The sequence below is a fragment of the Panthera tigris genome, chromosome B2, assembly GCF_018350195.1.
Source record: "Panthera tigris isolate Pti1 chromosome B2, P.tigris_Pti1_mat1.1, whole genome shotgun sequence".
NCBI classification, from domain to species: Eukaryota; Metazoa; Chordata; class Mammalia; order Carnivora; family Felidae; genus Panthera; species Panthera tigris.
Window position 1 is genome coordinate 117273096 of NC_056664.1, and position 288358 is coordinate 117561453.

Below are 288358 nucleotides of genomic sequence, written 5' to 3' on the forward strand. Positions count from 1 at the left end.
GGGATTCTTAACTATAGAGAACAAACTGAGGGTTGTTGGAGGGGAAGTGGTTGGGGGATGGGTATTAAGAATGTGTTATGAAATGAGGTGTTATATATGTCATGAATCGCTAAATTCTACTCCTGAAACTAATATTACACTATATGTTAACTAACTAGAATGTAAATTAAAACTTGAAACATTAAACAATAAATAAATTAATTAAATAAAGTAAAATCTCATACAAAAAATATGTAGTCACACAATTACCAAACATTAAAAAAAAAAACTGTTTTACATCAGAACAAAGAGAGATATGGGCCCGGAAAATACACTTTAAGAAATAGAACTGACACAAAGATCTGGTTTTCAGCTTTTCGATATGTATAAAGCTCTATGGTAATTACACAACAAAACACCTTGTAGTTGGCATGCCCCTAAGAGGTTTGCATTTTAATTTGGGGATTTGGGATCCTATCATACCAAATAAAATTTTCCTAACAAAATTCGCTTGACTTGAGCAAAATTTCTGATGTGCAACGGGAAAACAAGAACCTCAAACAGAAAGCAAATTGTCTTTGTGGATTTAATTGCTATTGACAGAAAAAGGCCATTTGGCTGGAAAGATAATCATCATTTAGCCAAAAGGCATAATATAGTCTAAAATTAATGGAAAAAATTCTATTAAAACAGCTGGAAAAAGAAATCTAATTAAGAAAATATTTAATTAAAAAAATTGCTAACAGTAAATCTTAAAAGTTCTCATCACACACACAAACTATGGTATAGTATAGTATAGTATACCTATAGTATAGGTATGATGATAGATATTAACTAGACCTATTGTGGGATCACTTCACAATATATACAAATATCGAATCATTATATTGCACACCTGAAACTAATATACCTCAATTAAAAACATATATACCATCTTTTGTATTTTTAAAGAAATCCTCTATAAATTTTCAACCTTTTGAGGGTGGGGCAGTGGAGAAGGGTTAATTGTGCTCCGCTTTCATAATTATAACTCTTATAACTGTGAACAAAACACACACACACACACACACACACACACACACCCCAATCTCCATCAACAAAGATTCTTCTAAACAAGAGGTCCTGGAGATTATCTGAGACAATAGCATCATTTTGCTGAGGAAACTGAGCTCACTAGACAGAGTATATAAAATAATTTCATGTCTCTATCAACTGGCTTTCAACGGGTGAATTTTGAAGACATGAAGGAAGTCCAAGTTGTAACAACTCTGTGCTTAATTTGTTTCTTGTCACATAAAGTCAGTTCAGTTCCAAACAGGGGCAGGTGCGCCACAACTCCAGGACCCATCATTCATATTGGAGCCTACAGTATGGCTCCTTCTGGACATATGCAGCACAGTCTGGGCAGGATTACTTAGTGGCCCATCATGAATATTCCTTTAGCTGTTAGTCTTGGGTTCAGTAAAAAGGATGCACTCATTTCCAGTGTTGATTTTAAAATGAACTGCTCTGGCTTCGTTCTCTCTGAAGTTGGTTAAATTATAAGTCTGAAACAAGTAAGAAGAGCTATTCAGAAGACACAGCCTCTATAGAGAAAGAAAAAAACCTTTTCTCTACCCTCCTAGGTTCTCAGCCTGGGGGCTTGGAATTAAACTGAAAAAACAAGAGAACAATGGCTTGTTAACATATGCAGTGCTCAAGCATGTGGGAGAATCTGGATGATGAGTAGCTCAAAGGGGTGGTTAGATCTTGGGGCTTACATGCTTCTTAACAAAGACCAACAAATTTGTAGAGAAGTGACAGACCAAGGAAAAGGGAAACGTTTAGGCTTTTAGGTGCAGCAACCTGAGAAGGCAAATATATCGGAGGAAACTAATGGAAAAGAAGGATTATTTTAATCAGGTTTGTTATGTAGATGCTTCTCAGCACTTCTCTGGCTGCCAAGCGTCTAGAGTTGTCTCTGGGGATTAGGAATCTAAGACTTCTCCTTCCTTTCTTGGTATGGGAGTGGGAGACACCATTACAAATGGAAATTTGTGCTCTCCTTTTAGGTAAATGGAAGGGGAGAGCAGAGAGCTCTTTTGGCAGTGCTGTTTCTCTATTGTCTCAAAATAATCCTTATGCCAAAGTGGCATATTTGGGGGTAGCATATTCTGATCCCCTATATTTTTTTCCCAGCTGAACTGCTAACATCCACTGTAGATAGGAGATCATGGACTCCATATTGCAGAAGTGATCTCCTCCTCTATTCCTACACCTGCAATCCTAATTCAGGCCATCATTACCCAAGTCTATTGCTACGGGCTCTTCATGATTGTACCTGGTTACCTCTCTAGCCTCATCTAGCACTCCTTGTCTTGCATTTGCCACTTCGTTAACTCTAAATTATAGTTCTCTACAACCACCTTCCTGTTTTGTGCCTCCGTGATTTTGCTCATATTGTTTCCTTTGCTTAGAACACCGTTGCCCTCCATCTTTTGGGATGAGCACTAGGTGTTGTATGGAAACCAATTTGACAATAAATTTCATATATTAAAAAATAAGAAGAAGAAAAAAATTTTAAAAAAAGAACACCGTTGCCCTCATTCTTCACCTGGCAACTCTATGCATCTTTTGACATTAAGATCAGATCTGACGCTTCAGAAAAATCTTCTCAGTCATCTTCTTCTCAATCCACCAGCTATGAAACGTGACCCCCTTTAAAGCAAAACACTCCATGCATTAAAGTTACTTGCCCCCTTACTAAATTGTAAGCTCCTTCACACCATAGTAAAAGGAGTTCTAGGAGATGAGCAAACAACATTATACTTTTAGAACCTGCTTCTGCTCAAGCTTCTCTGCCCAAGTAATTGGGAAGTTAATCCTCAGATAACATTACCATTGGCTGTAGTCACTGCCATGGAACATATCCAGGTAGGTTATAATTACATCATCTGACCACAGCTTATGGGCAATGAGTTGCATGTCATGATTCACTCCCTGATACCCCAAAAACTTTAGCCCTGAGATTCCAAGGCTAGGTAGGGAATTCATTTTGTCAGTGACTAGGTTAAATATATGAAGTACTCAGGAGTAAAGTTCGCCTTACTTATAGGTGTGATCAGCCATTATTTACCTATGGTGATTTGCATTGTGGTAAAGTCCCTGGAGACTGAAAGACCACCCTTAGAGAAAAATCCCTGACAGTTAATTTCAGTCATCCATGGTCAACTGATTCAAGGAGAATTGGCTCAGGCTGCTTCGATATTTACAAGTCTGATTGGTACCAGAAAGGAAGCATGTATTCCAGCCCACTGGTCTTGCATGGTTTCAAATGCTATTTATTTGGTGAGCCAGATCAATGATTGTTCTTAGATCATTCTTACACAGAAGGATACTCACTAACATGGATCTGTCATTCAGAGAAGTCTCTCCCATAGTCAGGTCTAAAGAAATAGTAAAAGTTTAGTGCTCATAACCAAAAGTTGTTTCTCATGGTTAAATTGAATGAACACTAGGGGTGCCTGGGTGGCTCAGTCAGTTAAGTGTCCGACTTTGGCTCAGGTCATGATCTCACAGTTTGTAAGTTCGAGCCCCACGTCGGGCTCTGTGCTGACAGCTCAGAGCCTGGATCCTGCTTTGGATTCTGTGCCTCCCTCTCTCTACCCCTCTACCATTCATGCTCTGTCTCTCTCTCCTTCAAAAATAAATAAACATTAAAAACATTGAATAAACTATGCAAAAACTACTTAGAAAACTTTAAAGCACTATATAATTATAATAATTAAATTGTTTCTTTTTCATCCTCCCCCTTTTAAGATTCTTCGTATGGTAGAAAAATTATCCATCTTCTTAATTTCTTTAACATATTAGTGATTAGCATAGAGCAGGCATTGAAAAAACATTTATGGAGTGAATGAATTAATGAAAAAGCAAGAAAGATATAAAGAGAAAGACTGACATAAGTAACACCGAGAAAGCAAACATCCTAACTCTTAATAACCTCATCTTTACTATAATGGGGTTGAACTAGATGATCTTAAAAGTTTGCTTCAAGGGTTTTGTGACAGCCTCTTCAATAAAGGGTGTTGGGAGAACTGGATGGCTACGTGCAAAAGAATGAAACTGGACCACTTTCTTATACCACACACAGAAATAAACTCAGAATGTATTAAAGACCTAAATGTGAGACCTGAAACTATAAAAATCCTAGAAGAGGTTATAGGCAATAATTTCTCTGATATTGGACTTAGCAGTCTTTTTCTAGATATGTCTACTGAGGCAAGGAAAACAAAAGCAAAAATCAACTATTGGGACCTCATCAAGATAAAAAGCTTCTGCACAGTGAAGGAAACAATCAACAAAATCAAAAGGCAACCTACAGAATGGGAAAAGATATTTGCAAATGACATATCTGATAAAGGGTTAGTATCCAAAATCTATAAAGAACTATCAAACTCAACACCCAAAAAACAAACAATCCAATTAAAAAAATGGGTAGAAGACATAAACAGACATTTCTCTAAAGAAGACATCCAGATAGCCAACTGACACATGAAAAGATGCTTAATATCACTCATCATCATGAAAATGCAAACCAAAACCACAATGAGATACCATCTCACACCTGTCAGAATGGCTAAAATCAAAAACACAAGAAACAACAAGTGTTGGAAAAGATGTGGAGAAATAAGAACCCTAGTGCACTATTGGTGGGGATGCAAACTGGTGTAGCCACTGTGGAAAACACAATGGAGTTTCCTCAAAAAGTTAAAAATGGAACTACCCTATGATCCAGTAATTGCACTACTGGGTATTTGCACACACACAAAAAAGACGCTAATGCAAAAGGATACACGCACCCCTATTTTTATTGCAGCATTAGCTACAATAGCCAAATCATGGAAGCAACCCAAGTGTCCATCAATAGATGAATGGACAAAGAAGATGTAGTGTGTGTGTGTGTGTGTGTGTGTGTGTGTATACATAACACATCATAAATATATATGTATATATATGTGTATATGTATATGTGTATTATGTATATGTATGCGTATATATGTGTGTACATATATATATGTACAGTGTATATAGTGTATAGTGATTCTATACATTACTCAGTGCTCATCATATGATCACTATACACTATAGAATTGTTGAATCACTATGTTGTACACCGGACATTAATAGAACACTATGTTAACTGTAGTGGGGGTTTTTTTTAATATTAAAAAAACATTTTTGTCAAATACATAACTACCTTGGAGTAGGCTTATAAAGTTTAAGAGTCCAACAACCCCAAGACTAACACTCAAATCACAGAGGACCATAAATTCTCTGCAAGGTCTCCTAATCTACCAGGATGATTAACCACGACCCTCATCCTTCCTACACATTACGTGTGCCGTGTACTAAACAGGATATGTGTATCTGAAGAATCTCAAAATACAGTCCTGATCTTGGATGACTTGATATTGTGCAGAATTCTTTATTTAGCCAAACTTCAGCTCTGAGGAAAGTCAGCAAGCCATGCATGACAAAGGTAAAGGATCCACATAGCTGTGGTCTGCAAAGAGAAAACATATCAAGAATATGCTGGAATGAGACAGAAATTGGCAATCAAGCTGGAGATCTGCTGATTCTGCAAGTACCAAAAGACTAAAATGCCTCAAAGCAACTTTTGCTTAGGGCATTCCACATGCCTAGGCCACTGTCAGTTGCTCTTCTAGGAGTTGTGAGTTTTTAAACTTCAACAGAATATCTGTAGACACCATGAAGTACTACAGGGGGCTTGTGTTATATTAACGTAATCCAATCTAAAGCTGAAAGTGATTAATCCTTACTAATCTTTCCAAAGGAAAACATTTGTCTTCTTACATTTGTAACATCAATATTTAATGCTTCACTTAAAAAAAAAATCCTATTTTGGAGGTGGAGGGGGCTTCCTGGGTGGCTCAGGTGCTTGAGCATTTGATTCTTGGTTTCAGCTCAGGTCATGATCCCAGGGTCATGGGATCGAGCCCCCATCAGACTCTGTGCTGGGCAGAGAAACTGCTTGGGATTCTCTCTGTTTCTCTCTCTCCCTTTGCCCCTCCTCCATGCTTGCACTCCTGTCTCTGTACACTCTCTCTCAAAAAAAAAATGTTTTTAAATCTTCTTATGGGGAAAATCCTTCTTATGGATTTGGCATACTATTGATGAAGACAGAGAACATACTTGGGCAGAGGTTAAAGAAAAGTGAGCGGAGAAAGAAAAATGTGTCAAATATTAAAGAACAGTATACCAGTTGGTCTTTTATAAAAGAGTCTAGCTTTGGTAATTGTACAGCTCCTTAACAACAGTTACAGCTGTATAACAGTCAAATCTCATTAGTCTGGAATTCAGCAAGTAGGAGAAATAAAATCAATTTTCAGCACTGGTGTGAATAATCCAGTGTATCATTTTCTCTGCACTATAACAAAGAGCCTAATAGGCCCTTCCTTCTTCAGCCAGGAAACCTTTGACTAAGGCAAGTTGATAGAAGAATTAAATTATTCCATTGTTTACTCTCCCCTCCTATTGGCAAAGCATGATCGTTATTCATCGATCTTTCTTTTTCTACTCATAGCACCTGATGCTATACTTATAAGAGCAGACAGAGCTAAATGTTTGTCATGAAGACAATCCAAATCCTTTCCTGTTGGCTGTGAAATGTTTTGGGCTTTGAAGGTGTTATTAAGCTCATCAAATATATGCAGTGAAGATGGTTTTTACCTCGAAAGAAACACAACTTTCTCTAAAGCAAATAAATATGGGAATAAGACAAATATTTTCAGGGTGAGGGACCAGGAGCAAAAGGGAGAATGAGAACTAGAAGGGGAGAAAGAAAGGAAGAATATAGTGTTATGCAAAAGTGAAAGTTATCAGGATGTAAACACCTGTTTTTATCAATCTTTCTAATTCACTTTACTCATATAAATGGTTGTCATGAACTTCCAAATACAACCGGATACAAGTAAAGGAAAACTCAGAAGGCACTCAGGTAATGTGGGGTAGCCTTATAAGCACTTTTAATCTGCTTACTCTTTGGGGGAAAGCGTTTTTCTGAAGCCAGAATATAAAATGTGGCACCAGACAACATAGAGTTTTAAATACTATTCCCAATTCTGTTCCTAATGGCCTGTCTGATCTTTAGTTCTTATTGATCTCTGTTTTCACAAGTATAATTGAGCTTTTGTGACAGCCTTGAACCCGCCTCCCTGACTCCCCTCTTGTCTCAGCTCCCAGTCATCCCCCGTGAGGCTGCCAGAGTCTTCTTTCCGTAACACATACCTGATCATGCTGCTACCATGATCAAAACATCTGCTGCCTCTTAAAATAGATAGGATACAATCTAGCTCCTGAGCAGGCCTAACAAGTGCTTGATAATCTAATCTAACACAACCAATCTTTCCATCCACCTTCATCTCTTACCCCTGCCCTTGTCCCACACTGTGTCTTCTCAGTTCCCTACGCACACCACCCTCTTGCCTTCATGCAGGCCATTCCCACTGCCTGGATCCCCTCCTTTCCCCCTCTCCCACGTCTCCATTACAACATCACAGCCACCTGATGCTCAAATTCCTTTCAAGCCCTGGATTTCCTCGGGGATGCTTTTTCCAAGCTTCCAGTCCAGTATAACCCCTTGTTCCAAAATGCAGGTTTATTATTATTCCGGCAAGGCCAACAGATTGGGAGATGATTGCCATTGAAAAGATAGTTTGTCCAACAAACCATAAGAGAACAAACTGAGGATTGATGGGGGGGAAAGTGAGGGGAGGAGAAAATGGGTGATGGGCATTGAGGCAGGCACTTGTTGGGATGAGCACTGGGCGTTGTATGTAAGCGATGAATCATGGGAATCTACTCCCGAAGCCAAGAGCACACTGTATACTCTGTATGTTAGCTAACTTGACAATGAATTATATTGACAGAAAGAAAGAAAGAAAGAAAGAAAGAAAGAAAGAAAGAAAGAAGAAAGAAGAAAGAAAGAAAGAAAGAAAGAAAGAAAGAAGAAAAAGAAAACATAGTTTGTTATTCACAGTTCCCAAGGGAAGGAGACAGGCAGTGCCACACAAGGGCCACATGGGGAAGCACCATGGTCAGTCTGGAGGCAGGGGGAGTAAGGAGAAAATGTGGGCAAAAGCCTCTACTGTGGTTTCTGCAGGAAAGGCAAGGCAAAGCAAGGCAAACCAGTTTAGGATTGGTTAGTTTGAATAATTTCAGCAGGCTCCTGGGTGCAGGGGCTGTCTTTGGTTGTCTGGTGTTTGGCCCTGGTCCAGTGATTAGGGCAGAGGAAAACCAGCCTCGAGTGTGATTGCCCAGTAGAGGAAGTGGTCAGGTGAGGTGTGCGGATTCTACATCACCTAGTTTGCTTGTGAAAAGTATGCTCCCTGGTGGGCAAGCTGTTTACTGTCTCTAGGAATTGGTTAGCTCTGGGAAGTGCCGTCTTCCCAAGGTCAGCAAGGGCTCAAGATGTCAAAGCATCAGAATTACAGAAAATAAAAAGGCTTGATTAATACACCTGTCCCTTGTGTAGCTTGTGTGATACTTTTATAACATTTTGTATTCAAATTGTTTGTTCTTCAAGAACAGAGAGCTCACCTCTGGAATTCGACTACACAAAGGTCTAAAATTAAAGAAGCAAAAAAAAAAAAAAAAAAAAAGACAAGAAAAGAAAAAAAAAAAATGAAGGCAGACCATACTGACAAAGAACCAGAGATGAGTATTTTAAATAATCTCCTAATGTTGAATTTCCCAGAGTTTTCAAGATCACAAAATTTAAACTTTGCACTGGGAATATTTACATATGAGGTCTACGCAGTCGGCCTTTGGAGGTCCAGTGCAGATCTGAGCAGCTCCTGCCTGATCCCAAGACCCAAATAAGCACTCCCAACGTTGTGAGTGCCTTTGGGACCTGTATGAGCTGAGCAGCACCTTATATTTATTCTATTTCTTTAATACAGATTAAACAGATCATGACAGCAAATAATATCATTCCCTTACATTGTCCATTCAGTCCCACAAATGAATATCTGTTAGCCTATGCTTGGTTTTAACAAGAATAATAAACCAAGAGACAGGGTGTGATGGATACTCTAATTTTTCTGTGAAGATATTTCCCCTTTAAGAAACCTAAAGGGGAAAATATGCAAAGTAGTTACAGAATACATCTTTCTTAATGTCCCTGATTGTCGCCCATTCACTAGAGAGCCCTAGAGAGCAGTGTGTGCCTCTGAGAAGGCCCAGATTGGAGAGCAGTGTACAAAAAGGAGGTCTGAGGACTTGGGGAAACAGCAGGTTACGGATACATGATGTTAACCAGATATAAGGAAGGATGGGGCCAAACAGATCAAGAAAATCCGCTAGGGAAGAGTAAACAGAATCAGGAGAGTAGATGGAAGAAAAGAAACACATGCACTAATGATTGAGGTCACTCATTTAAGACCAACTTTCATTCACTATGATTTGCACCTAGAAAACACAACAGGCACTAAGTGGAATTCATTACTGCCATCGACCGAAATCTATAATAAAAACAGCCAACTCACCCTTTCGGCCAAGTACAACATCCCCTTCTTTGCGTCAAACAGAACTACTTGGGATTGTTTTAAGTGAGACAATATATGTGAAAACATCTAACATACTGAAGAGCGAATGAGGCTATTCAATAAAGGTTAGTGTTCCATTTCCTTCCCTGCATGCAATTTGAGAAGGGCACCAAAGTCATCAAGTTCATGGTCAATGGACAAGTGAGACACTTTCAAATTTCATGGCTGGTGAGAAATGTAAGATTTCAGAGGAATTCGTTCACATAGGGACTCCATGTGTGATCCTTTTCTACTCTGACTCTGGCTTTTTCTGGCATTGACCTTGGCTCTTCCTGACAGCTGACAGCTTCTGCCTTTCTCTTTGCGGCCAGAGGCTAGTGGGTACATGTTCATCCATGTGGCAAATGTGGTGTCTCCTTTGTGTCTGAGTCAACCAAACCATGCCACTGATGGAAGACATCAAACAAAGATTTTTAATGTCCTGGCTCCTATCCCCTCACCCCTACCTTACTATGTGGGTCATGGGAGGGAAACTTTATTTACCTGATTTTCTACCTTTGAGCTTTTTTTCATAGGAGCAATCACGCAAATGAGATCGAGATGACCCTAGTGAATCCTGTTTAATTTCTCTCTCCGACGTAATTTCACAATTAGTACTCATGTGTCTTATACTCAGCAGAGGATATTAAATCTGTTTTTACCTCCTGGAAATATGCCAATTGTGCAGAAACAAACAGGTATCCTAAAAGTAAAGGGGTCATCACAGCCACTGTGCCAGATTGTACAAATTGTGCCCTGTAGGAGGAGTCCTGACTCGGGAGGTAAGTGGGGTTACAATCTAGCCCTTGTTCAGCCAAGCCACCATGCCCAGTAGAGGTACATTTTCCTAATTTATGCAAAAGCACCATATCAGACAGAGTGACTCTTCTCATGTCAACATTAATAGAAAGGGAGACTTGAGTAAACATATGAAATTGGTGTTATGTAGCCAAAGAGATATTACTAATAATAGTATCAATTAACATTTGCATTTTCTTCCACATTATCCCTATGGAAATTCAGTTTCCATCTAGTTTATTTATTGCTTAATTTGAAAATAATACTCTAACCTAATAAAGATTTCTGGATTTAAAAGCCGAAATGGTATAAATAGCAAAATTCATCAAAATCAAACAATTTTATTTCTGAAGTATAAATGCCCAAAGGTAGAAAGGCACTACCAAATTCTGCTCCCTAAAGGGAAAAATTAATTAAGTGTGAAAAAAAGATCAGAGATCTGAAATGAGTTCAAGCAAGCCCCACTATAAATAATGTAATACAAAATATGGGGTAATGTAATACGAACTTCCTCTCCCACCCAACTGACTTAGGGAGAATCTGAAAACATAACTTAACAGAATAGACTGTCAACAGAACAGAAAATATTTTTTGGCCACAGAACACTTTCCAACACTAAACTCCAGAATGGCCTATCCATATATACTAAAGCACAAAATGCACTACTTGGTAATGGGAAGAAAACATTAAAGAAACCAGCTCCTACCCTCCAGGGATTGTAGAAACAGACTTAAAACTCTAATGTTGCTGTCATCGAGGTATACATGGTGGGAAGGAAAAAGGAGGGGTCAGAAAAGGGTTTGGTGACATTTGAGCTGGGATATAAAGATGAGAGAGCCTAAATGAGAATTAAATTCTAAAGCTCAATGGCCTGCCAGTCAAAGCACACTCATGAAACGATGGCATTTGTGTGGCACTCTGGAGTAAACCGAGGATGCTGACTCCTACTGGAGCCAGGGCTCTGGCTAAGACTGGCTGTCCCCAGGGATAAAGAGATCTGTAACCCAGTACATCTGTGAGCCATTTTGGCCACACCAGGCTGCCATGGAACACACATTGGCAAGTTCTGTGGAGTGTTGAGAGTAAACTGGTAATTCTCAACCTCTGCAACCCATTATAATCACCTAAGAGCTTTTAAAAGAATATAGATGCCACTCCAATCAGAATTTCCAGGGAAATAGCCTACACATGGGTGTGTTTTAGGAGCTCTCAAATAAGCCTAATAGGAGATTAGTTGAAACCACTGGCCAAAACTTCCCCTCTCGTACCAAAGCAAAACTGGGTGACTCACACAGCAAATTTCATCAACATCAACATCATCAACATCAACATCATCAACATCATCATCATCATCAACAACAACCAGCAGATAATTGAATATTAAATAGTATCTATTTCTAACCATGAAGAAGTCACAGAATCCAGAATTACTATTCTCTTATAAAACAACTAGAAAACTCAATAAAACATACATACAGACACCAGGCAGTAGAGGACTGTGATCGTTAATAGTAGGGCAAAAAATAAGGTGATTCCTACCATAAATCAGGGTTTTTGACAATCTCTAGACTGTAGGGCAGAAAGGGGGAATACAAACAGCCTGAGAATCTTGCTGAGTTTAGGATTCAGAGACTGGAAACTGGGGAGGACAAGGCAGCTAGAATTTGTAGGGCAGAGTCCCCAACAGGGGGAAGCTAAGTAGAAAAATAATTCCAAAAACCTGCGTAGGGATCCCTTGAGTCCTTTGCCAAATACAAATCTGTGCATGAAAGATTGAAACCCTCAGAAACTAGGCAGAATAGCTTCCAAATAGAGAACAATTGCCACTCTTATTCAACACTGTACTAACTAAACGCTCTAAACAGTGCAATTAGGCAAGAGAAAGAAGTAACAAGCATGCAGATTGGAAAGGAAGAAATAAAACTTTATGTATACATGACACATAAAAACCCCTAAAGTATTTACCCCAAAATAAAAGCCCTTAAAATTTATAAACAAGCTTAGAAATGTCTCAAAATATAGAATCAATACACAAAAATTAATTGTATTTCTATATACTAGCAACAAACAATTCGAAATGAAAAAAAATTAAATTCCATTTATGATAGCATCCCAAACATAAAATACTTAGAAGTAAATGAAACAAAATATGTGCAAACCTGTACTCTGAAAACTACGGAAAACTACGGAAGATTCCTGAGAGACATTACAAAGGCCTAAATAAATGGAAACATAGGCCGTATTTATGAATTGGAAGATTCGATGCTATTAAGATTTGCACTTTCTCCACATTGATTCATAGATTCAACACAATCCCAATCAAAATCCTAACAGGCTTTTTTTTGGAAATCTGATTTTAAAGTTATTTGGAAAAGAAAAGGATTTTAAATAACCAAACAATTCAAAGTTGGATGATATACACTTTCTGATTTCAAAACCTACTATAAAGCTACAGTAATCAAGGGATGCCTGGGTGGTTCAGTCAGTTGAGCATCCGTGGAGACTTCAGCCGGGGTCATGCTCTCAAGTTTGGTGAGTTCCAGCCCTGCAGCGGGCATTGCCCTCAGCGCTGAGCTTGTAGGATCCTCCGTCCCGCCCCAGGCCTGCTCTCTGACCCTCCTCCGCTTGCGCATGCGCGCTCGATCTCTCTCAACTACAAACATTAAAAAAAAATTTTTTTTAAAGCTACAGTAATCAAGAGAATGTCATATTGGCAGAAGGAAAGACCCTACAAATCAATGCAACATAATAGAGAATTCAGAAATAGACCCACACATAGATAGCCAATTGATTTTCGATAAAAATTAAAATACCAATTTAATTCAATAGGGAAAAGAAAGTCTTTTGAAGAAATGTTGCTGGGGGACGAGCGCCTGGGTGGCTAAGTAGATCATGATCTCAAGGTGCGATGGTTGGATTCGTGAGCCCCCCCATTCCAGTTCTGTGCTGACAGCTCAGAGCCTGGAGCTTGCTTGGATCCTGTGTGTGTGTGTGTCTCTCTCTCTGCCCCTCCCCTGCTTGCACTCTATTTCTCTCTCTCTCTCTCTCTCTCTCTCTCTAAAATAAACATTCAAAAAAACATGTTGCTGGGGGAAGACAATGAACCTTGACCCTTACTTCAAGCAATACAATAATTTAACTCAAAATGGATCACAGACCTGAATGTAGTATTTAAAACTATTAACTTCTAAGAGAATATCTTCATGATCTTGGAGTAGGCAAAGATTTCTTCGATTAAACACAAAAGGCATGAACCATAAAAGAAAAAAAATTGATCACATCATCAAATTTTAAAACTTAAGCTCTTTGAAAGACATTTTTAAAAATGTTTTATTTATTTTTGAGAGAGAGAGAAAGAGAGAGAGAGAGAGAGCATTAGCAGGGTGAGAGGCAGAAAGAGAGGGAGACACGGAATCTGAAGTAGGCTCCAGGCTCTGAGCTGTCAGCACAGAGCGGGATGTGGGGCTGGAACTCACAGACCTTGAGATCATGACCTGCACTGGAGTCAGGCGCTTAATGGACTGAGCTGCCCAGATGCCCTGAGAGACATTTTTGAGAAAGTGAAAAGAAGATTAAATTTTCTCTTACGGATTGGGAGAAAATACTTACAATATGAATATCTCACAAAGAACTTAAATCAAAATTTTATTAATCAGTTAGAACTCAGTAAGAAGGCAGTGCAATTTTTTAATTTTGGTTTTGTTTGTTTTTGAGAGAGAGAGAGAGCTCGCAAGGGTGCAAGCAGGGGAGGGGCAGAGGGAGAGGGAGAGAGGGAATCTTAAGCAGGCTCCATGCCCAACTTAGTGGAGCCCAACTCAGTGTGGAGCCCAACTCGGGGCTCAATCTCACAACCATGGGGTTATGACCTGAGCCAAAATAATGGTAATTCATTACCAAAAATGGTGGCTACTGAGCCACCCAGCTACCTCAATACAATTTTTTTTTAAAAAAAGCAAAAAAACAAACAAACAAACTTGAACACTTTACAAAAGAAGCTATATGAATGAGCAGTACACACATGAAAAGATGTCCAACAGCATTAGTCATCAGGTGTATTCATCATGCCTTTTTATTCTACATTTTTGATGTTTTAATATTTTGGGTCCTGGGGCGCCTGGGTGGCTCAGTCGGTTAAGCGTCCGACTTCGGCTCAGGTCACGATCTCGCGGTCCGTGAGTTCAAGCCCCGCGTCAGGCTCTGGGCTGATGGCTCAGAGCCTGGAGCCTGCTTCCGATTCTGTGTCTCCCTCTCTCTCTGCCCCTCCCCCGTTCATGCTCTGTCTCTCTCTGTCTCAAAAATAAATAAACGTTAAAAAAAAAAAATTTAAAAAAAAAAAAAAAGCACATTATTAAAAAAAAAAAAAATATTTTGGGTCCTTGCTGACCCTTGTGGCAGTCATCTTTTGATCTGTTGACCTTGCCATACCTAGATAATAATAAAACCTTTATTTTAAAACACAGGGAAATTCAAATTAGATGCTCAGTGAACTACCACTACATGCCTACTGACATGGATAAAAATTTTAAAAGATGACAATACCAAGTGTTGGTGAGGATATGGAACAACTGGAATCCTCCTTAGCCATTGCTGGTAAGATTGTGAAATGGTACAATCATTTTGGAAGGCTGGTTGATAGTTTCTTATAAAGTTAAACATACATAGGGGCGCCTGGGTGGCTCAGTCAGTTGGCATCTGACTTCAGCTCAGGTCATGATCTCACGGTTGGTGGGTTCAATCCCGGCATCAGGCTCTGTGCTGATGGCTCAGAGCCTGGCGCCTGCTTCAAATTCTGTGTCTCCTTCTCACTCTCTGCCCCTCCCCCGCCCATGTGCGCGCCCACATGCTCTCTCTCTCTCTCTCTCTCTGTCTCTCAAAAATAAATAAGTGTTAAAAATGTTTTAAAAAAAAGTTAAACATACATTTACTATAAGACCCAGCAATTGTATTCCTAAGTTTCTACTCAAGAGAAATTAAAATAAATGTCCACACAAAGACTTACACATAAATGAATTCATAACAGCCAACAGCTGGAAATCAAATGTCCATTATCCACAGATGAATGGATAAACAAATCTATATCTATAATGATATGGAAGGATACGGTGTGAAATAGTACTCAACAATAAAAAGTAATTCATTACCAAAAAATGCAAAGGCATGGGTGAATTATGCTAAACAAAGAAGTTGGATGCAAAAGGGTACACACCATAAGCTTCTGTTTCTATGAAACTCAGGAAAAAAATCAATTTAATCTACACTGACAGGAAGAACATCAGAGGTTTCCTGGCGCTGAGGGTGGGAAGAATTGACTGGGAGGGGCACAAGGACAATTTGGGGGCTAGTAGGAATATTCTGTGTCTTGATTGTGGTGGGGATTATAGGAGTATATCAATATGTCAAAACACATTGAAATATAAACTTATATGGGTAGAATTTATTATATGTAAACTATACCTCAATGAAGTTGATTCTTTAAAAACAGTATCCTTGAAATTGAATCAATTTTATGTCTGTCCTATTCATGATTCTTTTATCCATAATGAGGTAATATGTCTGATTATTCTGAAAATATTATGAAAAGAAAAAATATATATTTGGAGGCAATTACTGAGACCAAATGGTTTCCTGTTCTTCTAGGAGTTAAGACAATATTAACAATATTGCTTTATATGTCTATAAAGAGCCTTATCTCTGTGTACTTTGTATTATTATGTATCTATAAACTACCACGCTGTAACAGTAGCTGTACTTTACAAATCTCTTTTTTACAAAGCTTAACTGTTAACTCTGATATATAGACTCTGTTATCTGTGCCCCTTCTCCCACCTCCTTAGCCAGTTCTGAAATCAGGAGGCTTTTGCCTTTCAACACCAACACAAAAACTGTGTGCCAGTTCAGGAATCCGCTGTCTGGACAGCTATCTACCCTGCATTCCCCAAAAGGAGGACTTGGAACGCTAAGCAGCTGGATGGATGCCCATGTCCCCATCTCTGCTTCTTTTTAGGGGCAGTGGGGGAAGATAAAATAGGACGGCCAGATGGCTACAACTCATTACTGCCTGGCAGCATTCAGGGTGAAATGAGAGTAAATTAATCAGCATTCAGGAGAAATGAATGGCAGGGGGCAATGTGTATGGATGCCATTTTAGCGCAAGTCAAATTAAACCTGTAGAACTGACAAGGTGCATTAATCTCCCCATTGACTCCGGTAGCCGTGCAAATGAGCTTCTAGTTTCCTTATACAAACAGCTGTTATTTTCCTGTTACTACCTTGGCAGAAAATTCTAGTAATGTCCTGGTAGCTTATGTGTAGTGATTAATACAGACTGGTGCATTATACTCACTCTGCTAATGAAAGAACTTAGCCTATATTGCAGCAACACATTTTTAAAGTGTAGCGCTCTGACAGAAAGCAGGGCTGTGCAAAAGCAACAGATTTGTCAGTCATCTGAAAACACTCGGGTTTAAATGACACTGTGGATGATGTACTGTTTGCATACTGCAGAAGTCATAAGGACTTTTTTCTAAAGGGAAATGGAAATAAAATTATGTGGTTTTTTTAAATAAAGAGAATTCTGACTCCTATTTCAAAGGTCAGCTATAAATCTGTGTAATGGCATTATGTTAGATTATCTTCTCTGTGACATAGATTTTGGAATAATACTATATAGCAGGAAAAGGTTGACTCCCAATTAAAGAAGAAAACCACAATCATACAATCGATTGATGACATCTGGGTAAATTTCATGTCTGCTAAAAGCTCCTCTCTGACATATCGAGGGTCTGTGGCATCACTCAATCCCCGCCCCCCACCCGCCACCCTACCCCCTGCCCTTTCATACTGAATACAGCCATCTTTGGTAATGCCCCTCTGGTGAGAGCCCATTAAGTCAGAAGTGCCTTCCAGAGCCTCCATATGGCCAGAAAGACCAATGAGAAGGGGTCATTATCATTTTTAAATTATGGCAAGAAGTGGAAATCAGAGAATTTAGAAATCACAAAGTGGTCTGCAAGGCTGTCTGGTACTTGTCTCAGGCTTTTCTCTTCTGGAACATTTCTATTCTTATCCAGCAGCAGATTCAGATTTTGTAGGTCTGAAGCTTTATATTTGGGGGGGGGGGGTTTCCTATTTCAGAGAAAAAAATACAAAGTTGCCAACACAAAATTCTGTATGACAGTGAATACCCACATAAACTGAGAAAAGAAATAACAAGTTACAAATTTTAAAAGCTAACTTATGGGGCACCTGGATGGCTCAGTCGGTTAAGCGTCCGACTTTGGCTCAGGTCATGATCTCATGGTCCATGAGTTCAAGCCCCGCATCAGGCTCTGTGCTGACAGCTCAGAGCCTGGAACCTGCTTCAGATTCTGTGTCTCCCTCTCTCTCTCTGACCCTCCCCTGTTCATGCTCTGTCTCTCTGTCTCAAAAATAAATAAACATTAAAAAAAATTAAAAAAAATAAAATAAAAGCTAATTTTTTTTTTTTTTTACATTCTTGGGCTTCTGTCAATCTTTCAGTTTTTGATTTTTGATTTTGGCCTCCACTAGGAAGTTTCCTTCTTATCATATTTGAATTTTGGTATAATCAATAATTTAAAAAAATAAAAAAACCTAATCTGAAATTAATGCATTCCAAGAGGAATTACATGTTTTTAATTGTCATTATATTATATTGTTCTATATAACCATATAATCAAATTTCTCTTACATACCTTGAACTTTCATAAATACATACACTTTGTTATCAGAACACAGGTTTCTTCAGGTGCATGCTCTGCCAGGTGGCAGTTCTGTGCGCTCTTTTGTCCAGAACTGCCACACTTAGTCAAGATAAGATCCACCATACACACTAAAACATAACCAAGTACTTGGGAATCTGTGAAATCGCACAAAGATACAATTACTGTTTGTGGTGCCATTGCTAACCATTGTCAACCTCAGACGCAGTTCTCACAAATTCTATCTTACCCAATTAACTCCAGAATGTGTGTTTAGAGTTGCGTATACACTGTAGGAGAGAACTTTCGTTTTGACTGATCACGAATGAGAATCAAATCTTCCCCTTCGAATTTTACATGTGTGACATTTGGAAGAGTTTTCCAGAGTTACTCTGGCTCGTATATTTCAAACATTATTTCTCCTCCAGTTCCCATATACTTCTGAAGTTGAGTACATAGGACATGTTGAGGTATGACCTTTTGCCCCTGAACCTTTAGGTCACATACTAAGAGTTACTGCACAGTGGGTGGTAGTATTCCCGAAGGCTTTTTTCACACACAACTAAATACGACTTAACTATGTACAGAAACGACTGCAAACCACATAAACATTCCACTATTGCAATTAGATGTGTCCCTGACTCATCTTCCCCTAGACCTCTCCCAAATATGTCCATGGCTGCTCCAACACTACCCAACACAAGCAACATGACAGAAAGGGAGTTGAGGTGGAAAGACACAGTCTTAATCAATTGCAGTTAATGTATTTCTTTTGTAAACTTTACAAACACTATGCCTGGGGCACCTGGGTGGTTCAGTCAGTTGAACCTCCAACTCTTGATTTTGGCTCAGGTCATGACCTCACGGTTTGTGGGTTCAAACCCCGGGTGGGACTCTGCATTGATGGCCCAGAGCCTGGCTGAGATTCTCTCTCTCTCCCTCTCTCTCTGCCCCGCCCCTGCTCATTCCTGCATGCTCGCTCTCTCATTTTCTTCCAAAAATAAATACACTAAAAAAAATTCAAACACTATGCCCATGTATGTATATTTTCAGTATCCTTCCCTGGGTCTGGAAGCGCCTATGCAAATGAGGGGTACTGGCATTTAAACTTTACTAACTTAAATCAGCATAAATCAGTCTCTGTTCTGATCTCTTATTTCAAAAACATATTGATTGATCAAAGCATAATGGGTGAAGGCGGTGGGGGTGGGAGGACTCAATCAGCAGGACTTCCACCTCTGATATTCTAAATTTTTCCAGGAACAAAAACTTTTTGGTGTGTCAAAATACCCTCGTGTCCTTGGCACCTGGGAGGGCACATACTCACTTTTATCCCAGAGAGCCACCTGCCCCTGTCACAGCTTATTGTTTATGCCCAGAAACATCTAATTTTTATGGCCACCCTAGCTAGGATTGGATTACAAAGAATCTGTGTTCAGGTGGGCATGTTCTAATGATCGTTTTCCAGTGAGCAAAATAAGCTTGCAAAGTGGAATGAGCTGCCAGTTGGAAAATTTCATGAATGAGACAAGGTTGATGCTTCTTGAATTGTTCGGGCCAGTTCATGCTAGTACAATTTACAAAAACAAAAGCAAACAAAAACAAAAATAAAACCAAAAAACACCCACCATCATAATTTCTCAGAATAATTTTTTCCTTATCCACTGTTCTCTACCTAAGAGTCTCAAACATGTATTTTGATACTTAGGGATAAACTTCATGTTCAGAGCAGTAGGATAAATCTCCCTACCCAGTAGCCCATACTCAAAAGCATGGTCTGGAGACCTTAATCCCCTGGGAATCTCCTGGCAAAAGGACTTGATGGTCTAAGTTTGGAAGAGACTCATGCAGTATTCCTCTCGGAATACCAAATTAAAACCTCTACAAAATCTTGCAATAAAGAAACCTACTTACCCCAGTATTCTCTATATTTAACCATTTTCCAAGCAATGTTTAATAAATTGTGGTAGAATTTTAGAGATTCGACTATGGGCACATCTTCTTGGCCTATTGTCATTGTTGTCAAGTTTCTGGATCAATATTTCTCAAAAGTGTGTTTTCTATCGCTTGGCCTCTTTCTCAGTGTGCTCTAGCCGCAATAGGCCTCCTTACATACCTTCAATCACCCCAGAAACACTTCCATTTCAGAAATTTCGTACCTCCTATCCCCTCTGCTTAGAACTCTATTCCTCCAACTGTGCACATGATTCCTTCTTTCACTTCATTCAGCACAAAAGTCAAGCTTTTCAGAGAAACTTCTGAATTGTGTCCCCTCCCAAAATTCATGTTGAAGCCCCAATCCCCAATGTGACTAGGGCCTTTAGGGAGGTACTTAAGGTATCATTGGTCATAAGGGTGGGACTCTAATCCAATACAACTTGTACACTTTTAAGAAGAGGAGGAGACACACCAGGAGCATCTGTGCACAGAGAAGAGGCCAAGTGAGGACACAGCAAGAAGGCAGTCATCTCTACAAGCCAAGGAGAAGGGTCTCAGCAGAAACCAACTCTACCCACATCTTTATCTTGGACTTCCAGCCTCCAGAACTCTGAGAAATACATGTCTGTTGTTTAAGCCACCCAGTCTGGGGTATTTTGTTATGGCAGCCTTAGCAGGCCAATACAACTTCCCTGTCCACCCCGCTTAAAATGAGCACTTCCTATTATTTTCCCGTCCTGCTTTAGTCTTTGCAGAGCACTTATCACTACTTAACATTGCATATGTGTATCTATCTCTAGGAGGTTGAGAAGCAGAAGAATAGAGTACTGTGGATAAGTGTTTGGGCTCTGGGTTCAAATCCTAGCTCTGCCATTTTCTAGTGGTGTAATCCTTGATGAGTTATAAAAACTTCAGGAGCTTTTCTGTCTGTAGAATGATGAAATGAAAAATAGTACTTATTTCATAGGCATTGATGTAAGATCATAATGAGATGTAACACATGAAATGCTTAGACTATTACCCAGAATAACATATGCATTTGATAAATGTTACCTACTATTGCTTATCGACAACTTACTCCACTGGAATGTAAGTTCTATATAGACAGGGACTTTACCTTATCCACAGATATGTACATAGTCCCCAAATCAGTGCCTGCAGGGCACGTGTTAACGCCTCAATAAATATTTGTTACCTGCAAGTATGAATAAATAAGAGCTGGTGGACCTTTTCTCAAAGTTTACAAAGAATTTAAATTCTTTATGTCTCTTCTGTGATCATCTTTTTTTATGGAATGAGCACCCTATAATGCATTACTGTTACATGGTTTCAGAGCACTGGTTTTCGTGTTGACTTTAGTATTTGTGCCATGTAATAAGACTTAGTTATGGGCCAAGCTAGGAGGGGCAGTTAATATGGGGCAGAAGCATATAGGCTTTTTCTTACTCAAAAGAGCTGTCAGTTCTACATTTACATTGTGGGCGAGGCTTCACTTTAGCAAAATGTCATGCACATGATGAAATCAAAGAACTTTATTTGATAGTCACTAGTTGTGTTTGTACTTAAGTTTTGGCATTGGTTTCATAGCTGTACATAATTTGGTATCCCAGCTATCAGTCAATGGCACTTTGGCACCTTCCACTGATGGACTTCAGAACTTTCATTGTCCTATGGCATGTCATTGGAATGAGTCATTCCTTATGGCTCAGTCAGACTAACATAGAATCCAAATCAGAGGCCTGGTGGGTTTGGTATTATCTATCATAGGTCACAATTACCTAAGGTAAGCTTTTGCCAATGTCATTAGAATGAGTCATTCTTTATGGCTCAGGCAAACTAATGCAGAATCCAAATCAGAAACATGGTGGGTTTGGTATTACCTTCAATAAGTCACATTTATCTAAGGAAGACTTTTGCCCAGCTGTCACCAAGAGTATAATAGGTGGTAAATGAGTAGTTCCCTAGTAATTTTATTCCCAAATCTCAACATCTGCAATCACTTGTTTCTTAAATAACCATGTAAATCAGCAATGGGAACATTCACTATTATGGAAATCAACAGGAGAGTGTAATCCCCAATGTATTATGTCCCTCAGTTTTCACAGATGTATATTTTCCAAAGGTATTAATGATTTTTCCTACGACATGGTAAGGAGCCAGGTAAAGAATTTGCTGTCGTTTGGGTCGGAAATTGCACGCTGCCCGTGGAATCCCACCCTGAATTCTGGTAAATCAAGTTGATTACCAGTGTTTCCAACATCCCCAGCCTTTATAACTAAAAGTTCCCAGTTCTAAAGGATGTTTTAATTAATTCTAATATTTAGTCTTCCAGAAGTTCCCAGTGGTGTGACATTTTTCATAATTGAAGAAAACCTTTAATACTAGCAATAATCACAAATCAAAACCTAAAAAGCAATACTCTGCAACAGCATAAAAAATATGAAATACTTACACATAAATCTGACTGAAAATGTTTAAGACTCACACACTGAAAACTACAAAACATTGTTGTGAAAAGTTAAAGAAGACCCAAATAGAGTGGAAACACATGTCATGTTCATGGGTCAGAAGACTCAATATTGTTAAAATATCAATTCTCTCTTCATATCGATTCTCTCCTCATTTACACATGCAATGCAATCTCCGTCAAAACCCCAGCAGAGCTTTTTATCGAAATTGGCAAGGTGATCCTAAAATTCGTATGGAAATGAAAATGACCTGTATTACTCAAACCAACTTTGAAGAAGAACAAAGTTGGAGGGCTAAGAGTTCCTGATTTCAAGACTTATTTTAAAGCTACAGTAATTGGGATGCCTGGGTGGCTCCGTTGGTTAAGTGCCCGACTTCGGCTCAGGTCATGATCTCCCGGTTCGTGAGTTTGAGCCCCGCGTCAGGCTCTGTGCTGATGCCTCGGAGCCTGGAGCCTGCTCCAGATTCTGCGTCTCCCTCTCTCTCTGCCCCTCCCCTGCTCATGCTCTGTCTCTGTCTCTAAAAAACAAATAAATGTTAAAAAAAAAATTAAAACCTCTATGTTTTCCAAGACATTGGTAACTGAACGAAAAGACAAAGCTAGAACAGGGGGGAAAAAATCCTTCCAAATCATATGTGTGATAATTGACTTGTATCTAGAATATATGAAGAAGTCTCAACACCCAATAAGAAAACAAATCCAATTTTTTTTAACATGCAAAAGTGTTGAACAGACACTTCAAATAAGATACATAGAATGGCAAATAGGCACATGAAAAGATGTTCAACATCTTTAGGGAAATGTATATTAAAACTGCAGTGAGATACCACTACATATCAGAATGGCCAAAATTTAAAACAAACAAACAAACAAACAAACAAAAACAAACAAACTAACCATACCAAGTGTCAGTGAGTATGTGAAGAAACTAAAATTCTTTTTTTTTTTAATTTTTTTAATGTTTATTTATTTTTGAGAGAGAGAGACAAAGAGACAGAGAGACAGAGCATAAGCGGGGGAAGGGCATAAAAAGAGGGAGATACAGAATCCGAAACAGGCTCCAGGCTCTGAGTTGTCAGCACAGAGCCAACTCAAGCCTTGAGCCCACCTACCGCAAGATCATGACCTCAGCTGAAGACTGATGCTCAACTGACTGAGCCACCCAGGTGCCCCAAAACTAAAATTCTTATTACACTGCTGGTGGAGATATAAATGGTATAACTTACTTTGGAAAACAGCTTGGAAATGTCTTAAGAAGTTAAACATACACTTACCATATGATCCAGCCATTCGGTTCCTAGGTGTCTACCCAAGAGAAATGAGAGCACATGTCCACATAAAGAATTATTGGGGGAGGGGTGCTTGGGTGGCTTCGTCAGTTAAGCATCTGACTTAGCTCAGGTCACGATCTCACAGTTCGTGGGTTAGAGCCCTGCATCCAGCTCTGTGCTGACGGCTTAGAGCCTGGAACCTGCTTCGGATTCTATGTCTCCTGCTCTCTGCCGTTCCCCTGCTCGTGCTCTGTCTCTCTCTCTCTGCCTCTCTCAAAAATAAATAAACATTAAAAAAAAAGAATTGTTCAGGAATGTTGATAGCAGCTTTATTTGTAGTAGTCTACGATGGAAAACAATCCAAATGGCCACCAAAAGGTAAATGGGTAAAAGGTGGATCTCTACACAATGCAATGGTGTTCAGCAACACAAAGCAATATTGATACACACAACAATATGGATCAATTCCAAAATAATTACACCAAGTGAAAGAAGCTAGAAAAAAAGAAGACATACTGTGCAATGCCATGTGTATAAAATTCTAAAAATGCAGACTAACGTAGAGGAACAGATAATAGATCAGTGGTTGACTAAGAATTGGGGGAGCAGGAGGGGTGGGAGCAGAGATAGGAAAGGAACACAAGAAAACTTTTGGGGTGAATGGGTTCATCATTTGATCATGACAATGAGCTCGCAGACATAGACACACACAGGTCAAAACCTATCGAGCTGTGCAGTTTATTGTGTGAATTATATCCCAAAAGAGGCTTTTTAAGAAAAAAGTAAAGCTTTACGTCCACTTCACAGATTGCACTCTCTTAGACATTTCCATGTGGATCAGAATTAGCTCAGAGCCAGTAACTGATACCACTGCTCACCCTCTCCTTCTTGGAAGTTTCGTTTGCTACCATTTCCTAACACTGCATCCTGTGGGCTCCTCTCCCACCCCACAGAGCCTTTTGGCTTTCTTCCCTGGTTCTCACCCTGCCTCCCATGTCTTAAGTCAGAGAGTTCTTTTTTTTTTTTTAACATAAGAAACAGAGAGAGACAGCATGTGAGCGGGGTAGGAGCAGAGAGAGAGGGAGGCACAGAATCTGAAGCAGGCTCCAGGCTCAAACGGTCAGCACAGAGCCCGACGCAGGGCTAGAGCCCATGAACTGTCAGATCATGACCTGAGCTGAAGTCAGATGCTTAACCCACAGAGCCACCTGGGGGGCCCCTAAGTGAGGGCATTCTTTAGGGGCTGCAACTGGTGTCTCTTTTATCCTCATGTGCACTCCTTCCTGAGCGCTCTCTCCATCCACTCACCCGCAGCCACCATCTACACTACAGAGGACTTGTCCTCTCTCTTGATCTCCAGATTTCCACAAGTTTCCCCTTGAATATCTCTGCATTACCACCAATTTAATGAGCGCCAAACTATAAATGTTCCCCCATCCAAATGTGCTGCCCGACCTGTGTTCAGGTCTCACTTTATAGCCCTGCCATCTCCCCAGCCACCCAAGCCTGGCATAGCATAGTGGATGAGAGCAGCGGTTCAGGATCAGAGTCCTGAATCTGTCACTCACTAAATATGTGTCTTGGGAAAGTTATTTAACCTCTCTGTGCCTCATTTCTTCATTTGTCAAATGAGTCTTCCTCATATGGTCACTCCGAGGATTAAATAAGATACACGTAGAGTGGTTATGAGGTGCTTGATACATAGTAAGTGCAAAGTGATTGGTAGCATCATGGGTGACATTTACTCTATCTACTTATTCACCAACGACTGTTCATGGGGTCCTTCCAGCCCCTTGTCTTCCTCTTTCCCTTCCCTTTGCCACCCCCATCTCAGACTCATTATATACTGACACCATGTTGAAACAGCCTACTTGCATCTTTCTCATTGGTCCATTTTTTTCAAGGGCTACCTAAGTGAACCCAGGTCAACTCATGTGCGTCCATGATCAAAGACCTTTCATTGGTTCCCTTTGTCCAAACAGCATAGTCCTTGGAAGCACGTTCAGGAGTCTATGCCTTGATGCCCCCCCACTACTTCTCCACCTTCATATCTCTGTTCTGAACCCCATATCATTTGGCTACTCTCATTTCTTCCCTGTCCTCCATAAACCCTGCTGTGCCCCCACCATCACGTATTTGTTTAAGGAGGTCATTCCACAGCTCTCCATCCCCAGGCTCAGCTCAAATACTATCCTTTTCATGAACTCGGCCCAATTCCCTAACTGGAATTAATCAGTCTCTCTTCAATGCTTCCATTGCGCTTTATATGTCAACCTGGGAGCTTATATTAATATCATTTATATTTTTGCCTGTTACTCTTACTTACCTTCTCTAGGCATTCAGCGAGGGCTTGAATGTTGAATGGAACAAAACGGAAAGAAAGAACATGACAACAGCTGCCTAACATCTCCCTGGTAATGTCACCTGCTCATGGAGCTTCTTGTAGACTGACACTTTACAAATTAGCATCCTGTTGAAGCTGAAAGAGCACCAGAGAGCCATCTCATTGGAAAGCACTCAAGAGAAAAAACAGCAGCACCACTCAAGGGTTTGTGGAGGGGGGAGAAGAGAAGCAAATAAAGTACGACAGATGCTGACTTAATCTTGGCTATTCTAAAGGACTCTTCCTGCAATTAAGATGTCTCTCTTCTGAGAGGAAGCTGTTTATTGTTCACTGCTTAAGAATGCCAGCCAAGCATCCCAGAGATGCTCCCTATTCTTATTATTTTATAAATTAGGGTGCCGAGTTTATAGGAGGATTAAGGCTGTGCGTGGCCATGAAGAACCCCTGGTGAAGGAATTCAAGAGGCACTCACAGCAGCATGTGCTTGATAGACTCTGCCAGCCACTCACCAAGGCAGCTGCCAAATGGGGACGGGGACAGGGCCAGAGCACGAGAAGAGACGTGAACCCAAGAAGGTGGCTCGTCAATTTCCCCTCCCAATTTCCCAAATTCTCCAGGGGATTCTTTCATTATAGAAATGATTCTTTCTATTGCCTTTAGTTTAGTAGACCAGTGGCAACTCAACTTAGTCAACAAGTCAGTGTCAACATAATTTTTTGCCCTTTCTTTTCCCAGAATCTTTGTAGTTACCACTCAAACCACAACACTATCATTCAGGGGCCACCTTCTACTGCTAATGGTGGGCCACAGAAATGTGTTAAGTGGAAGATAATTAGTAATACAAACTACTAATGCAGGAGGCAAAAGCTGATGCATTGAGGGACGAAGGAAAAGGGGCCATAATAGCATCTATCCCATCACTATCGCTCGGGGTCATTACCTCTTTCTGCGTCTGTTTCCACTCGGAGAAGGCAGGCGCCATGATTTACTATTCTTTGTACGTTCAGCGTCTAGCCAAGAGGTTGGGTTCCAGTGGAATTAAATATTTATTGAATAAATAAATACACCAAATGCACCTCCCAGAAAGTATTCAGAGCAGGACATACTAGGAAGAGTTTTTACCCATGGAAAGAATAGCGTTCCCCCTTCCTTGATATCATCAGTTGTATCAACTCCGCGTGAAGGAAAATTCACTTTTTCCAGACACAGGTTCATAGGCACATGGACGTGGCTGCGAAGCAACTTTCAACTCTGAAATTTAGAAAATGCAGGACAACTTCCTCCCATGTCTGGGCACATGTAAGTAGAAGATACGTAACAATGAGATTTGCTTGGAGTCAGGTATTATTCACTCCAGATAAACTGAATACAAAGATATCGAGGCCTCCTGGCGTCATTCCCCACCCCGCCAGATAAACGCTCCTCTCCGGAACGCTTCGGAAGAATCACGTTTCAATTCCTCCACACATCGTAGCTGAGTTACAGAGTAACCCGCTAGCAAGCCTCTCGGCGTCCCCGGGGCTGTTGAAATAGAGCAAAGTCCACAAAACTTCCACTGAGACTTGCTGAGCAAAAGCCGGAGCCCCAGAAGCAAACAAATACAGACTCTGAGCAAAGCTGCTGTCATCCCGAGTGCGGCCCGCTGGCCCCTCGGGGGGCCGGGTGCTTGGCAATGAGCCCCGTGCTGTCAGCGTTCCTGAGGGAGCTCCCCGGCTGGCTCCTGTTCGCTGGGGTCTTCCTGCCTGTGACTTTGCTGCTCCTCCTCCTCATCGCCTACTTCAGGACCAAACTGATGGAGGGTAAGTGGGAAGCCACACAGGGCAGGGGCTTGAAGGCCTTTCCCAGGACTCAGCTGCACAGGCCAGCGCGCAGTCCGTGTTTCCGGGGGGCCTCGGGAGACACCCGGCTGTGACTTACAGGCACTTCTCACCAAGTGCTCTGTCACCACCCGTTCACTGGTGGACGGGCAGTCTGACCCTTTCCGCAGCGTGGACGGCCCGCCGTGGGGACCCCTAACTGTAGCCTCTCACTGGAGAGCCCAACTATGAATCAGCAATTCCTACATGTGACTCTCTCTCTCTCTCTCTCTCTCTCTCTCAGGGAAAATATATTCCACAAACGTTAAAATGCATATCATGGACTGCCTTCTCTACGTGACACATAGGTGCATATGCCATGAGTGTGCACACACACAGGCTTCTTGCTCACCCACTGAGCTTCTATTAAGCAAATGTGCCGGGGCACCTGGGTGGTTCATCCAGTTGAGCATCTGATGCTTGATTTGGGGTCAGGTCATGATCCCAGTGTTGTGGGATGTCCGCGTTGGGCTCCCTGAGCTGGGCACGGAGCCTACTTGGGAGTCTCTCTCCCTCTCCCTCTGTCCCTCTCCTCAGGTCGCACTCCCTAAAATAAAAATAATAATAATTATTATTATTATTATTGTGCTGTCACAGTGTTTGGCAAATGTCAAGCCCTAATAGATAGCTGATGGCTTGGTATATGCTTTTCATGAAACTATAGTCTCTTTTTTTAATGTTTATTTATTTACTTTTTGAGAGAGAGAAGAGAGAGAGAGAGCTTGAGGCAGAGACAGACAGAGACAGAGAATCCCAAGCAGGCTTTGCACCGTCAGCACAGAGTCTGACGCAGGGCTTGAACCCACAGACAGTGAGATCATGACCCAAGCCGAAATCAAGAGTCGGACCCTTATGCGACTGAGCCACCCAGGCACCCCCATGAGACTATAGTCTCAAGGAGAAACAAAACAAAACTCAGGAAGCTCAAAGTAATTTGGACATAGACAATTGGGTCCTAGTTTGAGACTGGTTATTCTGCTATAATTAAATTAATGAAACTGAACTTTGACTTCATAGACTGTTATGAAGTCTATGGACTTCATAGAAACGCTAGATTAATATCACAAAGGTTAATAGTTATTTTAGCAATAGCAACAAAAACCAGTAATATTTAAAATGTTGGATGGTGTCAGGGGCATCTGGGTGGCTCAGTCGGTTGAGCGTCCGACTTCAGCTCAGGTCATCATCTCATGTTTCATGGGTTCAAATCCCACGTCAGGCTCTATGCTGACAGTTCAGAGGCTGGAGCCTGCTTCGGATTCTGTGTTTTCCCCTCTCTCTGCTCCTCCCTCTCTCTCTCTTTCTCTCTCTCACACAAAAAATAAAATAAAATAAAAAATAAAAAATTTTTAAATAAAATAAAATGTGAGATGCTGTCATATTAAAGCACTATTTAAAACAAATTTGAAAATTGTTCCTTCTCCACCGAAATTGGCCATGTCCCAGCAATGCCTTCATGGATTCCATTCTGAAAACAGATGTTCAGAATCTTGACTGAAGAATGCCATCACCTAGGCCTAAAGTCAAGTAGAAGTACAATTGGGGATATTTCTAAGGTGAGATTTAGAACCAAGAAATCCTAGAGGGCAGGGAGCTCATTAGAAAATCGCAAGTTTCCGATCCTAACATACTCAAACATAGCTTCGCCTTTCATTTCTTGGTCTCATTTTTATGACCAGCTCTCTTGTTGAATGACCCAGCTGTATGCTGTCTTGCCCTCCAGCATTCGTGTGGAGATCCTCATGAATCCTCTTCTTTATTAAGTTAGTTTATCCTCCACTGCCTCAAGACCAGTCTACTGGATGTTCTGCCACTCAGCCATTCATTAACAGTGGACCCTGGAAAAGAGCCTCTGAAAAAGGAAGAGAAAATTAGAACCCCCCAGGATCCTAACTACAGGAGTTTTAGTCTTCCAAACTGGTCTAATGTGCAGCCACTGCAAACACGTGCATTTTGAAAGTCTTTTAAAGGTGTTGCAATGGCCGCCTGTCACGCACCCGGTGACACTGAGCACCCTACGGAGAAGTAACAGGATGCTGACGTCACAGCCGGAGACTTGAATCGTTTATGTCATTCTCAAGTTTCATCTCTGCCTGCCTTTTCAGGTAGATAAAATGTTTAGTATCTCAAAAGCGTATCAACCATTAAATGACGCAAACAACACACCCAAATAGGCTCATGGATTCTCAAGTCTCTTTCTGGCCTCTACTTATCAGTTATTTTAGGTCAGATCATTCAGCAGGACACCTGGTGTTTGGGACAGATTCTTCAACAAAGGATGAATCTTGGTTTTATAGCTTTATTTATCCCTGGATGACATTTGGGGGAAAATATCTATAATCCGCAAAAATTAAAATTAAATGGGTCTACAGTATTTTGCCTAGATATTTAGATAATGTAGAGAATTATGAGGTATAGACATATCAATCTCATTCCTTCAGAAGGCCCTGGAAAAGGCAGCCTGCTTGAACGTGTGGCCTGGCATCACAGGGGGCTGAGGCAGGACAAAATGTCGGCAATGTCCTACACGCATGCCCGGCCCCAAGGACATGCTCAACGTGTGGGCTACGATCATTGCACAGTGACACCCTTCCTTCTTTGACACCTCCCTGTCCATGTGAGTTATCTAGAGATCAAAGCCTCTGATTTTTGCAACATGGCATTTAAACCAAAGGAAAGCAAGAAGGTTAGCCCTACACAATGAAGGCAAGCGCCCCCTGGGTAGAGGTCTTTCACCAACTTTGATGCGCACTCCAAACTTGCCCCATACTTCTGGGTAGGAAGAGTTCTCATTCATTCATTCAGCACATATTTGAGAATCTGTCATATACCAGGGATTGTCCTAGCTACTGACACAGATTTTTACTCTGAGATTTTAGAACTAAGAGAACAATCCCAGGTCTAGAAAACCACAAAAATCATCCCATAAAATTGGTAGAAGTTGAAGGAGAGACATTACAAATCTCTATTTTTCTGGCTCTGGCCTCATTAGATGTCTGGCTAATGGCCTTAAGAGTGACCTGCCCTTCTCCCTAAATCTTACCCCAAAGTTAGAGCAGAGCATTCCCACCAGAAGCAGAACCCTCTGAACAGCTCAGGGGCACCCACAGCGATGTAATGAGTCTCATTTTCAGTGGTTCTTCTCCATTGTCCCCTTTTGTTGGCTCTCACTGAAGTGTGCCTTGGAGCTTCCAGGCTACTGGTGAGGAGCCCAGGAAGGGTGAGTGAAGATATGGAAGGAGCCAGCAAAACTTTCTGCATCAATCACTTAATGCAGTAGGGGTCCCATTTGAGGCTTATTGTTGGAAAGAATACTAAGGACTGTTAGCACTCTGACACCGGTGGCCTTCCAAGGAACCATCTGCAGGACACCAAGGGAGGATTGCCTGGCTGATGGGGCCAAAGAAGGCTCCCTGTTGTCAGTTTTCATTCAGTTGAGACTGGGTCCCAAGTGCAGTGGGGTGAGGAGAGCGGGGGCCTTGGGCACCATCCCTTATAGGTACCTGGCCAGGGGTACCTATCCAGGGGTACCTGGCCAGGAGGGCAGCTGAGGGGCAGCCTGCACCACATCACTGTCTAGAGAATTTTCTATTCAAACCATGACTTGCTTATCTTTCCCTCTTCTCCCAAACGGGAACTGTGCATCCTTTTTTGGAATAATTCCTGATTATGTTGTCCAGTGTAAGCATATTTTCATTTTCATGCAGATCTGTTCCCCTGATCTTCCAAAATTTCCTTAAAAAAAAAAAAACTTCAAGAACATGTAGCCTTTTAAAAATGGAGCTGTTTTCCTAAGTGTAAGTAGTAATAATCTCTTCTATAGTTTGAGGGCAATTGAGCTCACTTGGCCCCAAATAAAATATCACCAGTTTATATCTCTATTTAGTAGTTCCCACTTAAAAACTGTAACCAGATGGTCAAATGTCATGTCATTAATCTTCCATCCGGGGTTATGGCAAGTGTAATCATTCCTATTTTGTTCCTGTAAAGAAAGAGACATTGACAGATTAACTAGTGTGTTCACAGAACCCCAGAGTCCTGCATTCCGAAACAGAAAATCAGCTTGCCTGCCCCATACATCCTAGTCCATCAGACAAGAGAGACATTTTAAGATGTGATAGAAAGCTTGTGCAGGTACTGTAATCCCTCAACGTTAATCCCTACACTTGAAGCCTTAGGAAGTAATGGCGCATGTAAATTTAATTAGTATGTAGAGCACATCAATTTTCTCACAAAGGAAGAAAGAAAATTCTCTAGCATCCTGCACTCTTCAATCTCTGTCAGGTGCCTTGAGGAGCAGCTCTTGAGGTGGAGGTCTGAATCTTGAACTTGCCATCTGCCAAACCTTTCATCAGCCATTACTATGAACATTTCATTCCTTCTAGAGTAGAAGTTTTGATTATCTTATCTCCCCAAGTCCCGAGATTCCTAAGCCTCTACTTTCAGTGCTGTTATTTCCCCTCAAAATACCATCACTCTGATCAAGAACAAAATGCTAAGTAGCCAACATTGCCAAAAATAATCATTATTTTTTTTAAAAGTGTCTATTGAATGCCTGAAAGTTTTCATATGGAGTTAGATCCAAAATAAGGTCGGGTAAGCGATCACATTCTGGCCTTCAGCAACTTACATTCTGAGACAACTCAAGTATTGAAAATGTGCAGGTGGCTAGACCTCGTTCACTGAACTTCATATATATGTTTTAATAGTCAGCAATCAAAAGGGGAAAAGATAAGTATTTGGAAAAATCAGAATAATTTAAGCGTTAGTAGGGTAAAATTGTTAAGAGCTCGGACTATGGGGTCAAACCAAATGGGGTTCAAATTCCAGATCTGTAACAATGGCCACCCAATCTTCTGAAGCTTCAGTTTTTCATCTGTAAAATAGAATGATAGCAGGAGGGGTGGCTGGGTGGCTCAGTCAATTGAGGGTCTGACTCTTGATTTCGGCTCAGGTCATGATCCCAGAATTGTGGGACTGAGCCCCACATCAGACTCCATGCTGACAGTGGAACCTGCTTAAGATTCTCTCTCTCTCTCTCTCTCTCTCTCTCTCTCCCCTCTGCCCCTCTCGCCCACCCTGGCATGCTCTCTCTCTCTCTCTCTCTCTCTCTCTCTCAAAAAATGAAATAAATAAGTAGAATAATAGCAGGAAGGAGCTATAAGATTGGTGTGGGGATTAAGTGAGGTCATACATACAAGTCTCTTAACAATGCCTGTTCTCAAAACTGTTAGTCATTATTACCCCTGCTAGCTTATAAATTCCAAGAAGCAGTGTTCATGTCATTATGATAGCTATTATTAAAATTACCATATAATAATTAAGTAAATAGCCCAAATCACTCACCTAGAAAGTGGTAGAGACAGGAATTGAACGCTGGCTGGCCAACTCCAGCGCTAGCCTTCTCAGCCAACACACGATTCCTGGAGTGTTGAACACAGATGACATGTTCAATAGATATCTGTTGAATGGATGAAACCTTTTGGACCAGGCAAATAAACTTACTACCAATATGGAGAGCAACTGTGGGAGAATTTTAAACGTGGCAAGAATTTTATAAAAGCTTTGAGAGGATTTGATCTGTTTATATAACAGGAGTGATTCTTCTTTTTTTTAATGTTTATTTTTGAGAGAGAGAGAGAGAGAGAGAGAGAGAGAGGCAGAGTGCAAGCAGGGGAGGGGCAGAGAGAGAGGGAGACACAGAATCTAAAGCAGGCTTCAGGCTCTGAGCTGTCAGCACAGAACCCCAATTGGGTCTCAAACCCACAAGCTGTGAGATCAGGCCCTGAGCCGAAATCAGATGCTCCCCCAGGAATAATTCTTTATGATGGTGATTCCTTAGCGTAAAGACTTAACGCTGAGGCAGGGAGGTTGCATTTCTTCACCTGTGGCCCAATAGGGAAAACTTCCGTTGCCTGCAGAATTTCCGCAATTAACAAAACACCCGCCTGCCAAGCTCATCTATCTAGCATCTCTCTGAACTTTCCTTAACAGACTAATTAAGTACAACAATGACCAGGTTGCAAGCTCTTTTAGAAGCGTAAATTATTGCTCTTGCTCTCTGGGTTGTGCCTTGCACCACACACTTTGTACTGGAGAGATAACTCCTTGCAGATTGATGAGCTTCCTCTTGGTCTCTCTATTCTAGTTCTCCACTCCTACAGGTACTCAGGTCACGCATTTTCAGTTCTACAATTTGTATCCGGGCTCCTCATTCAAAGCACTTGTGCACAGTCTTCGATAATTAGAAATAAGAAGGAAGGGGCATCTGACTCTTGATTTGGGCTCAGGTTATGATCTCACAGTTCACGAGATTGAGCCCTGAATCGGGCTCTGCACTCTGCACACAGGGCCTGATTGGGATTCTCTCTCTCTCTCTCTCTCTCTCTCTCTCTCTCTCTCTCTCTGTCTCTCTCAGTCCTCCCTCCCCCACCTCGAGGTAAATAAATAAACATTAAAAAATAATAATAGTAAAATAAAAAGGAAGAGAGGTGCACGGGTGGCTCAGTCAGTTGAGCATCTGACTCTTGATTTTGGCTCAAGTCATGATCCCAGGGTCATGGGATCGAACCCCGCGTCAGCCTCTACACTGAGTGTGGAGCATACTTGGGATTCACTCTCTCTCTCTCTACCTCTACCCCTCTCCCTCACTCGCTCATCCTCTCTAAAATGAAATTAAATTAAAAATAAAATTAAATAAAGTAAAAAGGAAGAAATTACTGACATTCCAGTGAGTTTATTATCTAAACCATGGGCCATCTCAAGCAACATCTTAGAACAAGCAATAATCTAGTGGAGAGGCCGTGTAACCAAGTAGTTGAGAATGTGGGCTCTGGAATCAGACTTCCTGGGATGGAATCCTGAGTCTATTCTTTTCTGGCATCTTAGGCAAGTGGCTTCCTCTTGATGTCTCCCTGCCTCAGTTTGCTCATCTGTAAAGTCAGACTACCAAGGGTGACTACAATATAATGCCATCAAGAGTTAAACACGATAAGACACGCAAAGGGCTTCACACACTGACACGTAACAAGTACTCAGCAAATCGTAGCTATTAAATATTGAGGCTCATGCAGCCTGTCTCTGCCTGGTGTACATGTAATGCCCCTCGACTATGACAACAAGCAGTCACAGAGACCTAGAAGAACCTGGCTCAGGGACAGTGCCTGTGTCCTGGGCTACAGGGCGTACAAAGTGCCCAGCGAGGGCTAAATTGCGTGGATTGGATATGGGAGCCAAAGGGAACATTTCCAGGCTCAAGTCTATAAACATGCACTCTGTCCCATAAGATTACAAGCGCCTGGTCTCTGGCTTTGGATGATCTGATTTATTATAATTCTGAAAATAAAACTTTTAAGAGCAAAAGCAGGCTCAGTTGTGGTGGTCAGGAAAAGAGATATATTTTTTTAATGTACCAGGAAGGTCCCAAGTGATACTTGTTGGGATCTCAAGAGAAATCTCAGAGCTACAGGTCCAATTTGTTATTGCCAGAGAGGTAATAGTTGAAGCTACGGGAGCAGAGAAGAGGACACAGAAGAGACGGTACATGATAAAAACCAAAGGGAGGAAAATAACTAGAGCACGGGAGGGCTTGTGTCAAATGCTACAGAGAAGGAAGCTGGGGATTGAAAAATGCCACTAGATCTAGTAATTAGGATATCAGTGCTGAGTTGTGTGTGTGTGTTTTTAAATTTTTTTCTTATTTTTGAGAGAAAGAGAGACAGAGAGAGGGAGAGAGAGAGAGCATGAGCAGGGCAGGAGCAGAGAGAGAGGGAAACACAGGATCTGAAGCAGGCTCCAGGCTCTGGGCTGTCAGCACAGAGCCTGATGCGGGGCTCGAACCCATGAACCGTGAGGTCCTGACCTGAGCTGAAGTCAGACGCTTAATGGACTGAGCCACCCAGGTGCCCCTCATGGATGATTTTTCATAGTTCAGTAGAGTAGCTTTAACGGAAGTTATATTTTAAGGGGTTAAGGAGTATGCGGGTGGTAAAAGTTGAAACTGTCAGTTTTCACTAAAGGATGACAAAAGGTAAAGGAGAGAAGACTAATCTGACATATCTAAAGATTATAAATGTGCAAACACATTATTTTGGGGGTGGGAGGAGGAGCAGGGATAGAAACTCTTATCTTACTCATTTCCACATCCCCAGCCCCTGGCCTACAGACATGCTGAATAAATGCCTATTGAATGAGGGAGTCGTAAGAAATTTAATCAACACTTAATCTGCTAAATATTAACAATACTTAGCATGTAACAATTATTACAGTGGTAATTTGTCCACCACAACCGGGACCATTTTTGCAAAATAAACATCTACATTTCTTCTGGAAGTGGTTGGGGAGGTAAGGGGAGCTCCTGCAGCAGGCCTTGCTGTGGGGACCCAGCCTTGGGGACCCGGCCTTGGGGACCTGGTAGAAATGCTGGCCAACAACCACTTATGAGTTGTACTTTGTCTCCAAAGTACTAACTGATAGTTTTCCTTCCAGTGAATGAAGAATTGTCCCAGACCACCAGTCATCACCAATACAAACGCAGGGCTGGCTCTTCCCAGTACCAGAGAACGAAACGAAGGTGACTCGGGGACCGGTCAATGGCTAAAACACAGTGAATTTCTACTGGTCAGCGGCTTAGCTAATAAAGTAAGTTAATAAACTCGAACAACAGCAAAAACAGAAAGAATACTAAGAGGCTTGTTCTTAACCACATTGAAAAGTGGCAGCTATTATCCAGGGGGACATCCACGAGACTCAGTCAATAGCAGTTCATCAGAGAGTACAAAGAATATGATTTGCTTGGATGTCGACTGGACATTTTGCAATTTTTTTACCTTTTATAGGACTAGGTCCACTCTGATGGGCACTCTTTTTCATTTTTTAAAATATTTTTGTTTATTTCTGAGACAGAGAGACAGAACACGAGTGTGGGAGGGGCAGAGAGAGAAGGAGACACGGAATCTGAAGCAGGTTCCAGGATCTGAACTGTCAGCACAGAGCCCGACACGGGGCCCGAATCCACAAACCGTGAGATCATGACCTGAGCTGAAGTCAGACGCTTAACCAACTGAACCACCCAGGCACCCGTGATGGGCACTAGTTTTAAAATAAAATTCTTTTGTAAAATATTTTACGTAAGTAATCTATGCTCAATGTGGGGCTCGAACTTACAACCCCAAGATCAAGAGTCACTTGCCCTACTGACTGAGCCAGCCAAACACACCTTGAAATAAAATTCTGAAGTATCCTTATTACATAATCCCATAGAAGCATACATTATTCTGACTTTACAGATGAAGAAATTCTGGTAGACAGCAAATGGATAGCAAAAGACGAGTGCCCGGAGAGCTCTGTGGATTCCCTTTGTGAGAGCACTCCCACTTCCTCCGTTTAGACCATGCGACAAGTCTTAAATGGTGTTCTTTCAGACAGCATTTCCGGCCCCGAGTCTGCTTCTCTCCCTTTCCCAGCTGCCTTCACAAATCACATCATCCTTGTCACAACCCACAAAATCAGCAGAGTCTCTCCATGCTTGGTATGGATCACCCATGAATGCGGATTTCAGCAAAAAATGACTTGGAGATACTGGCAACGTGCTGTTGGGAAACGGGAAGAACAGAACCTTCATGTAGCTCAGATGGAAAACCAAAACATCAAGGAACTATTTCTAAATGCAGAAAGAAGTCAACATTTCACTAGCAGAGTTCTTTTTTCGGGGGGAGCCCCAACGAGCCAATGCAGATAACTAAAAACAAAGTGGTGGTTAAAATAGATTGTGATTACTGTTGTGCTCTCTGCAGTTTTCTGGTTAACATCAACAAAAGATGCTTCCCGTGTCCTAAGTGTGGGTCCGGTTATATTCCAATCATCGCATGTGAATCTAACAGGCTATTAGGGTGACTCACTTTATAAAACGTAATGAGTTTGGCCACCTGGAAGAAATGCACCGGCTTGTGTGGCGACATACAATCTTACAGCAGATTGTGTGAATGACCAAAAGCAACAATACACGACTGGTCTGGTTTTCTTAGCTCCCCACCCCTCCCTGCTCCAAATTCCTCACACGCGTCCAAAGTCATTAGCCTCCATTTGCACTTCTTGTATAATGTGAAACTCAAGTGTTGGAAGACACTCATTTCTGTGTTTTATTGCATTTGATTACAATGGAGCTGTCTGCTGCGGCTTTCAGACTGTGGTAATTTAAAATAACAGTGTTCGTGCCATATGGAAGGAATAATAATATTCTATCCGTTCTGGGAGGGATCTCTTTTTAGCCCCTGATGGAAATCAGATTATGTAAAAATGCTTTCTTGAACAGAAGGCGTGAAGGGATGTAGCGTATTCCCAGCTGCCAGCCAAATCTGTGGTTCGGCCACCGGGGGTGGCTCCATCCTCTTCTGGAAACAGAGGGAAGGCTGGTTTTTGGTTCTGGTGGATGTCATAGTCCACCACCTCTGCCTTCCCAGGGAAAATCATTCCAGCTCCCGCAGTAACAGAGGAGCTCCAAACGTACATGTTTTCAGTGATCGGCATAACCAGGTAGTTTAAAGCAAGACCCATTTCTTTTGTTGCTGTTGAGAGCAATTTCCAATGAAATCCTGAGTAGCTTCATGTTTTTTATATGTAACGAGAAAGAGAAACATGTTATAGTTTTCTCATGGAAAGACCAAGTCCCAGGGTTTCCTATAATCTGCTTGAAGGCACTGCTACTCAATTTGTGAAATCCTGCATGGAACACGGCCAGCTGCGGTCATGCCCTTGCTCTCTAGACTGAGTCCAGAGTTTAAGGTCTTATTCGGTTTGGACTCCTGTGGTTCCTATGCATGGCTCCTGCCACCTAGACCAGGCTGCTTTCTCCTTAAATTATCCTATATTCTGTCCCCTCCTGTGCTCCAAAGCCTCTCACGAGGGGCCCCAAGTGCTTTCTCAATGGCTCCTACTCTTATTTCTAATGTTCCAGTACCTGAAAGAATTCCCAGTGATTTTCTCAACATAAGACCTTCAATAAAATAATACTCTGTTGTCATTCAATGAAAATTAACCAAAGAATTTTTTTTTTTTTTAAATAAAGCTGTGACTACTACCTTTCTACCTCTCTAACAGTGCAGGGAAACTGAAACCCATGAGTATTCCTCCCCATCCCGAACTTTTACAAACTGATAAAACAGAAAATTGGGCAAGGAAGGACACATACTACATTCCCTGAAATGTTATTTGCAACCTTTGAAAAGCAAACTTATAATTTATCTGACCAGGTAACAGCCTCTACTATTTTCCAGACTAACTTAGCAGCAATTAGAAAATCTAGAACACACTCCCATACACCAAAAATAACTCTTCCTTGAAAATCTTAAGTTCTTTGGCAACACTGTGTCTCCGAAATCAGAAATCATTACTATTTTTTTTTAAGTTTATTTTGAGGGGGGTGACAGGCAGAGAGAGAGAGAGAGAGAGAGAGAGAGAGAGAGAGAGAGAGAAAATCCCAAGCAGGTTCTGTGCTGCCAGCGCAGAGCCTGACGTGGGGCTTGAACTCACAAACTGTGAGATCATAACCTGAGCCGAGATCAAGAGTTGGATCCTTAACCGAATGAGCCACCCAGGCGCTCCCAGAATTTGTGACTGTTAAAACACAGTTTGGAAATTAATTATCTGACTTTAGAAACAGGATTTTTAGAGCAAATTCTTTTGAGATTTTTGCTGACTTTATAATTAGTGTGCTCACTGGAAGAGACGTCTGAGTTTATCAGAATTTACACAATGGTATTTGCTCTGGCAAATGAGTGAAAAAAGAACATAACAGAAAACATGCATTCAAAGTACTTTATTGATAATTAACACCAAACAGATTGGGAATTTAAAATATTCTTTCCACTGTTGTTTTTTTTAATGATTTAAACCCACATTCCCAAACTCAGATTATTAAGGGCAGAGGTTCCAAACTTTTATTTAGATAATAAAGCAGCCTTTTGAGAATTTGATGAAAGCCAGGAATTTATTCCCAAGAAACATGCATCTACTCACAATTTTGCATATATTTGGGGGGCAATTCAGCCCCTTGAAATCTGTCCAGGGATCTGTGGTTAGGAAGCCTGCCGCCAGAGTGTTCAAGGATCTGTGCTGCCTCTTACCCCAGCAACCCTAGCTGCCTCCACATGGTAGACAATGAGTAGACCATAAGAGATCCTTGACATTGTGGGGCTCTCAGGAAGCGAGGTCTACATATCTTCAAAGCCAAAACCTTCTCAACAGACTTGTCGACCCTATGATAAAACAGAATTCTAGGAAAAGCCCTCAGGACACAGCTCAGATTGGCATGATCTTCCATAAATTTGCCAGTAGTGGATTACCTCATGGTACTCTTATTATTCACAATGACTGCCATGTTTTGAGGGCAGTATTGATCTAGGAGCTCTATGGGGCATTGTATACATTTTGATTTCATCTAACCATCAGAATATCCCTGCACTGAGACTTATTAGTACCTTCACTTCAGAGACACTTAAGTGCCTTCATTAAAGTCACAAGGTTGTTACTGAGTAGGGGATTCAAAGGTCTATCTGCAGGATTCTGAGGCCTTGGTGTTAGAAGCAAAGTATCATTTTATATAACCTGCTATAAATCTAATATGGCACCATAACTATATACAGGGTCGTTGTGTTTGACCCCGTGGCTAAGGGTCAGGAGCGTGGCACCTAGGATTTGCCAGCTGGCCTGTACTCTTCTGGAGCCAATGCCACACAATAGCCTAATCCCAGTAAGAACATGAACGGGTGCTTGCAAGGATCCGTCCAAGTCCATTTTGACATCTGTAAAATTAACCAAGGAATATTCCCTGTTACTGTCTCAGCCGTAATGTTCACATGTCCTAGTCTCTCCTGCAAATGTGGAAGACAGGTGGAAACTTACCGGGACACCATACAATGAAGAACAATGCATTCTTCTCTAACAATACATGAAGAGAGAACTTTTTAAAAAAATTATGGGTCTTTAGGGGATTTTTTTTTCGACTTTTAACAGAATGATATTATAAACCCTTACTTACCAACACCTGCCTTTAGCAATTATCTACTCATGGGCAATCTGGTTTCATCTAAACCACAACTCACTCTTCCTACCTATAAATGTTCAATTAGGTGTTCAGATATCAAATAATTGTGTTCATAAATAAGTGGAAACACTTAATGAAGTCCGTGCGGGCAGTAGTTATGGCTACAGTTGGTTTCATTGCCGGAGCCCTGGTGTTAGTTATTCCATGAACTGTGGTCTATGCAGTGAGTACAACATCTCTTAAAGGAAAATAGGAGCTACTCTTGATAGTGAAATACCAAACATCTATCGACTCTACACATCTAAAATATAACCTTATTTTCTATCCAGCTGTGGCCTCTGGAAAATGCACTGCTGTTTGCTGCATTCCACACCGGATTGCTATAAGACTTATGTAAAATGGTACCAATAAAAAAACCCCACACAACTAAAAAGAATACTTACTATTCTAAAATTATATTGCTTTGAAGATAAACAATTAGCACCTGGACGTTTCACCTCAGTGAACCTTGCTGACCTGCTTTCTTATTCTATCATTCTAACATTCTTTCTATCTGGGGTTTTGAAAACTCAGTTTATGAACAAAATTATAATATCCTGAGAAGTATTTTCTAATATTAATGCAAAATATTAAGAACAACAGCCTTGCCGTTGCAACTACATGGCATTACTTATCAACACTGTTCCCAGCTACTTTTTGGGTTAAGCCCCACAGATGCTCTAGAAGTCTCTCTGGGACCCCAAACCCTGTCCTTCCAATCTCAGCTGAATAAAACTAAGCCTTGACTCAAACACTGCGTATCTTATTCACTGGAGCTGCTGTAGACACTTCCTATCTGTGCAATTATCACTGGAAGTATGGACAGATATGGTTCTCAGACTCTGGTAAATCCAACCTCTGCTTTGAATGTGAACATTATATATGCAAGCTTTCTGATGCGAAATATTTTCACAAAACCACATTTGGTTCCGTAATGTCTCGGAGGCTTGGCTTGCTGAGATCGGCTTCTCTAGAGAAGAGCTGTTTCTGTAATAATTCTGCAGAGGTGAGAAAGACCTTTCACAAGGTGAGAGGGAATTCAGTGGGAACAGATCCCAAAGAAGACGGTTATGCAAATTGTATTTAACACACTCGCTTCAAATGACTAGAGAGAGAAATTCTACATAATATTTTAAAACAGAATGTACCCTGTTGGTCATTTGCTGTAGAATGTCTTCAGTGTTTAGAAGAAAACTCAGCATTTGATGTGTCTCGGCAAAAGTTTCACGATGAGCCACCCCGATTTAACACAGACACAGCCCCTTGGCAAAACCCATATCCCGCCTGAGACATTAAAGCCCACTGGACAGGAGGAAAAAACACGAGGAGTCCGATGGTACAGCTAAAATATTTTCTAAAAACAAGAAATACACAAAGAAAAGAAGCAAAATTATCCCTTGGAGAATCTGTAAAAGCTAGGGTGGATCGTGTAAGCAGGCAGGAGGGATCTGGCACTCTAAACAATGGATTTCCAAACTTTTGATGCTGCTTTATTCATTTCAAATCAGTGATGCTGGCGGCAGCAGCAGATTGTAAAAGATCCGAGTGACAAAAGCGACATTTCATAACATAGTAGACTTTTGACTGAAAACAACACTCCAGTTTATTTTTTAAACCCTTATAAAAAGAGAAGTGACTGGGGTGCCTGGGTGGCTCAGTCGGTTAAACGTCCACCTTTGGCTCAGGTCATGATCTTGCAGTTTGTGAGTTCAAGCCCCACGTTGGGCTCTGTGCTGACAGCTCAGAGCCTGGAGCCTCTGAGCCTCTTCCCACTAATGCTCTCTCTCTCTCTCTCTCAAAAATAAAAACATTCAAAAAAATTTTTTTTGAAATGTTTTTTTTTTCCCAAAGAGAAGTGACAAGTTCAGAGAATAAACAAACTTTATTTTATAACAGTATTACAGAAAGCAAAATACCATTTAATACAACTTGAAGCTTCTATAAATCTAATCTGGCATCATAACTATACATAGGGTCAAAAGCAAAGGAAAAAACGTTCAATACAGTTAATAGGTCCCTATCAGGTCTCTGGTGTCTGCTGGTAAATGGTCTAGCTTCCTCACAACCATCAAAAAACCACCACAGCCCCTGCTTCTCTCCCCGGTGTCCTCAACCTCGTGTGAATCATCCAACTGTCTGAAAGAGACATACCTGCTCCATAACAAAAGGTCAGTTTTACAAGTAGACAAGGAGGTTTAATACAAAGCAAGTGTTCTACACAAGTGTGTTCAAATAATGGAAAGTACTGAAATTTGGACATGTTAAGAAAGAAAGCACTAAGGTTTTAAGCTGCCTGCATATTTTAGCAGAAGGGAAGCCACCATTTTCTCTTCTTCCTCCCTCCTGTTTCTGGAATGCTGCCAAAGAGCACGTGTCTGAGAAGCATTGGCACTGTGGTGCGACAGGGTCTCTCAACACAGTGCGTGGTCAGTGAATTTGTTGGTAATTCTCCAGTCTGGACATTCTCTGACTTTTTACTTTTCCGGCCCAAAGTCAGAGGACTGGAAAGTCAACAGGGTTCAATATAAAAAATATCCCCAGTGAAATTCTCAAACATTAGAAAATTTTCAAGATGTAAGAAATGCTTCTAATCTGTATTAATATTTCTTCGTACAGTATATTCACTGCATCTGAAAATCTGTAAATATTTCCTGTGAGAATTCAATGGGAAGAATCTGGAAGATAGGAAAGCCGCTATTGAAATTAGTCACTGAGTTTCCTTTCTGCACAACAGCACCTGTTCAAGTGAACGGCACCTTACCAGCTTGGACTGGCTTTGTTCACTATCATTTGATCAAAATGAGCGATTAAAAAGCAGGTAGTTGTACACAAAGCAAACGGGAAAACAAAAACAAAACTCCCTAATTAAGAGAAAAAAAAAAGAATATTTAGAAGTGGTTATAAAACAAAATAATGTATTAAAATGCGAGGGAACAGTATAGACCAGAGCTGTTAAGGTAAGGTTTGGTCGTTGGCATTTTAATTCTTCCGGCTCCTGGTCATGGTTACCAGTTGTAGTATAAATTCGCTGGAGTAGTGGTGTGGCATTAAGACTTGGAATGGTCAAAATTCTTCAGGTTCACAAAGTTGAATGTTGTTTAAAAAAATGCATTTCTAGGAGGAAAAAAAGGGACAAGGGTTAAATATTCCAAAGACAGAGACTTGAAAAAAAAAATTAACATTCCATCCAATTCCAAATTAAGTAACCAACAGTTACTACCTAATTCTACAATACACAGCATGTTTTCCAGAAGACCAGCACTAAGGACTTACTCCACCCTGAGGAGGCCTTACACTGTGTGGGGAACTGACTGCGCACCGAAAACAACCGGCAACTAAGAACACACACAAAAAGACTTAGTTATAAAACAGGTAATTCATACATTAAAAATCCATAAAGGAGAAACCCATGTAGACTTCAAAGCTAGATTCAAGGAAGGAGGAAAAACAAAGTCCATTCTGACTTCTTTGGAATGAACAGAAACAGTGCTTCAGGTGGGAGAACAGAATGGGGAAAGAGGTCAGGAAATGAGATGGTGTTCAGGGGGTATGCAGAGTAAGGGGGCAGAAGGGGTCGCGAGAATGAATGAGGAACAGGAGAGTGAGAAAATGGACATTACTGGGGATAAGTAATAATAAAGTAAGTAACGGCAGGTCCGGTAAAAAATATTAGGTCTAGTTTTTAATACCCGGCTGACAAGTACAAAATTGATTTGACAAAAAAAAAAAAAAAAAAAAAAAAAAAGAATGAATTCAGGAAGCGCGTTCAGACGAACGAACAGCTCTCAGTGTGCTGTGATGATCCAGAGTAGAGAGCAAGAGGCAGAAGACAGGTCAGAGAGCCAGGGGGTGAGTGGCGGGTCCACTCAGGGCAGGACAAGCCCAGGAGAGGAGGCGGCTGGTTTTGAGGAAGGCTTGAGATGGCCTGATTTTGGTTCTGACAACCTCGCTGAAGCTTCAGTGTGAGGGACAGGCTACAGGTGGGGAGGAGAGAGACAGGAAGGCCAGGTATGCCTGCTGGCTGATGGGGATGTGAGTGCCACAGAAACCAAGTGCAGAGCGGACTGGGAGGTACCCCCGCTGGAGTACAATCAGAGGGTGGTGTCTGGGAAGAAAGTACCAGAGAGCACCATCAGGTTTGGAGTCTGGGACCTCAAAAGCAGAGGGAGAATGAAAGGCGTAAGGCGCAGGTGAGGTCTTAGGACCACGGATGTGGATTTGCAGGTTGGCACAAAGGGTAAGTAAAACTGGCAGGTGAACTAGTCTTTGCAAATATAAGGAAAAATGAGAGACGAGTCCCGGGGAAGCCCATAATCAAAGGGGCGGGTAGAAGAGAGGACTAAAAAAGGAGTGGATAGGGAGATAGACAAAAAATAAGGATGGTGCATTAGCCCCAAGAGTGAAAAGCGTTTTGAGAAGGCAATTTTTCACTTTCTACTCCAGCTTGGTTGGAAGTTTTGGCAAAAGGTAGGTGATTACAGAGGACAGTGGAGAGTGGTAATTAAGGTCCTTTCCAAGAGATATGGCCTCAAAGTCAGTTAGAATGCACACCCCCTTGTCTTGGTAAAATTGTCTTGTTTTAATGGAAAAACTCCCCACTACTGAGATTTATCATATGTATTATTCTAGCCTCTTGATTACACAGGATAGATTAATCAAATTCACTGTCTCCCACCTGTTGTCTGCTTTTGGCTATTTCATTACTCATTAGGACTTTGCTCGATTCCAGGTTGGGCAGGGGAGGGGGGGCACATCAATGGACAAAACACAAAGTCATCCTTTTTTAGGTTAGTAATTATGAACAGAAACTTGAGGGCTGGTGAGAGGGAATAGATAAAACTACCAATCAAATTGGAACTGGGAGTTATCTGTGACCTTCAGTCACACTATCTGCCCTTGATCTTTGCGAGCTGGTTGCTCTGTTCTTCTTGCTTAGTGAATATGCATTGCTTCTTGAAGCCAGCTGCCGCTCCGCCCAGCTCAGGTTATAGAAAGTGAACCTCTCATGTCACCAGTGCCTGGAAACCTACAGAAAGAGTGAGGTTTAAGCTCCGATTCTCCATTTCCTCTACGTTCCATGTCATGTTACTCCACTGAATCTGTTTTCACCAAATATAAAAATTTCAATTTCGAAAAGAAAGCTAAAATTAAGCTTGTTTCAAAGTCATTAGCAGACAAGTAAACAGGAATCTAGGCGTATATAGGAATTGAATGAGAGATCTTGATTTCAAAGAGCTTCAATGTTTATTGAAATATATGTAGAGAAAAAGACATAGTTACTCATGTAAACTCAAATGTCATTTACTTTCATTTATTTGCAATCAAACCACTATAAAGTAAAACAAACCAATTTCCTCTTCTGGTAATAAGTATTACAAATGACAACCTCAACACACTCTTAGAATTCCAAACAGTTTTCAGAAGGATAGAAAATTACACTTATTGTAATTTTAATGTTAAATGCATTCTTTTCCCCATTCCTTAAGAAGCAGTAAATCAAATGGAACTCTGAGCTAATGAGATATTCAGTATTGCAGAACATCCCAGTTTCTCACTGTTCTGGGTGAATAGGGAGTGATTTATTGTATGAAGTTTATAATTGACACATCCACCTATCTTTTTCTGACTGCTTCCTGTACTTAAACATATATGGAAATAGATTCCCGCAAGTAGTAAACATCTAAGCTTTTGAACAAAGAAGGAGAAAAGGATGGAATCACCAACGCCACTGATATACAAGCATCAGACATTTAAATTTTTTTCTGTTCTTCTGGCATGTATCTGTGAGAGAGGAAAAAAAACCTTCATAGCTGACTTTTTAACAGACTACATTTTAGCTCTAAATGATTTATTACCCATCCCAATCAAACTGAAAACTAGGCCCTGGTTCTTCATACAAGGGCTTCCTACAAGAACTCTTTTTTTTTTTTTTTTTTTTTTAAAGCTTGAATTCTCTCTCTTTCACAATAGTCTGGATACCTTATTTTGTCAACAGATTGACAGGCATTACTCGCTGGCATTAATTATTATCTTTGCCCCTTTTGGCAATATCATAATGGTCACCTTGAGTTTGGATAGGATCAAAGCATTGAAGTATATGAATTATACATTATGTATTAGAGTTTTGGTCAAGTAAACAAAAACAGAAGCCCAAACCACTGTTTCCATGCTTTAGTTTCCCACCCCTAGACTATATACAACGTCAGTGAGCATTACTGACTACTACAGTGCAGTTCCCCTAGCCTCTGTCCCCCTCTTTGGGCCAGAGTGGGAACAGGTCAAGGTGGCTGCCTCATCTAATCACAGATCTAACTCTATATCCAAATGCTTCAAGGATATGTACCAGTTGCCTATTCCACCTTAAGTCCTCACAGAGGGTTCCAAACAGTCAAATTTATCTTAATGTGCCTGACGAACAGTGGGAAATCAGCCAAATTCAAGCACAGGGGTTTTATCGCTGCATCTGAAAAGCACAACCTCAGAGTTTCCAGAGACAGGGGCTCTCACACAGGGGTTTCAAACATGAGCGTGCTCTATTCCAGAAACAGATTCGGTAAACTGCAAATGTGCACTTGTGAAAGAGTATTTGACCCAAACCACTAGAAATACTGCCTGTAAGTGGTAAAGCACTCATCTGAAGGGGACTCTCAATAAACATGCAAAAATGTGGTTTTTATCCAAAATAATTAAAATAATGCAAGAAACCATAACATTTAGCTTCGGATTAAGATTCAATTACAATAGAGCAGTAGTACAGCCAGAGATCTTGAAAACATGAGTAAAATATTTATGTAAGAGATAATCCAACTCTTTCCTAAATAAAAATGTGGTCCATGCACCCAGGTGTAACGTTCAGCTTTAAATACAATAGTTTATGGATTTCAGTTATTACTGATGCTAAACCATCTTCCTTGGTCTTTAATTTGAATATTTGATTTTAATTTTTAAACCGAATTTTCATTCTAAGAGGGGTCCTAGAGCCAAAAAAGTAGGAGAAGTTCTATTCGGTTAACCCAGGGAACAGCCAATGCTCACAATGTTTATAGCACCACTATGATGCAGACCGACCAGTTCTCCAAGTCTGCAGATCCTGAGGGAGAGACGTTTTGGGGGGCGCGGGGGGCAGGGGGTAATGAAGTCAAAGCCATTTCATAATCACACTGAGCCATTAGTTGCCATTTCCGGGGAATGGACATTTTCACTGATAGTGACACAAGGGTGAGTGCCCCTGTTGGCATCATGACACACAGGTCAAAGCAGTGCCACCAAACTGTACCAAAGTCACTGTTTGTTACCACCGCGCACTCTCGGTGACATAGAAGCAAAGACGGTAAGGCGGCAGGCAGCTTCACTTAAGGATGTCCTTGATGAAACACAGAAAATAAAATTACTGTCTTACATCTCAACCGCCGAGTTCCTGTCTTTTTAACATTCTGTGGAATGAAATGGAAAATGGGCATAGAACACTCCTGCGGCATACAGATGGACGGTGGATGTCTAGAGAAAACAAGTCCTGCTTGGATTGTGAATTGAAGAGGCTGCTTTTTCATAACCACCTTTTTTATTTGAGAATTACTGGACGACAAACCATGTTATTCAATTTGGCAGGCATTTTCTTGAAAATGAGGTGAGCCTGTCTGTCATTTCAAGGAAAACAATGGACGATACTTGTGGCTGGTGATAAAATTCAAGCTTTGAGGTGAAACTGGGATTTTGGAAAACTAGTCCGGCCACCATGAGCTTGACAGCTTCCCAATATTTAAAGACTCTTATGAGATCAGTGGCCACCACTGTTTTTAGTGTCTCACTCATTGTGCCTCTTCCAGGATTTCATATCATTGGAACCACACACTACCTGTAGCCTTTCAGACACGCTTCTTTCACTATTTTTGAGCTATTTTAATAAATATTTTACATTTGTTCTGTTTAATTTGTAATGTGGTAAATTTCAATAATCTTGATTTTTACTAGGGTGAATTTTGGTAGATATACTTCACTTCGACAAAAGCTCTTTGGGTTCTTTGGTAATATTTAAGAGAGTAAAGTGTCTGAGGACCATTAACCTTAGAAATTGCTTGTGTAGCCTCTGCTGTCCCTAACCTATCACTGTTTCCTTCTCTCGTGGATATCTGTGTGCTTGCTGAATTTAGAAGGAAAAATTAAATCTACTGTTGTTGTTTGTGTTATTGTTGTTGTTTTTCCTTTTTGGTCAAATGGTCAACAGGTCAGCACCTGTTCAACAAACAGTTCAGGGAAATAACTTTGCTTCACCTGCTTTGCCTGAACATACTAATGCTGCTATGGTGCCCCTCACCTCAAGAGGCTCTCCAGTGGCCCCCGGGAGACTCTGGTCTCACCTTCAGGTCTTGGACCTGGTTGCCTTCCACCCCCATCTCTGTCTCCTCTGAGTGCCAACTATATTGCGCTCGATAACGTACACGCTAACACAACTTCACTTCAAAGACAAAAGTTCAGAGTTTGCTAAAATCACATCGATTTACTTAAGTATTTTTGCTTTCGAGAGTCAATTTTGAGATGCTTTCTCCAAATTTCCATTTGTTAAAAACAAAACAAAACAAAAACCCACGCCTGACTTTCGCGCACAACTCATTCCCGTTCCAGAGGGAGGTGTCAGGAAGAGCACCTTCTTTCCTTCCACACTGTAAATGGCCAAAGCTCTCTTTAGGCTTTGAGCCAATTACACTCCCTTACCTTTGAGGACAGGAAGGGAGTGATATTAGGGATGCCAGCAGGCCAGTTCATGGAGTTTTCTTTAAAGCTAACAGTAAATTTTTTTAATATTTATTTTTGAGAGGGAGGGAGGGAGGGAGGGAGGGAGCGAGCGTGAGCAGGAGAGGTAGCAGAGAGAGAGGGAGAGAGACAGAATCCCACGCAGGCTCTGCACTGTCAGCACAGAGCCTGACATGGGTCTCTAACTCCCAAACCATGAGATCATGACCTGACTTGAGAGCAAGAGTCAGATGCTTAAAACAACTGAGCCACCCAGGCGCCCCTAAAACCCACAGTAGTTTTTCTATTGGAATCTTTATACTTGACACATTCAAGTCCCTATTAAAGAATTACTACCACACAGCAATTTCAGAACATCCTGTCAAATGAAAACATCAATTTTACCTCATTTTTAAACACCGTTATTTTATAAAATATGGATTTACTTATTCACTTAGCTTTGTATCATAGCTGCAACCTCAAAGACCTTTTGCACAAAATTTTTCTAAAATGAATCATGTTTCAAGTACATTGGTGGGAGTCTGTTATTTGAAAGATTCCCGTCATGAAGCCTTCTGCAAAGCAGCATGTAGTGTGGATTCAGACTGACCGTGGGTCAGTCGAGCTCTGTCACTCACCATCTGTGTGACTTAGGTGAGAGACTTAACCTCTCTAGGCCTCCGTGTGTCCTCGTCGACACCTAAAATAGCCGTAAGAACTAGTTCTCAAACTAGTTGGCAAAGTTCTCAGACAAAGCGGGGCACAGAGCAGGCAACCAACGAATGTTAGCCAGTATTATTTTTACAGATTTTCATAGAGGAGACTTCAAATTTTGTTGGGTTTGCTTCCACCTTAAGTTCTGTTCCACTCTTGAAGACAGACACTGAAGACCGTGTCGGTTTCCCTGTTAATAATTGCTCGAACCGATGTAATGGTTCCCTTATAGGACGCTTCACCTAATCTAGCATGCTTTCAGTCAACCCCACACTCTCCTGAGGGATTTGACCTTCCTGAAGAACAGTGCCGAACATGCCCTTCCCCTACTCACGTACCCTGTGCAGATGACCTACACAGCAAAGTCTAATCTGAGGTCCTGACACGCAAGGTCAGGACCTTCCATCTGCAATTTGCCGTTGACAAGTCTTTCCAGGTCTGCGGAGACCTCAACGCACGCCCACGTGTAGGATTTGCTCTTCCTGATACCATCCCATTGCTTCTCCACACGCTCTTTCCTCTCTGCTTGCCTCCATCTGTTCGAATCCTCCCCAGCACTCTGCACAGAGTGGCTTCCCTGTTGCCTTTTCAGGGAGGTCTTCTCAGAAATGCCCATCAGAAACTCTCTTTCCTCCGGTCAACTTTCACAGCCCTTTATGAAGGCTACTCTTAAAACACTATTTTTTACTCTCTATATTATTAGCATTCGCGTTCCTATGCTTTTACCTCCTTGTCACAACAACTATCATAGTGCTTCGAACGTGGTCCTTTCACAATGGTACCCACTGATGAATCCACGAGTGAATGTAACAGGGACGGATCTGCAAGGCAAGCCTGAAGAGCAGGGGTTCGGGAGGGGGGGAAAACTGGTTTCCTTCTTCTGTTCTCTTTTGTTAAATAACTACACCTATAATATCTTGGGAGGACTCTGCCTTCTTTAAGAACCTGGCTTTCCTAAATCTTTGAAGCTCTGACAAAGATTTCTAAGAGTAGTATTTGGCCCGAAAGCTGGAATAAGATCTTCTGGTTCACTCTGCTAAGTTTAAATCTTGTGGGAACTTGATGTGAAAGCATTTTACAAAATCTTAAAGCTTCGTTTAAATTACAAGTGGACTAGAGAAAGGATATACTCAGTATCCGGTATTCTAGCTAGGCCTGTATCAATATTAGGTTCATTAAGACAAGGAGATGAGAAAACATTTCTCTGTGGCATCAAATAAAAGTTGCACTTAAAAAAATAGTATCAAAACCCCTTATATCTTTTAGGGAAAAAAAAAAAACTTTGAAAGCATATACGAACAGAACTTACTTACTAAGTATTTATTTTGCGTTTTCTTTAAACAGGAAGGTTAGTGGGAATGAAAAGAATTCATCTCTAGACCCAACTCTCTAGCTTACTATTAGTTTACATTTTCCCCCCACATCTTCAGAATCCAGTATGTTATTTTGTACTGACAGTACATCAAGTGGGAAGTATTTTTCATATTTTAAGTAGCCACATGTGAGTACTGGCTATCGTACCGGACAAATCGAGATTCCCACTTGCTCTAAGGCTAACGGAACTATTTTCATCCATAAGCGTTACATCAACATAGGGCCAATAAGTCACTGAATGTAATCCTCATGGGGTCAGGAGTATCTAAAACACACGCACGCACGCACTCACACTCATCGGTTACCATAGCAAAATTCTCTCCTAATGCCACCCACAAATTTACATTTTTAAAAAACAGTATCTGGGATGACTAACATGGGAGAAGTTATTCAGACAGACGAAACTATACTTAGCTCTACACATGGACGGCATTTAGGATTCCTGAGTAGAAATGACCTTTGCAAATTACTTTATTCTCTAGGATTCTAGTTCCTCATTTAAAAAGGAGGGGGGGTTGAGAGAAGATGATCTATAAGCAGTTTAAGATTGAATATTCTTTTAACTTTCATACTCTTCAATGAGCCCTTGTCTCGGGTATAATAAAGGCACAATGTCAGGCCCACCTCCTCAGAGGCCGGCAGCTGAGCACATCAGTAGCAAGACTGGGTACCAAGGGCCTCACCATGAAGAGCCGCTGGGGACCCAGAGCTCTCCCCTCATCTGAGGGGGGCAGCGCCTCCTCAGCCTTTGCCGCCATGACAGGCAGCAGAGTTTCTCATGTTTCTGAAGTTGTTCAAAGCCTTCCCATTTTAAGCACCATTAATCCAAGTTCTAAAAAAATACTGTTTGGGCCAAAAAACAAAACAAAACTTTGGGTATCACCTTCATGACTCTAATTTGCCAATTTTGCCTCAGCCTCCCCACCCCTTTGGGGCTATTTTTAATTCTCAATAATGAAAAACTGGAAAAAATATGCAGTATTTGTGACTAAGAGGTTAATAGCCTTAATAAATCTGTAAGAGATAATAAACACCTGAACAGAAAAAGGGGAAAAAACTGGCAACTCAAAGAAATGAAAATTGTGAGGTGTATGTGTATTTTAGCTTCACTAGCAATTAAAAAAAAAAAGAAATACATAATTAAAAAAAGGAGGGGGGGCAAATGCTCCTTCCTCACCAGATTGGCAAAGATTTCTTAAATGTTTTACAATCTTTAATGTCACAAAGGTGTAGGAAAACAGGTTGCTCATAAATTTAAGTGGGAGTCTAACTTGATAGAACCTTTCAGAACAGGCAGGCAATATGCCCAAAAGAAACCATTGTGGGGCGCCTGGGTGGCTCAGTCAGTTAAGTGTCTGACTTCGGATCAGGTCATGATCTAGTGGTTTGTGAATTCGAGCCCCGCGCTGAGCTCTGTGCTGACAGTTCAGAGCCTGGAGTCTGCTTTGGATTCTGTGTCTCCCTCTCTCTCTCTGCTCCTCCCCTGCTGATGCTCTGTCTCTCTCTCCCTCAATGTAAAACATTTTTAAAAATTAAAAAAAAAAAAAAAAAGAAAAGAAACGAAACCCTGGGTGGCACACCAACTCTAAGCAGAATTCTAAAAACATTTGCACTTAGAAAACAATGAAGTTCATGCCCCCAAAATGTACACACAAGTGTCATCTTTGCAGCTGTGTTTAACTGTGAAAACAGAGGAATAACCTAAATGCCCATCAACAGGTGTCACGTAAACCCCTCACGCATCCATTCAGTGGCTATTGAAAAACGAGGAGATAATGGCAAGGAAGGTTATCTGCAATGTACCATTAAGTGGAGGGGGGACAAACAGGCTATATAACAGAGTCAACAGTAGGAGCCTACACAAATAGAGGTGGGAATGTGTGACTGTGTACGTGTTCACACAGACACACTGTGAAAGGGAATTATCGACCTCCAGGAGCGGGGGAATTATGGGTCACTTGCATTTTCTGCTATCCCTCCTTTTTTAAAAACTTATAATTGCCTCTATTATTACCGGGAAAAAAAAAAACCAATAAAGATCATTTCATCTTCAAAAACAATAGTGAATAGTAATTCTGTCCAAGGGCAAACTCTGGGAAATTAGTGGCTACCAGGCTCTCATGAATGCACAACAGCAGTGGTGTCCAGTGCCTCTTCTGTTGGGCAGTTCAAGTCTATTGGAGCTGACTCCTTGATAGCACCTGCCAGCTTTAAATGTTAAACGCAACATTCCACAGCACTGCAAAGTGAAAACTGGCCGTGCCTGAAAGCCACGAAGTCCAAAATGGCTTTTGAAGTCTCTGTACAAATCTTCATGTTAGGTTTGATTAATCTACACTGAAAACTAATGCTAATTTTAGGTATGAGACTAGCACAAATGAGGCAAAGGGAATAAAATGAAAATGCAACACAGTTGATATGCTGGAAGAACTCCTGGCTCCTGAACTGGAAACAGTCATCTGGAAGTCAATGGGTTTGTGCTTCCCCTTTTAAAAACAGAGTGATGCCTATCAGGGCCCACATGTAATTAGCTAGAACTCAGTTTGGCTACCAGTTCAGCCGATGTGGCTCTTCTCTCCTGTCAAGTCAGTTAGATAATGAATGCTAATTTCCTGTTTGGCTTTCGAGTTCATTTTGAAATCCTGAATATCACCCTGACTCTGAAAGGTTAGCTTGGACGCAACATGATCTTATTTAGAAATCAGTATTCATGGATGCCCAACAGCACAGGAAGCAACAGCACTAACTTAGAGTTATTTAATGTGGGAGGGAGATTGGGACTCAAGGTCTACCTCAAAGGAAGGATGGATTTACCGGGTTTGGGGTAATCCCAGCGCTAGTTCTGGTGGCTCTGTGAAACCCGGTACAGTGCTCTCCATCTTCTTGGACAACAAGTGCACAGAAAAGCCAAAGGCCCGATCACTGTGTTGTCAGCTTCTTGAAAGCACTCTCCATGCGAAATCCCTATGTCCTCAACCTGTTACAGGGCTCCATTTCACTACCGGACTGAGGCAGCTGTGACAAATCCCCAGGCTGATTTCATACCAACGAGTGCAGAGGACATGTCCACTTAATTTCTTTGCCATATTTAATACTTACTCTCTCCTTCTTGGAGTTCTCTTCTGCAGCTTTCATGACACCCTTTTGTCCTCGTTGTCTTCCTACTTTCCCCTCTCCTCCTGTTACATCCCCTCTGACCCGGCTCAGGTCACTCAAACCAAAGGCTTCCTCACTAGAGCACACATTCACATGACCTTCAGGCCTCCCCCTCCTGCTCAAAGCCTGTTGTGATTTCTCTCAAAGCTCCTGGCAACTTCCTGGACCTCTCCACGTGCACGTAGACCTCTCACGTGCAGCTCAAACTCAACATGTCTGGGGTAGAATATTCCAACTTTTATTTTATTCCTAAGATCAAGAAGGGTTCAAAGCTGACTCTAAAGGCTACAAAAAGTTCTTACAACGTGCCTTGGAAGCAAACTCTTTTGTATATTCTATTACCATCCTCAGTTCACACGTGGCAGAACAGATACACAGAAAAGTGAAAGAGCCCACACAGGTCACACACCTAGGAGATAGATTTGAACCCAGAAGATCTGCTATGCTATATTTCCTCTTAACAAGCAGACCACCCGGTAAATTTCCAAATAACCCTGCTGTGGGCGTGTGTGTAAGACCGGGCCTTACAAATTCACTGCCAAACTCCCTCCAGAATGCCTAAGGCAGGTGCTCTCTCCTACAGTACCAAGAACAAAAAATACACCTTGCTTTAAGATAGCTAAGCCAAGGGGCGCCTGGGTGGCTCAGCCGGTTAAGTGACTGGCTTCGGCTCAGGTCACGTTTTTGCGGTTTGTGAGTTTGAGCCCCGAGTCGGGCTCTGTGCTGGCAGCTCAGAGCCTGGAGCCTGCTTCAGATTCTGTGTCTCCCCCTCTCTCTGCCCCTCCCCTGCTCACACTCTGTGTTTTCTGTGTCTCAATAATAAATAAATGTTAAAAAAAAAAATTAAAAAAAAAGACAGCTAGCCAAGAAGACTGGCCATACTGCACATGACATATGGAAATAACACACGTATCTCATGAATAAATGAAATTACAGGTACCACCATCAACTCATTGGCTCAAGCCAGAAACATGGGATTCTCCCCTGCTCAATCTTCCCAACTCACTAACCTCCATATCCCCGTGCAGTCACCAAGTCAGAAGCCTCTATCTCCTTACCATCTCTCAAATACATGAGGTACACCTTCTTCTCTGGATAAAGCTTAGCCTCTTTAGTGTGGCTCATAAGACCCCCTATGTTTGGGCCTCCTCCTCTCTGCACCCCCTCACCTTCCATCACTCTCCTTCCTACACGTGTCCTGCAACCCAGCTGTGCCTGATGGTGTATCCTTTGTAGAGGGTCAGGTTCACAGGACCAGATCTTGCCTGGAATGGCCTCTTCCATGCCTTTCTTCATCCAGCTATTCCGACTTTCTTGGAGGCTCAGGTGAGAAGCCCCATCCTCATGCACCGATTTTTGTTCCCGCCAAACTCAGCTCAGAACCTATCTTCAAACTAGAGACCCTCTTTTGCTATAATGATTTATTGTGAATGCGGAACTTGTTTGATTTCAAAGTCCATGGTACACATTCGGGGATACCCAAAGGGCGTTCCATAGATCTGGTGTAACAAACAAGAAAACAAGCGAGTAAAACGAATGAATGGACGAGAGGCTGCTCCTCCATCATTTCCTCCTCTGGCTGCTCACTGCTTTCAGAAGAGAAGGAGGCATTGTCTGCTTTTTATCCTACATGAGGGATTATTCCAGGAGCCACAGGGACTTGTTTGAAGTCTGGGCTGAGAGAGGTCATGGTGCCAGCTGAGGCAAAGTCACGAGCTCCCCCTCCTGGGGCTCATTCTTTTGAGGCCACACAGACCAAACCATCCAGTGGGACTCTTCCTCCTCATCAGGACAGTCAGGGAGCACCAGTCTAGTGGTGACAAGGCCATTAACATTTTGTGTCCATTTGAGGGCTTGGAAACATGCATTTAGGATAAAATGGCAGGAGGGAGTCGTCCTTAACACAACATAAAAATAAAAAGTTACAGAGAAGTAGTGAAGTCCCCCATGCGTTGCGTGTTTCCCTTCTTCCTGGACCGTGCTCACTCCTCTCTGCCTCACAGCCGCCCAACCTGCAGCCGAGTGCCGGCCTCGGGAGGTTCAGCCCTCTGCAGGTTCCTCTTTCACCATCTTCTGTTTGCTCTCCTCTCCCCTACTTTCAATGCTTGATCAAAAGCTCAGAGCTACTCTAAAGGAAGAGGTCGGGTCAGATCAGGAGGAGAGCTGCTCGCGTCTGAGAAAGGGAGATGGGGCAGATATACCATCAGTAGTTATTTCTTCTTTTCTGGTCCTGCTCTTTGCCTCTGCCCACCTGGCTGCCTCTGTGGGATCCTGGCAGGGCAGGTGGAGAGCAGCTGAAGGGGTTCAGACACACTCCTCCTCTCAGCCTCAACAGGCACCAGGCAAGGGACAGTGTTCAAGAACAAACTGCAGCCAGCGGGGGGGTGGGGATGCTTAGATGGCTGCAGACACAGGTAACTCCGATTTGTCCTTCAGATTTCACTCAAACTCGGTTTCTCAAGTAAAAGGTTAAATTTACAGTATTTGGCTCTCTCCTACTGCATTACTTCCTTAGAGCAGTGAGCACATCTGCAATTACATTTTGTTGGCTCATATTTGCACCTCCCTTCCTAGAGCGGATCCTTCCCGAGGAAGGGGACCATGTTTGTTTTGTTTACCAATTTGACAATTTGAATCCTCAGTGCCTAAGCTCTACCCTAGAACACTTTGGTACTCATTAAGGATTTTTTTGAATGGATGGATGAATCTTTCCAAATTTACCTAGTTTGCTCACCTTACACGTGAATTTACATTTTAACCTCCTAAATCTGTTTCACAAGGCTGCTTATAAAAGAGGTCCTCTGAGAGTCAAACTTCAAAGGCTGTGTGTGTGTGTGTGTGTGTACGCGCGTGTGCATGTGTGGACACGCACCCACTGAAAAAAAGGAGTAAAAGGTGCTAGGAATAACTGATATGACCAATTCACATTAAAACTTGTAAGACAAATATTGAAAAGTCAATTGTATCTTCCTAAACCAGCAACAGCTAGAGAAGATTCATAAGACCTCTTTTGGGTAAGAAAGTTACACAAGTTGGTTGGAAGACATCAAAGAACACCTATAAATGGAGAGAGATATTTTACGTTTGTGGGAAAGAAGATTTAATATCATAAAGATGTAATTCTCACCATACTGAGCTACAAAGTGGGTGCAGTTCCAATTAAAATACCATAGGACTATCTTAGAACTCAACAATCCGATTCTGAAATTTATATGGAACGCCAGGAGCCCAGAATAAAGACACTCGAAAAAACACAATTGGGAGACACATCCTACCAGATTTCAAGACTCATTTTAAAGCTATAATAATTGAGGCAGTATGGCATTGGAGCAGAGATAGACACAGGAAACAAGTACCAAGAAACATCCCCACGTATACAAGAAAACTGATACATGACCTGCAGATTAGAGAGGGAAAGGATGGGCTCTTCAATAAACAGGGCTGGAATGCTGGTACTTATAAAGGAAACAAACGATCACTGTTTCTTATCACACAGAAAAACCGATTTCTTATGGATTAAGGATTGATCTATGGAAGGCAACATTAACATGCTTTGATCAATAGTATCTTTAACACCTCAGGGTATGGAAAGAGCATAAGCCATAAAGAAAAGCATGGTAATTAAACTGTATTAACTCTATTAATAACTACATTCAAGGGGCGCCTGGGTGGCGCAGTCGGTTAAGCGTCCGACTTCAGCCAGGTCACGATCTCGCGGTCCGTGAGTTCGAGCCCTGCGTCAGGCTCCGGGCTGATGGCTCGGAGCCTGGAGCCTGTTTCCGATTCTGTGTCTCCCTCTCTCTGACCCTCCCCCGTTCATGCTCTGTCTCTCTCTGTGCCAAAAAAAATAAATAAAAAACGTTGAAAAAAAAAAATTAAAAAAAAAACAAAACTACATTCAATATACTAACTATATTGACCTCTACTTCAAATAAAAGACAAACCACAAACCCAAAGATACCTGCAACACATAAATCCGTAACAAAGGATTAGAATCCAGAATCCATCAAGATCAGTAAGAATGAGAAAGTTATAGGTCATTTTGTATTAGTTCAGTATAAACTAAAACATCAGAGGGGAGTTTGAGCAAGCATGGGAGCCATCACTTCTGTGTAAGACACCTGGCCTGACCACGAGGTGTATTCTGTGACCGGCATTCCTGTGAGGTATGTATCCATTAACCAATCAGTGTAAAAGCATTTTAAAAACAAAAAAGCAACTTGGTATATGTGCTATGCAAAAAACCTACCTTCTAAAACCCTAATACAAACGTAATTATGAACATTTACCCATTTCACTAAGAATTCTTTAGCACAACTTTTAGTGGCTATATTTTAGTCATCACACGGAAACAGCCTAAGATATAACCAATCCCTACTGTTGGCCATTTAGACTGTCCGTGTGACTGTGTGTGTTTGGATATATATATATGTGTGTGTGTGTGTGTGTGTGTGTGTATATATACACACACACAAATATATACATATATATACACATATATATACACATACACACACATGCACATATATATACATATATATGATAAATACTCTTGTAAGTAAATCTTTGTATACATCTCTGATTATTTAAGATAAATTCTTAGCAATGGTTTAAATGGTAGGTACCTTTAATGTGGGTTTTGCCAAATTGTTCTCTAGGAAATATTACTAATTTATAAAGCTGCACAGGACTATTATTTTTCCTCTCTTAACCTCCCCAACACTAGTTAAAAACAAAATTTGCCAGATTTATAAGTGAAAACTTGTACACTAAATTTTTAATTTGTATTGATTTAAATAGTGAGGCTGAACATTTTTTATTGTTCACTTAGTTTCTACGTGGTTTACTTAACTCTTTGCCCATTTTTCTACTTACATGCTTAATTTTTTGATGAGACCCAAGAGTTCATAATATATTCAGGATATGGACTCCTTCTCTGCCAGGCATATTGAACTTTGTCATTTATCTTCTACTTTGGTTTAAGTTTTAAATTTTTTATATAGCCAAAGCAATCTTTTCCTTTTTGGTTCATTCTCTAATATATAATTTTTCATGTATATTTAAAGGAATTAACTCATCTCCCTTTTGTGCCCCCTACAATAAAAACGCCTCATCTAAATGAAGGCAATAGCACCTTCTTCAAAGGGTCATTGTAAATGTCAATTAAGACAACCTATACTGATATACCTTGGTTTGGTTTTTTTATATCTACATATAAATTTTATTTTATTTTTTAATGTTTTTATTTATTTTTCAGAGAGAGAGAGACAAGAGAGACAGAGAGAGACAGTGGGTGGGGGAGACAGTGGGTGTGAGTGGGGGAGGGGCAGAGAGAGAGGGAGAGACAGACTCTGAAGCAGGCTCCAGGCTCTGAGCTGTCAGTACAGAGCCTGACGCAGGGCTTGAACTCATGAGCCGTGAGATCATTACCTGAGCTGAAATCGGACAACTAACCGCCTGAGCCACCCAAGTGCCCCTATACTGATATACTTTGCCAACAGTAAAACAATATAGAAATGTCAATTATTAGCAGCCCTCAGTACATGACAGTTATTAACATTACATGTCCATTGGACAGCAGAGTTAATAACTATATGCAGGTAACGTGAGTAGATATATTTGGGATAATAAAGTCTGAAAAAATCACATGGACCACAGGAGACAGACACCGTGAGGGAGTACATTTCACGTCCCTCGGCGGGTTGAGGAGCGCGAACGGTCACGACAGAAGCCCCAGAGGATACAGACGCTTACCTTACTTACTCTTCCCCTTCCTCCAACTCCGTCTCTTTGTGCACCACCACTCTCGTGACCGACATGTCGGGGTGCTGCTCTCTGGCTTCCCTGATGGCCTGGGCCAGCGCCTGCCAGAGTCAGGAGAGAGCACTGTGAGCACAGCAACGGGCTGCTTCCCAGGTTGGGAAGACAGACGTACGCTGATGAACTGGGATTCCATGGCAAGCAAAGATGGCTTTATTGCTTTCTTTGAGGGAGCAGGGATTTTAAGTGGGCTCATAATTCTTTTTAGAGAATGCTTCTCACTTCCCCAAATTTCCCATTTCCCCCCAGTCTTTTCAAATGATACATGTACAAGAGACATGCAGACTCTGAAGCCCAGCCCCGTACTCGCCACGAGACTTGGAGAAAACAGATCTTCTCTGATCTTCATATTCTCACCTGTAACCTGAGACTAACGCTAAGGTCGTGAGGATCATTTTGAGGTTCATTGTGCAGATTGGAGGAATGATGTAACAGCCTGTCTATTCACCCACGGGTACTTGCTGTCACACAGCTCAAATGCCAAGACACAGGACCAGACCAAACCAGACCAGATCACAAGCTACCCTTGTGGTTTCTCACTAGCTGTTTGAGGTAAGATGTTTGTTGAGCTGTTATGTTGCAGGAAAAAGATCTATAAACTTCTAGGGCACAGAACAATAAAAACGGCAGCAACACTGATAACATACAATTGCAAAGTGAAAGGACAGAGACAGACTACTCTTCAGCAAGTACAGGTCTCTATTTTACAGTCGAAAACACTGAAGGCACAAAGGTCAACAGGTCGTGCTTGAGGCCATCCTGCGGCTGGGCCACAGGGCAGGAGCAAGACTGGGACGCCACTCCACTGGCTCCTAGGCTCTTCCCAGACCGCACGGTGAGAAAACGAAGTTTCTTTGTATTTTATCAGAAAGCAAGCTGCATACAAGTGTTGTGACAAAGTGGAAAGATCCTATTTTTCTGAGGGTAAGGTGTTTAAAGATGTCTTGGGGAGAAAATAAAACACCATAAAACACCACTCAAAATCTAAGAAAGAATTCTGGAACAGAAAGGGAAGGCTTCAAGGATGGAAAGCACCATATCTCATATGGACACTATGCCTTTGAAAGAAGCAGCCCAAGTTTTCCTGTTTCTCTGTCATCTGCTGAAGGGCACAACCGCATTTGTTGTTTGTGGTACAGTTTCTGTCAGCTGAAAGGTTACTGAACAAAACCCCAAGCCTCATTCCACACACACAGAAAGGTAAAGCTGCAAAAAAAGAAATTGTTTTTATGCCAAAAATTTTTACACAGAAGCTTGGAAGACAGTTGAGGGTGCTCGAATTTCCACTAGGGAATAAACTCTGGTGACCCACCTGTGTCAGGGCAAGAGAGAACTCAACCAGGGGACTCTCCGATTTGAGCAGCCCAAGTGTTTGTCAGGTTGTGGGAGTCTGAGGGCCGGAAGGCAAGACGGGTGGGGAGAAGGGCAGCGGCTTATCTCAGAGGAGGTCAAAAATGTTTCCGTGTCTCTATGGCTGCGATGGGAAAGGGGATGGGAAACGGGGAACAGCAGAGTGGCTCCACATTTTTGTGTTCAGAGGGAAGTGAGAGATCAGAACAATCAAAACGGTCTACTCCATGTTGGTTTCTGGAATCCAATTTGGGAGAAGGACAGCTCTGATGGGAGCCAAACATAGCTACAGACAACCTGTCAGATACTTTTTAATTCATGTTCGTTACACAGGTCTGCCTACATTAAACTAGTACAAATGTGAAAGGGGAAATAGAAAATGATGCCCAAGGGAAGGGAGCACGTGTGAAACATGTTTCAATGAGCAGAAAAGTAGGGAAACCAAAAACTGCTTAATCGTCTTCAAGCACATTTGAAATCCGTTTACCATTAGTTCCATTCAGTCTGTAGTACCAGTGTATGAAATTAAATACTGTAAAATGGTAATTTATTAAAGCAACAGTAAAGATTGTAAGGGAACTATCTCACATCATCCTGCAAACTAAGAAGTTATTTTATTGGAAAGAAACACACTCTGGTGGGTAACTGCAGTGTCCTATGTCCCTGGTACACAGCGGGGCATCGGGACACACACAGGTGCACCAGCCGCAAAGCAAGTGTCCTAAATGCATGCCTCTTTAATCTGCCAACACAAAAGAGATTCCTTTTTTTTCTATCTTGCTCAGAGGAAGGGTTTCTTTCCACTATTAAAATTCTTTTAATGTACAGAAAGGAACCGAAAAATGGGTCAATGATATTCAAGTCACTATGTGATCAGTTTCAGTTTTTGGCAGGGAAGTGATTTCACTCTAATTTTAAATACTTGCATGGTCTCATTACAGGCTAAAAGGGAGAGGGAGCTTCATCAGCTTCTGGTGACAAGCATACCAGAAGCCACAATTAAATGTACTCTAACAAGTTTATGCATCTTAGAATTAAAACATGAAAACGTTACAAAAAAGTATCTGTTCTCTTCATATGGGGTATCTGACCTTGGGTTTAAAATGGGCTGAAGCACGACATCACACCGACAAGGTCATGTCCCTACTGTCACACGTAAAGCTGCAGGGTTTTTTCCTAATCTAAGAGTCAGGAATAGGTGTTATTTTGGTACTTAAATTTCAGACCATGTTTTTATTATTTGCTGTTCAGAAGCAGTATTATCTAGATTTGAGTTTTCAGGTCAAAGACAAAAGAATACACATGAAATAAAGCCTGAGAGTACCCTCGAAGGGAACACGTGACATCAGAAAGTCTGAAAGGGCACAAGGTCAGTGGAGAGACAGGGTAGGAGAGACTGCCCCAGTGAAGGGAAGAAATCCTTTGTCTGGGGAACTGGCAGCTTGGTTTCCACGGGGTCACTCATTTTCCCGTGGAGAACAGGCACAGGTATTGTCCTCTACTAGGAATCTCTATTACAAAGTCAAGGTTCAGGGGTCAGGACAGCCCTTGAACCACTGATAGCTCTCGAGTAATGAAGAAACACATTAGGAAATATGTAAGTAAAATCATGTTTACAGGGTTTTAAAAAATGTGATTTTGTTTTTAGGCATGGAAGAAAATCTCTCTTTGGTCACATAGAGTGAGCTTTTTTTAAATGAGAAGTTTTGTCCTCTAAAATCCTCTTTCCTGAAGTTGATATTGTGCTCAAAGCTGGGTAACTATCATCTGTTCCTACTCCCCGGCCAAGACGGTCAACTAAACATTCCTTTTCCTGCGAGTTGTTATTAAGAAAACAGCTTGGTTTCCTTTAAAGTGGAGTTAAAATCACTGAGAAAATGACAAAACAAAAAGCTCCCGTCACTTGGGGGCCGCAGCCCAAAACTGAAGCCACCCTCAAAGTATCCCACAGTTCCACGCATCACCTGGATTTTAAAGCCACGCATTCTGCTCAAGCTAACATTGGAAAGAAAGCACGATTCTTTTAAACATTTTTCTGAATCCGTGTAATCTTCCACTTCGGAAGAGACCTCAGATTTCCTTCCCCCACCCCTCGGTAATAGTAATGACTGGGGGAAACATCTAGTGGTAAAGAGTCCAACTTTCCTGAGGCTATAAGAAAAATACTGTATAAGTTCCTGAAAGTAGGCACAAGTCAAACTTGGTGGCTTTTCTTACTTAGCTTTGGAAAGCCAGTGTCACTGAACTGCCATTCATTCTTTAATCCATGATTTGACTTTAGGCCAGGCCCACATGAATACCTAATAGATGCCGGGAATCCTCTCCATTACTTTGACTCAAAAGTGCATGTAAAGCCAGTGTGAAATAAGCAGCAAAATCCATGTTCTATGCGGGTTCAGCATCAGGCAGGCTGAAAGGACAGGCTGTGTCTAGCGTGGGAAGCATCAGTGCCACGCTGAGGACGTAGATTCTTCCAGGAGGCACTGGGAGAAGGGGAATGACACAGGGACAGGATGTGACGGCACATGCCAAACTTGGAGACGTGGTCACTTTCAGAACCAGAACTTCAGGTCTTTACCTGGTCATGATCGATGTCCGCATCTCCCGTGATCACGATGCGTTTCTCAATTCTTGTTTCAGATATTCCACCTTTCACGGTCTAAAGGGGGGAGACGGCAATCATTAAAGCATGTTTATACATAATGAGGGGAAAGAGAACGGAGCACACTCAGACCTTCTGACCGTTAAGACAACGTGCACTGAGGGGAGAAGACTGATGTTCTGGAAACACCATTTTTAAGCTCGATAGAGATTCCTATTGTTAAAGTGGTAGCATCTGTAAGTATTCCTCAACTGAAAGCAACTTTAAAAATAATTTATCAAGATTCAGGTGAGATTAAGATAAGACAGATGCCATGAAATCCAAACAGTTCTGTTGGGACATTCCATTACAATTTCCCTGAATTTCTTTACTCCCAAGTGGCCCACTTGTTAAAGGAGGAAAGAAGAAATAATTCTTTGGTTTATGTAGAGTTACAAGGAATCCTAACAATTTAGGTACTTGATTTAGGTTTGAGAATTGCTTGACGTTATAGTTTTGACTGCTTGATTCTCATCATACAAATCCATTTGGTAATTCTGTTCATTTGGTTTAGTGCAGTAATAAAAAAAAAAAAAAGACTTGGATTTGGTTTAAGATACAGAAGGTACAGGAGGATGATATAAAGATATTCGCTCAATGTTGATTTGATTACAGATTCTGCATGTGGCTGTGTCTGCTAACAAAGTCTGTGTGAATGGACATGGGGCAGGGTCCTGTGTGAACTGCCACACAGTGACTGGCTTGGAACAAGCTGGCACAGCCTGGGACACGATAGAGGCTGAAGAGATCACGTGGCTGTGATGCTGAACTATGGACAAATACCGCACAGTCCTGAGAAAGCACACATCCAACCTCTGCAACTCTGTTAAGTTATACGCTAAGTCACAAGTCATAGCACTTTAATGTAAGAACCAAGGTAATCAGTAGCCTTGATAACTGGATACTTTTTTTTTTTTAAGCTTATTTTGAGGGGGAGAGAGAGAAAATCCCAAGCAGGCTCCGCACTGTCAGCCCAGAGCCCAACATGGGGCTCAAACTCACAAACCGTGAGATCATCACCTGAGTCGGAATCAAGAGTCAGACGTTTAACCGACTGAGCCACCAAGGTGCCCCTGGATACAGTTGAAAATGAGCATCAGTACCACCTTGCGTTTATGTGGCGTTTTTTAATTTACAAAGTTTCTGGTTGAAACACAGGGTGAGACCCGCATAAAAGATACATTTAAAAACCTTCAAGCGCTAATGAAACATGAGAGGTAGGAGCAGAGGGAAACATGGGAAAATAACGCTGGAGCTAGAAATCGGAGGACGGCAGCACGCATCACAATCACCTGGAGGGCTCCTACAACCACCGCCAGGGTTTCTGCAGATCTGGAGTGGGGCCACGGGATTCACACAGGAATGACTGCTGCTGCTAGTCCGGAGCCAGACTTTAAGAATCATTGGTCATCTGGTGTTAGAGACTGAGAGAATGATCTGGAAAAATGCTCCCTAGCCATGGTAGGAGCATCTTAAATCAATGAGGGGAAGATTCGATTACTTGAACAACTTGCTGAACATTTTGAATGACGGGTCTTCATTCACTTGCTTCAGTCAGGAGGGTTGATTTGTACTTGTCAAACGTACGCCTCCACTTGGACCACATTCTCTCTCTGCTCCTGTAGCTGTCTCATGTATAGTTATTCAGGACATATTTTTACCTCCTTGTACTTTACAGAACTACATTTGTCAATGGAGCCCAATTTCTCAGATACTTTAAATCCAAGCATTTTTACTCCACTGGCACTGTCTGCGTATTATTGTGAAGTGTGTATGGGAACAAAGAAACAATTCAGAAAAGATCCTGTTTGCAATGTACCACCACGGGCTGCTTTACCTTGGTGATGTGTGTTGTCGTCGTCGTCGACACGGACTCAGATGTGATGGTCTGTGCCGTCAGTAACGTCCCCGAGTCACCACCAGCCCGCCATCAATCTTTGGACAGTTAGGGGGAAAAATACAAAGTAATGCTTAATTTCCATTATGTCGTCAGAGAAGAGCTTCCCCCCTCGCCCATCGAATGTGCATCTTTTGAAATCTTCCAGATCAGCAGGAAATGTTATCTGCCACATTTTGTAGATTTACTGAGCAGGAGGCTGGCTGGCATTCAAACAGAGGAAACGCAAAGGCTAAACGCACGTGGAGAAGCAAAACCCTGGGAGGGAGAAAAAGGAAGAATCACATAGAAAATGGGGCTGAAAGCTACAAGGGAATCAGGAGAGAATTTGACTGAAGGCCTTTTGCAGAAGACAGAAAAAGAAACTAGAGAACCAGACAGAGAAGTTTCCACAGTGACCAGAAGTGCTGAGTTCATTGTTTTTTAAGCACAGGCAGTAAAAACAGATAAACGTTTTCTTATTTAAGAAGCAACAGAACCTGACTGGGATAGACTAAACCTACGTGATTTGGTTATTTGCTTATCTCTAGTAGATTGTTCTAAATGACATTGTTCCTGTAATCGTTTGTTATGAGCATATATAGGGGTATGTATGTTTTAACACGTATGCATTCATGTTCTCTATTTATATCATATATAAATCCCATGCATATATCTAAATAGGTTTTAACTTGTTTCCTTTGCTACTAAAAATGGTAGAAAGTTCTAGAGTTTACCAGGAAAAATATGAAACAAATGAATAGCCTATGAGTATATGTGATGACCACCATTCTGGTCTCCCTTCCTGACACTGACACAAGGAAATAACCAGAAAGCCCAGAGCCTTTCTAAGTTATGGGAAAATTTCTCTCACACTTGGGTCATGCACCTGTATTTACTAGGCCACTCACTATACTACAGACACACAAGTACATGCTCTCCTACCACACCCATTCATAAGAAACCTGTTTTTGCTTATATGGACCTATGCACATATGTGGATAACAGATCTAAAAATAATTTTGAGGAATATTTAAACACACTCAAATTAAACCTTTCAAAAAATATTTTGAGAGAGGGCAATAATCTGCCTTCCTCCCCCATGGTACAATCCGACCAAAGGACACCGAATTTCTCAGTCGAGAACGTAGTTGTACAAATTTAGAAACAGTTCCATTCTGATATGATGAACACTTTCCCCTTTTTTGTTACCATTATGGTTAGACATCTTAATGCTTATTTCAAGTCTTTACAGAATCAATTTCTAAATCGCTACCTAAAATTAAAAACACAAATCTGGTAATTATTTGGACACAGAGCATCATATTTACAGAAGATCAACAACATGTCTTCAGAAAATAACCCCATGTGAAGGAGAAGCTCAGATGTGTATGTGGACTTGGCAAGCAGGAATGGGATGACTGGATCCATCTTCACGGAGTGGGGGCGGGGGGGGAACCTAACTTCTACCAATCCACAAATTATATCAGATCCAATAAACTTTGTTAAGACTCCCAAAATGACTTATAATAATATGAACAAGACAGGTACTGCCTGTCCTAAAATAATCGTGTGGATGCTTCCCCCTGTAATTACTGGATCACCAACGTGACTACAGCTCTCGGTCTCAATCTAAGAAGCAATATAGCAAGTTAGGTAGTTGAAGCGCAGTTACGAGCCGGGGATACGGAAAGCTACATTGAAGTCAGAAACACGTAAACTGGAAGACAAATGAAAACAGAAACAAAGGAAAAAAGAAGTCAAAGAGTCCAAATCTAGAGTTTTTGTACCTGTGGAGACTCATATGTGATGGTTTTGGTCTCAGTTTGGACAATAGGGACTTCCTTGGTGGAGATTTCTGTCCTTTGTGAGGCATCAGAAATTGTTACCATCTCTGTTTTTACCACTGGTGGCTGAGGTGGAAAGGAAGGGAAAAGTAAATTCTAGAGGTAATGAAGTAAAAGTGTTTAATGGAGCCTTCAAAAATAATTGGAAAAAAATATCCAAGCACGCATTCATGCACAAGAGTATAGGTAAACAAAAGATACAAAAGAAAGACACTTTCCTTCAAACATCATAGTAGATGCATCCATGTGTGTGTGTGTGTGTGTGTGTATTCTTCATATATATATATATATATATATATGAAGAATATATATATATATATATATATATATATATATATATATGAAGAATAAGCTAACATAATGGCTCCCTAAATTATGGTATACTTCAAGTTACCATGGTCCCAATTACATGTCAAATGTGGCATGGAATATATACTTTAGCTCTGGGGCAAGTTACCATAAAATGGAACAGAAAGCAAAATGGAATGAACTATGTGAAGTGACAGGTCTCAATTTTTACTACGTTTTAAAGAACCACATGGTTTATGTGAAGGCTGTCTTTAATGGCCACATCAGCTAGGGAGATGAAGAGTTGCCCCTTCCCCCCCAAAAGGACTCTTCTATCCTACTGACACAGATATTCCACTTTCGGAAAGAATATCTTCAGGTATGATTTTTTTCAATCACACTTGTCTAAAACTCGCGGTGCTTCTTTTGTGTTACATAAGTTAAGACATTATATCTGGAGTTACTCCGCCAACATGGCATTAAGGCTCTGAACAATTAAAACATTAAAGAACAGGGTCACGGCCTATTAGCATTGTAGTCTGCAGAGCATGTATGTTTAATACAACACCAGACCATACTACTACCAAAATACTACAGTTCTTTTTCTGAGAGAAAATTCCCAGATGTAATTATTTAAAGAGGAACAACTGTATATTAAACGCAGAAAATAATAAGAGTGTTTGAAGGCTCTTGAAATGTCTTCTCTGAAGTGAAACAGGAGGTTGACAAGTAACGTAGTAAAAATCCAATTAATTACTTCAAGACAAAGTCACTTCACTATTTTCCAGCCCATCAAAGAAAGCAAATATGGATAATGCCTACATCGTGGGCATTTAATTTTAGAATCGAGAAAGTCTCATGGAAGCAAACCTTCCCTCAATGTAACTTCGACTCTCAATTCAGAGACACTGTACCTCATGACCAAGACTTAATCTACCAGGAGTGTGGAAAGTTCTCTTTCTTGAAGAGAAAATGTTAAAGACTCCTATCCAATGTAGATAATCGACAAAACAGATGATCAACCTGCAAATCATCCAGAATGGAGGACAGGACAGAATGAGGAGAGGATCCTCCTCTCGAACAGTCTAGCCTCTGGCTGCCCACAAGGAAAGAAAATGCTCTTCACCGATCCACACAATCCCAGGAATCTAAAACCAGCAATCACAGCGGTATTCGAGAAATGTTTTTTCATCACTGCCGGATGCTGAACTAAGAGCACCATGGTAATCAGAACCAGTTGCCATCGCTAAAAATCTAAAGTTGAAGGGAGAACGAGCCAGAAGGTCAAACCCAATCATGACAACAGCCGCACACACACTCACACCGACCGTTTGTCAACGATACAGGTACAATTTTCTCATTAAACCAACGAAAAAGGCATTTAGCACAAGGAAGCAGTGCAACTAAAGACAAACAGTTGAAAACATCCAAAACATGCAAAGAAAAATTTAAATGTGCAACGAGAAGGGGGTTGGGGGGGGGGGAATGGTGTGGCTGTTGGAGGCAAGTTTTACTCTGTCAGGTGCGTCCAGGTGCAGTAAAGAAGCCAGAAACCACGAACCGAGCTGGCAGAGAATCAACAAAGCAGTGCTTTCCCCCGTCCTCCCAGGAGAGACAAAGCCCGGAATCTCGCTGGAAACAGCCCGAGGAGGATTGGGAGGGCAGGAGAAGGAGGAAGGCAGGTGGTCTCCACCTGAGAAACAGCTCTAGAGTTTAGCTCCCCGCTCGGGGTCTCCCATTTACCTCGGAACAACAAATAATTTGTGGCAACACATCAATGTCAACATGAGACACCTCTCCGTTAACTTTATGCTGCTCGTCCTCTGTTTCTTCGCTCATGTCTTGCTTAATAGCGCCTTCGTTTACACTCTTCTCTGCAGATAGCTTTGGGGCCACTACCTTCTCCCGGATCACTGTTTCTACTGCGCTTACACTGGCACCTGCTTGTCTGCCTGGGCTGGCTTCTGGCACTGCTTCCTCCCTCTCTACTACCTTGGCTGCTCGGCCGGCTTCTTCCTCCACCTCTTCGTCATACTCCTCCTGCTCTTCCCTTATGGTGCCCTGGGTCACACGGTGGTGGGGCCGGTACTCGCCCACGTCTTCCTCCTCCTCGCTCTCGCTGCCGCTGCTGCTCTCAGAAGACAGGGAGGTGGAGTCTTTCTGCGTCAGAGGCTCCACCTTACGGGTCTCCCCAGGACCACTCCCAGGTGATAGCTCTTTACCGTTCATTTCTTCTGTGATTACTCTTTCGTCTTTCCCAACCTCTGCCTGCTGCTTCTCCTCCACTACATTCAGAGTCTCATGTGAACTCTGTACGGGGAAAAAAAAAACGGATGAGGGGAAACAAAAATATATGAATAAATAAGCACGACGGAAACCAAAGTTAGCTGATGGTAGGTTCATGGCATGGAGAGAAACAAAAGATGATTATGATGGCTGACTGAAAGGGAAGCGGGGAGAACGTGAGGGGAGTCGGAAACATCGGGCAATGGTGTTAACATGGAAAAGGGGAGAACCTTAGCAGCATCACTGGCTCCAGTGCAAGGCCCTTCTGACTCGGGAGCGCGTTTCTGCGGAACAAAAAGCAACCGAGGACACAAATCAATAAAGTTTTACACCGCAACACCCACCAAAACAAACATCTGACACCGCGAGGACAGAACAGCGAGAATCGACAGCTACAAAAACCTTTGCTCAAGGTCACGTGAAGGACAATCCACACAAATGCAAAAAGCTTACGAAAGGAAACGAAAGCACAAAATTGCCAGCGTCCTCCCAAAGAAATAAAATGCTTTTTATTATGGTTATACCTGTAAGCTCTACTTATTTAGTTGAAAAGGTAGAGAGGAAAACGGAATTGTACCAAAGCCCACTGATTACTTTAAAGTGGAAATTGTGAAACTTCTAAAACCTGTTCAATAAACAGTTTTGACTTTAATCTGACTATGAAGCCTGGCCTGAAACCCTGATTCCTAAATGAATATAGCACTAATGAGACGGCACCTTTATTTTTTGCTGGCTCCTTTAAAAAACAGCTATAATGGGCAAAATTATAGTGGGTCTCACATAGCTATTAACATAAAAATGTTGTCATTTCAGAAATGGTTATTAACCTCCCCAACTACATTATAGATTAGCAAAAGGGATATTTTAACATTAGGGTGGATGTCAATGATGGCTCCAAGTGTTTTCTTAGAATTCAACTTCTCCAACTAGCATCTTTGGAAACCAAAATGAACCAAGTTTATTATCGGAGATATTTATTCCTGTCCCCTGCAGACATCTACTTCTTGGGAGTAAATTTACTCTAATTAAGTAGTACAGTACCTAAATGTTTAATAAGTGCCTGTTGACCAAATACATTAGTGATATAAAGGTCTATAATCACCAGTGTAGAAACTCTTACAAAGGAGTTTTCAAAGCTTACAATTTTTCTGAAACTTATTTTAAAATGGGGGGGCGGGGGGCGCGGTGACAGCTACTCTGCATGGGCAAAAATGAAGCCTGGCTAGGCTTTTTAACATTCAGGTGACATGATAGCCTGTGATCTAACTTAAAAGTAATTCTGCTAGAGACAGTAGCCCTGCTTATTTAGATGGTATCTCCATGCTGAATGGAGCAGGGCAGTGCGCCTCTGAACCATCGGGGCAGACGTGAACCCCGTTCCAAAGCTACCAAGGTACTACTTGGATTGGAGCCGTTTCCTAGAACAGACAGCAGCATCCCAAATTTATCTGCACCAGGGATGTGGACAACAACCATGAGCAAAAGGCCCTAAAAAGGCACACTTCTGACAGCACCTATCAGGATATACTCACTCTCTCTGATCCGTGCTGTTATTCTTAGATGCATAGTAAGGAAATGTTTTCACTGCCCCAAATTAGTGCCATGTAAAAATTATGTTACTGACAGATAAAAAAAAAGATATCCTCCCAGCTTTATGGAAAACCCAGAGGTTTCAGATATTAAACTGGAACTCTCTGAAACTCTTTTGATAAATAACATTTAACTGTAACTATAAACTTCTTTATCAGTAAAGATATCCAGTGATCAGAACATTTCTAAAGCAGACATTCCATTATTGTGATGCCAGGTCAGTAAATTATTTATTATTTAACCCCAGACAGCCAGATGAGTTCTGCCCAAGTTCAGGGAATCTCTTAGGGTCATTCCAAAAAATGAAAATAATTATTTCACTGAGAATGGCAAACGTTTCATATTTGTGGACATAAGCAGAATGGTAAAAAATAATCAGCCATCAGAAGATGCCTGAAAGACATTTAGGCTTTAAAAACTTTTCTGCGGAACATACTTAGCTTCTACTAGATTGAGGGTTGCCTTTCACAAAACAACTCAGACTCTGTTCCTTAGTGGTTTTAAAGGATTCTCTGAATTTAGGCAGATTTTGGGGGTGGGCAGGGAACCAAAAGCCGCAGGAGAAACATCCAATCTGTACAGTTTTCCCACATGTCCAAATTCAGTCATTATTTCTTGAATGTTTCTCCCAGGAAGAGTTAATTTTACCAATGAAAGCACCGGAGAGAGGGGTTCCTAAATATTCAAAAAATAAAAATCACTTTTCATATGTGGCTTTCGAAAACAGGGGAAACAAAGTAAAATGCACCTCTGGCAACCGTGAGAAGGGCGAGGAGGAAAGCTTTTCAGAAGGCGCATTAGAGCTCACAACAGTGCCCTCTGCTGTCCAAGTGGTGGCTGAGGTGAAGGTGGCTTTCATGCTACCAGAAAAGCCCTTTTCACTAAACAAAATTGACATTATCTCCTCTTCTAGGCTCTAGAGAGGTCAGAAAAGGAAGAGCAAAGAATTAACAATAGAACAGACAGCAGTGACCTATTGAAAGAAAGGAAAGGTTACACAAGAAAGAATCACAGAACAGCACAAACTAAAAGAAAGGCGAGGGTTCTGCGAGATTCGAGCAGGCATATGTTGGCGTTTTGCCTAAATGCCAGCTTTCCACTCTGAGATTCTGATAGCTCTAACCTACGGGAAACAGCTCAAATGCCTTGGTTTATCACTGAAGCTTTATTTACAAACTGAGCACAACCGATCTACCCACACACCGAACACTTTCACATATTCCTGAAGTAGCTACTCGGCGTCAGCCTCTTTCTGTACAGAACGGTCTCCTCGGTGGCCCCTACTCTTGCAACACGAATTCCTGTGTAAGAGCTTGAATGACCCCCACCCTCCTGCCTCCCTGGGCCCTGCTAATTTTGTCATCTCTCTGAGGTCCACTTGACATTCCATCTTGTGCACGGCCTTCCCTGCCCATGCTAGCTCCCCCAGGGTGACGTACCATAGGAATGGTCTGTACAACGTGTGCTCTGACAGCAACCCACGGAAATCCCTAGACACGCTAAATATGCCATGGAATGAAGAAACAGTGCTTTGCTTTGTTCAGCAAGAACCAGGTAAAGAAAAAAATTCTCAACAGGAAGACAGACTCAGAGGCGGAAATTCAAGGGAGTGACGTGAAAATCACCTGTCCCTGAAAAACCACAAAGGCACATTTAATGTTCACACTGTGGTCCTTAAACAGGAGTCCCTAACCTGTGTGAGGGCACAACAGGAAAGCCTGGGACTGTCCCGGGTACCTGTAATGCCAACAGTAAAGAGTCACCATAAAGCGAACGTCAAAATTGTGTAAGAATGCTTCCTCAAAAACTTGAGTGCTCCGAGAGCTTAAAGATGAATGAATGAATGAATGAATGAATGGCATTTCTGAGATGCCACTTGAAACGGTACACTAAGAAGGGTGAGGAGTAGGGACAATGACATGAAGTGGGTGTGGTGCAGAAGCACTTGCAATATTCAGGAGAGAAAAAACATCTTCTAGGTTAATTCAGCTTAATTACAATCTCCGTAATTACACCATCCCTCTGGGTCGGGTGGGTAGAGAGTGTCCTTCCCAGTAAGAGAGCACTGGGGAGTTCAAATAAGTGCCATGCATTTAATTATTCAATAAAATATCTTCATAAGTACCTTAAAACTACAGTCTATGGAATCTCTACTGGACTCATGAGAATTTTTTATACAAGCATATAATTCTTACAGATGAGGATATATAATCGTTATTTACTAAATGCAAATGTATTACATTAAGTGACTCATGAGAATTTTTTATACAAGCATATAATTCTTACAGATGAGGATATATAATCGTTATTTACTAAATGCAAATGTATTACATTAAGTGATTTGGTTTCCAGCTTTCTCCCAAAATCATATTCAAATTGAAGTCATTTTGAAAACTTGCTGTATTTATTTTTAGACAAGAACTGTTTTTATTTTCATCTCTAAAATCCATATTCTAGAAATTTAGAAAATTTGGTCAAATTAAGGCTCTTCTGCATAACTTTTTATTTCACACTCATTAAGGATTACAATTTAAAGACAATCAAGAAACCCTACAAAATCAGTAGCAAAATGAAGATGTGGCAAAGACAAATTGAAAAGATATTCTGTTAAAAGTCCAAACACTCCAGTACACTTGACTCCTCACACACTTTCAACTAATGGTAGTGAAATGTTATTGGTGGGGGATGGGGGTTACAATGTAAGTGGCCAATAAATGTTGGGTGAATGGATGAATGGGTGGATGGATGACTGCAGTTACAACCATCCACATACATGTCAAATAAGAATATATTTTCCTGCACGTGCTAGAGAGGAAAAAAAAAACACACTTCAAGTATAAATAAACCATTTGGGAGTGGAAGAGGGTCAATTCCAGATTGAAATTTCACGTAAGATCATTTTAATGTAAGTTCTACAACAATTAGTGAATGATTTCTATTGCACGTGGTTTCTATTGTACAATACTAAAACCATGACAGCCAGGAAAACAGTAATTTTAAACATCTTCACCCAAATCCCAATGTTTCCTACTGCCAAAAGTACAAAGGACATCATTTTAAGTTGATCAGATGGTGCCATCTGACTCGCTTCTGGAGGATAAATTTTCAAAACTATGTAGTATTTCAAAGCATATGATATTAAAGTCATTTTTACATGAAGAGTCTGACAGGCTTTGGATTTCAGGTTAACCTTTCAAGTATATAAATATGCCACTTGGTTTAGCTTTATGAAATTATCTTTCTCATTTGCAGTGCTCTGGAAATATTTCATCTCAGCTACACCTCCAATGCCTTTAGGGCAAGACTTCATTTTCCATTTATTTTGCCTCCTCCCACTGTATGTCCTGATGAATGCTAAGGTCTACTGATTAACAAAATCAGACTTTGTGGAACAGGAACACATTTTCCTTTTCGCTGATTTCTGCTCTCACTCACACCCACCTATGACCCCATTCCTCATCCAGCACCAGAGAGATCTCTGTCCCGCAAGTGGGACTAGGTTATTGCCCAGCCCAAAGCTCTCCAGTGACCTCCCATCACTCCTACTCGAATTCCAAATTGGCAGCGTGGTCCTTAAGATCCAGAGTGACCTTCTGACCTCTGACTTTTCCTAAGCCCTTAGCCTTTGGCCTTTCAGTTCCTTAAACTAGCTCCTGTCTGGGGGCTATTGCGTTTGTTCTTCTTTACACATGAAAAGAATCTTCACATGTCTGTCCCCTTCTCATCGTTAAGGTCTCAACTCAAATGCCATCTCTTCCTGAGCACAAGAGCAAAGCAGCCTTCCCGATCACCTTCTAACACGACACTGTATTTCATCTTCTTAACACTCATTTCTTAGTACCCTAGAGTTTCTAATTCCTAATTAACAGATCTCCTATCTCCCCCACTGGACTCTAAGCACTACATTCCCAGCAAGGAGCAAGATGGCCAGCCAGCTAAGCAAAATTAGTAGAAACAGAAGATTAAGAATGTAAAAGCAATGGAAAGCTAACTTCCTTAAGTAGTATCAGATATTTCATATATGTAGGGAGCGCAGAGATCAGAGGGGCTGCACCAAAGACACCAAATCTTTTCTCCCGTTAAAAAGCTTAAAAATGAAAATCCACAAGGCTTCCAAGGGTCGTTAGTAAAACAGTAACCTACCTCACACGTAATGTGTTAGTTTAACACCACCGCAGCGTGCACAAGTGTTGTACTAACGGTGCATTTTCACACGAGATCATGGTTTCCCAACTGTCAGCCACATACATCAAAATCAGGGGTCATCTACCACCCAAACTGGTTGATATGTCTGCCTTTTAAGTTGTGGAATGTCCAAATAAAGTACTCCTGCAGGGCGCTGTTTCTCACTAGTGATCCCCTCTTTCTATGCACGGAAATGAAATTTTTTGAATGCTTGAAATTTTTTTTTCAAAAACATTTTCGGTTGATACATAAGAAAAAAGGAGTATCCCATGGCCGTGGACAGAAGTACGAGGAAAAGGGGAAAAAGCAAGCGGAGATCCAAGGATGCAAGGTGAACACCTTGTCTGCCTCCTGGACTTTTTCTTCAACTGTCCGTGTTGCCGCTCTCTGATGCTTCTCCTTCACGGATAAAATATCCTTGAAAAGATGGTCTCCTTTGCTCTATTGTTTTAAACAATAGACATAATCAACAGATAAGACAAGTACATTACATCTATAGCAACACAGACATAAAACAACCGTATGGCTCAGCAGGACAAACCAGATGAAGCGGCACATAAAGGGGGACAAAACCTTAGCATGTCATCAGACACGATTTCTCCAGAAAACACAACACTCTAGAGCTGACTGCTGACACATGGGCACTAATAGCTCCAGGAAATCTGAAAATAACAATTTAAGTTGTTGTATATACAACTTGATGAGCCTCTGGTGTTTTCAATCTTAATGTTGCCCTAAGTTGTTGTTTTTTGTTTTTGTTTTTTTTTTTCAGTTCAGCAATAGTTTCTGCTTCTGCTCTTGTAGAACTAGTTTCCTGTCATGGTCACAAACTTGGAAATTTAAAGCAACTAACAGCTTTGCCTTCTTAAGAAAAAGTGAGTAAAAATAGCATGAGACTAACGCAAATGCATACACATTGGGTAAAATTCAAGCCAGACTAGATAGATGATGAATTAAGGAGAAGAGAGGGCTGTAAGGAAAGGGGGAAAGATGAAATTGTCAGCTAACACCTTTATACGACTTTTTAAAATAGCATATTTAAAATAGTATAATCAGAATTTCCTCAAACATGATAAATGAGTCCATGAAAGTTTTTCGTTGGTAACAGATTTTGGAGCATTAGAAAATAAGAGATGTAGATAAAAACGAATGGAGAAATAAATTGAGACTATATTGTAAAGGCAATACTTATATTGGTGGTGGGGAGACATAAACCATGGAAAGAAAAAGAATGAGTGTGGAGAGACGTTACGGTTGAAAATCCTTTTAAAATACTAGTCTACATTTCATTACTAAGAAGCTTCAGTACTAAATCGTATTAACATTTTGCAAACTTTCAACAGAGCTCATCAGCTTTCAGAGCTAAGTTTAACACTTTACCCTCACAGTAAATACCTTGTAACATTCTAAATATGATCTATATTCCTGCACCCCTTTAATGATTAATTATTGTTTAGTAAACTCTTATTTCAGTCGTTCATAACAAAAAACCTTAATGCAACATAGTAATGCCAGTTTCTAAGTCACCAATATGACATGTCATTACTACTAATTTACTTGAGTAAAAATAGTGAAAGTACTTTGCAACTTTCAAAAAAATTTTAAAAATCATACAATGTACTAAGAACGAAGTCAATAAGTATTACATTGTTAATATTTAGTATTTAAAAAGTTGTTAGCAATTACATTAAAAAAAAAAAAAAAAAGAACATTTTCTAACTTCCTGAGAATCAACATAGTATATTAGCAACCTGAGTTTTACTGAAGAGCTGGAATGAGACATATAGCCAACAAAGAGCTAGTGACATACCCCTTGTGTCTGTAGGGACAGAGGTGTGATACGTCGTTTTTCCCATTCATTAGGGCGCGGCTCAGGTGTGGATTCCATAAAATTGCGCTTGAGTTCACTAATGCTAGCCTGATGTCTCAGTATGTCCTCCTGGGCCTTATCGAGGTCCTAGCAATATGTAACGTAATAAAGGGCGGAAATCCAAAAGGAAAAAAAAAAGAAGAAAAAGAAAAAGAAAAAGAAAAACCCAGCAGGACAAAAATAAAAAAAACCAAAAAATAAGACAGAGCAAACTTATGATTAAAAAAACATAGTAAAGCAAGAAAAATGCCAAGTCTCAAAAGCCATATTATCACCTATGAATATAAGGAGTTCATCAAAATTGGAAAATAAAGCCAATGTGTAATTTTTTTATGGTTCACATTTTAAAAGGTTCTAATTTCTTCTCTGTTTAGAATTTTTAAAGAAATAATTATTAACATTATCAGAAGGACGTCATAGAACTACTGGTACTCAAAAATGGCTAATGACCTTCTTCCTAAAAATTGGACTTAAAACGCAGCCTATGACTTTGTTCCTGCAAATTTACCTGTCTCATGAAGGCTATCACTACAGCTGCATTCTGTGAACATAGTAAATCAAGTAAAAAATAGAGAAAGGTACTCAGAAGCACATTTGGCTTGATGGGAAAGCCAGACCAAGATCATCAAAAAAAAAAAAAAAAAAAAAAAAAAAAAAGAGAGAGAGAGAGAGAGAGAGAGAAAGAGAAAACCAAGGGTTGACTTTTTTCAGGAAATCCTAGCAATGGCTTTTAACAGTTAAGGAATAAAAATAATGGCTTCCAAAGGCTGCTTCTGTTCAGCCTCTCTATAAGAGTGAGCCTCCCATACGGTTTCATGTGCTTGCCAAGCACAATTGTGAGGCCCAGTCACCCCACATACCAAATGGTCCTTATTCAGAAAGAGTTACAAGAAAAACTGCCAGGTCAATTTGCACTGGAGCAGGCCCTGACAAATGGTATTGGTGGGAAGTTTTAGGTTGGCCCCGATAAACTGTATTTGTGGGAACAAAAGGTAACTAGTGTCCAGGAAACAGTGTTAAGTGAATTTTAAATGTTTTCTTACATTTCAAAATCACAGGGCCGCCCATGGATTATAGCTTTCATCGCACTCCCAGAGGAACAGGTCATGCATCTGATAACATTAGATAGTCCACATTCATGCACAAGCATCACAGCTCATCTACGAGCTTCTGTAGCCATTTGCAAAAACTCACGATCATCTAAAACTCTTTGCATGGCATGGGAAAATGACTGTGGCTTGAGATCAGGCACATTTCTTGCATTTGTTCAAAGCAATGTTACATATTACAGTTCAGAGCATTTTAGTAAGTTAGGCAAAACACATTTCCAATAGTTATCAAAGCTGCCAGAAGCAACCAGATTAGTCAGACTACTGAGAATTGCAGTTCTCCAAATGAATACGTCGCCATTTTACTACCATAAAATAAGGGGGAAAACAGAAACACGTTCTCGTGTGACACGGGGAATATATTTTACATACCTAATTGGTTGCCTGGGTTTTCTTTTTTTTTGCCCCCCCCTTTCTTTCCCACTCTCTTTTTAATCAAAACAATCCATTAACATATTTTCCAAATGTAATACTTTAAGTGGACCACATTCCTAATTGCATGGATTTTAGCAACTCCCCCACTCCCCCAAATTGCGAATACAGATTTAAAGCCATTTAATGCCAGATCAACACATATCTGTTCTGGTGAATATATATTAAGGACGGGGTGTTACTTGGGATTCTATACCCCGGAGGTAACCCATTAGGGAGAGAACAGATTTACCTGCAGAACTTCAGGAAGAGTAATAGATAAAAAATTTTACTCATTTGATTACACAGAACTTTTTTTTCCCAGTTGTCACTTTGAGAACTTCTCGTAGATATACTCGTACCTAAGCCACTTTAAGGGAACAAAATCGGACTGGTAACATGCACTCCCGAGTTGAAGTGTCCCCCATGCATTCCATGCACCGTGCTTAAAGAAAGTTGCCAGCCAGCCTGTGCGTGACCTCCCGTCCACAGCAGCCTGGCAGCCATTAGGACAGAGTTGTTTTCTTAAATTATACAAACCTCCAACATTAAATTGCTATGTCTGACATAAATATTATCCCCTTCTACTCTCAAGGAATTCTTCTGTGAAATTAAATCACACACAGGGGGAAAAGGCAAATAAACATAAGTGTATCAGTCGACAAGCACCAAAAATGACCCAGAGTTGGCTAGTCCAAGACATTAACATAAAAGTGGAATAAAAAATCTTAAGAACCTAAAGTCACAACAAGCAAAACTCACAGATCATCCCCGAAGTGCATCACACACCCGCCCCCCCACCCCACACACACACACACACACACACACACACACACACACACACACACACACACCATAAGAATGGTGCACAGCAGCCACTAGGTATTTAATTCAGGGGGAATAAATATCCACCTCCTCCAGCTGTGTCTTCTCTTCTTTCCTCTTCACCTGAAAGTCATACAGCAAATGGCCAGAAAGAAGGGGGTGGGGGTAGTCGTAGCAACTCTACATTGGTACACAGAAGCTGTATTGGAACTGAAATGGTGAACTGATTACCAACCTTTACTGTTTGGCCCTCAGAAGATGCAGAACATTAAGCCACTTTGGTCTTTCTTCACCTACATTGTTGCACAAATGGTGGAACTAGGCCTTTTTGCAAAGATGGAATGGAAAATGGAAGCTTCACTCCTTCTCAGTCCCTAGATTATGTGCTCCTTTTGAATGTTTTTACTCAGAAATGAAAATATGAGAGTGTAAAAATGGCATAATTCCATCTGTCCTCATTGGAAAGGTCTAGAGCAACGAGTGATGAGGGCAAAGTATAATGATGTAAAAATTTCGTTTTCACTTTATATCGGGGACAAATATTCACCCTGTTATTGAGTTCTTTAACATAGATTTCTTTCCTTGGGAAGAAAACTGGCTTATTTTGCTACTTGCATGTTAAAATTGTACTTAAAAATACTCCTATTTTATAGCCACTTTTCTTTCATAAAATTCTTTAAATAAGAATACTTTTTAATGTTGGACACTTCTCAGTCTCTAGTGACCCAAGAGAAGGAAAAAAAAAAACCAAAAACCTGTAAATCTAAACTAACTCATGGAGATAAAAAGTACAGCATATGGAATCTAACTCATGGAGATAAAGCACAGCATAGGGAATATCATCGATAATACTCAAGTAATGTCATATGGTGACAGATGGGGACTAAGTAACATACAGAACTGTCAAATCATTATTATACACCTGAAACTAATGGAACACTGTATGTCAATACATAAATTAATGTATTAAATAAATAAAATTTTAAAAATTTAAATAAATAAATAAATAAATAAATAAATACAGAAATGACTACCGACTTCAAGGAAAGGCATAGCAAGAAACAAAAATAATGATTCGGAGACCGAAAGACAGCAGTTTAACCCTTACATGTTAATTACAGCAGGATCATATATATTCCTTCTCTTCCTAACTGGAATGATAGTGTCAAATCTGAGAGTTCAAAATGCTTTTTTTTTTTCTTCTCTTCAAACCATTCAAGTATCTTTGAGGTAAGCAGGGAGTCCAGAGGATCTTTTTATCCGAAGGGAAATAGAAGACAGAGCTACCCAACAACCTATTAAGGATCATCTTCCAATTCCTTCGTCAACATTTAATTCTCTACAATGCCAATCTGTGGCATTCTTCAGGTAACCTTTAAGAATAGTGGTTTCTCCCACTATGCCTAATCATAGCATTACCTTTACAGTCTTCTTCAAGTGTGCTCTAAATTTTTGTTGTCTACTCTGTGGACAGTACCCACAGGACATGAGACACTAAGTCTTCAGACCACATTTAGCAAAACAAAAACATACCGCACACGTTAGTACTAACCTAGTAGTGCAGTGGTAGCCCTATAAAGGGATAAAAATCCTCAAACCAGACACCTAATTTTAAATAAAAGGACGCTAAGAAGCCCAACCTTAAGGCTAATCGTCTGAATTTTCAAAGAGCTGTGTTTCATTCTTCATATGTATTTCTTCAAAAGAAACTAGTATCTTCCTTACAAATACTTGACAGTTGACCCTTTCATAGAACTACATGATTTAGTGTTAAAACAATGACCACGACAACAAAAACTAACCGAAATTCATCTGGTTCCCAAACGGTACAATAATAGGGAGACAGGGAATTTCTGAGATTAGGCCTATAAATGTCAGGAGTAAAAGGTTACAGATACATCCTCATAAATGCAAGAAGAACGAGCTTGGCTTTCTAAAGAGAAATAACAATGCTAAGGAGTTGTACTAAATAAAACACATCAGTGACAGTTATGTCCACTGTGTCCTAAGTTCTACATCAAAACAGCTTCCACCCTAAAGGAACAGCACTGATATCTGCAAAACAAACAGACCCCATTATGGATTGTTAAGGGGAACACAGGTTTCCTTCTTTTTTACATTTAAAACATTTTTTACAAAGACCGAGCATGGTCTAGATATTTACAAAATCATCCTATCATAACTTTGCTCTCAACTTAGAACGTGTGGACCTGGTCTATGGAAATCAGTGGAGGGCACGTGCTTATTTACATGTATTTCTCATGCACTAAAACACTGTATGTGAAAATGTGTGGCTCATACTACTTTGAGGGTAATCGGTGGTGAAATTTATGCACATGTTTACACTCTACATTATGAAGACATAAAATGAGGTGTAGTTTTGTTGGCCCCACAAACTCAAGCTTATGTAGGAGTGCCAGCAACTGCTTCCTCTTCCTCTGTTTTGTCATTCACGTCACAGTCATAAGAAACATTAAAGGAAGTGGCTTTAGCCTCCAGATAGCAGAGGGACAGAGCCAGAGGAAGGGAAAAGGTGAGAGAAAAAGGCACTGACTGAGAAGCAGAGAGAAGTAGTCCAAAGATAAGGATGAGGGAAGGAAGGAATGAAGGGGAGGTAATAGGAATGTAGTGCTGGACATCAGTGGGGAGGAAGGAGACCCAGACTTTGGGGAGGCTGGGGAAAGCAAGATAACCGTCTTCATCGAGAAGGGAGGGGAAGCTAGGCGGAAAGCACTTGCAGAACCTGAAGGAAAAGTACCCAAATTCAGAATCTCTGTGGTCAGCCTCTTTTAGAGGCTTCTCACGGGTGGGAGGACAGTCAGGCTGAGGGGGGGCTGCAACAGGAGCCAAGACAGAATCGAGGGTGGGCACTTCACAGTCCCCCTGCTCTGACGGTTCATCTGTGGAAGGGAGCTCTAAGCTGTCGAGTGTGACCTCATCGGCCTCCCCAAAGGGGTCTTCCTCCGAAATGTCTGAAAGCAAGTCCATTTCGGGGACTGGCAACAGGTTTGGGGAAAGAGATGAAACACAGCAAATGAGTGGTGAAGGTGGGCATATGGAAACAGGCTATTCTCAGGAGCAAACCCATGATGGAATTGAGAAATGAACACAATGGATATGTTCAAAGGAGAAACAGAGGCAAGAGAGAAAAAGAAGAAATGGGTAGTTAGTGAAAACTTGTACTCTGAATTAGGGATTGTTATCAACACAGCAGAGCTAGAACATGAATTACATGATCCACTTTTAAGAGAAAAACTGGACTACTTTTATCACATAAAATTTATAGGTATAGACCGATTTCATTATTATTCTCTGACTGGTTGCAAAGAGATCCAATGAAACTCAAATAACATTCTTACTTTTAAATCTGGTTGCATTTAAATCAATGCTTCAAAGCACTGGCAAAAAGACCAGCGCACCTTGTCATTTGTTGAACATAAGCAGAATTTCCTTTGGAATTTAAAGTAACTTTTTAAAAATAACTATGTGCATCAAATTAAGTAGGCAAAAGGGTACTGAGACTCTGAATCCTGAGCTCTTTGGTTTCAGATGTAAGCAGTCACTCTCCTGGGTGCCTCATTAGCATAATCCTAAAAGATTCCGACAACTTTACATTAGTTGAAGGATATTTTGTTGGTCAGAACTTGTTATTTTTAACTGAATGACTTTCAACCAAATAATTTTTTTGGTATGACAGTCACAAGTACTTTAACACAGGTATTCGGGGGACATGATGGCACGGTGCTCCTTGGGGGCATTAGGGCTCACATGGTCCCCGAACCCTGCTCTATGTAGACAGGTGGTCAGCGCAGGAATTCCTGAGCCACTGGCAGCTACTAGTAGGTTCTTTTTACATTTATGTTGCAGGTCATTAACATTTTCAAAAGTTAAAATTTAGAAAGCATTATAAAATCGATAGCAGAATTTCCTTTTCGTGTTCACTTCCAATGTTCTCTATAAAAAAGTTGCTTTGTGTAGACACAGAAAAGAGATCTGATGAACTCAAAGCCTCTTCAAATCAACCTCTAAGAGACTTCACGTGCCCAAGGGAAGAAGGGATCATAAAATAGTGACAAATTTGAAAACACAACACAGGCTACTTCTCCACTCCCTACGGAGTGTGCCCCAACACACCACTTTCTCATTCACTATTCACCAGTCACCCTTTGCTTAAGAATTTCTTCATCATCAGCTAGAGATGAATGAAAAATAACATTTTTCATAAAGACCTTCTTTGTTCATTTCAAAAAAAAAATTCAACTCAACATAATTAAAATACCCAACACAGGTTACGCTTTCAAATTTACAAACAAATATACATTTCAGATCACCACAGCTTTTATAATTTAGGGATTTAACTAAATAGGATGATTGTGAAGACAGTCACAAATACTAGGCCACTAAATTACTTGCTTGCACCAATATAAATTACATTGAGATATTTTGCTTTGAACAACAATCAGAAAAACGCTAGAGAGACTGTTCAGACCAGCAGGAGCCTACATGTGCCTGAAAATGGGGAACTTTTATCAGCAGAGAACATACATAGACTAATTTTAAACAACACCTGAGTTCTGAAACAACAAATGTAACAGCCTCTAGTCTAAGTACACATTTAAAATCACATGTTCTACTAATTTACCATACCTTTCCTTCAACGAATTGCACATGTGGGACTTTAGTCGGGCTCCTGAGGTCCCTTCTGCCATCCCCATCCTGTACCATGGCGGTGCTGACAGCTCCGGGGCCATATGCTGAAACCTCCCCAGCAGGGCCAGGAAAATCCTTCATAAGACTTTCATCAACAACACCAACTGGAGCTAGTGAAGAAAGACCATTTGGAATACTTTAGGACACTGAAATGCTCAAAGTTTATGGAATTGCCCCCTCTTACACAGATGAACAGGCAGCATGTAGACATTAACAGGAACAGGAACATTGCTTGAGCTCTGAAAATTCCAACATATCAAATTCATTTTTAAATTTTTACCAAATTCTAAACATATTCTGAATTTTTACCCATGAAACTACACCAGGCTCTCCAATCAGACTTTGGAAGGCTGGAGTCTGATCATGGAATTGGCCAGTAGGAGGAGCTCTAAGACCAGGTGAGACAGAGTTGGGCACTGTGTCAAAATCCCAAAGTGAGGAATATTTTAATTCTCTAAGGCCTCTTTGATCTTTCCTAAACTTATTTCTAAATCTATTTATTGCAACAAACAATTATCTAGAGATTGAAATGATTTGCTTCAAATTATGTTTTCAGAATTCTTCCATAAAGGAAGCGTTAATTTGTGTATCATTCAAAATTATGACAAGACAGCAAAAGTCCATTTTACAAATTAACTTCTGTGCTTATTTTTAATAGTTTTCATTTTTCTAACCTCCCTCCTGAATGCCTCAATTTGACCTACAATAAATCCAATCCAACCCCCTGCCTAAGCAAACCTGGCCCTCGTGTGCTTTTCCTTCATTCCTCCTGCACACGAGCAGGGACATATATTGTGCTGAAATTTCTGCCATATGGCAGGTCAACCCAAGACGGCATCACATTTCAACAAATGCAAGTGAGTAGCAGCGACAAAGCCTCTACCCATCTGTAGCTTTTTCCCCAAGCCCCACCCACTGAGGTTATTTCACCTGTATGAAAAGTGCTTCACTGACATGGTGAGGTTTGCATTGGTTCTATGCCCCAGAAAAGGGCAGTAAACATGAGGCCTTTAGGCTGCAAGCTCTTGGAGGGCAATGGGTGTGATCCACCATATTGAACTGGGGAGGCATCAAGCACCTGTAATCTGTGTATCACAAGAAATGTCTTGGCCCACACCCTTCATGTGCCCTGTCCAAACCTTGCACCTTCCCTAGCCTTGCCTTTTTCACCAGATACCACACTTATACTTGTACCCAGTTACCCAAGCCACAAACCTTGAAGTCTCTGCCTTTATCCCTTACGACCATCAAGTCCAGCTGAATTTAAATGTGGCCAGTTCTCCCTCCTCCTATTTTACTAACCAGGTCACTTTTAAGACTTTGACAGCCCTTAAGGACTCACACTTTTGAAAGCCCACACCAAATCTTACATTAAGTATAATTATTTTCTTTTTTTTAACTTTTCAAAAGACTTCAGTAATTTTCCCTCAGAAAATACAGGCTATGAGTAGCTCTTTTAACTTATGATTTCTAAGCACCCAATACACACACTCAGAAATTACTGCAAAATGGGAAACTGACCTAGAAATGGTTTTAGATGTAATGACATGGAAATTTTAATGAATATGAAAGTTACATAATGAAACTGGAAAAATATTTTGCATGCTTTTAAAGACATTAATTTCAGGGTGCCTGGGTGGCTCAGTTGGTTAAGCATCCGACTCATGATTTCAACTCAGGTCATGATCTCATGGTTCATGGGATGAGCCCTGTGTCAGGCTCCTTGCTAACAGCACGGAGCCTGCTTGGGATTCTCTCTCTCTCCTGCTCTCTCTGCCCTTCCTGTGCTCGCATACGGTCTCTCTCAAAATAAATTAAAACATTAAAAAAATAAAAGTTTATTAATTCCACTATGCAGGGGGGTGGGTTGTTTGTGTTGTTTTTTGCATTTTGAAGCAAAATAACTTTTTAGGTCTCAAACACTTGTAGAATCCTGAGGAGCCTGTAGGCCCCAGGCACTGAGCTTATGGTGCCAAATGGCTAAATGGCCTACTCTCACCCAAGACAAGATCACTAGTGCTCTCACCTGGAGTATTCCTAACCAGTCTGCCTCTTCCTCTCTTGTCCTATCAATCATTCTCGACATTGCACTAAGTGATTTTTTTTAAAGAGGTAACATCATGTGGTGGGGGGCAGGGGTAGGGAGTAACACGGCGCACTTACATGCCTGCAGAACTGCACACACATGTATGTAATGCACACACACACCCTTCAGTAGCACTAGAATCAAAACCATATTCTTCTCCATGGCCTGTGAGGCCTTGCATGAACTGTTTGCAGCCTCTCTCTCCCCTCATTTACTAAAGCTCTAACTAGCCTTCCTTCTGTTCCTGGACTGTATTAAGCTCTCCCTAATCTTATAACCTTCAGCCCTGATGCTCCTGCTACCTGGAATGCTTTACTGCTCTACTCCTGGCTAGCTCCCCCTCATCCTTCATGTCTCAACCCAAACGGGTCTTCGCCAGATGGGCCTTCTTCTCCCATGACCCAATCCAAGGTAGTGTCCTGCTTATTGTATTCCCCATTTTCAGGAAGTCGTTGTCTCCCTCACTCTCACATGCATCTTGGTTGTTCTCTTAAATGACTGACTTGCCTCCTTTTTGGCTTGATTTTCCAATCTCGGAATCACACTGTTCTAAAAAAGTTTTAGAGTTTTATTTTAATGCTTGACCTTAGACATCATGTTGATTTTTAGCTTGTATGTAATCACTGGACGATTTATTTCAATCTGTCAAAACTTCAAGTGAGAAATATTTATGTACCTAAACTAGTCTAGCCTGACTTAAAAACTAAGTAGGAAAAAGAAAATACAACGCAGGTCAACAACAGCAGATAAAAGGTGTACTGACGGGGAGTGGTGGCAAAAAGAAAGCTCAGTACCAGGTTACGGCCTAGCTTTGCTTTGGGAGGGAAAAGGGGAGACCAAAAGCCCTAACCAAATAGTTCACTGGCTCGTCATGTATTGGCATGAAAAGCCTTCTATTTTTCACAGTAACACAATAATCCTTTTGATCACTTGCCCATCTGATGAATGACAGTGTCCAAAACACAAAAGGAAAAATAATGGATCACTGTGCATGTTTGCTGCTCTTACTTGTACAAATCATTGTTTTCAGATACAGACCTACATAACCCTCTGCACTAACTGCTCACACAAGATGGTGGGCTTCCTTGAGCACAGTTTATAGATCTCACAACAGTGGTTCACTGCTCTTTCTTAACTCTAAAATCTGCAATATAAGAGTTATAAAGTCTCACAGTTTAAGACAAAGGCTGAAACAGACAGTATTCCAGAAAGGGGAATGACTTCTCTCAGGGCATTAACCAACACTGATTATAGGTTATTCAGCACTTATACAAATTCTCTGTGGCAAGGGGCAAGGCTTGTGAAATACTTCCACGAGCAGGCACGTTTGTCACATTTACTTGAAAAAAAGCGTTCAGTTGTTGACGAGCTAAAAGATACATGGACAGCTATCACACATCAAAATCTCAATAAATTTAAATCACTACATTTGGAAATACGGATAGTTATTTGAACCACAGTTTATGACCCCCTTGCCTATTTGTAGTCTTGAAACTATATGGGAGATTCTCCAGAATCAAGATTGAATAACTACATAGACAAATGCCCACCAACAAATCCTTGGAAGTATCTCCGTATGTCTGCTTGGATCTGTTCTCCAAGTTTATTCTGGGAAAAGTAGATCAAGGCCAAGGGGTGTCAATCCATTTAGGAGAGAGCATTTTTAGAACCAGACCTATAAATTCTGAGAATGGATGGCTGCCAGAGAGAAGTGGGTCAGGGGATGGGGAAAAAAGGGTGGAGGGGAGTGGGAGACACAGACAGGATTCCGGTTATAGAATGAGTAAGTCATGGTGATAAAAGGTACAGAATACAAAATACAGTCAATGATACTGTGATAGCTTTCTATAGTGACAGATAGTAGCTACATTCGTGGGGAATCACTATATTGTATATCTGAAATGTATACCTGAAATTGATGTGACATTGTTAGATCAACTAGATTAAAAACAAAACTTAGCAAGTATACATATGAAAAAGCATTTTTATCTATTAGCAGATCTGTTTCAGCTACTTAAAATAAAAGTTGCTCTAGTTCATGTCAGAAAAATGTAATAAGAAAGGTTTTCTATGATCAACAGCAGTAAAACACATTTCTTTTTAATGTTTATTTATTTTTGAGAGAGACAGAGAAAGAGAGAGAGAGAGAGAAAGAGAGAGTGGGGTAGGGGTAGAGAGAGAGGGAGACACAGAATCTGAAGCAGGCTCCAGGCTCCGAGCTGTCAACACAGGGCCTGATGTGGGGCTCGAACTCACAAACCGCCAGATCATGACCTGAGCCGAAGTTGGACTCTTAACCGACTGAACCACCCAGGCGCCCCAGTAATAAAACAAAATTTTAAATTTACTATTACTATTTTTACATAGGTTTTGAGATTAATCAACCAAAAAATGTTGGAAAACTACTTTCTGGGAGAAAGTCACCGACATCAATTGGTTTCTTCTAGGCAAAAAGTAAAATGAAGTTCTTTATAAAACATTCATCCTAACATAAAAGGGGCACCTGGGTGGCTCAGTCAGTTGAGCATCCATCTCTTGATTTCAGCTTGGGTCTTGATCTCACAGTTCATGGGTTCAAGCCCTGCATCGGGCTCCATGCTGGCAGCACGGGGCCTGCTTGGGACTCTCTCTGTCTCTTTCAGCTGTTTTATAGAAAACTGACTATTTACCCAAAATTAGGTTAATAGAATACATATATGAAGGGAAGGAATGTCAATTTATTTCCATACATAAAATATATAAAACTGCAAACCTGTAGCTAATAAGAATTCTAACAAAATATATACAAATTTATACATAACCTCCCCCCACTTCGCTGAAAGAACTAACAATTATACTGTATTTCCTTTCTTTTTTGTTAAAACACTACATTTAAATTAATCCTTGGAAGTGGTAGTTGCTTTCTCATATGCTAAGAAGTTTGGTAAGCTTTAGTGAGAGTTTTTAACTCATAAAATCAGAATATTTTAAAGTTCCTTTAAATAAGGTTCCTATGTTAGCATACCAAACCCTTTCAAATTCCACTTTTGCCATTAATTAACAAGTTCAAGAAATTAAGACACACATAACACATCATAATTAAGTCAGATCAGTAACCATGTATTTGTCCAACATCTTACCCATGATGATTCTTAATATTTGTGTGCACTGACAGTACAAAGAAAATTAGGTTCAGAATGACAGCTTGAAAACACTATAAAACTCTTCTTGTGAATATAAGAAATATTATTTTATTTACTCAGAGAAAATAGCTATCCTTCCAGGACATTTCTGAGGACCTCATTAACTAGATCAACACTTTCTGATCCCACTGGATCAGAGAAAGATTAACGGAATACAAACTATCACAAATGTGTTTACCTCCATCTAGACTCCTGGAGACCCGTTTGCTAGAGGTACGCTCAAAGTGTGGCGCTGGCCTGTCAATGAGGGTGCTTGCCTGGCGGGTCTGGGCTTGGGTGCGGCCACTGTAGCGGAATTTGGACCCCAGGGTCAGGAACTTGGCCTTTGGTGGCTGCTCTGGAGACACAAGCCTGTAGGGGGAAACAAAAGAAACAAAAAGGAGACTTTATGAATTTTCTTTTTTAAAAAGATGACAGAAGTTTACATTTTGTCTCATTTTACTAAGATTCCTCAATCTACACAACAAAAGGCTGCCTAAACTTTCTAATGAAAAAGAACATCATTTATAAACCCTCCTACATTACAGAGCTTTAGGATAGTGATTAAGATGACTAAATCCACATTCGTGTATTCATGAATAATGTATTTTCCTCAACCTGAGCAAAAGAGCAGCTGTTCTCAGTGTATATCAAAGGATATTTATTTGTATTAGCTTAAATCATTTATATAAACACATATGTCTGAATTCTTGCTCCGAGCTATAAGTGCCAAGAGGCGATCCATTACCATTAGTAATTCTCAATATTTATGTCTATTTCCCATGGGAAAGAACATCCAACTCAGGAATCCATTCCATCAAGTGATGCTTTCCCATGAAGAACATCACACACAGTAGATCTGTAGAAATGACTTATATCCTTTCTTACCAGCACAATTTCACTGTTTAAACCCTGGGTTTGTAACGAATGAAGTCAAATTTTCTTGATGTCAAATACTCCCAGACTTATGCAAAAGTACGTTTTTAGTAAATAAGTCAGTCTTGTCTGGCAGACAACTGGAATGGTCTCACTTTCATGGTCTAATCAAGAGTTGACAAAACGTCTTAAAAAAATAATCTTAGCACTCTTATACCATTTATTAAATGAGAAGACTTTAGTTGATAATTCCAGAATATGAGCTCCATAAAATTTTTCCTTTCATTCTCCAAAGAGTGATTTCTTAAATTTTTAAGATTTTTAAATACTTAAAAATACATTTCAAATATTTTTAGAACTTCTACGCAAAAAAAAAATTTTTTTAAGACATCATCTTCTGCTTAAAAGCAACAAAGAGAGATTCAAGCAAGGTAAAGCTACTTGTAATAACACAAGAGGCGATTCTCCATCAACACAGGATTCTCACTGACATTAACCCAGAAAAACTATACCTCAGAATTAAATTGAGAAGAGAAGAGCCAGGACACTCTGGCTGTCGTGGTGTTAATCTATTCACATAAGGTAGCAAATGAGTTTCTTAAAAACTTCCACCTTTGGCCAATAGATTTTCAAAGGAGACACCAATGCTGCTGCTAAGGATACACTCTGATGAGGGCCAGTGCCTCAACCTGTACTTTGGGAAAAGTTGTATATTCATAAATTAGAATTCTGAAATACTAGAAATATAGACCAGAATTCTTATTTGTGCTCTCTATTCTTTTTCTCTAACAGCTGAGGAATTAAATATCTCAGCCTCCTGATCATGAATCATAGAAGCAGGTGAGAAATGTGGTCACTTGCGATGCGCTATCTCCCGATGAGCTATGACAGGGTTTCCCTACCTAGCAATCCAGTTAAATAGGGATCGAAGAACACTCTGTAAGAAAGCAATGATCTATAGAAAAAAAGGGTCACTAGCAAGCTCATCACCACAGTAAGAAATATTCATCCTTGAAAAACAAGATGGCTAAATCACCTCTTTATCATTTATTCATGAAGTACACTCTATAGTTAATGGAAGAGCAACGAGAGGAAAAAAGCAGTATTTCTAAAGAATACTTCAAAGGGGAAATATGCATTGGTGACCCAAAAGAAACTACCCACCTCACCCCAATTTTTAAACTAAAGACAACAAGTATTGGCAAGGATGTGGAGAAACTGGGACCTTTGCACATTGTTGGTGGGAATGCAAAATGGGGCAGAAGTTATGAAACGTGAGATGGAAGTTCCTCAAAATTCTAAAAATAGAATTACCACATGACCCAACTAATCCTGCTTCTGGGTATTTATCAAAAATAACCTCAAATCAAGATTTTGAAGAGAAATTAGTAGTATTCCCATGTTCATTTCAGCACTATTCACAATAGCAAAGATGTGGTAAAAACCTAAATATCCACTGGCAGGTGAATGGGTAAGGAAAATGTGGTATCTACATAGAGGGGAATGCTATTCAGCCTTACGAAAGAAAAAAAAAAAAAAAAGGAAATTCTGCACACAATACACAACAACATGGATGGGCCTTGAGGACGTTATGCATAAGTGAAAAGGCCAGATACAGAAAGACAAGGACTGCATGATTCCACTTCCACCAGGTACCCAGAACAGCCAAATTCATAGATTCAGACTGGACTGGTGGCTACTGGGGGCTGCAAGGAGAGCGAAATGGGGAGTTACCAGTCACTGGGCATGAAGTTTCAGTGAAGATGAAAAAGCTCTAGAGATCTGCACAGCACTGTGCCCACAGTCAATAATCCATCGTACACGTGAAGGTGAAAAGGATAGATCTCATGTGAAGGTATCTTACCCAATGAAGTAGATTTAAAAAAAAAAAAAAAAAAAAAAAAAAAAGACAGGAGATAAAGAGAAGAGTGAGGCTGGAGGCATCTGGCACCCATCTGTAGGCTCACCTCAGTGAATGGCATCTCTCAACCAAAGGCCACATCTTCCTAGAATGAGGAGCCTCACACAGGGATTTACTGGGATCTCCCATTTCCAGTTCCAGTCACTGCTCCCCACCCCCAGCAGAGGTGACACCCCTTTAGGCCCAGTGGTGCTTATCAAACACTGTTAAACCCTTCTAAAATTAAAAAAAAAAAAAATTGAAACTAGAAACAGGATACCTGCTTGTGTGAATTATGAAAAATCGTACAGAATAAAGAGATTTTTTTTTTTAATAAAGAGATCTTTTTAAAGATTTCATTTTCCTCTCCTATAAAATTAACCGAACTCACAAAGAAAGAAGATCAAGAGACTTCAGTCTTCAGAAAACAATTTTAAAGAAAATTAAGAAAACTTCCATCAGTGTTTTCTGACTTTCTGGGTTATTAGTTTATTTTATATAACTTCACACAGGATCTGTGCTAGGTCCCATATAGAGCAGATGCTCAATAAATACAGACCAGATTACAAGACAGAATCCCACTGTCACCATTTCCTAGAGGGCACCTGAATTTAAGTAGCCAGAAAATCCAAAGACATGTCTGTCTATCCATTTTTCAGAATTCTCTTTCTTAGTATTACACAGTCACAGCATTTAAGAATAGCTTTTGAATTCTCTTATGCCAGGATATTGGAGGAGGGAAGTTGGGCTATAAGTTCTAGAACTTCTGACACACTGAGAGAACTACTGATTAATATTTCAGTCTTAGTTTCATAAACATAAAACAATCCCACTGCTACAAAAAATGCTTTGTAAAATGACATTGTTTTATTTTTTCCCCAGTTACGAAAGTGGGCTCTCATTTATATACACTAGGGGCGGCAGGGGGTGGGGGGTTGCTGGGTGGCTCAGTCAGTTAAACATCTAACTTTGGCTCAGGTCATAATTTTGCGGTTCATCAGTTCGAGCCCCTTGTCAGTGTGCTGACAGCTCGGAGCCTAGAGCTGCTTTGGATTCTGTGTCTCCCTCTCTCTCTGCCCCTCCCTCCCCCCACCCCCGTCTGTCTCTCTGTCTCTCTCTGTCTCTCTCTCTCTCTCTCTCGCTTTCTCTCAAAAATAAACATTAATTTTTTTTATATAGACTGGGATATGTTACCAGCTAAATATCTAAGTCCAGGTGAGGAGAATTCTATACAACTGTATTTCTTTCTTTGGTCTAATTTGTTTTTCTTTAAGGTAATAATAGATGATTGGTTCCCATTTAAATGCATATCAGAATAATTATCCACTTAACGCATTTTGTAAAAAAAATACTTAAAGAAATAATTCAAGAAATACAAGGCAAACATTTTAAAAACAGATATGTGTACCAATGTAAAATTAGGAAAGTCATTAACTAAAGTATTATTTTATTTATTTCAACTTGAGATAAAACACTTCCCTGCCCAAGTGGCACCGGTGACCAAATACACAAAGTATTAGCTTACAGATTAATTTTCTGATAACAAAGAAATCCTTAAGTAATGAAGCTGCAATTAAATAGAAACAAATATCAAGACAAAAAATGGACTGAACATAGACATTTACTAGCTTTTTCTAAAAGAACATTTTTGGTGACTTAAGTCAACGGCAATGCAAATAAATTTTCTACGGAAACGTAGGCCAAGCAAAATATTTCAAGATCGCTTAACAATTATTTCCTTTTGATATTACTTTTATTTACTACCTCAGACCCCACCTTCATAAAAATAACATCAAAAGGGAAGGGAAAACAAGATACAAACAGAGAGGGCGGCATACCATAAGAGACTCTTAAATACAAAGAACAGACTGTGGGTTACGGGAGGGGCGGTGGGTGGGGGGATGGGCTAAATGGGTGACAGGGATCAAGGAGGGCACTTGTTGGGATGAGCACTGGGCGTCATATGTTAACTAACTTGAATTTAAATAAATCACTATAAGACATCATTTCACTTGTGGGAATTTAAAAGCCATAAGCAAGGAACTAATTATCCTATAGCTTTAAAGGTCCTGAGCAAGATGACCTAATGACACATCACAAAAGAAATTAGCTTTCACATACTTTACTGCTCAAGAAGCATGGTAACAATTTTATAAAAAATCCCATTACAAGTCAGGTATTATTGGTTTTTTCACCCATGAAAAATAAAGGAAATTTTAAGACAAACCCACACACATCACTTAACTGAAGTCAATCATACCGTTAATAACAAAGCTCTCTATGAAGCGGCTGATGACACTAATTCACTTGGAATTAGTCTGGATCTACAATCCCAAGTTTAAATGAGAGTTTAATGCCAAGCTGCAAGAACCTCGTGTTAATCCTGTTTACACGCCGCCACCACCACCACCACCACCACCACCACAAAGCACTGAGGGGAAAAAAAAAAACAAAAAAACAAAACAAAAAAAAGAAGGAAACATGGGGCGCCTGGGTGGCGCAGTCGGTTAAGCGTCCGACTTCAGCCAGGTCACGATCTCGCGGTCCGTGAGTTCCAGCCCCTCGTCGGGCTCTGGGCTGATGGCTCGGAGCCTGGAGCCTGCTTCCGATTCTGTGTCTCCCTCTCTCTCTGCCCCTCCCCCGTTCATGCTCTGTCTCTCTCTGTCCCAAAAATAAATAAAAAAACGTTGGGAAAAAAAAAAATTAAAAAAAAAAAAAAAAAGAAGGAAACATGTCCACTGTAAACACAACCAGGAAGTACAGCAGAGTGGGAACACTTATGGGCACTGAGAGCCACAGGGCTTGGCTCGGACTTCCATCTCCACCCGTGACTGTCTACAGGGACACAGTCATGTTTCTTAACTTCTGTTTCTCAGCTTTTCTGAGTGTAAAGTGAAGATTACAACAATGCACATATTAAAAGAATTAATCTATGTAAAGCACTTAGAACAGAGACAGGCTCTATCAAACACTCAAGGAGGAATAGCGACTTTTTATCATGTTCTTGTGCTACTAACATTAGTCTGGCTGAGTGGCTATCAATCAATAGAAAGATCTGGCTTTTTTAATGGCTTCAATCTGAAGCCAGTTTAGTTTTGTAAAGAAATCATTGGCATCTTTTGTGATAAACTTAAACAGAACAAAATCCAGATTTGATTCGAGGCACTCTATAGGCAAATTATGATTTGCCCTGTTTTAGATACATTGCTTCCTATCATGTGTAAGCAAAGTTACATAAGTTTAAAGATATAAAAATGCTTTTGTCAACCATTATCTCCAAAGTCTGCAGGTGCAAACTGGTCTACTTTTAAACCAGAGTCGTGGTATGTTAGCAAAAATGGAGGGAGGGACCTGAGGCGCCGCACGGCTGACAGACACCTCAGAAACGCCTGCTGCAAGGATACCAGAGAGGGGGGAGCCTGGATGGCTCAAGTGGGTTAAGTGTCTGACTTTGAACCATGATCTCACAGTTCATGAGTTCGAGCCCCATGTTGGGCTCTCCACTGTCAGCCCAGAATCTGCTTCGGATCCTCTGTCCCCCTCCCTCTCGGCCCCTCCCTTGGGCACTCGTTCTCTCAAAAATAAACAAACATTTAACAAAATTAAAAATAAATAAAAAAGAAGAATACCAGAGGAAGGACCAGCATAGAGGTGACCAGTGTGGGCTCTAGAATCACAGAGCCAGGTCCCCAGCTCTGTGCAGGTGCTTGGCCCCATGCTCCTTACTGGGCACCCAGCTCTGAGCCACTTTCTCCCTGGGGGTGAGGAATAAATGACACAGTACAATGTAAAGCAAGTGGTTCTGTGTCTGACAACAATATTTGCTCAATGAACGCAGCACGTGTCGTTTCTGAGACAATTACTGTTTCCATTATCATTACCTGACAGGGAAGCCTGCTATGTGTCCTGCCTTGACTGTGTCATTTAGCTCATTAATATCATCTACTAGTTTTATTTGAGGCAGACTCCGGTTGTCTGGAGTAGAAATGTGCCATGGCTACCAGGAGGAACTTACAAGCTTTTCAAAGATTTATGTGACCAGTGTAACTGTGTCAGATGGATTCAAGTATATTTTAGGAGTTACATTTCTCTAAAACGAGTCTGTTTGACAACATATCTGTTGTCAACACTGCTCTATTTAACCGGAAAGAGTTACTTGTACCACCTAATAATTCACCTTAAAAACAGCACACTGTGGTACCAAACCAAAAATAAGGATGATAATGATGGGGATGATGATGATAAACGTTATTACATACCGGAAGTAGTTCTACATGTGTTCCATGTATGTTTTCTCACAGGCTTTTCAAAGCAACCCTATAAGGTAGGGACTATCATTACCAGCACACAGATGATGAAAGGGAGACTCAGAAAGGTGGTAACTTACCCACAGTCACACACCCAGTATGTGGTAGCAAAGCAAGAGCCCAAAGCAAAAACTGTAAAGATGAAGGGTCTAGACACGTAGCTCTATAGACTGCAGGAACAGGACGGAGGAAATGGGGAAAAAATGATCAACAAAGTGCTCCTTGCTAAGAAGAGTAACATAGAGGGGCGCCTGGGTGACTCAGTCAGTTAAGTGTCAGACTTCGGCTCAGGTCATGATCTCACGGTTCGTGAGTTTGAGCCCCGTGTCAAGCTCTCTGCTGTCAGTGCAGAGCCTTCATCAGATCCTCTGTTCGCCCCTCTCTGTCCCTTCCCTGCTTATGCACTCTCAAAAATAAACATTAAAAAAAAAAAAGAAGAAGAAGAGTAATGTAGAAATACGCCCTTGAAGAAGTACAAAGGAGATGGGACCCAAGCTAAAGACAGTTAGGGGGTCTAAGGAGATCTGGTTTTCTCACTTGTCCGTTTGTGTTGGTTTTTAAAGGAACACGATGTGGACACGTTTGCCAGCCAAAGAGGAAGTCAAAGGCATTCGTACCTTTGACATACATAACATACAAAGCACGATCCTATGTGAGGAATCAAATGAAGGATCAAGACTTCCATAGGGAATGACTATTTTTTCCCTTGAGACAGAACAGGAAGGGAAGAATGAACAAGAAGAAGAGGGGAATGCTACATAATCTGGGGCTGAAGAGTTTTGAAAAACGGTACAGGAAACCGAGAATGCTCATGACTACAGCTTCTACAATCAGTGCCCCACCCAGCAGAGGGCATCTGAGCAGAGAGGCTGGGATTCCCAGGGGCTCCAGAAGACCAGGAATATTTTAACAGGAAAGGAGGTAAAAGCACTGCCTGGTAGCTCTGAGGGTCCGGCTGACACAAGAAATAATCTATCCGTAAAGGCACTAATCTGGAGTTGTGCAATTTTCCCTTACAAAAAGCGAGCGCGTCCACCGGGACAGCTGTGCTGTTTAAGGCAGAGCTCTACAGCACTGGTATAGAAGTGGGGAGGTCGAGACACAGAGACCAGCAGGCTGATGGGCACAAAAGGCAAGTGGTTAGAACCTCCCGACAAAGTAGCAAAGGGACAGACCCCAGGGTTTTGGCTGGCTGGGGAAAGAAATTAAACAGGAGAGAGCTGGTAAGAACAACAAAATGAAGCCAATGGTGAACGATGCTGGCAAGAGAATGGCAGTTGGGTTTGAAGAATGCGCTTCTAGAAGGGAAGGCATTTGTAGTCAGAAAGTGGAGTCCGGGACCACTGTAGAAGCAGACCAGCTGTGAGTGATAACGAGGCACGGCCAAGGAGATCTGGCACCGAGGAGAAGCAAAGAATCATAAAATAGGGTGTTGCCTCATCTGCCCCTGTATCCACAACCACCACTTAATACGTACAGGGTACCAATAGCTGTTCTCATTAAGTCTAAGCTGTATCATTAAAATTACCTGTAGAAAGTATGATGTTCCACGCACACTTTCCATAGCCTTTTTGCTGCCCGATGGTTTGGCAGTTTGAATCCGATGGTGCTCTCAAATTGTTCGAGCTAGAATAAATCAATAAGGTAAATCAGTAAGATAAAGGAGTTGGTTAGAAGCTACTGAAATCATGAATTCAGATGTTTCCGTGAGGGGTAACTCTTCTTGAAGAAAGGAGATACTAGTATGTATATCCAGTATGATTATACAAAATGGATTCTTCATAGAACTCAATACTAGTTTCTGTGAAAACCAAGTACAACTGCTGACTTTAACCAATGTCCACAACTCACCCTACCACCTTATCAGTTGATTCAACAACAACAAAACGGGCCCCCACTATGTAGCAGGCACTTACAACTTTCTCTTTTCTGTTAAAGGTGTGGCTCTTACCTTTTTAGCAACATGGATATACATGCAGGTTGATTATTAAGAACTCTGACCTTTTTTGCCATGAAAAAATAAGGAATAGTGCATTTTATTACAATTCACTGGGGAAAAAATGAAGTCAGCTGACAGCCATAAAGAAGAACACTGACCAAAGCTGTTTAGATATGCCCAGGCCTACGTGACACTGCTTACCTCTGCTGGCCTAACTTTAATGTAGAAGTTACTGCGCTTATAGGAAATTTTCAAGATTTTCGGCCAAGCAAAACGATTGATTCTCAGTCTGTCTTTGTAAATGAGAAGCCCGTTAGCGCACACACCCAGCTTGATGTCCACGCCTTCCGAGTCCTGCCAAGTAGAAGCCATTTGACCGTGGTTAGAGCTGTCCAAGTTTCATGGGTCAGGAAGCTCATCATCTCCACCCCCCCCACCAACCCCTTAAACCATGACCCGGAACGCCAATGTAACAGGTTGGTATTTAAATATCAGTGACAGTACGTGAGTTAATAGAAACAGTAGGGCACGCAACACATCTTCAATCTCTTATCTCCTAGGATCAAAATTCGATTTGTCAAAGAGTTATAGCCACCTGACTACAGGACACAATATTCTCCAAAAGGCATAATTTCTGTGTTCCCAAGCTTGCCTGCAAGAGCTGCTGGGGAAAAAGGGAAAGAGAGCTCAATTTAGACATCCTGAAGAGACAGGGTTTTCCTGGAGGCTATCCCAATCCTTGGGGACACCCTGTCAGCCCACCTTAAGGTGCATTCAGACATTTTACTTTAGGCAAATTTATTTCAGATGGGCTATGCTAACTAATGGCTGGGATAGATGACAATTTACAATAATCACAAGCCTAAAGGATTTTTAAAAACCAAATAAATTTACAGATAAAAGTGACATAGTGTCTCCTCACATTTCAAGTAATATTGAGGACACAATACTCAAAATACACAGATCACTGACTTTCAAGGGAAGAACTGGATCGCATTCACGACATATAAAATTGAAAACATTATTCAGAGACATTCATATTTTCAGAAATCACTTATGATATGGAACAAATTCTCACCAAGCCTGCTGAAACAAACACCATATTTAATCTAAGTCTCAATTCAATGAGAATGCAACATTTCGACTACCTTGTTACTGAATCATCTAGAACAAGTCATATTACTTTTTTAAAAATAGAAGTATAGTACTAAGTCACTGATGCCAATTGCTTTCTCTGCTGCCACACTTGAATAATTCATATGTACAGGTAAAATGACATTAGACAATCCCAGCAGGTTTAAAAAATTTAATCTATAGGGTGCTTTATTCACCCAAATCTGGCAGCCCCAATTCTCTCTAGGAACAGAGAAAAAAAGCTGGGATGAATCCGGCACAGGTGCCCAAGCAACTTGGCACCAGACAGAAATGTTGTTTTCCAGAAACATCGCTGGCCATGGCCACAGGAGCAAGCCGGAAGGCTGCCCAAGACAGTATGTTCTCACCACAAGTAAGGAGGCAACGCAGACTTGAAACACTGAACAAAGTCATCTCTAGTCTGAAGCAATCTTTAGGCAGGACACTGGAGCTATTTTATCAGATTTAAGAATAAACACAATCTGGAACCAAGTAAATCGGTTCATTTTCAGTTGTTGCACACATTGCTTCAGAATTCTCAGTATCTGTGTGAATACAAATTACAGATGAAGACTAACAAGTGAAAGAGAAAAAGCATGCCTTGGTCCTCCATATTTGACTTCTGCCATTCAGCAACTAAGTCAGAAAAATAAACTAATAAAAAAGGAGCATCTTCTGTCCCTTATTCACTCCCCTTGAGGAAGCTGCCGCATATGGGTGGCAATAGGGATCCCATGCCCTCGGACTTCTAAATGGGTTCAGTCTTGGAAAGTTCTTGCAGAAGATGAGAGAGAGAAGAGAAAAGAGGGAAGGGAGTTCAGCAAGGTGTCCTTGTGACAATTGTGGCTCCCTTGAAGACAGTGTTCTCCACACACAGATCTCTCCTTCTGGGTTCTGGCAACCACTCTCTGCCCTCACCCCTTCAGACCCAGAGGAGTTGGGAGAGCGGCTGGTAAGAGCTCAGAGCTATCACACTAATCTTGGGGTTCCCCTGTACCTGCGAGTCAAGAGTACTTCCATCCAATGCTCTTCAACTCGTCCTAATAGCAGTGTGCCATGAAAAGCTCTTAGTAAAAAATTTTTAGACGTACTTAAATATGATCAAGACAATCAAAGATGAAACTTTGATGAAAAGTTCTTTTAAATTGCTACAGACTTTCTTTGCAACAACCGACAAACATCTTCCTTATCAAATATCATTGGAGTGTATCAGATGACAAACAGGATGAAGAGATGTTAGTCTGAATTTTTTCAAAAAGCAATCTGCTTGTAATCACACACCAAGAACAGAAACTATGCTTAAACAGACCCACAACTTTTTTACTTTTCTAAGGTACAGTTTTGAAAACGAGAACTGTGAAACCTTGTAGTACTGCCATCTAAGAATTGGTTTCTAACTAGCTATCAACATGTAGATTTACATGTGGCCAGAGTAACAGGGTTTAGAAGAGCAGAGACCTGAGGTCTCTTTGGTCCCAAACCCATTCTTCTCCTGTCTCCCCGGTTTGGATTTCTCGGCCGAGCCAGCCTGTCTCCATCAAAGAGAAACAAGCTGAAAAACACGCAAGTGGTAGGAAGTCCCATTTCACCTCCTAGAATTTACCAGAAGAAACGAGGCAGATACGGGAATGCTTAACAACACGTGGCTTAGGCAAATCATTCTCTGCACTCTGTTTTATGCAGTTGTAAATAAAAACAGTCAAGTCTTAAATCTTAAAAAAGCACATGGAAGTACCTGTAAGAATTAAAAGTGTATAGCACCCAGCAGTTAAAAATGATGTCAGAGACTATATACTGACGTGGAAAAATCTTTTATCAGAGCAAGCAACAAAACAAACAACAAAAAATTCCTCACAAACTGATACCTATAGTGTGATCCTACTGAAAAAAATGCACGAGTTCTAGTGCTCAGAGATGTTTTTTTTTAAAGAAAACAAGAAAACGTATCAAAAAAGCAACAGTGCCTATTTCCAAATAAAGAGAGTTCAGTGGTTTTTGTTTTTTCCTTCTGTTTGCTTCTATTTTCTATGATGTATATGTACGTCTTTTGTAACCAGGAAAAACAGTCGAATAAAGGAAGCCACGGAGGAAAAAAAGAGAGCGGTGCAAACATGAAGCACTATGCAAGTACGAAGCAGGAATGATTCACCCGAGGCCCAGGGAGGGAAGAGATCTTTGGATGGAGGGGCTTTCCAAGAGATTTCTCTAATCATAAAATCTGAGGTTCCTAGGCCCCATCCATCTAGGGAACCGTTGGTTCCCTCCGCATGTGGACCCTGGACACACTTTTCAAAACCACACCCATCTTTCACCTTACCTCTTACTCTCCTCCTTGACTCTCCTCACTGTGTGATCACCCGAAGTAGTGTCAGGAAGCACATGATGTTTATTAGTGGCATCTTCCCAACCCAAACCCTCTCTCCTATCACCTCGTCCATCATTCTGCCCTCTTCCCACCTCTCCAATTAGGCTGCGGGGGTTGCATCCCCTGGGGCCTGGGCCAGTCTCTTTCGTCTTGCGAGTGGTACAAAACAGGCCCGCAGAGAGGAGCCCGACCCTCCGGCTCCTTCATTAGCCAGAGGGTTTTTCAGAAGCGATCCCATCCACACTGCATTGGCCCTTTCTTTGGATCTGCAATCCACTCCCAAGACAGGGATGGGAGAAGGGGCGGAGAGAGGCATCACCTGGCACAGCAAAAGGTGGGGATGCAGAAGAAACCAGGACAGGGGGGAAAGATGCCTGACAGGTGAGTCTCAAGGTGAGTCCATATGAAAGGGTGTTAATTGAAAAGATTGAGAAAGAAGGGGGCAGAGGAGAGAATGAATGCTCCTTTCCATAAGCACAAACCCCACAGTTAGTCACTAAAGAAATATTATAGAGACCCTTGGGTGAGGGTGAATAGCCTTTTCCTAAAAGCGAGCTAGGCCACTCTGAAACTGGAGCCCTTTCAAAACCGTCAACAGACTGGAAAGATGCCACTTCCCATTACACATTGACAGTACCTTGGCATGATGTAGGTCAACGCCATACATGGAGAGCCTCTTCGCATTTTCTAAGAACTGAGAATCAGCTTGTGCTGGAGATAAGCCCCTGAGGATCAAACGAAACAATATTATTTTATTGGCAGCTGCAAAGCAAACGTGGCCCAGATAGGAAAGGAGTGTATGAGCTCGGAGGGTTTAGGGTAGAGCAGTTAACCCCGCACAATTTACAGATAAGCAGGGAACAGGTAAGAAGGCTCAACTCTCAACCTCTAGAAGTTTCCTCATAGGATCCTCTACTCTAAATCTCTACCCTTCCTTTCTATCTCAGAGAATTGTTTTCGATGGTTTTCCCAGTGGGGAAACGGGTACAACATAAATTCCATGAGAATAAAAAAGTGGTTTCATCTTTCCAAAAATGGCAAATTCTTACTTCCCACTCCTTAATTTTATTTCGGCAGGATTGATCACAACACAGATCAGAAATACCTGTATTTGACTTTACACCTATGGTAGATAATGCAGCTCACACCCGGTCCATAACTAAAATTATTTCCATTCCTGTCTCTATTCACAAGTCAACAAATTTTAGGCTCTAAGACAGCAGGACCGTGTCCCGTTCATCTTCATAATCCCCAAAGAATTTCAGCACCTGATATTTCAAATTCAAATTATACAATAAATACCTATGGAGAAGAACCGGAATAAAGTGAAAGTGAATATAAGAAATACCGCATTTTTTTTTTTTTTTTTTTTACAAAAAAGTTAATGAACGTGGCCTGTTTAAAAACCTCTAATCTTTCAAAGTTCCCTTCCAAACATTTTTGTCAAACTCTTATAAAATCTCAATTTTGCAATATGGGGCAAATTGTAATTTTGTAGCGAGAGTTTGTCAACTTGGGCTAAAAGCACATTTATTTTCATGAAGATATAAAAGTTCTCAAAGTGTAATATGGTACTTAATACGGTACTGAGTAAATCAGTAAAGTTTAGCTACTAAAAGCAAAGCTCATCTTGTGGACAGAGAAACCACCTATATATTTCATGTCCATCACTACCTACACTTCTGATTCAAACCCAGAAGCCTAGCCCTCTAGCTTTATCGGATAAAAAACAAAAGGCAGGCGGTGCCTGGGTGGCTCAGTTGGTTGAGAGTCCAATTCTTGAGTTTGGCTCAGGTCACGACGCCAGGGTTGCGGAATTGAGCCCCGCATTGAGCTCTACACTGAGCATGGAGCCTGCTTAAGATTTTCTCTCTCTCCCCTCCTCTGCCCCTCTTCCCTGCTCTAAAATAAAATTTTTAAAAAAAGGGGAGGAGGTGGGCAGAAGAAATACGTATTAAGTGCCCAAACAAGTATGGGAATATGTCTGTTTTATGTGCCCAGGTTTGGAGGGAGGAAGAGGGAGATGTCACAGGGAGAAGTAACTTTTATCCAATAAATGAAAACATTCAGGATCATGAGCACTGTTGTTCACGTTATAGTTGTGAACACAACGAAAGGCGATCTCAAGGCTACAGGTTGTCTCGTTTAATACTAGGTGAGGCTCCAAAAGGAAACACTAGATAATCCCGTAAACAGTGCTCGGATGTCTGGCAAGTGTCAGAAGAGAAGCTGCTTCAATCCCCCGTGGCTATTCTCTCCCCAGCAAGCAAGTCACCAGACCTGTGGGTTTTATGCAGCTCTGCCACCTTCTCTTCCAGCTCCTTCGTCTGTGTGGGGGCAAACTGGAAGTCACTGAGGTCACTGCTGCCATGTTCTTCTGGATCATAGTCCCCAAGTTCAGCCTGCAGCGTGTAGGATCCCAGGAGGGCATGAGTCACAAATGAGCAGGGCAGGCGGCCGGAGGCAATGTCCTGCCGGAGCTGAAGGCACAAGAAGTATCTGAGGGGCAAGGGGGAGAGGAGGGCCGGGAAGAAATCCGTTAGGATGCAGCACCAATGATCTTTGAGTTCCAGTATTCCTCTGAAAACAGACGAGAAGGCAATGCCTTATGTCCACAGCAAAAATCGTCTTCTCTAATAAGAAGTCCACCTTGCTTCTTGGGCTCCTAACCCATGGGAATTCTGAACTGCTATTCTGGTCACAGTGTATTTATCATCATCATCATCATCATTAAGAGCTTTGTGACTGAAGATAAAAATTGTAATCACTTAGACTGTCTCCATGGATTTAAAACTGGCATCGAAATTTACATGCCCCTCAAAAGTTGCAAAGACTAATGAAAACTTAAAAACAGCTGCAGTTCTTAAGCATTTGCAAGAAGAGCTAAGGTCACCTACCCTTTATTCTTTCTAGCCTTTTTATACCAATTTCTTCTATTCCTCAGATGCCTTGAACAACTGTAAGTCTTTAAAGCCCTTACACTTGCCCATTTACTCCATCTACAGAGACAGTTCAATTTATAACAGAAAAAGCATGAGCTTCTGGGCCAGGCACAGCTGACTCTGTGCAACCTTGAGCTAGTGAATTTGCTCGTCTAAGGCTAATTCCCTACTTGTCAAATGAGAATTCTTCCGCCCTTTGAAGGAGAGGATACGAATTAGATAACATAATCAAAACATACTGCATGTTACCTAGGAGTCAGTAACTAATAGACATCATCATCATCATAATTATGTTATTAACTTATTAGAATAGTTCTTATTCAATGTTTCAAGTGGTTTTACTACAGTTACTTATAAAAGTTTCCGTTTCCACTAGATGACATGCGGAACCATGTTATTTACATTCTATGAGGATCTGGGGGCGGGGGGCACTACCAGCTCCTTTGCTGACATTTGAAAACCTGATTTCTACTCGTGACTTTAACTACTTGCTAATAAGATTACCATCAATCCCTGCAAACTAAACAGCCCCTCACTCTTGAAGACCTTTTCGACACTGCCATTCCCATTAGCAGCTGGCCACTTTGTCTCTTTGCCAAGCGTGGGGCACAGTTAGCCAAGAACTTGCCACGTAGCAAGTGCTCCAAAATCTTCTGGCAGAAGGGAAGTCATCTCTCTGGCACTATGGTCTGAGGATTTTTATGCACCGCAGGAGCTCTCTAAGGAGGATTATGTTCCTTTGGTCCCTGGAACACCACAAGCAGAACTGCATTACTTTAGAAAAGTCCATTTTAAACTAGGATTCCAGGGTATCCTCTGATTCTCTAAGTCTGACTGAGAACCGTGCCAGTTCTCCACATTTCGTGACACTTTGAAGACCTAAACACCCAGATTTTCCACCTACTACTAAGATCTTGTTGTTCCATTTGAGACTATGGTCTCGACTTTTCACATTGGTCCTGTCCTGTTTTCAAAGAGAAGTCGAAAGCCCAAAACCTTCCAACAAAAACTCCAACAGGTTCCTGAATTTCCCAGCTCCCTCTTCTTCACATAGCAGGAGCCAGCATTCTCAAACACTATCCTGAACACTGCAATACTTCTGCAAAAACCACTATTGCACTCCTCAAAAGCCACCTCATCTTAAGTTTTCACTCAAGTCATAGTGAAGATTTCACTCATGATACTTAGGCCACCAGTCCAAGCAGGTGGCTGGTGTCAGGCTGCCTGCCGAGGCTTTTAGTGTTTAGGTCACCAAACTATCTCCTTTCTCTCACCACACACGGCGAGACTATTCAAGCCCCATTTAAAGGAAAAACCAAAGCACTTACCGATGCCATAAGTCGCAATTACCAGAGGATTATCATCTCCCAAACAAATTACTCCAAGAAGTGTGTGTAGAGAGAGGGTGCTAGGGCACAAGCCCCAACTGCAATGTTCGAAGGCGTTCCTGTGGTGAGGCTGTGTATCCAGAGCAACCAACCTATCCGGTTTTATGCTCCAAAGCAGCTCGAGGTGCAGTTACAAAAGCTTATCTTTACTATTTACTAGCTGAAGTTAATTCAACCACAGCTTACTTAGTATCAGAAGACCGCCATTTAGCAACAAGTAGCAAAGGCGGGGGGGGGGGGGGGGTGTTGGTTAGGGGCAGTGGGGAAGGCTTGTTATTTATTCCATCTTGGAAAGAAATCTCCACGTGGGTATCATGCACTCTTAAGCACCAACACAACCTGATGTCTGCCAAAACTGGCCTAGCAGAAAGCATCAAGGGCACAGGAACCACAGGAATGAATCAAAAGCAGTCTTTCAGCAAGACCTCTGGTGTTCAAAAAGTATATTCTGAACACAGTTCTCCTTGGCCATGTAACGTATGCACTTATTCTTACCAAAGCTAATAAGTCCTATCACTGGTAACCCAGCTGAATAGGGCTAATACACCAAGGCACTTGTGGACTCAAATGCTCCTTGGTTACTATTCAAACACTCAGGCACTCTCAGAATCAGTAAATGCTCCCTTGCTCCTCAACTGAATCTTTTATTTGCAACTTAAGTATATGTTTGTATGGCCCAGACAATCTCAAAGGAGATGGAAATGAAACAGCTATTGGCTAAGAAAGCCTACCTTATTAGTTTTTTTTTTTCTACTTTGAAATACGAGGCCCCCGGAAATATAGTTCAATTGGCTTTTTAAATAATTTCATTTTTCTACCCTATATCACCTTTGTGATAGGAGACTAGTACACAGGGACACAAGGGTTATACAACAAAAAACCATTTTAGTATTAATCTGAAATATTAAATATCAATGATTTTTGTAAGTGTAACGTAAGAAACAAAGTTGCCAGCAATATAATTTTTTTAATATTCTATTACTCAACTATAAATGGAGAATTTAAAGTAAAAAAAAAAATTTTGAAACTAGAAACATTTCCAACCATTTTGGAGTATGCTCATTTCCAAGGAACTTTCTAGAATTCAACTTATGAAAAAATATTTTGGCTTTAATCCTGAAATTACCATTATTCTCCCAGGGCACAGAGATAAATGAAAGCTCTAAGTAAAAATTTGTTTTAAAATGTAAGTATAAAGTACCTGGTGATATCTTCAGTCAACTGAGAAGGATCAGGAGGATAAAACTTCACATTAAAGGTGAACAGCCAAGGAGGATCTGTAATTATTAAATGTGGGTATTTACCCAACCAGCAGAATGACCACTTATTTTGATAAAAATTAAAGGTTAATGTTCAAACAGTACATACTACTTCCACTATATGTCAGTTTGGAGAGTTTCATTGTTTGATTTTAAGAAAACTATTTACAAAAACAAAACAAAATATAAAAATTATACAAATAACCCACTATGAAAGAAAAACAGATTCCCTTTTTTTAAATAAACACTTACTAAAATACTTTCAATGTTTTGTATGGTGATATATTATGCAAAAATTTCAATATAACCTATATGTAATCATTCTGAAATAAGATTTGTTTTAACCACAGACTCTCCAGATGCCAAATATCTCCTACTGTTTAAAGAGGAAAAAAAAAAAAAAAGTATTTTAGGATTTACACATTGTTGACAGAAGGGAGATAATGATCAATTGATCACTATAGCTATTCAAGAAAATGATTAATGGTCTCTTAATCCCATAACGAAATCTCAAAGAAGGGAGTAGTAAAACATCACAATACTTTATTTTTATTTATTTTTTTTTAAGTTTATTTATTTATTTTCAGAGAGAGAGAGTAAGGGAGGGACAGAGAGAGAGGGAAAGAGAGAATCCCAAGCAGAGCCTGATGTGGGGCTTGAACCCACAAACCATGAGATCATGAGCCAAAACCAAGAGTTGGACACTCAACCGACTGAGCCACTTAGGTGCCCACACAATACTTTTTAATAGTGTTTATTTATTTATTTTGAGGGGGGAGGGGCAGAGAGAAAAAGAGAAGCAGAGAGGGAGAGAGAATCCCAAGCAGGCCCTCACTATCAGCACAGAGCCTGATGCGGAGCTCGAATTCACCCGTAAGATCATGACCTAAGCTGAAATCAAGAGTCGGATAGACGCTCATCCGACTGAGAAACACAGGCACCCCAAACATCACAATACTTTAAGACAATAAAATTATTCCCAGGGTTTACAGAGTAGGTGTAAGTATACTCCTATAGAACATATGCTTGGGCTGCACTGTGCCACAGAAGTGAATATAACAACCATCAGAAATGACTTATTAAAAGTTAAAACATTGCTATCTCTGCACTAATGTTTAACTAATGTTTGATATGTCATACTTTGGATAGCTTTAAAGAAAAGAAAGAAAAAAACACACAACTCTGGGCAGAAGGCAAGTATTATTTTCCCTAAATGGATCCAAATAAATCCACTGGCCAGAATTCAGGGTTATGCTCAAAGTTCCTAGTATTTCTAAATAGAAACAAAGTATGTTCATGGTATTTCATTCCATCCACATTTGAAGGCCTCATGGTTGCTTTATTTCAGGGACTTGAAGAAAATTTTACTGAATCCCATTCTCTTTTCCAACATGTCCTTTTGTTCTCTTCTCCCCATAAGTACACTAACTTCTCTCTCAGAAGTCAACCCGTATGTGTGGAATGGCTGCTAAGAACACACGTGCACCTGTATTGGATTTAGGTTCAGTGCCTCACCATTCCACTTCCAAAGCCAATCCTGAATTTCAGTTCTGTGTCACACATTTAAAATATCATAGGGGCGCCTGGGTGGCTCAGTGGGTTGAGCATCCAATTTCAGCTCAGGTCATGATCTCGCAGTTCATGGGTTCAAGCACCGCATCAGGCTCACTGCTGTCAGTGTGGAACCCACTTAAGATCCTCCGTCCCCCATCTCTCTGCCTCTCCCCTTCTTGTACACGCGCTTGCTCTCTCTCTCTCAAAAAATAAAAAACATTTTAAAACACCTTTGAATAAATAAAAACAAAACAAAAACAAAGTAAAATAACATAAATGGGATATAGGACTTTCCTGAAGAGTGAGACTTCCCTGTCCTATATATAGTGCCATGCTGGGCGGGAATATGGACTTCTTCAGGGGGCTGCTAACCCATAATTAAGCTGAGTCACCATAGGATTATCACTTCCTAATGGATCCTTATTTTTTGTTTTCTGGGTGTTAATTAACAAGAGCACATGCTTGCCTGGATAGGACTACAGGGATGAGTTTCTAATAGAACATTTATATTTTAGCCCTAGTAATGCTATACTTTTAGGGGCACCTGGGTGACTCAGTCGAGAATCCAACTCTTGATTTCAGCTCAGGTCATGATCCCACACTTGTGGGATCAAGCCCCGAGTAGGGCTCCATGCTAAGCATCGCATCTGCTTAAGATTCTCTCTCTCTTCCTCTCTCCCTCCCCTGCTCAGGCTCACTTACTCTCTCAAAAATAAATAAGTTTAAAAAAAATGCTAAACTTGGGGTGCCTGGATGGCTCAGGTGGTTAAGTGTCTGACTCCTGATCTCAGCTCAGGTCCCGATGTCAGGGTCGTGAGTTCAAGCCCCATGTAGGGCTCTGCATGGGTGTGAAGCCTACTTAAATAAAAACAGAAAATTAAAAAAAAAAAATTTATATATATATATATATATATATATATATATATACACACACATATTCATATTTTTATTTTATATATATTTATATATATATATTTATATATATATTATATATATATATTTATATTTTTATTTATATTATATTTATATATTTATATATATATATATGGATCATGTATATAGCAATCACATGCAGGTCTCATATATATAGTCTGATCTGTGTACATCTGAAGAAAATTTCAAGGCAAATTTTAAACAGGAACCAACAGGCTGTTGGTTTTCAAAAGTAACTGAAAAAAAGATTAATGTTTACCTTTGCTAATTGCCCATTAACTGAAAAGTAACAATAAAAGCCTGGCATTGGCTGGGTGAAGATAAAACATGCAGTTCTTTCGACCACTTTAACACAAGCAGAAAGGAAGAGGTCAAGGCAAAAGCTAAGACTTCATGTTTCCAGCCTACTTGCACCATCAGGACAGGACAGGATTCCATTTAGAAACTAGCTCCAAATCATCTGAGAAAGCCAGATCCTACTTGTTACTGTTATCCCTCTTGCCAAACCACAAGGGCAAAAGTCCTGAATAACTCTAAAAAAAACTTCACAAACCATCAAAACACAAGACCATGATTCATAATCAGCAGGAGTCTTGCCTTCCAAAAATCAGCAACCTCCATGGCTCTGAAACGAGTGGCATACGAACATAATCAAACAAAAGCCAAAACAAAACCATAGGAAGCAACTCAATGGAACATCAGTCAGGTTTCAGCGGTTATCCTATTCTATGGTTTGGGTCACTTGGAAGCTCTGGTTTCAGATAAAGTGAAAGAACCAGGCATCCGTACCTTTCCGAATTCATGCACTCTACAGTTGTGTAGGACAACCATACAAAAGACAAGGGAAAAGTGCCAAGGCTCTCTGATACACCGTGGAAGCAACTGTAAACATAACATTTCTGTGTCTAATCACTCCTTTTTTTTTCCTCCCCTTTTCCATTATGAAGCAAGTATAAATAGATGCAACACCCAGATAATAAATGCAAGGGGAAAGAGGAGGGCTGCTGGAAAGCCAGGGACAATAGTCAAGAGACAGAGTGACCAACCATTCCAGGTTACTTGGGACTGTTTGAGTTTTAGCACTGTAAGTCCGACATCCTAAGAGACCCCTGTCCAGGGCAAATCAGGAAGGTCATTCTCTTCAAAAATACTTTTTTTTTCCCCTGAAGGAAAAGATGAGTTTTCAAGGAGAAGAAATGGGCAAAATAAGGTAGACGCTCAGAATTTCAAACAGGAGCAGAGAAGGGAAGAAAGGATAGGAAAACTACCTAAAAGATTAATGATTTCAGGGAAAAAGAAAACTAATGTGGAGTGCCTAAAATGAGAGAAGATAGATGGTAAGGAACAGAAGGGAAACACACAGATTTGATGCCAGGAAGAATAAGTAGGGGGAGGAAAGCAAACAGCCTACCCTGGGTAGGCCGGCGCTCAGGGAAACGCTTTCTCCCACGACAGCTCTGGGGGCCCCCCGTCCAGAAGGGCTGCTGAGAATCCTGTTCTCCTGTCTGAAAATTCCAGCTGTTCGTGGCTCTCTACCTTTTCTGCCTTGGTCATCCACCCGCCCGGAAGTCAATTAAGGATCCAAATCCTCCAGAGACTTTTCTGTGGTGATGATATCTCCTGGCACAGACATCTGAAAGCCAGGCACAGGCAAGACCAGGGCCTGTGGAGGGAGCTGGAGCTGGTGAGGGGGAGACCCCGAAAGTCACTTTGGGAGTCTGCCATGACAGCAAACAGGCAACGGAAGAAAGAGCCAAGCCGCACCGACTAGAAACCCAGACTCAAAGAGCACATGGCACGGCCCTGAGTGGCAGAACGACGTTGGAGAGAAGGCAGTGACCGCAGAGGATGGAAGAGATGACTCTCTGTGCTTTTCCACCCCGAGTCTGCACTCCAGTACATCTATGAACAGTGAGCGTGTCTACGCCTCTGGGGCCAGAGACAAGCCTGTTAATTAAACTAATTACACACTTCCAAAACAAAGCAAACGAAGCAATGGTAACTGGTCGCCTGGAGTAAAATTTACATAACAGTGAAAGTTACAGACAAGCAGTGTCTACACTGGTAGACGGCCACCGTGAGGGAATATTTAGGACCAGAAGGTTAGGACCTCTAGACCAGAAGAGTCCCGAAGCCACGCACAAAATAAAGTCACGAGGCAAGAAAAATATTGTTTCCTCAACTTTGTATATGATATACATGCAAAATACAGCTGATCATTCCATCATTATTTTAGTAGTCCAGTCTACATTCCTCTGAATTTGATTAAAGACAGAAATAGATATAAAGATGAACTCAGAAGTATGATTATTTAAATACTCACTTCGTAGCTGTCTCTTTATTTCTTTTGCAGGATCTAGCCAGTTCTACAGGGGGAGGGGAAAAAAAAAAAAAAAAAAAGGTTAATTAAGCCATAAAACATGCTCCAGAGTCCAAAACGGAACAGTTTACAGTTCACATACTTGAGTGTAAACATAAATTCCTATTCAAAGCAGCTTTCACCCATTAGCATTCCACGGGGCTAAATATTGATTTGTTTTTGAATGTGTGTGTTATAAATAAAACATTAAAACACTTTTGAGGTGGGTCTCTTGGGCCTCATTTTCTTGGATCTGAAATCAAATATCTATCCAAATGATTAGATACAATATATCTACACAGTCTTTGTTCCATAGAACTCCAGCAAATAGCCCCTGTGCACAATGAAATGAGAGCCTCTGTCAAGAACGTAATTGGCTCTTAAAAGTGTATACATCAAACACAGTTATCTCAACTCCTAAAGCCAACTTCTCCTCAAACTTTCTTTTCCCCCATACCGTACAATGCTACTGAGAATACCATCAGATTGGAACTGATCGTTTCCTTCCTGCTCTTCATATAACATCCTTTTTAAACTTCATGCCAAGTTGCAAGTCAAATCATAAGGAACTCCCTTTCACTTCCCCCCTTTCTACCCTTTGAGAAAGTTAACAAAAAGATTCTAGGAAACTACTATAATATCTTAAAGCAAAAATCACCAAATTTGAACTACTAAGTTCAAACCACCTGAGGACATTAAACATTTGTCTTTTCCAGTTATCAGCAAAGATCCATCCAAAAAAACCTTTTATGTAATTTTTGTCTCTATTTTTTTAAACTTCTCCCACCTTATCCTTAAGTCAAACCTCTCAATTAAAGTTTACCCTACTTGGGGGTGCCTGGGTGGCTCAGTAGGTTAAGTGTCTGACTTCGGCTCAGGTCATGATCTCGTGGTCTGTGGGTTCGAACCCTGCGTCGGGCTCTGTGCCGACAGCTGAGCCCGGAGCCTGCTTCAGATTCTGTGTCCCCTCTCTCGCTCATGCTCTGTCTCTGTCTCTCTCTCTCAAAAATAAACAAACACACACACACAAAAAAAGTCTACCCTACTTCATCTTCACTAACGCAGGAGAACAAATTTTTTGAGATACATTTTTTTTTTTTTTCTGATTGAAACAGTTGAGCCTTGAACAATGTGGAGGTTAGGGGTGCTGACCCCCATACAGTCAAAAATCCACATATAAATTTTAACTCCCCCAAAACTTAACTACTATAAGATTACTATTGACCAGAAGCCTTACCAATAACATAAAGTCATTTAATGCATATTTCGTATACTATATACAGTATTCTTAAAAAGAATAGAAATTCTTAAATTTAATTCTTAAAAAGAAAAGAAAATGTTAAAATCATGAGAAAATACACAACTGTACTGTATTTATTGAAAGAAAACTGCGTGTAAGTGGATCCGCACAGTTCAAACCCACGTTATTTAAGGGTCAATTATAATTGGCTTTACAAGAAATAAGTTTCATTCATTCCAAAAGTATCCAAAGTAATGTACTGTAATATCTGTGCTGAAACAGAATTTTCTTCAGATATATAAAGCAAACAATGAAGATGTTTGTTGTTAGGTAGAAAATAAGAGCCTTCTGTCTTAACAATATATTGAACTGGTCAACAGAACATTAACTTAACACTATTTAAAAGTAGTAACAGGATGCTTTGAAAACAAAGCTGCATGGACCCCTGTGGCTTTTACTACACGACTCACGGCTTGCACTCAGCAGCAAGGATCTAAGGTGGGCATGTCCTACACTAACACTGGCTATATTCAAACGTCTCAATAAAGAGCTACCAGAGCTTGGTTGGGTTTCCTATTACTGGTGTCCCAGCTGCATGGCCCATTGATGTGAAGGGCCAGCAGGCGCTCCAATGGTACCTCCAGTGCTATGTCGGGGAGCAGCTCTAATTCTCCCCTTAGAAAAAAGCCTGGCATTCAGCTTCCTTGCCCGGCAGCTGCTGTCCCCACAACAGCTGGCTCACAAATGGCCGGCTATGATGAGTGCACAAGAATGAGAAAAACACATCTTTCAGTCTCTAGCCCAGACAGGGGGAAGCCAGGGAAGAGGCGAAGGAGGGTCACATGTGTTAGGGCATTTCATCTATAAACAGAGAAAGAAGAGAGTAGAAGGGAAACTACTTAACTGGTCTTAAACGACCAGACAGACCCTTCCAGAGCTCCGGTTTCATTACGTGACAGTTGTTACAGATGCCTGCTGGAGAAGGCGGAGGAGAATGGCAGGAGCGACATCATCTTCTGTGACCCCAAGGAATAACGCCATGTCCCAGTCATTCCGCATACTCCATTCTTGCCTGCAGTATCAATTTCTTGTACAAGTTACCCGACAGGTTTCTGCACAGCATGGAGAGAGTCAAAGAGCCCTACAGACCCAGGAGAATGAGGGACCAGTTTCTGTGCACCAGCCAGCCAAATTCAGACTGACTGCCATTCTCAGGCCACTTTCCACAGTACTGCCAGCCAGAATATTAGAAGACTGAAGTGGCTTCTCCCCTTTATTACAGACCCCTATCCAAATACAAAGCGGGCTAAGTTTACCCGATGTGATCAAAGACCAGCAGCAGAAGTGACTCCTGCCATCCGCCTACTGGTTTTCCCTCTGCTAACCACGCTCACTGCCACACTGTGAGTTCCACTCGCAAGGAGGAGGTGGTTCTCCCCTCCATAGCACAACTTTGCAAGGTCAGTGAGGGACCACATTACTTGTATCCTCCATAGTGCTTAGCAGGTGCAGGCAACCAGCAAGTACTAAATCAGTATCTGTTGACAGATATCTGCCCACTGCCATGCACTGGTCATCTTAAAAGACCACAGGTTATAGTATTTTTATCAGATTTGCTTTTATTTGAATGGTTATGATCCTGAATGGGATATAATTTTATTGCCTAGAGTAATAAATTCATAAGTAAAAAAAAATGACAATATGAGTTTTAAAAGAAATACAAGTCTATTATCTGCGTTATCAATTACAAAAAAATAAATATATAACTCATAAACAGATAACAAATAAAAATACACTTCTCAGTCTTGACACTTGAGGAGTGCCAGATGGATCAAGAAACAAACACAAAAGGAGAGAAAAAGACACCAGAGAATGACGTAAATGCATGCGAGAATGTGTGTATGCACGCACGCACTCATGTGCACGCACACAAACACACACACACACACACACACACGATAGATTATGGTGCATAATTTCCAATTGTTTTTAAAGATTTGGCTGCCACATATATAGGCTTTGGAACTGGAGCTACATGGAGTCAAATTCTGGCTTTCACCAAGTCTGTGACCTTGGGCTCATTCTTCGCTTTCTTAAGCCTCTGATTCCCCAATTCTAAGATGAGGATCAAAACAGGTCCCTCATAGGGTAGTTCTTTTCAACTCTTCGTTCAACCGCCTCCTGAAGAGGAAGTACTTATGCAAAGTACTTTACCCAATGCCTTCAACACATGGACTTTTTTATAATCATAAACTGGCCTATCACCTCTGGGTATATATCTCTTCTTCACATAATTTTATATTTCCAAAGGTGGGGTGTTATATATATTAAAGAAGTTACTATTTATGTGAATGTTACTACCCAGAAAAAGTTAACAAATCAGACACACTGTATTCATGTGGGCCAGATGAAATAAAAATCGGACCCCTCTTTCCTTAAAGAAAATTGTCTAATATTTGCCCTTTCTACAAAGCTACCCTACTACAGTGAAGAATCTTCCTGGAAACAAAGGCAACACATACCCCTTCTCATGAAAATAATTACCAGTATGACTAACACATACATTGAAGCGTTTGGACTAAAGTATTATCTAGCTAAGCTTTACTAAGTTTTGCCTGGTAAGAATCCATCTGGCAAATTTGTTAACACAGATTTACCCACTACCCTCCTGAAACATTCTCCAGGAAAGGGGCCTGAGAATCTCTATTTTAAGTGACAGCTCCAGGCAATTCATAATCAGGCAAGATCAGGATTTTTCTCAGTGTTTAGAAAACTTTAAGGTACACATAACAAATGCAAAACTAAAAAGACCTAAAATCCACACTGGATTTCAATAAAATGTATCTTGGCTTATTAAAAATAAAAGTAAAGTACTTTGCCAGCTACACTTATGGGCAGGGACATTCATTCATTCAATTTGGTATCCCTTCTCCTCACCTTCCCCTTTTTACCTCCACTCTGTACCAAAAGTATGAACCCAATATAGATATTTATTTTCTGAATATCATGTAAACCAAGGAATAAATAAAAATTACAAGGAATCCTATCACAGGCTTCCAACAGAAGTAAACTAAAATTAAAATGGGGTCCTAGAATATTATCAACTCATCTCAGAACACAAAACTGGAAGACTATGACTCAGTTGGGGGAAAAAAGTAACATCTTTACTTTCACTAGCCTCTAACTGAAATCTAGCATTACCATCAATTATGAATGTGGGAGAAAAAGTCCTGGTTAATATCAGCACTACCTTTACCTCTGTCACTTGTAGCAATCAAAAATACTTCCATATTCTACTATAGTTAGATATTGGTGACCATCCCAAATTTAATATTTTCAGAATATTGTTTATTTCTTGACTTCCTCTATAGGCCTCTGCATTTTATTATATAGTTAAATCACTATTCTGAGAAGCAGCCCGCAGAATTCATTAGACAGCCAAAGGAATTAATGGCACAAAAAAGGTTAAGGACAAAAACCTGCATTAGAAGATTATAGAAATTTAACTAAGTAGCAAAGCAAATATCTGCACACATTGTTCTTTTAATGCTGATTTATTTACTTTGAGAGAGAGCACGAGCAAGGGAGGGGCAGAAAGAGGGAGAAAAAGAATCCCAAGCAGGCTCCATGCTGCCAGTGCAGAGCCCGATGTAGAGCTCAAACTCTCAAACCACGAGATCATCACCTGAGCCAAAACCAAGAGTCAGACGCTTTATCAACTGAGCCACCTAGCCGCCCCCAAGTGAAAAGTCTTTTCTAGACATTTTCAATACCTGTTACCAGAAAAAGGGTTAAATAAAGATGAGTTTCAATTCTCCTCTAACAACAAAAACATCTAGGAAAATATAAAACCCTGATTAAGAATTATTATATTTAGATTCATAGGATGCTGGTGTTAAGAAAATCCTCAGAGACTATATGGTCCAAAAGTCCTTGTATAACGGGAATGGCTTAACTCCTGCCTAAGTGACTATGGTTGTTGGCACACTTCTCAAATGTGAGCCACTGGCTTTTGCTACATTCCAAACTTCTACCGTCCTGTCACTTCAAAAGGATATTTGATCTCTGAGATCAGCGCTTCTCAAGCCTTAAAAGGTTTTCCTGAATCACCTGAAGATCTAGTCAGACTGCAGACTACAATTCGGTAAGTTCTATAGTACGGACCCAGAATTTTCCTTTTTAACAATCTTCCAGGTAGTGCCAGTGCTGGGGGCACCCTTGGAGTAGTATAGCCCTAGATTTCTTTCAATGTCTCTTCCTAAAAGTCAGATGCACAGAGACATTTTTCAAGACCGTCAACTGGCTTAACAGGTAGATGCCCAGACTTCACTGGCTAAATATTCTATTTTTATTTCTATTTTATAAACATTCTACAGCCTCCTGTAGAAAGCCCTAGCAGATGGTGGCTTCCATGTGCCTACATGTAAGTATTTCTTTCTCTACCCCATCACACTAAACAGCTGTATCAAATAATGCCAAGACCTACAGTCGTCATTCCACCAAGGTGCTAACCACTTTCGCCCGACAAAGAGGAACAGCCAGGCCCATCAACCAGCAACAGCCCACAAGCAGTCCAAGGGTGTGGTTGTCTGGGCCGCAGGCCACTGAGCACCACAGACCTAGATAATGACCCAGGATACTGTCACAAAATCTGTCTCCGAGTCCCTTTCCCCCCCAAAAGCCATCCAACTCGCCTAATACCCTTTCAGGCTGGATGCAAAGATCACAGAAGTTTTTTTCCAAATGCTTAGCTGTGCCCTCCTCACTTTCGGTGGTTGTCAACTTGGCCAGGTGAGAGAAGTTAAATTCATCCGACCCTGCATTACCAAATGTTAAAAGCATAAGCTTACCTAAGATCTGCATTTTTCTCTTAGGAATTTATAGTGCTGAAGCAGGTCCCCTTTATTATACCTCGGCCTAAATGAGGTCTAATAGAACACTGCCCTAATGCTGGCATTAGCAGGAAAGTTCCGGGCTTTCTACATTAGAGCAAAATGTTCACTACACACCTGGGAGAACGTGATTCAACTCTTGTCTGTGGTACGAGAACGTACAACTGGATTGAATATAGAATTTTATTAAAGAATAGTTTATATATGACAAACAGCATATTTGAGTTTTTAGTTCTGTTTTCCGGAGGGAAATGGACAGGCTATCAGACAGACACTTTAATCAGTTTTCATAAAGTTAGCTGTGGATATCAACTACACTTCTAACAAGCTCCTCTTTCAATATGGCTTGAAGCAAAATAACAATCCCTGGGCTAGATGCCAAACTCTATTAACATCAAAAATTCAAGACAATGTTTTTCCCTTTAAAGAGAGTCCAAAACCCTTAATGATGGTTCCAGTTAGACATGAATACAAGAACTATATGGACTTGAAATTCCATACATAAACGAGTAACATGTTGCTTGATTCCACAAATTTTTAATGGCATTTTCCACAGTAAAGTTTACATAAAACTTCAAGAGACATTAAAAAGTTCAAACAGTAATAATGATAGATTTTCATACTTAGAGTAAATTGAAAAGCTTCCAACTCAAGATCTCAACCATGAGAAAGTACTACACTAAAATCAAAGGAGAGTTTAGATTTTTTTCTCCATGGAAAATTTTTATACAAATAACCATAGCTTTACCTCACCTTCAGTTTATAATATGTTGAAATAAGTGATTGAAACTTCTATAAATAGAGATAATATTCAGCATGAAAAAGCCAGCAGCTTAAATTCCTGTACGCTATAGTATCCTATTGTTGAAACTACGTGGGTTTCAAACACAATATGACTGATTAAGCCAAGCTGATACAATGGTAATAACATCCTTCGGGGAAAAAATTAGGACACCATTCAAGTCTATATTAGAAAAATAAGAGTCCTTTTGCCTAGATGTCTTGAGGACTGGGTTTTGTCTACGTGAGAATGAATAAAAAATATAAAAGTCATGAAAGCAAATCAGATTATACATGAATAATTAAGTATACTGCCAATTACATGTAAGCATTAAATTTCCTGAGGTTAGAAATTTCAGAAAGCACAGCCAGTTGTTTATTCTTCTTATGTTCTTTGGTTAAAGCCTAGATAGAAGTGTGTGCCTAATCATTATATGGGCATTTTCATCCCCACTTCATAAGAGAAACTGCAAAAGAAAATAAGGAATTAAGAGATACAGAACCCCTCCAAACTTAACCTTGTACTAATATTCTCTGCCTCAATGACCTGAGACTCTCCTCAACTCCAGCCATACCTTCTCATCCTGAACACTAGGTCTTCTCATCACACAGTGTCCTCCACCCTCACTAGATTTCATCATCCCATTCTCAGATACAACCCTTTCCTCTCCTGCTAAGTTTTCTACCCATTAATTTTCACAGTACCTAATCTTCAGCTTCCTTGGACTTTCATCCTTTGGCCCCCAGCCATCTTCTCCCAACCTACTAGCCCATTTCAGCTTCAGTTATGTTCCTTTCTGGGTCTCTGGTGAATAAGCAGCTGGATTACCATCTCAGCAGCATCTCCAGTTTTCTAGATCTTCTGTCCATCTTACCATCACCATTGTGAACACACCCAACTGGGAACCGCTATGATACTCCAGTTCTCCACTATTAGACCCAGGGTGCAGATGGCAATTAGAGAAAAACACCGATGTATTCTGTTGCCATCACAATTGTATGATCTCCAATCTCGGCTGGACTGTCAACAGCAATCCACATACTTGTCCTTAGTAGTCTGCCTCTCTGGGTCCCGAGTGCTACCCCCTAGTCACTCTTAGCAGACAATTTCACCCTCTATTTCTCAGAGCTTTGAGGCTGCACTTCACTTAACTAAGATTTACTTACAGATACACCACTCCTGGTCTTCCTTCTTGCAGACTCAGGGGATGAGGCTGCCCTCTTTATTCAAAGCTTATCCTCTTTCTCTTCTCCACTTCAGGAGTTTCCATCATCATTCCTTTTCCTCTCGCTCCAACCGCACCCTCTCCTTGGACATTCCCACAGCCAAAGTCGAAGTTCTTTCCATCCAAGCAAATCAGTCAACCCCCAAAATCCTTAGTAAACACTCTGTGCTGTCATACATAATAGCCACCAGTCATAAGAGGCTACTTAAATTTAAATTTGTACAACTGAATAAAATTCCACTTCACTTCTTCTGTCACACCAGCCATATTTCAAGGGATCAATAGCCATCTGTGGCTAGTAGCTGCCATATTAGATAGAGCAGGTCTAGAACATCTCATCATCATGAAAAGTTCTATTGGACTGTGCTGGTCTATATCCTGTTGTATCATTCTCCCACCTGTCCTCTTCAAAGCCAGCCTTCCTTAAACACTAGTTTATGCTCACTCTCACATTCCTTACTGTTAACTTTCCTCAGCCCTCACCCACTCCCTGATCCCTAATCATCATCTAGCCAACAACCTACATGCACTTCCAACTTAGAAAAATGAAAATGAGATTTCCTCTCTGCTCCCAACCCCAAACTGCTGCTCCTCCTCCAAAGTCCCCATGTAAGAGTCTCCAACCAGCTCCCCAGCTACCCAAGCCCCAAATGTGGAACTTAACCCCAACCCCTCCCCCCATTGCCTTTATGCCACAGAGAGGAGGAGTCACAAAGTCCTACAGACATTACCTACTCAGTACCTCTGCCCTTCATCTTCACTCCTAATGTCATTGCCCTAGTTTCCACCATCCCTGGACTAGATGACGGACCTTCTTCTGCCTCCGGTCTCAGTCACCTATGATCTCCGTTCACAACACGAACAGATTATTCTTTCTGAAATGCAAATCTGACCGTGTCACTTTCTTTATAAAAACCCTTCACATCAGAATATCTAGATTCCTTAGCACAAGATACAAGGCTTTCCAAAAAATGTTCTTTGCCTAGCTTTCCCATGATCGCCAACACTCTCCACAAAGCCACCCCAAATTAACCCATGACGTAAGTTAAAACACTGCTTGCTGAGAAAACACAGCTTCAAGACAAGTACCCAACTTTTCTTAAGCAAGTTCCACACCAGGCATGGGAGCCCAACACAGAGCTCAAACTTACCACCCTGAGATCAAGACCTAAGCAGAGATAAAGAGTTGGACACTTAACCGACTGAGCCACCCAGGCGCCCTCCCAACAACTCCTTGTAACTTGCCAATCGCTCACAGGTCCCTCCTATACAGAGACTCTGAAACTGCCTCATCCCCAGCCCTGTCAAGCAACTTGAAATTGCTCCCACACACCACCCTCATTCATGCTGGAGAGATTACTTTTCTTCTGTGCAGGATGTCCCTTACCTGTCCACATTCGGAGTATTTGTCACAATTCTCATTTTCTATAATAGAATGTTAATATTAAAGGGCTAATATCATTTCTAAAGTTTATAGATTTGCCCTTACACAACAATTTAAAATTTTCATATCACAGGCCCTTGTCGGGTAATAAAAGTGTCCTCTATCTAGTTACTGATAAATGCCCAGCTGGTATTTAGGACAGGTTATGTTAAGTTGTGTCATGGAACTGAGATTACTAGAAGTGTATCTACTTGTGTAATATTAGCCTGACTGCTATGGTCAGAAGGTTTGTGTCCCCCTAAAATTCCTATGTTGAAATCCTAGTGTCCAATGTGATGGTACTAAGAGATGGGGCCTCTGGGGGTAATTGGGTCATGAGAGTGGAACCCTCATATTGGGATTAGCACCCTTACAAAAGAGGCTCCAGAGAAGTCCCTCATCCTTTCCACCATGTAAGGACACATCAAGAAGGCATGGTTTGTGAACCAGGAAGCAGATCCTTACCAGATACTAAATCTGTTGAGGCCCTGATCTTGAACTTCCAACCCTCCAGAAATGTGAAAAATTCCTGTTTTGATAAGCCACCCAGTCTCTGACAGTTTGTGATAGCAGCCCAAATGGACTAAGACACTGACCAAAAAGTTAATCTATTTTCTGTCCCAAAATACGTGAGGGACAGGACGTATCCCATCTACTTAACACAGCACAAGACATCCTGCAATATCCCATTTATAAACAGTGATAGCACCATTTTTAATCGGGGAAAAGGGAGCCTAAATGGGGGGGGGGAGGGGCACATGTGGGTACATGTGTGTAGTGAACAGTACGTAAGACTGGACAGGAGAAAAATGAAATTCTTAGTTGGAAATTCATCTCCCAGGTGATTCTGCCAAGAAGGGAAAAGTTCCTTTAAGGAAGCACTGCCAAGGAATCTCACAGAATCACTGTCAGTAAGTCGGGTCACCCTTAAATTTATTGACACCATTATAGAAACATCAGCTGGAGAATTCACACTGGGAACGTAGTCCATAGTATCCTTCAACAACCCATATATGAAGTCTTGCAGGATGTCTTTTAGAATTGCGTAAGATGAAAAATCCCTCCAAGGCAAGACGATATTCTTCCATTTTTCCAGTCATGATAGCTATAAAATAGCATACCCATTTTTATGCCTTGACAGAAAATTAAAAATTGTTGCATTTTCTATTTTTTTTCCTTCCTAGTTTACCCAGTTCTGAACCATACTGTTACTATTCATTGGCTAGGTGACCTTGGGTGAATTATTTAACTTCTCTATGCCTCATCTTTCTGTGTTTACAAAGTGTGGTTCGTAATACCAACCTTTCGGGGTTCTGAAAACTACAGGAGACAACACTTGTAAAGTGCTAGAACACAGCCTGGTGCATTGTGAGAATCCCAGAATGATTAGCTATTAATAGTCACCTCTATTTTATTCGGAACATGTTTTATGATAAAAGCCACCTTGGATTCTTTTACAAATGAAGTTATAAATAAGTCTGCTTAACTACGAGCCTCAATATAAATATGATATTTCCATCCAGAAATAAAACTGCCCCACTGCACACTTTATTATTGAGATGGATTCCACCTGGAATGCCTGCTCCACACTAGCAGCCATTCTTCAAGGCATATATTAACAGCTTTTAGAAGAACAAGTAAGTTATCTGACCTAAAGTCAACATGATACTCGTGATATGCCCTGCCATCCCACGATGGGCCCTCCCCAACTCACTACATGGCACTTCCATCCATCCAAGAATCCAGACCCTCTTATTAGTGTTGGGTCATCCCTCACACCCAGTCAGCTGATGGATTCTACCTCTTTCCTCAATCGGTCTTCAATCATTTACTTGTCTTTCTCGACCACAATTTCACCTGAGGCCACTTCCTGCTTGGGGTGAGCAGTGCCGCTCATGTCCCTCTCCTCCCTGTCCCTCTCACGGCCCAAGCCCACCCACTTTGTGTCTCTCCTTAAACAGGATTCTCTCTCCTAGCCGTCTCAGCGTCAATATGCTCTCCTATAGAGCAGTAATCAAATGTTAGTAACTGTGTAACTCAGTTTTTCACAGTCTCCTCAACTGGAACGTAAGTGGGGACATCGTGACGGCAGGGTCTTTGTCTTAACTGTTTACTGCTAGATTCGCAGGAGTACCACTGCTTTGCACACAGGTAATTTTTTTTTAACCTAAAGTTTACCATCTTAACCATTTTTTAGTATACAGTTGAGCAATGCTATACAACAGATTCTGAAATGCTTTCATTTTATAAAACTGAAACTCTATTCCCATTGAATGATCGCTCCCCATTTTCCCTGTGCCCCAGTCCCTGGCAACACCATTCTACTTTTTGTTTCCATGAACTTGATCATGGATACTTCATTTAAGTGGAATCATAGTGCTTGTCCTTTCGTGACTGGTTTATTTCACTTAATATAATGTCCTCTAGCTTCATCCTTGTGACAGGATTTCCTTCCTTAAGGCTCAATAATATTCCATTCACCACATTTTGTATGGACAACGTTTTGTTTATCCAATTCATTGACTGATGGACACTGGATTGCTTCCACCTCTTGGCTATTGTGAATAATGTCACAATGAACGTGTGTGTGCAAATATCTCTTCAAGATGCTGCTTTCAATACTTTTGGATATACACCCAGAAGTGGGATTGCTAGATCATACAATTTCTAACATTTTGAGTAACCTCTGTACTATTTTCCATTATAGCTGCACCATTTTACATTCCCACCACCAGTGCTCAAGGATTCCAATTTCTTCATATCCTCACTAACTCTTCTTTTGTTTTCTTGCTGGTGGCCACGCTAGTGGGCGTGAGATGGCACAAAGGCACTATTTAATAGATATTTGTTAATGTCTAGATAGACGGAGGCCTCAAAGATAAAAAGGTATGGTCTCTGCCCTCAAGAAGTTCCTAGAGTAACAGGAAGATGGACATAAATAAGGTTTGTGCTGAATGTCTAGATAACAGATGGAAGAAACATCAACTCCCCTTGAGTTGGGAGCTGGAGGGATGGTGGTAGTAAATGGTCAAGGAAACTCTCATAGGGCAGGATACTTAAATGTTAAGTAGGCACTCAGATACAAAAAAGAATGGGAAGGGCATTCCAAAGGTAAAGAATAATATGTTCAAGCAGATATAGTATGGACCAACAAGGCTCCTGTTAGGAGAGAAATCTGGTGTGGACTGAATCCAGACCGTATGTGAGAGGTTACTGGAAAATGAAACGAAAGTGGAGCCTTGTAAGCCATCCTAAGAGGATTAGATTGTATCCAGTAAATGGTGTTACGCCAGGGAGAGCCAAGATCCAATGTGCACTTCAGAGAACTCAATCTAGCAGCAGTGTGAAGGAAGCATCACCATAGGGGCCTGGGGCCAGGCAGTTAATCCACATAGGAGGCTAACAAAATGGTCAAAGCAAGAGAGGACAGGGACCTAAACCAAAGCAAAACTGGATAGAGAGAACCAAGAGAAGGATGTTAGTGGGTAGAAAAGACAGAGCTTTTTGACTGATAAGCAATGGAAGGAGGTGGAAGGAATCTCTACCTAACTCTTCAGGGAACAGATGAAGTTTAAGGGGCAGATGCCAGCTTGCTTGGAGACAATGGACTGCAGTGCAGTGTCCAGTAGGCAGCTAAATAGGAGTCGAAGATTCAGGTCAGAGATATGGATTAGACACATATATTGAAAGTTGTAAAAATAAAAACTAGTGAATCCTAGCTAAATACCACTCTTTCTTATGTAAATCTAGTGTTGCAGACATACCAGATGTCTTTATGTAGCATATCCTGTTTCTACTAACAGAACGTGTTTTCCTGCATATTTTACAACATGCTAAATGGTTTCCCTTTTTCCACACGGCTTAAATGCTTTTATGAATCTCCCCATATGTAGTCTCAGAAAAAGTGGATAACGATAGCCAATTCCCATCACTTTCTCTTTCATAGCTTTGCGGACCAGCAGAAGGCCCATGGTTGGAAACATTATCAAGACCACTTTTAATTTCAAGTCTAAAAAGAGCAACTAGTTTATTTAGTTGAATATCTAATTTGTTATTACTTCTGAAAAAAGTATTCTAAACAGAATTCTAGTAAGAATACTCACATACTATTCTGTAGGCAGGCATCCAATTTAATAGTCTTTGGCTTAAATGTGGAATTAAACCAATTAGGTATCAAGACTTTAAAAACTAAGCCAATTGAGAAACTTTAATTTATAGATAATTATCACCCTTAGTACCCTGTATTTCATTACCAGGACATATAAACAATGACAGCATGTGGACAAATAACTTCACAGCCTATGTTCATCTACTATGTTGTGTTCTGTTGACTGTGACGTAAAATGTCAGATGCTGGAAAGTACCTCCTTTGACTGTGACCAAATGCTCCGGGCATCCTCAGACAGAATGATCACAGTGAGTCTGTCCACAGGCACAATCTAACAGACTTGAGAGGGCTTCGCTCTAGGGCGCCAGAGGACCAAACCTTTACTCTTCACTCCTACACTCAGTATCTTCTTTACCATTAGTCAAAGTGAAGTAGAGAAGGAACAGTCCTTTCTTGACAATGAGGAAAGTGCTAGAGACTGAATGTTTGTCCTCCCCTCCCTCATTCATACCTTGAAACCTAATCCCCAATGTGACAGTATTTGGAGGTGGGGTCTTTAGGAGGTGATGAGATCATGAAGGTGCAACCCTCATGGATGAGAGTAGCATCCTTATAAAAGAGGCTCAGAGAGCTGCCTGTCCCTTCTGCCATGTGAGGTTACAGAAGGCACTACCTTTATGAACCAAGAAGTGGGCCATCACCAGACATAGAACCTGCTGGTATCTTGATCGTGGACTGCCCAGCCTTCCGGTGTCGTTTCTCAACCACTCGCTCTATGGTACTTTGTTAGAAATGCCTAAATTGACTAAGACAGAAGGCTGCAGGTTAATTCTGGTTAATTGCCAGAATGAATTAATATCTCTCTCTTTAATTTACATATGAAACTGAAAAGTCCTGATGGTCCCCGGAATTGGCATTGAGCATTTAGAGGATTCTGATCCTCCTGCTTAGTGTCTTGGGAAACTCTTGGAGCACAGCAATCTCAACACACTTGATGTCAGGCAGATTTGCACTGGGTCCTGGCAGCTCATATCTACCCAATCTGTGTCCAGATGGGCACCACCTCCTTTTTTGCCCTCAGTAACCCAAAACAGGGCAAGGAACACATTCACTCCACATGGCCACCACAGTCTGTACAGCAAGGCAAACGCTCTCTCCCCAGCCTCCAGGTAAGTACATTCCTTCTAAGATGCTTCCTTCCCTGTTTTAGGCATGCTTAACTCCCAGCATACAGGTGAATTCAAGAGCTAAAAATTCAACATAAAACATTTTAAAACAGTTCTTTTAGTCTCTAATAATTAACACAGGATGAGATATCCCATTCTGTCTGCTTATAGTGGAAAAGCATATACACTCACACAGTGGCAAAAAGTTATAGGTGATTCTCTCTATACAAGGTTTTAGTATTTAGCAAATTTCTACAATATAAAATGTGTCAAAATAAATTATTTTAAAGCTAAAATCTTATACCACTTGAGGAAAAAAATACAGTATTTTCCTAAGAAGAAACAAACAAACTTGAAATCATTTCACTTACTTTCTGTTCAGGGCTTTCCTGAAATAAAAGTCCAAAATAGTCCTTTTCCAAGAGATTGAGATGTTCGCACACTTTGTCAAATAACACTTGTCCCTTCGCACATTTCTGAGGGAAAAGAAATGACATCTTTACTTTTCAAGCACTAAAGATTCCATGAGTACTACAAATAAAGGACTTCACATCAGATAATATTATTTAGCATAATATATTTGTTTTCTAATTTCTTATAATACAAGAGTGATTAATAACCTTTTCACTTTAGAATCCTTCCTCCTCCCTACACAAGGCATACATTCTAAAATGAAGGCGTGATCAAATGCTTTACTTGCTACTCTATGAAAATATAAAACAGAATCAAAAAGTAAGATGCTAGGAGTTCACTTATTTTTATAATAGTACAAAAACAGAGACACCTGGGTGGCTTAGTCGATTAAGCATCCAACTTGGGCTCAGGTCATGATCTCGCAGTTTATGTGTTTGAGCCCTGTGTCAGGCTCTCTGTCAGCTCAAAGCCTGAAGCCTGTTTTGGATTCTGTGTCTCCCTCTCGCTCTCCCTCTGCCCCTCTCCCACTTGTGCTCTCTCTCTAAAATAAGTAAACTTAAAAAATAAAGTAGTACAAAAACACGTCCAAACTGCCTCCCTCAAAATTCCTCAAGGTGGCTTATATTATATTTGTGAAATATACTCCCCCAGAAAAATCATTTAGCCCTATTCTTCAGTGGATCCTAACATGATTTATCCCATCAGTACTTAGGCTTTTTTGTTCCACAATTTGTAGAAGAGGAAAAAAAAATTATTTTTCAATTCAAGCTATGCTTTTTCTCAAGAATGACAGCACATTCTTCAGAACAATATTTTAAGATACAAGGGAATGGAACTAGGAGAATAAAATCAGTGGTCTCTAAGGATGGATTTTGTCTTAAGTAGTTTAATGTATTTTGTTTAAGAAGCTGCTATCCAGAGATGTAAAAGCCTTGGACAGGCACAGAAGAAAAACTCATAGTCTAATCAATGGCAAAACAAAGTGGTGACTCATTTCCAATGAAAACGCAGACCCCTGGGAACACTCAAACTGCAAGGTCAGGTCACACACACCCCTCCATCCCCTGCATAGACAGAAGCTGGCCCCTGGACTACAAGTGAAAACTGAACACGCCCTCAGACTTTTTCATTCTCAAGATGAATGCCCTAATGCCATCAAAATAGATACTTATTAGTTAATCCACTATGTGGAAACTGAGGTCTCCCACGCATTTATCTTTAAAAATGGAATAAGAGGGGCACCCAGATGGCTCAGTTTGTTAAGCGTCCAACTCTTGATTTTGGCTTAGATCATGACCTCACAGTTCATCAGATCAAGCCCCACACTGGGCTCTGTGATCGCAGCAGAGCTTGGGATTCTCTCTCTCCCTCTCTCCCCAAATAAATAAACATTTAAAAACAGAACAAAAATGGAATAAAAGACATTTTAACTTCAAATGAGTACAACTCTGATAAGGAGTTTCAAAAGACGGTCTTCAGAAACTCAATGCAAGGGCCTGTTTTTCTCTCCTCTAACCTTTCTTCCTTCTCTTTGTGGGAGCAGAGGTGGAAAACTCATGCCTGAGAGACATGCAAAGGAGGATCTGGAACTTTCATTATTAAATGTTTTATAGTAATGTTTCTTTTAAAAAGAGGGGAGCAGAGCTAAGGTGGCAGAGATATAAGGGGACAAGGATTTTCCTTGTCCCTCAAACACAGCTGTAATCGGGTCAGATCACTTGGGACATCCAGGAAGTCAATCTGCGGAGTGGCAGAACAATCTCCACAGGTGGAGTGAGACCGCTTGGTGGGACAGAGGTGCATGTATGTGAAAACTGGGGGAGATAAATTGGCACGGGTATGGAGGGTAGGGAACTCCTTCTGTGGAGAGACTAAAGAGAAAGAGAAAGAGAAAGAGAAAGAGAAAGAGAAAGAGAAAGAGAAAGAGAAAGAGAAAGAGAGAGGGGCTGTGAAATTGCAGTATCCAGTTAGCACAAGAGGCAAACCTCTCCAGACCACAGACTGGGGGACGAGAAATACGGTGAGTGCCAGTTTCTATTTTGCAAACAGCCTTAGGAGCTGAAACTCGGAGCTTTCTAAAGTGCACAACTTTCTCCAGACTGAAGCCAGAGCCCTATGCACGCACCTGGGGGCAGAAGGAGCCAACCCTGGGGCGCAGTAGGATCTCAGGGGCACCCTGAGAGAGAACAGTCCCTTTCCTCAAGCACTGTGGGAAGAAGGTTTATTGCCTCCCCCAGGGACAAAAGACTTTTGCAGGCCTAAGCCAAAGGCCTTTATCAGCAGGGCAGAGTGGCGCTACCCCAGAGCAGGCTCTGTGAGGTGCAGGGCCCTTGAAGACACTGGGTTTTGAATCCCAGCTGAGTGCGTGGGAGAGAGCGGAGTAGGGCAAGTCGACCTATTCTGTGAGGGCTGCCTGAACAGCGTGGTTTGAGACACCTGGTCTGGGGAGCAGAGATTGGGGGGGGGGTCGTCATTTTTCTCCCCATCACCAAAGGTGGGGCTTCAGGGAGCATCACGGCAGTCCCCCCATGGAGGTGAGACCCGCTTATACCAAACCTGCCCTTCCGTGCCTGGTAACTGCACATCTACCCAAGTAAGATTGACACTGACCGAACCAGACCGCCTCTCCTCCAGACCAGCACAGCCACGGCCCCAGGGACCAATAGCTGTGGTTTTTTTAAATTTTTCTTTGTCTTTTTGTTTCTACCCTCCTCTTTTTCTCTTTTGGAACCAGGCTCATAATTTTGGATTTGTTTTTGGTGAATTACATATACTAATAATAAATATACATACGTGTGTGTGTGCATGCGTGTGCGTGCGTGTACATTTGTTCAATCAGGCATTTTTTATTCTTTTTACACCTTTTCTATCCTTTATTTTCCTTTCTCTTTCTCTGGATTTAGCATTATAATTTTTTTGATTCTCTGTTTGGTCTAATTCCCCCCCAACCCCCCCCCTTTCATTTTTCTCGTTTTATGGGATCAGGATTCCCCTTACCTTTTTCTTTTTCCAGGGTTTCTTCAATGAACAAATCAAAGCACACCTGGTTGAAAGTCCAAACACTCCACCACTACAGGCAAGCAGTTTTCCAGAGGACTGACCAGTGGGACTGAGCAGCCAAAACGCAACAACAGGGTGCACACAACATACACCAAAAACACTTCCTGAAGTGCCAGGCCCTGAACGGTGTATGACGCCTTTTTAATGTAATAGTGCTCGCAGGTGCGGGACACAGAACAAGCTATTAAGACACGCAAAAGACAGAAACTTAGCCAAACTGACAAAATAGAAGAACACAATACAAAAATCGAGAATTCTGAAAGCAGTTAGGGACAAACAGGCCTTAACCCACAAGGGTAGACACATAAGGGTTGTAGCAGACCTGTCCACCGACACTTGGCAGGCCAGAAGGGAGTGGCAGGAAACATTCAATGTGCTGAATAGGAACAATCTGCAGCCAAGACTCCTTTATCCAGCAAGGCGGTCATTCAGAATAGGAGAGATAAAGGCTTTCCCAGACAAACAAAAACTAAGGAGTTCATGACCACTAAACCAGCCCTTCAAGAGATCCTAAGGGAGACTCTGTGAGTGGAAAGCAGTAAAAAAATAAAAATAAAATAAAATGAATACACAGAATTATACTAAATAGCAGAGGAAAGAAGGTGAAAGCAACACAGATTATTTCAACACAGCAAGCACTGTACCTTCATTGTATCACTACAGATTCAGGAAAGTACTAAGGACATTTAAAATACGTATGTGTGTCTATGTCTGTATATTCAAAGTACATACTAATAGAGTATACTAAGGAAGTGTACTGAACTCTGGATTCCAAATGCCAAAGTTTTACATTCATTTCCATTACTAACAAATTATGTGACTAGGGACAAGATACTTCACTTCTATTTGCCTTACTTGGCACATCTGTGAAACAAGGGAATAAAATCCACCACAGACTAGAGTACCAAAAATTGTAATACAGAGAGCTTAGAACAGTATATGTGGCACATAGTGCTTCATCAGTATTGGCTCCTATTGTTATAAGCTGGAGAGTTTTGTAACATGAAAAGTGATTAATTTCACTTACATGGGATTTTGGCTTAAGCTTTTAAAATGAAAGCTTCTCAATTTCATTATTTGATCTACATGCAATTATTAACCTATATAATTAAAACTTTGAGTTTGGAGGCATTCTAGAGTAACTTTATGAGGAGAAGGGAAGGCAAAGCAGACAGCTGGCTTTCTTAAATGTGCAGTAAAATCATGGTCCAGGAGGAGATACGGTTGCAAATAACAGCAATGAATATTTTAAAGGTAATAAATAAGATAGAATTCACTTTCTCTGACGTGAACTTCAACAACATTGTTCACTTCAGAATCTGTAGTGAGTAGAAAATGGCCCATCATCATAGGTGGTCATAAGATACTTCTTGAATCAACTGGAAAAACATTATGGTGTACTAAATGTAACATACTTATTTTAATGAGGTGATATTTAACCTACTCAGGCTCCCAGTGACTGACCATAGCCACAATTTCAGCACCCACTTTGAAATTAGGAACTTTCCTTATCAGAGATAACAAAGCAAGCAAACTACTATAGCTCCTGCCACATCTATCTACTTGAACATCATCCTCTGTGCATTTCTAATAAAGGACTCACAAAAGACATTTTATTTACTATAAAGCAGAAATTATCTTCTTATTTAGAAAGATGCCAAAAAACTCAAAAAGCGCTAATATAAGTTGTCCTTTAACCAGATAAAATTTCCCAAACTTACCATTTCTACAAAACATCTGGCTATATGTGACAACTACTTTCAAATGAGCAAACTACTAAAACCGTTAGACATCATGAAGAAATGTAACAGAAACAAAAGGAGATTCATACTATTTGATAGTATGAATGCTATTGATATTGACAAATGCTATTTGAAAGCAGGGCCAAAAGAATATTTAAGACAACTAATGTCTATTAACACATACCTCTGTTCAAAGAGGAAACCTATTCCCAAACTGGCTTAAAGTGCATTTTTATTAATAAATCATACTTTCTCACTGGTTTCCATTCAAAAATAGAAACGTGCTCTCATGGACAGAATTCCCCCAGAAGATTAAGAGTAAAAACATCCACAAAGCTCACCACCACAATTTGGCATCAGTGTGCTGGGCAGCATGGGGCGGGGAATGAAGGGCATCCACACAGGGGCTGGAGTCAGCCCTAGTCCCTCCCTCATCAATACCTTGTAGGCACTTTACTATTACTAGACAAGTGAGACAATAGGCAAACCAGATAGTCTCCTTAACTGTAAAAGTAAGTCACAGGTATCCCACAGCTCACTGTGCGGGTCAAGTTAACCCAATGAGACAGTACACATCAAAGTGCCAAACCAAGTGCCTTCCTCCATCAGCTGAATCCTGTCACAAACTGTTCTTTCACTGGCCCACATCTAACAAACATCAGAGTATCTTCTAGATGCTCAGATTGCTTCTCCGCTATGCTCTCCTTCCCTTCTCTAGGAAACAGATTTTAAATGCTTGATTAGATCTTAACTGCATACACGTATTACTTAAGCTTCCATTCAGCATCTCCACCCTTAACGAACTCAACATCTGGCTGGAAAAGCAAGAATGTAAAAATACCGTACGACACGTACTAAAAGATGCATATGCAAAGTGCTATGGAAACACCAAGAACAGATGAGTAACAGGGTCTGAGAAATACCACAGCTTTACCAAGACTGTAGCATCTGAAATGAATCTTAAAGGAAATGATTTCTTTCAAGGCAGAGAAACAGCATATTCGGAAGAACTTAATTTCCCCTTTGGATGTTTATAGAGTCTGATGCGGCCAGTTTCTATTCAAGTGACACTGGAGACTATAGGAAGATGAAAAAAGTAACCCATCCATAAGAGACAAGCCATGCAGTTTGCCTGCCAGTTATACAGTCCCACTCGCACACGACTGCAAGAGCTTGCCAGGCTAAAAGGCTCAACGTATTCTGATCCAGCATCTAATACGTATTAGTTCCTATGTTAAGACATCATGAAAACAATGATAAATAAGACATAGATGGTCTTGGGAACTTTACAGTCAAATGACAGAAAAAAATAAAAAAAGAAATCCCCCAAGGGAAAACCAAGTCCTGTGAATCTATGCCTTTAGAGATAACTAGCTCCCTGGTCCAGAGGACATAGCCAATGGCCCTGGAGATAGCTTCATCCAATAAACAGCTCTACTCAAAGACAATGTCTTACTCTGGGCATAAAAATTAACCAAATACAATCGCATCTTCCCTCGGGAGTTTAAATACAAGATGCACGCGCACGCATGTACACGGTTCTCCAGCAGAGTGGTATCAACACTGAGGTGAAGATAGTGAGAAGGCAATCAGCAGAAGCCAAGGGTATCATGAGGTAGACCTCTAGTTGCCAAGCATGTTCCATTGGTCTCACTAGTCCCATGAGATGTCCCATGTATATACCCACATCCCCCAGAAGGGGAGTGAGAATAGGATAAGGAAAATTCTGCTTAATGTACATAACTACTAGGCATGCAGCTTCCTATTTGCATGTAAGATACCCTAGGAAGTTCTATGGTGAAAAAACGTGTTTCCCATCATTCAACCTGATGTTCCCCAAAATTATTTGGCTAAATAAAGCACGGTCATATTTTAATACAACACTTACTAACTTACTCCATATCAGAATTACTGTTCTCCAGACCATTTATCTCAAGAAATGCGGGGAAAAAAAGATTACCATGATCTGGCCCTCAAGCAGATTTTGGAGAATGGCATTAAAATTTTTTATTACTATTAGTATGATTTATTAAACTTAAAAAAAAAAAAAAACAGTTCACCCATTACCTTGTTGATTCAAAAATGCCAAAAAAAGAGAATTTGGTTTAAACTGGTTCAGAATTGGATGCATCTAGCTGTCTGGCTGAAGCAAATGATTATTCCCAGAGATTAAAAAAAAAAAAAAAAAATCCCAAAAAATATAATCAAAAAATCAAAACACATACAAAGAAACCAATCACTATTATTATTAGATGCAATATCAGAATCAGATCTTCATATACTGTAGATAATGGAATTATCAGGTACAGAACACAAAATAAGTATGTTTTACATGTTTAAAGAAATATTATAAAATATAAACTATCAAAAAGCAGATTCTGAAAAGAACCAAACAGAATATCTAGAAATAAAACCTGTAACAATAGATTATAACCCAAATGGGCAGATTTTGGCACGGTTAAAGAGAAAACCAGTGAACCTCAAGATGAATCTGAAAAACGTAACCAGAATGCAACAAAGAAAGATGGAAAATATGAAAGAATTTCAGACATGGAAGACAGAATGAGGAGGTCTACATGTATTTCATCAGAATTCTAACTGAAGGGGCATGAAGGGGCAACTGGCTGGCTCACAGAGGAGCACGAAGCCCTTGATCTCAGGGTTGTGAGTTCAAGCCACATGTTGGGTACAGAGATTACTTAAAAATAAAATCTTTAAAAAAAAAAATTCTAAGTGAAACCAATACGGAGAATAAGAGGCAATAGACATCTTGCCTATGTAAAAGATGTAATAGTTGATTAATGCTAAAACTCTCAAATTAAGAAAACTCCACGGATCTCGAGTCACATAAAATGAAATCCATTACTCTATAATCACATTATTCCATCATTTTATTATTCTGATTCATTAACATTCAAAAGGTTTTGACATTCTTTTTTAAAAATAATAAATATAGTAAAGCCACCAAGACAAGAGGGAAAGAAACAGGAGCTAAGGAATAAGGATTGATTGTAAGAAAACTAACAGAAAACCCAGAGAAGTTACTCTTAAGAAACCTACAACGGATCCGCTTGTGGAAGCTAATTCAAAAAGGCAAACAAAAGACACGCTTCTTCTCCCATTAAGAAACTATATCAGACTATCTCATGTTGAATACTACATATCCAGGGTTCCACGTGGTTACGCTTTATGAGTGCTCCTCTTCAATCAAACTTGCCCATAGCGGTATGACCCAGTGGCTCACAACTTCTCTTTGCCTTCACACTGATCACTTTGTGTCACACTCCACAAATAATGCTCACGATTCAGGGGAAAGGAACCAAGACACAATTCATAACGGTAACACAGAAAGACGTGGGGTGGTATGCCAGTTGAAACTGTTCCTTCTCCCCTCCAGATTCCAGTGTGTACCGTCTCTTTCGTTAGAATCACTGATTCTCAACTGTATTGAGGAAAAATACTGCAGTCAAATGCCAGTGACCTGGATTTGAACAACAGCCCCACTTCTTAAGAGCTAGGTAACCCGAGGCAAGTTACTTAACTTTGCTATGCCTCAGTTTCCTCTCTTTCAAATACAAATACTTCTGGGGGGTCTGGGTGGCTCTTTCGGTTAAGCGCTCGACACTTGATTTCAGCTGAGGTCACAATGTAAGGGTCCTGAGATTGAGCCCTGTGTCAGGCTATGTGCTGAATGTTGAACCTGCTTAAGATTCTCTCTCTCCCTCTGCCTCTGCCCCTACCTGGCTCGCCCCCTCATTCTCTCCCCAAAATAAAACAAAATTAAATAAAAATCAAATATAACCACTTACTGTATAATAGTGATAATTAAATGAGGTGTATTTAAAATGCTTAATAAAATATTTGGCACTTTATGTGGATTCATTCAAAGGCAGCTGAAATCACAGGACCTTTCTGAGCTGCCCTAAAACTAATTGATTTTAAATATGATTAAAGAGCTTTCACACTTATTTCATCCAGTCTCATTTCACAAATGAGAAAACTAAGGTTGCAGAGTTTAACCTATTTAACTTTTCAGTCTGATTTCCTGAATTTCTTTTGAAGAACACAATTCCTACTTGTGATATCCATAAACATTAGCACTCAGTAGCATCCAGGAAGGCAACTTCCTCCTATTATCATTGTTTTGACTTTTTTATAAACAATTTGAATTCTATTTCATGAAAGGACTACAAATATACATTTGTTAACCAAGCAGAAAACACAGATATTTTGTTTTACTATGTGCACTTAAAATACCAGTACAAGTACCTGTCATAGCACTTTGGGGGTATTGCCCCAGATAACAAGGACCGTGGACTTGCCAAGACATACTCTCAAATTTCTTTCCTTTTTTTTTCATTAATGTTTTTGAGACAGAGAGAGAGCATGAGCAGGGGAGGGGCAGAGAGAGAGAGAGGGAGACACAGCATCCGAAGCAGGCTCCAGGCTCTGAGCTGTCAGCACAGAGCCCGATGCAGGGTTCGAACTCACAGACTGTGAGATCATGACCTGAGCTGAAGTCGGATGCTTAACCGACTGAGCCACCCAGGTGCCCCTCAAATTTCTTTCTTAACCTGATTTATCTCCAACTGTTGAAACACTACCTCTAGAAAAATCTCCAAATTCTCTTTTCCCATAAAATCTAATCTCCCGATAGTTACCTTTCTCCTTCAAGCACTTTGTTACACATCTACGGTACTTATTCTTATATTCTACTCCTTTTGATATTACTTTTGGAGACTGAATTCTTTAAGCAAAAGTATGTCTTACTTTAACATCTTCCAGGGCAGCATTTCATTGAGTAACTAGCTCACTAGTAGGTCAAAATATATCCATTGGATGGAATGGCTTCGTGCCATGATGCCAGCCAAAAAGTTGGCCGAGCTGAGTCTAGAATTCAAGCCTCTGGCTAGCAGTCTTATGCAATCTCCTGGATCTAGCTCATGGACTACCACCCATAGATATTCAAGGAGCTAAACCAAACACACACTGCCAACTACATTCTGGGAGAAGAACAGCCACAGACCTACATTTCATTTTCACAATTCTACATTGTACTTAAACTCTTCGTTAGTAATTAGAGCATTTCCAAATACTTCTTGGGAACCGGAGAAATGACAAAAGCAGAAGTCAATCTGCCTCTCTTTCTCTTAAGAGCAGGCCATGCCCCACCTTTATGCAGGAGGAGGCAGGGGGAGTTTTATAGACCCTTTACATTACTTCACAAAGACATCAGTTTCACCGTTACTTCCTCTTGCTAAGCGAAAGCATGCCTTTGCTTTGTATCCCTTCTACCACTAGAATCTTTACAGATTACGAACTGTGTCGATTGCTACTCTATTAGCACCGAGTTAATTAAACCACTAAAACCATAAAACTTGCCAACCACACTCCAAAAAAATCTTACTTTCTATATTAAATGCCAACAAGCTTTACAATCTCTTTTTCCCTGTCTGCCTCTCCCTAACCCCACTTACAGCACAGACCAGAAATAGAAAATCACTGGGCTGAAAAATTAAACAAAAAAAAAGTCCTTTGGTCTGCCTTCCAGGTATCAGATTTTTTTTTCTCCATTATTTAAAAGACTACATAATATATTAGAGAGCTCCAAAAGGGGGGGGGGGGGGGCGGGAAAGACATTTTAGATGGGTTTAAAATATGTTAGTCAAGGACTGAATTAAAAAAAAAAAAAAGAAAAAGAAAAAGAAAAGAAAGGCAATCTACAGCAGACCCAGCTGAAGAAAGACAGACTGGAATCTGAGAAGCTGAGCAAAGTCCCCCATGCCTGTCTGTTATTTGTGGCATTCACTATTGAGGCCAAAACATGACATTTCTGGAGGCCTCTCAACTTAGAGGAATTTGTGCAACTGCTTACCCGGCAGATTGCAGTGGATGCCAACACCACTGGCGTTTTATAAAGCACCATCACGGTCTCCGTGTAGGCCCCTCCACACTGTAGTTATTGTGTGCCGAGGACAGAGTGCTGGGAAGTGCACAATGCAATGCATACATTACACCCCTCGAACCATGTATTTTGCACTAGCTCTAAACTACACTATGCAAATATAAAAGGCCAAGGAGAGAAAGGTATGCAAAGAGCAAACACAACAACAGATACATTGTCAGGCCATGGAGGAAATCAAAGAAAACCATACAGAAGAGTAAAGAGAGAGTCTCATATAGTCTGAGGCCATCATTTACCAGATCGTTCTTTTCCTACCAATCTGGGTGAGCTGTCAATACACCTCTGTCCCAAAGTTCACTGAAACCCCAACAAAAAGGGGTGCCTGAGTGGCTCAGTCGGTTAAGCATCCAACTTCGGCTCAGGTCATGATCTGGCGGTTTGTGAGTTCGAGCCCCGCGTTGGGCTCTGTGCTGACAGCTCAGAGCCCGGAGCCTGCTTCCCATTCTCTGTCTCCCTCTCTCTCTCTCTGCCCCTCCCCCCTCATGCTGTCTTTCTCTCAAAAATAAAAACATAAAAAAAATTTAAAAAACAACAAAAAGGAAGACACTATACCCAATTATTGTGTGTGTGTTGAAAATTTAATTCCAGAAATAAATGAGCCATTTATAATAAAGATTTTTAAGTTTCCCTGATTAATAAGAATTAAATTTGAAAACATTTTTCCAACTACTCAAAAAGACATGCATATTATAGAAAAAATATATATACATCTATACATAAAGTGAGTACAAATATGCACATACATGTATAGATACACACATATGTATCTTACTCTGAGTAGTTGAAAAGTTTGAATAACTTTTTCATTAGTGATCAGGAAAACTGTGTATATGTACATCCACAAAGAAATAAACATACATTATCAAGATTATGTAGCGTGTAGGTTTCTTTTTTTTTTTTAATTTTTTTTTTAACGTTTATTTATTTTTGAGACAGAGATAGACAGAGCATGAACGGGGGAGGGTCAGAGAGAGAGGAAGACACAGAATCTGAAACAGGCTCCAGGCTCTGAGCTGTCAGCACAGAGCCCGACATGGGGCTCGAACTCATGGACCGTGAGATCATGACCTGAGCCGAAGTCGGACGCTTAACCGACCAAGCCACCCAGGCACCCCGCGTGTAGGTTTCTTATAAATCACCATAAGTAGAAGAAATTTTTCTTATATACTATTCAAGACCAGGCTACAAAAGGGAAGGGGGGGGAGGGAACCTCACAGGTCAGGTCATTATAAGATTTCTATTTCTTTTCCATTACACAGGATTCACGGGGTTAGGATTGATTGTGGAGCAATTCTGCATGTTGTGGACATGAACAACATAAAATAATGTAGTTTTAGGTGTTAGAAATAAAAATGCTACTAAAACAAAAACACACACGAGACCAGAACAGACTGCACAATACCTCCTGGTAACTAAATCCTGCAATAATTTTAAAGGAAACCCTAGCAAAGCTGGAAGCATAGAGGCTCACCTTTAATGCAAATCATACGCACCCCTTAATGAACTCCTCAAGGACAGAGGAATGTGCCTTTCATACACACCGAAAGACCCTGTTTCACAAACACAATGCTTCTAGGTCCATACAAGTCTAAATGCAGTATTTGGACAGAATGTTTCTCTAACCCAGTGTGCCGACTCTTGAAATGTTTCGGAATTCTTAACTGGGCACACAATTCATCTCATAAGCAACCAGGTAAGTTTAGATTACAAATGACACAGAAAAGTAGGTTTCATTTCTATGCTCTGTGGACCACAGCAAAAACAACAAAATCCTGCTACTAATGTTATAAACAAACCAACGAACACAGCACACTGTCAACCACCAACCTGACTCTATGGACATGGCCCTTCTTCCTCCCAAAGCAAATAAATGCTTAATTTTCAGTCTTAAAAGATAACACACTGTTTGGGGGGGGGGGGGGGAGTGCCCTGGGTGGCTCAGTCGGTTGAGCATCCGACTTCAGCTCAGGTCATGATCTCACAGCTCATGAGTTCGAGCCCCACACGGGGCTTGCTGTCAGCATGGAGCCTGCTTGGGATGCTCTGTCCCCCTTCTCTCTGTCCCTCTCCTGCTCATGTTTGTTCTCTCTCTCTCAAAAATGAATAAACATTAAAAAAGGGAACACATTAAATTTTTAATCCTTCATCCACAATCACATTCTATATTTCTAAGGTGGTTGTAATTTAAATTTCTGGCAACCCAGATGCTTTCATCAGCTTTCAGGACACAAGAATCAGGTCACTGACCAGAGGGCACACCCTCGAGGACTTCTATCTCCACAGTGCAGAGCAGCCCTGCACTGTTGAAAGGGGCTGTTCCAGAGACCAGTTCCCACTCCTCTCACCAGCATGCTGGCTCCAGGGTAATCCCAAAGCGAGCCCTCAACTGGGGATGCAGAAAACCTCACAAAAGCCCCAGAGCGACGGAGCTTGAAGCTTATTAAACAGACCCGATTTGTTGATGAAATGTAAATATCTGCACAGAAATTTTATACAAGGGATTGTACTTAATTTTTGGCTTTGTCTGTAACTAAATGATGATAAACACCCCTGTCAGTTCTAATACATGTCATAAAAAGTGGTCCCTTAAACATCTTCCTTTCCTAATGAAAGTTGAACGAAACAGTATTGTAGCGTATCAGGAAAGAATCATCTAAATCTTCATTTGTTCTAAGTGAACAGCTGCTAACTGGCCTGCAATTTCTCATATGCAAAATCCAACTACATTTCTATTCTTAGAGTTCTCGTTGATTTTGGTGGTAAAGGAACTCATCTGATTTTTTTTTTTTTTTTTTTTTTTTTAATCCAACTGGCTGTGGACAAGGTCTCTCTCCCGACTCTCCAGTAAGAAGATAAATCCTTGGACATTAGGGATTGGTTTATTCAAAACTGCAAAATAAAGTGTATTGTTTTTAAATCATGTGGTGTTTTCTTACTTGTAAGAGTACTAACTAAAATCTAGAGTCTAAGCAAGTTCTTTGTATTACGAAGCCACTGTGCACATATAAGTGGTGTCGGTTTCCATTATGGGCCTTCCAAGTCACTAAGTTACTGATAAAATATAAAAAACATTGTCAGGAATTTATCCAAGGCATGGGATATTAGTGTTTTCATCCAAAATCCAAGAAAAAAAAAAAAAAAAGGATCCTGAGGAAAAAATAATCAGGCTTTTTAAAAGATAACAATTGCAGTTAATCAAGTCCTTGCTACAACGTGGAGTGCTGCTCAAAGCAAATCCCGACCAGACAATCAGAGCCAGAGTGAGGAAACAGCTGTCAAGTAGACACAGACACTTAGTCAGACCTCCTGCAGTCTCCATGGAGGGTCTCTACTCCACTCACTTTCCTACCACTAGAGGAAAATACCTCGCCAGCCATATTAATAAATCAACAAGGGGCTCATTTATGAATTCACCCAGTATCTGGGGAGCAGGGGTTCCGCAGAAGGTGCCTGGCAGAAGGGATGTTACAGCCTCTCAGAGCAGTTCTTCACTCTTGTGCCTGGCATCAAACCCAGGATCTTCAGAGGTGACACCCGCGGGCACCTGTACTTTTTAAATTTTTCTATTAGGTTTTATTTCTTACAACAGTTCCAGGTTCACAGAAATTGAGAAGGCACAGAGATTTCCCATATACCCTCTAGCCTCACAAATGCATAGCCTCCCCCACAGTCAGCATCCCCCCCGGGTACATTCGTTACAACTGATGAACTTACACTGACACAGTCATAGTTACCCGAGTCCATAGTTAACATCAGGGCTCATCCTTGGTGTCGTGCATTCTATCAGTTTGGACCAATGTATAATGACACGCGTCTACCATTGTAGAGTAATTCCACTGCCCTAAAAATCCTCTGTGCTCCTGTATCTTTAAAAATCGCAACCAAGGATTCTGACCGTGAGGCAACTCAACAGACCCCCTCTCCCAGAGTTAAGACTATCTGCCCTCACACCAAAGTCCATTAGCTTTCTGTCTGGCCAGGCACCATGCAATGCTGTACATTCACCTTTCTTCCCTTTCAAAGGCTGAGACACAAAAGCCAGGACCCAAAGGAAAAGACATTAATTCTTCAAGATTTCACTAAAAATCCTTTAAAAAACAACTGGTTCGCAGAGCCTGGTAACATAAAATTTATCTGACAATCTTTAATAACAACTATCTTTGAAACTACATTTGAAATAAAATGATCAACAAATGGAAAAACACAAGACACACACTTGACCACAGATCTTATGTAGATGTGATCATAAACTGGGCCCAATGAAACTATTCTCACCTGTACTGGCCAGGAGTGTTTAAAATTTCTTTTTTTTTTTTTTTTTTTTAAACAGTGGACCAAAGTAGAAGTTGTAATGCAGAATCATCTTAAATATTTACTTTATTACAACTGTAAAACAGAGGGAAACGGGATCTGATGCAAAAAGAGAGGCCTCGAGTTTTCTTTTTTAGCAACAATAATTTTCTTATACCTCACCACCTGAATTTCTGATTCTTGAACTCAATGACAAGCAACTTTTGGACAATCTGAGAAAAAAAAATACATTTCATTTTGAGATAGCACAGTTTTTAAACACTGATCTGAGGCAACAGTGTTTCCATTCAGCTTGACATTTTTTCCCCAAGTAAAAGTTTTTTCATTCCTGGTGGGTGACTAACAAACTCAAGTAAAACCAAAAGGAAAATGACAACAGGGTCTTTGTTCACCATAAAGGCGGGTTGGGGGGGGGGGGGGGGAGTTGGGCGGTGCTGGGTGAATCTTCAAGACTTTAGACTTTAAAGATACATAAATTAACTCAACTACATAAGGAGAAAAACTGTGACGTATCAGAGAGAGAAACATGGGGATTCAGAAGCAAGGAAGTTAGAAAGTGTTTGGGTAAGTGCGGCTCTGATGCCTCCCCAAAAGGCTACCTTACCACCAATGTGTCTACCTGATCCAAGGACGCCATAAATCCAGCTTTCTAGACTGACACAAACTGCCTTAATGTTTTCTCGTGCCTTGGCTTCACTAGTGAAATTTTACCACTTAGGATTCTTTAGAGACAAGAGGTTTCTTTTAAAATGCAAATAATCTCTTAGAAGGCAGTACAGGTAATCAATCATTCACACACTGAAGTCATTCACTCAAATCACGGACGCTCTCATTACTTAGCTGAGAAATCTGCTACATTTGAGGAATTAGGAATTTAGATTCTAGAAGAAGAAAAAGTAGGCAGGAAGCATGTAACATGTTTTTGTATCATACTGTAAAAGAATAATATCATCACAGAGGTAGGAACAAGGAAATCTAAGGGAAAAAAGTACCAAAAAAATAGGAAAATAATCTGAGAAAAAGAAAAGATTTTAAGTTTTGGCCTGAGTTAAAGTGAGGTAGAAATTCTGTCTTTCACAATCAACCTGGCAATCTAATCACCTGTGCACTGTCTCAACAGGAAAACATACGTTCTAAATAACTCATTTGCTGTTGTATGGCAATGTATAACCTGTTCATACACTGGAAGCTTCCTTTATAAAGCCTCTTCTACACTAGGTATTTTGAATACCCAGATGGCCAACTCCAAGCCGTCCTGTATTATTTCTTCCCTAAAATGCAAAGTGACATGTGACATCTACTTGAAATTCAGAATCTTTTCCAACAGAAACAATATTTTTACCTGGCAAATAAGTTTCAGGTCAATCATTCTCGTTCCCAACTTTAACTCCCACCCAAGCCTATGAGGTGAACAATATACCAATGATAAGTACTGAAGCCCACGGTACAGTTTCTAACAGAATTTGGAGACAGTATAACATTTACTGGAAAACCTAAGTAAAATCAATACACCTGAGGATGAATGTTCTGACTGCAGAAGACCTAGGAATGCAGGTCTAAAACACTAAGGAAATACAGAAAGAGAGAGAGAGAGAGAGAGAGAGAGAGAGAGAGAGAGAGAGAGAGTGTGTGTGTGTGTGTGTGTGTGTGTGTGTGTGTGTGTGTGTGTGTGTGTGTGTCTAGTCCCAGTCTATAGCCCCAAATGGGCTTTTTGCAGGGGGAACAGTGGGAATAACAAAAAGTAAGAATTTATCAGTGTCACTTGGAAGGAGGCACCTGGCCTAAAAGCACAATTATTCTGGATCTTGGCAGATATATTCACCCTCCACAGTGGGTTGAAGACACCAGTTACTCTGTTGATATAATACCCCTTGCTCTGAATTTCATGTTCACAAAGATACCTTATGATTATCACCTGGCATCATTCAAGGACTTCCTAACTATGAAGAAAGGAATTAGTTGACCAATTAACATATACATTTCATTCTTCCTGGTAGTTATCTCTCCCTATAAATCATTCCCTAGCATTCTAATGACTCTGTTCATAGGACTGATCAGCAAGGGCCAGTTTTCTTCTCCCTGACTGACTTGGGCATGGTGAATAAAGAATATATGTGTGCCGGGATGTCTGGGTGGCTCAGTCAGTTAGGCGGCCAACTTCGGCTCAGGTCATAATCTCATGGTCCGTGAGTTTGAGTCCCACATCAGGCTCTGGGCTGACAGCTCTTCAGATTCTGTGTCTCCCCCTCCCCAGTTTGCACTGTCTCTCTCAAAAATAAATAAATGTTAAAGAAAAATTAAAAAAAAAAAAAAAGAATTAATGTGTGCCTAAAGCAGATAACCAGACTCTGCACAATGATCTCCCAAGTCCTATCCTACTGAACCTCCCCATCCCCTCACCCCCCATACACACACCAAACCCTGGGCATCCTACTGGTCTCCACCAGCACTGTGATCTTACTCTGCAAACTTCAGGTATTACCATTATCTCTACAAAGTTATGAAACACTGAGCAAGAGAGTGGGGTAGGGGGAAAACAGTAATGGAGTTTCTTTTCACCTATGTTGTGAGATACACCCAGATTTCAAAACATTACAAAGTTGAGCTGAAGTGCACTTTAAATGTGAGAAGTACGGTACCAATGTGGAGTTTTGTCTATTAACAGCCACCCTCCCTCCATCAATTTCTGTGGGGATAAATGAGATAATATTCTATAAATTAAAAAGCTTTATAAAAACGAGGCACCTGAGCGGTTCAGTAGGTTGAGTGTCCAACTCTTGATTTCGGCTCAGGTCATGATCCCAGGGTCATAGGATCGAGCCCCACGTCAGGAGCCTGCACTGAGCATGGAGCCTACTTGAGATTCTCTCTCTCCTCCTCCCTCCGCACCTCCCCTGCTCACTCTCACTCAAAAACAAAACAAAACAAACTTTATGGAAATGTTAACTCTGGACACTTGTCCTAATCACTACATCCAGAACAGATCCTTACTACTGGAAAGGAGTCTGAAACCCAGCCTGAACACGGGAACACAGCCTTTGCCCTCTGCTCCGACAAGCGAGGAGCATGGGCTCCGACAAGCGAGTCATAAGAGATGGGACTATTCCTCCAGGGTATCACCAAGGCTTGATCGAGAAATGTGCAGTGGACAAAATCACACACTTTATACAAAGAGATAATGACCCATATCAAAGGAATAAGAAATGAATTAAACCTATTAATTACCAAAACCAACATAACATATTTTAAGTAAATAGCGTCTCCATCTTTTCATTTCCTTTGACCTACCTCCACTCTGCCAAGAAAAGCCTGGGTCAAACCTAGCAACGGGGTTTGCTCCTAACAAAGGTTTCCATGTTATCATGCTATCCTTGACCAAGGAGGAAGGAGGCATGCAAATCTTTTTTTTGTAACCCCTTATTTTCTGCTTGGATATTCCTATTTAACCGTTTTTAAATAGAAAATGTAATGGGCCAGGTATTGCTGAGTTTTCCTAAACAGACACTTAAATCCAGGAGCCCCTTTCTCCCAGTGAAGAGCTGACAATTCCAGCCCATGAGAACGTGGTACTTCCGTGGTCTCTAACCCATAAACGGTACTTCATCAATGACATTCATATCCTACTCTTGCTTCATATGTGAAGTTTATCCTGGAAAGTAAAATTTATAAGCAGTTGTAGAGGAAAAATAAAATAGTTTCTTTTTATCTTCCCAGCAAGAGCAGGAACCAAATCGATATTTGAGGACAAGAATTATTTCTGAACACACTAGCTATATTTAAATGAATACAGTTTTGAAACCAAATTTGTAAAAGACTATGCAAATGTGACTTTCTTAAACTTCCTATTTTTCTCAAAAATTACATACCATCACTAAGGGACCTCAGCAACCCAGTCATTAAAATAATTCCTAAGAGGGGTGCCTGGGTGACTCCATCAGTTAAGTGTCTGGCTCTTGATTTTGGTTCAGGTCATGATCTCACAGTTGGTGGAATCAAGCCCCACGTGGGGGTCTGTGCTGATGGTGCAGAGCCTGCTTGGGATTCTCTCTCTCTCCCTCTCTCTCTCTGCCTCTCCCCTGCTTGAGAGTGCACACATCCATCTACTCTCTCAAAACTAATTTTTTTTAAAAAGTTTAAAAAAGTAAATAATACCTAAGAAATGAAAATATAACTTCCTTTTGTCTAACGTTTTCTATTATTCACTGTGAAGAGTGGAACCTGGCATAAATGGATGAAAAAAAGTATAATCTCTTTAAAAGTGACTAAAACGGTTAGAGAGGCTGGTATCAGACTTCTAGCCAGATGAGCGAACCAAATTTTTTTTAAAGTATCTTCTTTTGAATATTGCTAAGTACCATTTCCATTAAGACTTATTTCGAAAACCAGAAGCATCAACTTCTGCAGGCTAGCACATTCTCTGCAAAGTATTTGCTTAGAATGAATTTTGACATTTGATTCATACAGGCTTTCTGTGCTACAGAACAGCTTAGCATTCTCACTTGATTCACTTTAAACTGCTGTTACCAGAAGTATGAAAAGAGATCAATAAATATAACATCCTAAGACCCAGATTAATTTTCCTCTCTACATAAATGACCAGGGGATGAACAAAAATCAGACTCGGACGGGTTAAAATGGCATACTCCACACAGGACACACAGGTATGAGATGCAGTTAACAGGCAGAATGAAGCTTTTGTCTGAAGGTGCTATAAGAGTTAAAAAAAAAAAAAAAAAAAAAGTTAAAAGTAATATTCCTCATAACTTTTCTATCAGAGCCCATGTGTGACTGTTGCAGAACATAACAAAACAAAGTATGAAAACAGCAATCTGACAGATCCTATATCAATACCTGCATCATCCAGCCACCTTGAAGAAATTTTTTTCTGGGTACTGTACATCAGATTTTATTATGTTCTATTGCATTCAATCCCTTTTAAGATCCATATGCTAGCATACTATATTACAGTACTTTAAATATTCACGAGGGGAGCCTGGGTGGCTCGGTCGGGTAAGCGACCAGCTTCGGCTCAGGTCATGATCTCGTGGTCTGTGGGTTGGAGCCCTGCGTTGGGCTCTGTGCTGACAGCTCAGAGCCTGGAGCCTGTTTCAGATTCTGTATCTCCTCCTCTCTCTGAACCTCCCCCATTCATGCTCTCTCTCAGTCTCAAAAATAAACGTTAAAAATTTTTTTTAATCTAAAAAATACTAATGATAAATTCTATGTTTTTACTGCGCCACAGAATATGAATCCTGCTGTGGGAGGGACAGGATGAAATGAGTGGCCCCAACATTTGTGAAATGAACATACACAGGGAAGGAAGGATTCTCAAACCCGGGCCCCCTTCAGGCTCCTGCACACATCACCAATCTTGTGGAGAAGGGGAACAGGGAGATAGGATCAAGGAGGAGAATATTTAGCAAAATTTCTACAGTAGAGAAATAAAACTATCAGTTACATTATCTTTAATTTCTTCAGAAGGGAGAGCGGCGACTAAAAAATAAAACAGTAACAAGAACAAGAGGTTTTCTGAATTGTGTGTTTAACAAGAGATATTTTATGGAGTTTTTTATTGGCTGAGAGAAATAAGATTATGTCTCTTCATCTGATGAATTCTGTCAAGGAGCTAAAATTTTTTAATGCCTACGTATATTCTGGTGCATGAGAAAAATGCAGCTGAACCGATTTTCAAGTACAAACCTTACTCTGACGATGAGCTTCGTGCCATTTCTAACCTTCCTCAACCTTCAAATAATTTTCACTCAAAACAGAAAAATATTCAAGGACCCAGTGCCTGTTCTGCCACCACCCTCCAGGCTAGAGTGAAAACTTATTAAATGGTATGAAGCAGTCGATTATCAAGGAGTGAGCTTGCCTGGCAGCATGTGTGAGAAAGGGCCAGGAAGAGATGGATGCTGCCCTCAAAATTATGTCAAGATGCTTACTCACAGTGACAAGTTACATTTAAGTGTCACATTTAATGCTTTCAAAATACCACTGACGCAAGGGCAAGCCCCAGATTTTGAAACCAAAAATGAGGATCACAAAAAGGATAAAGCATGTGGTAGCATTCTTGACCGCCTAGAAATGAAAACCATATCCTTTTTTAATGTGCTCAGGAGGAGCGCTATTGAAAAGAGGCAGGGAATAAGGTATTAATTATATTCTCTTCCAGCCCAGCCTACACTCAGCCACCAAGCAACCGCCCATTTAAGTGAAAGAAGTCTTATGCCCTGGGAATCCACTTTCCCCTACAGGGCCCTGAGCTCCTAAAGGGCCAGGACCACATCATACCCATGTCTAGGGGCTCCTACCTAGCAGTTTGACTGCCTTTTGTAGGAATTTCATTGTTTTCATTCAGTTAAGCCCTTGAAGCGCTTCTACAAGAACTTAGCCTGCTGTTTCTAAGTATTTAAAAAGCAGGGTGGGAAAAAAAAGTTTAAAAAAAAAGTTACAGAGAGGGAAGGAGGCAAACCATAAGAGACTCTTAAATACTGAGAATAAACTGAGGGCTGATGGGGTGGGGGCCGGGGGGGAAGTGGGTGATGGGCATTGAGGAGAGCACCTGTTGGGATGAGTACTGGGTGTTGTACGGAAACCAATTTGACAATAAATTTCATATTAAAATAGACAGATAGATAGATAGCAGGGCGGTGGTAGACAGAAGTAGCAATAAGGGGTGGGGAAATACACATATTTACGTATACATGCAAATCTTTCTTTTTTAATTGGAGAGGGTGGAGAGAATTAGGAACAGAAATAAGCAAATGCAATCATTTAGCTTAGATAAGGACGAAAATTTTATACATACACAAGAAAGTAGAGAAAAATAAACCAACAATTACTTTCTATGAGTAGGGCACAAAGTCCTGTGTTAAGGCCCTATGGAGAGAAAGAAAGACCCTTTTCTCAAGGAACCAACACCTTTCTCCAGGTGAAGAAACAATAGGAGAAAAGTCAAACAACAACATAAGAGTTTAGCACTTTTTCAACACAATACAAGTAATTCTTTCAGAAGGCCGAGTGCATGATTAATTGCCAAATTAATGGTGCAAACAAGTTTAGAGGAAGAAAGAAAACATTCTAAAAGCTGAATGTGAGCTGGACGTTAAACAATGGGGAGGAATGGTGTGGCTAGGGAAGAAATCAAAACGCAGAGATGGTCTGATAAGAAACTTGAAGGAAGAGAAGATAATTTAGGATGTGCCTAAATGGAAGAACAATTAGGCTGGCAGAGGAAAAACTTCAAAAATCCAGTAGATAGTGATCAAAAGACAGTCTGAGGTCATTCCTTAAGAGAGTCCTGAACGCCCGGCTAACAAGTGACTTGAAAACGCCATGTTCTGCCCTGCTCCTGTGAATCCCTGCTGTCTTCAAGTTGAACCAAACTAACCACTCACACTCTTCCCACTTAGTAGATACAAGTTACTGAACAGAATTATCAACTTAATTAACTCCTTTTTTAAACTAAAGGTATAATTGGACAGACAGAGACCTTCACCTGGACCCATGTTGTTAGGATTTTATGTTGTACATAGTATGTGCCAATTAAATAGTTCCCAGCTCCTGGGGCGCCAGGGTGGCTCAGTCGGTTAAGCGTCTGACTTCAGCTCATCAGGTCACAATCTCACAGCTTGTAGGTTTGAGCCCCCACGTTGGGTTCTGTGCTGACAGCTCAGACCCTGGAGCCTGCTTTGGATTCTGTGTCTCCCTCTCTCTGCCCTTCCCTCACTCACACTCTGTCTCTCTCTCTCAAATATAAACATTAAAAAAAAATTAAAAATAAATTAAAAATAAACAGTTCTGAGTTCCTAATCCATATTTAAATCTAACACTTTAATGGGAGCGTATGTAAGGCCACAACTTCTAGATCCTCCAGAGACATGCAGATGGTTAAAACTATTTAATGGGGTACCCTGGGTAACTCAGTGGGTTGAGAATCCAGCTTGTGATTTTGGCTCAGGTCATGCATGATCTCATGGTTCTTGGGATCAAGCCCCACATTGGGCTCCACACTGACCACATGAAGTCTGCTTGGGATTCTCTCCCCCTCCACCCCGCCTATATGCCCTCCTCCCCCCAAAAATAAACGTTTTTGTTGTTGTTGTTGTTGTTTTTAAACTAATAAACCTAGTGAAGGGTCAGTGCTAGAGGTCTGAAAGAACCACCTTGAAGAGTGAAAGCAGAACAAGCAGTCAAGTAAATAAATAACACTCAAAAGCAATGATAATCAAATTGGATTTCTGAGACCAGTACTCTACAAAAGACAAGACGACCTTGACACATTCTACTTTCTGATAAATACTTCTATCATCAGAACATTGACGAAAAGAGCCTACATTCTGATCGCCTTATTCATAGCACTAAGGAAAAAATGGTACTGGCATTTGTGTGTGGGCAGAAACAATGCCCTCGATTCTCAGACTAAATCAACACGTGGGAACAACTTTCAGATGCCAGAGGAAAATGTGAGCAACTCTAACCCAGAATGCACATTCACTCTTGCTCCCAAAGTCTTGCAGGGACTCTCACATTTATTTTCAGACTTAAAAAAATATGTACAGACTTATCAGCTGTAGTAAAACTAGCTCAATCAGAGAAACAGAGGAAGCAAGTATTTTCATTCTTACTTTGCTATCTGAGAACAGAAGAAAAAAGAGGAAGTGACTGCCCCAAGACATCCAGAGTCAAAAGAAAAGGAAACATAGGTCTCTTGACTTTATATCCACAACTTCAACTAAGCCTTACTGTATTTTTTTCTTAGAGGAGAGAGCCCCGGTGTTTTCACACATGGAGTATAAATGACGAATGGCAATTGTCACGAGTCATATAGCTGATTCTCTGCAACAATCATGCACAGTCCAGGAGACTCCCTAAAATTCTTCCCATTCAAATTCTGGTACCAAAGGAGCTTGTCACATACCATTAAATATCCCAATAAGATAAAAACAGACGTACCGAAGAATAGAAATTATAGTGTTTTATTAAAAAATATAATCCTCCAAGTTTTCAAAAAAATACTTGAGATCCTTTATTACCAATTGATAGTAAAATTTTATAATTATTACTATAAAATGAAAGTGTAATTTTCACTAAATACAATGAAAAAATACCTCACACAAAGATTTGGAACAAATGCACACAGACAGACTAGGCCTTGGGTCAAAATTAATGCATGATTTAGCAATAAGCCTATTGTTACATAAGCCAAAAATAACATTAATTAAAGTCAAGCCACTTCTATATTATTTTTTTTTTCAGTTAACTACAATCATTCTCTAAAACTTCCCTCTTATCCAATATTTATGCTCACAAATATTATGTGTGAGGCATTTTTATCCGCTTATTAACAGTATATATTCACTTTCCCCAAAAGAATGCGGACTCCAAAGACAATAATTAGTTTTTGCAAACGGTGTTGCCTTGGCTCCCTGAGCATCTATTCATTTAATTCCTGAGGTTCAAGAAAGAATGGTCCCGGATGGCACACAGGAGGAAAAAATGTGGAAACAAGAGGCCATAAAATGAACAGAACAAGGAATACAGGGACAGAGATGGACATATGGAGATCTTTCTATCTATTTTAAGGAAGTAATCTGAGGAACAGTTCATGTTAGGACACCAAACAAACAATATCTCCAAGAATTATCTTCAAGAAAAATTATTCAGGTAATACAGTAACATTTGTATGAAATGGCTTAAAAGGGGTGCTTTTTTTGACTAAAGGTACCGACAGGCACAAACGGGAAACCTTTCCCAGTGCTCTAATCACACTGATGAAATCATTTCTATAAAAACCACTGATGTGCCTCTTTAAAACTGTAGTGAATAAAAAGTTCCCCCTAAACTATTGCAGCCACACAGCTACCTACTATGTTCTGAAATCTAAATAGCATTCTTGCTAGGTCCTATATCCCAATGACTTTACAACCTCTGCCAGCTCATTTTGCTCTACAGATCAGTTTTAATCTTCTCATCATGGCATGTGAACGCCTTCTAGAACATCATCTTACCCTGTAAGGTCTCTATAAGCTAGGTCATTCCAACTTCTCCAGAGCCCTGAAAAGGTCATGCTTCCTTCTACTGTTGCTGGTGCCCTAAAGCGAAGACATTCAGGCTCTCTTCAGTGGGAATGCTATCATCTAAAGTTCAAGTTGAAAATTAGACACATGGACATACAAAACAAAAACAAGGGGCATCTAAAAAGTCATGACAGACATCATCTTTAATGACAGTCAACAGATGGAAACAAATCTAATCTCCCAAACTAAATAAAGTGAAAGTATTTATTTCCCACATTGTATTTATCTTCCTTGAGTGCTTGCAAGTACGTGAATAGCTATGGTTTCCCACAACACACTTCCCCAAGTAGTCCTTAGACACCGATTTCCGGTACAAAGCTACACAACTCCAGATAAGCAGCATCAGCACATCACCCAATCTGTCTAAGGTCAATGCTGGAACGGGAAACATGAGAGCACTCAAATCATGTGACGGCTGTCCTCTGGGCTCTGCTCCCAAAGAGGAAATAACAGCAGGTCTGATGAGTATCAGACCCATACTAATGACACTAGGCAAGCAACCAGAGAACCGAAATGGGAAGAACAACTGAATAAAAGAGAGTTAGCCAAGATAGGTAATACAACCTATAACATTTACGTGGTTATAAGAGCTATTATGAAAATGGTGAATTACAGCCTGTGGTCAAATAGAAGTCACTGCCTAGACAGAATTCTAGTGATCTGCTGGTACATTAAAACCTGCTATGGGATCATATCACAATAGCCTCCTCTGATTGCATTCTGCTTTGTACTTGAAAGGAGAAAACAGTTTGTTCAACACATATATGCTACACATTTCAAATTTATCTATTGTCCTCAAAAGTTCATTTTTAATGATATATGAAGTAATCATTTATTAACCGAAAAGCCAATCTATCTGTACATTAATATAGTCATAAAAATAAAAGACTCCTATGCTTTTGCAACCAATTGAAGTCAAAGTGAATTAAACTTTGGTAATCGCAAACTTTGCTGCATCTAACTTTGCATTCTTTCTCAACTCTGCTTCAAGCAACAGGACTTCATTCCCCATGAGTAGCAAAGTCCCAGAAGAGGGAATAGCCATACAGATAAGAATGTTATTTTGTACCATTCCAAAATGAGATCTGACAACAAATGAGTGCTAAACAGAGTGCTAAAGGGGGCAGGCACAGTGATTAATACTAGACTTCATTACATGTGTCTATAAAACACTTAAATATCATTCCTAAAAAAGCATCAAGAAACAAAGAAAAATACCAGACAACCCAAAATTAGATGACAGGATATGACCACACAGATCATACAAAACAGCTAGCATAAATTCACCAGTTAAAAGACAGAATTCGCAAATGGGATTAAAAAACGTCTCCTCAAAAAAAAACAAAACAAAAAAACAAAACACAATGTCTAAAAACAAAGAAATGAGAAAAGATAGTCCAGGCAAATCCTAACCAAAATAAAGCCAGTACAGTAATATTAATGTCAAAATAAATTTTAAGGTACTGTATGATGGTAAAAAGGGGGACAAAATTCCAAGAATATATAATTTTGCACATGCTGCCATATAATAATCTAGCCTCAAATTTTATAAAGCATCAACTTACAGAAATATGAAGAGAAATTATCAAATCAACAATTACAGGGAGAGATCTCAACACACCCCTCATATTAGTTGATAAACGAAGCAGTTAAACAATTAACAGAGACATAAACAATATGAGCCACATAACTAATAAAACTGATCCAAAGGACAGATCTGAACACCTGTGCCAACAAGGAGACAATATACTTTTCCAAACTCAAAAAGAACTATTACGAAAACTGACTATAGATTAGCTTGCAAAATAAGTCTTAACAAATGTAACAGATCCCACAAGACATGCACACGTATATTCACAACACACACATGCTCTGGAAATTCAAAAACACACTTAAAAAAGTTTCAGTGGTCAAAAATGACCCATTTAAAAGGACACCAAAATATTAAGAACTGAACGGCAATGAAAAGCCCTATACTCAAAACTTGTGGACTCAACAAGAAATACTTGAAGGGAAATCTAGAGCCACGAAAGCATATATTTATTTGATACTCAAGAAATCAGAAGAAAAACAGGGTAATCACAAAAGAAAAACTAAAGAGCAAAAGGGAAAAAATGTTACAAAAAAAGTAACATAGAAACAACAAAACCAAGTTGTTTCTTTGAAAAAAAATTAAAATGGTTAGCTCTATAGGAAGAATGAGGTGGGGAGAAAAGGCAAGTAACTGTAGAAACGAAAACGGAATGAAAATCAAGTGCACACGACGAGAATACTATGACAAACGTCATGCCAATAGATTTGTCAAATTAGATGACATGGAGAGTTGCCTCCGAAAGTATGAATTACTACAACTAACTCAAGAAAAAACAGAAACAAGCTGTTAGTATAAGGAAACTGAATCAGTGATTCAAAAAACAAAACAAAAGAACAAAAAAACAAACCCATTCTCCAACCCTACTCTTTTCACCAGGCCAAGACAGTTTTAAAGGCAAGTTTTACCAGATCTCCCAAGAACAGATAACGCCTAATTTATCTAAACTTTTCCAGAGAATATTAAAAGGGAAGCAACTTTATGAGGTTGGTATGTAACCTGGTTAATAAAATTTCACAAAGCTGATTAAAGGAAATAAAATATATTATATGCAAAAACCCTAGATTAAAAAATATGAAATGAATGTCAAATCATCACGAACAAGTAGAGACAATGTGGAAAAATTCAATTCAGGGCTTACTAGCTGGAATTTATTTTTAATTCTTTTTAACATTTATTTATTTTTTTTTTTTTTTAATTTTTTTTTCAACGTTTTTTATTTATTTTTGGCACAGAGAGAGACAGAGCATGAACGGGGGAGGGGCACAGAGAGAGGGAGACACAGAATCGGAAACAGGCTCCAGGCTCTGAGCCATCAGCCCAGAGCCTGACGCGGGGCTCGAACTCACGAACCGCGAGATCGTGACCTGGCTGAAGTCGGACGCTCAGCCGACTGCGCCACCCAGGCACCCCCATTTATTTATTTTTGAGACAGAGAGAGACAGGGCATGAACGGGGGAGGGTCAGAGAAGAGAGGGAGACACAGAATCCGAAACAGGCTCCAGGCTCTGAGCTGTCAGCACAGAGCCCGATGCAGGGCTCGAACTCACAGACCGCAAGATCATGATCTGAGCCGAAGTTGGACACTTAACCAACTGAGCCACCCAGGCACCCCCTGGCTAGAATTTAAATTGGCACAACTGCTTTGGAGATCACTTTGGCAGGATCTGGGAAAACAGAGGAAGCAAACTGCAATCAACCAACAGAGCAATTCCACTATGGTCTACCCTGAAGAAACTCTCGCACAAGGAAACAAGGCAAGGTGTAGGATTGTGATCACTGAAGCAAAGGCTGTTATACTACGTAAAGAAATTGAGCCTCAGCACAGGAATGGATAGACTGGTTTAGTCATCCAAAGAAAACTACACAGCAGCTGAAAGTGAACAAAGTAGATTTACACGTGGTAAAATGAGATGTACTGAGCAAGAGAGATGTGAACGAGACTTCAGCAAGGTTTTGGTTCTTAAAAAAAATCTGAAACGCATGGCATAATAGGAACATCTGAGTAAAATTTTTATGGGGAATATACAGCTGTCAATTCTTTTCTAGATTTTGGTAGATTTTTTACATACATGGTGACTTTAAAAGATAGAGAACAGAAATAGATTTAAACCATAGAGCACATTGGTTAACCCTGACGTTTGGTCATATAAAGAGCTTCAGAGATAGCAAGGACCTTCTGAATTACCTAAGCAATCTTATATTCCATAGATGAAGCCAGCTTCCGGACCTCAGTCTGGCCCAGAGAGCTTCAATAAATGGTTCAAAGTCACATAACAAGTTATCAAGTTGGTTCTCAAATTTTAGACTCCCTAAATTCTAGCACACATGGGAGAAACAAGGAGCATGGGGTCAAACGTAACTGAGTCAAGTTCACAGCATCATTGTATTATCTTTTTTACTGTACCCACCCTACCTGAGACACACAGTTTGTCTCCCTCTAACCCTCCCAGCTCTCTCTCAAAGCTGTAAGGATTTTTAATTCTCTTTTGCCACTCCTGTTCTTGAAATAAATGAAATATCTAAACAATTATAACTAAAATGAGTAAAACAGATGAAGTAAAATAAAGGACCATGAATCATTCATCTTTGTACCCCCCGTACCTCGTATTCTAATACAGGTTTAAATATATAATAAAATACTGTTCAACTAGATAGGTCTATTTCACCAAGCTGAATCCTTCCATTATAGTTAAAGTGTAACTTCTATTTTTAGTAAGAATGTGAAGAATTAGGAAAAATTTTAATTTTAATAAGTGAGAAGACCAAAGCAAAGACTATTCTATAGAGACCATATTTTAAATGAACAAAATGGGTCCCACTTACTGCTTTGTCCACGTGTAACAAATCAAACAGGGTAGTTTGGTGGTCAGGTTCACAATGTCCAGAGTCAAACTGCCAGGTCTGGAATTCTGGCTCACCCACTAATTAGCATGAAACTTTGAGCAAGTTACTTAAACTCTCCAAGCCTTCCATTCCCCACTGTAACAATGGGAACACCCATAATAATACCTACCTCATATAGATTCTTACAAGTGTTATGTGAAATAGTCCACTCGAAGCTTTTGACACAGTTGTTCAGTACATATCAGCTATTCGCACATGTTCTTGTAAATAAAGTAACTTAGCTATGAAAAGTAACAAGCTCTAACGGAATTATAAGGTACTAGATGCTTTAAAAAAATTATATTGGTGGAGCACCTGGGTGGATCAGTAGGTTAAGCATCCTACTTCGGCTCAGGTCATGATCTCACAGTTTGTGAGTTCGAGGCCCTTGTCAGGCTCTGTGCTGACAGCTCTGAGCCTGGAGCCTGCTTCGAATTCTGTTTCCCTCTCTCTGCCTCTGCCCCATTCATACTCTGTCTCTATCTCTCTCTCTAAAATAAACATGAAAAAAATTTTTTTGTTTTAATTATATTGGTTTTGGTCACATCCATGCTAATAAATTATATGCTTTACAAATCATGAGTGTTTTTTAATTAAATGAAACTGAATAAATGAGCTCAATCTTAAGTCGTTAGACTCAGGATAAAAAAAACTTAGGGGCAAAGTTCTGAAATTAACATGACTCTGAAATACCAACCTAGCTGGTTTCTCAAGTGAAACTCTTACAGAAAAAGGTAATATTCAAACTATTTAATACCCATCCTAAACAAACACCAGCCAATACATATGACTAGTACAAACTAGCAGAACATTGGCCCTGATTCCGCACCCTCCCCACCCCACCCCACCCCGCCACTTAGGGTCAGGAAATATTGTTTGTCATGGAAATGACCCTCTCCTGTTCTTGTTTTTTAAAGCACAACTGACAAACTAGCTTATAGGGACACAAAAATATATACACTGTGCCAGCCCACAAGTGAGGGCAACCTGTGCCTTCTGTGTTCACCCTACACACCAAGACAGCTATCCAACCAGCACCCCATCTCACCTCCAGGTCACAGCTGTACTCGGTGCCATCTAGGAGGGTCACTTTACACTGGACAGTTTTGGCCTTCTTGGTGGCTTTCTGAGAAGCCTTCTCTGACTTTAGCTCATTGGTCTGCACTTCCTTGGTCTCCCTTTTTGCTTCTTCTGATTTGTCTTCCTGTATTTCCTTAGCCTTCTCTTCTCTCTCCTTACTTACTTCATCAGCAGGCTGTTGACAAAAAAATTTAAGTTCATACTAAAGTTAACCAATTTGCAGAAGACAAAGTATTAGAAGGAAAATCTTCAGTAGGAATTGTGATTGTTATAAACACTGTCAACCTACAATGTTAAAAGACTTCAAAATTTTGCTAGAAAAGATATTCCCCATATCTCCCTCCCCCTTCCTCCATTTTCTCATTTTGCCAGTTTGGTAACTTCATCATTAAATGAGTAGAAGAAACTACATCCTGGCAACTAAAACTTAAAATATCATCTCAAATAATAAAATTATAATAGCGTAGTATGGCAAAGCCTAGGTTCATCAGGCAACCAAAATGTTCACACATACAAATCTATTTCTTCCTACTTACTGAACACTCCCACACATCAAATCAAAGAGGTAAAAAATCCACACTATTTACAAAGGACAGGTGGAGGCGCCCGGGTGGCTCAGTCGGTTAAGCGTCCTACTTCAGCTCAGGTCATGATCTCACAGTTCGTGAGTTCGAGCCCCATGTCGGGCTCTGTGCTGACAGCTCAGAGCCTGGAGCCTGCTTCGGATTCTATGTCTCCCTCTCTCTCTGTTCCTCCCCTGCTCGCACTCTGTCTCTCAAAAATAAAGACCAAAAAAAAAAAGTTTTTTTTTAAAGGAGAGGTCGTTGGATTCTAAGTATCTGTTTAACCTAAACAGTAAGAGACATGGATTTTTTTTTTTTTTATAGTTTGCATAAAGAGTCAACTTTTTTGCCTTATTATTTGGGCAAGTTTTAAAAAAGAAGTAACAAGAAGGCTGTAGCAGACCACTCCAAGACCCATATTCCAGATACAATAAGCCCAAGTAGTATCTGCATAGAAAAAAATCTCGAAATGACTCAAAAGAAATCCTTTTTGTCATGTGGCTAGAACATCAAGCTTTAGGCACGCCTGGGTGGCTCAGTCAGTTAAATGTCCAACTTTAGCTCGGGTCATGATCTCCCAGTTTGTGAGTTTGCTCCACATTGGGCTCTGCACTGACAGTGTGGAGCCTGCTTGGGATTCTCTCCTCCTACCCGCCTCGAAAATAAACGTATTTGGGGGGGAAAAAAAAAAAAAAAAAGAACATGAACCTTTAATTCCCAAACACTTCTCAAACATACCTGTGCCACAGAACCGCTCACTGGTTTCTCTTCCTTGACATCAACTTTAATCTCCTGTTGTTTCCTCTGAGCGGTTTCTTCGGCATCACCCTTGGCCTGCCTCTCTCCTTCAGGAAGAGATTCTTTATCTAAAATCTCCTCGGCAACAGCTTGGGTAGGCTCTTTTTTATCTCCTCCATCTTTGGCCACTACTAAGGTATAGGACTTTTGTTTCTTAAGCCATGGGGGTATGAATCGAGAAATTCCCCTGCTCTCCGATGGATCCTTCTCTCTCTTCTGGCGGTGTGGACTACTTTGGCTTTCAGCTGTAGGAGATGACTGGGAACCTTTTTCCTCCTCTGGATCGGAGGACTGATTCTGCTGATTTTCTGCTACTTCTTTCGTTTTCTCCTTGGTTGTATCTGTGTCTGCTCCTAATTGTTCAGGTTCTTTCTTCACTTCAGAAGTGGAGCCTACTTCAGTGGTCATGGTTACAGCTTATGCTGTAAACAAAACAAAATCACAAAATGTTATTTTACAAACTCTCTCAGTTTTAGTTTGGAGGGAAGGAACACGGTACAGAAGAGTGGGAAGGGAAATGGCAAAGAGATGATAGAGAGAAAATGTGTAGGGAAAGACAGTTCATAAGCACAAGAGAAAAATGGAGATTGCTACTCTTAGAATTCTCTATCAGAATCAAAGAACCAAAGGTAGCATCACAATGGAATTAACTGATTCTGTACTGATAGAACTTAAAATCATGAAGAGCTTAGGTGATTACTTTTATTAAGTTTCATCTAGCCATAAAAAACTTACCCCAAAAAACCCCACCATTTTTTAAGGAAAATTTCTTTTCTCTATACTTTGTATGCCTTATTCTATCACACAATGCTACTGATACTGTTAGTAAGTATGGAGACAAATTTCACTGCAATTTCACACAGTGAAACCAAAATGATGGGTATTTTAAAGATGAATTTTAAATGTGGAGTGCTTAATAGTGAGAAAATTAGATCTGGGAAAAAAAAAAAAACCAAAAAACACCTGTATCTTTTTTGTCCCAAAATTAAACCCCATAATTCACCAGCATTATTTCAGTGCAGAAGTTAGTTTTCTGAGAAAAGTACTCAAACTATGATCAAAAAGTCTAACCCTCTGTCCCACCCAAACGCAAACATAGTCTTCCTTATAGATGCAATTACAAGTATCTAGGGGCCCTTAATCTGAACCAAATGAAGACATTATAGAGGTGGGGAGGGGAAATGCATCTAACAATTGACCCTATCACAACTAATGAAAACAAAATTGAAATGAAGTGTGAAAGTAACTACTTGTCTCAATTTCACATGAGCAAAGAGGGATTTTTTAAAATAAAGCTCCCCCGCTGACATATTAAAAACAAACAAACAAACAAAAACAGGCAGAGAGCAGAGATAGCACACTCTCTCCTTTGTTGCCAATGTTCAAAGGCCTGGGAAACCCTCCCCACCTCTATAAGGCCAGTAGGAAATTTTCCAGCTATCTTCAAAAGTAGTACAAACCTTGACTAGTTCAAAAAAATAAAACACACCTTGCTCTTTTTTAAGCTTTAGTGAGATATAATTCACATACCACAAAATTTACCCATTTAAATTGCTTAGTTAATGGTTTTGAATACATTCACAAGATTGTGCAACCATCACCACTATCTAATTCTAGAATATTTTCATCATCCTGAAAAGGAACTTTCTACCCATTAACATTTTGTCTCCGTTGTCCCCTCCCCCCGCCCCCAGCCCCTGGCAATTACTTTCAATCCATTTGGATTTGCCTATTCTAGACATTTCAAATAGACGGAATTACACAGTGTGGCATTTTCACTGGACATAATGCTTTCAAGGTTCACCCATACTGTAGCATGTATCAGTATTACACTTGTTTATTAAACTATTCTTCACCCTCTTTTGCCAATCATATATCTGATAAGAGTCTAGTATCCAAAATATATCAAGAACCCTTACAATTCAACAGAATGAATAAAAGAATGAATGAATGAATGAATGAATGAATGAATGCAAAGAATTTTAAGTAGACATTTCTCCAAAGAAAACATACAAATGGCCAGTAAGCACTTGAAATGCTGCTCAACATCATCAGTCATTAGGGAAATGAAACCCAAACCACCATCAGATACCACTTCATATGCACTAAAAGATGGCTCTTATCAAAAAGACAGAGAGTAACAAGTACTAGTGAGAATGTGGAAAATTTTAAATTCTCAACCCTGGTGGCAAAGAAAGTAAAATGGTGCATTCACTTTGGAAAACCGTTTGTCAGTTTCTCAAAAGTTAAAGTTACCACAGGACCTAGCGATTCCATTCCTACGTGTATATATATACCCAAGAGAAATGAAAACAGATGTCCACAGGAAAACTTGTAAACGAATCTTCAGAACAGCCTTATCCGTAATAGTCAGAAAACAGAAACTCAAATTTCTACCAACTGATGAATGGATAAACAAGATGGGTGTGTCTGTACATATTAACTCCTAAAAAGGAATGAAGTGCTAATGTATCCTGCCACACACAAACCTTGAAAACATTATTCTAAGTGAAAAAAATACAAAAGGCTACATGGTATATGATCTGCTTCTACGAAATTTCCAGAATACGCAAACCCACAAAGAAGAAGTAGATTAGTGGTTGTAAAGGGCTGGAAGATAGAATAGAGAGCAACTGCTAATGAGTACAGGGTTTCCTTTGGGGGTAATGAAAATGTTCTGGAATTAGACAGTGGTGATGGTTGTACAGCCTTGTGAATACACACAAAACCATTGCATTGTAAGCTTTAAAAGGGTGATATCTCAGGGCGCCAAGGTAGCTCAGTTGGTTGAGCATCTGGCTCTTGATTTTGGTTCAGGTCATGATCCCAGGGTTGTGGGATCCAGCCCCACGTCGGGCTCCATGCTGTATGTGAAGCCTGCTTAAGATATTCATTCTCTCTCTCTCTCTCTCTCTCTCTCTGCCCCTCTCCAACTCGTGTGTGCCCTAAAATAAATAAAATGAAAAAATAATATAGTTTTTGAAAGGGTGATATCTCAATAAAAAATAAAAAAGTTTTTAAAAATGGTATTCCCTTCTAATATCCAAGCATGAAAGCATTCAGTCAGCCTGACTATATTTAATGGGCCCCTACAATGTGCCAAGTACTGGGCACATGAATAAAGACTGCCTTCAAGAAGCTGAAGGAGGGGAGAAGGTGGTGTACAGATGAAGTGAAAAGCACACTGCTTAAAAAGCACAAGACAGATACTTAACCCAGATTAGGAGAAGAGGGTCACTAGGTAAGCCCTTCTACCAAAGTTGACATTTGAGTTTCTTTAAAATGATGAGCCCTCATTCAGGCAAGGGAGTCAGGATAGGCAGCATGTGCCAGGAACACGGAAGTGTGGAACCAGGAGAATATTCCTCCTACAGGAAACCACAAGTACTGAACGGTAATACACTGTACAAGTTAAGTGGAAGCTTGTTATAGAGATAGGAGATGAGGAGGAAGGCGAATTAGCAGGGACAAAGTAGGAGCAGTAAGCAGGAGCCAGGACATAAAAGGTTTTGTGTATCCTGGTAAGAAAGGTCTTGAGGTTAATTTAAAGGCAGTCAGAAGTCATATAAGCGCTTTCCACAGAGGAGTAATGTAATCATACCCACATTTCAAATAGCCCAACCTGGCTTGTAAAGTACAGGATGAAAGATTGAAATAGACATCCAGAAGGCTGTTCAATAACCCACACACAAGACGATGATGGTCTGCACTAAGGTAGGAGCAGTGAGGCAAAGGACAAGAAATGAATCTAATGGTAAAGAGAGATAGACGACATGATGTGTCCACAATGAATAGAACAAGTCAAAGAGAGGAAAGGGTTGAGGAAAAGTCTCAGGTCATGGAAACTGGGGTGATGGTAGAACCACCCATTGAAACAGGGAGCACAAAGGAAAAGAGGGTCTGACGGAGACAAACTGTTTTGAATGCATCACAACTGACAAGTCTGTCTAGCTGAACACCTGCCATACAGGTCTTGAACGGAGACTGGATATGCACAAGAGATATGGATTTGGGAGTTGTCATCGTATGGGTGATAGTTAAAAGCACAAATGATACATACAGCCATCACCTAGAGAAAAAGTATAGTTTTGCATTTAGACGGTCCTGAAAAGAACTTTATCACTGCTCAACATTGCAGAGTCAGGCAGAAGGCAGGAGGTGAGAGAACTATATAATAAGACTAGGAGATGAGTGGAAATAAATGGAGGGCAATGCTACAAAGGAAGAATAGTTAAGTAACCATAACATTTTAATTTATAATTCTATCCATGTTTGAAAATTTGCACATACTAGTTCACTACCTCTATGCTGTATAAAAGCATAAAGTGTAGGTGTGTTAGTAAAATGTTTAACTACTATCTGCATTGGTCTCAGATCACCAAACTTAAACATCGTATTCTGTCAAACTGAAGTAAACATCACAGATAAGACAGGCTGTAGCCAACATGGATGTATTGTAGAAAAATTATACCAATATTCCTGAAAATCAAAAACTGGTGACATTGAGCAAAACTAAACTATATGTTTTATGGAATTTTTGTACAGAAATCTTAGCTCAACGTAAACCAAAATGTACAAAATATTAAGGCATTGACTTTATTTAGGAAGACATGAGCCAAGATCTGTTAAGTCATTCTAAAGCTAATATGATTACTGAACTTTCTCCTCCAAAGATCTGAATTGAACGTTCAGGTAAATAGAATGCAGTTACTATTCATAAACCTAAGTGGGCTTCCCACCCCCCTCAATTTATTTAAACTAAACAAACAAATTTCACCCATTTCTCTCATTCCCGCATCTGGCAACCACTGGTTGTTCTTTATCTATGAGCTTGGTTTCGTTGTTGTTGTTATTTAAATTGCACATGCAAGAGAGATCTTAAGGTGTCTTTCTTTCTGTAACATTTAATTTAGCATAATCCATCCATGCTATTGCAAACAGCAAGATTCCATTCTTGTTTACTGATGAATAATACGTGTGTGTGTGTGTGTGTGTGTGTGTGTGTGTGTGTGTGAGAGAGAGAGAGAGAGAGAGAGAGAGACAATTCTTTATCCATTCATCCATAAATGGAAATTTAGGCTGTTGTTTCTATATGCTGACTACAATAAATAATACTACAGTGAACATGGTGTGTACACATCTTTTTGAGTTAGTGAGTTTTCATTTCCTTTGATAAATACCAAGAAACTGCTGGATCATATGGTAGTTAATTTTTTAATTTTCTAAGGAAACTCGATACAGTTTTTCTCTAGTGGCTGTACCACTATTAGGTATTTAAAATTCAGAATCATGTCTCCCAGTAAGACTCTTACATAGCACAGAAAGTCTTTTTTCCTTCTTTAAACTACCATTTTCCATGTAGCACTTAAATGGAGAATATTATTTATATTAATCATGCAATGACCCAAGTTGATTTTTAGTATATACTCTCTAATTACGTTTTGAGAGTTGAACCAATGCCCTGGTAAAAATTAAAATAAAAACGTCCCACCCTTGTCCAAGCTAATCAAGATAATTGGTAGCTCTGTAATTACTTTTGCTATGACAAATAACCTGGAGACCAATTAAGTAAAGTTGATTTTTGGTCAAAATATTTTAGAAGCAATGAGATATAAAACTCAAGTTTCCACTATTATGTTGGAAACATTAATATTTTTATTTTAATCATAAGACCTGTCACTTACTGTGTCAGACATCATGCACACAAATTTCTGCTCTTTAAAACATCCTACAGGGAAGGTATTATCCCTGTAGGATAAAGTAATAAAGAGTAAAAGTTATGTGACTTATCCAAGGCCACTGAATGGAGGACCACACAGCTGTGCATACCTGTTTTCACCTGCATTTCATAATGTAATCACAACTCCACCTTTGAATTCTTTGAATGATTGGATCAACCAGGGTCTTTGGTGCAGTCCTCAAAGGAAATTCATACCAGTTTGTGGAAATGACTACAGAATATGAATCTATTCTGCGATTTACTATAATTCGCTCTGGCCCTCCCCCAGTAAAAAATTTACAGATGAGTTCCCATCACATAGAAGATCATACTTGAAGGTTATTTTTGGCCATGTAATCACAATTGAGCTGATGAATGGAAATTAAAGACAAGGTGCTAACACAGAGACAGAGCACAGATAAACCATACCATTAAGCCTTATACAGTGGTCTTCCTCAACCACTACTGGATTCACGCTTTTAAGTTTTAAGAATCTCAGAGCTGTTCAGTGTTGCCCCTCCAAATGCAAGTTACAAGATCTTAAAACACAAACAAACAAAAAAACAGAGAACTGGCTAATTCTATAAAATCGTATTTTGTAAATACTCAAAAATAAGGGTGGATATAATTATGTGTAAATAAGTACCTTCTTAAAATAGTTTCAGAGATAAACAAAAGCTCAAACCTAAACACTACCTTCTTTGTTGATAAAATGGCTTCTTGAACAAATTACCACCATCAAGAAAACATGATTATAGCACATCCATTCACCATAATTATCATGCCTGTGACTCTCAAGAGTTTCAAATGTGGATAAGCCTTTAAACTCCATCACCCACTAAAATGTAAACTTCTGCAGTAGAATGCAAGCCTTCGCACTAAAATGAAAGCCCCATAAGGGCTAGGCTCTTTCTACGTTACCCGCATCTAGACTGGCACAGAGAGGCACCTGATACATATTTACCGAATGAGTGCTGTGAAATCATCCAGTCTAATATCCTCATTCCCTCTTATCAACAAGGAAACTGAGGCTCAGAAAGACCAGAGATTTGCCTGAGATCACAAAGCTAGACGGGAGAAGCCAAACCCAGAACTACGGTTTCCCAAACTCTAGCAATGCTCATTCCACTACCTTTCATAAATATAATTACAAATACCGAAAATCCATTATTTTTATTTAGCTATATAAATTATATTAAATTAAATTAAAAAAAATAAAATTATTAAATTAAATCCATTCAGTTATATAACATACTAAGTAAAGACCTTTCTGCTTATCAGCAACCAAAAAGAATATTGCTGGGAATGGCCAGCCCATTAGACAAGCATGTGGTTTTGACACAATTACCATGTTGGCATACTCCATCTGGGTTGACAAAAGTGTTCACTATTGTAACAGCTCCATGAGAAAAAGCATGCATCACTTAACACGCAACCAAGCAGAAAACCGTCAACAGAGGATCAGCACTGGTTAGGTACAAAGCTGTGTTATGCAAAACCACCTTTTTTTTTGTTTTTTTTTTTTTTTAACTTTTAAAAAGGGCCGTCAATTCCCAGGAGCTGTCTCTATCACCAGCCTAAACAACCTACCATACGATGCAGAACATCATGCTACAGAAGACACTGGTCCCTAAGCGGAGTACTACAACCAACAAAGCAAAGCAGATACACAACTCTAGACACTCCTATGAAGAACTTCAAGTAAGGGGTTCAAGCTAACTATTGGGTATAGAGGTTTCCTTAAAACCTCACGAAAACCAGTGCCACTCTAAGAGCCCTCACTGTTAACAAAATCCCTGTACAGAGAATGGGGTAGGTGCTGCCAGCTGAGTGGCCCTCCCCCTCTGCAGAGATGAGAGCAATCAGCAGTCTTTGATTTCTACCAACAAAGTTCAAGCCATTACTTAAGGACACTCCAGATTTAACAAAATGGAAAAGGATGCATTTCTAAACTTCAAAATGGTGGCAAGGGAATCAAGAGGGGCTTTCCTGTGAACTTTGAGAAAGAAAACAAATTGTGCAACAAATAACTAATAAACTTCTATAATATCGGCCATGTGTGCACCGTTTCAATTTTGTCACTTTCTAGGTCTGACAAAACTGGTTTTCATCCGTGGCAGTGACTGGGCAGAGGATATGCAGAACAATTTTCTGGCTTATGTTCATGTCCCTACACAGCCTATAGCCCAAGAAGAAGTCTTTTAATACCCAACTACCTTCCCTAAAAGCACAAAATGTGAGAAAAAGACAAAACAGCAACCTCAATATAGAAATGACTCAGCGGCCACCTAACCAGTTAGGAAATAATGAAAGCAGTGCTTCTTAAATCTGTACAGCAAGTAAAAGGAGGCGAAGAGGGAAAAGGCGGAAGACGAAAGGGAGGAAAAACGAAAAGTATCTGGAGAGGGAAAGGAATGACAAAAACAGGACGACTTAGAGCAGACTTCATGTAATTCCTCTCTTGTAGGTTGATTTTTCTTAAGTGTCAGGTGTATAGACTACTAACCCCATATTCAAATAAGTGTCACCACATTCCAAAGGGATGATTTGTTAGTTTAAATTATCTATATGGGGAGGATAAATGAGTTATTTTTTTAAACAATCCAATGCTACCCACCCTAGTTACCTTAATAACACACTCTTTGGCTTCTTTTTTGTTCTTTTTGTTTTGTTTTTAAGGGATAAGGATCTATAAGAGAGACTGAACTATTTCTGCAAAGACATAAGCTAGCATCTGGCTTAAATTAAAGCCACATACACAAAAGATATGAACTGTGGCCCTCGGCTAGTTCAAGCCTAGGCAGGATCAGATTACATTCAGAGCATGTATTTCCTCCACCCTTTCTCCTTTTTAAACAGAACCCAAATTTTCTTCAGCTTTTGTCTCTCTTACACATGCATGCCAGCGGGGGCTGGCTCCAGGCCAGGCCAAAAGGCAATGATCTACTGGTCCAAGGCAATCACGGTAGTCCCCCTCCCCCTGTCGAGAAGACTTGCGGAAAGTCTATTGGTGGGAAGATTCCTTCCACTAAAAGGAGCCAAAAGGGAAAGGCCCCTCTTCTGTCTCAAAGCCCTGGATACCTGACTCTAGAAGTGCTGTTGCCATCTTGAGTATCCAAGAAGGGAGAAAGCCTGAGGACAAAGTGACACATACTAGAGCTGGCATGCTGCACATGGCCAGGTCCTAGGGTTTTGCTTCCTGGTATGTGAAAGAACACACTCCCTACTATGAGAACAATGGGGTTTCAGCTACTCGCAGCCACTATTAGCCTCTGCATATTCCGGAGCAAGCATCAGAAAATAAGCCCTAAGAAACTGGGAACACATACAGAACTGTATCGGGTAATTACTACTCCCCTCTGGGTTCTATGGCCCTCATAGCCTAAGAGCCATGGCTGTCGAATGTTCATTTTTCCTGATGCTCAGATTTTTTAAACCCAGTATCTGGGTTAATATCTGAGTAAGATAAAGGATTAATCTTTATTTTAAAAACTCTAAGAATGAAACAAACAAATCTTAAGAGTTCATCAAAGTGTAAGATTCTCTTTCGTCATATTGGAGGGGGGTACATGAAAATCAAGACAATTTTCAACAATGTTCAGTTCCAGTAGCACCTAAGGTAAGAGCTAACGATCTCATTTGTTAAAAGCCAAGTCCCTGCTACTCTCAAGAATTACGTCCAGATGATAAGCACTGGGTGAGGTATGGAACTGGTGAATCACTACATTGTACACCTGAAACTAGGACAACGCTGTATGCTAACTACACTGGAATAAAAATTTTTAAAACACAATTACATCAATAAAGATCTGTGCCAGGCAGAGTCTTCTCCACAAGCAACTAGGGTCATCCCAGAAATAGATTCCCTTTCCTAGAGTGAGGGCTCGATAAGCAGATACTATACATAGCCATTAAGGATCCCAATATTGGCCACCATTCTCATCATCAAAATGCACATAAACATCATCATATTGGGCACTCCAAAAGCACGCACTAATCGAAATGATAGAGACATCCAGAACCCTACTGGCTCGTCATGAAGCAATTACTAGTGGTATGGTCAGGAATATTGATCAACTGCATCGAATTCCTGCTCTCAGACAAGGCCCCAGTTTTTTGGTTTTTGTTTTTTGTTTGTTTTTTAACATGAAATTTATTGTCAAATTGGTTTCCATACAACACCCAGTGCTCATCCCAAAAGGTGCCCTCCTCAAGGCCCCAGTTTTTTAACAGTCGGATGGAGCTACGTTCTTTCTGTGTGAAGCTATCTAGTCTTTAGATAAAATAACAGAGTGGTTTGGAGATCAAGTCTGGGAGCTAAAAAGACCAGGATTAGAATTCCAGCTCTGTCTCCTACTAGTGGTGTACCCAGGGATATTATTTAGCCTTCAGTTTCCTCATAAGCAAGAGGGATAGAATACATTCTCACTGGGATGCCCTAAGGATGTAATTAGATGCTATACATAAAGTGCCTGGCACACAGTAAATTCATAATAAATGGTGGGCCACTGTCATCAAATAGGGATTCTGGCCAAAAAAAAACAAAAAACAAAAAACGGGGGGGGGGGGGGGGGGGGGGGGAAGGGCACTATGCCCCTTCGTTCACTAAAAATAATAGTAAGAACACAAATAATAGTGACAATATCAGCTATTTATTGAGCATGGTTCTAGAGACTCTGAGTGTAGCAATTCCCTTAATCCTCACAACGCTCTGAAGTAGGAACTAAGATCATTCCCATGTTACAGATGAAGAAGGAAAGACAAGATAAAGGACTTGCACGAAGCCATACACCCAATACATGGAGGAGCCACGATTCAGACCCAGGCTGTCCAGCTCCAGAGACCTCCTACAATACCGCCACCAATCCCAAACAGCTTCACTGTTACACAACCAACACTAGCATAATGGCCAACAATTCACTATCTGTTGAAAAAGCCGGGGCACCTGGGCGGCTTAGTCGGTTGAGCATCTGACTTCAGCCCAGGTCATGATCTCACGGTTTGTGAGTTCGGGCCCCACAGTTCGCCGCTGTCAGCGTAGAGCCTGCTTCAGATCCTCTGTCCCTCTCTCTCGGCCCCTCCCCTGCTCGTGCCCTCTCAAAACTAAATACAACATAAAAAAAGAAAAAGCAAAAAGCAAACTATTACTACCAATTTGGAGGCTTACAGCCCTAAGCAGTATGTTCTAACTGAGCCCCTTATAAATTTCACCTATTTTTAGAATGTGGGTTGCAGATTTTAGGCCCTTCTCTCAAAGCAAATGTTTCTTCAGCCCTTTCACAGCACAGGTAACCAGACACCAGCAGTATAGGTGAACAGAATCCTGTTCTCGGCCTAGTGAGGGACTGAGGTAGCAAGACTAGCATCAATATAGGGGTGCGTGGGTGACTCTGTTGGTTAGGCATCAGACTTCAGCTCAGGTCATGATCTCACAGCTTGTGGGTTCGAGCCCCGCATCGGGCTCTGGGCTGAAAGCTCGGAGCCTCGAGCCTGCTTCAGATTCTGTGCCTCCCTCTCTCTCTGCCCCTCCACCACTCGTGCTCTCTTTCTCTCAAAAATAAACAAACATTTAAAAAAATGTTAAGAAAAAAAAAAAGATTAGCGTTAATATACATTCAAACCACGTGTCACTAATTCAGAGATCTTGCTCATTCAGATCAGAAATTACTACTAGTCTGAAGACCTGACAAGGTTTTCTGTGACGATACCATTGTCCTCTCTTTAGGAGGTCACACATGGTCCCACATGGGAACTCTTGGTTTAACACTCCTGAAATACAAAAAGGCACCGTGCTTTTTAAAGAAAACTTAATTCTCATTCTCAATTGGTTTGCTAGAGATATATTCGCTGTCTGGAAAAATTTAAGTCACTTGAATAAAAAATCCAGATAAAATCTTCCTGGTTATAAATTTCTTCAACATATAAAACGAATTTGTTTCGAATTTTTGAATTAGCCCGGCTCACCATCAACCAGCTAGGGGGAAAAGGTGGTTTTCTCTCTATATATATGTATAAACACTGGTGCATATGCAGGTAGGCCCAAAAAAATTATTCCCATTCTCTCCCGGAAGGGTACAAACAGGGAACTTGGAAACAGAGTTCTCTGAAATTTGAAAACACTTTTAAAGGGGAATAAAACAGAATGGGAAGATTCGTATTCAACTTCTAAGCTGGACATACATAAACATCCCTGATCTCTGTGAGCAGCTTCCTCCACGTTTATAGGGAAAAGCAGGAACAAAGTTGGCCTGACACGCACAAGGTCATGTTTCCTGTCTACACCTCTCCCCTGGCCACTTCTGCACCTATGCTCACATGAAGAGCAAAACTTTTGTACAGATGATGAATAATAACATGTTCCTAGTGCGGCGTGATGCATCTGGTAGCTTCTCAATAAATGTCTTTTGTGATGCTCCTAAGTATTCAGGAAATACTTATTTGTACCACCATCATAGGACATTCTCTAGAAAAGAAAAATACACTAATGTGCAGTTTCCTCCAATGACATCATAACCAGGCTCAAAACAGAGCAAAGCCAACAATCTCTCTTCATCATACCAGACAGCAGGGAGCAGGCTTTTTGTGAGCTCATCCTACAACTACCATCAGAACAGGATCCTTACCCAGCCCCATCAGAAACCCCACCTGATCAAGTGGAACTCCACAAGTCTAATACTATTTGTGTGACTCAAACTCTAAATTCTTTAGCTTAAAAATAACAGTGGTTCAGGAGGCTTTTCCCAAATAAGCTAACGACAAATCCATCAAGGTTAACTGCACAGGATAAATGCACAGGCTGCAGACGCTGCATTTTAATAGGTCGTAAGACAAAGTCTTGTCAAAATCAATCAACTCGCCACGCTATGACAAGGCCACCAGGCTGGAGCCTACACTGATCTCACACTTTCAAATCCTCTTCTCCATAAGCTTTGGAACACTGCAGTCAACAGGCATAAATATCTGAACCTTGTCAAAAAGCAGAATGTACATTTACAACTTTGATCGTTAGCTCTTCCGCCATTTTAAATATTTACAGTACTACCAGTTATGCCAACGCATAGTATATATTCTTAATTAACATAGGAGACTGAACTGCATGATTTTTCTAGCTTAGGTAAGCAAGCCTAACTAAACGTTGACACCAGTCCTCTGGCCAGTCAGCAGAAGGTGCTGTAGACTGTTAGCTGTGGCCCCTCCACGCCTGGCGTGATAAAAGCAACTTTCCCCAGGCAGGAAAAGTTGTAACTACAATGGAATTAGAGACATGCCATTTGGAATGCCTAAAACCGTCCCCCCCGCCACACACACACACACACACACACACACACACACACACACACAAGTATTTCTACTCTGAGCATTAGTTTAGTTCAAAACTACTTTACTTATTAGTAAGAGCTTCAAACAACTACTTTTTAGGTGAGGCTGGCTAGAACAGGTTTTTGCTTCAACAAAATTTCTTTGTTTCTTTGGAGGTAGGATTCTCAAAATTCAACATGTGTAATCGTGAGTGGAGTACAGGATCCCACGGGAGAATATGCCAGGCATTCAATTTTCAGGGGTCCAACAAAAAATTCAAGCAAACTAAATGTCAGCGTTTAAAATTTCCCTTTCCAAGTCTGCAATCGAGCTAAGATGTTAAACCGTACACAGGTCACCAATGTATCCTAGAACATGCACAGGAACGCTGCACGGAGACGGGGCGCCTACGACTGGCTGGCTGTCGAGATCACCAGCATCATCTCTACAGTTATTTGTTCCCACGCCCAAGTTGCCAATAATTTTAAGAGACAATTCTTTGTTGGGCCCAAAAATAGAAAACTTAAACTTCACAAGTACACATGTGCCCTCCTCCCCCAAATGTACTGGCTAATTCTTTCAGCAGAAGAGCATTCCATATGGTGCCAACAATAAAGGAACTTGCAGAGATCATCTGGCAATCACTGTGGTGGTTTTGTTTTGTTAGAAAGTAACACTCAAACTAGGTTCTTTTTAAGGGTGGGAATTAGATCAAGAAAAAGCAGGAAGACCATTTTTTCTAAGTCTGGATGTCAGAATCTGGGCAACAATAGTGAGTTGTCACTATTCTTCAATGTGACAACAGATTACATATTCAGTAAAAAACAAAAAAAAAAGAGGTTAATACCTATCCTTATTTAACCAACATTTATTTACTTCGGGTGTGACAACATCAAAACAACATACAATTCTTAACCACTGTTAATGGCCACTAATCTGTAGAGGCTAAAAAATGTGAATTCAACTCTGTGCCAGTCACAGTACAACTCCTTTTTAATCAAACAAATTAGCATGAAAATGAAGCATTCTATAAATTAAAATCGGTCATCCTTCAACATGTTTCAAAAGTAACCGTAGACTATTAACCTTACATGGTTCTCATTGTGCTTTAGGAATAATTAACTTTCATATAGTATATTGTACCACTGAATAAATCGCCTGTGAAGAGCAGGACAAGTATGTAAAATAAACCAACTAGCTTCGTTATTCTCATAGGTCAAACTTGAAAAAGCACTTACGTTGACATAAGTCAACATCTGCCTAGAAAAATGCAAACAAGTGAGCCAAAACTAAACTCTGGCCACCAAAAAAATATATTTTTCATAAAACTTGGATCAAATATAACTGAACATGTTCCCTTGCCAAAGAGCATACATACCCAGGTTCCATGTACTCTGTACATTAGTATTCTCCAAATTTTCAGTCCCCTGGATATGGACAGTCTCAAAAGCAAACTTTCTTCAAAAGCAAAAACAAACAAGCATAGACCACCAAACCCAACTGCTCCAACAGAAACTTCCTCAAAATCTCCCCCTTAAAATACATACACAGCTTTTTAAAAAGTTCATCGAGCCCGTTGTCTGCTGTTCACTGTCATTAGGAGACTGGAAAGCTGATGGAAATCCAGCTTCCAAAAGCTTAATGAGCAAGACTGGCCCCACCCAGGCTGGACCCTGCTGGAGAAGGGGCATGCTCAGTAGAAAAGCCCAGCTTGGTTCCAAGTTACTTCATTCCTCGGCTACAAAATCCACACGGGTCAAAGAAAAAGTCATCTTCCTGCTGCCTGTTCTACCCACTAAATGAAGAACACTTTTCATAAAGAATAGTGTTAATAATGACTAATTTTAGGATTACAGTTTTTGTAATTCTCTTGCTGAAAGATTTTTCCTGTTTTTGTATCATTTTCGCTTTGCTTTGGGTTTGCACCCACAAACTTTTTTCCCTTCCCCCCAACTTTGTTTTTAGTTCTGTCATTTTAATCCACCCTACAAATAGACACCAAAAGCATATGTATACAGCATATAATCTAATCATCTCTCCCTATAAACTGTATCAGTTTCAGATATAAAAAAGCCACATACAAAGTCCAGTTTTCATTACATAAAAACATCTATTTTGATTCATCTGTAAAAGAATTTGCTTATTCACAAAAGAATTTGCTTATTCATTCATTCTATATTTAAAAATAGAGGTTTGTTTTAATTTAGATTTATAGTGCCATCACATAATTACAAAGCTGATAAATCCCTGTTTTGTTATTGTCAATACTCAGGCATGATGGATACAAAAGGTAAGCCTATATCCATAGGTCATACTGAATACAAATACACAAGGGAAACAAAGTACATTTAAAAACGTTAATGCATTTTCCTTTAGTGACAAGATTCAAGTCAGAGATCAGAGAAAAGACTAATTTTCCTTAATTGTACATAACCAGCCCTCCGTCCTTTGCATTTCCAGAATTTAAATTTGTGTGTAGGGGTGCCTTGGTGGCTCAACTGGTTAAGCGTCTGACTTCAGCTCAGGTCATGATCTCAGTTTGTGAGTTCGAGCCCCGCATCAGGCTCTCAGCCCAGAGAGAGCCTCCCCCTCTCTCTCTGTCCCTCCCCCACCGCTCTCTCAAAAATAAACAAACATCAAAAAAAATTTTTTTTAATAAAGAAATAAATTTGGGTGTGTATGTGTGTTCCCATGTAGATATTTACATGAGCAAATAAGGACCAAGAATGACTCTGGATCCAAACATGATTCTCCACAACCTCACCCCGCTGCTACATCGCTCTTTATCAAGCAGTTCTTAGGTCAATGAGTATTACATGCTCACTTCACCTACAGAGTCTTGAAAAAAGTCTTTTTAAATTCTAAAGAAAACACTTTACAGATTTAGGCAATAAGATGTCACCTGTACCCACTAACAGAAAAAGGTAAAATTTGCTTTATGGTAACAGTGAAAATGTGTTCCAGTGACAGCTCTGAAGACATTGATCTCTGTCAAAATGAACAAACACAAAACTAAAACAAACAAAACAATCATTCCATATAATGGAAGTAAACTTCAGTATCTACCACAAGGTTTTCAGTGGTTCACAAAAGGGCAATGTGGTGAACTTTTTAAGAGTCAATCTTATTCAATTAAAAGCATCATCTTTTATTACGTTCTTCCTTCATTTTTAAAATATTAAATGTATTTTTTAATACATACTGCAGCACAATGACAGCTTTACTTCAATATGCTTGAAAAAAAGTATTGGCTCCAAACCTTTTCCTGAAATGTATTACTCCACAGAACCCGTAAGCATCAGAACTCCTAACACGTAGCACTGGATCCAGTGAAGTTGCCAATGGTAGAGGAGGTCTACAACCCATCCAGGCATCTCTGATCACCCCTGTGCCTCCTACCCTCTTAACTCTCCTACTGCTATACACTGCACTGTGTCCCCCCCTCCCCAATTCATATGCTGAAGCACTAATTCCCAATGTGATGATATCTGGAGAGGAGACCTTAGGGAGATAATTAGATTTCGATGAGGCCTTAAGGATGGGGCCATCATGATGGAATTAGTGCCTTGATAAGAAGAGATACACCAGAGAGTCCGCTCATTCTCTCCTGCTCTCCTGCTCTCTTGCTTCACTACACGGCAGCCATCTACAAGCCAAGAAGGGAGCCCTCACCAGAAACAGACCATGCTGGCACCCCGATCTCGGACTTCCAGCCTCCAGAACTGTGAGAAAATAAACGTGCTGAAGCCACTCAACAGTACCATGTTATGGCAGCCCAAGCTGATGAAGGCACCTACATTCTTAATTATGAAGCCCAATGTCATTGCTCAAGCTCCTCTGCGGTCTCCAATATACAAGATCCTGCTTCAGAAGACATCTGGATTTCATGCTCTAATCAAAGGTTAAGAGAATTAAGACAGAAAAGGGAGTTTTGTGGCACTATAATTTCGAAGCAGAACAAATGACTCATATGGTAGATAAAAAGAGAACCCAGAAAATATAAATGAGTTTCCAAACTCATACACTCAACAAGGGGTAGAGTCAGAATTTACACCAGTCTTCAAAGCCAATGCTGGTGGCGCTGGCAGTCTAGTGACAAGCAGAGCTGCTTTCCAAAGCCAATGTACTCTTCCGCCAATTCGAACACCTGTGTTTTCAAGATGAGTAAACTGAACCCAAAGTGAAATAACTTCTACAAGGTTATTCATTGGGTTACTGGAAGAAGTACACAAACCAAAGCCAGGGTCATTTAAAGCATCCATTCCCAGTAAGATTTTAAACACATTAAAGTACACAAAGTACATCCACAAATGTCCTCCCATAAAAAAACTGTTAATATGCTCCCTCTCTCTCTGCCCCTACCCCACTCACGTCTCTATCTCTTCCTGTCAAAAGTAAATTAAAAAAAAAAAAAAAAAAATTTTTTTTTTTTTTAAACTGTTAATACGAATTTAGATCTAAACTCTGTCTTGGGAAAATCATAGTCATGTGCTGACACTGTCTCATTATTCCATTAAAAGGGGAAATTAGGGGCACCTGGCTGACTCAGTAGGGGGAGCATGTGGCTCTTGATCATGAGGTCATGAGTTTGAGTCCCACTTTGGGTGTAGATACTACTTAAATAAAACTTTATTAAAGGGGGAGGGGGGCTAGAAGCTGATCCTCCAAATACTTTTTTAAGAATACTATTTTTTAAGAATACTATTTTTTTAAGAATGCTATTTTTTAAGAATACTATTTTTTTAAGAATACAATTTTTTTAACAATACTTTTTTTTTTTTTTTTTAAGTATTCAAGGGAGTTGGTTGGGGTTAGATTGGGGGACATTTTTCCTATGTTTATATTTGTGAGTTTATATATAAATAAAATGTTATGCTAAACTCAGTATCATAATTTCTTGACTTTTAAAACTGTCCTACCTCCTGCTTTATGGAAACAAAAAACGTAACTGAACAGAATGTAGAGGACCCAATAATCTAACAGGTCATTCATAGCTCACAAACTCTGTGCAGAAAATAAAGTTATCTGTGTTGTAGAAAGACAATGAGGAAGACCATTTCTTTCAATCTTTCCACGTTTATTCATCTAGCCTCTGCTCGAAAAGCAATTAATCTGTCACACCAGGAAAAAAAAAAAAAAAAAAAGGAAACAATTTTCTAGCATAGGCTTAAAATAACCTAAAAAGTACTAGCCAAAACTCACTGTTTTTGAATCTACTGATTTTTACAGAGAATCCATTCTTCCTACCTACCAATCAGCATGCAAAGGATATACTCCCTGAACAAAATGGAGAAAAGTTGTATCACTTTTTCAATCTGAATGGGTTCCCTAGTCTATAAATTTTTCTAACAGCCTACATTTTATCATCGCTATCTGTTGTCAGCAAAAAAGAAAAAAAGAGGAAAAAACCACTGCATTCGTTCCATGGATTCTATGCACAAGTTCTCTTTCGACCACATACCACCAGTTTATCTTCTCTCAGACTCTACTTCCAGAATGCTCTGCACAACTGCAAATGAGTCATCTGCAAAGTTTCATCCCTACCACATTTTTTAAAATGTAACATTAGAAAGTACTATAGATTTATGAGACTCTGGGGAAAAAATTTGCTGTATGGTCCCAGGTTTGTTTTTGTTTTTTTTTTTTTTTTTGGATTCTGTTTTTGTTTTTTTTAAAGAAAGGGTTTGTAGAGAAGACAGTAGGAAGAGGTACAGGAGAAAATGGAAACAAAGAGGTGGTAAATGGGAATCCATCATCAAGTTAATGTTTTGAAACCATCTAAAAAGTGTTAAGATAAAAGGATTTGTTAAGAGTTTTAACTCAAAAGTCAAATGCATCACTATTAGAATTACACATTCAGGCAAATACAGTAATCCAGCATTCACCTTAAAGTATCATTTTCAGGGGTGGCTCAGTAGGTTAAGCGTCTGGTTCTGAATTTCAGCTCAGGTCTCGATCTCATGGTTCATGGGATCAAGCCCTGCATTGGGCTCTGCACTGACAGCACAGACCTACTTGGGATTCTCTCTCTCTCTCTCTCTCTCTCTCTCTCTCTCTCTCTCTGCTCCTCCTTTGCTCCCACATGTGCTTTCTCTCTCTCAAAATAAACAAACTTCTAAAAAAATGTATCATTTTCATCCTATTGTGTCTAAGAAACATTTGCTGAGTTCCGCCTTTGCACCAGACATTAAGCCCTTAGGACTCAAAGATCCTTCCCCATTCCAGCCCTCAGAGAATTCACCAGTCTAGCAGGAAAGACAGATACATAAACAATTACAACATGTGTGATAAAGGCTACAACAGAGGGACAGGAAGGGCACAGCAAAGTGCACAACTCCCTGGAGGAGGTCAAGGAAGGCCTCATAGACTGAAGACGTTTCGGTTCATTTGGAGCTCATTTTAAGTGAGTCAATGCTACTGTTAATAATATGGCGGTGACACCCACCTTGACTTAGGGGTTAAAGAAAATAAAAGCACCCGTCACAAAGCCCATAACATAAAAAGCAGAAACAAAGACTTTGCCAGTACCTGTGAAACGTCCTACATACATGGCTGAACGAAATGGGGTTTTTATAGAGTAAAGAATTTGGAGCCATAAGGGATGTCTGGCCCTTGCCTCTCACATCTGGGGTACCTAAAGCCCAGAAGCTAGAGGATTTGCCTGGGTTGTGCAGGGAGTCCGCAGCAGAACCCAGGCAGGATGTCAGATTCTGTCTAATAAATAATCCCATGGCCCTTCCCTGTTGCAAGCCTCCCTGCCTGGATGAGAAGGAAAGAGCAGAGACACAGTTACAGAAAACACACAGCACAGAGGCCCTTTCTGGCTCTCCAACGGCCAGAGGACTAAAGAGCCCAGAGACTAAACATGCAGTAGACATCAGTGCTCCCCAGCTCTGCCCCCACTCTCTGCACCCAGGAAAAACCCTACATGCTCCCACTCCCCAAAAAAGTAGGTTTTGAGAAACAAAGAGGTCACTGCCAAGAAAGTATCTATTGATACTTCTCAATCTGAAAGAACATTAAATTCATATTCAGAGAGTCTGCATGTTGCCATGGCATGTTACCACTTAGCTGGTGACTGAATCGGTCAAGGCACCAGCCGACCACCCACCTACGTAACAGGACCACTGTAAGAATCGTCTGAGAGTCGCCACACAGCTACTACTAAAAGAACGTGAGTTCCTATTGGACACAGTATCCCGATGGTCAAAAAATTCATCTAGGCTTTCTCCTAAAAATGGCTGAATGTATCCTTACGTTTACTTTTAAAAATCAAACACTGAACATAGAGTAAACTCTTATCAATTCCATTTACCTATTTTTTCCCCCTCAACTTGGGGAAGGAAAAATGTTTCTTCACCTTAATCCACCCTCTGTAACTTCCCTTCTTTCTCTTCTCTCCTTTCCTTTAAAATGGCACCACAATTTCCAAGAGGGGCCACTAGAAACCGCATAAATAGCAAACAGGTCAACACAAGCCTCTTACGACAAATCACGCTGGACAAAGTTGAACGCTGCTCCTGGCCGGGCAAGGCAGGGAAAGGTTAAGATGCGTGTGATAAGCAGTCATAGCTACACAGCACGCCCTGGGGAGGGACAACCCCAGAGCCAGCCTCTCCTCACTTCACCTGTTACTCCTCCCTCTGCCCGACACAGGCCATGTGCACGCCTTGGGCACTTGTCTGGGCACCCTGTGTGCCTCCCAAACCACACAACTTTGTTAGCTCAGGTCACTTGAAACTGCAGCTCTGTGTTGTCGCTTCACTTTAACAACTCAACTCTCCGACCTTGAATTGTGAAAGAAAACCCGAAGCACAGGTGCCAACGTGCCCTCGGTCCACAGCCCCAACCCACCCAAAACAGAATAGCCAACATCAAGCCAGAGTACTCACCATCACCTCTGCCTAGGAGATCTTGATTTCAGCTCTGTACTTTTGGGTCTTGCTAAGACCCATTCATTCAGTGAGGAACTGCTCTTTGTTTTACTGATAGCTGTTGAGGTTACAGACCTGTGTAAAACCTGGCTCCAGCAGTGCCAGGAGGGTATTTAAATAACTAACTCTACTGCACAGAGAGGAAGAGCTAAAATACAGGCAGAGACAATTCAACAGTAACGGACTTGATGAGGAAAGAATGTTTCCCGGGGTGAAGTTTGAGCTGACCTTGAAGGATAAGAAGGTGCTTCCAGGGCGGAGTGAAAGCGGGTAGGAGCACACTCCTCACCGTGGGAACAGCAAGTGAAGGGCATAGAATCAGGAAAGATAAAAGCGTGGTAGAGAACGGTAAGTACCTCGTCTGCCTGGAACACAGGGTAGGAGTGCACGAGATGGATGAGGGAGGAGGCAGCCAAGTAATAAGTGATGGGTATGCTAAAGTTTCGACGTTTTAACTCTACCCTGCGGGCAATGGAAAATACTGGGCAGTCATGTGACAACAAGTGACACAAAGGAAACTGGTTAAGATGATGCTCCAGTGATCCAAGAAACAGCATCTCAACTAAGGCAGGGGCAACAAAGGCAAATGAAGAGACGGAGTCAATAAATATTTAGTAGGTAAAATTGACAGGATTTGATAATGAATTATATTGTGGGAGTAACAGCAAATTTCCCAGGTTCCTGGCAGTCAAAGGTCAGACAGGGCAGCACCATGAATGTAGTGAGGAGTTTCCAAGAAACGTAGGAAACAGGAATGAAAGAAGCACAAGCTTCCAGGTTGAATGCACGTGGACTATAGGACCTGTGTACAGCCAGGTGGAAAGTCAGGATGGTCAGACACAGGTGTCTGAACAACAAAGTCGGGGTTTCCATGCTAAGACTTGGAACTCATTGGCCCATCAGTGTTATTTGAAGCTATGCAATAGATGAAACCCCAGCAAAACAGAGTAAGAAAAATGCTCATCATTATGGGGCACTTGGGTGGCTCAGTTGGTTAAGTGTCTGACTTCAGCTCAGGTGACGATCTCACAGTTTGTGGGTTAGAGCCCCATGTCAGGATCTGTACTGACAGCTGAGAGCCTGGAGCCTGCTTCGGATTCTGTGTCTTCCTCTCTCTCTCTGCACCTCCCGTGCGTGTGCTCTCTTTCTCTCAAAAATAAATAAAACATTTAAAAAAGAAAGAAAGAAGGAAAGAAAGGAAGAAAGAAAAATGCTCAAGATAAATCACCAGGCAGACAGAAAGGAAGCTATAAAGGAGGCTGGAAGGATCAGCCTAAGAGAAAGACCACAAACCATGAACATATTGCCAAAAGAGAAGAGTCAGGCTAGGAGGAGTGGAGAACAGGGCCAAGGGCACATTGCTTCAGGCACTGCTGAAGTTTTTAAATTGTTGTGAAAAGGCTGCTGGTAACCTCTAAGAACAAGTTAGTGGACAGTGGACGAAAAAGCCAAGTGGCTTAAAAAAAAAAAAAAAAATACTGGAGAAAGGAGGGTTAGAGGTGAGTGTAGATTAATGTCCAGTTTAGCGATAGAAAAAAGGCAAGACAATCAGGAACGAGTAACTACAAGAAGTACTAGGTTGCAGGAAAACATCTGTGCACAGCAGATGTTTTGGTGGTTTTGTTTGGTGCAGGCTTTTGGTGGGAGAGAGAGAGTAGGGAGAGGCTTGAGACACAAAGGAGAAAAAGGAAAATGGATGGCAGGTAGTTCAGAAGAAGTAAAAAAAACAAAAACAAACAAACAAACAAAAAAAAACAAAACAGTATCAAACCCACAAAAGAAGGGGTGCCTAGCTGGCTCAGTCAGTACAGCAAGTGACTCTCAGTCTTGGGGTCCTGAGTTCAATTCCCAGGTTAGGGGTAGAGATTACTTTAAAAAGTACATACACACACACACACACACACACACACACACACACACACACACCCCTTCATCTTGAACAGCAGGAAGGACATCCCCAAGGGAAGGTAACTGGAAATACACATGGGCTGGCAGAGGAAGTGGCCTGAGAAAACTAGTGATATAGGAGTATCTCTAAAGCCCTGTTCTCCACCCCAAATAACTTAGAGAACTCTGGAACATTTAAAGGAGAGAAAAAAAAAAAAAAAAAAAACTGAAGAGAAAAGGAAAACTTGGGGAGAAAATATGGTCAGTCCCCTAGAGGATATTCAATGATAATTCTCTTAGCATTCATGTCAACAAAGGATTCAAAACAGGTTAAACTGAACTATTCTCAACATGAAAAGTTATTGGTCTTTTAAAAACTTTGTTTGGGATTCCCTGAATCTTCTAACACATTAACTTGACTTGTAAATCAAAATCTATTAAATTACCTAGAAGAAATATAGTCAAATGACTGCCATCTTCATTCCAGTATAGCAGTAGAAAAGAAGTTTAAAAAAATAACTGACTAAAATCACAAGGTTTGGAAAGGGCCATTTTAATTGTAGTGTGTGCCAAGGATTTGGCCATTCGTATTTTACGAGATACAATAACTATAACTGTAATTCTTATTTTCAAACTGTGAAGCCTGTGTCTCAATAAAATGCCAGCTTAAAAGACAAGACAATAAAGACCACGGTCACCACCAGAACCCCATAAGAATATGTGAAAGGTTATAAAACAAAACTCCTTTTATAGAGTTGAATCCTTTCCAGGGTGGGCCTTTAAGACATTCTGACAGTGCACACAAATACTATCTCTGGAAGAAAACCAAAAAGGCACAGCTGCAAGACATCTTCCACTGAAGTTGTAACCGACTCAATGGCAGTCCTTCCTTTGAGCAAGAGAGTCTATAAAAGCCAGAAGGAGAGCTATTTTCCCCCACAAACTGCTTAGTGCCACTACTTTCTCCTGACCCAAATTGTAGCTTTATTAAAAACTTAAAACGGACAGCATGGACAGTATAACTTCATAACAGATTTGTAAAAGAAAATGTAAATAAGACTTGAAAACAGTAACTACCAAGTGGTTTTCATGAAGAAAAATCCCCAAATGAACCAAAACTAGCCTAAGAATACATGGAGATACATATTTTTTTAATTATGATCCATCACCATTACAAATAGGAAATTTGGATGTGCCTTAAGCAGGATTTTTTTTTCCCCCCGAAGCCTCTAAGAAGTAAGCGACCAAATAGTAGTATTCTCGAAACTGATGTATTCGGGACTTATAATATCCGGATATTTATGACAGCTAAGAAACAAAAAAAAGTCAAATGTGGTCAATTAGGAATAAAATAAGAACAACAATTCAGGTAAGCCGATCAACGCTGTCATGCTTTCGCTGCTGTAGTTTTGACTATGTTCCTATAGCAACACCAACAAATACTCTTCTACAAATACTTCTGCAGCCAAGATAAAAACCAATAACCATCTCTCTAAATTCATTTCTATTATGGCTTCCAACAAAAAACATCAACCTTCCTAAACTTCATTCCAGAAACTTCAAAACCTAAGGCATTAATATATCAGTTGCAGTTAACCACAACTGTCACCAGGAAGTTAACGACAAAGAAGGTTTAATTCTGTTACTTCTTTGACAATAACTCATTTTGAACAACAAAAAGCAACAAGAGCGCAGAAGAAAGTAACTACTAACAAATGACTTACTTGGAAAATTATCTAAATTCTAGAGAAATAGAACACTGAAAACTTTGTGCCAAAATGTAAAGCAAAGAATTCAATATTCCGAAGCCAGGAGATAAGCAAATTTCTCGGCATAAGTTTCAGAGATGCTTTCAAAATCTCTTTTGTTAGTGCTATTGTTTTGGAGTAAACAAAATATTTTACTAATAGCAATAGGCCTGCCTATTTTGTGAGCAAGCACTCTGCAGAATGCTTTATAAAATCCTTATTTAAGTCTCAAAACAACTCGGCACAGCAGATGTTATCACATTCATTTTGTATGTGAATAAAGTGAGGCTCAGAGAAATGAAGTAACCTCCCTTAATAAGCATGGAATGTAAAATAGGAGAGCAGTTAACTGTTAGTCCCGGAGTCAGACAACCAGAATTTGAATCCTGACTCAAGCCCCTGACTATGTATAAGACAGATACCGGAGACTTAAATCCAATTCTATTTTATTTGAAATACCTCCTTGACATTACACCATGATGCTTATGCAACCTCCCAGTTATACTTAACCAGATGCCAAACTCAGCCTTTTATATAAAGCCTCACCTACACATTCCTCACACTCGCATGTGAACTTTATACATTAGGACTTTACTCAATTGCTTCTACTGTAATACAAAAATTTCTCAAAAATATTTTTTAGAGATACATAAGGAAAACTGCAAAACATAACAAAGTTCTGGATCTATTTCCCAAACACATGTATAATACATCAACAGATACTTGCCTGTCATATAATAACTAGATATACCACATCATGCCTGTCTTCAAAGCACAGAGAGCCATATGGGGAGACCAGAGCCGTGCAAATAAAAAGGCATCTCTATAAACTTGTGAATTAACTGTAAATACATTAAAAAAAAAAAAAGTGTGTGTCCATAGGTACACATAAACACATACATCAGATTTCCTAGAACAGTTCTGATTTCAAATATTCTATCCCACTGAATAGATTTGGGACTAAAAGGCAACTGCAGGCTAGAGTGGTAAATACAAGAAACTTGCACAAAACTTTGCAAGAAACGTTGTTGGTGGGAAAGAGGGACAAGACATTCAAGACAGGTGGAGACAGTCCTCAGGGTAGAGCAGCAAGATGCACAAGACACTCTAGGAGATCTGAGGGGAGCAGAAAGTGGTGAGTGGGGCAGTGTGTTGACCCTTATCACTGGATCAGTCATACAAAGGTAAGCCAGAGGCGAGGCTGACAAGATTGTTGAGGGCTTTAAACTCTATGGAAAGGACTCTAAGCTAAAGAAGATAGGTTAGTGCTCCTAAAGTTTGTTGGGGTTGTGTATATGGGGGTTTTTGGTTTTGTTTTTTTTGTAACAATTTTACTGAGGTACCACACAAGTCACCCACTTTAAGTGTACAATTCAGGGATTCTTAGTAGAGTCATTGTGCAACCATCACCACAATCTTAGAACATTTTCATCAACCAAAGAAACTCCAAACATTCTAATTCATTCTACAAGGCCTGATACCAAAGCCAAATAAAGACATCACCAAAAAAAAAAAAAAAAAAAAAAAAAAAAAAAGGAAACTACAGACCAATATTCCCAATGAATATAGAAGCAAAAGTCTTCCACAAAATACTGGTAAACTAAATCCAGCAAGATATTAAAAGGATCTTACACCATGACCAAGTGGAATTTATTCCAGGAATACAAGGGTGATTCAACACACAAAAATCAATAATCATATTAATAAAAAGAAGAAAAATATACAAGATCATTTCAATAGACAGAAAAAGCATTTAACAAAATCTAACATCCTTTCACAATAAAACATTCAATAAACTAGGAATGAAAGAGAACCTCCTCAATGTGATAAAGGGCATCTACAAAAACACACCTCATACTTAACAGTGAAAGACCAAAAGTTTTCCCCACAAAGATCAGGAATAAGACAGGATGTCCACTCTCACCACCTCTATTCAACATTGTTCTTAAAGTTAAAACCAGTGCAATTAGGCAAGAAAAATAAATAAAAAGCATCCAAATAGGACAGTAAAAAGTAAATGATCTCTATTTGCAAACGGTAGGATTATATATATATAAAATCCTAAAGAATCCCCCCAAAAAAGCTAATAAAGGAGTTCAGCAAAATTGCAGGACATAAGATCAATATACATACTCGGTTGTATTTATATACATAAACAATCCAAAAAATAGTAATTCTACTTAGCATCAAAAAGAATACAAAGGAGTAGATTTAACCAAGGAAGTATGCAATTTGTATACTGAAAACTACAAAAACATCTTTCCTAAAAAATCAAAGAAAACGTAAATAGATCCATGTTCACACATTCGAAGACTTAATATTGTTAAGATGACAATAACCCCCCAAATTCATTGACAAAGTCAATGCAATCCCCATTATAATCCCAAATGCCTTTTTTTTGCAGAAATGGACAGAATAATCCTCAAATTCATATGAAATTGCAAGGGACCACAGATAACTGAACCACTCATGACACAGAAGAACAAAGTGGGAGCATTCACCCTTCCTGACCTCAACATTTATTACAAAGCTAGAGTAATCAAAGCATAGTGATACTGGCATAAGAACTGACATACCAATCAGTACAGACTTGAGAGTCCAGAAATAAACCCATATATCTATCGCCAACTGATTTCAACAAGAGTGCCAAATCCATACAATGGGGAAAGAATAGTCTTTTCAACAAATGGTACTGGGAAAACTGGATATCCACATACAAAAGAATGACTCTGAACCCCTACCTCACACCACATAAAACAACTCAAAATGGACCAAAGACTAAAAATATATGAGCCAAAAGTATAAAACTCTTTGAAGACAAGGAATGTGCATCTTCATGACTTATGGATTTCACAACACATTCTTAATTAGAACACCTAAAACACAATCAGTAACGACAACAACAAAGGAATTAGACTTCACCAAAATTAAAAACGTTTGTGAGTCAAAGGGCACAATCAAGCAAATAAAACAAAACAAAACAAAAAAAAATCCACAGAATGAAAGTGCTTATAAACCACACACCCAATAAGGGTATGCAGAATATACATAAGGCATTCTTACAACTCAACAAAATGACAAAGAACCCAATTTTAAAAGGGGCAAAGGACTTAAGTAAATATTTCTCCAAAAAAGAGGTAAAAATGGCCAATCATCACAGGAAAAGATGCTCAACACAATTAGTCATTAGAAAATGGAAATAAGACCACCTAGTGATAGTTCTTCAAATACACTAAGGTGACTAGTGAAAAAAAATGAAGGAAACAAGTGCTGGCATGGAATTGGAGAGATCAGAAACCTCACACATTGCTGCTACAAGGAACATAAAATGGAGAAGCAGGTCAGAAGGTGATGTTGGGAGTGGCGGGGATGAGGAGTAACTGCTTAAAGGAAACAGGGTTTTGGGGCACCTGGGTGGCTCAGTTGGTTGAGCCTCTGTCTTTGGCTCAGGTCATGATCTCACAGTTCATGGGTTCAAGCGCTGCATCAGGCTCTGAGCTGTCAGCTATCTGTGCTGACAGCTCAGAGCCTGGAGCCTGCTTTGGATTGTGTGTGTGTGTGTGTGTGTGTGTGTGTGTGTCTGCCCCTCCCTTCTCATGCTCTGTCTCTGTCTCTTAAAAATAAACACTGAAAAAAAAAAAATTTTTTTTTATAAAAAAAGTATTTAAAAAAAGGAGACAGGGTTTCTTTTGGGGAGATGAAAATGTTCTGGGATAATGAGGACAGGTGCACAACATTTTGAATATAATAAAAACCACTGAATTGTATACTTTAAAATGGTGACTTTTAAGTGAATATTACATTTAAAAAAAAAAAAAAGGACAAAACAGGCACTCTTTAACTATCATTCCCTAAAACTCTCAGCCCTAGACAACCACCAATCTCTGTCTGTATAGATTTCACTATTTACATACACAGAAGCATGCCACATGGCCTTGCATGTCCGGCTTTTTACTTGGCATATTATTTTCAAGGTTCGTTCATGTTATAGCATACATCAGTAAGTCATTCCTCAGTATGCCCAAGTAATATTACATCTTATGGCTATACCACATTTTGTTTATCTACTCATCAACTGATGGGCATTTGTGTTGTTTCTACTTTTGGGCTACTATAAATAATGCTGTGAATATCCGCCTACAACTTTTTGTGTAGGTAGAGGTTTTCATTTCTCCTGGGCACATACTTAGGACTAGAATATGTCAGACAAATGCAAGCTCTAGGTTAAGGTTTTCAGGAACTGCCGAACTGCTTTCCAAAGTGGCTGCACTAGTTGACATTCCCACCAGCAGCATGCACTGGTTCCAATCCCCTGAACATGTGACTCTTCATATGACGGCAACCACGAACTGTTGCTCAAAAAAGAGACTGGAGGACCCTGAATTGGAAAGGACAGACAGTAGAAGCAGAGACAGTCCAAATGGAAGGCTACATAAAAAGGCTCCCAGGGATGGGAGAAATAGAGGAAATGTTAGACAAATGGTACAGAGTTTGTAAAGAGAAAGTTCTGAGGACCTAACGTAGAGCATAATGACCACAGTTAATAATACAGTATTGTAGGTGCACCAGGGTGGCTCAGTCGGTAAGTGTCCAACTCTTGGTTTCAGCTCAGGTCATGATCTTGAGGTTCATGAGTTCAAGCCCCACATGAGGCTCTGCACTGACCATGTGGAGACTGCTTGGGATTTTCTCTCTCCTTCTTTCTCAGCCCCTCCCCCACACGCACACACTCGGTCTCTCCCTCCCTCCATCTCTCTCTAAAAAATAAATAAACTTAATGGAAAGAACCAAAATGTCCAACGACTGATGAATGGATAAACAAGATGTGGGGTGTATATATATATATACACACACACATATATATACACACACACAACGGAATATTACTCAGCAATCGAAAAGAATGAAATCTTGCCATCTGCAACAACGTGGATGGAATGTTAAGCGAACTTAAAGACAAATATCATATGACTTCATTTATATGTGGAATTTAAGATACAAAACAGATGAACATAAGGGAAGGAAAGCAAAAATAATATAAAAACAGGAGGGTGGCAAAACACAAGAGACTCTTAAATACAGAGAGCTGAGGGTTGCTGGAGGGGTTTTGGGTGGGGGAAAGGGCTAAATGGACAAGGGGCATTAAGGAGGACACTTGTTGGATGAGAACTGGGTGTTTTATGCAGGGGATGAATCACTGGATTTTACTCTTGAAATTACTGAACTAAATGCTAACTTGGAGGTTTAAATAAATAAACTTAATATTGTATTATATACTTGAAATTTGCTGACAGTAGATCTTAAGCATTCTCTCCACCATGCCCCCCCACCACAAAAAAGGTAACTATGTGAGGTGACATATGTTTAACCTTGATCATGGGAATCATCACACAATGTATCTGTGTATCAAATCATGTTGTACATTTTTTAAAAATTTTTTAAATGTTTATTTTTGACAGAGAGACAGAGAGCCAGAGCATGAGCAGGGGAGGGGTAGAGACAGAGAGGGAGACACAAAATCTGAAACAGCCTCCAGGCTCTGAGCTGTCAGCAAAGAGCCCAAAGCAGGGCTCGAACTCAGGAACAGTAAGATCATGACCTGAGCTGAAGGTGGACGCTCAACCAACTGAGCCACCCAGGCACCCCATGTTGTACATTTTAAATGTATTACAATTTTGTCAATTACATCTCAATAAAGCTGGGGGGGGGGGGATAGGCTCACATGCAAGCAGCAATAGTAAAGACAAATATCAAACTAATATTAACTTCCAGAGAAGAGACTCCATAGAAGTTGATGTTTAAATAGCAGATAAAGAAGAAAGAACTAAAAAATAATACCAAAATTTCAAGCCCAGAAGATTAAGAAAGGCTAGGGATACCACAGATGGAGGCAGTCTGGCTGGGGTGTCAGAACCCAAGCAGGCTCTCTGCTCTTCCCCATTAACAGCCACATCTGATTGCAGTGCCAGCCGAGTCCCCAAAACACAATGGTGAAGGTTGGCGTAAACAGATTTGGCCGTACTGGGTACCTGGTCACCAGAGCTGCTTTTAACTCTAGTGAAGTGGATAGTCACCATCAATGACCCCTTCATTGACCTCAATTACATGGTCTACATGTTCCAGTATGATTCCACCCAGCGCAAATTCAATGGCACAGTCAAGGCTGAGAATAGGAAACTTGTTATCAACGGAAAGCCCATCTCCATCTTCCAAGAGTGAGATCCCACCAACATCATATGGGGTGATGCTGATGCTAAGTATGTTGTGGGGTGTACTGGGGTCTTCACCACCATGGAGAAGGCTGAGGCTTGTGTGAAGGGTGGGGCCAAAAAAGTCAACATTTCTGCCCCTTCTGCTGATGCCCCCATTTTTCTGATGGGCGTGAACCACAAGAAGTATGACAACTCCCTCAAGATTGTCAGCAATGCCTCCTGCAACATCAATTGCTTGGCCCTTCTGACCAAGGTCATTCATGACAACTCTGGCATTGTGGAGGGACTCAAGACCACAGTCCATGCTATCACTGCCACCCAGAAGACTGTGGCTGGCTCCTCTAGGAAGCCATGATGGTGGAGAGGCTGTCCAGAACATCATTCCTGCTTCTACTGGCACCTACTCTGTAGGCTAGGTCATCCCTGACCTAAATGCTAATCTCACCGGCATGGCCTTCCGTGTCACTACCCCCAACGCATCAGTTGTGGATCTGACCTGCTGCCTGGAGAAAGCTGCCAAATGGGATGACATCAAGAAGGTAGTGAAGCAGGCATCGGAGGGCTCTCAAAGGAATCCTGGGCTCCACTGAGGACCGGGCTGTCTCCTGCAACTCTAACAGTGATACCCACTCTTCCACCTTTGGTGCTGGGGCTGGAAATGCCCTTAGTGACTACCTTGTCAAACTCATTTCATGATACAGCAATGGATTTGGCTATAGCAACAAGGTGGTAGGCCTTATGGCCCACATGGCTTCCAAGGAATAAGAACCCCTTGGCCCACCAGCCTCAGAGAGAGCAAGAGAAAAAGAGACCCTCAGCTTCTGGGGCGTCCTTGCCCCAACTCATCCTCAAACACACGGAGAATTCCTGACTTGTACACAGTTTCCACCCCAGACCCCCTGAATAAGGGGAGGGGTTTGGAGAGGACTACCTTGTCATGCACGATCAATAAAGTATACTGTACCCCTGGGGAGTGGGGGGGAGACTAGGAAAGAGTGCAAGATTTTGGATCTTTTAGACACACAGAGTTTGACATGATGATGTGACACTGAATTTCTTGGGAGAGGATTACAGAAATCAAGGAAAGGGATGATAATTAGAGAATCACCCCAGAATTAAGAGAAAATTAATTACCATATTCCAGCACATTTTGCTATTATTAACCTTTTACCTCATTTCCAACTAACGGACTATTCTTGAGAGTTTGGGTAACATAATGATAAATAAAAAGCACCTTGAAAGCCAGGATTTTCTCAAAAAAAATTTTTTTAAAGGACTATTTGACTGGCAGGGCATCCAAAGGGGCTAGAACTAGATAAAAGTCTGCCTAACAAGAACAGAGTTCAAGGTACTATAAAAACTAAACATGGTAGGTGGAATCTATCCACTTAGGCAGGACAGAGTCACCTACACATATTTAATGAGAAAATATTCAGAAGGAAGTCTTAGTATCAGGTTAATGCTGCACCGGAACACTGGCTAACTAGCTCTACAAGGTAAGGGAAGTGTTAAGAACGAAGGACAGGAAGGCCAACATCAGATCATTCGGTAACCACCAGTTCATTCAGCAAATAAGTACTGAGAGCCATTAAGTGCCAGAGAATTGTGAACACAGATGTGAAAACTGCCTTTGCGAAGCTTATAACTTGATGGTGGAGAAAGGCAAATAAACAGTCAACTGGTGAGAGGGGAGGTTATTCAGCAGGTACATTTAACAGGAAGGAGGAGGCCCAGTAGAAGAATCATAAAGAATGGCTACGCAAAGGAAGTTATATCTACATTGAGACCGAGGAGTAGAATATAACTGGCAACATGTACAGAAGTCTAGAGATGAGAGAAACCAGACAGATGAGCAGGGAAACCCAATTAGTATGTTAAAATCTAGAACAGCAAGTGCCTTATAAGATAAAAGCTATATTAAAAACTTTGGGCTTCTTTTGAAAAGCAAAGAGGTATTATGAAATGAATTTATGCACAAAACTAAAAACTACTAGTCAGACTACAATACAAACAGATTAAATAAAAACTAAAAAAAAAACAGGAAAACCAGATTACATTTATCCAGAAAAGACATGGTAGGTGTATTAATGTTTAAAAATATATACATTAACAAATCGGTAGTCTGTTCCCTCTCTTCCAAAGAGAATTCTACCACTGTAATCTCAATTTTGAAAGCAATTTGATTTATTATAGAATAGACTGAGATACTAAGAAAAGAATTGATACATCAAGAACACAGGAGAGACTCAAGCTAAAACTCAGAGAGTTGGTGTTTATTGTTTGGGAAGAGACTGGTTTAAGGAAGAGTCTGAGGGCTGCTGTCTACTGTGATGAGAAAGAATCAGAAAAATTCATGAACTGATAAAGAGAATTAAGTTTTGCTGTTCTATGAAACCACTTATTTTTCAAAAGAGCAAAGTAAAAAATGGTGTGTCCATTTTTTGTCAGTGCTGACACTTGTGCTTCTTTGACTAACAAAGTTAAAAATGGACCATGAGAGAGCTGAACTTTATGCAGGTTACAGTGTCTGAATATGGAAGGTGTCAGTGAAATGAAGTGGATAAATTCAGGAAATATTCAATTAGGACAATGGTGAGAATCTGATGACACATAAGAGCAAAAGGAGAGAGAAAAAGAGCAGTTAATGAGAGCAAAGGCAGTCATGAAATAGTTAAAGGAGGAGTAAAAAGGTTTGGAGACAAGTTAATGAGTTCAATTTAAATTGGGTAACAAAAAAAAAGAGATATAGAATAGAACAAGCTATTAGATGAGATGGAATCAGAAAAATAATTCAGAGTAAGATAAGAAAAAGAAAGAACAGATAGGACAAACAAAACAAAAAGCAATATGGTACCTCAAAACACCAGTAATCAGATTAAATGCAACTAGTCTAAATGCATCAATTAGATTATCAGAGTGAAAAAGACCCAACTCTATGCTGTATAAGAAATCTTTATTTTTTAAAAGTTTATTTTTCAGAGAGAGTGAGCGAGTACGCACAAGCAGGGTAAGGGCAGAGAGAGAGAGAATCCCAAGTGCCGGAGATGCAGAGCCCATACGGGGCCTGAACCCATAAACCGTGAGATCATGACCTGAGCTGAAATCAAGAGCCAATGCTTAAGGGACTGAACCACCCAGGCACCCCTAAGAACTAACTTTAAATGTTAGGACTAGGAACAAGAGAAATATAATGAAGAAGCAAATTGTAATGTACAAAGCAAAGAGGTGGCCCTAAACCACAGAAATGAGGAGCTTTGTTTAGTACAAGAAGGGGGCAGGGGGAAGGGTCTAGAAAAAAAAAAAAAAATTCCTAATATTACAAGTAAGTGTGGTCCAGATACTAAGTTTAGGGTGTACAAGTAAGTGTCCTGAAGGTCTTTACAACCTGATTATACAAATTTTAATCATTAAAATGTATAATCTTTCTTCAAAGTCCACAACTTGGAAACACTGGCAGCTCTAAGCCTAAAATGTGTCAGCTTTATGGTTGTAACACTTTCCTACCACTTATATCCTCTTCCCTCTTCTGCCAGGTAATACACAAAACACGATGACAGTCACAGGGGCGGGGGCGGCTACACCTTAGGAAACGTGTGTACTGCATCAAGTATGCATTTATAGGCCCTTAACAATTAACAAAGCCGGAGTGCCTGGGTGGCTCAGTCGGTTAAGCATCCGACTTAGACTCAGGTCATGATCTCACGGTTCATGGGTTCGAGCCCTGCATCGGGCTCTGGCCTGATGGCTCAGAGCCTGGAGCCTGCTTCTGATTCTGTGTCTCCCTCTCTCTCTGCTCCTCCCCTGTTCACGCTGTCTCTTTCTGTCTCTCAAAAATAAATAAATGTAAAAAAAAAAAAAAAAAATTAAAAAAAAAAACAATAAAGGCTTCCTCACCTCTTCCCCATCGCATTCCTATTTAATAAATTTAAGCTAAAATACTTTCAAATGTCTAATTTGTATCTCTTAAGATAGAAAGCTGAGTATCCATGTTGCTTCCCTTCATAAATCTAACACTGTGTTTGTTCCTTGATTCTTTAATGCCTACATTCTTTAAAATAGCAATGCAAAATGTTATTTGAATTTTACCAAATACATACTTGGACCACTTTTTAAACTTTGAAATAAAAGTCTCAAACACTGTAAGAAGTTGTGCTAATTACAAGAAAGGTGGGAACAATATGATGAAGATCCAACATGCTTAGCATGTTATCTTTGTTTTATTCCTCTTTAGCAAAAGATGGTTTTTGAGAAAGAAAAGCGTAAAAAGTATTTTTTTTTTCGAGCTTTTACTTTGAGAAGACTGAAAAGTTCACATCCATGGTTGTAATTTGTTTCTCTTGGATCTAAACATACACCCACCCACTGGCTTCAGAAAACTGCTTGGACAGAAACCTGAGACAGTAATACTTCCTGGAATTTCAATTGAAAAAAAAAGAAATTAAGAAAAAGTATCCTTTCCATGAAGGGATAACCAGTAGCAAATAATGCAAATGTTCTTTTAAATTAATACCCATTGGTAAAAATCCATTCTTACACAAAAGATATATGCATTCATTCAACAGTTCTACAACTATTAAGAAGGTGATTTATAGAATGATTCCCCCTCTCACACACTTGATACACAGTAAGATTCCATTGAACATTAAGCAAAATGTAGGAAAAATTTATTTACCCACAGTTTTGCAGAACATTCTTAGTCCCCAAAATGCCTCCCCACTTCTCTTTGCTATTGACTGGCTGCCTCTCCATGTGAACAATCAGATTCTTAGGAACAAAGACTGCAATCTTACACCCATATCCCTAGAGCCTCACACAGTATTCGGCATATAGTAAGGTAGTCCAAGATCATAGATCTGATAAACGGGTACTTGGATCATATTCACTAGGTAGTATGCAGCTACAAACAAATCCCAGTAACCACAGAAACCACAGACTCAGTTCAGGAATCACTCCAGATCCTTTCCTCTCTCTTCATCCAAACTCACTTGGTTGTCCTTTCTCTGTATGTATTTCTAAGGCTGAAATTACCAGTTTTGAATTCTTAGTATCGGTTGGTCTTACTGTGAGCTTATCAACAGCTCAGGCTTACTCATCTTTGAATCTCCAGCTTAAAACACAGTAAGAGTGGACCCAAATTTGTCTCATAATTGCAGTACAAATTCCAAAGAAAACTCCTTCCTTAAATCATATTCCCAAACTTCAGATTTTGTAGTAAACACAATGTACTTCATTGGTAACAAGATTTACTATTGCAATTAAGTTAAATATTTGATCCTAATCACCTTTATAAATAAATAGTAGCTAAAGAGGAAAATTCATAGCACCAAACTTTACTGCACAGAAATACAAAATGAGGCCTCCTTGGGCAGCCTCCTTTAACAGACAGTAACAGTCACTAGAACAGATATACAGGGTAAATATATGTTCTCCATAAAATCTGACATGTAATATTTCTAATTTTTTCTTTAATGTTTATTTACTTTTGAGACAGGGAGAGAAGAGCATGAACAGGGGAGGGTCAAAGAGAGAGGGAGACACAGAATCTGAAACAGGCTGCAGGCTCTGAGCTGTCAGCACAGAGCCCGACACGGGGCTTGAACTCACAGACCGCGAGATCATGACCTGAGCCGAAGTCAGACGCTTAACCGACTGAGCCACCCAGGCGCCCCTGACATGTAATATTTCTAAAACACAGATATCTGTAATTATGTCTCTTCTTTCAAAAACAAAAACAAAAAACAGTAATTTTTTTTTAAAGGCTTCCAGTGGTTCAGCAGGGAGAATGAATACCAAACTCTTCAGTAGGAGCTCCTAAGTTTAGCACTTGCTGGCTCCAACCCAGATCTTCAACGTATCTTCTGCTTCCCATCTCCTAATCTCCGGCCCTACCAGCCCCCTCAACACAAAATGAATCTTCACGCTTCCGTGTCCTCATTAATGCTGACTCTTCTCTGTCTAGACTGTCTACTTCCCATGTCTATACTTAAAAGCTTGGGTTGGATTTTTTTTTCTTCCAGGTATAAGGTTAAAAATAAGCAGTTTGCGAACAAAACCAACAATAGCTCTTTTACTGATTTCTAAGTCACAGGGTATGCAGAATAAAACATGAGGCTAGGGGGAGCCCAGTCAAGTTATGTGGTAGTTTACTGGGTGCACACGTGCAAACACACACATGCACACGCAAGCGTGCTCACCAATCACAAGGCCGTGAAAGAGAAGCCTGGTAGATGGCAAACCAACCCATGAGGCAGCCGCTAGCATTCTGATAGTACCCACTGACAGAGTAACCAGGATGCCAAGAGCAGTAAAGTCAGACTAAGATGGGTCAAGAGTAATGCAGTCCCTCCCCTGAGACAGCCCTAACATATACGTGGTGGGTGATGGCAATCCTCCCAATGGGCAGAACCAGGGGCAGGAAGATCCAATCAGGACTCACACTTCAAGGACAAGCTAGGTGTAATCACTACTGTTACTAATCTAATCATCTACCGTATGATCCACACAACTGATGACCTACAGAATGTGATTTACAGCTGCTCAATGGAACAGGGCAGAGGGAGGTCTCAGGGAAGCCTGACCAACAGGGCTGACCACTGACATACGGGATGAACGGAAATGGGACCGGCGGAATGAATATCACTGGTTGTCAACAGTACACTCTGCCCTTGGTGAGGGAAGGACCTTCGTGATTGGACCTATAAAAGCTACACTGAACAGATACATGCACATTTACATATTGTGCTTAGACGCACAGAAATGTGTATATACATACATATCAGACAAAAGGGTTGAAACGGAGTACTCCTGACAACTCAGCTGCCACACTCCACTCCCCCCCCCCCCCACCATCTCCCTGACCTTTTCCTCCCACCAGAGTCAACCCCAGACTAAGGATGTTAACTAGTTCCATTCACACCATTTAGATTCAGCCATCATTTGCTGATCTTATCCTCATTCTCAATCCTTTCACATCTTCTCTCATTATCACCCCCTATATTTCCAAGTCAGTAAATGTGAGCCAACAAAACAGCACAGTTATAACAAGAAAATTTGTTTTTGTTGTATTATCTATATAGTCAAAATAAATATTCTTCTCATTGAACCCCAGAGTAATAAGAACAGGGGAGGAGGATAGTTTTTCTCTTCTGGACAAGAGCTGGTCCCAGGTATCTAACAATCAATCCCCTGGGGAGGGTTTTCCTTCTACTTTTACCTCTAACCCTATAGGAATATCCATATTAAGAAAGTTCAGCTCTGACATGGAGTTTATTGTAACAGGGTCTGTCCTGTACCCGTTGTATATTTATCTTAAATACACACACACACACACACACGTAATGGCATGACAAGGCTTGGTATCATTATAAAACAAGGCCACTGATGGCTACACATATACAAACACTGTAATCCCTGTGCACTTCTGCCCCAGATGACAGGAGTCGGGCTGCAGCAGAATCAGCTCTTGTTGGGAATCAGTGAGCCAGCTGTCCAGGAGGGGCCAGGGCTTATGTGATCAGATCTTCACTTGTTTCAAAGACTTCTTAACAGTTCTAATAAAGACTTGTTAGGCTTTTATGACCCTGGAGAACAACCAAAATGATCAGCCTGTCCCTTTCAGACACACATATCTTTAAGCAATAAATGTACACACTTCCTACTAATTGAGAACTTCCAACTGAGTCTATATAAATGAATGAATGCCCTATGGATTATTATTTCCCAAATTAAGTACTACCAGCTTAAGAATTTACAGAAACACATTCTCCATATTTTGCCAAGGGAAAATAAGCAGCTTTAAAAGGATAAGGTTGTTGTTTTAACCCATGTGTACATATTTGCAGATAAAAGACAGGACATGCTCAGCCCAAATGATAATCCTAAATGTGGACAATGACACTTTTTTGCTTTATTTCTATTTTTTTATATTAAAATGTTTTATTCACTGCATATGTGTTACTATGATTAACAACAACAACAAAAAAAAGATTTAAGGGGCGCCTGGGTGGCTCAGTCAGTTAAGCATCTGACTTCGGCTCAGGTCACGATCTCACAGTTCGTGAGTTCAAGCCCCACGTCGGGCTCTGTGCTGACAGCTCGGAGCCTGGAGCCTGCTTTGGATTCTGTGTCTCCCTCTCTCTCTGCCCCTCCCCCGCTCATGCACTCTCTCTGTCTAGCAAAAATAAAAAAAATAAAATGTTAAAAAAAATAAAAAGATTTATATAGATTCAAGTCCATTAAAACAAACACTGTGAAGTTTTCTCCCTTTATTTCTGGACTCCTGCTTTAGCAGTTTTCAAGACAGTGCAAAACAGGATGAATAAGTCCCTGCAAAATTATAATAAACTGGTACCATGCCATGTGGTATAGATTAACCTAAAACAGAGGTACATTCATACTATCCCTCTTTGAGCTTGGCACTGGTATACAAGAAATTACTAGACTCTAAGAGGCACACGCTTTCAGACACGGTTACATCAGAGGCCTTTTTTTTTTTTTAAGTCAGATTTTAACTGGATTTAAAAGAATGAGAGGAATTTCCTGGATTTTATCAAGCCAGTTTCCCAACAGATTTTCACCCACACTTCTTAATACAAGGATTAAAGCCACTTAGCAAATTAGAGCTCATTCTTGCCACTCAAAATGCTATTAAGAACATATAAATTAAGAGATCTTTGAAAATCAATACACATCAACAAAAGGCTTAGAGCTCCTGCTCAGAATTCGTTGTTGTAACAGTTTCCTATAAAGTCGGTTGAAAAGCATCAAACATATGAGGGCCTAAGCGCAGGCGGGATCTACTTTCAGACCACACAGCACTAGGGAGAGATGGGGAACACAGATCTACACTCGATGGAGAAAGAGCCTTTCTTGTTTTGTTATCATAGGACAAGTATCACTGTCAAGTCTTCACCACAACTTCATTAAAATACCAAGCCATATATACGCACAATTTAACACAGCACAAGGAGGACAGGGACAGATTTTTCAGAACTGCAAAATGGCATCTGCAGAATGTCTCCAAGGAACGACAAAGGCACTTCTTTGGCCCTGACAAAGAGAACAATGTTTCCACTTGGACACTACAAGACTATTGCATTTCAGAGTGGGGGGTGGGGGAGGGGGGGGGAAGAGGCAATAAAAATTAACACAAAACAGAACTGAACGAGCAGAAGGACAGCCTGTAGGGAAGAATTAAAAGAAAGTATTGAGGATACAAGTTTCACTCATTACAGTGCACAAAAGTAAGAGTCCTTATGGTTTTAAAAACTGGGGAATTTCAAACATTAACTTTGAAAAGAAAACTTACAACTAAAAAAACTCAGGGGGCGCCTGGGTGGCTCAGCCAGTTAAGCATCCGACTTCAGCTCAGGTCATGATCTCAGTTTGTGAGTTCAAGCCCTGCATTGGGCTCTGTGTGGACAGCTCAGAGCCTGGAGCCTGCTTCAGATTCTGTGTCTTCCTCTATCTCTGCCCCTCCCCTACTCACCCTCTGTCTCTCAAAAATAAGCGTTAAAAAAAATTTTTTAATAAAAAATAAAAAAACTCAGAACATAAAACTACTTATCTCACCAAATCAACCAAGTTTTTTAGGTTCATAAACACTGTGCTTCTATAATTCACGTTGCTTAAAAGGCAGCTTATAAACAAGCTACACATATTTAATTTCTCATGACCACTCTGAGAAATATAGTATCAACACCTCCATTTTACAGATAGGAAAGGGGCTGTCAGGCAGATCTAATCTCAATTCCAAGTCCCTAACTTATTAGAGCTAGGACTTTTGAGTTTCTTTCCAAGACACTTTTACCTTGATTCTCAGGACTATCAACATCAAAGAACAGTCACAAAGATTAAAAACAAACTATTGTCCAAAATGGGAGAATATATTTCCTAAATATATATATATTTCCTAAGATATATACTACAATGGAACTAGAAACTTAATAAATTAAGGGTGGGGAAATGAGGATATACCTACTTTTAATCAACCAAATAACATTTTCTAAACACTGTTAAGAGACAGGTTTAAGAAACACCTTCAGGGGAAACACACACACACACACACACACACACACACACACACTCATCTGATGAGTGCCAAGGGTCAGGATTAATTATAAAAAGTGAGTATGTGAACACACTGGATGAAGAAAGATCATAATCAGGGCCTTATGCTGTTCCTCTTTCACTTGAAGTGTATGTACTTTATCTGCAGTAGATAGTACCCTAGACAACTTGATGCTTTTGTATCGTGGAAAAAACAGTTAAAATTATGAACAGCACACTCTGATTAAAATAAGCAGAACCGTACATATTTTACCAACAGGTACATTTTTCACATAACTATTTCTTCCCCATAAATTGTTAGCCCTACTTTGAACCTCTACACAACCTCAGTAACTGCAGAAAGAAAACCCAAATTCTTCCACACGAAATGCAGAGTCCCTAGACTCTGGCTGGACCCTCCTTTCCAGCCTTTCTGCTGAGTTCTGCCCATGAAGAAGGGTATTGTTAAGAGAAACGCCACTCCAATTTGCAGGCTCAGTCCGTGAGCCCCTTCTCAAGGGTCAACGGCATGCCTATCATCTCCCCTATCATGGGGCCAAGTCCAGCTACCATGCTAGGACCTGGCCAAAGACCTCCCTACCACTCCCAGCTCAATGTCACCTGATCCCTCCCCCTTTTCTCTCAGCCCTTTCCACAGTCTGGGCCCTATGCCCACCTTTCACCTACTAAATACATGTTACTCCTCTCTGTACCCTCCACAGCAAAAAACACACCCCTTTGCACAAACTTATGCTTAGTGCATTTTGGATAGAAAGAAATGAGGTTGGAAGAAAATACCTTTAAGAAACTTAAGCACCGATTTTTTTTCTCCAAACAGTTCTAGGCATCATGAACTTATTTTTCTATTATCCAACATAATCACCTTAACGATTCAATAAAGTAAGCCTAATATTAAGTAGCACTCTACTGGTATATTATTTTGGCACATTTATAATGAGAAACCTCACGCCATCTTTTAAGATTCATATTGGCAAAGTGTAAGGAACGTAGGATTTACTATCTTCAGTCTGCATGATTGGTTCTCATGGATTTAAGACTGACCTAAAGGTTATTATCTTCAAAAAGGTATTAAATTCTACGAAAAACAAAAAAAAAAATGGTTCCAAAGTAACTCCTTTGACAACATATTTTCGGCTATACAGTCCTCCTGAACAGTATCATTTTAGATAGGGGAAGGACCCAAAAGAATGTAGCCAATCCTTTATATCACAGACACTAGAGAATCTAAGAAATTTTAAACCGAGCAACGTGACTGAGGAACCTTCTTAGAATATCCTGGGCAAAGGCAGAAATCTAACCTCCTGGCAAAGGAGATCTGCCAGGCGTTTCTCATTTGCATTAACCTGTTAAATCAACCAGGTGATGAGCTCATGTTTCTGAATGAATTTGCCGCTCAGCATTTTCTCAAAAGCTTTATTTTTCCCCAAACACTTTCCTCTTGGTCTCTTCTCCCACCACTCTTCGCACTGCTGAGCTCCCACTTCCCTACAGGTGTAAAAATTGTACGCAACTGTAATTAAAACACAACAGCCACAGGCGTTACTATAATCTCTCCTTCAGGCGTTACTATAATCTCTCCTTCAGGCGTTACTATAATCTCTCCTTCAGGCGTGGCGTTCATCTGATGGAAGGATGGAGGGCCTTCCTTCCCCCGTTCCAGTCTGCCGTGATCCAGGAATCACGGCAGAATGCAGGGACAAGCAATGGCTGGGAGAGTGGAGGGGCACCTGTCCAGGAAAGCAGCAGCTGTGGCTGTCAGAACGGAGGCAGACGACCAGGAATTCACTATTTTATTCTTCTGGAACACATACATATAATCGTGTAACGGTTATACAGAACTTTTAGAATATGGCTATATAAATACAATGTAAGCCTGTCTTCCAGGAAACCTGGCCAACCCAAATACCGCACGCCCAAATCTGGACCCTATCTGCGCTGGCTCCTCACTGGTCTTCACTCTCTACTTACTTCTGCTGCATGACGGCACCGTCGGAGATAGAAGTCCCGGATATTCGTTCCGTTCTAGGAGAATGGCACTGAAATAACAAATACCACTACCCTCTTGCGGTCAAAACAGAGCATCCAAAAGAAAAACACCAACTCACATTTACTGGTAATGTTTTCACTGGGTAATCACAGAGCTCTCCAGAACTCACACCTGCAGCCCAGGTCTGCAATCAGCACCACCACCTTGCTCATTGGCACCGCACGATCCAAGGACACCTGGATTAGGATAAACGCCTTAAGTAGCAGTGCTGACACAATTCAGTTCCTAATGCTTATGTCACAGGGGGCCCAGCCCGGGTCAGAAAATAATACGACCGATACGAGAACCCAACAGTAAACAGAAGTATCTTTAGGAAGCAGAAGTCCTTTTCCAATCATAAAATTCCCAAGTTATTTTACTCCTTTTGCAGAGCCAAACAGAAACAGGTGGAAAATAATTCCAAAAGGCCTCAGGGGTATGCAGATCCATTATTTTTTCAATGTGACAAAAAAAAAAAAAAAAAAAAGACTCCAAGAGAAAGATCACACTCTAGCAACACATGAAACTTTCTGCACAAGTGCATTGCCTCCAAGCAGCTCTTTCAGGGAAAGGTGCAGACATGTGTGTGCACACACATCACACAATGGATACTTGCTCCGTAAAGCGGTGTGGCTGTTTTCCTGTGCAGTTCCTGGAATTGGTCTCCTTTTGTATCAAATCTGTGTCCTGACACTTTTCTACCGTGAACAAGTCAACAAGGAGACGGGGAGAGCTCCAAAGCCTATTCTAAGGCAAACAGCTTACTGAGACAGGAAAAAGGCAAGCGGTGGATCAAAAAAGAGATTCTTTATATTAAACTAACTTTTTGGCACAACACTAGAGAATAAATTAAGTACAGTATTATAAGAAACACCGAGGACCATCGGGAGAAAAAAGATTTTTCTTTAGTTCTGCGTCTTCCTACTTTAGCCACCCAGGCTGTTCCCATCCTATTTCTCCAGCACCCAAGCTGTCATCTCTAGTCTAGTTCCCCACCCACCCCAATCATTTGGAAAACTTCTGGAAAAGCACTAAAAGTATAATCAACTTCGCCAAATGACATTCACATTCTGTCCCCACCCTAATACTTGGCTATCTATCCTTATTTCGTGATCTCTTTCCACTCTTTGTCATCCTGCCCCCACCTACAAATATATCCTAGTAGCTGTTATTTCCTTTCTTCCCCACTCCCTATCCCTGAGATTTTCTACACTAAATTTCTTCATCCCCTTCCGTCTGCCTTCAATTCTTCCCTCCAGATGCAGAGAGCCAAGATGTACAAAACCATTAAGTCTTCAAGACGCAGACAGAATTTAATATGCTAGGGACTTTTGGTGGAGGAATTTTTCCAAGGAAAACAGAAACGAAGGATTCTCCCTCACCTACTTTTCAGACCTCCCTCCTATCTCACTAAAGTCCCTGCAGCTGTTTTACAGTTTGCTCTAGACTGACTAAGGTCAAGCAGAGGTGAGGGCGAGTCTGAGACTGGGTGCACCAGGACATCATCTGAAGCCCTAACTGCCTCAGAAAGGCCACGGAACTAACTACCTGTTGACCCAAACCAACGGGCAAATCATGCTAGACTTGTTTCCTTCTGCAGAGATATTCCTGAGCACAACAGCTCACAGAGGTGGAAAAACAAAGCCACGTGCCCTGATTTGCCCCAAGTGTGCTCAGCACCTTTTTAACAAGTCAGAGTAACAACAGCGAACCAGGAGCTGCTGTGCTAGAACCAGGAAGACAAAGTGAGGGGACAGAGAGAGGCAGGAAGGAAAGGGATGCTAGGACAACCTCCCCATCCCTGAGAAGCTGATAAACTAGACACTAACACACACAACCCCCCGGGAAGTTATCATTCATCAAATACTCAAATGTCAAGAAAACACTAGAAAAAAATGCCAGAAGACTGTGTGAGCAACTGCCAAAGGAATGATACGGCCTAAAAATTCCTATAGGGATTCGGGGGGGGGGGGGGGGGGGGAGGCAAATATATTCCAGAGTGGAAGAAATTTGGCATAGGAGAAGATTCGGGGGGGGGGGGGGGAGGCAAATATATTCCAGAGTGGAAGAAATTTGGCATAGGAGAAGATAATTAATAGTTGGGCAAAACCGCTAAAATGTTTTCAGAGATTTATTGGTTTTAACACAGCGGAAAAGAAAAACTTCCAATATACTGATGCTTATTCTATCTAAATGTAAAACATACATTTTTAACTTCCACTCCTTTCAGGTTCACATCAAATGGGCCTAAAATAGCAGCAATTCAGCCACATCATAATGGTTTTCAAACCACTCCAAATTACTTGGGGCAAATTAACTGTGTGTCTGGGCAGTTTCAAGGTTTCAGGGTTTTCATACTCAAGGTTCTAGTGAAATGGATTTAACTCTCTAGGGCAACGATCTCTAATTTATCCTAGAGGCTAATACTTCACAAATTCTCGCCAGTAAAGTGAAATAGGCAGAGTGTAGGAAGTAAACTGGAACAGGCAGTGGTTAACCAGTTCCAACGCCGGTTCTGAAAGTAACAATTTCAAGCAAGTCATTTAATGTCACTTTACTAAATTTCCTCATCTATAAAGACCTGAGGATAGATTAATTCTCTCTTAAAGTGCCTTATGGTTCTGAAATCCCACATTTAAAAAAATTACTTTGACAGGGCAAACAGCACACAAAATAAAGTTGAATGAAAGTGGTTTTGATATATATCAAAACCAAATATATAGTATGAGCCCTGCTTTGTGAAATGCATACAAGTACATTTACTGAAGCATTCATTCTATAAGCTATGAATGTAGGGTACAAGAATAAAAACCACATACTATTAATAAGTGATTGTGTCTCAAAGGGAGAATAAAGCTTTTATTATTTATGGTTCTCCATATTCCAAATTTTATTCAACATGCAAGTTTACCATTAAAAAGATTCAATCCCTTGAATCCAGGCTTGACATTTGGAATCCAAGCACTTTGGCCTCTATGAAATATGCTGAAGATCAGAGTTCTCTTAGCAACACTATATAGTCCAGTCTTCAACAAGGAGGGGGAAGAGAGGGGTGGAAACCCTCAACTTTGTTCTTCCATAGCTACTTTTCTCATCTAGTCTGAAGCGCCTCCTCTGTCCCCACCCTTCCCCAGAAAAATCTCTTGGGAGTGATTGAACGCAAGTAACCTAAAACTGGAATTTCTGGGACGGTGTGCTTTTCAAAAAGCACTGGATTTCCATCTACCTCTACACACCCATACACATACACATACACACACACACACACACACACACACACACACAGAATTGAATTTCATACTTATTTTTTGCAAAAAAAACCTCACAGTAGTACTTAAGTGTTCTTTTTAAAAAGGGCACAGGGGGCACAAGGCAGGGGCAGGCTATGTAGGAAAAAAGAATGATGTGGCACCCAAGGAGGTGACGTCATTACCAGCCATGGCTCTGAATAGTCTCTGGAAAACAAGCTGTAGCTAGAATCCCTTAGCCCACCTAACACTGTTTAACAAAAACACAGTCCTTCCCTAGGCCCAGAAAACCTTACTCACACATGACTGCTCTTCTTTAGAAACCCTAAACTCAACTATTCAGCTTTAAATGTTTTGTAGAACACAGCATCAAATATGTTAGGACCATTTTTAGAAAGCTAAACTTTAGCTTCTCTAAATTTTATTTAATATCTGGCAGGCCTGAGAAGAACTAATTCTGCACTCTGCCTATAGGCAGGATACAGGGACTCCCAACTCATGGCAGGAGCCAGTCATTGGCTTGGAAAAAAGAACCCTACATACACCCCAACTCCAAATGGAGGGAAGACTTGGTTGCGAAAGGGGTGGGCACAGTGGGGAATGAGAGATGTCAAAAGTGAAACTGAGGGGTGCTTGAGGGGCTCAGTAGGTTAAGTGTCCAACTCTTGATTTCATGGTTCGTGGGTCTGAGCCCCGTGTCAGGTTCTGTGCTGGCAATGCAGAGCCTGCTTGGGATGCTCTCTCGCGCTCTCAAAATAAGTAATTTTTTTTAAAGTGAAAGCGAGGGGCACTTGGCTGGCTCAGTCAGTGGAGCATGTGACTCCTGATCTCAGGGTTGTGAGTTCAAACCCCACACTGTGTGTACTTTTTTTAAAAGTAAAATTAAAAAAAAAAAAAAAAAAAGGAAAATTGAGAGGTGAGCCTCAATAAAAAATACAATGCCAGACTACTCCTACAGATAAACATAAAATAACTTAGGTAGAATGACGGTTTCTAACATAAACACTAAGTTAATGTTAGCTATTATTGTCTTGCCCCACAGCAACAGTCATTAAGGAAACACTAACTCCCCAAGCCGACTTATGAAGGTCCAATTAATCTATAATGCACCTGAAAGTACTTGAAAAATTAACGGCAAGTTTTAACAATGCTAAGGGAAACACACAACAAGGAATTGCAACAGCAACACATTTGCTCTTCAGGAGGAATAAGTCGGCCCCTTCCATTCACAGTAGAAAGCAGCCAGTGAAGAATCCCTATACGGCCACTCCTCCAGCAAGGGGCCAACCCAGAGACGGGGTACCTGACAAGAGGCTGGGGTAAGAACTCTGGGAGACAGCGCATGAAGTGCTACAGGAACTGGGCCTTGGCCCAATCTCCCGACTCCCCAGTCCACGAGGGCCCGGGCACCTTTCCACCCCTGTTGAAGAGCCCCAGAAAGTAGTCTCCTGCTCCCCACTGCCAACGCCTGACCAACGTCCAGTATGAAGGCGTGCTAGACACTATGCCTCCCAGGGTCAGTCCAGAAAGCAACACAAGGCCTTGCAACTTATTACCATGATTTTACTACTCAGAACAATGGGGAGGTGGCCAAGGGAAGTCTAAATATGCTTGCCTGTTTTCACTTACAATCGAAAGGCAAAGCCAAAAATCACACTCAAATGCTAATGCTAGTATTTTTGCATTTGTAAAAAAAAAAAAAAAAAAAAAAAAAAAAATCAAGACAGTAGGAGGAAGGTTCCAGAACTTCTACCTTGCAATTCCTAAGTGTGTCTACTTGATTTTTTAGAGTTGTTACCCTCACAACCCTCTAAAAATTTTCAATTTTCTATTGCTGATTATGTGTTTTATGGTTGATCCATCACTGTCAAAGTTGCTGAAATCGCTCTCCATGTGACCTCAAAGCACATCAAAAGTCTTACAAGACTCAGTTCTTACAGATCTTAGCAATAACCCAGACTCTGGTATTTCCCTAATCTAGTTCTCAGTCTGACAGTGAAGGGGCAGAGACCCAGTGTTGAACCAGAAGCTCACCCAAGATCTGAGCCATACTTTTCTCCACCAGCCCACAATGTTTAAGGTCTTTTCTAGGGAAGAGGGGAGCTGAATCCCAAACCTTCCCATGTATAATGCATTTCAAATTGAAGTCATTTTTATTACCATACTCCTACTGCTTGTTATAATGCGCAAAGCAGTGTGTGAGTGAGTGTGTGTGTGTGTGTGTGTGTGTGTGTGTGTTCCATTCCTACTTAACAAGCAAATCTCAATGACCCTGCCCTCCTCACCATCTCAGCTACCCATTCCCACGGTCATACCCCAAGCACTGGCTTTCAATTTTGTCCAAATGTGACCCAGAGTAAAATATTTCCTTCCCAGCCCAGTTTGCAAATACAATGTAAACACACCCAGTTTTAATGGAAACAAAGTTCTCAAATGACTATGCATGATCCATTCTGATCCAGACCTAAACTCAGGCCAATTGTGCTAAATCCAGACCCAACCTCTGGGTTCAGGGAGCCCTCTCTCTCTACCAGTGGATTTCCTCAACCACAAAAAAGGGCACCTCTTTCCTCCCACTCCCCCCTCTTCCAAAGGGGAAGCTTTGTGCAGGGGCAGTATCATGGCCCTTGAAGATGATCTGAGACACGATTATTACTAATTGAAAACTTTTCCCAAAAAGGGAAAACTCTTTAATTCACATAAAAATTATGCACAGGTTAGGGACGCCGGGGTGGTTAAGTCGGTTAAGCATCCAACTTCGGCTCAGGTCATGATCTCACAGTTCCTGGGTTCGAGCTCCGCATCGGGCTCTGTGCTGAACAGCTAGGAGCCTGGAGCCTGCTTCGGATTCTTTGTTTCCCCCTGTGTCTGCCCCTCGCCTGCTCATGCTCTGTCTCTGTCTCTCAATAATAAATAAACATTAAAAAGAAAAAACTTTAAAAAAAAATTCCACACAGGTTAGATAAGACCCTGAGTCTCATGTTTATTCTTTTTCATATTCTAAATACCAGTCATAGCCTTCTAAAATGATTTCTTGAAAACTCCTGCCCTAGAAGCAGAATCCTATCATTATCTCAAATTCCTGCATCTTGACCTCTGATTATCTTCCATCTTTCTAGCTCAATCCTTCTTCTACCCCAACTCCAACAATTCTTTGACCTGGGCAGCCTGCCCCTGTCACTACCCAAGTCTTCATTACCCTCCTTCAACAGCTTGGCTCCCATGGGCCACCGTTATACCCTTGACCCCCAGCTGCTCTCTCCACCATGTTGCCATGTTCCATATAACTCTGGCCTTACTTACTTGCACCGGTGCAGCAAAAGAAAAATCGCTTTGAGAACTTTTCTCAAATTCCCAGCCACATACTTTAACTGGACTCAGATATCTCCAGAGATCTTATGACAGTCCCCTCATCATTCTACACTCCCACGCTCCTGAACACAGATTTCACACCTGTGCAAAAAGCAAAAACAAAACAAAACTGCAGACTAAAACTATATGACATTGGAAATTGGATTTTCCTATGGCTGCATCCATAATCCAACTACAGCTGTCTTCCAATAAGGAAAACTTGGTACTGTTTAACAATCTCAAAGATATAAATAAAAGTTACTAGATTAAAAAACAAAAAAAAAACACCTTTCCAGTATAAGGCTGACTTCTAGTATATTTAAGAGCACTGAACCATTAAAGAATAAAAGAAAAAGTGTGTTTATTCTCAAAGTGTTTTTGTTTTCTTTTCTTTTACAAAAATGTTTGCTAATATTCTCTTTAATTCTCTTACCAAAGTAGTCCATGTGCCGTCCCGCCTCTCTAATCACTGACAGGCATAACAGTTTATTGTCCAAATATAATTTGCTCAGCCATGCAAACACCTGTGCAATGAAGCATGTTCAATTTGCAAGGGACAAGTCCAATGGCATGATCACAGTGATAAGCACTGATGCCCTGCTAGTGGGCCTTCTGCTGAAAGAAAGCTTTTCCCATAATTATCTCTATTTTGGATCAAAATGTCTAATAAACGCTTTCATGTAATTCAACAGAAAAACAAAATACACACATTATAGAATTGCTATTTACTCTACCTCAGGCCACTAATGATGATACTAATGCAGTTTAAAAAAAAAAAAAAAAAAGAGTAAAATGAGGCCCTTGAATAGAAGTAAAGCTAAGGAAGCAGATCTTCCCGAGGAGGCAATAAAAGGTCAAGCCCAGAATTTCATGTGTGAGATAGGAGTGCTGCCATGGGGAGATCACTGCAGGACTGCCCGGGTCATTTCCATCACTTTAAAGCACAGTTCTTCCTAGAGGGAGGGGAACACACATGACACAGTTGAGAAATCTAGACTGAAATCACATCGCCGCAAATAGGCAGGTTATATTCCAGAACGTGCAGAGCAAGAAGATAACCGAGCTCGAAGGAACCTCAGGTAAAAGACGCAAACACCACGTGGACCTGCAGAGCATGACGTGGGGCTTGATCTCACAAGCCAGGAGATATGACCTGAGCTGAAGTCAAGAGTTGGACCCTCACCCGACTAAGCCACCCAGGCACCCCTCTCATTTAGTTTGACTCCAAAGGTGTTGAGGGCACCTAGGTGGCTCAACTGGTTGGGTGTCCAACCCTTGATTTCAGCTCAGGTCTTGATGTCAGGGTCATGATCTTGAGTGCTGCGTTGGGACTCCATGCTGAGCATGGGGTCTACTTAAAAAAAAAAAACAAAAAAACAAAAAAAACAAATTGCTAAGGTGTTTGCTTCTCCTCCTCCTCCACCATTCAGTCATTCAACACTTAGGGAAAGAGCAACAACTGTATACCCCTGCACTGTGCTAGGACGTCATAACCTAGAAAGGGGCGTAGGGAGGAAGACAACGATAATAAATTCACTAAGAGATACCTACATAAAGCAATCTGAAAAAAATACATAAATAAAGAGCAGAGAATGGAGTGAGGTAGAACTGGAGTCATCTCTGAAGGATCAAGGGGGGCGAAGAGAGTTAGAGAATCCCAAGCACTTACGACAGTATCAGGAGATCACCACAAGTTGCTCCTTTCAACTTTCAGCATTTACCACTCACAAGGGCATATTCTGGTCCTCAAGATAATTGTAAGAGGCACTCTAGGACCTTCAGCACAGATCACAGTCAAAACTTTGGTGAGTATCCCTTTTAGGCTTTTGTTTCTCTCAGCCCCAAACCAAGGCAGTTCACGTATCATTGGTAACAGGCAGTAAATTAATCGTGACTAAGATAAGTGAAAATAATATTGTAAAGGTGTGATCGCAAAAAAAAAAAAAAAAAAAAAAAAAAGGCATGATCTCTTCTAGGTCAGGATAGGGACGAAGAGGGGTAGGAAGCAGCTGAAAAGCACTCCAGCGTAAGGTCAACTTTGTTATTTGGCTTAGGGCTGGGTGAGCAGACAGATGGAGGTCGTCTTCCTCCACCTCTAGAATAGAAAATGAAAACTTGCCCATTTACCATCAAGTTGTTTTGCTATGAAAAAAATCTCACAAAGACAAAAACGGTTTCTAATTAATTAGATTTGGTCTGTGCCCACTGTTAGCTACATCAAGGTTTTCAACCTTCTGCAGGATGGACACTTAGGCCAGGTAATTTTTTTTTTTAATGTTTATTTATTTTTGAGAGAGCGAGAGAGAGCCAGAGCACAAGTGGGGGAGGGACTCAGAGAGAGGGAGACACAGAATCCGAAGCAGGCTCCAGGCTCCGAGCTGTCAGCGCAGAGCCCGACACGGGGCTGGAACCCACCAACCGCGAGATGACCTGAGCCGAAGTTGGACGCTTAACCGACTGAGCCACACAAGCGCCCCACCAGGTAATTCTTTGTTGTAAGGAGCTATCCTGTGTACAGCAAGATGTTTAGCAGCAAGCCTAGTCTCAACACAATAGATGTCAGCAGCACACCCCCAAGTCAAGGCCATCACAAAGGTCTCCAGACATTGCTAAATGTCCCTCCGAGGACAAAAATCACCTACCCACCCCCACCCCAGTTGTAAACAACTACACTAGATTCTGAGCCGAATCAGGCTATTTGTTAAATATACAATAAAGAAGAAAATGATACTGACAAAGAGGGCAAAATATTAGGAAAAAGGGTAGGTCTTAACCAGCTGTTGTCTGTATCTCAATAAAAAGCTAGTAGAGGGGCACCTGGGTGGCTCAGTCGGTTAATAGTCCAACTTTTGATTTCGTCTCAGATCATGATCCCAGGGTCACAGGATTGAGCCCCATCTCGGCTCTGCACTTAAGATTCTCTTTTTCTCCTGCTGCTCCTCTCTCGCACTTGCTCTCTATCTCTAAAATAATTCTTCTTAAGTTAAGAAAATTAAAAACTAAATAGAAAAAAAAGTTAAAAGCTAATAGATATCCCCAACAGAAGAGAAAGATCAAAACTCAGGCCAAAAATGTTCCAAGTCTGAAACATTTAAGCAACAATTAGTATAGGTGTGATGGAAGCTTCGCTTGAAAAAAAAGATAGTGAAAATATTAAAGCGAATCACACAAGTCTATCTTCATTCCACATATCCAAGCCCACTCTATGGTGTGGGGGGCGGGGAGGGATTTTAATAGACTTTAATTCTACAAAATGAGTATCTCAAATAGTACCAATTTTGAAATAATTAGGAACACAGACCAGACTCCAGATCTGACAGGCTCCAACCACTTTCTAGCTACGACACCCTAAGCTGTTTCTCTCATCCAGAGAGCTAAACGGCTTAACCAGTTTAAAGATATTAGCGTAGTGCCCGATAAGCTGTAAGTACTACCAGTGTGGCAATTACCAGTAGTTTCATATACATATTTTATGAGCATATGTGTCACACTGCCCAAGTGAACTAAGAACACACACTTCTAAAAACAAAGTCAACTAAAAAAACCCCCCAAAACAAAAACACATTCCTGTAAAACTACACACACTACATGCCAAGATTTACCAGCACTTTTTGAAGGCAGGAGAAAAATGGATCACCATTCTAGCCCATGGTTAACAAAAAACATGCAAAGGTTGCCCCCCTTTTTTTAAGTACCACATTATGCACCACATGTGCTAACTCCGAGTATATTTCCCCAAGTTTTTATCCAAATTCACCAAAAAAAGCAGCTTAAAGCACCCGAGTTTTGAGATTCACTATATAAATTTTCTAAAAAGCCTAGCAATCAAGTAGGGAAGAAGAGCATTTTCTCACATGTACCCGGAGTCACTCTGAAGTTGCTGTTTTTGCCTCACAGAAGTTGTTTTCTAGCCACAAGCTACTACAAATTGTTCAGACCTTTTGGCAGCAACACAGGAAACTGCCCTTTTCACCCGTTCTCCCACAAAAATGTAGTCAATTTCGAGGCAGGCCCATCTCTCAAGGCTACTTGCTTTATGGGGCCAAATGCACACCATTTCCCGTTTAGCCAAACCAAAGGGCCCCGAATAGTTTGCATTTTTGTGAAGAAAACTGAACGCGAGTCATCAAAGACCTGCGGGCAAAGCTCTTGACGAAATGAGCTCATAAACCGTGCTCCACCACACTTGACACCGGCATCTGAAATTTATAGGGCGTTTGGCATCTCAGCTGTTGCTGTTTCATCCAAATCGTCGAGGATGCAATAGGTAACACGTGAAGCCATTTCCTGCGCTTAATTGCCCTTGGCTTCCCACTATTCTCAACTTGCCATGTTTCAAAGAAGAAGCAGGCTAAAAAAGGTACATCTGCCTTTTGATTTAAAATAAAATAATAACCTCAAATCTTCCCTCTGAATCTGGGGTTTTTCCACCATCTTAAGGATCACATAAAGGTATGTAAGCAAGCCACACAGATGAAGTGGAAGCTCCTCTCAGCTTTTTATTAAGGCATACAAATCAATGTATAGTTTTCTCCTGCAAATATGGAAGCGGAGGTAAGGGCAGGAGGTGGGAAATGACTCAACAGCTGTCACATTTAGCTTGTAAAAGTAAAGCAGCAATTGTCTTCTGAATGCAAAATTAAAGAAGAATCTTTGAAAGCCAGGATTCCTTTTATGCCATTTGGCCTAAAATTTCACAGACAGGACATTTATTAAAACAACAACAACAACAACAAATAATGGCAAGAAGCATCTGTAGTTACTCACAAAATAAAGCTGGATACCACCCTGCTCTGGGAGAGTCAAATGCCAAAATTCAGTCTAATGAGCTAAACTCATAATTCACAGACTGAAAAAGAAAATCAGCCCAGGATTTTCCAGGGAACATTTACTGCCTCCAAAACTGATTGTAACCTCAAACAAGTTCCAATATGACACAAAGGCCACCTCTCCAAAAAGGTACAATATCAGAAACTATCCCAAAAAACCACAGAGACAAAAATGATAAGCAAAGGAAACTGGATTCAATTATACACACCCACTACTTTGATTTAATAAAAGATAATCAAAAGAATATCTTTCAGAGTCCAACATTAACATTAATTTAAAAAATGTTCAAGTTCAGGGGCGCCTGGGTGGCTCAGTTGGTTAAGTGTCCAACTCTGGCTCAGGTCATGATCTCACGGTTCATGAGTTCAAGCCCCGTGTCCAGTTCTGTGCTGACAGCTCAGAGCCTGGAGCCTGTTTCAGGTTCTGTGTCTCCCTCTCCCTCTGCCCCTCCCCTGCTCGGCTCACGCTCTCGCTCGCACGCTCTCTCTCGCAAAAATAAACATTAAAAGAATTAAAAAAAAAAAAATACGTTCAAATTCAGAACTGCTTTTCAAAGACACACTGGATTCTTCTAGCAAAATAAATCCTATAGATTATACAGAGGAAAAAATCTGGAAGGCAAACCAAGGAATACAAATTAAAAATTCAAAGGAAATTTCTTACATGTCTAGTAGGTAAGAGACCTGGCTTGCCTGTATCTAAGTACAAAAAGGCACATCTTGTTATGTTAGGTAATCTTCCCAATTTAAATAGATTAACTGCACACGGAGCGAGTGCTAATTGCAAACATGCTTTCGTTCGCTCCTTGCTTGCATTAACTTATACCAAACCATCTTTCATCTCCATAAGCAAAACAGGATATCAAAGAGATTTCACATGATTGTTTATCAGCTTATCAGCATCTTCAAAGTACACATAATTGTTGGTATTTATGAGAAAGTATCTTTGGAAGGAGCAGGAAGAAACAGCCTCCTTGTATAAGATTTACCGTGTGGGTATGAGTAGTGTTGTGTGCTGCGTAACACCAGCATGAAACAGCCTGGAAGACAGGCACCAGAGGAAACAAAAAAAGCCTCTCCTGAGTTAACTGTCCACATCTTCACACGACTTACTTTCGAGTAAGTAAACAGCAACAAAACAACAGCTGCCCCAAGGTTATCCAGAGGTCTGGCATGAGAAGTCAAAGCACTCAAGTTCAAACACATGAGTTTTCTGGCCCATGTTAGAAAAAAAAAAAAAAAAAAAAAAAATCAGCCTGGGAAAATTTCCTTCAGATTTGAGCTAAATAGGCAACTAAGGAATCTCTTTACTACTGTTACATTCTGAAATTTCTCACACATTAGAAAACCCACCTTAAAATAGAATCAGACTTTTCCAAATGGCAAAAGAAATGGGAAATGTACAATCAGGCACTGATTTCTGTCAGTTCTCATCTCACCCTCAGTCAAGCAGTATTTATTGTGCAGTTATTATATTTAAAAAAAAAGCACTCAGCTGACAGAGTTAGAAAGAGCACACAAGACAGAGATGTATTTATTATCAAATAGGTTATGTTTGCATCTGTATTTACACACAATAAATGTGTTAAGAGTGTTTTGTTTGTCAGTTTTTGGTTTCGAAGCATCTCTGTGTGGTTTACTTTAAAGAGGGCCCTTCATGTGTCTAAACGAAAACCTTGACACATTTGGCTTCAATAAAGCCAGTAGTTTCTTGAAGATGGCTTCCAGCTATGAATCATCCATATCCGTGCGCTGGAAAGGGTGAAAAGGACAGTTTTCTGAGTTGCTGCCAATGGGCTGAACAATTCGCAGTAGCTTGTGCTGGAGAACAACTTCTCTAAGAAGAAAACTGTTAACTTCCAAGCTGTCTTAGCATAGTTATGTGAAATAATGTGATTTTTCTGTACTTTTATTTTCTGTTACATCTTTTCCAGTAAGATCCTTCTCCTTCCCTGGAATTTCAGAATCAGGCCTTTAAATAATCTTGCTAGTGAAAAGAATGTTTGAAAATAATGTTTATTAAGAGTTTAACGGAAAACCAATTTCAGCACACATCTAACTTTGGAGTATTAAAATCCTTCGTAGTCTTCTCTATCCACAATATGGTACTAGTTTTGTTCAGATCATCACTTCTGGAAAGTTCTTCATACACCCACACCCACAACCCAGCACCATCACCATCACCACCATCAGACTGCTTGTTCACTCTGGAGAATACCAAAATGAACAAGACAAGGTCACAGACCTTAATAAACCAATCTAGTAATGGACAGAAAGAGAAAAGGCAGAATTATGAGGCAGAGGTGGGGTGGTGATCAGAAAATGTTTGTTGTAAATTCATTGGATGAATCTTGTGCATAATAAGGTTTAAGAACTGCATTCACTCCCCTCCACCCCCATCCCTGCAAATCAAAAAAGGCAATAAATAAGTCATCTACTCAAAAAACAAACAAAAAAGACTCACCATTGGATCACTCACATTACCACTACAACTGTACTGTGTATCACTGTATAAATCAAATATACCTATACATTAAAATGTTGGGAAAAAACCATAAAACTACTATTAAAAGAACTAGAAATCAGAAAGTCCAATTACTGCCACTTAATTTAAATAAGAATAAAACTCCTGCATGTCGATTACCTCAGAAAGTAATTAGAATAATTAAATGAAAATATGCATGAGTAGGTGCTTTAAAAACTTAATATTATACCACTGCTCAAGGAAGAGCTCTGGTTTTAACGTTTATTTTTAAGAGACAGAGAGAGACAGAGCATGAGTAGGGGAGGAGCAGAGAGAGAGGGAGACACAGAATCTGAAGCAGGCTCCAGGCTCTGAGCTGTCAGCTCACGGCCCAATGCAGGGCTTGAACCCACAAATCATGAGATCATGACCTGAGCCAAAGCCAGGTGCTTAATCAACTGAGCTACCCAGGCGCCCCTGGTTTTAATATCCCCAGTAAATAAGACTCTGTCAGGAATAAAACGGGCAATGAACTAACATTGGCTGGATTTTAAAAATCAATTTTTAGGCTCCCGGAAAACTCACTCATGAGTAGAAATGTTTGCCAAGGTGCACATCTCCCTCGGTGGCTATAGGTGATGACATTGTTTTGCATAGCTACAATATTGCTTTCATATTTTATATAAATATTATCCCTACACTCATAGTCTTCTGCATTTTTAGTTCAAGATAAAGTTTTTTCAAATTTATCTAGGCTCATATACATAGCTCTATATAGTTCATATATGTATGTTTTTAACTCCTATGCAGTACTCCATCATAAAATAAACTTTCTTTTTCCCAATTGAAGAATAGAGTGTTTCCACTATTTTGCTATTAAAATATCTCAACGACCACAGCTTCCACGTCTCCCTAGAAAGGTACAGGAGTCTCTAGAGTACACACATATTTGGTGGAATGCTGGCTAGTGAGGGATGGTCGATTTTACCTGATATTGCCAAAAGGTTCTCCAAGATAACTGCACCAATTTATATTCTCACCAAAAGTGAATAAAAACAACTTCTCTACATCTTCCTCAACACTTGATACTTTTAGATTCATATTCTGATGGTTATGGATCACATTTCCTAACTATTAATGAGATTCATATGCTTAATGGCCATTTGTGTTTCCAGCTCTGTGAACTGCCTACAATTATCCTCAATTTTTCTATTAGGTTGTCTTTCTTATTGATTTATAGGAGTTGTTCATATAACCTAGATTTTAATTCTTGTAGGATACAGGCTATTGCCAGTAATCCTACCTGAAAACCCACCTACAATGGCTAGAATAGACCAAAGTAATTTTTCCCACGTAAGTATGGAAGTAGGTGATCTGTAACTGATGTAGCTAGTCAAGAATATCATGACGGAACTTCCTGCCCTGCCATCTTGAACATGTAGCTTCAACTTATTGGTTGCAACAAAGCTACTGCAGCTCTAAACATGATACCCACATCCAGGCAGGGGGCAAAACAGGAAAAATAAAGACCAGACCCCATATTCAGAGAGCAAAGCTCTTCCGGAAATTCTTAGCTTACCTCTCATTGCCCGCCACTGATGACCTCTGAAGGACATCAAAGGAGACAGCCATTTATTTAAATGGACACAAAATTAAGGTTGTGTTAGTAAAGAAAGGAAGGCAACTAACAATGTCTTACAAACATGTATTACGTATTCCACCAATCTGAGCCTTGTCTTTCCAAAGTAATATATTTTCTTGGATGGAAGTTTATTTTAATAGAGTCAAAATTTCTCAATGTTTTTCTTTATAATTTGCATTTTCTGTGTTCCCTATTCCCCAACAATGCTCATATTTTCACCTAAAAATGTTAAAGACTGGCTTTATGCCTTTAACTGTATAATGCATCAATAATGAATGTTTGTGTATGGTATGAAGCAGGAAATGAAATTTCACTCCCCCCCGCCCCATATGGACAATCAATAGATGTACAGACCTTGCTTCTTTAATATAGTTCACCTTTCCCTACTGATTTAGACCACCACTTCTATAATCTAACAAGTTTTCTTATTTTGGTTTATATCAAGTTTCTGTGCTTATATTGGTTTATATCAGGATCACTGGCTTAATTATCTATCCTTGCCACAGCAGTTTTAATAACTTTGATATGTGTGGTAGGGCAAGTCTTCCCAACTTGTTCTTCTTCAAATTATTTTCGCTATTCTTGAACACATGTTCATTTGCATATGAATTTTAGATAAAATCTATTAAAGGAATCGGAAATGGTGTAGGATTCCGGCATTCATTTTTTTTTAAGTTTATTTATTTATGTTGAGAGAGAGTGAGCACGTGCAAGCAGGGGAGGGGCAGAGAGAAAGAGAGAGAGAGAGAGAGACAGAGAGAGACAGAGACAGAGACAGAGACAGAGACAGAGAGAGACAGAATACCAAGCAGGCCTCGCACTGTCAGTACGTAGCTGGATGCGGCTCAAACTCACTAACTGTGAGATCATGACCTAAGCTGAAATCAAGAGCCAGATACCCAAATGACTGAGCCACCCAGGAGCCCCTATTTCAGCATTCTCAAAATGCTACTGGGTCCTACTATATATTTATGAGCAACATTAGCCTGTAACTTTCTTTTCTTTTTTTCCCCACTATTCTGATCAGTATTTATTATCACGATTATGTTGGCCTTCAACTTTTTTTTTTAAATGTTCACTTATTTTTGAGGACAGGGGAGGGAAGACAGAGAGGGAGAGAGAATCTGAAGCAGGCTCCACACAGTCAAAACAGATCCCAATGTGGGGTTCAAACCCACGAACCATGAGATCATGACCAGAGCTGAAGTCGGACGCTCAACCAATTGAGCCACCCAGGCACCCGGCCTTCAATTTTTAAAAAGAATGCTTTAATACTACATTCTGGAAAAGTAAGAAAATTTTTGTTACGTGGTGGTATGAAAATACTTTCCTATAGTTGAGGCCCAGTAACTCATATTTTAAAATCTTTTTTATGATTATTAACTTCAAAGATTTTCTATGTCTTCTGGAGGAAAACATTTATATTTTCCTGGGAACGTTTCTATTTTATTGGTTAATTTCTAAATTATTACAGAGGTATATCTTTACAATGTCTTCTAGTCTAAGAGTATAAAAGTCTTCTCTCATTCTTTTTTCAGTAGCTAAAATAGCTAAAGGTTTTCCTGTACCGAGTGACTTCCCTATCCTTCCTCCCCACAACACACCATTAGCTCTTAGATTTCATTTATATTTTTTTCTCTTCCAATTTTTGTTCACGTCATTGACTCTCTCTTCCTTATTTACTGGGGCTTATTCTTGGTTCTCTTTCTATTGTCTTAAATATAATGTTCATTTCCATTTTTTTTTTTATTTAATATGACAGTAATTTAAAACTATGAATGTCAGGTATGAATGTCAGCCAGCACCTGGCTGGCTCAGTCGGTACAGCATGATCTTGAGTCGTGAGTTTGAGCCCCACACGTTGAGGGTAGAGTTCACTTTTAAAAAATAAATAAAATAAAGTTATGAATGTCTGACTACAGCTCCTGCAGCCTCTCTCAAGTTTTGCTATGTAGTGTTCTCCTTGCTACTATGTTCTAAAATAATCTATAATTCCAGCTTCTATATTCTCCTTGACCCAAAGTGGTTTCCTCTCCCTTTCTATTACTTACCCACATTCCAAGATGCTACCAACACTGGAGTTAACCATAATTGAATGAAATGACAGTAAAAAGACCAGTGAATTGGTTTTTTATGCTAAATATCTACAGTATGTTTGGTGAGAGATGCCAATCAGCAATTCAGGCTCTAAGTCAGATAGCCCATCACTGATGTTTACAGTTGAAGTTCCTCCGTTTACTGATGGGATTTCCCACAACCCTCAGCTCTTCACTCACTGTGCTGCTCATGCTCTGGGAACCGTTCTGAAGCTCACTCTTGTTCCCTTTCTCATCACTTCACGTGGTTTATAGTGAGTGTTGGAATCCTGCCACAGCAACTCACCCAGAAGAGTACCATTTCAGCAAGGATCATCTCAAGATTAGAGGACTTCTATGTAATATGCTGGTGGTTCTATCTGTTAGAAACTATGGCAAACGGGGTGCCTGGGTGGCTCAGTCGGTTAAACATCCAACTTCGGCTCGGGTCATGATCTCACAGTCCATGAGTTCGCGCCCCACATCGGGCTCTGTGCTCACACCTCGGAGCCTGGAGCCTGCTTCAAATTCTGTGTCTCCCTCTCTCTCTGCCGCTCCCCTGCTCACGCTCTCACTCTCTCAAAAATATACAAACATTAAAAAAAAAAAAAAAGAAAGAAAGAAAGAAACTATAGCAAACAAGAATTACTGAAAAATATTTTAAAACCCTACATAGACTCGAAGAACCGCATTCCAATGCCCCCTTGAGCAAAACCCTGACCAAAAACACCAAATTTTTCTGATACAAAACGGAAAAATTAATTAGAAAAGTAAGGAAGGTATACACCCAACTACATGGCAACATTGTTTTCTAAAAAAGAAAAAACAAGCCAAACCTCAGGAAACAGGGAATCCTCTCTAAAAAGAAAAAGGAAAAGTAATGGTAACAAAAATAGTAAGATCATCAGCTAATACTTCCTAAACACTTCCCATGCACGAGGCATTCTTCTAACAGTTCTTGCTGATACTAATTTAATCCTCACAAAAACACTATGAAATAGGCATTATTCTTGTTCTCATTTCATGGATGATGAAAGTAAGGCACACAACTGCTAAGTGACAAATCCCGGCATTGTGGCTCCAGGAGTGATCCTCATCACTACACGATGCATCACCTAAATGCTCCATGCTTTTTACTGTCTCCTATAGATAATTCTCCATCTGCTTTATATTCAAATCTCCATGGTCTCTCATCAAAGGGAACAATCTCTTAATTGCTTTATTTATCTTCATAAATTGCTAACATGCTTGCGTTCAAAGCCTGGCTCAACCACTTAGCTGCCGCGCAAGTGATTTAATCTCCTTTCCTCAGTTTCCTCATCTTCAAAATAAAAATCACTGATAGCACCAATCTCGTAACTGAGTGTGTGCTTTAAATAAATTGAAACGTTCTAGTTATATTACAGTACCTGTACAGGTGAGCAATCTGTGTTAGCTGCCATTATAAGAACAGTGTAATCACTGTTATCAGCCCTTGTTCCTAGGGGGTATTTTCTTCCAGTTATAAATAATATAATATAGAAGCCTTTTAAAAATCTGTTAAAAATTGGATCTTGTAAAACCAACCTCTTGTGGATATCACAGATATTAAGTAATCAAATATGGCTATGGATAAAATTCTTGTGACATCATATCAGATTTGATTCTAGAACATGATTCCCATGAAAACAGGAATTACTGTCTGTTTTGTAAGTCATTCTATTCCCATTACCTACAAACGTTTGGCAAGGACACATATTTGCTGAAATTTATAAATGAGTTGAAAAGGGATTAATCTCAAACAAGTTAGAAGGAAATGAAAATGTTACATCCTAGAAAACTATGCTACAGATAAAAATTTTTATACAGTTTCCTAAAATGAAAGAATGACAAAAGCAATCCTTCCACATTAATAAATGATATACTGCTATTTTAATACCTATATGTAATTACCTGAAAGATTTTATAATTTTACCTACTACTGCCCTAAATGTTTACACAATCACAATGACCCAAAAATCATTTGAAGGATGTAAACAAATTTACTATGTATTTCTTTTCCTGTTGTCTTTCATTTTCCCTCTAAAATTAGTTCCACCTAATCTCTAGTGAGCCCAAGTTTTCAGTGGTTACAAATACAAACTTCCCTTTCCTGAAAAGAACTCTATGTCTACAGGAGTATTTAACTTCCTTTTCATATCAAATAAATAAACCTTTATAAAAACAAATATTGGAGAAAGCTGCCAGTTTGTAAGTGGCAGTCAGCCATTATTATTTAACTCATTCAGGATCTATTTATTGAACCCTCCCTATGACTCAAGCATTGGGCTAAACTGAGGAAAAAGGAGGAAGGTAGGACGTGGCCCTCATTCTCGAAGCACTCCCAGTCACCGTTAGAGATGCAAACACATAATTACAAAGCAATCCGAGAGGTCTACAACATAGGCAGAATCACTGAGGAAGGGGAGACACTCTGAGGAAGGGGGGAGAGCAGTGCCAGGAAACTTCACTAGGATGCCCACTTTTCCAATTCAGTTTGGAAGGTCGGTAGAAGTTTGACAGGTGAGGACAAGGAAAAACAGGCACAGGGAATAACAGATACAGGAGCCAGAACAATATGGCGTCATGAGGAAAATGAGTACCTGTAATTTAGTATCATTGGAGTGTAGGGTTTATGGTTGAGATTACTGGGAAATGAGAAAGCAGAGCAGCAGGAAGAAGGGGTGTGCATTAACAAAGGTTTCACAGCCAGGCCAAGGAAGAGGCTAAGGCACTACTAAACGTCCCCTGCTCACGAGGTTCCCATTTCTATCATAGAATGACATGTGACAGATGGTAATAAGTAGCACCCCGAGTCAAAGCACTCATGGCAACTATGAGAGCTACTCACTAGCACAGGACAATTTCTCTCTGAACAATCAAGATCCCCAATGAGAATGAGCAGTCTCTGAGGGCAGGGACCACCGTGTCTTATTTATACCCCGAAAGGCTCCAGCTACCATTCTTTTATTAGCAGATGTCAAGTGCCTAGTAAGCACTAGAAATTACACTGAGCACTGGATACTCATGGCTCTATATACTGTCTCATCCCAACCAATCTCAGGGCCTCTCTGAGGAAGTGGTATCCCTGAGGAAAAGCGAAGAGCCAGTCTGTAGGATTTTCAGTTCCCATCCTCTACTTATATTCTCGGCTGATGTTTTAACAATAACAAACCTCTTCCTTAACACACCTCTATTTGGATTCAAAGCCATCCTTCTTCTGATCCCTAGTCCACTTCCCCTCTACTCCTCCTTCTCTCTGGGTATCATTCCAAAACAGTCCAGCCCATTTCCATCCCCACTGGAGGCCTCATTCTATCTACTCTGCTTACTTCGAATTTTTGTTTTTGTTTTTTAAGCCATATGCTTTTTTTTTTTTTTAAGTTTATTTTATTTTGAGAGAGACAGAGAGAATGTGAGTGGGGAGGGAGGGAGCAGACAGGGAGAAGGAGAGAAAAAATCCCAAGCAGGCTCTGTGCTGTCAGGGCAGAGCCCAAAGTGGGGCTCAATTTCTCTCAAAATCAAGAGTCAATGCTTAACCAACTGAGCCACCCAGGCGCCGCAAGCCATATGCTTTTTTATTGCTTTTCTATAAATTATCTAATTGAGAGGCAATGCCACTGTAGTAGTTAGGAGTGTAAGCTCAGTCCTAACTCCGCCTTTGGTAAGTATGCTATCTTGGGTGCCACTCTCAGCCTACTTCCTCTCCTATATGCTAGGGATAGGGGTATCTAATTCCTAATTTGTTTTGAAGATTAAATGAGATCGTGCATACAAAAGTATTTAGGGTAATACCACAATGTTAGCTATTCTATTATTAATCATTAAACCAACATCCTAAGTAACTTAAAGCATGAATTATTTCACTTTTTTAAACAGACTTGTTCAAGACCAGCCAGCCATTAATCTTAATACAGACTGTCCAAATGTACATTTCTGCCCTTAATCAATCACCAAAGTCACAGTATCAAATCCCTGGCCTGTATTTATCTCCACTTGGATCAATCATCTCCCCACAACACCAACTTTCCCTTGGGCTTTTGCTTCCAAGTTGCCTCTAACTCCTTCTTCTCCTTCACCCACATTTGTCCTAACTAGAATCTATCACCTGTTCTTTGCAAAGGTTGGTAGATTCATTCCTTTGTCTTTATTTCCACAGTAGTCCCTTAAGGTATAGAAATACTATACAAGCAGAGTGCCTGGGTGGCTCTGTCGGTTAAGCATCCGACTCTTGATTTCGGCTCAGGTCATGATCTCACGGTTTGTGAGTTCAAGCCCCGCATCAGGCTCCACACTGACAGTGGGATTCTCTCTGTCTCTCTGCCCCTCCCTTGCTCATGCGCGCACGCTCTCTCTCTCTCTCTCTCTCAAAATAAATAAATAAAATTAAAAAAAAAAAAAAGAAAGAAAGAAATACTGTACAAGCAGCAAAGCAAGCTGAAAACCAGAGTGTCACTGTGAGTAGAAGCCAAACCCCTGAGCTGCCCTCCTGGTTTTCCTCCCTGCTAGCAATCTCGGTCTATTTCAAACTCTATGCCGTTCATAAGGGCAAAAGGAAACCTAAATATAAGATTATCCTCTAATAACATCAAAAAATCATTACAAAGTGCATCAAAGCAATGCTGTGCAAAATCACCCAAAAGATACCAAATGGCCCTGGGTCACTAAGACTTGAGGCATGAGGACTGAAATTAGTAAAATGACTTAAGAAAAGTTTGTCAATTTTGAGAGTGGCCAGCAATGAGGAGACATTCAGAGGGAGAGAGTATGTGGTCAGGCTGACCCACATACTAGTCCCTTCAAGAAGAGCCTTGTTGTGAGGACGCATGAGGGCAGGGACTGGGTCCATTTTGTTGATGCTGTATGAACACACAAAGCACCAAGCCCAGCTACAGGCACATAACCGATTCATAACATAGCAGAGAGTTACCCACCAACCTTCTCTGAAGCATTATAACCAACCTTCGAGTTCTGAACCCACCCTCACAACTCACTTCCTGACAATGAGCCAGGTGGCCAACAAGCAAGACGAGACAGGATGATGTGAATATTCCTCTTGCCCACTATATTTCCCACTGTAGGTTAATAAATTGCACTCTACCCATTTGGACTCGCCCATGTCTTTTAAAGGTTCATTATTCATTTGTCTATGAGAGTTGGGTTTGATTTTTGGTTTTCTTGCTTGGTGGGGGAGAAGGAAGGGCAATATTTGGCTCCCCCAAGCCCCATTAGTCGCAGGATACTGACGTGACAAATCGAATCTGTGTCTGTAAGGCAGACAGGTTCAAACTCTGGGCTCAAGTGAATCAAACAACATAAATGTCATACTGTGAGGAAGCCAAAGTGTGTCACTAACTTGTCTCTCCTGGGGTACAATGCCAATTGAGGCCTCTCTCCCACATCATCCTGCACATCTCTGCCAAATCCTATCCACCTTTTAAAACGTTATTTTCATTTTGCCATCACTTACCAGCTACAATGGCTCCCTTGTCATCTCTTTCAAATCGGATTTCAACTCCTCCAGTTTGTCGGGAAGGCCCTCTGCCTGGTCCTCTAAGCCAGTCTGCAGTCAAGTCTTGGCACTGATGGCCGTATCCCCTTCATTTAGCTGTCCCCACCCCTTTTTCCAATCTAATTCATCAATTCTTCCAAACTTCGTCCCTTACTATAAACTCTTCCAGGTACCTCAATAATACACATCACTGGTCTTAAAATTACTCTGTCATTGTTTTACCTACTTAGCTCATTGTCTAACATTATAAAAGCTCAAATACAAGAATTCTTACCACTTTTCTATCCCTCATTCCAAGTACATACTGGGTATGGGGCTAAACAAAGTACAGGAAAAATACATGTTTTCCCAATAAATGGAAAGCACCCGATGAAAACCAAATAGTAAAAAGTTCAACTTCTAGTCTGTAAACAGCGTTGGGTTTGAAATTCTCTTCTTTCTGCAAGGCAGCACCATTAGATGTAACTGATTCCTTTAATCTGAAGTGTACTTAATCAAAACAGCAAGGCCTATAATCTAGACTCCCATCCAAGTAGGTATTTTAATACAGCAAAAGCTGACAATAAAGGAAATACGCTTCCTTTCCACAGGGAAGAGTGTTTCCAGGCCCCAACATAACTGCTACAACTCCCCCTGGGACATAGCAGATTGAGTCACGGCAGGCTGTAGCCTAGCAAGTCAAACAATTATTACCCATTACCTCACAAACCTGCAGAGACGCAAGTGTTTGCCAAAAAGATACAGGGCCAGTGGTGAACACAGCCAATGATTAATAGTGGCTCCATGAGCCAAACGTCACAGCAACGGGACTGGCATCGCTCCGAAGAGTTCATAATGACATTACGTCAGAAAAAATGAAATGCTTATGTGATTTAAGTTCTCGTCCCAATGTTTATCGCAAGATAACACTTCCCTAAAGGAGAGCAGCTTGTTCATCTTTTTTAAATAAATGGATAAGCTCTGGAGACCTTTCATCCTTATTCAATTTTCATACCATATAGTGATCAACCCTTTCTGCATTGCACCAGGAAAACATGTTAAAAAAAAAAAAAAAAAAAAAAAAACTGTGATGACTTTTCATTACAATAGTCTACAAAGCTGTGTGCATGTAATTTCCTGGGTAAATATGTGTTTAAAGCCAGCACTGCCTTAAGATGGTTCCCCAACTGGGATACCTTCAGTTTATTAAGCCCCTGCCCCCCATTTGACAAAAATGTACTGAGTTCCTATGCTAGGAATTAGAGATTTAATGATGAACATGAGTTCGATTTCCCCCACAAAATTAAAAAAGAATTCTTGGGGTGCCTGGGTGGCTCAGTTGGTTAAGCAACTGTTAATTTCGGTTCAGGTCATGATCTCACAGTTTGTGGGACCGAGGCCCATGTCAGGGTCTGTGCTGACAGCATGCAGCCTGCTTGGGATTCTTTCTCTCTCTCTGTCTCTCTCTCTCTCTCTCTCACTCCCCCCCCCCTTTTCCGCCCCTCCCCTGCTCACATGCACACGTATTCTCTCTCTCTCAAAAATAAATAAATAAGCTTTAAAAAATTCTCTAGAAAGTATCTATTCATGTTTCCAAGAGTCTTGCAATATTCAAAGGTCAATTCAAATTTCTGCTGATATCCAATTTTAAATAGTTCATCCCAAACTGCCAGGACTTGAAATATTTCCAAGGAAAGCAAAGTGAAAATTCTGTACCATAACTTCTATCATAAGTGCCTAAGCAAAATTCAAACATCAACCATGTAGCATGCTGATTTGCTTACTACAAAAATAATTTCAAAAGATCTGACCAAAAAATGGTAACAGATAACAGAAAACCAGTTTGCCAATATGTTTTTATAAATTAGATATTGGAGTTTAAAAGTTAACACAATTCAGGAAGATTTGTCCTTCATTACTGCTTTGAACAAAGAGATGATAGCAAATCACAACTACTAATTACCAACTACTCTAGAACATTGGAATTACCGACACCTTCAAAGAATTAATATCTGTTTTACTATTTCCACAGAGGGGAAAAATAATTTTTTGGCCCCTTGGAAAAGTATAAGCCAAAGGAGTCCTCTGCCACATGGCCAAAGTGGTTTTCTGCTCTGTGTACAAAACTAATTTCCCCTTCGGAGACTACCTAGTCTTGTGCTACTTGTCAATAACGGACTGGGTCATCCCTCAGTGCGACGATTTTGCTCTCCGGAAAATACAGCAATGAAATAAAAATATCCCATTATCTGATGCTCAGTACATACTAGCCTATACAAAAAGTTGACTCTAACGGATTTATTATTTTAAAAGGGAAAAGGTTAACTATAAACATATGATGAAACTGTTAAATTTGATACGGTACTTTGAACACTAAGACGCTACGCTAAAGTACATGTCTCTCACTGATATAGCCCTCAGACAACAGTTTTTAGGTCTCCATAATCAGAAGAAAAGGTTATGTAGTACCTAAATCATACACTAGATAATCTAAATCATGCACCAAATTATACCAGTTTCGTGGAACATTATCCAGAGTACATTACCTACTACAGGTATACAAAAAATTACACATATATTTTTCTCTTCATTATTACTCCCCAAACATACTTAATCAAGTGACTGAAATTTTATAAATAATAATTATTTGAAGCAATGTTTCTCACCCCCAAATAATCTGAATTTGTCATATCTTTATTCCTTGTGTTCCCAAATCTCCACATGTCCTATGAAAGTCTTGCTGCATTTGTGAGTGGCCAAATTACTCTGGGTACCCCCATAAAGAATACTCAACTCAGCTGGAGTGCTACAAAGTGAAAAAGGAGCTACTCTTCAGGTAGCATGATTCTCTCTCATGTTTTGATCAGTTGTTTTTATCTAAGAACAAACATTTCATCCTTTCCTTCCCATCAGTATAACTCATTAGTGATAACACTGGAGAAAGAATACCAAAGGGAAAAAGAAAATCTTCAACATTCCATATTTACATGCATATCCTCCTCCCTAATATCTGTCTCTCCTTTCCAAGATTCTGGTACGGAAATACAAGACAATCTCCTTATGACTCATTTTCCCCTTTGGGGGGCTATACTTGGGAAAAGCATCAAGTGAATGTAAGGGCTTCTCTATTTGCTTAGGACTGAAAAGCTTAACAGTTGAGTGTTATGGTGCAAAACTCTGAATGTATCACCCCACCCCTCTCCCCTCTTGAGCAGTTATGAAAAGGCATTGTTAGTCAATTCCACTAGTCAAATTCTGAAGAATGATCTGGGCAAATAGCACAGTAATCATTGTTCTTTAAAAAGCTAAATCCACATTCTACAGTTTTATCCTATGAAAATAAATGTTTAAGAACATGCAGAAAGGATGAGAGCTATCACAGCTCTATTTTTAAATTGCCAAGTTGATTCCAGAAATTAACGGTGCATTTCCCTCCATGGAATCCTGATTCACATGTCAAAGAATGACTTAGATTTTACACATTTACTTTGGAAACTCTGAGATGCCTGTCAAATTACAAAGCAACTGCATAAACATTCCAGGGACATTTAACTGCTACCAAACTGCTAGAAGTTGATCTTTACTAGGCCCACAGCTGTTGGTGTCATACTCACTACCTAACGTCTGACCCAAGATTTGATTGTTCTGAGCCCTTCATCCAACAAGGAAATCCTCAGGGGAGGATTTGTTTTGTTTTGTTTTTTTCCATGCAGCACCCCCAACCCGATGAGGATAACAGGTGGACTGTGGCCATACACAAACATGCGTATTCTCTCTCTCTCTCTCTCTCTCTCTCTCTCTCTCTCTCTCTCTCTCACACACACACACACACACACACACACACACACACACACACACACCCCTATTCAAAGCCACTGTTTGAAGTTCTTCAACTACTTAACAAAAGGCTCAGGGGCCTACTATGGAGAGTAAGGATTACACTATCAGCTGCTCCAGACCAGAGGCTGACAGAAGGGATGTCCTGAAGGGCAAAGCCAACAAGAGGCAAAGATGGACTGCAAGCGCTGAGCGACTACAGAGCCTGATCCCTTCCGCTGAGCAGGGCTCACTGGCCCTCCCTGTGGTGTGAACCTCCTGTTCTCACCATCGCCTTTCCAAGTCTTGGCTTTAAAGCATTTATAAGCAACTATTATAGCAGGTGCTCCATAAATTGCCAAAACTACATCAACAGACTTCTTTTTTTTTAAGTTTATTTATTTATTTTGAGAGAAAGAGAGAGAGCTAGAGCACGAGCTGGGGAGGGGCAGAGAGAGGGAGAGAGAATCCCAAGCAGGCTCTGCACTGTCAGCACGGAGCCTGACATGGGGCTTGAATTTCCAAATCATGAGATCATGACCTGAGTTGAAATCAAGTCAGACACTTAACTGACTGAGCCACCCAGGCACCCAGCATCAAAAGATTTCTACTAAAAGTATGTCTCCATTGCCTAATAGCCAGAACTTACTTGTACTACATCTGTTGTATCTTCTAAAGGCAGAAAGTTACTGACAAGTCATTTTTATGTTAGCTTTCCTTTGTATGGTAGTAAGATCAAAGTAAAATATGCCATCTCCCTTGTATATTTTAGATCCTCAGATAGCCCCTCTTTAAAATGCACTGCATTTAAATAGATAATTTCTCAACCACTTATCTCAGCATTAAATAATTTCCTTAATCTGAGTCATTTATATAATGCCTCCACCAGATTCATCCTTTAAAAATGTACTTGTAGTCAAATATAATTACATGTATATGGCAACAGCTGCTAAGAAATTAAATGACACCCTTCACCTGGAGATGCCAAAGGCTCTAACTAATTCAAAAGTTTATAAAGAATGGTAGAGAATATTATAATGTAGTACAATGCTAAATACCTAGTAGGCACCTCCAAAAAAAAGGCAAAACGATTGGATTGTTGGTTTAAATCTTAACTTAAAGAGATTTACCCAGGGGTGCCTGATTGGCTCAGTCGGTGGAGAGTGCAGCTCTTGGTCTCAGGTTTGTGAGTTCAAGCCCCACGTTAGGTGTAGAGATTAAAAATAAAGTATTAAAAAAAAGAGAGAGAGAGAGATTTACCAAAATGTGCATTTGGACTAATGGGTAGAAAAGTAAGCAAACAGGTAAGAAAGAGAAAACATACCATGATTAAACAAACAGGCATGAGAAAGTAAGCTACCTAAGTAACAGCAATGGACAAAAACAAAAAATACCATAGAAAAGACTGACTAGGGAACCAAAATTGCTCTGAAATAGTCAAACATGCATGTAGTAAATTCAACAGGTTTGTGCCAATAAGCAGGTTGAGAGAATAGAAGCTAATTTCTAAGCATTAGAATCATCTGACTTTATTAACTGCAAATTTTACTAATGACAAATTAAATCCAATTCTTGGCCAATGTTACACTTCAAAACTTCCTGATTTCCTCATCCAATTCTTCCATTATATTAATTGACCCCAAAAAAAGAAAATAATTTATAAACATATTCACTGAAAATTCAGTACAATTATAAACATTTATAACCAAAACAATAGAGAATTCAATCCATGAGTGACTCATTACATTCTCTAAAATGAACCACAAAAATTATGCGTGTCTTCTCCAAGATTCTGACTATGATGCTCTACTATGTCTCTTCAGTGTCTCTCCAGTTGAAGGCAGCATTTAATGAAGTATACAAGTGAAATTCAGAATAAAAGTTCTATTTAAATATTCACATTGGCAGAAGATCCATTTCCCTCTTTAAATGCCGTGAAATGATTTCATGAGGAAGAAAAAGGCATCACCACACACGACAAAGAACACTTACTTACTTCAAAGGGATGTGTAAGGGAAAGAGGAAACAGGCCTGTTTCGACAATACAGCAAATCTCGAAATGGCTGCAACTCTGAGAAAGATGTCCCTAAAACCACATTTGCAGAGAAAACCACTCAAAGAAATGCTTACCAGATAAACCCTTGACCAAGTACATGTATTAAATAGTTTTCTGTGCATTATCATATTAAAAATGACAGAAAAGGTAACAGCCTTAGGACAGCACAACGATGCCTTGGTTTAAAAGGGTTTAGCAGAGCCCTTTAAAAAGCTGTGGAACAGTAAGGGACTCAGCCTTCCTTCATTTACTTTCATCCATAAAATACAGTGTCATGTATCTCCTACCTTCTTTCGGCTCCTGAGAAAGTGAGGGGAATAAAAGAAAGAACAATTTTGGTCCCTCTGAAGGAAGTTTTTTATAGAAACCTTTTATTTTTCTCACGATTCAAAAACTGGCTTGCACAGGTCACAGTATCTCAGTGGGCCAAAGTAAAAAAATAAATGGCACTATCCACTCTACAGGGTGTTTTCAGCTTCATACTTTAATCTCAAGAACCAATGGAGCAGGACAACCTCACCTCAGAATATTACAGGCTGGGCCAATTTGCCAGATTAGAACTTTAAAATCTAAATTGTATTTACTACACCACTTACTGTCCCAAATCACAGAGAACTTATATTTGGAAGAACTATATGAAAGATGTTTTCTTAGCCACCAGCCCTGCCAAAATAATATGTGTGTGTGCGCGTGTGTGTGTGTGTGTGTGTGTGTATACACATATATATACATACATATATATACATACATATATATGTATCTGTATATATATATATATGTGTGTATATATATACACACACACACACACACACACACACACACACATGCCAATGTTGAGGTAAGGATACTTACCTCATAATGGTACCTCCTCATTCACACTACCTTTAAAACTCAAGGACTAGGGGCGCCTGGGTGGCTCAGTCGGCTAAGCGTCCGACTTCAGCTCAGGTCAAGATCTCGCAGTTCGTGGGTTCGAGCCCCACGGCAGGCTCTGTGCTGACAGCTCAGAGCCTGGAGCCTGTTTCAGATTCTGTGTCTCCCTCTCTCTCTGACCCTCCCCCGTTCATTCTCTATCTCTCTCTGTCTCAAAAATAAATAAACGTTAAAAATAAATAAATAAATAAAAATAAAAATCAAGGACTAACAACTCAACAACAAAAAAACAAACAACCTAAATAAAAAAAAGAAAAAGAAAAAAAGAAAAAAGCAGGGGGTTGGGGGGAAGGCCTTGAATAGACATTTCTCCAAAGAAGATATACAAATAGCCAATCAGTACATGAAAAGATGCTCAACATTAGGGAAACGCAAATCAAAACCATCTTCATACCCTTTAGGATGGCTATTACAATTTTTGAAGGGAAAATAAGTGTAGACAAAGATTTGGTGCAATTAGAACCCTCTGAATTGCTTGTGGGAATGTAAAATGGTATAGCCACTTTAGAAGACAGTTTGATGGATCCTCAAAAATTTAAGAATCACCATACGACCCTGAAATTCCTCTCCTAGGTATATACCCAAAAGAACTCAAAGGAGGAACGAAATACTCACTCATACACCAATATTCATAGGAGTATTACTCTCAGTAGCCAAGAGGAAGAAACATAAATGTCCATCAATAGATGAGTGGATAAACAAAATGTGGTATAACATACAATGGAATATTATTCAGTCTTAAAAAGGAATGAAATTGTCACATTATAACATAGAGGAACCTTGAAAACATCATGCTTCATGAAATGAGCCAGACACAAAAGGACAAATAGTATACGAATCTCCTTACATGAAATTCCTAGAATAGGCAAATTCAGAGACAAAGTAAAAAAAATAAAGGTTACACCGGGTTGGAGAAAAGGACAAAGGAGGAACTACTGTTTCGTGAGTATGGAGTCTATGTTTGGAATGATGAAAAAGATCTGGAAATATGTAGTAGTGTTAGCTGTATATTGTGAATATACTTCACTAAACTGTACACCACAAAATGGTTAAAAGGGTAAGTTTTATGTACTGTTTAATATATTTTACGTATATTTCACCACAACAATAAAACTCAAGGGCTAAATCTATAGTCACCAACAATTGAAGGCATGAGCTCAGAAAGAACTGTTAGAACATCCCCTAGTGAATACAGTGAACCATAAAGTCAGCATGCCAGCTTGTAATACAGATCAGGTTTAATACTGTTGTCGACTGACAACAGAGACCTGTTCTCCCAAGCAAATGAGAATACCTGTGGTTTCAGATCTACCAGAAACAAGCCATGAATATGATATCTTGATGACCAATATACTTGGGGGGTGGAGGGAAAGGATATAATCCAACTCATGAGAAGTCAGAAATGAAGTTCAGAGTTACCTTTCCAAGACCCTGCAATCAGTTAATGATAAAACAATGACTAGAGCAACCTAGGTCTCTTTCTCTTAAGCCAGCACTTTCCTATATTCTGTTTAGTCTGACCATGTTACTTACCCTCCCTCTCAAGATATAGATACCATTCATTTTTAGAAAGCTTATTCAGGAGAGCCTGGGTGGCTCAGCTGGTTAAGCGTCTGACCCTTGATTTCGGCTCAGGTCATGATCTCACGGTTCACGAGTTCGAGCCCCGAGCCAGGCTCTGTGCTAATGGCGTGGAGGCTGCTTGGGATTGTCTCTGCCACTCCTGCACTTTCTCTGTCTCTGTCTCTCTCTCTTGAAACTAAATAAACTTAAAAAAAGAGTCTCATGAAAGAAGATTCCCTCTACCACTCGCACTCCTTCTCTTAAAAAAGAAAAAAAAAAAAAAAAAAAGCTTATTCAAATATCCTGGAAGCTGTATTTCAAAGATCACCCTATAACTCTGAAACCTACCTCCCTCAGGAGGAGTTCTCATACTCCTGATCACTAAAGAATTAATAAGCTGGCACAATATCCCCTGGAGGTGATTTCAAGAGAACAAAGAAGACGAACTTCAAATCCTAGAAAAATGGAAAACCAATATGCCTAAACAGCTTAAGGGTTTCACTTTGCTAACAGGTAGGAGGGACAAAAGAGTCTTCACATCGAAATGACTGACTACAAAAGGACAATCATTCGTGTCACCCATGTCTGTAATCAAATGTACCTGCACAGCTTAAGCAGCTCACCAGTTCGGAAGCTCTCAGTTACGGAGACAAAATCCAAGACTGTATTTGAGAAAAGAGTCCAAGAGCTTTCTTGGTTAAAAACACCAATCCTATATGAGAAGTTATCTGCTAATACTCTAGGATAAGAGAGATTCAGGAGTACTTAAAGAAGGCAACACAACAATGAACAAAGCCAGAAACAACCATGGGCAACTGAAATGCTATTGCAAACTCTCACAGGTAAATAAATGCATAATATCTCATTACAACCATTAAACAAGGAAAGTCCTAGAACTCTCCTGCCCACAATATTCCACAGAAACTTCAATCAAACATATACATGTGTCCCCTTCCAAGATCTAGTACCTAAAAACTTGAGAAAACCTTCCACGTCCCCACTGAACACCAATGCCTTGACCTTCAAATTGTGGTCACCAAGTTATGATTCTTCCAAGAGCAGTCACCAAATATTTACTGAGTTCTTCTGTGTTAGAGGCGATAGGGGATACAAAGACATTAGTGACCTATTCGTTGTTATCAAGAGACTTATAATCCAGGGGAAAATAAAAGATGTTCACATAAAAAAACCCTGAAAACAGTGTAGATGAGTTTGGCTCTGAACTTAGATCAAACTGCGTTCAAACCTAAGCCTGATCTTTTAAGAGTTTACCTCTCTACACCTCAGTTACCTTATGGATCATGTGAATGACACTATCCTGTAATACGACTGTGAGATAAAAATGAAACAAGCAACGTGATTATTAACACAGTGACCAGTGCAAAGTAAGCACCCAAAATTCAGCAATATCCTTGTTAATTATTACAACAGAAACACAAAAGCTGCCATGATACAATAAATAGCACCAACGTTCTTTTGGAGGCCAGAACAGACTTTCTTACTGAGTCTGAGGGAAATGCTTGAATTCGAGTTGCATCTTCAAAGAGATGTGAAAAGTGAACAGAGACCTGACTTACAAACTGGGTCCGAAGCTAGCTATTTTGTTTTGTGGCTTGGGCAGTGCAAGAATATCTAACATTTCAGGAACCCGGTTTCTTCATCTATAACTTGGAAAGGTGGTTTCAAATGGCTGCTAAAATCTTCTGGAGCCAACATTCTGTGATGTGGTGTAGGAAACCAGTTAAGCAAAAGGAAAGAAGGAAGGAATTCTAGATACGGTTTACGAAAATACAGAAAAAAATAGAGCTATACAAAATACAGGGAAGAATCCTCTTGCTAGAGCATAGGATCCAATGTGGGGGGGGGGGGTTGTCAAGGGAAAAAGACTGCTCATTTTGACTCCCCTTATAGCAGAAGGGGGCTGCTAGAGGTTACTGAACAGGCATAATAAAAGAGCATCTTACCAACAGGAGAAGGATGTGATAATAGCATAGAGGGCAGAATCAAACTGAGGTATGAAGATTAAGGGGGTGACAAACAATCAGGAGACTGAATGGATGTAATTCAATGATTCTGGGGTAATGAATGGGAAATGAGTGGGAACTAGCCTTGGAGAAGAATTACAAATCCCTAACTTTTTGCCCCAAGTCTTTAGATTAATTTGAAGCATTGGTTTTAGAAAAACAAGACAAAACCTTTAAGGTTTCCAGGTTCCCTTACAGAATCAAACTTCTATTTCTTCCAATCCTACAATTCTATGATTCTAAGATTCTGATACAAATGATCCGGATTGGGGACGAGGCTTTTTTTCCCCAAAGGTCTCTGGATAATTTTCACATACAACCAGGGTTGAGAATCACTGTGTCAAGGAAGGGAAAGAAGACATGGGGCAGTTAGCCCTTCTTAATAGGACATCTCTGAGTAGGCCAAAAATGATGAGGACAGGATTACTGGGTTCAACTGGGAGGAGCTGACTTATCCTCAGACTGGAAGGAGGCCACCTTTCCCACTGAGAGGCAGGAAAGAGGTAAGAATGAGTTAGTCAGTGTTGGGTAGAAAACCAGTTGTCAGATGATCATCCAGCTTCTCCATATCAAGAATCAGTTTCAGGGGCACCTGGGTGGCTCAGTTGGTTGAGCATCTGACTTCAGCTCAGGTCATGATCTCACAGGTCGTGAGTTCGAGCCCAGTGTTGGGCTCTCTGCTGAAAGCTCAGAGCCTAGAGCCTGCTTCAGATTCTGTGTCACCCTCTCTCTCTGCCTCTCCCCTGCTCATTCTCTCTCTCTCTCCCTCCCTCTCTCTCTCTCTCTCTAAAATAAATAAACATTAAAAAAAAAGAATTGGTGGGGCGCCTGGGTGGCTCAGTCGGTTAAGCGGCTGACTTCGGCTCAGGTCATGATCTCGCAGTCCGTGAGTTCGAGCCCCGCGTCGGGCTCTGTGCTGACAGCTCAGAGCCTGGAGCCTGTTTCGGATTCTGTGTCTCCCTCTCTCTGACCCTCCCCCATTCATGCTCTGTCTCTCTCTGTCTCAAAAATAAATAAACGTTAAAAAAAAAAAAGAATTGGTTTCAAATTCTGATTATAAGTCAACTCACATTGCTATGAGTACTTTAGAAATTTCTGTACAGGGACACATGGGTGGCTCAGTCAGTTAAGCATTTGACTTGATTTCAGTTCAGGTCACGATCTCACGATTCATGAGATCGAGACCTGCATCAGTCTGTGTTGACAGTGCACAGCCTACTTGGGATTCTCTCTCTCCTTGCTCTCTGCCCTTCCCCCACTCTCTAGCTCTCAAAAAACAAATAAACATTTAAAAGAACTGACTTTTAAGCATACAAATGGTTATCATTTTTTTAAATACCAGGCTCAACTATTAACATCTTTGAAGAAAGTTAATTATGAAAATTATCTTTATACTTTCAAAAGCTGGGGCATTGGGTGGCTCAATCAGTTGAGCATCCAGCTCTTAATTTTGGCTCAGGTCATGATCTTACAGTCATGAGACTGAGCCCACCATCAGGCTCCACACTGGGTGTGAAGCCTGCTTAAGATTCTCTTTCCCTCCCTCTGCCCCTCTCCCCAACTCACTGTCTCCAAAAAATAAAAAATAAAAATTTGGACTCCTCTAAGGATCTTATTCATGAAAAAAAATCTTTAATAATTTCCAGCAGACATTTCAGAGAAGAGCAGTGGCTTTATCAAGCATCATTATTTCTTAAATATTTCTTGTATAAAAACAAAACATAACATAAATATACAACAAAGATACACAGAAACAAAATATCAGTAAAAATATATGATAGTCTATAGCTACAGGTTAGATATGTTCAGGAATAAAAGGTGTGTGGAGGGCAGATCTTCATTTTATTTTTTTAATTTTTTTAATGCTTATTTTATTTTTGAGAGAGAGAGAGAGAGAGAGAGAGAGAGAACACAGCGAGGGAGGGACAGAGAGACAGGGAGACACAGAATGTAAAGCAGGCTCCAGGCTCCCAGCTGTCAGTTCAGAGCCCGAGGCAGGGCTTGAACTCATGAACCATGAGATCATAACCTAAGCCAAAGTCAGACGCTTTAACCAACTGAGCCACCCAGGCACCCCCAGATCTTCATTTTAATACTTTCCTATTATTACCAATTTACCTGACCTCAATTTGTTTTTACTTAAGCAATTTTACTATATATATTCCCTATACAATGCCTCAAATCCTTTGTCTCAGTGATGTAGAAAATAACTACCTCTCTAAATACATACACTGGTATATCTCACACAAGAGACACCAAGCCTTTATGGTGTTATATGGACAGTCCCAGAACAGATTTCAATTGCACTAATTCACAATTCATTAATATCATGAATGAGAAAGAAATAAATCAAATTCTTCCAGTTGCTGTCACCATCTGGAAAATTTACAGAATGAACCCTATTTACTACATATTATGATATTCCTAGTTTCTGCAGTTAAGGCAACTTCACATATTTTTTAAAGTGTTGGCTTTTGTAAAAAAAAAAAAAAATTAACGGTCTTCTTATAGATACAAAAACGATCTCATTTTACAAACCAATCATGCCTAAGGCTGAAAAGAAATACTTCCAACTAAAACACAGTATAATCTTTTATTTTCTCCAAAACTTAACTCACTGTTGAATAAATATAGAATTCCATAGTACTTCTTTCTATTCTGAAAGAAGAAATGGTTTTTCAAGACACAGTATTTTGCTTTTATCAGTATAGTACGCAGCTGCATTATTTGTACTTATGCCCAACATTCAGTAAATGCTCAAAGTATTAAAAATAACCGGCAATTCATATTTAATACTTAACAAGAGGTACATAGTGACTACTGAGGGCATACTGATAAAACTGAGCCACCATTATTCTGGAAAAGGAAATTTACAAAACTGAAAAGAATTATTGCTTATGGGATGACCATTCTCCACATTAAACTCTGTAATGGGAAAAGACAAGTCAATTTAGAAAACTCACATGTTTTTTAAAATGTCAGTAACTTCCCAGAGGTTTGGAAACATGACGTAAGTATTAGGATGTACAAAACAGATCTCCACAAATTCAGTTTTACATTCAAATTCTTGCTGAAACTTCATCTGTTTACCCAAATCAGAGGAAATAAAGGTGCCTGCAGGAAACAGGCAGCAGCTTACTGATCCAGCATCACAAAGCTGACCCCCCTGTGGAATGTTCAGTCACGTTATGTTGGAATAAAAGGCAAAGGTTAGGATGCAAACCCCTTCTCGCTTCCTGAGGCTGGACCCTATAACTGTGAAATACGCTGAACCCCTTGCTTTTCCAAATTCACAGTACTTTTAATCCATGGCCCAGGAAGCAGATGATCAGAATAAGAAGAAAGTAATAAAGATGTTGTGCAACACAGAATCTGACAACATTCAGTCTTGAAATATTTTGTTCCGGGGCGCCTGGCTGGCTCGGTCAGAAGAGCATATACAACTCTCGATCTCAGGGTCCTGGGTTTGAGCCCAATGTTGGGTGTAGAGATTACTCAAACAAATAAACTTAAAAAAAATGGGAAATACTTTGTTCCAATAAAAACCAAATACTAAAACAACTGTATAAATGGTAAAAGATCACAGAACATAAAATGGGAAAAAGCCTTAGAGATCACCTAACTTCATGCTGCTTTCCTGTATGTTGATGAATTAGGACTTTGGTATCAAGGTCTTACTCCACTCTATGGCACTTTTCTATAACACAGATGCTTTTTTTGTGTGCTATGACTAATAAAGATTTGACCAAATTCTCCAAAAGAAATGTTATTGCCTTGGGGCGCCTGGGTGGGTGGCTCAGTCGGTTGAGTGTCCGACTTCGGCTCAGGTCATGATTTCACAGTTTGTGGGTTCAAACCCCCCGTCGGGCTCTGTGCTGACTGCTCAGAGCCTGGAGCCTGCTTCTGATTCTATGTCTCCCTCTCTCTCTGCCCCTCCCCCACTCATGCTCTGTCTCTCTCTGTCTCAGAAATAAACATTGAAAATTTTTTTAAAAGAAATGTTATTGCCTTTAAATAAACATATTCCTTGTTTGCAGAGTCTGACAGGATCATGTCAAATGGTCTCATGAGCCAACTCAAAGGGGCTCCCATTGGCCAAGGCTGGGACAATTTGAACATTAAAACAATAACTGAATTGAGTGTGCTCGATTGAAATACAAGGAATATATAAAAATCCACAAGCCAACAATGACACTCAAAAAAAAAGAAAGTCAGGCAAACAACAAACATGAGATAAGTATTATACTAATGGCTATTCTGAAATATGGTAAAAGGAGAAATTCAGTTGTTTATCCTGCACTTCAAATAAAAATTGTATTTCACAGTAATCAAACAGCCCACATTGAAGAAGGAAAGTCATTTTGCACAGAAAATTGCAAGCCTATGAAGTTGAAGTAATGATAAAACTTAAAAGTCTCATTTTAGGATACAGAGTTTTAGTTTTGCAAAATGAAGAGTTGTGGAGATTAGCTGAACAGCAATTGTCACTGCACACTTAAAAATGGTTAAGATGGGGGCGCCTGGGTGGCTCAGTCGGTTGAGTGTCCGACTGTGGCTCAGGTCATGATCTCACGGTTCATGGGTTTGAGCCCTGCCTCGGGCTCTGTGCTGACAGCTCAGAGACTGGAGCCTGCTTCTGATTCTGTGTCTCCCTCTCTCTCTCTGCCCCTCCCTCGCTTGCACTCCGTCTCTCTCAAAAATAAACATTAAAAAAAAATTTTTTTTTAATGGTTAAGACGATAAATTTTAGTTATGTGTATTTGATCACAATTTTTTTAAATCCCATTTTATCATCATTTTGCCATCCCTAATGAGAGAATTGATCCAGAGGAGAGTCACCAATAGATTCTGACATTAGTATGAAAGGCTAGAAAGGAAGTTGATGTTTCTATGGTGCCAAAGTCTCACATCTCCTGGATTATATGCTATACTCAAATGGAAAAATATAATTTTATAATGAGGAGGTCAGTCATCATCTTTTTTTTTTATGGTTTTTTTTTTTTTTTTTTTTTTTTTTTTTTGAGACAGGAAAGAGAAAGAGCGAGCACGTGCACCCACATGAATAGGGAAGGGGCATTGAGGGAGGGAAAGGGAGAATCCCAGGCAGGTTCCACACTGTCAGCCCAGAGCCTGACTTGGGATTTGATCTCACAAACCATGAGATCATGACCTGAGCCTAAATCAAGAGTCGACACTTAACCAACGGAGCCACTCAGGTGCCCCAAGATCAGTCTTCATCTTAATCAATCTCAGCTACAATAGAAAGAAAGCATTATATGGCTCCTGATAAGATGTAATATGAAACATACAACTTGGCTATTAAATACTCTTACCAAAAATGTTTATTCTTAATTAACCAAGCACATAGCTCTAAATTTTACTTTATATTAAATAAAGAGTATGGAAGACTAATTTGAATACCACACATGGAGACAATCAGACAAACCCGGAAAAAAGAAAGAGTCTACTAGGTATTAGGCCTCTGCTTGTATCTCTCCCACAGGTCACTGTCATGAAAAGGCAAGGGATGGGAAGAGGGCTATTTTAGGTTACAAAAGACTTAAAGTGACAGAGCCAATAACCAAATGCAGTATATGCTCCCTGATAGGATCCTGGTTCAATAAATAAGCTATACAGGATGTCACAGGGATGACTGAAGAGATTTTAATACAGACTAGATATTAGATAATATTAGAAAACTGCTGCCAACTGATAGTTATATAATAACAGTGTTCTGGTTAGATGGGAAAATAGCCAAATTTTTTTACAAATACAGAATAAAGAAATTGGAGTGAAATGTCATGAGTTCCATAATTTATTTTACATTACTTCAGAGAAAAAAATACATGGTAAAAAGTTAATGTAATGAAAAAAGTATCTAGGCAATGATCATCAACAGCTGCTAAAAACCCGCTACGCAAAAGCTTGTTGGGAAATTTACAATGGATGGATCAAGCTGACTGGCAATACCTAAACCCACGGATCAAACTTAATCCCAAGAAGACAGCCAACCATTCACTATGTCTCTTGAAGAAATGCAGTAAGAAATCAACAGAAACTAGCATGAAGGATTCTCCAAACCACCACCACCATCAGAATTAACCTTGAGGAGTGCCTGGGTAGTTCAGAAAGTTAAGCATTCAACTTCAGCTCAGGTCATGATCTCATGGTTCATGGGTTTGAGCCCTACATCAGGCTCTCTGCTGTCAGCACAGAGCCCGCTTTGGATCCCCCATTCCCCCCCACCCCCGCCTCTCTCTCTGCCCCTTCCCTCCTGGTGCTATCTCAAAATAAATAACTTAACTAAAAAAAAATAATAATAATCAACCTTGAATCTGATTAAGCCTCAGATGTACCTACCAATGTAAGAGGATATTCAAAAAGAGAAACATATTAATTAACCATCACCAAAGGGATGCAATCAACAAATGTGGGAAATTCTAAAGAAACAACACAGTTTTTTCAATAAGGAAACTTAAAGAAAAGGAGGGAAAAGAAAAGAAAAGAAAAGAAAAGAAAAGAAAAGAAAAGAAAAGAAAAGAAACTACATATTAAGATATTTAAGAGACATACCAACCAAATGAAATGTGACCTCATTTGGTCCTGACTTGAACAAACCAACCACAAAAACATTTATAAAACAAATGGGAACAACACTCACTGAATATTTGCTATTAAGGAGATATGAAATTGTGAGATGCGACATTGGATGTGTGGTATTGTTTTTTCTAAATGCTTACCCACTACAGATATATAAAAAAGTATTTACAGGTGAAGTGATACAATATCTGGGACTTGCTTCAAAACAATCCAGCAAGGTACAGGGTAGGGGGACAGGCTGTTTGGTGGCACAAAAGAGGACACAAAATTAACCATATGTTAGTAATTAGCTATAAGATGGGCACATGGAGATTTACTATCCTACTTTATGTCTGTATACACTTCGATTAAAAATTAAAAAAAAAAAAAGGGAATGAAGCATCTTCACCTAATTATAGAACCTTTTTCACCTACCACCTCAAATAATAAATACCAACCAAAGTAAAGTAAAATAACACTGACAAGAGAAAGTCTGTAAGGCCTCCGCCACAAGCCTCACAACGTGAGAAGATTCTGGTGAACAGCAGTGTGAACCCAAACCCAACTTTTACAAAGTGCACTGAACATGAAGGGGAAAAACTGGGTTGGGGGTCATGGGTGTTCCTTACACTGGGTTCCCTATTTGTACATCGTAAGTTCCCATGATAAAAAGTGATGACCACAGAACACATTTACTTGATTTTCCACATATATCGGTCGCTTTCTGACTTGCTGTCTTCCCACTTTTATCCTTTTACCCACAACCGCCAAGGGAGGGGGCAGGGGAGAGGAGTCACCAACAATACTTGCTTACTGGGTGGGAAATTTAACTAGCAAAACTGAAATGTTTCCATATTGCGCTAGAAAAATCAAGACTGGTTTTACTGTAAAATGTCTCACTCCAACTGAAAACCTGGTTTGTGGTCTGTGGAAATTACGAAGGCATCTGCTTTTTCCCTTTCTTTTTTGGAAAGGAAGCTGGACTAAAGACTCTTGTGTAATTTGTATTTGGATGTGGTGTTTGCAGAGGATTATGATCTTCCCAAATTTCTAAGTGGTTCCATCTGTTTTTATGGGAAATTTGGCTTAGAACGACTTTAGAAAATGAAGACCCAAGTAAGGAATCCAATCGCCTTTACAATTAGTCCTCGTATATTAACTGAGTGGTTAAGAAGTAACAGAACCAATGAAACATTCATTGGGAAAAAAAGTGTTTTTTAATTGAACGTGGAACTGATAAAAAGCCTCTGTACATAACTCTCAATTTACAAAACAGGAACAGGTTAAAACTATGCCATGGCTGGGGACTGGGGGGAGAACCTGGGTAGCTGGATCAGGTAAGTGTCTAAGTGTCAGACTCTTGATTTCAGCTCAGGTCGTGATCTCACGGTTCGCGTGAGTTGGAGCCTGAATGTGGGGCTCTGTGCTCTCAGCACAGCTGAGGGGATCCTCTCTCTCCCTGCCCCTCCCACACATGCATGTACATGCATGTGTCCTTTCTCTCAAAAACAAACAAACAAAAAAAAAAAACTATGCCACAGGGATAAAATCAGCAAAATAAAAAATAGGAATGATATAGGACAATCCAATTTCTTAAAAAATAAATAAACTACAAGTAAATATAAAAGAGAAAAGGAGACAGAACCTATAAAGAGAATCACTAATCACAATGTGTGCACCTAATTTGGATACTGATTCAAACAAAAAACTGAAAGAAAACAAAAACTGGAAATCTGAATACAGTGAATATTTGATGATATTAAAAGTTAATTTGTTTAGGTGTGATAATGGTATTGTGACGTTTTTCAAGAGTCTTAGCTTTTAGAAATACATACCGAAATACATACAGGGGCACCTGGGTGGCTCAGTTGGTTTAAGCATCTGACTCTTGATTTCAGCTCAGGTTATGATCTCATGGTTGGTGGGTTCAAGCCCCATGTGGGGCTCTGTGCATGCAGAGCCTGCTTGGGATTCTCTCTCTCTCTCTCTTTGCCCCTTTCCCATGCTCTCAAAATAAATAAATAAATTTTTAAAAAAGAAATATATGCAGATGGAACAAGATGCCTAGGATGTGCTTCAAAATGATACAGTTGCAGGTAAAGTAAACAGAGATATGGATAAAAGCAAGGTTAGCCACGAGTTGATCACTGGAGTTGATCACTGTTAAAGCTGGGAGATGGGGAAGTACTGGGTGGGAAGGGTCATCATCATACTATTCAATTTTTTTTTCTTTGAGAGAGAGAGAGACTCTCAAGCAAGCTCAGCATGGAACCCGACATGGGGCTTGATCCCATGACCCTGGGATCATGACCTGAGCCTAAATCAAGAGTCAGACGCGCAATTGACTGAGCCACCCAGGTGCCCCTTGATTTACTTTTGTACATATTTAAAACTTTCCAAATAAAGCTTTTTCATTAAAAGAAAGGAAATGACAAAGTTAGCTTATGAATTTTTTAACTTTTTAAAACACTGTAACATCTAAAAAAAGAACAGTGATACATTTTCTACCTAAAGTAGAATATTAACAAATAAATTTAGAATTAGTATTTTTCCATCTTGAAATTGTCTAAAAATTTCAGCAAGTCACAAAATGAGAATCATAAAATCTAAGACCTGGAGGACACCGTGATGGCCCCAAAGTCCAAGTTCTCAGCCCGTGAATCTTCCTCCCCGCTCCCAGCAGGCAGTTACCAGCCTCTGGCAGAGGTCCTTCAAACTTTGAGAAAGTCACTTCCTTCCAAGACAGCCCACTCCATCCTCTGCCTACTCCAACTGTCAAAAAGTTCCTCTCATACCAAAAAGGAGATTTCCCTTCTCCAGATCTCAGTTCTACCCATGGAAAAAGGGTTTTTCAAACACATTCATGAGCTGTGAAATCAAGCTGGTAAATTGTTGACTGGCATTTTTATTATTGTTGTTGTTATTATTACGCAGAAAAGAAAATCTCAGAGTGAACTACACGTAGTAAAGCTCAAGATCTAATTTATGAAGCTTGTTTCTGTTCTTTATGTACACACACATCTAAAAAACACACATAGACTTCCATACTGATAAAAGAGCCAAGATATCCAATCTGTGTCTTATGGTACCTTTTGTCAAGGAAAAAAAAAAAAAGAAAGAAAGCCAGCGCTCAAACCATAGCTCTCAAAACACCTCAACAAGTTGCCCACCCCAGCAAGCCCTAGCCCTTCGGTTATCTCCAACAGCCAGTGCCTCATGTTGCTATAGTTTCTCCTAACCTCAACATCCCAGGCAGCCTTCCAGGCACAAGGCTTCAGTTTGTCTAATCTTCCACTGGTTTTTATTGAACAAATATATACTTAGTCCATACTACACAGCCCTTACAATGCAGTACCTAAAAATTAACAATATATTCCAAGTCAAAACAGAATAATCAATTACAGCCCACATTCCGCCTTAAATATTTCACATATTCATTTAAAAACATCCTTTGAGATACAGGTAGAGACATCCGCTAAGTGGAAAAGACTAAGCCTAGAAAGAGAGTTGAGTCAACAGATTATGATGGCAGAAGAAGTCTTGGGTGACATAAAATTAGAGAGGAGAGTCAAAGGACAGAACCCCAGGATACAGGGAAAAGCTGAAGGGACAGTCAGAGAAGTCTTCAAAGAACAGAAGAAGTAGAACAAAGCACTGCAACATGTCAGGAGAGAATTTCAAAGACAATGCTGGGTCAAGAGTATCAGAAGTAACACAGGGGAAGAAAGCATTCAATAGATTTGACAACAGGGTCATCCACTACCTGGAAAAGAGCAATTTCAGAGGAGTGGTAAGACTCCATGTCAAGGAGCCTCACACTGAGGAATACAAACGCATCTACTACTTTTTAATAAAGCTTCATTCACACTGAAAAGAAGGCCAAGACTGCGCTGTTTTAGAACTCTTTCAAGGAGCTTATAATTAAGCAGACTTAACTTTATTTCCAAAAACTTTCATGTTATTTATTTCAACCAGTTTTGTAACTAACAAGACAATCTGCATATAGCTCATTAGGTTTCCCTGCAAATGCCCATGGAATCTGTAAATCTGATTGGGAGTCCTTGTCTGTCATCATAAAAACCACTTGCAAAAAATACTTTAGATAGGAGATGACCAAGGCTAAAATTTCAGTGACAATCACCACCACAGACTTCCCACCACAAAACAGTTTCCTCCCAAAATTGCTACAAAGATACCATGAAAGCTTTATCAAATGTTTTGCCAAAATCGTATGTCTATGTTTTTCCTCTTAGAAAGGGCACTTTATTATAATTTTTAATTTTTTTTAATGTTTATTTATTTTTGAGAGAGAGAGAGACAGCGGACAAGCGGAGGAGGGGCAGAGAAAGAAAACGAGACACTGAATTTGAAGCAGCCTCTAGGCTCTGAGCTGTCAGCACAGAGCCCAACACGGGGCTTGAACTCACAGTGAGATCATGATAGGAGCCAAAGTTGGACGCCCAAGGGACTGAGCCACCCAGGCACCCCTAAGGGCACTTTAAATTACCTTCTCCATCGAGACAAATGAATGAGCCACAGACAACACTTCACTGGATCAGGACTTAATTCAGGGCACCTGAACCATTAAAGAAACAAACATAAGAAGCAGTATCATTTCCCCAATGTCACACTTAGGAATTGGTGAACTGGGACTTGGCACTACAATTTTCTTTATACCCTCTGCTCCTTTCAGGAAAAAAGGAAGAAAAAAAAAAAGTATCAGTTACCTGGTTTGTTAAAATTCCAGTCACTAAAGACCCAAGACAAACTCCCACAAAAGTTTATTCTTTTCAGGACAGATCAATGATGGCCGAAGTTCCACTCCACCTGACACTTCCAAGGTACTCAAGTGAAGACAAGAATTTTGATCATCCCGTGGTACTGTGAACTACCGACTTCAGCAACTCCTCTATGACTTGTCAACATTCCAGTTGGACTCAAATTTCCATTTAAAAAAACAGCGGGGGACAAGTAAGACAGACCTCAGTAGTTACCGTCTTACTTTCTGTATGCTTCCACTTTTCCCCCCTTTCTCCTTTATAACTAAAGCCAGCAAAGGAACAAGTGTCATTCTCATTAACTGCTTTCCAGTTTCTGAATGAAATCTACCCCTTGTGATCAAATTAAAATTAGACACTAATGCACTAGTGGAGTACTGGCTGTGGGTCTCCTCCCTGGGGAGGAGAATGCAAGTAGGACTAGGGTATCAAGAAGGAATTTAGGGATGATACAGGACAGCAGTTACGACTGTAGGGTCTGGAACCAGACCACCTGGGTTCAATTCCCCGCTCTGCCATTAATTAGCTGAATGAACCCGAGCAAGTTATTTAACTTTGTGATGACTCGGTTTTTTTACAGGTAAACCTAGAAAAACAGTACCTACCAGACTGGGTTACTGTGGGGATTCACTGAAAAAATTAAGCAAAAGTGCTCACAGAACAGTATCTGATACACATTAAGTATTCAAGAAATGTTACCTATTATTATCAATATTTTTGAATTCAATATGTAATGTCTTTACAAAGAAAATAATTAAACTACATTTCAATAAGTACATATTAAACTAATTCAATACGTAATGACTTTACAAGGAAAATACACTAAGCTGTATTTTAATTAAAAGTAAAAATTAGGGGTGCCTGGGTGGCTCAGTCGGTTAAGCGTACAACGTTGGCTCAGGTCATGATCTCACAGTCCATGAGTTCAAGCCCCACGTCGGGCTCTGTGCTGACAGCTCGGAGCCTGGGGTCTGCTTCGGATTCTGTGTCTCGCCTCTCTCTCTGCCCCTCCCCTGCTCATGCTCTGTCTCTCTCTGTCTCAAAAATAAATAACAACATTAAAAAAAAAAAAAAGTAAAAAGTAAAACATAAAATAAACTACCTCTCCCGTAGAAATCCTGCCTTTATTAGTTAGGAAAAGCACTTGAACTATTAAGTGATTATCAACTTCAGCTATAATGCCAACCTTTTGATTTATAAACAGGATTCATAAACTAATGTATGACCCATGTTTGAGGCACTTTCCTCTCTACACTGCCAGACAGACCATACACATGGCAGGTTGATCTGATTTTACAATAACTGTAGTCCCATTAAAATTCACTCAGCTGAAAAAAGCAATGTTTCGCTTGGTCCACTTCCAACATATTGCCAACTAAACTATGCTAAGCGAAAGAATGAAAGAAAGAGAGAGGGAGCATGGGAGGTAGGAAAGGAGAAAAAAGAAAAATCTACAATCATTGAAGTCTGGTATAAACATAGGAGCCCTGGAAAAAAATGTGCAGAACAGCAACATTACCTTGAGAATATATTAGTGTGTGAAGATCAGCTCTGATTTGGTTTAGAAATTGTTAGGGTTTTTTTTAGCACTCGCTAAAGCATTTCCCATGTCCACAATGCTACATTCACATGAAACTGCTTTCATTGATCGAAACAATATTCAGATATTTATTCCAAAAACATGACAACTATACACGTGGCAAATGAACTAATTTCTATAATCCTACAAATGCAGCAATGAACATGAACTTTACTCTGGAACTAGAAAGCGCATGCCAAAAAGAAGGGGCAGGAGGAAATATCTTACCTATATACAAATGAAACTATACGATGTCTAGAATTTGCTTTGAAATAATCCTGGGGGGGGGGGGGGAGGGTAGTATCAGGAGTGGAAGGGAAATATAGACGAAACATGACTGGCTGCGTCCCGGTAACCGTCAAAGCTGGGTGAGGGTACCTGGGGTTCAGTACACTACTATTCTCTCTACCTGTGAATATGTTAAACTTCCCATAATAAAAAGTTTAAAAAGGACACTTCTCTGTAACTGACAATGGTACATTCCTTCTGCCAAAAACCACTTCAACAGATAATCAGATACAGTAAAAACAGAAAAACAGTAAAACCATGAAAAACAAATCTAACAACAAAAAAGGTCCTTAAGAAAAGAGCCACATCATCCTTCACTGCTATCATGTGTGCCATACAGAGCAAGTAACACATAGATCACGGATCTACAGAATGCTCGAATCTCTGCCCTCGAGTCTTTCCATTAAAGCTCGCAGCGCTAGGGATGAAAGCGAACGGGCTGCAATTAGGAGAAAAGCTGGAGCCACATCTGCACTACACATGCTGCCCACATCTACAGCTCTTCACTGCAGAGCCACAAAAGCTAAGAGTATCTTCAACATACCTTTATGTGTCTGTTTGCGGGGGGGGGGGGGGGGGGGGGGGGGAGTAGGACAAATGTATTCATATTCCCATATGTGTGTAATGTAAAACAGACAATCTTGGCATTAAGGAAATTAAGACATAGGCTTTACCGATGTTGATTTTAGTGGCTAAGATCCAAAAACAGTTCTAGTTACAAGCTCATGGATAAACTCTTGATTCCTTTGTCAGTGGACAGACTCAACTCTTTTCATGACATTTTAACCTTTCCCACACACAATTTTTTTTATTTATGTAATTAAGAAAAACAAGAGGTTTCCTTTTTCTCCTTAAGAGAAGTGGATTATTTTTTTTTTTTTTCAAGGAAGGTGTTCATTCAGCAGCTTTTCTACCTGAGTCCAAAAGCAATTCAACAGAGCACACTGGGGAAAAGTGAAGGATTATCAGAGTGAACGTGGGCTCCAAAAACAAAGGGTGAATATGCACCACTGGCTAGCAGATGACCCTGCCACATTTGCTTTTCAAATACTAAAGGAAGGCATTTGGCACCATTTTCCAATAATCCCACAGGACTTCTACTTCCCTGTTTTTTCAACAGTATCTCAAAATGTTGACACATTTATTGAACTATTTTTGGAAGATCTAGCTCTGTCTACCTTCAGGGCTCAAGATACAAATAGATGTGAGCTACAGGACAGACCTCTAGCTACAAAACTTGGCAGGCTTCCTGAGTTCTCCAAGAAAAATTCAATTGGCAACTCCATTAGCTGCAGAAGAGCACAGAGCAGAGGGAACAACTCTGGACACAAGGAGGCTTTGGCTGTGCCTCTATTATGAAACTGGATGACTCTGGGTAAGATTAACCTCTTCCTGACTCACTTTTCTTATCTGTAGAACATATGGTATGAAATTATTTTAAGAATCAAATGAGAAAATGTTCTAATGATTTACTCGGAAAAGAGAAAAAAAAACTTTACAAATTAAAACAGAATTAAAAAAAGAAAAGAAAACCCTTAGAAGTCTATGCCACAATCACCACATACAGTTTTATGCTGTTATCTATTAGGAGAAAGGAAAAATGTACCAATGACCTTGATGAAGAAAACCATATTTTGAACACATTCAATGTTTCTCAAACTTCACTCTCATGCCAACTTCAGAGTTTTTGCCAAATCCAAACTGTATTATTTACTGAATACTCAATCCTTAAACCAAGTTGCTTAAAAAATACCTACTTTAGCCTTATACGATGTTAATATCAATGAAATCATAGGTTTGAGGCACTTGTCTATTTTTCTGATGTACGCTGACATATATATTTAACCATTAAAAGAAAAAGATTCATCTGTATACCACCTTAACTCATTTTAACGTACCACCACACCTTGGGGAAACGCTATCCTGACCTACTGCCCACAACACCTTCTACGTTAATGAACAAAGTAGTGTATTTGAATGTATAAGTCTGTAAAACCCACTGAACAATTTAACCTGCCCTAACCACATGCACATATGAGTCTTCGGGTCTTCCAGAACTTCCTCAGACCTCCCAGACACTACCTCATTCAGAACCTCCATTTTTGTTGCCCCAAACTCCATACACAAAAATCCCTACGTGAGTGTAGTAATAAAAGTTCTCACCCTAAAAGTGCCCTAGTAATAAAAGTTCTCACCCTGAAAGTATTTAACAGAATCCACGAGTTCAAAGTTCCTCTATATCACAGAATCAATATTCAAAGAATATTTAAGTATTTGGATGCGAACCACGTATCAGTCTAAAGATAAACTAAGTTACTCAGAAAACACTAAAATAACATTGCCATTTTTGATACGTATTCACCAAATTTGTTTTTATTGTATATTTTAAAATCTAATTCAAGTTTACACTGTCAGATTTGAAAGCATTTGTACTGAACTAATTCTTGAAATAGCACAGGGAAAAAAATAATACACCGCCTGAAGTCTCCCTAGGAAGCACTTGCTTGTACAAAGACCTATCAGTCATCCATTCCCATCCATGGTAGACCTTGGCCCAATCGCTCTTTCTCTTTATACACACACACACACACACACACACACACATTCATACATACATACATAACTAAAACTGAAGATAAATTCAGCATCTGGCATGAAAAAAGGACAATTTTATCATGGCTGCAGTCCACAGTAATCTTGGGAATTTTATTTTTATCAATTTAAAACCCTAAGTCAGTGGATTGAACATGAGTTAATTTCTGCACCCTCCCAAAACCACACTAAAATGACAGTAAGGAAATTTTTTAAAAAGGGGGGAGGGGGACAAAAAAAGGGAGGGGACAGGCTAGCAGATGAGATATATCAACAGAATTTTAGAAGATGGAAAACAGATGTACAAAGTAACTGACTTAGCAAAGAGAGGAAGCCAAACCTGAATCCCTGGCCTGGTGGGGGCTTGCAAGAAGCAATCTGAGTGCTGGAAGAGGCCCCGGGATCCTCAGTAAGCAGAGGTTCCAGATACCACTGAGGGCTGAGGTGAGAGACAGAGCCGAAAACAGGAGACCAGCTAGAAGCACATGGGACACTGAAACACCTCCTTCTCTCTCCTGTTCTCTCCAAACTTTTGCAGCCAAAAGACAGGAGAAGAGGTTCACTCTCTAGAGCAGCTGAAGGAAGAAAGTGTCCACGTTTAGGGAATCCAGACATAGAGGGCAGATGTGAGAGGTACACAGAAAACAAAGAGGCCCAATTATTGTCAACACATATTCAAAAATGCAAAACAGACAAAAACATTTGTCTACTTGCAGTTTACACTCAGATGATAGTAATACATACTGTAGAAGAGAGAAAAGGAAAAGATTTAAGGGATGCTGGGGCAGGTGTGGGAGTGGGGCTGTAGTTTCAAATAAATGATCATGGGAAGCAAAGATCTGAAGGAGTTATGGGAGTAAGCCATGTAGGTATCTGAGGGAAAGCATTCCAGACAGAGGGAAAGCAAGTAGAAAGGGCCACCAAGTAGGGTAAGATTGGAGATACTACAAATATTTAAAAGAGGACATTGCCAAAAAGAAAATTCAGTGACCAAGGAGCAGCTTAGAAAATAGGAAAACAAAAAAATTCAGTAGAGAAGTTAGAAGAGAACACTGAAGAAAGCCAAAAAGTCAACAAAAAGACAAAGAGAAGGTATGAGACTAAATAAATAAATAAATAAATAAAATTGGAGCGTCAATCTAGAAAATTCAACATCCAAAAATAACATAAGTTTCAGAAAGATCGGAGAACATAGAGGGAGAAATTACCATGGAGGAATATTTCTAAAGGACAAGAGTTTCCAACCCGAAAGTACAATGAGTAGAAAAACCTCCCACACCCAAGGCACACCATTATGAAATTTCAAAACACCAAGTTCAAAAAGAAAATCCTAAAAACTTCTGAGGAGAATAAATCAGCCACATGCATAGAAGCGGGAATTAGAATTGTACTGCTCCTTCTGGATAGCGCTGGGATGCCAGAACACAACAGAATAATGCCTTCAAAATTCAAAGGTTAAGTAATCACTCATTTAGAATTCTATACCCAGCCAAACTATAAAAGCATTCAACTTAAGAATACAAAAAGGCATTTCAGGTAGAGCATGCAACTCTTGATCTCAGGGTCATGAGTTCAAGCTCCATTTTTAGGTGGGGAGCCTACTTTAAAAAAAAAAAAAAAGGCATTTTATGAATGGAAAAAAGCTACTTCAAGACATGCAAGGTTTCAAATAATTCACCTTCCACGTGCACTTTCTTGGAAACTACTGGAGGATAGAGTCACGTAAAGTAAGACTTAAGAAAGAGACATGGAGCCCAGTAACCTGAGCACAGGAAGAGAGGCAAAGGTACATCCCAGAATACAGCTGTACAGTAGCTCCAGAAATAAACCAGTCTTGCAGGATGGAAGTTTCCTAATCTCAAAAATAAGAACAGAACTAAATCAGCAGTTTTTGAACTTCTGTTTCCCAAAAACCTTTCAAAAACTGCTCCCAAAAGCTTTGTGCAGTGGCAGCATAATAGCCAATGAGATTTATCCAAGGAGTGATTATTGCTAATTGAAAAACTGGGGTGCCTGGGTGGCTCAGTCAGTTAAGCATCCAACTTTGGCTCAGTTCATGATCTTGTGGTTCATGGGTTCAAACCCCACATCAGGCTCTGTGTCAGTTCAGAGCCTGGAGCCTGCTTCAATTCTGTGTCTCCCCCTGACTCGTGCTCTGTCTCTCTCTCTCAAAAAAATGAATAAACATTAAAAGAAGGAAAAATTTTAAAAAACGAAAAACTGCTCCCAAAAATCTCTCTCTCTGACACTCAAGACACACACACACACACACACACACACACACACATACTTTACTAAAGTCTCAGGCAATTCGTAAACCACTGGGCAGTACCTTCCCCACTAAACCCACTCCACATCAACTAAATAATTTCCACGCTCCTCTCTGGTCCTCTAGGTGAATGAATCTAAGGTATAAAAGAACCTAAGAATTATGTGGCACAGTGTAAATTACATTTTAATTTAATGTCTTCAAGATACTGTGATGTGTATCTATACTGGTAGAATACACAGGAAACTCAAAAATATGATTAAACTCAGCAGTGCTGTTATCACGGTGTTAGGTCCAGCTCAACAGGAAGTCTAGAAACCTGAATTCAGTGCTTAGAAAAGATGATTAGGGAGCTGGTAATCAGACCTATATGAAAACTTTCCAAAATCACAGTTATCTTGGAATAAGGCATTTGGAAGGTAATGTAAGTCCTTATGTATTTGAAAATTCTTTTCAAAGAGGTTGATAATGAGGCCATAAAAAGAGGAAAGCAAGACCAAACTGACTTTTCAGTTGCAGCATGAAAGCCTTAGTTTAGATACAATGAACTTCCATACCTGATATAGACAATAAGATCCTACAGATGAACAGACAAATCCCTTTGAGCAATTTCCATGCCCTCCCATTCTTAACCTAGAAAGAACAAAAACCATCCCAGTGACACTAAAATTAGTTACATGTGCAAAACATTAACTTGGCTACCTAAAATCTTACTGATGCTATTTCTCAGAGCAAATAAAAAGATAATTCTTATTCCCCAAGATGCTCCTGGGTAGCTCAGTCAGTTAAGCAACCAGCATCAGCTCAGGTCATGATCTCACACTCCGTGAGTGTGAGCCCAGCATTGGGCTCTGTACTAACAGCTCAGAGCCTGGAGCCTGCTTCAGATTCTGTGTCTCCCCCTCTCTCTGCCCCTCCCCCACTCACACTCTGTGTGTGTGTGTCTCTCTCTCTCTCTTTCTCAAAAATGAATAAACATTAAAAAAAAATTTTTTTTTAGAACCATCCGACTTCAGCTCGGGTCATGATCTCACAGTCTGTGAGTTCAAGCCCCGCACCGGGCTCTGTGCTGATAACTGAGCCTAGAGTCTGCTTCAGATTCTGTGTCTCCCTCTCTCTCTGCCCCTCCCCTGCTCGCACTGTCTCTCTCAAAAATAAACATTAAAAAAAAAATTTTTTTTTTAATTCTTATTCCTTAAACATATCCCGTATTACTATAAAAATCATTGGGGGGGCCATCTATATACATTTAGACCTTTATGGCTCTATGTGCTGAAATGAAAAAACACTAATACATAGAGCAGTATCTGTGAAATGAAAACGATTTCTGTTTTAAAAGTAACTGAGAATATGAAATTAGCCCAATTTCAATCTTTAGGGAAAAAATCCAGAAGCAGTATGTCATAAACTATTGTGCTTATACTAACAGGTAAGAGACATCACTTTAAAAATAAGAAAATTGAGAAAAGCACCAAAATTCTCATTAAAATAAATACTATCCCAAACACTGGGTATTTAGAGAAACTTTATATTAATTACCTACCCTTCTAGACATGAAAAACACATCTAAGAAACCCGCACAGGTCTCATTCCAAACACAGATCAAGGGGAAACAATACCCACTAGCAAGAAAAGCAAATCCCCTATATGAAATATTGCCTACATGGTATTTCTACATGAACTAGTACCGAGCTCCATGTCAACTCCAACTTTCAAAGAATCCTCACTAAAATCACCTCCAAAATATTAAAGGTTCAATGAACAGATTTTCAAATGTATTAAGTACAATGTTACAGACACTTCACATAACAAATATATATACACATATATATATAAATATATTCCCTCTCTCATATAAAATAAACATACATACACACTTTACAGAAAAACTTTAAAAAGCACTGGTTCTCACTTTCTAGCTATTAGAGAGGATTCTTTTGTTTCCCTGTTGGCTTACCTATAACTTCTACACAACTCTAGCGTTTATACTTGGAGGCCATTCCCCTACAACTAATGACAGCAGCCATGACTCCATTTGAGATTTTAGTCTGGGGCACTGCCCAGTCAGACGAATGATAGATATCTTATGAATACTGAGTTGCTGGTTTGTGCCAAAACATGGCATTCCCAAAGGATGCTCTGTCTGGAATCTGTGGGGGATTCATATACAAATCTTCTATTAACTCAGGCCTTCCAAAGAGTCTGGAAATGTTTGTGTGTTGGGGGAAAAGGACAAGGTCTGAAAGTGGATTTGCTGACTCCTAAAGGTCCAGCCCTGAAATTCCAAGATTCTATAAAAGGGCAGTAAATTAGGGTTTGGCTAGTATTTGCTAGACTACTGATGCCAGCATAAACATTTACTTACAGCTTTTAAATCTGTAAGGGTACCCAGTGGTTAGGTAGAGTAATTCTGAATCTGAAAAAACAAACAAGGCCACTGGAAATGTTTCTAAATAAAGGTGGGGCGGGGGATGTAGGCACATTTCCTTTGTTTTCTCCAGTAAAAATACAGATTTTAGAAATGCAAATTTGACTCTCAGCAATATCGATCCCTATAAATTACTATATTGCCTTATAAAAGTATTAGCAAGGCATGCTCTTCTAAAAAGTCCACACAGAGCTTTCAAAAACACTACTTCAGTTCAAAACAACAAAGAAAAAGGCCCATACCTTCCTGTGGAAACAGAAACAAAGTCAAATCTTTAAAAATATTTAGCATTCTACTATATAAAATATAAACCTCACGTTCCTAAATAAAATGGCAAAGATAAAAACGCTTGTAGTTCTCTAGCCACAGTAATATGAGAGTAGTGATTCAGAGCAAAACCTGATGTTAAACATAACTACACAATATTACTAATTACAGAGTAATTCTACCAATAAATATTTTGGTTGAGGACTGCTTTGTCATCTTGGCAAGTATTTTTAGTTGAAAGCAAAGGGTTGGGTAGTACACATGGACATGCTTACGATTTTTAAAAATCTATTTTTAAAATCTGGTGACTGGATAGGTCTTCTAAACTCGATTCTTTCGAACTGGTAATTTGGAAAGGGTAAACCACAGGAACGTTACGTTAAGAAGCAAAGGACCCGGCAAGCTCACCAACTCAGATCAGCACAAAGCTAAACTGGAAACCAGCAGGCGCTCACAAATCCAATGACAGGCGCAGAGTCACTAACACCTGTATAGACACTAACTGTAGTAAAAGCTACCTCTCCAGATACAGTGAGAGCCAATGTGAATTTCCTTGTCTTACATTCGCACAGGTGGGCCTCTCTTCTGATGCATCCCCTAAATCGGCAAATTTGCTTCTTTCTACTTGGAATGGAATTTCTGATGTTAGGGTACCCACCCAGCTGTATACATACCCAATTTTATAATACATACCCGGTTAACGATATTCCACAGCAGTTTAAATTTTTTCGCCCAAGTTAAGAATAATTTCACTGAAATTCTAACTTTGTTGAATTATCACATTTAATCCTTTTAAGCAATCCCCGTCCCATTTAGATACCAATTTTGAAGCTGGGGCTCAACTCACCCACCTGTTTTCTCTGGTAGGTCTTTGCACACAGTGCTCCCGCTATTTGGGACTAGAGGTAAAAGATTAAGAACTGTTATGACTAGGTCTTTCTTAAAGAAGGGTGTTTTAGAAGCAAAGAAATTGTCTCCTCCCATTACTCCAAATGAGCAGCCTCTTGTTCTCAGCGGTCCTTGTGCACACAAGACCACTACTGACTTCGGTGGGAATTCTGCCCAAGAAGTGAGGAAGACAGGATAGGATTAAATGAGCCCTAAATCCACACCATTGTGCCAAGTCATTACCACTTGTACAGTTCTCCAATAACCTCCAGGGAGTAGATTATCTGAGGTTTGGTAGTGGTTCTCAAATTGAATTATAGGACTGATCACTTGAGCCCTGCCAGGTGACACAGCTTCGCTCTTTAAAATTTCTGTCCGCCCGATTCACGTAGTCGGTGGCCCTTATCACAATCCAAGATTGCGTTGCAGTGCAGCCCCATCAGCCGCTGCAACGGCAACCCAGTGATTTCTCACAGCAACGAGGCTGCAAACAGAATCTGAACAGGATTAAGTGCTATTCGTTTCCCAGTAAAACCTATCCAAAGCCTGAGAATCCTACATCCCAGCTCCCGCGCGCCAAGAAATTGCCTCGGTTTCCCTCAAGTGCTAAACCCAAGGTGAAACGTGACAGAACGCCGGCTAAAATGCTAATTCTCACATTATATACAGTTAGGGAATAGAGAAATAATGCACTCCGGGAAGAGAAGGGAAAAAAGGGGGGAGGGGGGCATAAAGAGGGAACTGAAGAATATGGAAGAATATAGGGAAAACTGTAAGAATTATTAAAAAAAAAAAAAAAGGCTTAAATAACAGTACCAAGAACAAGACTCCTGGCCCAACGACGCCCCAGAGACACCATTTCGGAGGCAAGAAGTTCAAGAAACTGAGGGAAAGATGTGATTCAAAAAAACACATCCACCGCTCCTCTAGGGTTCCACCTTCTCACCCTCTTAAAAACAGGAGCAGCGGTTGTGGTGACGGGGAATTCAATTTAAGGTATCCTAGGGTCCCACAAGAGACCTCCCCTAAAAATAATAAGACTGTTGGCGAGAGATCTTCTAATCTCTCCCAAAAACCCTGACCTCAGGGGAGGTGAGCGATCCTGAGAAGTGTAAAGACCGATGTCCCCCACCCCCCACCTCCACAGACAAGCCAGCTGCCTCGTTCGGTTCGGTTCTTCCCGTCCTTCCCCCGGCAGCTCACCTAAAACTGCTCCCAGCCCTGTGTCCCCAGCCCCGGCGGAGGCAAACAAGCCATCCGTGCAGAGACCGCCTGCGTGTGGGAATTGTAAGGACCAGAGCGCAAGCGTGCGCCCCTCTCCGCAGCGGCCCCGGCCGCCGGCTTCCTCGGGGACCGCAACGGGGGCGCGCGCGGGCGGACGCCCGGCCGGACGGCGCGGCGCGTGGGGCTGGCGCGCCCCCCTCGCCCAGCAACCTGCGGAGCCCACGCGCGCTGCCTGTCCGGGAAGGCGCGGCGTCCTCGCCCGCGCTTCCTCACCCCAAATCATCCCCCTGAAGGACGCCGCCGCCCCCTCCCCGGAGCCCCCGTGCTGTGCTCCACGCTGGGATCGGCTCCCTCTTCGCGGCCCGCGCCCGGGATGGAGCCGGATTCCTTCTCCAGCCTCTCAGCGGGGCCCTGGACGCGCGACCCTGAGCCACGGCACCTCGGCGGGACCGGCGCAGTCCTCACCATGCCCCCACCTCTCCCGGCTCCGACCAGACGTGGCCCCGGCTCCCGGGAAGGGAGTTACGGGGGACCAAAGCGGAGCGGGGAAGCGGGAATCCGGCCTGGAGCAACAGGACTCGGACCTCGAGGCGGGAATGGGGTCCGGTAGAGAAGAGGAGGAGAGGAAAGACGTAGCCGCAGAAAATCCCAAAGCCGGTCGCCCTCCCCCACGGTGGGACCGTCCCGCCACCGCTTCCTGCCAGGGATCAGCTTCCCAGCTGCAGCCAGAGGAAAAATCCGAGCCGCCCCTGCAGCTCCGCAGAGACCAGCCTCTCGGCCCGGGTTCCCCCGGCCCGGGCCCGCCATTCTGCAGCCCCGCAAGCCTCCTTACCCGGACACTGCACCTCCAGGGCTCCCTCGCTGCGGGAACTGGTCCCGCTCCAGCCCCTGCCGCCGGGCCGCCGCAACCGCCTCCTCCCTCCGCTCGGTTTCAAATTGAAATTCCCTGGCTGGGGCCGTCAGAGGACTCGGAGCGCCAGCCCCGCCCCCTCGCGGCGGAAGCCCCTCCTGCGCCCCCGCCGGACGCGCCCCCGGCGCGGAAACCCCCGCGGGCCTCGCCACGCCCCCGCCCCCAGGCCACACCCCCGGGGCGGCCCTTCCCGCGGGATTCGCCGCGCGCGGTGGCCCGGGTACCAGGGCTGGAAAGACGCGTCTCGCCAGCAGAGCTGCCCTCGTTAATGACGGCTATTGCCAGTGCGCCAGGCTTTCACCCGCCCTTAAGTCCTTCTTATCAAGTTTTAAAAGTTATTTCTCCAAAGTGCGTTCATTGACTAACCCTTTGTTGAACATCTATTCGGAAGCAGACACAAGGGTAGGCCCTAGAGCCTAGAGACACGGAAATAAGGAAAAGGGGGGCCCCCTCGGTCTAGACTGGAAGAAATGCTTTCGCAGCAAGAGCCTTGGAAAGGAACCATTTATTCTTCCTGTGGGAGAGGCTGGGGGGATTGGGGAAACCCCACAGAGGAGGGACTTGTAAGATGAACCCAAAGTCTGAGTAAGATTTCTCCAGGCAGAGGCTGGGAGCCTGGATTGCAGAGCAGGACAAGGCTGAAGAGGCTGGAAACCTAGGTTGAGGCCAGTTGTGGAAAGACACACACATACACACACACACACACACACACGATACCTCTCAGTTCTTTTCTTTTATATAATTACACCACTTTCTGTCAGCTTCTACATATTTCATCTTTTCTTGACGTTGGCATATCAAAAAAGGATGTCCTCCAGCATCGGCCACACATGCACTTCTTCTTTGCTTCCTCCCTCTTCTATTGAGGGCTTTAGTGACTCTCCCTCGGCCAAAGTCTTTTCTAAACATAACCTTAGCAATGTCGATGAAACTTCAGTTACAATACCTCCGTGTGCATGGTGCTCTTTAGTTAACAAAGCCCGTTCACATATTTTGTCGTTTGATCCTCACAATAACTTTATAAAAAGGATAGGGAAGTATTATTTCCAATACATGAAAGAGAAAATTGAGTCAGGAAGACAAACTATTTGCTCAGGTCCTGCTAGTAAGCAATAAACATAATAATAGCTAACATCTATTGTGTGCTTTACATACAAGGCATTGTTCTAAGTCCCTTATGTATGTGAAATTACTGAATCCTCTATATGCTAAGTACTCAAGTTAACTTAATAAGTCACACTAATACGAGAAGGAAACCTGATTAGCAGCTCTGATTAAAAGACCCAGGAATTTTATGAGACAATACTATTAGGAACTTGGAGGCAGATTTACAACAAAACTAACAAAACCTAAGCTTCAGGATCCCTCATTTCTACATACCTTTAAACTAACTGTATGTTTGTAAAATTTTTTTATTAGAGAGTCACTAAAATTACATAAGCTCTAGAGCCCATAAAACCTTGATCTAGACCTGATGAAACCCTCTAAAATGCTAACGCAAAATAATAACATAAATAAAGTCATGGCAGATAAAATATAATGCCCTTGTCAGAGGAAATGATATCCCTACGTTCTCTGTTGAAGCATGTGAATCACTTCAGTAAGCTACCTTTTAAGTGGGATATTGAGAAGCTAAATTATATCCATAGATGGGTAGCCTTGATAATGTGGGAGCCTCCAAGATTTAGGCTAAAGAGATGATCAAAGGTCATGGGAAGGTTGTTATCAAATATCTAAAGGCGATCGTGTGGAAGAATTAGACATTGTGTCGTGGATACAGCCTTACAACATTTCAATGGAATGGAGCAGATTCTGTGATGACCTGGAAGGAACTGAAGGCAGAAAAATCAAATTCCAGGAGCTATAAGGAAGTGAAGAAAACAGATGGAACCTGGTACAATACAGATGTCAACAAACAACAGGTGGTATTCCAGGCAAGCAGGGAGGTCTTAATGGGAAGAGAAGAGGAGTTTGGACAGACAAGCAGGCTGAAGTCCTGAACAGGTGATATTCAGAGATGTAGGCCGGCTGGAACATTGGCAGCACACAGCAGGACCAGCAGGCTGTGGTTCAAGCCAGAATATTAATCCCCAGGAAAACAGACTGAGAAAAGCAAGGCCGGGTGTTCCCATTAGACAGACTAGAGTAACAGGCAAGGGACTGACGCGGAACAGGAACAGGAATCTAGGTTCCAGACCTGAGAATCACCACGTCCAAATTTAGCACACAGCCTCAGTCTTAGGCATCGTCCGTAAGCACGGCCATTCTCGCAATATAACTAGAAATTTACCCAGGACCTCCTTAAGCCCTTCCTTACCAACTCATTCACGGAGGCATGCCCCTAAGAAAACTTGATCCCACAGTCCTGGTGATTCATTCTTTTATCTTTGTGCCGCTGGGTGCCAAGCCCAACCAGGTGGAAGTACTGGACTGGCTCTGAGCTGAGAACCTGCCCTTCCTTTCCATGGTCCACAGGCAGGAAGACCTGACGATGTGCTCTCCTGTTCTGTCTGATGGAGGCAATCTCAGAAATGCATGTATTCCCAGTTGCACTGCCATAAGCAATAAAGCCACCACAAAAATGTCAGTAGGAGTCACTGTATCACCTGGCCAGTCTTTGGAGCTGTTTCAGTTTTCCTGTGGCTGCCTAACCCCCCAAATGAACGACAACCATTTTGTTGCTGTGATTCTCCCGGCACTGAAGCAGGGCTTGACAAGATGGTCCGCCTCTGCTCTGTGTGGTGTCAACTGGGAGGCTCCACTGTGGATGAAGGATCCAGGATGGCTTCACTCACGCGTCTGGCAGTTGGTGCTGCCTGTCATCTGAGGAGCATAATTTCTCCTCCACATAAATCCTCTTTTTATAGCTCTCTCTGTCCAAGTGGCCTCTTAACAGGTTAGGCTGGACTTCTTTACGTGGCACCTGGCTTCTGAGAAGATAAAAACAAAAGCTATAAGGCCTTTAAGGCCTAGGCCCAGAAATCACACAATGTCATTTATGCCCCATTCTGTTGGTCAGAGTAAGTCAAAGAGCCAGCCCCAATTCAAAGAGAGGTATCATAGGCTTCGCCACTTGATATGAGTGGAAGATACGCATAAGGTTGGGAAGAAGTGTTAACAGCCATCTTGGTAAACATTTCACCACACAGGCCATGTTTTTCTAGTTTGGTATTACAGTCTGCCTTCCAGCAACCCTTCTCTTTTCCATCTACAGTAAAATTTTCCACAGGTTTTTCCTCAAAAGCATCACAAATCCCCTTTTTTATCTAAGCCACAGTGACTGATGATAATCTCCTTTTGAAAGACTGCTCCCAACAATTGCTAATAACAAGTATAATATTCTCAAGCCTGCCAAACTGTGGTATTGTCTTAAATGTAATTGGAGTTGTGCCACAGACACCCCTGCTTCGTTCGACTCAATGACTGAGAAAGAGGCCTGGATGTGCTGATTCCCTTAAGCTGGAGCATGGTCTCCACACTTGCTCTCCCTGGGATCTCATGGTCAGTTGCTCCCTAGAACTGAAAGCAGAAATAGAACAGGCCCAAGGAAAAAAAAAAATCCCTCCAAAAGCTACATTTGGAAAGAGTGAAACAAAGATGTATTATTTCAGTTTAACCATCTGAGTGTCATTATGTACCAGGCCTCATGCCATGCCTCTGGACATACAAAAAAAAAACGAGTGGTATAACAATCTCCACTATGGTGAAATTCAGTCTGGTAGATAATAAAGCTGGTAAAGGAATCAGGATTTCTGATTCCTATCTGAGCCCTCAAGTTGTTCTCACTACCTAACAGACAATATTTAGTCTCTGCCAGATGACTCTCTGTCATTTTACTGAAAGTATGCATGAGGAGCACCTGGGTGGTTCAGTCAGTTAAGTGTCTGATTTTGGCTCAGGTCATGATATTGCGGTTCATGGGTCTGAGCCCCGCATTGGGCTCTGTGCTGACAGCTCAGAGCCTGGAGCCTGCTTGAGATTCTGTGTGTGTCTCTCTCCCTGCCCCTCTCTTGCTCATGTGCTCTCTCTCTCTCCCTCTGTCTGTCAAAAATAAACGATAATTTTTTTTAAAGGTACACATGAAATATAAGGATAAAACAATTTTTTTTTTTTTATGACAACGTATCAGCATCATCGACACCCATTTTATAACGGTTCAATTCAGGCAGTAGTAACACAGAGCAAGTGTATGAAAGCTTTTATTTCACTTTGATTTTCAGCAGCAAATGAAGGTTATAGAACCTTCCATATGTGCCTGATATTCAGTGGGAAACGGCAGAGAGGCCAGAAGTAAAAGCTCCAGGCTCATTCACAGACATAAGTGTAGATATTTATGGAAAGCAGGAGTCAGTGGGAAGAAACTTATGAACATGGATCTCGATTTTGTAGGGAACAGGAAGATGTCCTACTATGGAAAATGTCTGAGACAGATGCCAAAATTCAGTGCAAATGGATTGGCATGTGATTCATGCCACAGCCCTGTGGTCAACAGACATGTAATCGCTGAGCTTTTTCCCTGAGAGTGACTGGAGGGAAGACTTGGTCAAATGAAAGGGAGTTACTTTACTTCCAGTACCCACTTACTTAGATATGGAGATTGGGGAGAAAAAAATGACCTTGGAAGCATCATTGGACTTTGCTAGACAGGCAGAGGTAACACACAATCCCATAGAAAACTTCTGATGTGGCACAAGAGTGAGGGACCAATACTTTGGGCACACTGTGAGGAATCCTGCCTATACAGCATGATTTGTAAGTGGTCTCCACAGGTAGTCGTAAAAATCCACCAACAGCTACACCAGCTGTTGAAGAAACTGTTGAATAAAAGCATCAGGAGAAAAATTTTCGAAGAGCAGTCCTCTGGATTACATGGGCTTTGCCTGGGATATTTACATAACCCAGATCTGATTGGCTAGTTTATAAAATAGCCCCTGGAAATAGTGGAGACAGTGGGATTGGAAATGGAATGTTACCGTTTCTAAGCAAATAAATTCCTCCACTTGGAAAATGGGCCATCCTAGGGGTCCTTAGTTTATTCAAAACAGATGTATGGTAAAAGATTGGTATTAGCAAGATACTGTCCCTCAGTTTGGTTTTGTGTGGTTCCCTGAGGCACATAAATGTATTCCACTTATTAGAAAACGCTTAGAAGGATAGGGATTCTAAGGTTATGTGTATGGCTTCTTATTCCTATTGCTTCCAATGACCCTACCCTCTCTGGAGGACTACCCTCGTGGAGAGTGCAGTCACTGAGAAGAAATGCACACCTACAGGGCACATGGGTGGCTCAGTGGGTTAAGTGTCCACCTCTCAGCTTTGGCTCAGGTCATGATCTCAAGGTTCGTGGGACCCAGCCCAGTGTCCGGCTCCGAACTTATGGCATGAAGCCTGCTTGGAATTCTCTCTCTCCATCTCTCTTTCTGCGCCCCCCCCCCCAACTCTCTCTCTCTCAAAATTAATAAATAAATTTAAAAAAAATAGGAAATACACACCCAGAAAATGATAACAATGGACCGCTGGACTATATGCTTTATGATGGCAGGGACTTTGTTTTGTGTACCATTATATTTTAGTTCCAAGAACAGTGGCTCATATAGGCCTTCTTCAGTAAATCGTTGAAGGAATAAAAGCATGAACCTAATTGAAAATGTATGAGGTAACCTCTTCCCACATTTTGACAGATCTAGTGTTTAGGGAGAAATTCTCAAGGCATATACTTTAAAATGATGGATACAATATTTTTTGAAATATTTTTTAAATACATGACTAAGCCTGATAGAAAAGGGGAAGTAATTGTAAGAGGCCAGAACCTATGAGAAAAAGATTATGCATCACCCAGAAATCCTGTATGTTAAAATGAATTCACTGACAAGGTGGGACTTTGAGTTGTTTCCCTTGGGGGGGGGGGTGGTCAGTATATGTTCTTTGTATGGTAAAACAGATATTTGCTGATCAGAAGGACAGATTATGGCAGAGGCAAGGCTACATGGTCACCAAACTATATTTTCTTTTCCTCTGGGAGCACAAAACTATCCACATTTTCTAGCCTCCTTTGTGGCTATGTGACTGGGTTCCAGCCAATGGAATGTGGGTAGAGTTGATATAAACTGTCTCCAGCATGGCCCCTATTAAAATATCTCCTACACGATCCTTCACTCTCTCTCTTCCTTTGTTTGCAAGATGCTGAGGACCCAGAGGAAAACTCCAAGTTCCTGGGGGATGATAGATCCCCCAGAATGTAAAAAGCCTGGGTCCCTCAATGACTGTGAGGAGCAAATGTTTCCCCTGCCTCATTTATATCCATACTGGACTGTTAGCAAGAAATAAGTAAGAAATAAGCCTTTAGGGGCACCTGAGTGACCCAGTCAGTTAAGCGGCCAACTTCGGCTCAGGTCAATTCCCAGAGGAAATGAGCAGGGGAGGGGCAGAGAAAGAGGGAGAGCTATTTCTACATAACAAATGACCCCTGCTCATTGTAGCTCTCCCTCTTTCTCTGCCCCTCGCCTACTCATGTTCTCTTTTTCTCTCTCAAAATAAATAAATAAATTTAAATAAATAAATGCAAGCAGTTTTAGTGTGTGTGCTCATATCCCGTTATCTTAATAAACCCACTTTTTAATTTGTTTTTCTGTGGATTTTTTTTTTTTTTTGGATATTCTATGTGCACTATGGTTGTTTTAAAATCTTCCCTGTAAACTCTTGGATACAGCTCTCTTTGGAAGAGCCTAATTTCCCTCCGTTGAGTGTGGACTGTACTTGGTAACTTGCTTTTAACAACATAGAATATGGGAGAAATGACAGAGTGTGACATCCAAGGCAAGGTTAGAAGAGGCATTGTGGTTTCTACCTCGTTCTCTTTTAGATCATTTGTTCTGTGAAGCAAGCTGCCGTATCATGAACACCATGAAGCAGATCTATGGAAAGATCCACGTGAGAAGGACTGAGTGAGGCTTCCTGCCAGCGGCCAGCATGGAACGGAAGGCTTCTGCCAACAATCGTGTGCAGGAACAACCTTGGAAGCAAATGTCCTTAGACTCCCAGTCAAGTCTTTGGATGAACTGCAACCCTACCTGATGTTGTGAAATATCGTACACCAAGATCAACCAGCTAAGCCACTCCCGAAACTCTTGGCCCACAGAAGCTGTGAGACAATAAACTTTTTTGCATTAAGCTGCTAATTTCGGGGTCATTTGTTACGTAGAAATAGATAACTAGAATATACACAACTATGCTTTATTTGCTAATAATAATAGTTTTATTTCTCTCTTCTCAATCTTTTTATTATTTTATTCCTTGACTTACTATACTAGGTAGGATCACCAGGCTATGAATAAAAGTGCTGATAGTGTGTCTCCATCTCTCATTCCTGGTTTCAGAGAGATTTCACGTATTTATCATTGTTTGATGGTTACGACAGGCTATTTTTGTAAACATCCTTCATCAAGGTAACAATATTCCTTTCTATTCCTAAATTGTGAAGAGTTTACGTTTTTTTTAATCAAGAGTAGGTATTGAATTTAATTGATATAATAATATATTATTTATTTCCTTTATCTGGTTGTGAGGCAAATTATATTAATGGATTTTAAAATGTTAAACCAGCTTTACACTCTTATAATAAATTCAACTTGATTGTGATATGTTGTCTTCTATATACTGCTATATTCAATTTTCTAATATTGTATTTAGTTTTTTTGCATTTTAATTAATTTTAATTAATTTAATTAAAATTTAATTAATTTTAATAGTAATTGGACTATACTTTTTAATAATACTTTTTAATAGTATCCTTATCAGGTTTTGATATCAAGGTTATGTTGGCCTTATAAAACAAGCTAGAAAGTTTATACTCATGTTCTACTTTCTGAAAGAGTTTGTGTAAGGTTGGAGTTACTTTTCCTGAGTTTATAAATAATTCATTAATAAAGCCATCTGGGCTTATAGTTTTCTTTGTGGAAAGGTTTAATTATGGGTTTATATTTTTATTAAAGTCTCAGTAAGTTGCATTCTTTTCAAGGAATTCTTTAATCATTTCTGAATTTTCAAATTTGTAGACATTAATTGATCATAATGTTCTTATTCTCTTTTTCACATCAAAAGTATCTCCAGTGATGTCCCTGACTTCATTCTTGACCTAGGTCCATGTGCCTTTTCTCTTCTCTTTTTTCTTGATCCATCTCCCCAGGGACTTGTCAATTTTATTAGTTATTTTAAAGAAAATCCTTTAAGGTTATTGATTTTTCTCCATTACACAAGAGATTTCTATCGAATTAGTATCTGCTCTTATCTTTATTACTTTTTTTAAAAGAATTTTTTTAACATTTATTCATTTTTGAGAGACAGAGAGAGAGAGACACCCAGCACGAGGCAGGGAGGGGCAAACAGAGAGGAAGACACAGAATCTGAAGCAGGCGCCAGGCTCTGAGCTGTCAGCACAGAGCCCGACGCGGGGTTTGAATTCACAGACCACAAGATTATGACCTGAGCTGAAGTCAGACACCTAACCGACTGAGCCACTCAGGTATCCCTTTGTTACCTCTTTCATTAGCTGTTGTTCTTCTAAAATTTTGAAAAAGACACATAGATAATCAATTTTCAATACTTCTTTTCTAACGTATACTTTTGTCACTACAAAATTCTCTCAGAACATTCCAGACATGTTGATGTTACATTTTTGCTTTCACATATTTAAAAATATTTTAGCTTTTAAATATTTCAAAATATTTTTAATTCAAAATCTAGGTGCGTTTTACAGTATTTGATATCAAGATTTATTGTAAAGCTACAGGCTGTGTGATATTGCTAGAAGGATACACAAATAGGCCACTGGAACACAACAGAATGTCCCAGCACAAACCCACACATCTTACATGGTCACTTGACTTTTGAGAAAGATACCACTGCAGAGAAATGAAGAAAAGATGTCCTGTCATTAAATAATATGAAGTCCATTGGATGACTGAACAGGAAGAGGAATGAATCTTGACCCACACTTCCCTCTATATGTAAAAAAACCAGTTACAGCCAGATGATAGACCTGTGTAAATGGTAAAACAATAAAGCTTCTTTCTGTGAGATAGTATAAAAGAATGCCTTCTCGATGTTGGAGGAGGTGACAATACCTTAGAATTAACACATGCATACACACACACACACACACACACAACACTACCCATAAAGAAGCAGATTAATCAATTGTACTTTGTTAATATTAGAAATGCTTGCTCAGCAGGAGACACCATAGAGAAAGTGAAAGGCAACCTAAATGTAGAAGTAAATGTTTGGAATTTATTTTTCTGACAAAAAGTCAATGAAAAATGGGCAAAAGACATGGAAATTTGTATTCTAAATTTATATTCCAAAGAATATATTCATATTCAAATATGTGTACATAAATGCACCAGAAAATGTATGCAAATGTGCATGGCAACATTTTTTTTTTTTGTAACAGCCCAAATAACAGAATATCCACAAACAATAGGATTATGGCATATTCATATAATCAGTTATAGTACAACAATAAAAATAAGCAATTATAGCTATAAACAAACATGGATTTACCTCAACAACGTAATGCTGAACGAAAAAAGCCAGAGAAAAGAATGTATACTGTGCAATTCTATTTATATGAAGTTCAAAAACAGGCAATAAATCTATGGTGATAGCAATCAAGGATGATGGTTAATTTTGCCGGGGGGGTAATGACTGAGAGAAGGTTCTGGGGTGCTGGCAATGATCTATCTCCTGATACGGGAAGTGATTACACAGGTGTGTTAACTTTGCTAAAATCCATTGAGTGGATTTGTGCACTTTTCTGAATGAATGTTTTACTTTAATAAAAAAAAGTTTAATTAAAAAACAAAACGAAACAGGGCTGCCTGGGTGGCTCAGTCGGTTTAGCTTCCTACTTCAGCTCAGGTCATGATCTCGTGGTCTAGGAGTTTGAGCCCCTCATCCGCTCTGTGATGACAGCTCAGAGTCTGGAACCTGCCTCTCTCTCTCTCTCTGCTCTTCTCTCCCTCGCTCGCTGCCCCTCCCCCCACTCAGACTCTATCTCTCTGTGTCGCTCAAAGATGAATAAATCTTTAAAAAAATGTTTAAAAAGATTTAAAAAACAAAACAAAACAAAAGCAAATGAGAAAAAATATAGATCTTTTGATCTCTAAGTGGTGGTGTCTCTCTGCTTTTATCTTATGCCTTCATAGCAGAAAGAAATAACTCCTCACACTGTGAATATATTTAAAATTGTCTTCAAAGTATTAAAGCCAGTTTTAAAATAGCATAGATTCTACCCTTAACATTTAGCTTAACAGGATTGATTTGTCTTCTTAACTCCAGCCTGTTAATTACTGCTAAGTAACAGCTTTTATTTTTATTTCTGAAAAAAATTTTAAAAAGAGTAAAATGAAATATGCTTTTGTCCCTCTAAATTATAGATACTTTGTTTTCTTATTTGAATAAGCATACTTAATATTTCTTGAGAGCAGTTTTGCTTTGTATTCAGGAAGATCAATTACTGACTTTAAAATAAATATGTGGTGGAAATATATTTCTCTTTGTATAAGCTCGACTCCCAAGGTCTCTATTCTTTATTTTTAAACAACAAATCAACATGAATTGGATATGATTATTCTTGTGAGTAATGAAGAAATTAGGAGAGTGGTATAATTATGTTTGCATGCATGTGCGCATCTGACAACATACACCATTCATCACATATATATACTAAAGTGAGAAGCATTTTTTAAAAAATTATAGAATATGGGATGCATAGCTTCTGGGAGAATTCACCTAGGTAAAGGAGGGCTTGCCCTACTATATCCTCCTTGTTATCCGTCAAAAAACCAAAGCCAAAGCAAAAGCAAGAAAGGACAGAAGACAAATCAAGACAAAAAACAAAACAAAAACAAAAACAAAAAAACACAATAAGCTAAATAAACAGGTTCCCCCCCACCCCCCAGTTTGGTAGCATGAGCCTTTTGTTAGATCACAGAACAATTTTAGTAAAGGGAATTGCAGGAGGAAAGGAAAGGATGATAAACAAGACCCAGGAAACAATGTAATACAAGGAACAGAAAACCACTTCTACCTGAGTATTAACCAATTGTCTGGAACATAATGGGCTTCATTCTCAGCAGGTGGAATTTTCTGCTACAATTATACTTACGTATTTAGTAATATATTGTCCGCTTTAAAATTCTTTAAGCTATATTCTAAAAGCCAGTTTACTATAAGAGGATTGAAGTCTTAGTTCTCAACCATTCTTACTGGCTTAGTGCTGTCTTCCAAGTCCCTCTGAAAAAGAGATGTGTGTTTTTGTACCTCCACCAATTCAGATGAAAAGGGTGACGATGGTCAAAAGAGAGAACACAAGCTGGACACTAGAGCTCCATCCAAAAGTGTGGTAGGAGGGCGAGTTCAGCTCATGCACTAAATGACAATGGCAACAAGTGACTCTCTGCTGTTATGATGCCACATTTAAATTTCAGGTTGTCCTTTTTATTCTATTTTCTGCAGCTATAAGATACGGTCTATCTTTAAGACAAAAAAAAATCAAATTAAAAAAAATTTCCCTCTCACTTTCAGTCATAAGTCTTGTTTTTGGTATATTTTTCACTTTTATTTTTAAATCAAATCCCTCTCTCCAAGCTTCAGACTCCTTAGGATTTGGAGTGTAACCATTGTATCTGACCACCTCATTGATATTTCTCCATCCTTTTCCCAATCAGTTCCTCACCTTTCACTAACTCTTTACTATTCACGTCTCCAATCTGTTAATCTAGCCTTTTTACCTCCCGCCGGCATAGATTGTCATTCATTTTGACGTTATCTCAAGGCCAATTAAATGGTCTAATTCCCTTACCAGTAGTCTGTGACTTGACCAGGCACTGCACTTGACCCTATGTACTAGAGAAAGTATCCTTTGATGGCAATAAGAATTTTCAGTATATCGAGTTTGCTGGAGAATTGATAAACATTTAAAGGAAGAGATAGGAACATGGGAAATCAGTTTGTCATGATTTCGGTTTCATTTCCTTTATAATCCTACAGAAAAGTCTATAATCCTGTCTTTATTATGAGACTATAACCATGTAAACTGCTTTGAAGTTATGACTTCAAAAAGGTTTTCAACATCATGGAGTCTAACAGGGCAGAGAAGACTTACTTTATTATAAGTCTTATTTAATCAGCAAAGGACTTTGACAATTTACAAAGTTTCTAAACAAAATTATCTAAACATCTGGAAGCTATTAAAGAGCTGAGGAAGTTATGCCACAGTTACATTTAGGAAGGTATTTTTATTATAAATTCCTTATAAAGTAAGTCTGTGAAAAACAAAGCTAAATGACCATTGCCACTTTACTCAGATTTCTCATATGAATTAAGCCTAGACATCCAAAAATATTAGGATTGAAATACAAGTTTACTCTTTGGGAGAACAATGACTTAGTACTCACCCTGCAATAGATATATAAATGTTGGCTTTAATTTTTTTTTAATTTTTTTAACGTTTATTTATTTTTGAGACAGAGAGAGACAGAGCATGAACGGGGGAGGGTCAGAGAGAGGGAGACACAGAATCCGAAACAGGCTCCAGGCTCTGAGCTGTCAGCACAGAGCCTGACGCGGGGCTCGAACTCACCGCGAACTCACCGAACTCCCCCTGACGCGGGGCTCGAACTCACCGCGAGATCATGACCTGAGCCGAAGTCAGCCACTTAACCGACGGAGCCACCCAGGCGCCCCAAATGTTGGCTTTAATAGTAATGCCAAATGCCATTTATATACATTTTGGTGCATATGAGCCATATTAAAACACGACAGCTTTAGAGGTCAGCAGATTTAGCTTTAAATTCCAGCTCATCGCTTCCTAGTTGCATGAACTCAGGCAAGGTTTATCAACTCAGAACCATTATGTTCTCCTCTGTCTGGCATAGAGATACCCTCACAACACAAGATGATTAAGTGACCTAAAGCTGGAAGTGTCTAACACAGCACCTAGCATTGAGTATATGCTCTTTAAAGCTTTTCTCCTTCTTTCCCTTTCCTTCCATTTTGCGTCCTCCTTCCTTTCACTGTTGGTGTCAGTATGTGACATTGGCTTTTCACTTCATGATCTAAGGGGGTGGTGCATAAAGGTTGGACTTTTTTTTTTTTAATTCCCGTATTCTTTATATTTTTCCATTGTTACCAACTGCTTCAAACACTGGAAATCCTTAAGAGGATTCTGTGTTTATTTTAGGGACAGAAGTGTAGGGGAAAAGCTTTAAGAGAGTATTTTGTTTGGCAGTAGGTCATGGATTAAGGAAAAAACGCCGTTATCTACTGAACCCTATTCTGAGCCATACAATACCTTAGATTTATTATATCGGCTCATTTTTAGCCTCATACTCCTCAGGCCTGTCTGACTCTAACGCTCATGGTCTTTTTGTTCAAAAATGCCCCCATTTGCTTTTACACGTGCACCTAAGGGACAAGTGATTTTGTACAGTGTCAGCAGGAAAATGACTGTTGAGTTTTAAACCACTGACTTACAAATGGATGCAGGAGGCCAGGACAGGTCTGAGGAGGGGGCTATTTAAAAACAAAAACTGAAAGGGGAAAACCCAAGGCATATAAATAAATCAAGAGCAGTGTTGCCTGAGCAACTGTTCGCTGATTGCCTGAACTGTGGAAAGGAGACGAAAATAATAGCTGAGAATCAGAGCAAGGCCTGAGGCCAGGATGTACCAAATTCAACGCAAACTGAATCAGCTTAGGCTGAGCTGTAAATGGAGGGTGTACTGAAAGGAGGTTGAAAATATATCAAAGAACAGGGTGTGGGATGGACGATGCCAGGTGACTCATGATTTAAACCCCCAGAATACAGTGGAGCCCCTCCAAATTGGGGAGAGCTCTGTAAAGACCATCAATCAGGCTGGACAAGTTGGACTTTATAAAAGACAACACTCTCCTACTTAAAGTCCGCTCCGGGCCAAATCTGTGTTCTTTAAGGAGTGTTCCTGCCCCTGTAAGCCATGCTTATCAGCCGGCTTTATCATACATTCGTTTTATGAATGATGATAGGAAACAGAAGGTATGGATTTCACAACTCAGTACATGTAGCTGTTCTTCTCTTGCGTGTATCTGTACAATGACTCCTGCTACTTAAAAAAAAAATAAAATTTTTTTAGGGTAAGTACCCAAGTTAAACTATTGTCCTTGTGTTTATCTAGAAAGTATGTCACTAAATAATGATGATTAACATTATGGATTCTGATCAGATAGATCTGGTTTAAGCCTTGGTTCTTCCCCGTTACAAACTGTGTGACTTTAAGCAAATTACCTAACCTCTCTAAACTTGTTTTTTCCACCTGTAAATACAGGCATTTTTGATAGCTGTATCAATTGGAGATTGACAAACTGAGATGTCAGTATCATCCAGAACACTTCAGTCAGACCAAATCATCTAAGCTCTTCACTTTTTCACTTACAACTTATTAGATCCATAGGTATTGGCTTATTGACTGTACCTTCACAATATTTCCAGACATATTTTCTTTCAGCACCTTTGCTGCTCTTGTCTTGGTCTAAACTACCATCGTCAATCTCTTGGGTTATGGCAATAGCCTCCTAGCTCCTTTCAATGCTTCTACTCTTGCCTATGCTCCCCGCATACTTTTCTCAATGTCGTATCTAGTACTCGCCTTTTGAAGTAAAAATCAGATTTTGTCAATTATCAGCTTAACACCTGCCCTCCCCATAGTTTGCAATGTTACTTAGAGAAAAACGAGTCCTTAGAATGCTCTGTAAGGACGCACAGGATTTGACCCAGCCTGCTCTTCCCTGTCCTCATCCCCTGAGGCTCTCCCATTTTTTTATTCCACTCCAGCTCTTTCTGGAACACACATGCACAACTACCTCACATAGATAATTTGCATCTGCTGAGCTCTCTGCCTGGCATGTTTTTCTTTCCAAGGGTCGCAAGCTTGGCTCTTTCTCCTCCTTCAGATCTTTATTCAGAGGTTACCTCCTCAGAGGGTATTTCTTTCATTACTCTACCTAATATTGCACATCTTTCGCTCCCTCCCTCTCTCTTTTCCTCCCTCTCATCCTCCCCTCCCTCCTTCCCTCCCCTCCTCTCTTCCCTCCCAGGCTTCCTCATTCTTTCCCGTCTTCCCCTCCCTCCCTCTCTCTTCCTTCCTCCATCCTCCACTTTACTTTTTTTTTCTTGGCTCTATCATCATCTACCATCCTGAATGTTTTAGTTATTTATCCTTATTTTTTTAACTAACCCCACTAGAATATGAGTTCCACAAAAGCTGTGATTCTTAACTGTTTTATACCTAGCCTGTAAAACAGTGCTTGGCAAATAGCAATTGCTCAATAAATAAATATGTCAGTACATATTGAACCAATAAGTGGATGATTAGGAAACCATGATGTGGCTCAACGATGTATCTATACATATACCTATTGGACATACTTCCTTGGATGGCATTGCTTTTAAGTGGAAACTCATTCTGATGTTCAATTCTGGCTAATGAGAAAACACCTCCCCAAAATGTAGCCCCAGCTACTGGAGTGAAGATCCTCCAAGGTCCAAAGAAAGCAGGGAAGGAAAAGGAAGCTTCTAGAAATTTTTAGTCAAGTCAGAAGATACGGAGGAAATGCTGTTGCCAACCCTCCCTCTTACACACACAAGCAGAGCTGCTATCGGTTGGCAAGGGCCATAAACTGGGGGAAGAAGAGACCCCTTGTTTGGACCAACCAAGCATTTTGGGATCAGGAAACAAAGAACAAAAAGAGAATATCACTCACAAAGCCTCTCAACTCTGGAGGAAACTATGGATGTGGGAGAGAAATGTGGAAGGAAATCTCATCACAGGAGGGCACCAGGACTCCAAAACATTCTGTAAAAGTCTTTATAAATTTGAATGTTTTAGACTATTTTTGCATCTTCTCTTTATTCATTCATTCAACTCTAAAATTTTTACATAGCATAAATCTTATCTGCATGGAGAGTCTGGTGAACAGCTTGGAGAAGCTCTTCCCAGCGTCCCAGCCATTTACAGACGCTCCACAGGCTTTTACTGCTCATCTGTAACTAAAGAGTTGTTTGCAAAGAAAATGTTGAAATCATGAGTTACTTTTTTTCTCGCTACATTCATTATAACTTCTAAGAATATGTTACCGTGGAAGATTTCACATGAGAGAGAGGCAGAAAAGTGAGAGAGATGAAGGCGTGAGAAAGATTAATCAGGTTAATAGCAAGCAAAGAAAGAGGCATTATCCAAATTTAAAAGGAATAAAATCTTGGGTAAGTTGACAGGAAGGAATAAGGGAGCTGGTGACAGTTCATCTACAAATCTTTCGGCCTAGAATTATCTTACTACATGCACTTCTTACAGCTACTAGAAGAACTAATTATGTGATTTTCTTCAGTCTGAACAAATCCTTTTTTTATACCGCTCTTTATGGAAGACTATAGCATGAGTCAGAAATACCAAGAGCATGATAAGCTCCATCCTTTTGTGGCACCTGCTCCAACATTATGTTAATCATTGGTGGGTAATATTTAAAGCTGAGAATTACACACTTCCTACCGTTGTATCTAAAAAGCTATAGTTGTAATACCAGATGCTGTTGGTGAGATCATTATTTGTATTTTCAGACACTAAGTTTGACTTCAAAGTTTTCAGAAAAATAAATTCCAAACAGAGAAAGCATTACTTTTCCTTTAAAAGACTTGAGCATACTTACTGATATTAAAAAACAAACAAAAAAACAAACAAAAAAAAACGAAAGCAAGGACATCATTTTATAGTGACTTCAGGCTGCTGATACATTCTAGAAACCTTTGTTAAATGGAATTTCCTTTCACTGTCGCCAATTTATCTTTTTTTTTCTTAATGTTTATTTATTTCTGAGACAGAGAGAGACAGAGCATGAGTGGGAGAGGGGCTGAGAGAGAGGGAGACACAGAATCCGAAGCAGGCTCCAGGCTCTGAGCTGTCAGCACAGAGCCCAATGAGGGGCTTGAACTCACAGACCGTGAGATCATGACCTGAGCCGAAGTAGGAAGCTCAACCAACTGAGCCACCCAGGCGCCCTTCCAATTTATCTTTTTATTATTAGTGGTGTGATACGTTTTACAACTACCAGGCAGCTTAAATCTTCATTCAGAAGTATCACACCTACAAAGAGGAGGTTTTGTTTTGTTTTATGGTAGTAAAATATACATACAATTTGCCATTTTAAGTGCACAATTCAGCGGCATTAAGTACATTCACAATGTTGTCTAACCATCACCACTTTCATATCTAAAACTTTTCTATCACCCCTAACAGAAACTCTGTACCCCCTGACCATCAGTTCCTGGTAACTTCTAACCTATTTTCTGTCTCTAAGAATTTGCCTATTCTAGATATTTCATATAAGTGGAATGGTAAATTATTTGTCTTTTTTGTGTTTGATTTATTTCACTCAGCATAATATCTTCAAGGTTCATCATGTCATAGCGTGTCAGAAATTCATTGTTTCTTAAAGCTGAATAATACTCCATTGTTCATATATACCACAGTTTGTTCATCCATTAGTCTGGTGACGGACATTTGGGCTGTTTTCACCTTCTGACTATTGTGAAAAATGCTCCTATGCACATTGGTATACAATGTTTTGTTTTTTATAATGATGTTTAGTTTCTCCTGATTCAAAGAACTTTTTAAATCAACTGTTTGGCCTCTTGGTAAAATATAGCCCCACACTAAACCTCTAGTTAAGATTACTTAGCAAGTCAGGGGGCACCTGGGTAGCTCAGTCAGTTGAGCGTCCGACTTCGGCTCAGGTCATGATCTCACTGTTTGTGAATTTGAGCCCCGCATCGGGCTCTGTGCTGACAGCTCAGAGCCTGGAGCCTGCTTTGGATTCTGTCTCCCTGTCTCTCTGCCCCTCTCCTGCTCATGCGCTCGCTCATGCTCTCTCTCTCAAAAATAAATTAAAAAAAATTTTAAAGATTATTTAGCAAGTCATTTAAAAAAGTCTCTGCTTATCAAAAGACAAAACTCACAGCAGATCGTGGGCAATTTTGCACTGGTCCATGTTGGGCAGTAGCCTTCACCTCGGAGGCTGCATATTAGAAACAAAAGAACACCTAAGCTTTAATCCCTGCACCAGAACAACCAAATTAGAATCTGGAGGTGGACGAAGGCTTTGGTATTTTTCACCCTCCTCTCTGCACCCACCTACCCAGGTGATTCTGTTATGCAGCCAGGGCTGAGAACCTCTGATCTAGGCCAAATCTGGAATCAATCACCCGCGTTGCCACTGGAGCCCTCAGAAAACACAGAGAAAGTCTTATTTTTTAGCCCAGGTCCTCTACAATTAGCAACAATAGTGTCACTCGTGTCCTACTGCTGTCAATACAGGGATTCAGTTGGCCAATTATGGCTACCAACACCAGGCTTGGATCAGAACACTACAAAATGAGTGGTGGCCTCTGAAGCCAGGATAATTGGACTAGTAAAAATAATTCAGTGATTTTTTTTTTAAGGGAGAGGTAAATGTTTTACCCTGTGTCATGGCCTGAATGTTTGTGTCCTCCCCAAATCCGTATAGTGAAGCCCTAACCCCTGGTGTGATGGTATCTGGGAGGTAATTAGGGTTAGATGAGGTCATGTGGGCAGAGCTTGGTCCAATGGTATTAGTAGCCCTTATAAAAGAGGTACCAAAGAGCTTGCTCTCCCTCTCTGCATAGGCGCTGAGGAAAGGCCATGTGAGGGCATAGCAAGGAGGTTGCTATCTGCAAGCAGGAAGAGAGCTCTCACCAGGAACCACCCCTACCAGTCTTTGGCCTGGAACTTCCAGCCTCCAGAACTGTGAGAAAATACATTTCTGTTGTTTAAACCACCCAGTCAGGTATTTCATTATCTCAGCCAAACCGACTAAGACACTGTTGGTACCCTACTCACCCTCAACGTTGAGCCTGAGTAACAAGAAAGGAGAGGAAGCCAGTAAAAGATGCTATCTTGCGAGGGCTTTCTAAGGAGCCTTAGAAGTAGCCATTAAGGAAAGGAAGTGTGGAGCACTTGACCCACTGGCTCCTTCCCACACCACCCATGAGGCACTAATTCCCTCACACTTCCACTCTGCACTTCCTTGAATGCCAGGTAGGTTCCCGCAGACATCCCACCCTATGCTATCAGGGAAGCGTCATGGTTACAAACGGGAGTTAAACAATGCAACCGAGGCAAGGTGCTGTCGCCTGATGACTGTGTGACACTATTTGCTGCAACAATAGAGTAAAAAATGGGCAAAAGGATGTGAGGCAGGGAACAAGACATGGGCAGTGCAGGGAATTTCTGGATACTCTAGTGAAACCAGTGAGTTCCAGCACTCACTCCAAGGTGCAGTCGCAGCCTTCACTTGAAGACCCTCCCTCAATTCCAAACTGGAATTTGAGAGCTGGAGTTTGATTTTATTAGGAGAGCTGATTGGTCCTCTCACGATACACCATTGATCTACTTTTCTAGCATAGTCTCCACGAGTGACACATAGCTTTGGAAATACAGGTGTGAGGATTCATTTTATGTGTCAACTTGACTGGGTCATGAGGTACCCAGATATTTGATTAAATTCCATTTTGACCTATGTCTGTGAGGGTGTTTCCAGATAAGATTCACATTTGAATTGGTAGATTGAGTAAAACAGATTGTCCTCCTCATAGGGATCCCAATTCCAACCTGAGGGGTGGGAGCATTCCCATACCAGCTGGGTAGCTTTTGCAATTCGGCTCAGTTCTTATACTACATACCCTGAGATCACATCAGATCCCATAGGTTAAGGGTTCAATCCTACAAGACTGCTCCCCACTCTTACTTCAACCACCAATCGCAAGCCCAGGTTGTTACCCCTGCTTCTGATTAATCCACTATAGATCGGAGGGCCCTATAACCTCCTCTTCAGGTTTGATTAATTTTCTAGAGCAGCTCAGAGAAGTCAGAAGAACATTTTATGTACTGGTGGCCAATTTGTTATAAGGTATATTACAGGATACATCTTGCTGACCAGATGAAGAGATGCATAGGACAGGTATGTGGGAAGGCACGTGGACCTTCTGTGCCCTCTCCAGAAGCACCACGATCCTGGCATCTCCAACCTGATGTTCACCAACCGGGAAAGCTCTCTGAACCCTCTCCTTTTGGGTTTTTATGGATATTTCATTACATAGGTGTGGTTGACTAAATCATTTGCTGTTGATGATTGAACTCAATTTGCAGTCCCTCTCCTCTCCCTGGAGGTCAGGGGGTGGGACTGAAAAATTCCAACCCACTGGGGTGCCTGGGTGGCCGACTAGAGCTCAGGTCATGATGTTGCGGTCCGTGGGTTCGAGCCCTGTGTCGGGCTCTGTGCTGACAGCTTGGAGCTTGGAGCCTGGAGCCTGTTTCGGATTCTGTGTCTCCCTCTCTCTCAGCCCCTCCCGTGATCACGCTCTGTCTCTCCGTCTCTCAGAAATAAATAAATGTTAAAAAAAAAATTTTTTTTTTAAAAAGAAAAATTCCAACCCAGTAATCACATGATTGGTTCTCCTGACAACCAGCACTCCCCACCCCCATCTTTAGGGGATTTCTATAAGTCACCTCACAAACTCAGTTGTAGTTGAAAAGGGCTTGTTATGAATACAAGACATCCATTTGTCTTGGATGGCTCTTAAGTGACTTCAGGAACTGAAGATAAGAGACCAAACATTTTAACAAAAGATCCTCCCATTTCTCTTATTACTCAGAAAATTCCAAGGGTTTTGGGAGCTCTGTACCAGAAACAAGGGCAAATATGCAAATATATATACATACAAATATACATACATGCATTTAAAATCCAGGGGCACCTGGGTGGCTCAGTCACTGAAGCATTTGACTCTTGATTTCGGCTCAGGCCATGATCTCACCATTGTGGGATACAGCCCAGAGTTGGGCTCTGCACTGACTTCAAGGAGCTTGCTTGGGATTCTCTCTTTCCCTCTGTCTCTGCCCCTCCCCTGTTCTCTCTCTCTCTCAAAATAAATAAACTTTAAAACTAAATGAATAAGTAAATACATAATTAAATGAACAGAATCCAAAATGTGTTTATTGGGATAGTTTCCCACTCATCTTGATTCAGGGTGCTTTCAGTGCTGCTTCAGGTTTGGGCACGGCTAAGACGGTGGTGATTTTAACCTGTCCTGGGTATTTCACATCCATGAAGTAGGAACCAGGCACTTCCTGTGTTTCCTCTTCTCTTCTGGAGAGGGATGAAGGAGATCTTTTGTAAGAGGTATGTTCTTGTGGGAAAATCGTCACTGTTGGAAAATGTATTTATTATAAATCACAATATCACACCTCCCCCAATATAGGTGGCCATCATACAGTCCCATTAAGGGTCTGAATAAAATTTAAAAGGTGAAGGAAAGGAGAATTTGCTTTCCCTGCCTGGCTGTTTGAGCTGGGACATTGGTCTTCTGCTCCATGACTGGGACTTCCCCCACTGCATTCCTGATTCTTAGGTCTTCAGACTGAGACTGGAACTACTTCACTGTCTCTCCTGGGTTCCAGCCTGCTCACTGACAGTCATGGGACTTCTCAGCCTCCATAATCACACGATCCAGTTCCTTATTAAAAAATTGCACATATATGGGGTGCTTGGGTGGCTCAGTTGGTTGAGTGTCCGACTTCAGCTTGGGTCATGATCTCACAGCTCATGAGTTTGAGCCCCACCTTCAGGCTCTGTGTTGACAGCTCAGAGCCTGGAGCCTGTTTGGATTCTGTGTCTCCCTCTCTCTCTGCCCCTCTCTTCCTCGTGCTCTGTTTCTCTCTCTCTCTCTCTCAAAAATAATAAACATTGAAAAAATTTTTTTTAAAAATGCACCTGGCTGGTTCAGTCAGTAGAGCGTGTGACTCTTGATCTCAGGGTCGTAAGTTCAAGCCACATGTTAGGCATGGAAACTACCATACAAAAAAAAAAAAAAAAAAAAAAAAAAAAAAGAACAAAAGAAACGCAAGATCTCAGGCTTGGCCATAGACCTTCATTAAAAAAAAAGAAAGAAAGAAATCATATGCATATGCTCCCATTGGGTTCTGTCTCTCAGGAGAACCCTGATCAATACACAGGTCAGTTATTCCAAAAACAAAAACAAAAATATAAGAGAATTGTATGGGAAATAATTCCAACTTCCAACAACACAAGGCTAAGAACTACAACAAATCTGAAGGTATTAAGTCTTTATTTTTCATCTTTTAGTATGCAGTTATTTGAATCGCTTCTCTACCAGTTGCTAAAATTACTCATTTAAGGAAAGAAAGTTAAGTCTGCTGCATCTATTTTATTTTTTTTTTAATTTTTTTTTTTAGTGTTTATTTTTGAGATGGAGAGAGACAGAGAATGAATGGGGGAGGGTCAGAGAGAGAGGGAGACACAGAATCTGAAGCAGGCTCCAGGCTCTGAGCTGTCAGCACAGAGCCCGACATGGGGCTCGCACTCACAAACCGTGAGATCATGACCTGAGCCGAAGTCGGCTGCTTAACCGACTGAGCCACCCAGGTGCCCCAAGTCTGCTGCATCTAAATACAGAACCCACATAACCCTTTACCCTCTTTCCAACTCTTGGTATGAAAATATTTTAAATATTTATCATTTAGTTTTATATATGTATTTTAATATTTTATTATATTGCCTGCATCCTTCATGTTTATCTACTACTGTGTTTTCTTTCATAGACAGCAATTTCATGAATCAGGGATTGACAAGTTATGGTCCATGGCCTGTTTTGTATGACCAAGCTAGGAATGGCTTTTACATTTTAAATGCTTTTTTTTTTTTAAGTTTATTTATTTTCAAGAGAGAGGGTGGTGAAGGGACAGAGAAAAAAGAAGAGAGAGAATCCCAAGCAGGTTCCATACTGGCAGCTCGGAGCCCAGCTCGGGGCTTGAACCCACGAACTGCAAGATCATGACCTGAGCAGAAACCAAGAGTCGGTCACTTAACTGACTGAGCCACCCAGGCGTCCCCATTTGAAATGCTTTTTAACAAATCAAAAGAATAATGCTTTGTGACATGTGGAAATCATATGAAAGTCAAATTTCTGTGTCCATAAATATGTTTGTAGGAACACAGTCACATCTATTCATTTACATGTGATCTATGGCCACTTTTGCACTATGATGGGACATTAAGTAGCTTCAACAAAGACTATATGGATCTGCAAAGCCTAAAATATTTACAGTATAACTGTTTACAGGAAAAGTTTGCTGACCTCTGTCCTAGATAGCAAAAGGATGCTTGTTTTGTTTCTTTTGTGTATTAACTGGCCTTTCTTTTTTCTTTTTTCTTTTTTTAGTGTTTATTTATTTATTCTGAAAGAGAAAGAGAGAGAGAGAGAGAGAGAGGTAGAGTATGAACAGGGGAGGGGCAGAGAGAGGGAGACAGAGAATCCGAAGCAGGTTCTATGCTGACAGCATAGAGCCCAATGCGGGGCTCCAATCCATGAGACGTGAGATCATGTCCTGAGCTGAAGTTGGATACTTAACTGACTAAGCCACCCAGGCACCCCCCCCCAACCTTTCTAATGAAGGTAATAATTCACATATGCCACTAGCATAGGTTTTGACTAAGTCACTCAAAAACTACCAGAGAGGAAAACGTTTTACTAAGCTATTTTATAGTCTTTACAAGTCTAGTTCACAGGGTGCACATAATAAATGTTTATCATGGGGCGCCTGAGTGGCTCAGTCGGTTAAGTGAACGACTCTTGACTTCAGCTCAGGTTATGAGCTCATGGTCATGGGATTGAGTCCCACATCGGGCTCTGCATGGAGCCTGCTCTCTCTCTCTCTCAAAAATAAATAAATAAACATTTAAAAAATTTAAGTGTTTATCAGATAAATTAGTAAGTAAATAACTTGTGAATCTGATAGCCTGTGGCCTCAGCAAAGAGCTACAGAAAGACATACTTACGCCTGCTGCACATTTGCACAGAGCCCAAAGACACATCCTTCAAGAAGCAGTTCCATATCTGATATTACAGCTATTTTGCAACAGATTTATAGGACGTTAAAGTCAGGGGCGGGGGAGACATCCTGTTAACTGGAGACAGTATTATAAAATAATAGGTCTAGAGGGGCAACATTTCATACAGCTGCTGACTTTAAGCAGGACTGTGTTTGGATCATTCCCAAAAGATAAACTTGCTCTTTAATAATAATAATTATTATCCAGAGACACTTTATAACTTCTTGCAGTTAAATATTTCAGAATGTCACAACCAAACTCTTAAAAATTACTTCCTATTCTTCAGCCTAACTCTTCATGCTGTAACGTAAGCATATTTTCGAGGCCATTCATTCAATAACTTCATCAATAGCATTTGCCATGAAGTTTTACAGTTGTGTCTCCCTTTTCCTGGTCACCTTATTTCTCAGTTTGGGGGCAGTGCTTGGTATATTTTTATGTGTTGAAATGTTATCACCACTTCTGGCATTCCTGGTACTCACAATGATGGGGATCATTAAACTGTGGTAGTAAGAATATTAGATTTGGAGTCTAAAAATCAAATGTGAGGGGCGCCTGGGTGGATCAGTCAGCTAAGTGTCCGACTTCGGCTCAGGTCATGATCTCACAGTTCCGTGAGTTTGAGCCCCATGTCGGGCTCTGTGCTGACAGCTCAGAGCCTGGAGCCTGCTTTGGATTCTGTGTCTCCTTCTCTCTCTGTCCCACCCCTGCTTGTGCTCTGTCTCTGTCTTTCAAAAATGAAAAGACATTAAAAAAAAAAAATCAAATGTGAGTTCCGGCTTAGGATGCTGCCCACAGGGGTGCCTAGATGGCTCAGTTGGTTGAACATCCCACTCTTGATTTTGGCTTAGGTCATGATCCCAGGGTCCTGAAATTGGGCTCCACGTCAGGCTCTGCACTGAGCATGGAGCCTGCTTAAGATTCACTCTTTCTCGGGGTGCCTGGGTGGCTCAGTTGGTTAAGCATCCAACTTCGGCTCAAGTCATGCTCTCACACTTCACGAGTTTGAGCCCTACAGCAGGCTCTCTGCTGTCAGGACAGAGCGTGATTTGGATTCTCTGTCCCCCTCACTCTCTGCCTCTCCCCTGCTCATGTTTTCTCTCTCTCTCTCTCTCAAAGAAAAAAAAAATTGCAAAAAAATTTTCTCTCTCTTTTCCCCGCTCACTCTCTCTTTCTCAAAAAAAAAAAAATAAAAGCAAGAAAAAAAAAAGATATTGCCTACAATATAACAGATGCTTGGTGAATATTTGCTCTCTTTCGCCTTTGTCTCTGTGAAGCTGGATAATTTACAGAGTCTCTGTGAGCAGCAATTTTCTTATCTATGATATGGTAGATATGGAAATCATATGAGATGTTTTTTGAAACACTAAGCCTATGAAGCATTATATAAATTGCAAATTATTGTAAGGAAATGAGAATTCAAAATATAAGAAAAACTGTGAGTGGCAGTACAAGTTCAAAGGTCAGAGACTCAACATTGGACATTGTCTTTTCCCAATCCACCACCAGATTTTGAACTCAGAGAGATCGTTTACTTGATAAACACAGACCTCAGGGTCCATACCGTAGGCCAGTTTCTCTTCATTTAGGTCAATGTGACCCTTCAGCAGTAACCCCTCAGTGAATTCTGAGGGTCCTGACTTGTGCTGAAATTTGCCTTGGAGGTTTTTCAGAACAAAGATTTTTCTTTAGTGTGCCTCATTAGAAGTAATAATGAATTGTCGATCAAATATTGCAAATTACTTTGCCCAATGGTGTAAAGAATATACATAGATTTTTTCTAAACAGGCTTTTTTTTTTTTTTTTCCAATCAGAGGTTAAGAGAGCAGCACAGCTCTGGCTGTTTTATACTAGAATGTGCAGACTGAGGGGGAAAGCTCATTTAAATACATATTGATTATTTCAATTCTCAGGAAAAAAAATTGGTTTTAACTATTGTAAATACACATCTATCTATCCATCTACCTATTTATTTATTTTAAAGATTTTATTTATTTCTAAGTAATCTCTACCACCAACGTGGGGCTCGAACTCACAGCCCTGAGATCAAGAGTCACACACTCTTCCGACTGAGCCAGCCAGGTGCCCCTATAAATATACTTTCGTGATTCCTTTTCATAAAGGGGCCCATGGTTTTGTTCTAAAAGTAAACCTGACACTTTGTTTTGTTTCTATTTCTCTTGCGTCTGAGGGCAATATTTTGGCTGCTCAGCAAGGTCATTACCCAGTTTGCTTTGGTAACATGAAAGCAGCCATAGATGATATGGAAATTTGGGCAGGACTGTGATCCCATGAAACTTTGCTTAAACAAATGACCAGTCTATAAGCTCTAGTTTTCCGACTCCTCTTCTATACAAATAAGTAAAGACCACCAGAAACAGCTCACTTTTACCCAGAAGAGTAGCAGTACTCGAGTCCTGTCCCTGGGCTGTATCAGATCTCCAGCTTTCTGTCATAATGTAATCCCCAGGAAATCTGATAGCCTGCCATCACATAGGACTTTATACTGGCCCTCCACATTAGTGACGTAAAGATTGGAACAAATGAGGATTGCAAGTACGCTTTATGATTCTTTTGTTTTTAAGTTTGTTTATTTTTGAGAGAGAGGGAGAGAGAGGGCAGGGTGGGGAGCAGAGGGAGAGAGAGAGAGAGAGAGAGAGAGAGAGAGAGAGAGAGAATCCATGCAGGTTCCATGTTGTCAGCATGGAGCCTGACACAGGGGCTCAAACTCATAGACCAAACCAAGAGATCATGACCTGAGCAGAAATCAAGAGTCAG

The 288358-nt window shown here is 40.4% G+C and overlaps 2 protein-coding genes and 2 pseudogenes across 2 annotated transcripts; 3 read left to right on the forward strand and 1 right to left on the reverse strand.

The window, feature by feature from the left end:
* Nucleotides 1-22165: 22165 nt before the first annotated feature.
* On the forward strand, nt 22166-36537 carry SMLR1 (small leucine rich protein 1). Its single transcript, XM_007078769.3, is given in 4 exon segments — nt 22166-22247; nt 27666-27740; nt 27743-27904; nt 36449-36537. Coding segments are annotated over 4 exon segments (408 nt in total).
* A 6368-nt stretch (nt 36538-42905) lies between these two features.
* On the reverse strand, nt 42906-182510 carry EPB41L2 (erythrocyte membrane protein band 4.1 like 2). The gene is given in 23 exon segments (XM_042987152.1): nt 42906-44156; nt 60771-60880; nt 64765-64845; nt 66665-66750; nt 66753-66762; nt 68494-68616; nt 70582-71148; nt 71355-71408; nt 77239-77340; nt 78710-78856; nt 80830-80892; nt 85762-85934; nt 91271-91443; nt 99683-99780; nt 100295-100447; nt 104230-104317; nt 105873-106091; nt 109124-109199; nt 113992-114034; nt 129234-129338; nt 159962-160168; nt 161295-161776; nt 182265-182510. Coding segments are annotated over 21 exon segments (3141 nt in total). The 5' UTR covers nt 161763-161776; nt 182265-182510; the 3' UTR covers nt 42906-44156; nt 60771-60775.
* Nucleotides 182511-191928: 9418 nt separating this feature from the next.
* LOC102954237 lies at nt 191929-192918 on the forward strand (annotated as a pseudogene).
* A 17175-nt stretch (nt 192919-210093) lies between these two features.
* On the forward strand, nt 210094-210176 carry LOC122238988 (annotated as a pseudogene).
* The last annotated feature ends 78182 nt before the right edge of the window (nt 210177-288358 follow it).